Below are 245,118 nucleotides of genomic sequence, written 5' to 3'. Positions count from 1 at the left end.
TACACTCATCCGTTTCCTTCCTTGGCTCCTACACTGCACTGGAGCAGCTATGCTGTGTTCTCCTTCCACCATATGCTTGCAGAAGCTTTTGTTGACTTGCTTACAATTCATCTCGCTTTCCTGCATCACTTTACATTTTAGTTCACATTCTTACTCCGGCTTGGTAAATGGTTTATCGCAGGTCAACTATGCCCGTCTCATTCCCGACAAGTTATTTTGTTATGTTTCGTTTCTCTGAAGCTCTAATGTAGCTCTTCTAGAACGAGTGACTGGTATTGAACCGACAGACACAGACAGAGAAATATAAAGAAGCAGTCAGGTGTAGAGATACAGAGACAAGGCAGATTTTGAGGCAGAGGCCCATTGTTGTGTTGTCAGTTCTCGCACAGTGTTGTGCTTCTGCACAGGGAGATCCACTTTCTGTGTTAATGTGTAGATGTATTCTCCTGACTGCAGCTCAGCATGGTATGATCACACACACACACACAGATACACACCCAGCGTTTGTCTCACTCGCTTTCACACAGCCATCACTATCCGACTGAGGTGGCATTTAAATAATGAGCTTAGTTTGTTTGCACTGCCTCTCCTGTCCCCTCCAGTTAAGGTGCATTTGTCGAGCCTTATTACTGTTGCTCATGCTCAATACTAATTGTTTAATTCAGAATGCTGTGTCATTGAATTTAGTTTATAACTTTAAAATGTGAGAATAGCATCAGGCTGATTTCATTAAAGCAGAACAAGCTTCTGATGGAAGTGTGGTTTTAAAAAAACAAGACATAATGGGCATAGTAAAAAGAGTTTGTGTAAAGCAGACATGAATTGCAGTTTTTGGTTCGCATTGAGGCAGAAAAAAAGAGTTTCCATGAAGAAACATCATAAAACAGACTGTGTAATTGTCTTGTGGCTATAAAGCGAGATGAGACAGACTGCTGTACAGAAATGCGTTCACACTGGCCTTTGGTCTCCACGCTCTTTCGCTGCAGATTTATACCATTAATTACAGTTATTAATTTAAAGGCAAGTTGATAGAAGGATCACCATCTATTGCCATTGTTTTTGTGTCATACTGTTTTATATTTCCATTTGCAACCCATGTCTCTCTTTAGTTACTGTGCTTTTTATCTTCAAGTCTATTATTCCTTTTTTAACATTGATGCCAGACAAATGAACAAATGCACTTGGCTTGAAAATGCACTATGGGCTGTTGTCAATTCAGCTTGGCTGAGTGAATTTCCACTGCTTGTAGTTGTTTGCTCTCTTTATAGAACTTGTTTTGGAGGTTTCCATGAAATAATTAAGTGTGTAACTGCATATACAGAAAATGCGTTTTTCCTTTTAACTCAGCAGTAGAGATAGTTTTATGCTGCTGAAAACCAAACTTTACTCTTCAACATGCAACGTATTATATGGAAACACAGCATTCATGTGTCCAAATGTCTTGTGACCCACTTTTAGCTTATGACCTACCAACGCTAAAGCAAAGCAACACTTTCCACTGCTCCCTATAAGAAGTGGTAACACATGTCAGCCATGACACATCAGCCAGGACATGGCTGAATGAGCCATTTTCCACAAGAAATATTTCCTGCCACCAGTGGACTAAAATAGACCCAGTTCACCTGAGCCAGCATGAATCGATTCCACAAAGTTTGTCTCAGTGCTGTTTTAGTAGCATGGCCTACTTCTCGCTGAGCGTGTATTTATATACATTTCCATAAGGCCACGCATTGAACGAATGCTGACGCCCTCCTCATATGACAATAATCTCAAAGAAATGGTCCCATAGCTGCCTTTTGCTCTCTGGAGGTATTGCAGCTCGGCTTTAGGCTTCAGTGAGCCCTCAGGGAATCTAGACAGATTGTACAAATTTGTATTTTCTGTTTACAAGTGTGTTTATTTGATTCTCAACCTGCCTTTTTCTCTTGTGTGTGTGTTGCATGTGCCTGTTCTCTCTGAATGCCTTTGCTGTTATTCGTGTGCTCCGTTTGTGCATGTGTGTTTTGTTTTGATTTTGTTTTGTTGTGTGTCTGTGTCTATCTGTGTGTGTGTCTGTGTGTGTGTGTGTGTGTGTGTGCACCCCCCTCATTTCCCCTCCCACAGCAGCAGGAAGCAAAGCAGCTGGAGCGAGAGCGACACCGGCAGCACTCCCCAGTGACCCAGCACACTGAGCCAGAATCCCCCCAGCTCCAGACTCACATCCATCCCCAAGTTAAGGGACCAAGCCAGGAGGCCAACGGGCCTGTCACACCTTCAACTCCCAGCATCACCATCCCATCTACCCCGTCCACCCCCTCGACACCAGCCCCAGAGGGCAGCAGCAGGTCTGTGTCTGGGGAACAGCAGGAACAGAGTGAGCAGGAGGAGCAAGGAGAACAGGGCCCTGTCTATGAGAGCCCAGATCCAGAAAACGGTTCTGATTTCTGCGTGTCTGAAAACGAACAGACTGAGGCAGATCAAGCTACTGCAGCCACACAGAGTAAGAAAACTTACAGGGATTTATTTTGTTCTCATGTATTTCTGAATGCCAGTAAATGCCCTTGCTTGTTGTCATATTGTTTATCCTTACATATTTGTGAGATAGCATTACTATAATTTTGTCTGTCAAATTAAATAAAAACTCTGTTCTCAATGTTCTAAGTGATGTTTATCACATACTGTATAACTGTGCAGACTCACGTTTTTAAGGCTGTTTATTTGAAACATATCTGTTGAGCTAGTTGTTGTACAGTCTGCAGCAGTAGGATTGCTCATAATCAAGCAAACACCTTGAATACACAGAATAAAAGCTCCACTTTCGAATTTTGTGCAATTTCATTCAAGCAAAATAAAGCAGCCAGAACCAGTGTCTAATGTGAAACATTTGATGGTGCATTCATCACAACAAAGGCTCATTCACTCAGAGAACTGGTGTGGAATATGAAGAGCAGGATGAAAAACAGTCTGTCGCTGACACTGTAACTCAGAAAGCACCGTGTTTAGAGCAAAATAGATGTGTTGATTACATCCCGAACATTTAGTTGGATGAAAAGGATAAGCATGTTCCCTCCATGTTCCCTGAAGCTTGTGTCATGTGTTGTTCAGATGCAGCAGCCCAGCAGCATCCAGAGGCAGGCGAGGCAGAGGACGAGGAGACTCCAAACTACGAAGAAAAAGCTCAGGAAATAGTCCAGAGTATTCTGCAGGAGGTGGTCAGTACTGTTGCAGGAGGTGAGACATGCTGTGTTTTTAAAAGTTTATGTATGCTATTCAGAGGTGGCTAGTCGTGCTTTAAAATCATAATGTGTGCCATGTGTGCTGAATAATACCCTCTCCTATTATTAAAACACTAAAGAAGACAGAGGTGCTTGTTGTTGATTATACAAGCTGCACCTCAGGTGACATCTGGACTCTTCTTTCAGGCTGGTGCCTCTGCTTGATAAATAACGAGCATTTCTCTAGATTTAAAATGTGTCGGAAAGGAGACACAAAAGGCTCTAAACCCAGTGCTCTGTAAATAAATAACAACCTAAGTTCCTAGGAAGCTATACTATAATTTTAGGTCAGGTCAGGCTCCCTGAAGTTTCCTTTGATGCTGCTGACAAAAAGAAAGTACAGCACTCTTTCTTTGTGTGCAAAAGTGTAAAAGAAAAGCCAGCATTTCTCTATGGCTGCATAAAAAGCTTTATTAACTTGTAACCCACAAAGAATAGTGCTTTGTGGTTTTCAGATACACTTTTACCTTTGAGCAGGACAGACAATAGGCAGGAGGAACATGAGGCAGAAAGGCACTCTGGTATGCTTTTTAACCTGAAAGTTCCCTTAGATGGCGGAGCTAGCTACAGTACATGCTGCAACTAATGTGCCCACTGTCGTTCTGCCTCTTTGTAGTTCACCAGAACATCATGTCAAAGTCCAGATTAACATCTGACAGTTGAATGAACTCTTGTTATAGTAAAACATTCTGTATCAGTAGAAGGTGTTTTAAAGTGTTTAGGTTTCTACATAAAGAGAGTAGAGTATATCGAGACACCCTCGTCAATATGACTCCTCTCTGCTCCATTATCACCACAGGACACTGCCTGGACCCTGCAAACCTTTGCTCTGACACCAAGGAGTCTGGTGTTGAGAGTGAGCCGACAGAGTCGGAGCCAGCTGAAGCAGTGACAGAGGGCACCCAGAGCTCCCTCGATGATGAGGGCACCCTAGGGAGCGACAGTGAGCATGTTCATGCCAATGGCATCCCTGGCACGCCAATTTCTGCCAGCTTCACCCCCTCACTACCTGATGACAGACTGTCTGTCTCGTCCAATGACACTCAGGTGAAGAACAAAGCAGAGTTTTGGCAAAAAAGAATTGTTAACTATTTGTAGAACAATACATTTTTGTCATATTTTTTATTCTTTTCAGTTCATCAGTGTTGTTAAAAATTCAAAATTATATCTATATGATGCAATATTTTGTTGACGCTTATAACCGTGCTGTTTACGTTAAGAAGGCTGTGGGATGTGAGACTTGGGGAAAGAAGAGGTTGCTAGGTGCACACTGATTTTCCTGGTTTGTGATTCTCTGTAGGAATCAGGAGCTGCGCCGGGCCAGCCGCCAAGTGCTAAATTCTCCCACATCCTTCAGAAAGATGCCTTCCTTGTCTTTCGCTCACTCTGCAAGCTGTCGATGAAGCCGCTGTCAGATGGACCACCTGATCCCAAGTAAGAATGGATTCCAGTATTACAGTATTGTTTGCTGGGTTGTAGTTTATTTGAAAGCTTGGTTTTCTGAAATTTAATGGGCTGTTCTTAGGTCTGTGTTTTATTCACAAAACATGAAACATAATTTTACATAATGAACACATTATATGAAGAATATTCTACTGACAGAAGATAGTCTGACAGTGTGTGTACGTTTGCCTATTGTATACGTTTGCCATGCTGGATTCAGTTCCCACATATGTGCAATTGTGACTATAGTAGTAGAAGCTCATATCTGAAGACTGAATAATACAATATACATTTTGTTTTAACCAAATTCTTCAACATTTATACAGGATCTATTTGTTTAGCAGTTTAGTGTAGGTAAACACCACATCAGTGGGTATGAGACTTCCGGCTCGCGTGCACACACATGAATCTTACACAGAACTTGAGAAGGAACGCTAGAAAAGTCATGAACAGCCGATCAAAACCTAAAGACAGTGAAGAACTGGACTCCAAATGAAAGAAAATCTTCAGTAGTGCAAAAGGGACGATATACTGCTTGTCCTCTGAAGGATAGGCTTACGGAGAATTATCTGAGTTGAGCGAGTCTGCAGTCTGGTACCAAAAGTGGGTCAGTTTGGATCCTGTTGGCTGAAAGGGAAGTCGTCTCATGGTGGTGTTCTTGAAATTTAAAACCTTTTAGTATTTTACAACTGTACTTCGATGTAATAGACATTTGTTATGTCAGCACTCATTTGTGTATAAGTGCCAAGATTCAAATCCCACATTAAAAAATCTATAGAAACTGCTTCAGTCTTTTTAAGAAGAAACTTCTTAAGAACAGTTGGTGAGTGAGGTCCATAGTCTGTGTTGTGTGCAGGCAAATGAGTTTTGAGATATTAATTTGAGCTTGAGCAGATCAGCACTAACTAAGTTAATATTGATTTTTATCTTTCAACATGACCCTTATTCCACTGCCACAACCCCTTCATTTACATACACCTGAGCAAGCATTGTGCATTGTGTGCCAAACTTTATGGTGCCCTGGAATCGGAGGACTATACATAAACATAAACACTGCTGGGAAAAACAAGAATATGTCAAACATAGATTGACTAGATACTTTGATTTCTAGATACTTGTAGCCCCCACAATATGTGGAAAAATAGCATGAAATCCTCTAGTAAAATGTCATCTGCATAAAGTAATCTAAGGTGGGATGAACTGTGGATAGTGACTGGTTCAGTGGGTTCACTGGTGCTTGTCGTCTTGGATTATGCCTGTGCCATCAGAGAAGAAAAAATTCATAGATGGAATAACCTGGTCATTCAGTATATTCAGGTAGTCAGCTGAACTCATTCTTTGGTCACATAACGTTGCTGAACCTAGACCTGACCAACTGCAGCAACCCCAGATCATAGCACTGCCCCCACAGGCTTGTACAGTAGATACTAGGCATGATGGGTGCATCTCTTCACCTGCCTCTCTTCTTACCTTGATGTGCACATCACCCTGGAACAGGGTAAATCTGGACTTTTTTCTGGATGGTCAGTGTATATTTTCAATCATTTCTTGAACATGAGTCAAGTAGTTCTGTTTGTCTTGCTTTAGTTTTAGGCATTTTTGTTTTACCACATGAATTCTACTTTGTCTGCTGGTAGAATTGCATAGAAGCAGCTACTCTCAGCATACAAATGAGCTGAAATGATGTTATTTTGAACTACATTTTCTCTGTCCTGCTGCTGGAGATAAACAGTCCAGACAAGCTGAGGCTCTACATGCAGAGGAGCTTTGATTTGGTTGCCCTAGGATTTCTCTGAAGGCTGTTGAAGATTTTAGCTGCCTGATGGAGAGAGATACAGTATGATGTTGGATCAGTGTGAATTAAATTCTGCTCTTTGTTTGTAACCTTACTTGAAGGACAGATCATTTCAAGTAGAAGTACTTGGTTTTATTGAGACTTTTTTTTTCTTTTAATCGCTGAATGTATGTCTGAAATGTTAATGATGATAGAAGTTGTTTTATACAGCAGCCAGCTTCATTCTCAATGGCTTAGGCTAAACTATGGAATATAAGAGATAGAGATACAGACACAGGCCTTCACTTGATGCACTAATACACATAAATACACAAATGCATAGTCATTCCACTCTTCTTATAGTATTTTAATGTCATCAGTACACTATATAACTTTACTGATAAAGTTCTGCTCTCATATTTCTGATGCTGCTTGAAATCGCTGCTCTTTTCTCCCGCCCTGCTTCAGGTCCCATGAACTGCGATCAAAGGTCTTGTCCCTGCAGCTGCTGCTGTCCATCCTGCAGAATGCTGGGCCCATCTTCAAGACAAATGAGATGTTTATCAATGCCATCAAGCAGTACCTGTGTGTGGCCCTGTCCAAGAATGGTGTCTCCTCTGTGCCTGAGGTCTTTGAGCTCTCACTCTCCATTTTCCTCACTCTGCTCTCCCACTTCAAGACGCACCTCAAGATGCAAATCGAGGTAACAGATTCTCTAGCACATCTTTTGCTTGTCAAGAAAATTTCAGGTTTTTTTCCCAGCCCGACACACCTCAGTTGCAAAGGTAATGACAGAAATAGACCATAACATGCTATAACTAGAATACATTTACCTTTTTCATGGGTTTTCAGACTTCAGTGTGACATGGTGGTGCCCTTACAACAAAGCTCACACTTACCTTCTGACAATTATTACCCACTGCTGTTCTTTCTCAGCAACATGCTGAGATGATGTGTTCACTCTTATTTTGTCCTACTTGGTTTGATTGCGACATTGTCTGATGGGAAAACCTTATAAACTTGCTATCACACCTTCATACTGTCAGCTTTCCTTTTTTCCCACAGTCTTTCTGAGAAACACAAGAAATTAATGAGTCAAGTGGGAATATTAAGGGAAGCTGGGCCCAAAAATATTAATTGCAACACAGTAATTACAGCACAATCTCATTAATTTAATATCTCCTTTAAATATTAATTTCCAAAAAGTGTTCATGTTCACAGTTTACACAGTATACAAAATACACATATAAGCATATGTTCTTTTAAAAGAAAAAATAGCACATACTGTTTATTTTAATACTGACAATCTTCACTTACTGCAGCAGGTAACTGACACAAATCATGTTTGGGAGATGTGGTTTCTAACAAAGAACTGTGACATTCATCCGGCTTGGTGCAGTTTACCTACAGTTTTACCTTTGATCTGTTGCCTACAGCTGATTGTTCAACCAGAGTTGGTTTAAAGTTTCATGATCTCCACCTTCTTCCAGAGATGATCGAGTCTTGTTTTTCTGGTTGTTCTCACGTTACACTGCCTTTCTCTGCAGGTGTTTTTTAAGGAGATTTTCCTCTACATTCTTGAGACATCCACAAGCTCCTATGACCACAAGTGGATGGTCATACAAACCCTAACTAGAATATGTGCAGGTTTGTGTCTCAGGCCTTTTATGAGCTCTTTTAATGTTGATTCTTTATGGGATTTAGACATTATTGGTACAAGATAGTGAGTTTAAATGAATTATAATGAGTAATAAAGGTGTGGAAGAGGAGCGTCTTGTACATATAAACTTGATGCGAAATACGTGTTAGCTAATTGTATTTAATCAGATCATCATTTTTGTAAGGATTCACATAATTGAATGGTTGTAATTAACCTTTGAGAGAGGTTATAATTACCCAGGTGCATGTGTTAGACTCAGTATATGTTGTGTACACAATCAGTATTAGTTTAATTTTAGTTTAATTAAATTCATTTAGTTTAATTTTCACTTCATCACTGTCGCGTCTGTCTTTCTCAGATGCCCAGAGTGTGGTGGACATCTACGTGAACTATGACTGTGATTTGAATGCTGCTAACATATTTGAGCGCTTGGTCAACGACCTCTCAAAAATTGCACAGGGTCGTGGGGGCCATGAGCTTGGCACAACACCACTACAGGTGATTTTTTTTTTTCACCTTATTTCCCAATATTTTATTTCATGTTGTATTACAGTTAATGCAATGTTATGTTATTACAGTTGCAACATCCTTTAAGACGTTAGGATGATATATTTTTTGTATCGTTTTCCAGGAGCTGACTCTGAGAAAAAAAGGCCTTGAATGTCTTGTGTCCATCCTGAAATGTATGGTAGAGTGGAGTAAAGATCAATATGTCAACCCTAACTCCCAGACCAGCCTTGGTAAGACACTGTAGCATTGAAACTGAACATAATGTATCAAGACTGTGTGGCAGCCATCGCACCTGCACTCAATACAGGACAAGCAAATGCCCTTTCTCTTTATTTTAATTCTGCACACAGATCAAATATTTACTCTGTAGACACATCAGTGCCAGATTTCATGTTTGTCTTTAGTTAAGGTCAACTAACTACACTTGGTTGAAGGAATAAAGTCTTTAGTTAATCCCAGAGGGGATTTGAGAGAGTTTGGTTATATATTGTATAAAATGATGAATATTACAGTGCACATGTGTCACAGTTGAGATTGTGACTAGTCTTTGCTCTGATCAGCCTGCTTTTAGTAGCACTACTAAGGTTACAGTAAATGGGGTTAGTTATATCAGTTATTGGATGGACAGTTACATTTATCAGACAAACTACTGCTCTGAGAGAGAGCGAGCAAACATTTCCAGAGGAGGAGTGAGATGCTGAAGCTTAGAGGCCATGGTGTACTGGCTAATCCAGAAGATTTAGTCTTTAACAGAGTGTTACCTTAGACTGGAGCATGGTGAAAACCCTGTCTGTAACACACAGAGCATATCTCGTGTATAAGAGCAGCTCCAGTCTTCTGCTCATAGAGGATTTCTACTGTTCTGTTACCAAGGGGTGAACTCAAGGAGGAGGTGAAAGGAGCAATGGTGTTAAAGAGCTAAAAGGATTTCCCACAAGCCCCTGGAGCTAACCACAGGCTAGCCTTGGGCAAAGATGACAAGACTAACCAGCAGAGGCAGTTTTGTTCACTTATTATCCTTCCAGGACTTATTAATAATCTTGGAGAAGCTTAGAGGCCACAATTTGAATTTAAAATGTAAAAGTTTGCTCTGCTGTCCATGTGGATTTCAGCCTAAAACTCTTTGCTTTCTTATGCACAGATGTGCTTTATGGTTTTTGATCACTTTGGGTTGCTGTATGGATACATTTGCCGTGCATTACAAAGCACTGAATAGGTTAATATTATACAAAATGACAGCACATGTGCATCTCCATTTTTTCAACTGTTCTTGTGTCATTTTCTCCCCTTTTTGGATGATTTCAAAGCGAGAGCAGGTAATGGTAAATGAGCATCAAGTGTTTGCTATGTGTGGTTTTGTTGGAGTTGAAGCCTTTTGTATCTGTAGCTTTAGATCATTTTGTACTAGTCTTACATCATATAACGTGTTGTTTGTGCTATAGCCCCCCCCCCCCTCCATAGACTGTCACTAAAATCGTGTTTGAATTTACTTGCACTCATGTTAGAAACATGTGACTTAAAGAGTCAAATGCTGCTTTTTAATCTTATACCATACAATATTCACCGCTTAAATAAATTAAAGGAACACTTAATGATCACTGTATAACACCCAGTCAGTGAAACGTCAGGGTTACCACTCTGTCTATGTAGGAAGCACTAGTGATTGGGAATCAGTGTCACCTGCTTTTGTGCAAGTGAAAGTGATAAGAAGTGCAGTGGAGAGGCAAAAGCATGACCACCCCCACAAAGGGAATAGTTTTACATGTCAGGTGCCACTGACAAAAGCTCTCTCCTCTTTCTTCCTGACTGATTCTGCTCGGGTTTTGTTTTTTTCGCTAGTGTCCTTGTCACTACTGGTAACACGAGGCAGTACTGACCTACCTGTGCAACCTGATTAGGCCGCACAGGTGGTTCAGTTACTCCAAGATGGTGCATCCATGTGTGCAGTTGCAAAAAGGTTGCTGTGACTCCCAGCACAATCTCAAGAGCATGGAGAAGATAACAGGAGCCTGACTGTTACACCAGAGGTCTGGACAGAGCCGTAGACAGGCAACAACCCAGCAGGTCCATTGACACTGGACATTTATGCTGAGCAGGTGACAAACGTCATGCTCACTGTAACATCACTGAGCATGACTGGTTTGGTGGAAGGACAGTGATGGCCTGGGGTGGACAGACCTCCACTTTCATTACTACTGGTACCCTGATTGCTGTGAGGTACCACGATTAATTTCTCAGAATAATGTTACAGGAAGAGAACCCCAGGATCCGCTGACTCTTCAGGAGCATGCCCAGACATTGTTGAGAGTGCATACAGGCGCATTGATAACATAGACACTTCTGATGAAATGCAACAGATGTGGATGAGCCTGTGTTTTATATTTATATGTTATATATATATATTCTAAAATGTTCAGTAGTGAAGAGTTTAAACTTGATAATAAATAATCTGATGTGTGATTTAAGTGTTCCCTTAATTATTTTGAGCAGTGTATTTCTGAAGTATTCCTCCCTCTTGTTCCTTCTTCCTCTGTAAGCACCTTCCTTATTAGAAGCTCATATTACTGTGGCACCTCCCAGAATGATTAAAAGAATTTCTGATGGGTAATCAGACACCAGGGTTTAGTACAACGTTAACCACCTTTCTTGGCCTCGGAGGTCTGACTGCTTTCTCTTTAACTGCCTGGGGGTTTTTAGATAACCCACCTTTGCAACTGTTCTGTGTGTCTGTGTGAATAAGTGTTGCCTGGAGTTTGATGGGCTGCAGTGATGTGTGCATGTGAGTAGCACCGGTGTGAATACCCTCCCTGCCAACAACAATCAGGCCTCAAGGCCGTTTTGTGTGACAGTTTCCGAATTCAATTACTGTCTCAGTCTCTCTCCCGCAGTACTGGCTTTAAGGTAGCTCATGCTTTTAAGCTTCCAGGAGTTTGTGCCAATGACAGAGTTGGCACCAACTCAGCCTTAAAACTCTCACCTTTGTTATGCTTATTATGGGGTTGCTTCTTCCAGTACACCAATAGAAATACGTATAATAAATAGTTTCCACTCATCTGTCATCCTTTCTGTGTGATCTGATGTTGCATCTTGTTGTTGTTGTTGTTGTTACTTTTTAATCCTCAGGCCAAGAGAAACCATTGGAGCAGGAGAGCACAGAGACCAAGGCTCCTGAGACCATAAACCGCTATGGGAGCATTAACTCTCTGGACTCCACAGCCTCATCTGGCATCGGCAGCTACAGCACCCAGATGTCAGGTACTGACAACCCTGAGCAGTTTGAAGTCCTTAAACAGCAAAAGGAGATCATTGAGCAGGGCATCGACCTGTAAGTTCCTCTACACTCATGTAAATCGTTCCATTTATCCTAATGATTTTATGATATGGCAGTGGCTACAATGAGGTTTGTGTATCTGAATTCTCCACAGGTTTAACAAGAAACCAAAGAGAGGAATCCAGTACCTTCAAGAGCAAGGCATGCTGGGTACAACCTCAGAAGACCTTGCACAGTTCTTGCACCAGGAGGAGAGACTTGATTCGGTAACGAGTCACTATATTAGTACTGTATAACTGTATTTCAGTTTGATTTCTCAGCTAAAGCCAAGTGCTAGGCTGCTCCCACAAAAAAAAAAAAGCATTTTAGTCTCAGACTGTCATCCTGTCCAAAATCCACACAATAATCTGACAGCCGCTCAGCCACTGTACTCCAGAGTCCTATATACAGGGTAAATGTTGAGGGGTAAGCTCTGCCTTGATTGGACAACCTCAAGGGTGTCTGTGCACAACGGTGATCCACATTAAAGTGTTTCCATCATCTGGTTAGAAACATGGGCCCTCAGCTGCTGTGGCACCAGAGCAGCTGTACCCAGGGTGGATAACCATGAAACCATGTAAAATATGTTAATTTAACCCACTCTGCATGGACACCCCCCCTAGCTGGAGCAGTTGCTCTTATTAACTTCTGATAAGTCGATTAATCAGTCAAACCCTTTTTGTATAGCACCTTTTATGATGAGTGAGAAGCTGCTAAGAAGACAAACGTGATAATTAAAATAAATAAAACATAAATAATGGGATTAAATATTCTAATTTAAAGCCAGGTAGGTTTTAAGGATAAAAAATATTGGTTGTATTGTGCAATTAAAAGACTCAATGTTGTTCATACACTGTAAGCCCTCAGACAAATAGGCTGACGTGTTGAGAGAAACTGACAGGCAACCACTGTAAAGACTTTAAAACAGATGTGATGTGTTTTCTCATTATGGACCTGAACTCACGCAGTAGAGTTCTGATTAAATTTGGTTTGTACCTTTTTTTTTTTTTTTTTTCTCTGTCAGACCAGTTTGCAACAGAACTATCTCCTATAAAAACATGCGTCAGTCTTCCTGTCACCTCTGTAATGCTATTGAAATGTTAAAATGCAGATTTGTCAGCATCCCACAGAATTTAAATCCGTGTCCAGTTTCTCTCTTTATGACTTGGAACCCAGCTAAATTTTAGTTCTAACCTCGATGAGCTGTACAACATTTTGTCCCATCCAGGCCGTGAAATCTAAAATACATTTAGGAAAGTGTAATCGTGAAGCACTTGTTCGACTAAGCCATTGTTTCCTTTCTTAGACTCAAGTGGGAGAGTTCCTCGGGGATAATGACCGTTTCAATAAAGAGGTGATGTACGCCTACGTAGATCAGATGGATTTCCAGGGCAAAGACTTTGTCTCCGCACTGAGGATGTTCCTGGAGGGCTTTCGTCTACCCGGAGAGGCTCAGAAAATCGACCGGCTAATGGAGAAATTTGCAGCAAGATATCTTGAATGCAATCAGGGGTGAGTTTGCGTCTCTTGCTGGAAGATTGTGAATATGAAAATAGCTGGATTTGATTCTCTGTGACCCACCTTCTGTTATATTCATCTACATTTCCCTACCCTCCACTGCCATTCAATTTTCTAGGCAAACCCTCTTTGCCAGTGCTGATACTGCGTATGTCCTTGCCTACTCAATCATTATGTTGACAACAGACCTTCACAGTCCACAGGTAAGCAATCTGCCTCATAGAGGTGGCAGTACTCTACTACTGGAATATGTTTTGTCAGCCTTCATTCCCCCAGATATCAGCACGGGGTAAATCACAGAGATATCCTACGCAGCTTTTGACCTGTATCCTTGCTGTTGTCTTCAAAGGTGAAGAATAAAATGACAAAAGAGCAATACATAAAGATGAACCGTGGCATCAATGACAGCAAAGACCTACCTGAGGAATACCTCTCAGCAATCTACAATGAGATTGCAGGGAAGAAGATTGCTATGAAGGAGACGAAAGAGCTCACCATGAAATCCAACAAGCAAAGTGAGTCCTCCTCCAAGGGTTGTGTGAGAGTAATAAATACTAAGACAGAGATTCCAGTTATTATGTGGAGCCATTGACCTGATAATTTTGTAGCTGTGATGGATTTAGACAAGATTTGAAGCCAATGCTAGTGACTCATTTAGAGATAAGGTCACACGGGAGATATTGTAAGCACACAGCATTTGTAAGGAGCCAGTACCCATTCATTAGAACTCATTCAAGACTTTTATTCACTGTCGTGATTATTTTTAAAACATGGCTAAATACACAACGGCGTGTGTTGGAAAACACTTGACTGAACTGCTATAAAAAGAGACCCGTTATCACTTTCCGTCTCTAGATGGTTCAGTTCCACACTTTGCTCGTTACGTGAGAAGCTGCGATGTTTCCTTGCTGATTTTCTTTGGCTGTTGTTAAACAATCTTTGGTTCCTGCTCAGGCGTGGCCAGTGAGAAGCAGAGGCGTCTGCTGTACAACGTGGAGATGGAGCAGATGGCCAAGACGGCCAAAGCTCTGATGGAAGCTGTCAGCCATGTCCAGGCTCCTTTCACCAGTGCCACACATCTGGAGCATGTCAGGCCCATGTTCAAGGTAACACAAGCAGGCGCACGGCGGCACTGTGAGGCTCATTACCAGCCGTACAAACAAATTAGATAGCTCACTCCTCTCCTGTTCCTCAGCTGGCGTGGACACCTTTCCTAGCTGCTTTCAGTGTGGGTCTTCAGGACTGTGACGACACAGAGGTAGCCTCACTGTGTCTTGAAGGGATCCGCTGTGCCATCAGGATAGCGTGCATCTTCTCTATACAGGTACAGCTGTTAGAGCTAGAGAGCTGTTCCTTGACTGCATCTCCCACCTGGCAGTGTTCTGATGCATCGACTCGTTTCTCTCACAGTTGGAGAGGGATGCATATGTGCAGGCCCTGGCGAGGTTCACCCTGCTGACAGCCAGCTCTGGCATCGCAGAAATGAAGCAGAAGAACATTGACACCATCAAGACTCTCATCACTGTGGCCCACACGGATGGAAACTACCTGGGCAACTCCTGGCATGAGGTTTGTTGTTCTCTTCTCCCTCCTGCTGTACTTCCTTCCCAAACTCACCAGTATGTCACCGGATCTTTCTGTCCTCATATCTTCCTTCTCTGATTCAAGCAATGAGCCTCAAAAGGCCTCAATTCCACTGGGATACACATGTGTTTTTTTTTTTAGATTGGCTAGGAGTAGTTACTAGGAACAACATAAAACAAAGTGATGCGGCCTTTGGGGATAGATAGAAACACACTGTAAAAACAAGGTATTGTAACTCCATAATCTTCTGTTCATTATATGTTAAGTGTCCAAACAATGAGCATGAGTTTTAAAGTTTTTCAGGAAATAAATAACATTTTTGCTGAACCAACCAAAAATTACTGATGACTATGTAGATTTGACAGAACTATTATACATGAGGTTACATTACAGCAAACGCACCACCTGAACATTGTCAGTGACTGTGGCACAGCATTACCATCCCTTTATCTTCTGGTCTGTTTAGTTTTTGATGTGCTCTCTCTCTCTCTCTTTCACTTAACAGGTATCCCACTCTCTTGGATTCTGTCCTAGTTTGCTCAGTTCTTTCACTGTGCCTTTAAATGCGCCACTGCCTTGTTCCTTTTTAGATTTTGAAGTGCATCAGTCAGCTGGAGCTGGCTCAGCTAATCGGTACAGGGGTGAAGGCACGCTACATCTCAGGGACGGTTCGAGGCAAAGAGGGATTCATTGCAAGTACCAAGGAGCAGAGCAATGATGAGTACCTGGGTCTAGGTGAGCAACTTATAAATATATGACGCACAGGTCAAAAGTCACAACCTGGTTAATAGATCAAGGTCAAAATGTCACACAATTATAAATAACTAGCTCATAAAGAGTCTGAATATTTTGGTTTGCATTGTAGTTGGAGGGACTGTGGACCGTAAGCAGATTGCCAGCATTCAGGAGTCCATCGGAGAGACGAGCTCACAGAGTGTGGTGGTGGCTGTGGACAGGTACTGTATTCACCATGAGCTGAAAAATATCAGCAAAATAAGCTGTTGGTAAACTCCCATCATTGTTTGTTCATTCTATTCCTCAGTATTATTTGTCAGTACTCTACACTAATATATTAACTGTATCAAGTAGTAAAAAAGTAACAGACTTAAAACACAGTGAAAGGAAGAAATGATCTGATCACAACAAGCCGGCAGTATGTGGTGATGCTTTTTATTTAGCATATTCACTTAATTTTCTTTGTTTTCAGCAGATTTGTTGTCTAAAAAGTTTCAAATAAGGTGTTGCTCTTAAATAATTGTCACATTTTTCTTTGCTTCAGGATTTTCACAGGTTCTACCAGACTGGATGGTAATGCAATAGGTGAGTCTACCAATCAAACTACATACTGTATTATTCTTACTCCTCCAACCAAGGGTACTTTCTGGCTATTTTTTATCATCATGAGTCACTTTGCCCGTACAAAGCACCTTTTCTTCAATCATTGCCATCTTTTATCTATTTGGCAGTTGATTTTGTGCGCTGGCTGTGTGCTGTGTCCATGGATGAGCTGGCCTCACCCACACACCCACGTATGTTCAGCCTGCAAAAAATAGTCGAGATCTCCTACTACAACATGGGCCGCATCAGGCTGCAGTGGTCCAGGATTTGGGAGGTTATCGGAGACCACTTCAACAAGGTGGGTGTGGATTGGTCACACCAGCGATGGAAAAGCATGTTCTCTGTCAAGCATTCGCTTTGTGTCTTATTATGGGCTACAGGCGTAATCTTAGGTTCTCAAAGCACAGGCATAATTCAAAAAAAGAAAATGAGCTAAATAGTGTTAATTGATTATTGATCGTCCCAATGGCCAAATCTTGAGAATTTGTTATCTTCCTCTGCCTAGAAAAGAAAAATTGAACTGCACAGCACTGTTTTCTTCCTCTACCACCTTCTGTTTTACAGTATGACTCACTGATAAACGCAAATTGCTGCCAGAAAAGCTTTCTGGCATTTTGGTATTCAAGGACACATCCCTCACAGAGACTCAGCTTCTCACTGAGTAGCTGCAAACTGGATTTGGCTTGTGTAAAATCAAATCTTCAAAGTAGTCACATCATGTTGGAAAGTCGATCTTGAGAAATTTTTTTTTCCTCCGCTGCAGGGAGAAATGTCTTGTTTTTCAGTGGCACGTCTTACTGAAGGAGCACTTCGTTTCTGAAAAGCCGCACTTGTTTTTAACAAAATGGTTAATAATATGTTTAAAAGTCGGCGTCATGTTGTGTTTCAATCTGTGCAGGTTGGCTGTAATTCCAATGAAGATGTGGCAATTTTCGCAGTGGACTCTCTGAGGCAGTTGTCCATGAAGTTTTTGGAGAAAGGGGAGCTGGCCAACTTCAGGTTCCAGAAAGACTTTCTGAGACCTTTTGAGCACATCATGAAAAAGAACAGGTAAAACAAAACAAAACAATCATCTACGTTTAGTGCTCATGTTACATGTTTTATGTAAATGGTTGGTGCTAATACAAGGCCTGCATTGTTACTGTGGGTGCTTACTGTGTCAGGGCTGCTCCTCGCATAGCTACATACAAAGTCCCGCTCCCCTCCTCATCTGTTACTTCTTTTCATCCTCTCTGTGCGCCTGTCTGACTCTTGTTAGCAGCGAGTAAGCACGTTGTTTGGTTGTTCAGCAAACCAACGTTTCAACTGACCCATTTCAGTCAATGGATTCATGAAAAAGCCTTTTTTTTTACCCTGTTTGGCCCAAATCTGTCTGAGTGACATCTGAACAGCTATCAGTTTAAAATGAGTTGGATTTTGCTGGTGTAGACATCTTTGTGCAGCACGTCAAAAGGCAAGCCGCTTCACTGCAGCGCACTTTTCACCGAGTGTTAAGTATAATCCACCCACAGCTCGAACAGGTTGAGAGCTTCGACAAAGAGGAGGTGGCAGACAGCCATGTAAACCCTGGAGCGCAGTGTGTCCATTAGACTCACTCATGCTATCCTCCTCTGTATTGTGTGTTTGTGTATGTGTAATGCTAAGTGGAGGCAGAGCCGTTCTCTCATTCATAACTACTGAACAATTAAGAGAGCTTTTACTATGGCAACGGTTGCTGTAAAAACCCATCGTGCCAAGTGCTGGAATAATGATTCCAACTGAAAATGGGATGGAGATTATTATCAAGAGCTTTTTAAACTAATTGACATAAATGAAGATACGAGTTTCCTTATTTTTAATTGATTAGCTCTTGTTACTTTCCATTTCCTTCGGCACCTCTCTTTTCATCTCCTCTTTGATGCCTCTTCCACCCTCTGTATCCACTGCTCTTCTGTCTTCCAGGTCTCCCACCATCAGAGACATGGTGGTGCGCTGTATAGCTCAGATGGTTAATTCCCAAGCCGCTAATATCCGCTCAGGTTGGAAGAACATCTTCTCGGTCTTCCACCTGGCTGCGTCAGACCAAGATGAGAGCATCGTCGAGCTGGCCTTTCAGACAACTGGCCACATCGTCAGTAAGTCCGACACACACACACACGATAACAGCTTGAATTGCAAACTTGCTATTTTATTTTGTTGCTCAGTTCTATTTATTTAGTGCTAAGTTGCATTTGATCTCAAAGTCTCTTCTTTCTCTCCCCACTCTCTCTAACCCCCGTGCCATTCTGCCTTAACATCCCTCTGTCCGTCTCCCAGCGAATGTATTTGAAAAGCACTTTGCGGCCACCATTGACTCCTTCCAGGATGCCGTTAAGTGTCTGTCAGAGTTTGCCTGTAATGCCTCCTTCCCGGACACCAGCATGGAAGCCATCCGCCTCATCCGACACTGTGCCAAATACGTCTCAGAGAGGCCACAGGTCAGCATCAGTCCAGTTTATTACTTACTCTGGAGATATTATGTGCAGTGTCCTAATTTTCATGTGAGGAATAAAGTTGAATCCATCCATTGACTTAACTGTACTGCAGATTAGATAGATGATGAGTAATATTGGTTTGTTGTAGTGATTAGCCAAGGCTGTGATAGGAACGAGAACAGTACCGCTCCCTTTTCTGTATATTAGACATATTCTCTCTTATCCTTGAGTCAAAGAGAGGAATAATGGTGAATGAGAGAGCGAGTGTCTATAGTGCATGTGCAGTATGCGTGGAGATGTGTATTTGTGTAGGAGGGTTAATTCTCTCCTGAGGCAGCGATGGTACAGTGGTGAATCTGTTTCTTGTTTCTCTGGCAGGCGTTCAAAGACTACACGAGTGATGACATGAATGTAGCGCCTGAGGACCGTGTGTGGGTGCGGGGTTGGTTCCCCATTCTCTTCGAGCTCTCATGCATAATCAACAGATGTAAACTGGATGTCAGGACCAGGTATGTGGGATTTACTATTCCCCTGCAGTTTAATCAATTAGAATGGGTGTGTTTAATGACCAGTTCTTTATAGTCTAAATAAAAAAAACTGTAAAGCCAGAAAAAACTGTGTAACTTCTTCTGTGTTACAAAAAAGCAAATGTCAGCTGTAGTACCAAGGAACAGATGAGTGTGTGTGTGTCTATGTGTGTGTGCGTGCATTTCCCAGGGGGCTGACAGTGATGTTTGAAGTTATGAAAACCTACGGGCACACTTTTGAAAAGCACTGGTGGCAAGACTTGTTCAGAATTGTCTTCAGGATCTTTGACAACATGAAGCTGCCTGAGCAACAGACTGAGGTATGCTGGACGTCTTACAGTCCAAATAGCTGTTTCGCATCCTGTGTGTGTTCAGAACTGTTCATTACAGTCTTTAATCTCCAGCTATATTGTAGTTTTTGTTCTCATGTGAATAGAAACAGTTGTCACCACAGTTGTTTTGCGTCTTCAGAAAGCAGAGTGGATGACCACCACCTGCAACCACGCGCTTTATGCCATCTGTGATGTCTTCACCCAGTACTTTGAGTCTCTCAGTGACGTCCTGCTGGATGACATTCTGGCTCAGCTTTACTGGTGTGTGCAGCAAGGTGAGTACACAACCATTCTTGTCTCCTGTCAGGTTTTTGTTGAAGACATATGCAGCATGACGATGTCCAGAGGTGTCGCTGTTGGATGTGTGTGGTTAGTGTCAGGGTCCAGACAGTGGTAGAAGGAATGAGACGTGAAGGAACAAGCATTAAGACCGTTACTGGCAGTAGTTTTTAAGCGGCCTTGGCTGAATTTGCAGACTGCCTCTGAGCTTTTATGTGCTGCATCAATACTGGTCCTACACTTCTCAACAGATGAAGGTGAAACAAGTGATCGATGAATGTGTTTCGGGATTGTTTACTGGACTAGCTACAACATTTTAGCAGACTTTATATAGCAATACATGTTGCTATAAGTAAGTCACTCCCATCTTTTTTTAATTTGCACCTCCCTTGTCTGTTCTTCCTCTACTTGTCCTCGTCTTCCTCATGCATGTGTCTGTAGATAATGAGCAGCTTGCCCGTTCAGGCACCAACTGTCTCGAGAATGTGGTCATCCTGAACGGAGAGAAGTTTTCTCCAGAGACCTGGGACAAGACATGTAACTGCATGCTGGACATCTTCAAGACCACCATCCCGCATATGTAAGCCTCGGCACGGCCTCCTGCACAGTATCGAAGTGTAATTGTGTGTGTAAAACAGGGACAACTGAATAAACGTGATAAGTAGGATTACACTGGAATAAAATATATAATCCTAATGTTTTGTGTCGTTTTCCACAAGTGCAGTGAATTTCTTACGTAGACTGATTCTTAAAATAGAAACCAAACAGCAAGTTTATCAGCAAGTAGAGATTTATGTTGACTACAGTAAGTTAAGATGTTGTTTAGCTGGATAGATTATCCATAGTGTAGTAATTTGTAATTATTGTGCAAGTTGGCAGCTGTTTGTCGTTCTGTGTGAGAATTAAAAGGATTTCTTGAATGAACTCTTCTCCCATTTGTCAGGCTGTTAACATGGAGACCAGTAGGAGCAGACGGAGAACACATAACAGCACAGGGCCTCTCAGACAAACAGCTGGTGAGCAAATACACTATTTCTCTATTTTGCAGATGAATGAATTACTGTTTGTTTTGCTAATTGTATGTGTTCAAGTCAGTTTTCTGATCTTGACATATTTCTGTCTTTTACATGGCTCTTTAAGAATTTTATTGGAGACAAACATTTCCCAACATTTCTGTCTCTCCTGTGCTCCTTTCACATTGTTTTCATTACATACATAATTTATACACATGTCTTGTCATTGATAAATTTAAAGTAATATACATGCTGATTTTCTCCTTGACTCTCAGGACTCAATTTCCCAGAAGTCTGTGGACATCCAGTCGCGCTCTGATGACCAGCATTCCCTCAGCAGTGCTGATAGGGCTGCTGTGGACCGTCGGCAGAGTCAGTACAGTTCAGCCTCCGGCATGGGTGAGGACGGCTCCAGGAGCAGGACCCCAACAAGTAAGAGTGTTACTACTACTAGTATCTGTCTGTCTGTGAATGTGTTCTGATTGATGTTTACGTGTACATCCCACAGAAGTCCAGGAGCAACGCTTATTCTCAGCATTGCTGATAAAGTGTGTCGTGCAGCTGGAGCTGATCCAGACCATTGATAACATCGTGTTTTTTCCTGCCACCAGTAAGAAGGAGGATGCAGAGAACTTTGCTGCTGCTCAGGTACAGACAGCTTTGGTTCAGTGGTTCTGTGGTCACTAATCAGTGGTTTTGTTTTCAAAGCTTGCAAGACCATGTTAGTTTAACATTGTGCATCAGCTTAAAGTAGTTTTCATTTCAACGCTACCTGATTAAACAGAAAGATGTTTGTCGTGTGTGCATTTTTGAAGCGGGATGCTGTGTACACAGCACATGCACCAGTAGAGACACAGGACCAGGGCATGTATCGCTACCTGACCTCCGAGCAGCTCTTCAAACTGCTGGACTGCCTGCTCGAGTCACACAGCTTTGCCAAGGCTTTCAACTCCAACAATGAGCAGAGGACCTTACTTTGGAAAGCAGGTGGGGCAACCGACCACTGTCTGAATCTAGTTCCTTTGCTTTTGTGCTGTTGCCAGATGTTATGCATGTGTGGAATAGTGGAAGTGGACACTGAGGCATCACACTAGAAACATCTAAAATGGGATTTTAACTGTGTGTGTGTGTGTGTGTGTGTGCATTTTCAAGGTTTCAAAGGAAAGTCAAAGCCCAATCTGTTGAAGCAGGAAACCAGCAGCTTGGCGTGTGGCCTGCGCATCCTGTTCCGTATGTACACAGATGAGAGCCGCCAGGGCGCTTGGGAGGAGGTCCAGAGACGACTGCTCAAGTAAGGATTCAGCACATAAAGCATTCAACACTACTGTCCACATCTACTATGAATCGAATAGTGTAGTTTTTTTTTTTCTCACTGTCAACTACATTAGCAGGAACAGAGGAGGTCCAGTAACCCTAAATACTCATTAGTCAATTGTTGTTCAGCTCAGTGCGATCTGCCTTTCTACAGACTCATTCACAATTATCATTTTAACTGAGTAAACCTATGTCTAATGACTGAACTCTAGTTCTATCTGCACAGACCTAGAAACGTGCTCTCACTTTGACAGGTTTCATGAAGTCATTGGTTCTTTTATTGGGATTTTGCAATGGAAACAATGATTCAAAACTTAACATTGTCAGTGTGTCAACGTGCATAGACACATTTCTGCAAAAGGTTTTGGGGCTGATTATGTTTATAATTTCAAATATTTGATCTTCCTTTCTTGTTATTTTAAATTCGTAGACATTCCGAGGAAAATGAAAACATACACAAATGATTATAATAATACAGACAGTCATTGTGGGCAGTTTCTGATTATTGAAAATATCCTTTTACCGTCATCTGTTCAGCATCAGTTGATTCCATATCCATTAGCTTTTTGCCAAAACATGTCAAATATTAAAATGTGCTGATTATAATTAATTCAGTCTAACGCTGCTCTGTGTGAGTGCATGTCAACTGCGTCGAGGAACGTCGTCAGTCAGACTGGGGTTAACCCCAAAGACATCTCTCACACATTCGCCATCACTAGCTCTAATGTGGGAATGAAGAAATCACACTTCTCCAGGCAGAAACGTCAATAGCCACCTCTCCGAGGGGAGAAATGAAAAAAGACCTTGTGAGAGGGGAGGGCTGTTTTAATGTGATTATCTACACTTAAGGTAAAGGTACAGCACGCACACAGCTTGGCATTTCTCTGAAATGAATGCCATAGTGCTGTGTAGATCTAAAGGAAGCAGCACACTGAGGCTCCATTGTTCAGTTAGCACCGCTGTCACTGCTGCGTCTTTATTCAGTGTCTATAAGCAGCTGTCACCTCAATTTTCTCCCTGCCTCAGCCTCATATTGATAATATCAAGACAAAGCAGAATCATTGCCTGTTCATCGTACTCGCATTCGTTATTAGAGAGAGCATGAGAAAGGAAAGGAGGAGGAAAGGTGGAGACTGCACATGGGAATGGCTCAGAAATCCTCATTTGAGACGCCATTATGTGTCATCATGTGTGTATTTTGTGTTTCTTCCCTCTTCCTCAAACACACCTCATCAAGGCTCACATTTATTATTAAATGACCTACAGTGAGGACACTTGAACCTTTAATGAGTGCAGGGTGCAAAGCAGATTTGAGAGACAATAACGTCACAGAGAGTGGAGTGCAAGGGAGCTGTGATCGTGAAGGAGGGAGGTGAAGGAGATAAGAGCGAGATGAATGGCTAGCAGAGGGTGTTGATGTCAGAAGGGGGCTGCGGCGTTAGAGGAGACAGGTCAAATGTCAGTCCTCATTCTAAAACTGAGAAGGAAAATGTCTCATTGTTGGCATAATAGCATCAGTCAGCAGCTTTAATTTGTAGTTACTGAGTTAAAACAAACCACCTCACCCAGCAGTTTTTCACCTGATAAGAGAGAGAAACACAAACTGGAGAATATTAGAGCACAACACAGCTCTTTAAGGTCCGTCTTTATGCTTATTTTTAAATCTTTCTCTCATAATATCTGTATTGTATCTGTATCTGTGCTGTAGTGTGTGCAGCGAGGCTGTAGCCTACTTCCTGGCTCTGACCTCAGAGAGCCACAGAGAGGCGTGGACAAACCTGCTGCTGCTCTTCCTCACCAAGGTGCTAAAGATCAGTGATGAAAGGGTAAGCACACTTCAACTAAGACTGATATGTAAAAATGATGTGCTGTATGAGGTGACATTAAAGGTGTAAATGGAGCAGAGTGCAGTGTTCTATGTCTGATTTGTCTCTTTGTCTTTAGTTCAAGGCTCATGCATCCAGATACTACCCTCTGCTCTGTGAGATAATGCAGTTCGACCTGATCCCAGAGCTCCGAGCTGTTCTAAGAAAGTTTTACCTGCGGATCGGCATTGTCTTTAACATTGCACAACTGCCTGAGCCTGAGCCAGAGCCTCAGCCGACGCCTGTAGAGCAGGAAGCAGACACAGAGGTTGGAGAAGAGGCTGGGGAGGAGGCCCAGTGATGCTGCACCACGAACAGCCTGGAGCACAGGGCTACACTTAGGGCCTCCTCCTCCGACTATTGTGGCTACCCTGTGGCTTTGTGTGGCCTTACAGTCGCCTGTGTGGTTTACGCGGAACATTTGACTTAAACAACTGATAATCAGTCAGCTGTTTGCCACCACCTACCCACACCCTTAACCACATGAACACACACACACACACACACACAACCCAGACAGCGTACTTTATATCACAACGAAAACAATAATGTCTTGCACATGGTGTAGCCTCCACTTGATTAAACTACTGATAAACAACTGACAGTCAACCATATCTCTGATCTGCTCAGAAGGAATATATTTCAAAAAAATGTGTGCTTCTTACTGTATATTTAAAACATTAAGAATGACTGGTTTCGACAACATGCAAAAAGACATATTCAGTAACTATGAAATGTGGCATTTGTCACATGCTGGTAATAATGGTCTTTCTGTCTGCACCGCAGATGGTAACATTAGTATTGATAGCCTCTTGGATGAAACTAGTTGTACAGATCTGCTGTTATGTAATATAATCTTATAACACTAGATTTCATTTATTTTTGTTTGTTTGTTTTCTTTTCTGGATTTGCTGCACTTGATCTCTTTATTGAATGCACTGGAGATTTTACTTTTGTGATAATTTATTTGACCGTACTATCTCCTGCAGATTGTCCTATACAATATGATTTGTAATTGAACGAGACCGTGGAAAGCGAAGGGTTAAATTATTCCATTTTATATGTTCTTAAGTTTTTAATGGAAATGGATTATAACTGGGCTTCTGAAACTGGAAGACAAGAAAGGCACCTGACGCTTGCTGCTTTTGAGTCACTAGTCTGTTTTCATGTTTGAGTTTAGGTTTCACTTGTGTACAAAATCAAAAGTTAATAATATATTTAATGTTTTTTTTTTCTTTGGTTTGGGGGAACGTTAAATGTATAGAGAAAATGACAGATGTTAGCTGTGCTTTAAGTATGAATGGGACGCATTCCTGCTCATGGATGTAGAAAACAAAATGTATATGATACAGCAATGTAAAGTTTTCTATGTCGCAAAAAAGATTATGTACAACTTTCTGTACAATACATCATCTGGCATTCTAATCAGGTTCTAGGTCAATAAAGTTTTTGAACTTGGTTGATTTGAAATGCTGAATCACTGACTTCTAAATCATATAACTCTAGCTGTCTACACTACTGACCAACCATGACAACATTAGACTAACAACATTTATTATAAAAAAACGAACTCTCTGGTGTATATTTATAATTAAGATAACTACTGTACATTTTACATATAGTTGTGGTACATTCACAGCTATGTCCCTTATGAAACTTTCATTGGCTAAATATAAGCTGATTAATTCACATTTAACATGTAAGGCAGAAAGTGATCTCACAGTACAGATATTTGTTCATATAAAGTCACCACATGCATTGACGCAGAACGAAAACATTTCCTATCCTTGGAGACGAGCTGATGGGAGCTATGTGATGCGATGTGTCAGCCAGGGCAAAGCATCCATCCTGCAGTTTGGCCTCGCTCTACTACCAGAGCGTTTTACAGCATCGGAGGTGCCAGGCCGCAGCCAGGGCTCTGTGGCGACAGTCTCCATGGAGACGTGCCTCTCTAGGGCTGAACGCAGAGACAAGGTATCCGCTTCATCCCCAGACAGCCCCTCTGGAGAATACAGAGACTTAACTATTACACCTTTCTTTAGGAAAGCTGCCTAAAGTAACATTTAATAGACTGTAACTGTTTATGATTCATCAGTTACACAGTCTTTTGTCCAAAGCTGTCTGACTAAGAGTGACGCTTATAAGGAAGAATCGTACCAAAGCCCTGTCCAGGTCACCTTGCAAATGAAGTTGCATACACTGAGACGTAGACAGATTTAACAGGGTGCTCCAGACCTCTTTTATTAAACCACTGCTCACCTCCATTCCTTGTTCCTATGTTCTTTAATCTTTTAGCTTATACAAAAATTTGGTAAATGTAAAATGCTTTTCCCCACCTGATCTGCCATTTTGTTCTCCAGCTTGAAAATCTTTTCTCCTGATATGGTGCTGATGCTGAGCTCTGACCTCACCATTCAGACTGTTTAAGGACTGAACATCTGACTGGATGCCACGCCCCCTCTGATTCGTCTCTCTCTGCTGATGAACCTGCTCCTCACGTGCCTCACCACTGTAAACATCTGACAAAGCCAAAAGTCATTCACCATGAACCTCTTTACAGCTGGGTGGTGTTTTGAGACTTTGAAACAACTGAAATAATGAAAATAAGACCACAAGTCAGTCCACTCAGCAAAACTTTGACTGAAAGAGGCGATAAAGAAAACAGTAGGTGATAGCACTGCAGCAGGCACACACAACTGGCACTATGATATCGCTAACCTGCAGCTGGCATGGGCACCTTACACCTGCACAGGGGCATGTGCCAGAGTTAGCCTGGCACAGAGAAAAAGAGGTATGTCAGCCTGGCTCACACACTGTTTTAGTGTGGTATTGTGAGGGTGCGTGTACCTGACCACTCAGTCATTTTTATAGAAAATGTCTGAAGCCTTAAAAAAAGAAAAATCCCCCAGTGTGTGGTGTGTCTCCACTGATGTAAACACTTTCTTCCCACTTGAAAGAAATATAAAAGAGGAACAGTTTTTACAAACAGACCATATTTACCCATAAAAGTAGTCTCAGATGGCAACATGGAGCCTCTGTGGATGAAGCGCCCAGGTTCTTTCCTCTGAGACAAGACATAAACAAGCAAACAGCAGTAAAAGATCTACACAACAGTGACTTGTCTTTCCTGTCAGAGAGTGTAAAATTAGAAAGTGATGACCACTCACAGCATAATAATGGCTCAGGTGCTGCGACGAAAGGTCTGTAAAGAAAGAGCAATTAATTCAAAAACACTCCAGCTTGACGGTGAAGATTCTTAGTCACCAGGTAAGGTTATCTGGACGCTGAGCCATGGCATCTGGACTTTCCTGTTAGGTCAACACTAATCCAAGTAGTTTCTTGATATTTAATAGTTACAACTCTATAATATCTACTCACTATAATGGTTACAACTTTATTATTACTGTCCGCCTAACAAGCATATTCAGGTCAGGTAAGAAGTGAAACCACTCTAGAGGATTATTCTCCCACCAACTTTCGTCAGACTCAAGACGATGCTTTTATTAGTAGTGAAATGTTTCGACCTAACAAGAAAGAAGTCCAGTTGCCATAGATCAACTTCCAGACAGTTTGAGTAGAAACTTGTGTCTGTTTACTGACCATGCTCTTCTTCCTTCTTCATACGTCGGATTTGACGTTGTTGTTCACGGAGAAGTACCTGCTGCTGGATGTCCAGACTTGGTGCATCAGTCGGAGGGTCGGGATACATGTGAAGGACCTCTTCACGAGATGCTGTGTCTGACAAATGCAAAGATAAGAAGACTAAGCTCCTTTGCTGTTTGAGGTATTCTCAAATGTCTGTGGTGCAGTTGCTGACTAGATGTACAAGAGACATTAAAAGAGAACCAACAAATTTTCATGTGCGTTTATATTGAAGTTTCATTATTGAATAAGTCATTTTATTATAAAATAGTATGTCTTCATATCTTTCAGACCCCTGCGTTAACTTGGTCTGGGAACACATCCAAAGTCTTTCCTTGGTTGCATGCATTACATTCTCTGTTTGTGCTGCCAAACTGCTTGTCACTGATGGACGCCTCCTATGACCGCACGTGATTAAAGTTTCATTGTGGCTAGAGGGAGACAGAGGATGGGTGAGGCTTTGGGTAGTACATCCCATCTGGCAGTGCCTGGCTGGTTTAAGACCGCAGTGATCCTGGATTCTCGTCATTACAACAACACCATGACAAGCAGGCGGTTATAATAGTGTCCCTCAGCAACCTCCTCAAAACTAGAAACGTGGGTTGGCTTAGATTGTAGAAACAAAGTGAGCCAAGCTAAATTAAAATCAGTTCAGAGAGAAAAACTAATGTGTCATTAAAGGATGATGCTCAGGTCATCATTATTGAATGGCATAATTAAGATGAAGTAGAGCCGAAGTCAAACATTTGACCTTTGCAAAAAAGTAACCATTAGAAAATGTCTTACTCCACTTTCAAAGTACATTGTATGAGCTCTTCTTGCAATAATGATTACTTGATACCCGAGGGTCAGGGAGTGTAGATCACACATAGACCACATAGAACTGACTCAGGTGTTTTTCTTTCTCAGAGTTCATGAAGGGTAATCTGATGGTAAGTAAAAACATTTCTTCAAGAAATGAAACCTGGGTAAATCAGTGAATGCAACTTTGATTACCCCTGTTCTTAAGCTGGTTGAACTCCCTGATGTTTTGCATGTTAACATGTGCAGTGCCAGAGTAAAGTCTCCTGGTTGATGGCTGGTCAGTTTGCTTGTGCACTGATTGAGAGTCATCCATTTTGGGTCGTCCCCTGCGCCTGGGGAACAGAGGAAAAGTACACTTTAAGCAGAACAACTACCTTTAATAACACAATCAACACAAAAGCTTTTTAGAAAATACGGCATTAGTACATGATCCTGAATGCTTTCCAACTGTGCACAATGATTAATGCAATCAGTTCCACTAAGTTAAGTAAATCGAATAAATATGTATTTTTTAAACAGTAAGGGCACAGCACCTGGTACCAGTTTATTTATTTATTTATTTATTTATATATTTTTTTTGTACCGTAACTAAAGAAAAGCCTTGAAACTGGCACCAGTTCAAAAGCATTTCTCCTTTGATTTGCGTAGAACTCATTTTAATATAATTGCTTGTTAAACATTACAATCATTATAATCCTTTCTGTGGGTTCATTTTACAATATTTATATGGTTGAAAATGCAGAAACATGTCCCACCGAAATGCACTTAAGCAACATTTTGAATCCCCTTTGAATCCGACCTTGCTGCTGACCCTGCTGATTTTACAGGGTGAAGACAGATGAAAATTCCCTTTTGGACATCATACTGTTACATTACTGCAGTAATGAGTCCCCGAAACAAATCTGAATTAAAATAAGGAGATAGCCTATTTGACCTGGGTCACTTTGATTAGCTCGGAGCACAAGAGAGACTGGCTAAATGTGAACAGCAACTCAGCCATTTAACGAGACAAAATTAGTATTGTGACTTTGACTTAATGCAGCTAGGGCTGCCTTAGGTGAAATAAGACCTTAAGGGACTAGAGCACATCTACTAGGATCTCTAAATTGCATATTTTTAGCCAGGAAGGAATCCCATTAATCTGGATATAAAATGCAACACTTTAGACAACACATTGACACCACTGTGCAGTGGTGTCTGATGGTAATACCTGTTTGGAGGAGTGTAGTGACTCTCCTGTTGGTCTGTTTTGCCCAGCTGTGCTTCCATTTGATTCTTCTCTTTCCGCAGGTACCAGCGAAGGGCTGACAGCTCTCTGATCACTTCCTGGTGACCATCTTAAGCAAGCAGAGGGAGTAAGTGAAGAGACAAGGATGAGAACAATAATTGTGGCAATTTGACTTGTGTAGAGGTGAAGGTACATATAACCCATATCAATCTTACCTTGTAGTATTTTTGCAGGAGTTTGTCGGTGGCGTGGTGCTGACACAGAGCGCTCCTGTTGTTGAAAGTTAGCATGATTTTTTATATTTGAGATTTTCACCATAATGTGGAAATATTTAGATCCATTACTAAGTGACCTACAGTCCTGGTGGAGAGTTGGCTTGCAACAGAAGAAGGTCTTGAGACCACAGGATTTGTCTGCTTCTTCAGCAAAGTTGGGATGGGAGGAGATGGCTCTCTCTGCAAATTTGTAAGGAGCATCACATTTCCTGACCCAGCTGTTTAATTAAGCTCCACATTACACTAACAGGTTTACTGTACCTTATAACTCTGTGTTGCCTTTTTTTCTTCAATGTCCTTGGGACTCTCAGGAATCGTTTTCTCAACCTCTTGTTCCTGCCTCGTCCTCTTTTCCTCTTCCTGCCGATGTGTTTTAGGTTCACGGATCCAACCTTGGTTCTCCAACCTTTGCTGTAGACGTGTAAAGAAAACTGGTTAATGGGTTGAGTTTCAGGAGATTCCTCTCACTGCAAGAAGGATGAGGAATGATGAAGCTCTCTGTATCAAAGAGTTGAACTTCTCACCTCAATCTTCTTTTGTTTCCTTTGCTCCTCCTCATATTCTCGCTGTATGCGAGCCCTTTGCTCCATCAGCCTTTTCTCTTCTTTCTCCTCCTCAATCCTCATTTGTTCTTTCTCCTCTGCCTGCTTTCTCTTGTTTTCCTCTATCTGTTGGTATAAACATTTGTTTACAAAGTCTTCAAAGTACTATGAAGAGGTTATAACCAATATAAACTATTCGGATTTCACTTAAAAAGCATTTTATCTTTTTCTTCATCAGCGCCTTTTGTCAGCATCCAAACCGTTTCCTTCATAGACTGAGGACTGACATCTAGGACCTACCTGTTGTTTCAGGGCTTCTTTGTATCTTTCCTGCATGTCAAGTTGCTGGGGAGTTGGCAGATCACTGAAGCCTTCAAGAACAAGTAGGGCAGAAGGTAATTCAACTCTAAAGAAAGGCATTGTGTATAGTGCACACAGAGATGCACACAATAAAAAATGTTTAATAGAACTTTGTCACATTCACTCAGACAGTCTGAACACTACCTGATTGCCGATGGGAACGGGGAGTCCTTGTGTCACTACTGTTGACCACAGGATTCCTATACGACTCCTCGTTGATCTTGTGCATCTGATTCAGGTCGCCTGATGGTATGGAAACTTAACAATTAGTATTTATCGTTATAAATTATAGCAGTAGATCCGGTTTAGTAAGGCAAAACCCAGCTTACTAAAAAGGTTGCCTTTTTGGTCTTTAATTGGAGCACCTCCCCCACTTCTTCCCCAGGGATTGTATGCCATCATCTCAGCCTCTATCTTGGCATCATATTGTGTCTTCTCTTCCTTCTCTCTTCTATTATGCTCCTCTCTTTCTTTGATCTGGACACAAGGAAGGAAGATTGATGCAACTACATGTTTGCCTGGTAGTCTTGGATAAGTGCATTTCTTTTTCTATTGTGAAATGATGACTACACAATTTGGTATCCAACTGTCAAAGCGGTCTATCCCTGTGCTGCTGTCTCTTTTGACCCTCTGACTGACTTACCAAACCTCCACAAACATTCAAACAATTAACAGGCCTAGAAGATAGTGCTACAGCTCTGCCTGTTTGCCTCATTCTCTACCGTGAGTCTAACCCTTTTGCAGTATGTATTTATGCAAATTAGTCTGTGCATAACTGGGATTGGTGCCAGAGATGCACACACTCACTCCCTTGCCCGCCTACTACTCTGACTGATTGGACTGGCACTCCAGTCCTGCGCTCAAGTAAAGCTACAGCAGTCTTGTCCTCAATCTTTCAAATCTGTAATCAGTTAGTCTGGATGACTGATTTAACGCAAGCAGTATGTCACTGTATCTCCCAAGCCTGTAGTCACTAGTTAGAGCCAAAAGCCTGTAGTCACTAGTTAGAGATTACTGGTAACTTTATATTCTGTAGATGTATTGTTTACAATGCAGTCCTTTGCTACCTGTAAACTGGGTCAGGTTTTAGTAATCATATAAAACCATAAACACACTTGCACGTAAGTTACAGTAAATTATTAATTAATTATTCCCTTTTGTAGCTTCCCTCTGTGTTATTGCAAATCAGGGATTGTTTGGATTTGTACATTGGACCACATGCACCCCAAGCAAGAATAATTTTGTAGACAAAAACATATTGCTTTTCTAATTTGTGAAGGTAGTTATTATATTGTATATTATATTGCATAAATAAAGTTTGAAGTGTACTTATGCCAATCAGATGTCTTTTCATAGATTAGATGTGGTACCTGCCGTCTGAGTGCTTCTTGGTAGCTCAGTACACTTTCTCTCCTCTGCTTGGACTTGTCTGCAAGAGCTTTTCCAACATCCAAGGAAGATGCTGTGTGTTGATCAGTTGCTCTAGAAGCAGACAGTGTGACAAATGATGAGAAGGCATGTGTGGAGGAGGTACTGACAGACAGTTATTTGGCAGTGAGGGCCCTCTTCTGGAAGAGTGAAAACACGCTGTCACACAAGCTATCACATTCTGCTTAATGACTTTAAATTTTAAGGAAGAGGAGTTGTACACGTGTGGAAATTGTTTTAATTTAAGGACACTGAATTTATCATTAGAATAAATAAACTACAATTACAATTACTAGGATAGACACTGACTCAGTGTGGTCACTGGTTCTGAGAGGAGGTGGTCTTTGGGGAGGGCTGTAGAAATTCCCAGACTGCTGCGCCCTTGTAGACAGATCACCTAATGAAGAAAATAGAGAAATACAAAATAAGAAATGCCCAATATTTAATGGTTTTATCACCTATCTGTTGCCACACTCTGCCAGTTTTTCTTTCCAACATTAACATCTATGTGAACCCGGACCGAAGCAGAAATTTGGCAGTAAGATAAAAATGCAAAGAAAATAAATGTAACCAGACAGACCAGCTGGATTGAGTAAGGTCCATCTGGATATGCTAAACTCATATCCAATAAATTGTATATCCCCTTAGAAATAAAATCAGTTCTGCTGTAAAATGAGATTTTATGACGGGCTATGCCAAGTCCTCTTGGCCATTGATATGGTGATAAAGTAGCTCCATAATAAATGGTAATAGTTCTCTACACAGAGGTCTAAGAGTTTGTTTAAGGCAATGTGAATTACCCCCATTTAAGGTGAAACTGTAAAGTCAGTTTACAATGTGACTATGGAAACACTAACGCAGGTATGAATGTACACTACCCCTTTATTACTTGAAATAATTGTGTCCAGCTGTCCAACACATGATATAGTATATTTGCTGTTTTTAACCTCCAAGCAGCCACTGGTTTTTGTTCATATGACTAACACAGAGTTGAAACTTACAGGCCGATTATCAGTCAGGACTTAAATATACATTACTATAAAATTTTATGCAACTTTTTATAATGTCAGTGAAGATTCTCAGTCATCCAGGTGAAGTTATCTGGAAGTTGAGTCTTGGCAAAGAAAGAAGTCCAGTAGCCATGACTCAACTTCAAGATAACTTTTTATAATTTTCTCTAACACCTGTAAGTAAGTAAGGTAGCAGTAATGCTAAGTATACAGAACATCCAGTAATAGGCAAAAGAGTAAAAACATTTCTTAAAATGTACATTTTTCTATTAAATTGATATGGGTGTAAAGATATACTTTGATAGTTAGGAAGATGGGGCTCTAATGGATTTCTTGTTCCGTAGTAGTAATAGGCAGCATCAAATGGAGTAATGTAATTATTAGTTACACCAGGAGGTACTGAAGGAGGAAAACTTGCAACCCTGAAAAACAAAATCAGTGAAACTACAATGAATTAACAACAGTGTTGTTAAAATCACTTATATCCAAAAAGCAACAATGAACTACCTTGGGATGGCCATTTCTCCTAGCATGTTTGAGAAGTCTCTATGGTAGTCTTCAGTCAAGAAGTCCAGTGAGGGGACACCTTGTGGTGCTACTGCTCCAGGCCCACGTACTATCTTCCCTGTCAGCTGACTGAGAGCTGTGCCTGAGATTACCTGGGACCTTCCTTGGGGGCCTCCATGTTCTGTCTCTTCAATGGGTTTGCTATATTCACGCCTTGGATTTGGGGTTTTCCCTATGGCCTTTAGGTCTATTCCAGGTTTGGAAGAAATATCCCGTCTCCAGCTGTCATGTTGCTGTTTTTCAGCCCCGAATTGCTTAATACGATCCGGCTGGATGAGGTAATGCATCATGTAAAAGAGATTAACCAAAGGCTCAAGGTGGTGTTGTGCTAACACATCAAAAATAATATAATCATCATCTGTGATAGTGTACAGTAGAAGACTTGTTTATCCAATAACTGTGAAAAACATGGTAACAGCATTCATACAGTAATGAATGCAGTACTGTGATGAATATAATTATTTTATTACAGTCACATCACTGAATTGTGTAATAGGTTTCACAAACTATATGTTTTATCCCTATAGTTATGCCATTCTGCTACCTCTTTCTCGGGGTCTGTGGCTCCGGTGGCTGCAACCCTCAACTCAAGTTTCTTCTCCCTGAAAACAAATGCTGTTGCAAATCATCCCATTCTTTCTATCTTAGTAACTCACAGGCACAAAAATACTTACCTGATCTTGTTTTTCCGTTGTTCTGCAATTTGTTTCAGAAGCTCCTGTTTATACATTTCTTTCCTCATCTGAGAGACCGTCTGCTCTTCTGTCCTCCCTGCATAACAACATGTACATGATGGAGCTGAAATGTCAAATTCTACAAGTCAGTTTGTGTCCAATGATATTAGACTGGTAATTACCAATTAGTAGTCCAGTAGCAAACTCAGCTTTATCCTTGCTGGTAGCAGGTCTAGATCTCGTAGTGGCCCTCATGTTGTCTGGTATTTGCAGGCTATTGAACACATACACAGGCTGAAACCAGACACTCCACCAGATAAGCTTATACAATGTATAAGGGTTACTGCATAGCAATCAGTTCCCCTCTGAACCGCGCCCAGCTAGAATTGACATCATACACCACAGAGGTTGCCTGCAGAGCTTTCGTGTCTCTAATTCTGAGACAGAGCATGAAGCCTCATTCTCTAATCAATCTGCCTCCGTTTATTGACCCGGGGTAAGTAATTGTTTGTCTGGAGCTTGGCCAAGACTCACCCTCCATTACTGTGCCACATGTCAATTGTTTGTGGTAAAAACAAAAACCATAAACAATGACTTTCAATAGGATGTAAGAGAAGTGCTGAAGAGCAATAAATGAGAGAAAGGTATCAATTCCTATCTGATGTTACACTTACCTTGTATTGATTGAGAAGATGCATGTAAGGAGAATGTTATTGGCATCTCATCTCATAAGCTCATTTTGTCTTAGCATTACAATTCTCACATACAAATAAAATTTGCTTACTCTGACTTTAAAGTCCAATTATTATTGTTATGATAATGAACAGCAGTGGTCTCCACCTCTGTTATCTTATTAGGAGCTCTGTCATACAAACAGACATGACATGTGAAGAGTAACTATACCACTATGCCCTTTACTCCATGTAAATACAGAATACCTGTAGCTCAAAATCATACTTTGGAGCAAAAAACTACACCTGTTGGCTTTGTGTTCTCTGGTTCTCCATTCCTCACTAGACTCTGGTTCTGGGGTGTGTCTATCTTTTATCCACCTCTGTCTGAAATTCAGCTCTTCATCATTGTCTGTGATGATCTCCTCCTCAGAGGCAAAGGGCTCTTTTGGGTTATATAGTTGCCAACGCCTACGCCTCTGATGACCTGCATCCCAAGTCTTCATACTTTTTCCATTATCCACTGCCTCTGTCAGAGTGGCAGCATCTCTCTTTTGAGGGCGCTCCCTGTGAATAGGAGGCATGTTTGTGTGGGTATTGAGGATGGACAGAGGAGAAGTTAGAGAAGCATCTGAAGCTTGAACCTGTCCAAAATGAAAATGGAAGCCATTTACTTTATACCAGAGTGCTAAGAATGTTTTACAGTAAAGTTTTACTTTTCTATAAACAACAGATTACAATATAGAATAGCTGTTACTGCAGCAGTGTATCTAATAATCTGCTTGTTGGTTTATTGATTGTTCTATTTACCTCAGCCATTTCAAGAGGAGTTCCCCTTTTTAACCTTGTGATTTGAGCTTTATTCTGGAGGAAGATATTGTATTCTTTATTTCTCTCATCTCTCAGTTTTTCCTGTACGAGAAACAAATACAGAGTTAATTCACTTCCAGAATCTGTCTAGTTATTAACAATATTATGATATCTCATTTTTCCACGCGTCAGTTTAATTCTCTGTTAATCCCTAATTAACATATTTAAAACTGTCTTAAAACCTAAAGACTCGGACCTCAAGAAATTTTACAAACTATACATATGCACAAACAGTAATATACACTGTAGCAGTGTGTCTTTTTTAAATACTTTTTGTCTAATTAATACTTCACATACTTTCACCACACATTACAGTGGAATTAATTATAAGACCAGTTGTCACAAAGAATGCCATGAATCATATCATCATATCATAGTGGGGGCTTTATAATCTAACCATATGTACAATCAAGCTATTTTAAAGGATCGACCCAGGTGGGACTTGAACCCACAATCCCCAGCTCCGGAGGCTGATGCCTTATCCATTAGGCCACTGGGCCACCTCTATCATGCTTTGACAAGCTCACAACTTGGAAACAAAAGCAATTGTTATGAAACCTAAGGCCCCATACAATCAACAATTCCTATCAGCTGAAAGTGTAGCAGTATAGAAGCTCCAAAATTGTTGCCGTGAGCAAGTTACATCATGCCAGGAGAAAAGTTCCCATTTCAATGACCACTTCCTGTTATGTTACACAGACACAAACATAGAAACACACACATATGCTCACTCAAGTACCCAAATAGACAAACACACAGATACACACCTTGATGGATAACTTGTCATATATCGGTAGGGAGAGACCCTGTGGTTGTGAACGAGCTTCGCTAGTTTTATGTTCCATTTTCTGGAGAAAGAAAAGATAGTTTAAAAAAGATAATTGATGAATCCGCAAAATGCAACAGGGAGGTAACTTAATGAAACCAAAACATGTTTGAAGGATCTCTTAATTTCCAAATACAGTATCATCAGACCTTGGCAACATACTGTTTGTAGTCTAGTTGAAGCTCCTGCTGAAGTTTCTGCTTTTTCTTGTCATAGTCGGCTCCCAGCAACAAACTTAAGCCCAAACCTAGAAAACATTTAACATGTAACACATGGATAGGTAATGTTAGTATGATAGTATGTAACATCCTATTACTCAAAATAGAATCTATTCACACTTAGAGATTTGCACAATACCTCCATTTGGATCAGTAATCATTCTTTGTGCTGCTGATGCTGAAGGCATGTTTACATCATTGTTACCATGATCGGTCCCCGACTGTGGAAAACATCCACATAAAATACAAGTTAAAACCCTAATGTGCTAATTAATAGTTAAGTACGTAAATTTTCAAAGCAGTCATATTCTACATACCTCAATTTGCATGAATAAATGGTGAATTTCACATCAGTGCTGGTTTATTTCTGGTTGTTTCCCTCATGCTCTTCGAAAACAATGACTGACGATGTAATCACGGAAGGTGTGTATAATTACTGGTAAAAGAAATACATTACTTCTTCAATAACTCTGTCTACAAAAACCATACGCAACATTTCATCATATAATGTTCTTCCTATTTAAATAATATTCACCTCTACGGACCCAAACTTGACAAATGTTGTCCGGACTGCCCAATGTGGCGCTAAGCATCGCTCTGTTGCTAGGGGCAACCATGACACAAACGTTCCCCTTAGGAGATGCTAGCTAAGTTGCTAACGTTAACGCTAGTTGTTAATTTGTCTGACACGAACACCGAAAACAAACAAAGAAACATTTCTGAAACAAGTCAACTTGGTGTTAAACAGTTGTTACTTTCGTCAGTACTATTACTGTTGATCGCTAAAGCATTATTAACAATATAAATCCCAGTGGAGGTCAGCTAACTTTACTGATAACTAACCTGACGCTAATGCTGGTAATTAAGTACCAAGCAGCCTTAAATTAGTAGTTCATTGTACAATGCTGCTGCGTAGGTTTTGGGTTAATTGACAAACATTAACTGCATTTTTGTCGATTCGTTAAATATAGCAGCCCTCTCTGGAAGACTTCAGAGATAAAATCCCTCACGGGTCTTTCTGAACGGCGCCGCTAGATGTCAGTGCGTCCCCGACTGTTAGGCTTCGGCCTCTCCGGACGAAACCATGGCTTTCCCTGAGAGGGGTGATTGCGATTATTATAAGGTTATAGACACTGTAAAAATCGATCTAGTTAGAATAAAATTGTGATGCGTTATGTGCTTTAGCTTAGATATTAAAAATGTCAACTACCACAGAATAACATCAATGTCATATTAGTGTAACATAAAGCTAACGTCCCCCACGATTGCAATTGGGTGCATTGGTCTCACTCACTGTCATGGCTTCCTGAGACAGTGGACATTTAGCCGTGTGACGGTATCATAATAATTGAAGAATTACAATATTTCTTCGCTTATTAGAGTAGAAATACAGCTTCTGAAGTCTCGTTTTTTTGTGCACAGATAGGTCATCATGGCGGGGAGTAGCACTGCTCAGAAAACATGGGAGTTATCTAACAGCATGCAGGAAGTTCAGAGCATAGATGAAATTTACAAATATGACAAAAAACAACAACAAGAGATCCTCGCTGCAAAGCCATGGACAAAGGAGTAAGTACACAACAGTGAGGTACTAACTTTCGTGGTCGGATCAGATGTGTGTCGTACGTTATGTAGGAAAATGCTTTATTAATAGCTTGGTAGCTTGGCTCTAAACTAGCATAGCAGTTGTTTATCAGATTGTAGTACCGTTTAGCTAACTGTGTATGCTGTGCATTTGTCAGTGTACCTTTCCTCGACTTCACTGTATCTACTTAATATTATCTATATAATCCCCAAATCTTTTCCCCCACAGTCACCACTACTTCAAGTATTGCAAGATATCAGCTTTAGCCCTGTTGAAGATGGTGATGCATGCAAGGTCTGGAGGAAACCTGGAGGTGATGGGCCTCATGCTGGGGAAGGTAGACGGTGAAACCATGATCATTATGGACAGCTTTGCTTTGCCCGTGGAGGGCACAGAGACTCGAGTCAACGCCCAGGCTGCAGCATATGAATACATGGCTGCTTACATTGAAAATGCCAAACAGGTAAGATCTTGTCTTGATTTATGCTGTATCACTTCATCAGTAGGATAATAAACATGATCTGGCGGGTGTTCAGTATGCTGGATTAGTCAGAAGCAGACATCCCTCTCCCTTTTGTGCTTAAATACTTTCAAATGATTTTTCTATAATATTCACTGTATATCAATATTGTGTTAAGACATGTAATGTACAGTTATCTGTCTATATCCACATTATCACCCATTCTTGTCAACACCCACATTGTTCAGTATGGTCATTCATTTCTGTAAGAGGTTTAATTCAGATCATGGTACATATCACAGTATGCTTTCTGATATTTTTTTTACTTGGAATGCATTCAACATATTTTATTTCCGTTCTTTCAATTCTACTTATTTTAAGTGACGTAAAAAATAGTTAATTAACTGTGCTATTAGTATTCGTTTTGTTACATATAGACTGTAAGCAATAATGGTCAGTCGTTATTTTCTTAATACTGTCATTTTTATTGTTGAACATTAACTATGTGTAATCTCTAATCTCTCAGGTTGGCCGGCTGGAGAATGCTATCGGCTGGTACCACAGTCACCCAGGTTATGGATGCTGGCTCTCGGGCATAGATGTCAGCACTCAGATGCTCAACCAGCAGTTTCAGGAGCCTTTTGTGGCTGTTGTGGTAAGACAGGAAATGGAAAGAACTTTTAGTTCATGTCCAACATTTGGTTTACCATGAATACTAATTGCAGTCCATTAAAATAGTATTCAAGAAAGTAAGTCCTTTCCTTTCTAAGTATGGCAATACACATTAATGTGGGTGTAACTGAGAAGGGGGCAACCCTGTTGATGTATGTGCTGTAGGTTTCCATGTACCACAGATGAATATTCTGCTATTGCAACCACATATTCTATTTACACTTCATTTAGTTTAGCAGTTCTTAAATGCCATGGGCGTCATATAATTAAGTATGTATTTTCAGGGCACTGACAGCTATAGTAAAGGGTTTCTGGTGGCCAGATTTGAGTGCTCCCTGGAGGTTTGCATGACCCTGACTTTGTTTTCCTGTTCTACTGTATCTTGCTTCCTACAGATCGACCCCACTCGGACTATTTCTGCAGGCAAAGTCAACCTTGGCGCCTTCAGAACCTACCCAAAGGTAAAGTAAAGACTGTTATTACATACTATATGCTATGCTGTGGCATAACTGTAATATCAAAAAAATATATATACATATATATGCTGTTAATGTTTTCTGTTTCATTAGTTAATTCCTTATTAAAATAGGGTTTACCAGATTATGGTACAGAAAAGCCTCTTTGTGTTTTTCAGCTTTTCCTCTTTCTGTTTTCAGGGTTACAAACCCCCCGATGAAGGACCCTCAGAATATCAGACAATCCCTCTGAACAAGATTGAAGACTTTGGTGTACACTGTAAACAGTGAGTGTTTGTATATAGTATATTGCCATGCCGTCACTATATTGAATGCTTACATATTACAACATGCGGTGTATGTAAATTGGATTTTCAAATGTTTTACTTAATTGCACCACTCAAATGTTCTTTGTTGTGTATTTTACGATTGTATACTGTATGTAGCTCATGTCTTTGTTTTCGTTTGTTTTATTTAGGTATTATGCCTTGGAGGTAACATACTTTAAGTCCTCCCTCGATAGAAAGCTCTTGGAACTCCTTTGGAATAAATATTGGGTCAATACCTTAAGCTCCTCAAGTCTCCTTACGGTATGCAGCCAACTTCAAAAATCAAAATGCTTGCTAATTGTTTGACATTTTGATTTATGGTTAATTATTACACTATAACTCATAGAGACATGTGGTCACCAGCTTGTGATGTTGTGATTAATTGTAGCCTATTAGCAATGCTTCTTTGTTTATTGATTTTAGTAATAAGCTTAATTTAAAGTTTTTTTCACAGGGGAGATAAGTTGGACCCAACTCCAGTGGTACAGATACAGTTGTGGTTCACCATGGATCATCTCCTTTACCCCCAAAGTTCATTCTAAAGATTGAAAGCCCCTCATGTGAATTCCCATTGTGGTTGCAGTCACTCTGGCCCGAGCTTGACTAAACAGTCTAAATAGGCATCAGGCTTATCCAAACAGTTAGCTCTCTGGCATTCTGGATGAAGATGAATTGACTAGATGTCAAGAACGAGCTGCTCCACTGGTGACAGGCTTTGTCAGTTGCTACACTGTCACCCTAGTCAGGGGCCCCTTTTTCATTGTGTTTTAATTACCTTTTCCACTAAAAACACGGCCTCACCTTAAGCAAACTTTTCACTGATGTCTTTTCACTCACCTCAACATACAAAATGTTTCTACAGCTTTTTAGACACATTTGTTGCCATCCTGCAAATAATCTTGTTCTTTGTGAAAAATCCGTTTTGGCAAATTGTGCATGAGTTGTTTTTTGTGTGTGTGTTTGTTGGATGATCAGAACTCAGACTACACCACCGGCCAGGTGTTTGACCTGTCGGAGAAGTTGGAGCAGTCAGAGGCCCAGCTGGGCAGAGGCAGCTTCATGCTCGGGTTGGACACACATGACAGGAAATCTGAGGACAAACTGGCCAAAGCAACACGAGATAGGTAAATATTTATATTATATACAAAATAACTTTAATGTGAGTTTGATTTATTTATTCATGATAAGATCAATTTTGTCTACTCTCTCATTGCTTACTGTATATTATACATTCTAAAAAAATGTGGTTGATGGTTTTTATTTGCCAACTCAGCAGGCTAGTGCAGTTTTACAATAATAATAACAACCTTATCGTATATATGATATGTTGTTTTCATCACAAGTCAACAAATAATTTTAATTAAATTAGGCATGGGCAATTTATAATGTGAATTTTCAGAATGTTTGAATTCTTTTAAATGTTTAGTTTAGCACTACAACTAAGATTTATTTTACTATTGATTAATCTACAAATTTCTTTACTCAATGAATCAAACTGTAGTTTCCATAGAAAATGTCTTGTTTTATTTCACCAACAGTCCAAACCCTAAAGAGGTTTAGTTTACAGTGATCTAAAACGACAACAAAATTACTTCACTATCAAAATAGTTCCCAGTTAATTTTCAGTCAAATGACTAGTTGACGTATTTCACCTTCAGACTAATTTTATGTAATCTACTGGGTTTTAAAACATTCTGAATTATATATGGGCTGCCATGTAGCATTGATTAATTTTCCATTTTATAATTGTGTCTATGATTCAAACCAGCCTAAAGAGCTTCCAAACCAAACCTACTGGTCTGTTATTAATATTAGTTTCAGCTAATTCAAATTCAAAGATAGACGTAGTACTACACGACTACAAACAACACTTTCATTATTTATTGGTCTTGGAAAGCTGCTAATACAAGTGAAGATGCTCTGTATGCAGTTGGGGATGATTACTAATAAATTTTTGTTTCATTTTAGCTGCAAGACAACCATTGAGGCAATTCATGGCCTGATGTCTCAAGTCATTAAGGACAAACTCTTCAATCAAATCAACACATCTGCCAATTAAACCTGAACTATTAGCTGATTTAGATCTCTCTTGGAAATGTATTGTGCATGTGTAGCACCATTGGTTTATGGTTTAACTTCTAGGCATAGTATTATCTGTAATTCTTTCTCGGGAGGGATTTTTTTAAAATGACATTTCTTTTTTTTTTTTGTCCTTGGACTCATGCGAAAAATAAAAAATAAAGAATTACAAGTTCTGTATGTGGGTATGTAAAACTTTTTTTTAAACAAAATACCAAAATTGTATTTCAGCCTGTGTTGTTGTTGGTATATTAGAAATATTATTAGTATATTGTGACTGGTTAATTGAATGATTTCTCTGGTGTATGAGATCAATATCTGTCACCCCATATTTAGTCCTGTGTAGATCCAGTACAATATTCTTAAGGCGTGGAGTATTGCAGTGTAGTGCGCTTTCATCCCCTGGCTATTTTGACCCGTACACTCTGGCATCCCAGAATTTTAGTACACACCGTGATTGCAGTTAACACACAAGCTAACCCAGCACCAGTCAGTCACTCAAGTGTAGTCTGTCATAGCATTACATAATGGAACAACAAACTCAAGCTTCTGCATATGCTCAAAGGGAATCTCTGCGGAGTCACTTCTGCACAGTCCTGCAGCGCGGCCCGCTCGTCAGGTCGCGCTGTGGCTGTGATGCAGCGCAGGAACAGAAGCCGTACACACTGGAGTCTATTCACCCAACATGTCTGCTCTCCATCGAAGCAGACACTCACCAAGTCTGCTTCTTTTTTTTCAGACAGCTACTTTGGCCTGAGTTTGTGTCATTTCTTTTTTTTATGGTATTGTAATGGTTAAATGTGTATTTTTTTAATGTCATGTATGGCAGAGGAGGGAATCCCAGTGGGACACTGGGCATATCTGTTTTTTCTCACGTACATGAGCTTTGGCACTACTTCATATAATCCATCCATCCACCATTAGCTATACCCCGCTTATCCCTGCGGGTTGCTGGAGCCTATCCCTATGAACACTGGGCGAGAGATAGGTTACACTCGGGACAGGTTGCTAGTGAAATACAGGGCTGACACAAAAAGACCTAACCAGAGTACCTGGAGGAAATCCAGAACCCTCATGCTGTTAGCATACAGAGGCAACCACTGCCCCACCGTGCCCCCACTTCTATTATTTTTCTTTTTTTACCATTATTTAAGGCCTGTCTTAAAACGGAGGGTGGTCATAATTGTGGTTAAGGAAGAGGAAACTTATTAAATTATTTTTAATGTAATTTAGGAATTTGTATGGGTTTCCTACACACACATTTAACTGAATAGCTCATGTTTTTGTCAGATATTTTAAATGTATTACATGGATGACTGTCAGTGCAGACAAAGTATTCAGAGTATGCACTTCTAAAATAGTTTTACCTAATGCTTGCTCTTTCAGGGGTGATTTAAGAATCCGTGAAACATATTGAACTCGTTTGACATGTAAATATTGTGATTATCACCAGATGGACATTTGTATGCATGACTGAAGTTGAAATAGGAAAATGTATGTAAATTCTAATCAGCTCAAACTGTGGACAGCCAAAAATCCATTACTAATGTATTTTACTTTATTCTTTTAACATTTAGCAGTTTTCTAATTCCAGTGTGTTCCCCCATTACAAAAGCATTCACAGATTGCAGAGGAATGTTTCTCCTCTGCTGTCCACATAGAAAATAACAGGGTGGACGACTGGGTAATTTGACAGTGACTGATATGACAACAGCAGATTGATAAGGCTCATTAATAGCTACAGTATTTAGGACCTATACATGTAGATCAAATGACCCTCACAGTGATCGGGAGATGTTGTGTTTGGTTTGGCTCTCAGAAAAAATTTACCCCACACGTGTGGTACTGTGTGTTTATAAGTTCAGCCCAGAAAGCTGGAGGTGCTACACTTCCTCTTTGCCATATGCTTCTGCATAAGTAGTGGCAAGTAACTCCCTCACAGGAAACCAAGGTCATGACATGATATAGATTAACAATGCAGGGGTCACTGCAGAAGAGAGCAGTGGTGCTGATTTGGCTTGCTGCTTTGGAAGATATACACTATGGTTTGGAGAAATGTCATCTCAGCTGCAAAGACGGAGCAAGTCAGAAAATATGAACTGTGTAAGTTTTAGTCACTCTCATTTGTCAAACCGTAATTTATCTTATATTGGTTATTGATGATGTTCTACTAACATGGCTTCCGAAATAGTCTGAATGTTTGATTTCATGCCCCTTTATAGATAAATGTAATGATGTCATTGCTGCGTCAGTCTTCGCCATGTTGTTTCCATAGCAACACGATGTCCCAAACAAACCCGCCTAGCTTACTCGCGGTTCTCTTTGAAACTTATTTAGCGTCAAATATGTTCATATAGCGATAAAGCTCGCATTTCTAAATTCACTGCCGACAACGGAAGGTGAGAGAGTTAGGTTACACTTTTTCAAATACACCATAATTAACATAATTAAGACAACTACTCTGTGCTGTGTGTGTGACGATGGCTTACAAGCTAGCAATGAATGTAGCTGAACATTAGCTAAGTAGCTTTTATTTTTAATTGACAGCACTCTCCAGTTTTTCTTAAGCTGTGCCGTATCGATCTGTGCCTCATCTCCTGTAACCTTGGCCTGTTACATTGAGCTCAACTGTGAAAAAGACCTACTGTCACATCTCTGTCCGCCACTATCCTTCGGCTAAAAACAGTGACCGCTGTAGCAGCAGGTGATGTAACGTTATAGCTAGCTAATAATGCCCATTTGTAAAGTAACTCAAATCTAAGCGCAAACTTTCATACCTCAGTGTCAGGTCAAACTAATAAACCAGCCCCATGGGCACTGAATAAAAAGAAGTAGGGCGAGGTCTGCTCAGACTGCTTGGGGAATTGACCACAACTCTAATTACAACACAAATTGAGTGGTCACCCAACCTCTGGCCTCATACCGTGTTTCCTGGAGAGTTTGTTTTTATGCCTGAAAATAACCCTAATTGTGAATTGACAATTAGGTTTTAGGCCATTTCATTTGCTGCACAAGGTTCATCTTTGCCTGTGTGCTGTGTGTGATTACAAATGCAGGAATAATTTGGCATTAGTAAACTGCTACTCAGATCAGAACATTTGTTTGCTTGTTAAGGTCTGTTTCAGCTCAGGCGTGTCTACTCTTCCCCCCGACAGACAGCTTCAGTCGCTGCTGTGGGCTAAATGCTTGGCTGAAGCTGAAAAGGATCCCCTCTGAAGCAGTGACTGTAACGAGCCACCATGGTACGTCTAACCATAGATCTGATCGCTAAATCTAGAAACCACTTCAAAAAGAAAAGGGGCCTCTCCTTCCCAGAGTACCTCAAGACACTCACCCATCTTCACTTTTCCAGCAAGAACATTGAAGATATTGTAAGCACTCATAATTAACACTGACCTTTTTAAGGCTCAGTTTTTCTTACTCTTATGTGCCTCACTTTGTCACTTTACTTTCAGGGTGATCTCTCCATGTGCAGAAATCTTACTGTTCTTTACCTGTATGACAATCAGATCACACACATTTGCAACCTTGGGTTTGCCTCCAATCTCACACATCTCTATATGCAGAACAACAACATCACTCATATAGACAATCTCTCCAATCTGCAGAAACTCTCCAAACTGTAAGTATACAACTTAAACTGATTCTTGTGCTCTGCTGCAATACACATTTTGAGTCTTAGGTTTCATAAACATGAGCGGTTTTCCATCTTTTCAGGTACCTTGGTGGAAACAGGATTGCTGTGGTGGAGGGCTTAGAGCAGCTCGGTGAACTCAAGGAGCTTCATCTGGAGAATCAAAGGCTGGCACCAGGGGAAAAGTTGCTCTTTGACCCCAGGACTCTAGTCTCAGTTGCTGTATGACCTATATTTTTTTTATCAAATCCAGCATATAGATAGTATAAGAAAAATAGAGGATCCATGCTCCCTAAATAGGTTGCACTCTCTTAATTTCAAATTATGTTTTTTTTTTTTAAATAAAAGCTAAGATGAAAGGCACACTTTTTCTTCTATACACAAGGATATATGAGTGTAACATGATCACATCAAGTGTAAAAGATCTCAGATTTGTCAGAGGCAAGTGATCCATGTAAAAGCAGTATTGTGCTAGGTTTGAGGATGTCAAAGAGACCTCTGTTACTCTATATGGTCTGACAAATCAGTTACGTCTGTTTACTTCGTTTACTGCTGAGGCCATGGATAAACACACCAGAAGTCCTAGCTTCTTGTTTGTTTTGATAATTTAAAAAAATTGCTGTGCAAATTTAAAGAGTTCCAGCTTTTTATAAATGTGCCGTTACAGAACTTCAAACCGAAAGTAATGTTTAGCAACACCACTATCTAGAGTTTGGTTTGGACGTGATGCCGTCTTTATATTGCTAGTTCGAGCATAGAAAGAGGCCAAATGTAAATTCTTTATCTAAATCAAGCAAAGGAAAGGATGAAAAAACTCTAATGTGCATATTTATTTTGAGCACACACAATAATTCTGAAGTGCTTATAAAAACAATAGCCTGTGTAAATTTATGTTGGGATTTCTGCCTTTTCTTTCTTCTGTTACATATTTAGATAAAAAAAAATTTCTGTCTGACTTTGAATTCTTTGCACAGGAGTCTCTTTGTGTTCTGAATATCAATAACAACAACATTGATGACATCAGGGACATGGCGGTGCTGAAGGAGCTCCAGCATTTTTCTGCTGCCGACAACAAACTGAACAATATGGAGGTAAATATAGCTTTTTAAAAACTTAACTGAAAGTATCTGTGAAACCAGATTTTTTTTTCTGTAATGTGACAGAAGCACATACTGAATGTATCCCGTACAGTTTACAGAGCAAATGGTACCATGTCACATGGTATAATAAAGTCAACATACCGTTCATCGGGTCAGCATTAACATTGTTCTATAGCTCTCTGGAGTGATGTGTGAACTAATATGGAGAACAGGGTTCTAAAGACCTAAATCCTGCAAATCCTTCCATAGGTTCCCAGTCTCCATGACTCGCACAGGGTAAAAATTATTCAACGAATCAGTGTCCCGTGGGACTTTTCTCGCTGACAGCTTAAACAAGCACAAGTTTCTCTCATTCCTTGGGACGCTGATTTTTCCTCCCTGCCTTAGAATCCTCTATTTGATACCTTAAACCACCAGTACTTAACTTTATGGGATTCATCTGAGGCAGAGATATGATTTATGCTCACTGACCTCCTTGAAACATGGCTTGTTTTTGAGGCTCACTCTCTCAGGGCAGCAGTTTTTCTGTTTGAAATGATTAACTGAAAAGTTTGATGACTTCATTTAAAATTGCCTAATTCTTCTTTCTTTCTTCATTTAACACTATGATAGCACTTTATAATGGACCAAATAGCTAAGTCTCTATTCTTAATACATTTTCTTTGGAGAGTGATGATGCAGGTAATTGTACACGTCATTTTTAGGAGATAGCCTATAATTTATACAACCCGTCTGCCATTATTGATTCTTCTAAGACAGCACTCCAAAAGATCAATCCTTTCTTCTGCACCATTTGGTCAGAATTCAGAGGAAACATTATGGATTTTTAAAATAGATTATGACAGGCAGTCAGCCAGGGTGACAAATGGGGAGCATCTTCAGAGGCAGTTAGCTGTGCGCAGGGCAGAGAGGACAGGGGAATCGAAGTCCTGGTCAAATACAGGTTCATAACAGGCCTATCATTAGTCCAGAGGCGAGAGAAGCAGCCAGGCTCAGTGAGTATCCAGCCTTTGCTGTTCTCCACGCCCCCGCGTGGGGGGCAATTTGGCGCAGGGCTGCTCTTCGGTGAGGGCCTTCTGAGTGACGGCCCTGACACGTTCATTTATCAAAGCCTGGGAGCGCGCAGTGCTCAGGGGTCCCCTCTGAACTGATTGCAGCACGAGCTGGAAAAGTGGAAGCGCTTTAGCCAAGACAGGAAGGCAATGAACAATCAAGCGTGTCCAGAGAGTATTCATATTTCCAGGCTTGGATTAATGTGCCTTTAGATAAACATACAACTGCAGGCAACCCGCTGGAGGAGCCAGTCTCACACTGCCCCGGGAGAAAACATGACACCGGCGACACTGTTTATTAAAATAGACTGATGTGTTGTTTATGCACTCTCCATTGGCCCTTGTACTTCATATTACCACTCACTTATACTATGTCTGTACCACAGTTTTTCTAATGTTTGTCTTTGATTAGTAATCACATCATACATATTGATTAAAAGTCTGTTGTTTCTGTTTAGCTTTAGAGACACAGTATTGCCAGTATGCAACATCAGTGGATAAAATGAAAAAGCATCTAATGTGAATTTTCTCTTTTTGTGTCTTTTCAGGAGTTAGAGGATGTATTCAGCCACTGGCCTCAGTTGCTTGACATGAATTTGAGTGGAAACCCTGTGTGTAAAAGAACAAAGTACAGAGACTGCCTGATTACTGTGTGCAAAAGCCTTGGTAAAATATTATTAATTTGTTTTTGCTCAGTGGCATCTGAAATCTGAAAATGCACTTGAGCTTGAGTACACTTCATTTCTTTGACTTAACCGCGCTAATGCTTAAAATACACAGTTCACATTTTAAATTGTTTGAATTCCTCATGTTTGCAGAGGTTCTCGATGGAAGAGAAATTAATGAGCTAACCCGACAATTCCTTATTAACTGGAAAGCATCCAAAGAGGCCAAGAAGAAAATAAATAAAAAACACATGCTGCCCAGACCCTTGATCCCCTATCACATAACAAGTAAGACACTACATGTATGAATACTGTAACATCTTTGCCGACAATATTATTATTATCCTCTAATCATATCTCATGGGATCAGATATATTTTAGTAAATCAACAAGATTTCTTACAGTGATTTTATCTTTCTATTATTTATTGACTGCTGTTTCTAATTGCATAGTCAAATCTTTGATTTAATTACATGGATGAATTATTTAGGTTCATTTGACAACAATCCCATGAATAGCCATAATATTGCTACATAATCACATTAGTTTTTCAGTAATATTTGAAATCTGCTAAAAAATTTTATTTTCCAATTTTGTTTATATTTATCATTCTTCACTTTATTATGCTGCATTTTTACACATTTGAATATGTACTGACTTTGTTTCTATTCCAGATGACTTTAACACGAGTCTCAGTCCACATTCTGGTCACATCTACGACCCTGCTAACATGCAGCGGTGGAAGGCACAGCACTCTCTCAGGTCCAGTATCATAGTTCAGACAGATCTCAGTTAACACGAAGGAGAACACATTTTAACTGTTTTCATTTTAATATTAATGAAATAACTTAGGCATTAAATTCTTTATGTTATTTCTTCTGTACAACCAGCAGACATATGGAATTTTTGGATGAAATGTACAAATTATGACTGATGACAACTGAGAATAAATTTGATATCACCCCACATTCTGATCCATCCTACACTTCTCTCCAAAGTCAAGTAGTAATGTTTTAGATTACTTTTATTGAAAAGTGATACAAACATCACTTATTTTATGTCTCTCATTCTTCCTTCTTGGCCTATGATTAGTTATTTTGTGATCATTCTTTCTTGATTAGCAGTGTTGTAGCAGAGCTATCAATCTCTACTCAACATGTACTAAATTTTAGAACACACTGACTGTAGGGAAAATAGCTGTGACTGTTGACCTGCGAATAGTTGCTGTTTTTTCTCTGATCTCGTAGGGCGCGAACATTACAAATGCCTACAAGTGGACGCCTCGGCCACGTGCCTGTTCCAGCAGCTATCTGCAGTGGTGTGGATGCTTGAGACAAAACTACTGAGCCGAAAAACTCTCCACACTATAGGACTGACAGCTTTTTAGACACCTTAGTCAAAATGGCTGCGGCTCTTTCTCTTTTTGCTATAACTGTACATCCTTGAAACACTGTGACACCTCTTTAGAGTCATTATAGTATCCTTGACATTCAAAATGATCTAATCTGCCTTATCTGTTTTTTTTTTTTTATAAAAGAAAAAATATATTTAACATTTTTCTGTCACACTGTTTTTTAAGCGTGTGAAATAATTTGATCTTTATGTTAACTATATCTGCGTTGTTATAAATGAGTTAATAAGAATGAAACAGCCATGTTAAAAAAATAAAACAGAATGGTTTGCACACATTTATTTCCTTCAGTTTTACAGCTGGCTCATTCTAATAAAAAAAATTGGGGGTCTGGAGATATAAACAATCTATCCAACTCAAACTGTTCCTCGCTGATAGATCTACATTTTCTATGGTGTATGTAATTTTTCTTCCTCGTACATTTTGGCAAATAATTGAACCACAAGATGCAAAGTGGCACAATCTAAATGAGCACTTTGCCCTATTATTACAAGGCTTTACATTATCCAAAGCAAACAACATGTGCTTCTATTCAAACAACTGTGATAAATGATTCACTCCTCCTTCCTAACAATACGGATGTATGTATTGTCATCGTTGTTACTAAATGTTTGAATGAGTTGTAGGAGCCACGTGGGTGTGTAACCCCTGAAAGATACGGAGTAATTAGGGAAACAAGCTTACTTAACCTTTTTTTACTTTGCCTTATAATTAGAGGCCCGGAGCAATACTGTTACCCCATCCTTAAAAAAACAATGTTTATTAAGAACAGTCCGAGGATATACATATTATGAATAATTCCTTTCATTAATTTGCCGACATCTTCGTTTGGAGCCTTGGAAATCAGAGTGATTAATTTATGAGTCTCGCAAGAATTTCCTCAATGCCTGCCTGTTGATTGCAGTGCTGGAGTTTATTTATTAGCTGTTCCAATGAGCTTGCAACTCAAGTCACCCTGGCAATTAGTCAAATGTTTTACATATCACCTTACACTTGTCAGCTCGTCTGCATGGTCTATTGCAAATAGCGTTTTCATAGACTCGCCTTTATTTCTGACCACGACGAGCACATTTTTGAGATCATTGTGACTACAGGTCTTCCCATTCTCAGTTTTTTTGATAGGCTTATAAAGAAAATACAGTGTCGGGTTCGTAGCCAATTAGAGTGGGACATGGCCGATCGCATATCAGTTGAAGGAAAAGCGAGTCCTGCCTCTGGCGTTGAAAACGAGCCTCTGCTGCCCTCAGACAGAAAGAAGTGAAGAAAGGGAAAAGAGCAGTCTTCACAGGGAGAGCGTGTTACGGGCCGATGATTAATCACGTCGGAGTGAAACGCTCGTCCGCCGCTGCGTGTGTCCAATAAATGAAGAGCTCCTGAGACTTTTACGCACACAGGTGAACTTTTGGATGCGCGCGGAGCGACTGCTGCGCACGTTTTCTGCAGACGAACCACTTTATAAGGATAATTTGGACGTGAACCGGGACATTACTGCACTGAAGATAACACTCTCTGTCCTGTCGAAGCCCTCTTTGGACTGCCTTCATGTCGTTTTCCAGTACAGCACCTTGGAGAAACACCAGAGGTAAACCCCTGATCAGACCACCAGACTGAAACAGCTCGCACCACTTTGTAGCGACACTGTGTTTGTACCACCAGGTCTTCTGACAAGACACCGAACAGTCAGCACACATTCTGGGCTCTTTAGTGCTGCTGTCGACAGCTGTCATTGGGAGTTTTGAAGTTTTATAGTCTAGGAGTGTGATAATGTGCAGGACGCTGCAATTGGACTACAGACGTGTTCAGTAAAGGAGATCAGAGAACTTGAGCGATGGTTTAATAAATAATAGAAAGGCAATATTTTTCCGTATAGAATGAAATTTAAGTTGAAGATAATAAAGCAGCTCATAGCCTAGACTACAATAAATTCTAAGTTGTTTCTAAAGTCTTTGGAGTTAGGTACACGACTTAAATTGACTTTGAGTTCATGTCATTCTTCAGCTCTGTAAGTGCGTCCCCATGGTTGGAAGACAGACGCTCCGGATGGACAGCAGTAATTGTCCCGGGGCGGTGGTGGATGACAGCCCCGGATCCAGTCCGAGCTCGAGCCCCAGTCCAGACGGGCGTCGTCGGGAGCTGCAGCGGGCTAGGGTGCTCCAGACCGGCGGGCTTGGCGGCCGAGGACGCCCGGCTGCAGCTAATGCAGCGCGGGAGAGAAGCCGAGTGCAAACCCTGAGAAACGCGTTTCTAGAGCTGCAAAGGACTTTGCCGTCAGTGCCGCCGGACACCAAGCTGTCCAAACTCGACGTCCTGATACTGGCCACTACCTACATTGCTCATTTGACTCGAACACTACAAGAGGAAGGCGCGGAGGAGGGAGAGAGCACAAAACAAACAGAGGCGCTACAGTCTTTGAAAGGTGAAGGATACCTGCACCCGGTCAAGGTCAGTCAGTCATAATAAGAAGAAGAACAATAATAATAATAATAATAATAATTAAATAATTTTATTGATTTGATTAAAAACTAATAAACGAACAACACTTCTTCGCATACTGTAGATCTATATTAAAAAACTATCTATAGCCTACTCTTTAAACTGGGATGACTTGGCCTAGTCTATAACCGATGTACCCAATTTTAAAAGCATGTAACATCATCGTCAGTCGCCTTCATGTTGTTAACAAATAAAATGTCTTTGCAGAAATGGCCGATGCGATCCAGACTGTACGTGGGGGCGACGGGACAGTTTCTGAACACCACAAATCCGTCCGATTCAGAGAATCAAGGCCCATCATCATCATCCACCTCCCAGTAACAGGCTTAAAACGATTTCATATTTGCATGAGTTCATGCTGTTTTCCCTGGCAGCAGCATATGCTTTATGATTGCAGAACAATTAGAAACCAACTGATTTGACTTCCACTAAGCCCAATAGGAAGACATTGTAAATTAATATATTATGTGAATTTTATTGTATAAAACAGACGTCATGTGTTCCTGTTGTTATTTTGACTAATGTTGTTTGCTCGGCATTGTGCAGTTCCATACATGTCCCAGGTATGATATTTGTCCAAATTCCACGGGGTAATGTGCCCGTCATGCTTGAGGTGTGCACTTTTAGTTGAAACATTTGCACTAAATGCATGTGTGAGTAACTTAACATCTGTCTTGTGAAGTGGTCTGTCAGAGTCAACAATGGGGACTCTTCATCTCGTGTTCCTTCAAATTTTTACATGCATAGTTGTAAATGTGTTTGTGAATAAATGAATTCAGTGAAAGAATAAAAGTCTCTTAAGGTTTTGACGGTAATTAAAAAAACAAACAAAAACTAGTCAGTTAGTCCCATACAAAAAACAAACAAACAAAAAAACAACAACAACAAACAAACAAAACGAAAACGTAAAACAACACATAGAGAATACAGGGCATATTATTATTATTATTATTTTTATTTATTAGACCCTGTTGATAATTTATACAGTCGCTGTAAGTGCAGCTATGGCGCTCGCTTGTATAGACTAAATAATTAGATTTTTATTGTTTACATAACAAAATCACTACAAATCCTGGGTTAAAACCTAATATTGTGTAGATGCTACAATAGTCGAGTTAAAGTTACCCAGGACCGATGGATTGTTGGGACCCAGCACTGGTTTATTTACTCATCACCACTGGGTCACTGGATCAAAAGAGCCCATTTTCTTGGGTAATCTTCTACCCATAATTGAATCCATAATTGTGTGAGTAATAACCCAGTATAGTGAGATTTAATCCAGGTTTTTACGGCAGCAATATGAATGTAAACCTTTCCTATCTGCAGATTAAGACATCTAAAATGTAGCCTAAATGTAATAAATAAAGCATATTTGTCAGTCTGTGTCGTATTTATAAACGCAACCAATAATTTGTACAGAGGCCTAAATATAAGGGAAATTAACCGCCAACATTTAAAATTTAACTATTTATAGTTTCGGTTGAAGCAAATATATGTTATGTCTTTATATAACTTGTCTTTATTTGCTGACCTTTGTTGTAGGCTAGAGCTAGACCTGATTATCGCTTAACAAATTAGTTAAAAGTTAAATGTTCAGGGGGGAAATCACATTTTAATAGTAAAGTGAAGGCAGTAGCTATATCCTTATTCTAATCGGTCTGGAGGAAATCAGTGATATCAATAAATCAAAAATCCGTGTCTGTTCTATCTGCAGTAAACTCAAGAAAATAAAGAGAACAAATAAACGAGAGAATGGTTCATTGTTGTAGCCTTTGATATATCATGAGAGACCTGTTAATATATCCATGATTGCGGCTCATAAATGAGGGCGAGTTGGTGCTGACAGAACTACTGCTCAGCTGTGTCTCATGCGCAGCTCTGAGGCGCAGTAGCTGGGAGGACGGACCGGAAACGCTCTCTTGCCTTGAAGAAATGGTGGTGAGCGGTCGTGTGGTCGTCTTGTCTCAACTAATGATTTCTAAACACTCATCTAGTAGGTAGGTAATTGTGAAATTGGTGCGTACGCTTCCATAACTTAAAACGCTGCTAAATGACCAGTTGCTTTTAAGCAGTGTTAATGTAAACACGGCCGTTGGTACTTAACATGATTAGCTAGTTAGCATCTCGGCCACGTGTGCAAGAGGGGCACACCGTTCATTTCATTGTGGTTTAAATAGTTCAGCTGTCATTATCTTCTAGGTTTTCGTATTATATAGCTAGTCAGTGTGGATCTCAAGTACATTTTGTCCGTCCAGACATGAAATCAATATTAACATGAGCTGCACCGTCACCGCACGTGGATTAGCATGAGAGTTGAACCAGGAGTTTACTATTAATACTGATAAGCTCGTGTCGGTTCTTATCACATCCGAGTCATATTTTAGTTTTCTTGCACATACGCGTAAAGGTAGTTGAAAATCTGCTGCGACTTCATTGATGCAAAATCAAAGGAGGCCTGACCCAGCAGTAATGGTATCGATATCTCACTGTAGACGGATCTCATTCCTAAAGTAATGCAATAAATCACTTTTAGACAGTTCAGAAGGGAAAAAAAACACCCACTGTGTCATTCAGCCTCTTGCCGCACTGTCCAAATCTGGATTTGTCCAGAGGAGGTCGGCAGAAGAGCGGCTGGTTAGGGAATTGCCCTCTCCCATTATTTCACTGTGGGAAGGCATCATGGTCCCAACTGAGGACGTAAGGTCATGGCAGAAGTCGTGACCTCTTGTTGAACCTGTCCTCAGTCCGACGGCTTCGTCTGTGCTGCCAAGCTGTGTAACATTATACCCTTTGACCTGTGTGTGATCAGTCATCTGTCGTCACTATATTGACTATCCCTTCAGTACATCTTTTTCATGCAAGCTGAAAATCAATGCATCACTGCAGAGAGTAGCTACTTGTGAGGTTTGGTTTAGTGTGACGGACTCAGAGATTATACACAAAGCCAGTTATAATAATAAACAAGCTCGGATGCTTGGTGGATTCTGTGAACTTGCACTTTAGGTATCAGGCACCACTAGAAACCACAGACAGCCAAATGTCAGATTCCACTGCGAACACTTAAGGTCAGTGGTGAAGTCCTGCCAGTTTTTGGTTGTTTTTGCTTCAGGTTACAGGGCAGTCTAGCTGCTGTGACAGTGAGTTTACTTTTGTAGTGTCTACTCATCTTAATAAGGTGGTGCAATTGTGACTTGTGATTTTAATTGGTCAGGACTGATTTTACAAAAGATGTGGGTAATGGCTTTTAGATTTTAATTTTTAAAGTTCGTCTAATCCTTTTCTTTCTTTTAAATCCTCCAGATACTTTTCTTTCACGCTGCAGTCAGTTGTACCAGATGTAATCCTCTTCTCCTGTGCACATCAGAAGGTGAGTTTTGTGTTACAGTATTTTCTTTTTTGAGTTGCTAGACATCTTGCTACTTGGGCAGCTTTAATATGCTGTATGTAGAGGAAGCACTAGGTGAGGAGACTAAGGCATTGTGTCAGATTAAACTTAAAGCATTTGAAACTCCTGCAGCTGGAATAATGATGAATTCACATTTTCGCCGTTTACCCATCAGACAAAAGAGTGGTGAGGTTGTGATTACTGAATTACGAGCTGCAAACAAAGTTTAATATATACTTAACTGCATAACCCAGATTTTATGCCAGTACAAGACTGGAAATATCTGTACATAGTATCATGTAACATTTGTAATGGAACTGTGGTGCATTCAACTGACAATATTTTCTGTATTTAACAGATAAACCCTAGTACCGGACATGACTCAGTTTCTTCTCACCCTTTGTAAGTAAAGCCACATGTATTACATGTATTTGTTTTGCACTGGAACTGACATGATGATGATGATGATGTAGTAATGATGAGTTCACTTTTTCGCCGTTTACCCATCAGACCAAATGGGCTGCTGAGAATGTGACTAACTGAACTAAAACGCTAAAGTTGTTAAACCATTCAAGTTGCTTTATTTTCACTTAAACTCATTCTATATTTTTCTATTTATGGGCAAGGTTGTGGAGCCAGCTGACTAAGATGGCAGCTATTTGAAAGGTAAGGCCGGACCCCCAGACTCAGTCAACGGTATATTGATACCGTTCAATAGTTAATTTTTTTAGCAGTTTGCACATTGTACTACAAAATGGAACTTGTATCATCTTTTGTGTTTTGTCCTCCAGTTCATCAATGTTTGTTTGAATGTTTTCCATGCCTTTTAATGTGTTCTCTGAGCTAGAAAATAACCATTTTACTGAAATCTCACTTATTGTAAATGTTTAATTGTTTTAAATAAAATTTATTTGGAGAAAAATTATGACCTTTTTGAATTTTTTCTTCTTCCATATCTTCTGATGTACTGAGTACCAGATGTTTGGACGTGGATCTTGTTACTGGGACCGCTTCTATCACCATTAAATTCAAGCCATTTCTGATTCAATGAATATACTGCCATAAAACATGACCCAGTCATCATCATCAATGTGGCATATTTAGTGTGAGCCCGTGTTGCCTACCGTTTGTTTTTGGTTTTTTTTTTAACCTTTACAGTAGGTTTACTCCTCTGTGATGTATGTGTCTGCTCCTGGTGCATAGGTGTAAATGAAGTGTAGGATATTCTGGTGGAGGTTATCTAGCATCACATCTCTCCTGTGCAAACCATCAATATCTCCCAGGTCACAGGGAAACACGGAGTCAGGTGGAATGACAAGAGCAGAAGTCCCTGGAGGAGGAGGTTAGTTAGCTTACATCGCAGTCGGGCTACGGTGGTGCTTATATGCAAGTTGCCCAAAAACTACAATAGGTACTTAAATCATAAAATTTACATCTTAAACTTGGTGTTAAATAAGGAGACAAATTATTACATATTTAAAAAAGAAAAAACTACCATGCTTGAGAGTCTCTGAGTTTTCGCAAAGGAGCACAGCAATTACAGCATCTTCCTCCAATACTTGTGTTCTGAGACACAGCTTGCAGTGGGCCTCAGCCAAAGAGACCCTGAGACAAAAAAAGAACATTTATAAATAAGTAAATGTCCTTATTAATTGCGAAAGAGTAGTAATCTATAAAAGTAAAATATGTGATGAAAACTTGCACAGGCCATGTAAATGTTATACTACTTCTACTTTTTTTTTTTTTTTTTTTGGCTTTGCAGCCGTACTGAAAACAGATTTATTTTCATAGTTTCAGTTACATAAAATATGTCACCACAGTGAAAAAGATTTGTAAACATTTGTCATAACCAAATGAAAAATAATCATCTGAAGGTATGGCTTGGTAAGAGTTCCCCACCTAGTGGATGATAGTCACATTACACTGAGCAATGACTTGTGATTCTCCTTAAGTCTATAGTAGTGGAGATACAATATTAAAACAATAATTCATCCCAATTTTGTAGTGGAGTGCTTACAGTAATTCGATTGAGGCCACAGATATCTTGACACCCTGACTCTGTGTTCGGACTCTACGGCTGGCCATGTAATAACCATGGATAAGTTTCTCTGCTCCAGGACTGAGATCAACTTGCAAATTTCGTGCATGGGCTACTAGCTGGAAGACAGAATTTGAAACAGCAATTGCAATTTAACATGAACTATAAAAACTAAAGGAAGGGTATCTACACACCTGATTATGCAACAGGGCTGTTGGAGGAAATCACAGACTGGCAAATAAAAAAACTTCAACATAAATAAACAGTAAAGGTTACAGCCTAAGTGGGAGTGTGCTGAAGTTTTTTTTCCCACATTAAATGTAAAATTGCTAAAGATTAACGTATGTTATCAAAATCAATTAAATTCAATCAATTAAAGAATAGCTAAATAGTGTACCTCTGTGTATTCTTCAGTAGAAAAATTCCAGCAGGAAGTGTACTGGGGCTGTTCAGGCTTTACTGCCTGCAGGAGAGTGTGGTTGACCTGGGCCAGCAGGGCTTGCTCGCCTATCATTTCTTTGCACTGGATGAGCAGGCCAAAAGCATCTACCAGCTGAATTGCTATGGGACCTATATCCTGCTCACAAAAAAAAGAATACACATAAAAAAATTGTTAAATGTCCTGTTATAAAATGGTAAATTGTAAAATTACTGACACTATTATTTAAGTCACAAATGTGATGTAAAACATCTCTGAAACTTGAATTGGACAGATTATTCTGTTTACTGTCTACGCTGGGGAAAAAAAAAACAAAGCACTGATTATTCTCCAGGTCAAGTCTTAGCAAGGCTGTCCTTTTGGAAAGTTATCTAAATTTCCTGTTTGCTTGTACTTTTAAAAAGTTAAATGAAATGTGCCTTCTCTAAACTCGAAGCATTATACTATAGAAATGTAATCAGATTAAGGCAAAATATATTTTACACAAAAATCTAACAGCTATACAATGTTAATAGAACATCAAATAGCTGGACTCACCGCTATTCCTAGTATGGCACTGTCTGCCCTGCCAGACCATCGAGACAACTCTGTGAGGGCCCAGAAGCTGCATTCTACTGGGAGGGAAAGCTGCTGGTCAGCATCTTCACCATATTTTTTTCCTGGGATGAACAAAGACACTGTACGGCTCTCTAAAACTGAGAAAACGTCACATAAACTAAGTACAGTAAAAATTACTGTAAATGTCATAATTTGTACATTACTGTAATAAATCACTGTAAATGTCATAATTTGTACACTACCTGACTGAATGGCATCCAGTTTGTCCTTTCTGTAACATCCAAGTTCTCCTAACATGCAAATTCCTCCTGTGGCTAGCAGGGCAGAACCAGCATGGATGTTAGCAGTTCCTGCTCCATGTTCATCCCGGGACAGTGATGCAAACATCTCCCCAGAGGAGTGATGCCTGACCCCATGACACGCCAAACTCAAGCTGTACGCCATTAGTCTAGCACACGCACAAAAGGTGAAAGTGTTAATGAGCATTAAATCACAGGGTCAGTATCCCGTGGGTCCATTTTGGATGCACTAAGTTAAGTTATTCAGATCACTTAACGTTCATTTACCTGTGTACAATGAGAGTGTCAGTAGTGACAACCAGAAGATCCAAGTTGTGAAATATCTTGTCTTTTGCATCTGTGCTGCTCTGCACCAAGCTGAGCAGTACAGCCAGCTTTAGTGTGTTGTACAATCCTGGGGGAGCCACATTCAACCCAAAACAGTGAGCTAGGATGGCAGAGAACCTCCAAGGAGAAGAGGATGTGGCCTTAAACAAGTCCTGGAAGCTAGCACTGACTTTATGGGGATCTGAAGGTAAAGTTGTGAAACATGTTAGGTGTTTTAATATGATAACAATGCATACTTTTGACTATAAAATACAAAAACTGTCACTGCAACAAATCACATTAATGACTGTTAGCACACTATACAGATTCATATGATCGGTATGCCTGTGGTAGGGATTTCTGTAGATTTGAACAAATATTTAACATGAGGTAATTTACTGCCTTACACTCTGGCTCCCACAATTGGACGCTGTTTGCCTCTACACTACAGGTAATGTTGGGCCACTGGTGCACGTGGGCAGGAATGCCTAACACCCTGTAGAGTCGACCAATTCTCATCGAGTTACACAGCTCGTCTATATGAATAGGGGAAACAAAGCAATAACACTGGTGATTATTGAAGAGACATGCATGCTACCTACAAGCTATTGCCAAGAAAAACAGAGTGAGGACTTCAGAACAAAGATTTCTCTGTGTGCAAATTGCATAGCCAACTAATGAGTGTTTCTTTCACTTATTAACATATATGTTTAGTAACAGAAACCCAGTGTATTGAATTCCTCCATAAGACTAGGTCAACAGAATATGTTAATACTGGTGCTGAGATTTCCTATACTCTCAGGGGTACTAGCTGGACAATGTTATTAGAGGGGACAGAAACACTTAATATCCCTCCATGAGGCACTGATTCTGGCTGGCTGTACACATTTCTATTTATTTGAACTCTCCCCCACTCGGTTTGTGTTCCAAAGTGAGCCTCATTTAGAAAGCCAGAGAAAATTAATGACAAACCTCAATACATCTGACTGTGTGCAAATATAAGCTATTACAACCACATTATTCAAGACTGGGAGTGAAAATAATGGATGAGAAGATTTTGCAAACAAACAATTTATTTTAAAATGTTAGAAACATTACACTATAGTGTAGTGTGTCCTTTAAGACTTTAAAAAAGCAAATGTCTTTTTAAACTTAAAGGTTCATGTGTTCTTTGCCATGGAAACAGACACAAAAAAGGGACAGGGCTGAAACTAATGTCTTAAGGCTGAATGCAGAGTGAGGCAACGATTTCCTAGGTTCGTGTATGGCAAAGTTCACAAATACTGTAGCTCCGGGACGCTTAGGTGTGGCTCTTTCATACTCCACAAATGGTAGAATAGTTAAAAAAAAAAAAAAAACTTAAGGATGCCAAGAAACAAAAACAGATGTGAATTCAATGTACACTGTAAATGTATCTACCTACCTCTGAGAAACAGGGTGACAGATTGATATCTGAGCGTGCTTTGCTGTTGGGCAGCTAACACATTCTGCGCTTTCACATGGATCAGCTCCACAAGTTGTTTGTCTTTTTCCACAAAGAAACATAGACACACATGCAGAATATATCAATGGAATTAAACTATCCTACACTACATAGTAACTAACTCTTATAACATCCTCAGTGTCACCTCCCAAAACTCTGAACTTCACATCCTCCTTCAGTTGAGAGTTGCAGATCATGCAGGTGAAGTCGTTTCTCACAGTAGCTGACTCTGTGGCGCCGGGAGCATGAACTCGAATGTGGTGAAATCCTAGAGCCAGCATTAGACAAACATAATCCAATATGAATCTAGTTAAAAGTCTGAGTACTATTTGTTTGAGATTACATTACAATGTGGGCTACTAATAGCTGAGAGAAACCTAAAATGAGGGTTCTGCTAAGATGCCAAGAGTCTTCTCTTCCATACCTGTAGAACAGGGGCAGTCATCGTTAGTGCACAGGAACCTGGCCCCTTGGGTATATTTTGTGACCCTCGTCATTGCAATGACCAAGCCCTCCATGGAGACAGGTCTCATGGGGCTGAACACACGAGGATAGCTACAAAGGTCCAACGTGTACTCAGGGAATGGAGGCAGGTATGTAAACCTGAGAATGATATTCACCTAAAAAGAACAACCAGGTGACACATTATTACAACACTGACAAAACAATCCAGTCCTCATAGGTGCAGGATGTTAACCTGACATGTGCTGATAATGTGCTAACAAGCTAAACAAGGTGTTGTAATGACCAAGGCGAAGAAACAAATAAAACGTTACTACTTATTCATACCTGACTCTCTGTGTGGATCTTTTCAACAAGTGAAAGTGTTTTTATCGTCAGGAAACAAACCTGAAGACATTACAAAGTTAAATCGGAAATTTAACGTTTCATTTTAGGTAACGCTAGCTGCTGTTTTACTTACAGACTGAAACAAAGCTGTTGCTCTTAGGGGGTCATGGAGAACACAGTCACCCAGTTCTGGATCCACCTCTATCACATCAGAGGGATTCACGACGATACAAAACCTGTACATTGCCTCAACTTGTTGCGGGTCTAAAAAGTCGGAACCAAAGTTAGCTGTTAAGTTAACCTAGCTAGCTAGCTAGCTAGCTAAACAACTGCTTTTAGCTAACTCTAGCTAGACATAAGAGCAGTCTTATTTAAAGTACCATTAAATGATTTGCAGTCTTCTACCAGCTTCTGAAGGCCACCACTTCTGTCTAAATAGACGAGAACCGATTCTTTTAACGACACAATGTCAGCCATTTTCGTTTATTGGTAAAAAAAAGTCAGGTTTTGCTATAGGCTAAGTTAGCATGTTAATGTTTAGTTAGCAGCTTGCATTGGCGCCAGGGTCATCCACGTTTCCATGGTAACAGTTTAGCTACGACGAGGTGATTTATTATAATAAATTAATCAAAAGTTTTAAAATAGCATATAACAAAACACATTATTAACATAAAACACAATGTCACTCTAATGTTCAGATTTCTTTCTTATTTTTATTATTCTACAAGCCTAGTAAATCTCCATGTGAAGTAAAGCATTGTGGATTCTTAATTACTGTAATCATGAATAAATGCGTTAAGGCACATAATAGCAAAACATTAAACACAAAACAATATTAAAAAACAAACATTTCATTCACAAACACAAGACTAAAAGGTAGCTGCAGAAGTAGAAGACTGTGACCTACAAACCAAGATGCTTTATTCAGTGATGCCTCAGGTAATGTCTATTTCCAGCTTAGTTAACATGGATATGATACATGAGTTCATTTTTACAGTAATTACATGGAGAAACACAAAACATCTGACTTTTAAATGGTGTCATTGAGTCCAGTGCACAGTTCAAGTTTTTCAGATAATAATAATAATAATAATAATAATAATAATAATAATTGGAGTAATTTCAGGGACAAATTTAAGGCTTTAATATGGTTTGTTTCAGAAACCACCAGGAATTACACTGATAAACAATATCTGCCCTTAATTCTTAAAATATCATCTGTTATGTATAAATACAAATAGGTAAAAAATAAAGACTTTTGAGGCACACTTTTCCCAAATGTTTTCCTTTTTCTTTTTTTTTTGTGCTGCGTCTTGTCAGCTGCACATTTTGGCTTCACATAACAAGTTCATCTGTGGTATAAATGTCTTCCCTTTAGTTAAAAGAAGTTTTAATGTTTAAAGGCAATTGAAGACCTCACTGGGAATGTTTCACAGGAAAGAGTCATCAGAAGCTGGAGCGTAAGAAAAGCCTACAAAGGCATCATCAGCCTCCATTACACTGGCATTGATTATGGAGTGTTCTTGAGACCAGCAGACGGAGTTGGGCACCATCTCATCTGTGAACTCAGGATCGAAGTTTGAGATATCACAGTAACAGCTCTGCAAAATAACAAAAAAAAAGGATGGGGAAATGGAACAGATACATTAACTATTATCATTCTTTGTGTGGCAATATATTAATTCATAGAACAAATTTCACATAACAAATTACATGTATGTTTTCATAAGGGGGTTCTTAATTTATATGTCATAAACAATACTGCAGTGGGATCAATAAAACCAAGTTGATTCTAATTAGCGAATTAACAGGGATAAAGGTAAGAAAAAGTTAACAAATGTGTTGGAACAGTAGGGTTAATATAATATAATAGATGGTCTTCAAAAACAATTTGAGTTATACTGTCTCACTATATTGGTGTGAGGTGAAGTCCTGAAAATAGCCTATGGTTCCAATTACTGAGCAAGACACAAAATATTTACCACTTTGGGTGTGAATGGGGGAGGGATCCTCTTTTGTTCAAGGTCATCCCAGTTGATAGAGGAGAAGAAGTTGTGTGCTTTGATTTCATTCTGAAAATGAAGAGTACTCATTAACCCTAAAAGTAATGTTGTGTTATTAGGAAGTTAGTAGAAAAAATATCGCTGATTGGCCACCAGAGAGAGCTCAAACACGGGATATACTACTTTCAATATGGTTACTGCACATGGACAATTAATAGTCCCACTCACAAAGTCATCCTTGGACCCCAGTCTGTATGTGCCATCTTTCTCTAGCAGGCCCTGGAGGAGAGACCAGGCTGTGCCGGAGGCACCAGGACGCATCACCAGCGGCTTGTGGAGAATGTTGTCATACATCTCATGTGTGTCTCTGCTGTAGAATGGTGGCTAAAATATGAGAAGCAAAAAAATGTAGAGGCTTGTGAGTGAGTGTGCAGTTTGTAAGTGAATGTGCAGTTTTTTTGCTGCATGTAACCATGAAAAGTTTTGGTGTTCATTCACCTGATCTGTGTTTTTGAGCTCTAATATTAGGCCATAAGACAAATTCATGAGTACAACCAAAAAGTTTGATTAGAATATGCAGCCTTTGTATTGGTATGTAATTATACTATATCCACTGATTTACATGTCTTACACAGGATGCGCATTCACCTCATTACACGTTAACTGGCTCCTTCTCTCTGCATTATGTTAAATGTCAGAAGAAAATGACAGAAAAGGGATCTTTATTCCCTGCAACTAAAATGTTTAAGTGAAGGAATCTTGATTCCCAGTCCTTCAGTCAGGGCTTCCAGAAGTCAACATGTTTCTTTATTCAATATCCTTCCTCTTTTTTTTTGCAAGATTTTTTTTCTGTGAATATTTTGGATTTGTTATGCATGATGGTTTGTTGGGGAAGAAGCTGTCAATAAATCTGGCATTGTTGATAGATGTTGACTCAAGTTTAATAGAAATATAAAAGTACTTTGTGTAAAATAGTGATGACATATTGCTGTAAAAAAAAATCCAGTGAGCTTAAAACCTAAAAACTCACCAGACCATAGAGCATTTCATATAGCACTGATCCCAGGCACCACCAGTCCACTGTATTATCATACGGCTGCTTCCTCAGGACCTCTGGAGCCAAGTACTGGTCAGAAGATGCATTCAAACATAAAATGTAACATTAATTTTGACTTTTTGTTTCCAAATTAAAATACACCAACCAAATGACCGTATTTGCTCCTAAGAGTCTATATTCATCAATACAAATGATTAACCACACTTTATTTCAAAAATGCTGTTAATGATTACTACTACTACTTTTTGACACTTAAGGTGAGACTTCTTTGGAACATGTGAATGGTGCCAAATCAGCAGTAAGCAGATTAGTAAAAACGCACACCTCAGGTGTTCCACAAAACGTAGTGGTGGTATCTGTCTGGGAAATACCTTCCTTGCACAGTCCAAAGTCAGTCAAAACGATATGCCCCTTTAAAGAAGGGACACAAAGACATTTTTAGACAACATGTGCCACACAAGCAGCTCATTATCCCTGGGGACTGAGGATTCTATTGTTGCCCAGGAATGTTGGCTCCAGCATGGCTCGTTCAGTCCCATTCACCGATCCCTCACTTTCTCAACAAGGCCAGGCAGGAAATCATTATCCAGTACCTAATCCAATCACACACAGTCTGCCTGGATGGAACTGTAGATGACACTGTGGTTCATTAGTGGTACAAAAAACTGGAAAATAATGACATTTGTGTTTTGTCTTCTATTCATTGTCATGTAATGAAACTGCAGTTATTTTTTGTCCACTAGAGTTCAATAGTACTGTACTTGAAACTTTTTACAAACTATTGAACATTTACTGTATTTCCTGTTGTTGTGATTACACTGAAAATAAATTGCACAGGAGTGTATTTAGATGCAAATCATGAATACTTACTTCTTGGTCAAGCAGGATGTTTTCTGGCTTCAAATCTCTGAACAAAAAACATATATATATATATATATATATACAAATCAGTGTGTTTCAGTACACAGAAGCAAGCACAGAAGTGTTGCCCACATTTCTAAACGCAATGTTCAAATACCTCAACTTCAATCTGGAATTCTGACATATGGCTAATTTTCTTCATGTTGTTGTTATATTTTCACTAGCATATTTAAATATACAACATACAGTACTGTATTTTTATAGATGCTGACATGCTCTCTATGGCCCCAAGAACACATTACCAAATGAATGAAGCCAATCTCTTCTGATTAATTTCATTGGCTTCTTAAGGACACCTCATAAATGAAACACTAGACATGTGCTAACTTAAATGAACAACCTTCATACCTGTAGACAATGTTGAGAGAGTGCAGATATCCCAGTGCACTTGCCATTTCTGCAATGTAGAATTTAGCTCGGGGCTCTGGAAAAGTCCGCTCTTTTTGAAGATGAAAGAACAGCTGAAATTCAAAAGTTTACAGCGGATTATTTATTAGTATGCTGTATGTGTTAACACACAATATTACTTGGATAGTAGACAAAAACGAATGCACCACCATTATCGCTTCACTCATCACATGAACCGGTTGTAATGCTGCAATTTATACATCAGCATCACGACATAAAATCAATGATGTATGCCACATCTTTGCTGTTACTTTATATAAGTGTAAAAATTATTCAAGATATTTTAGATTTTAGATGTTAACACTAGGTTTTAATCACTGGAAAGTGTAAATATGTATTAGTATAGCAGTAGGCAGATTCACATGTGCTTGAATATAGATACATGTATGTGTCAATCTGTGTGTCACCCTCGCACAGTCAGTCACGCATGGCTTTTAAAAAAAAGGAAACGCTGATCACAACTGAAAGAGCTCCACAGAGGAAGTCACAGTCAGAGCTGTTCTTTATTTGGAGTAATGTTGTGATCTCTCATAAACACAGGAAGGTGCTAACTAGCTACAGTGCTGCTCGGAAGAATTGTTTTTAAGCAGTTTAATTGACATTTCCTGTAATGCTGTCCTTCTTAGCTTTTCTTGTGTTTCACTTCTACGTGAGCGCATCATGTGCACAAAACCTAAACAACTCACTTCTCCTCCGTTGATGAAATCCAACACAAAGTATAACTTGTCTGTGGTCTGGAAGGAATAATGAAGCCCAACAAGGAATGGGTGTTTCACATTCTTCAGCAGCACGTTGCGTTCTGCCATGATGTGTTTTTGCTAATTTGAAAAAAACAAAAAAGAGTAACTGAGTAGCAGAAGCACACATACCTGTAACACGTGTAGGGTCAGGGTCATACTTGATTGTAAAATTACCTCTTTTCTATTAAGAATGATCTTTTTCTGCAAGACCTTAACTGCGTAATACTTTTCATCATGTTTTCGTTTTGCAAGGAAAACCTGCATCACAAGACGAAGAGAGACAAAGGATGTTAAACATTGCATTAATAGTGTAAACCAAAGCAAATCCCAGTTTGATTCTCACTTCCTACTTGGAAGGCCACCGCATGCAGAACTAAATGTTGTTGCTACCAAACTGCACAGAAGCATTTCAAAACATTCCTAAACACAGCTTATTTAAAACAAATGATATTATATATATACACACAACATTGATTTGTAAAACCACTTTGTGTTGTGAATCTAGCACAGTGATGATAATATTTATCTGCATGAGCAGAGCTATAAATGTTCATGCAAGTGAATTTTTACTCTAGGTTGAACAGAAACCAACTGTACTTTCAACTATTGCACACATACCTTCCCAAAACTCCCCTTTCCTATGACCTTTAAAAAGTCAAAGTCAGTGGGTTTGGCTCTGAAAATAAAAATTACATCAGATTAATTTCACATGTACAAATGTGATTTATGTTATTACACAATCAAACTGTGTAAGCGGTAGTGAACATACTGTGGATTTCCAGAAGGTCCCAGGTTAATGTTTCTGGAGGTAGAATTGTTCTGCTAAACAACAGAGAAAACATTATCTGTATTAGTCTCCAAGATGTTATTACAGCTCAGACTGAGACACACACAGCACTGATTCAAGGACAGTTCCTGTACATGTGTCATGGTAACAACATACAGCAAATATGTTAATTTTCTCTTTTTGTTTAGATTGTTCAGTAGATAGACTCTTTCCATTGCTATACAGATTACAAATGACATCTTTAGGGATACAGCATCTCCCCTTTTCTAACACAGTGATGCAGGGCCCAACTACTTTACTCCATGTGGACCATTCAACATATAAACAGAAAGAATACATACAAAGGAAGAACAAAATAAGCTTATCCAACAAAATAAAAAAACAATGATTGACTGATTACTTACTTTATCATCTTCATCCTCAGAGGCATCTGAAAGGTTTTGCAATCTGTCCATCAGCAGAAAGCTCTTCACATCTGGACTGTGAAGTTTATGAACGTTAAACAAGCTAAATAAAGTGACACCAGCAAACAAAGCATAGCAAAGCAAAGCATTGTTCATTTTCTCACTGACATCAGGTGTGAATAATCACTGAATCTAATTCCTCTCAATAGTCCGTAGCATGAAAAGAGAGACAACATCAACACTTACTGGTTGCAAAGCTGAGGATGGGAGACAATTCGCTTGATGAACTCATGTAGCCCTGCTCTTCTTTGTTTTATGAACTCTATTAGATGGATGCATATATTGTGTTAGAAAAACTATGCTGAAGGCCAAAAACAAATATCAAGAACAAAAGTGTTTTTTTGCTGTTATCATCTGGAACCTGCAGTTCTATCTGGATGCATGTACTGAATTCACATGTTTGGGATTCTTTACATCACATGAGACAACATGAGCGTTGTGTTGTGTTGTGTTGTGTTGTGTTGTGTTGTGTTGTGTTGTGTTGTGTTGTGTTGTGTTGTGTTGTGTTGTGTTGTGTTGTGTTGTGTTGTGTATGAAAACACTTACCAGGGTCAAAATTATCCCCAAATATCCTCTTGGCAGGAATTTTCAAGTTCATAGATGGAAACTGTTTCCTTAACTGTGTTAAGAGCAACAGAGAAGATGACATAAGGGGTAGTACATAAATAAACCTGTGATTACAAGTACATAATTATTCTGAGTCAATGTGAACAGCATGACACAAGAGCCAGAAAATCAAAGACAGGTGAACAGGATTTAAGTTAAGTTAGTAATGTGTTGCTGTAGTATTCCAGCTGCTGTAAGACCAAAATGACAATCTGACACCACTCACTGTGTTGTAGAGTTTATCAAACTCTGCATATCGCCTGAAGACAAACCACTCATGTTGTCTAACAGAGACAATAACTTTGTAAACCTAAAAAAAAGACAATAAAAGTCTATGTAAACAAAAGTTGCTTTACCAAATTATAAGTATAAGATTTTATAGACATTTTGCAGCAATACAGTTTCTCTACATGTTTCGTTCATTTGACACAAAATGAGCTGAATCTTGCACGCACCGTGTAGCGCTTCTTCTTGTCCCTCTGCTCATTGTGGCATGGTATGCTGACATTAGGGAGGCTGGGTTGCTCCTCCATCTTGAGGGCTGTTGGCATTCAAAAGTGCAAAGTCATAAAGTACTGTGTCCTCCTGGATAAGACTTCAAGAATACAACTGGCCCATCCCACTCTGGCTTGCTGCTGCAGAACAGAAAAGAGAACAGACAGAGATTTCAGAAGTGAAACTGGTGTCTGTCTGCTCTCTACACATTTCGGTCATGTTGGCTGAGTACATTCATGTCTGTTATCAGCCACAGCTATACATAAACACTTGATGGCATTTATTGACTCTGTCCTTCGGTACTGTCGTACGGTACTTCTTTGATGTTTGAGCTGTACCGCAATGTAATGCTGCACAGCATTAAGGAATTACATTAGGTCATCCATCAGTTAATCTATCATTTTCTTACTAGTTATTCAGGCCAAGGTTTCAGGGCACTGCAGCTGCTTTTTACAAGTGTTCATCTGTCATAAAAAGTATCAAGTTGACTGAGAACATTACAGTAACTGTTTGTATTTGTATGGTTTTCAGCAAGTCACAGTGTCACATGTTGGTCTAAACACTCTCACACAGATGTCGAGCATAAAACATGTTTTTCCTTTTCTTTCAGATACTAACGGACACATTGGCCAACGGTCAACCGAAACATCAACTACAACTACTACTACTGAAGAAGAAGAAAAAAAACAAAAACACTTGAAACCTGAAGTTTTTCACTTTAAAACCATTTCTGGTTCAAGTCTATTATGGAGTGGAGATTTCTGCAAGACTGCACATTTAACAACAGGGGGGTCAGTGAGCTGCAGCTTGACGGCAGGCAGGCTCCCTCCTCCTTAGCAACTAGTTAACTCACTCCTTCCTCTGAGCATAACAGAGCATATCACATCCTCTATCTCAGCTAAGAATTCAAGGTAACACAACACTTTAACAAAGGTGACAAGTGTACTCACTTGTTTCTTCTTTTGCTATTAAAGGGGCTATCAATCTCCACATGCGAAGTGAGAATCACTATTTGCGCAGCTTTTTCCACATGCATTCAGTGCACACGCAGCCTCTCTAACATGTGAGCCCACACTCACACATGGACAAACACTGGCTCTCTCACACATGCTGGGTCTGTGACATTCTTGCTTGTTTCAGTCAGTGTAAAGGTATTTTAAAATATTTTTTTTCAGGGATCTTTGAAGGTGGAGTTAGGGAATAAGTTGTTTGAGTTGTTTTTTTATTTTAAAAGCCAAATAAGGTTCACTGCTGTGATTCACACCTCCTCCTGATAAGTAACAGTAACATAAGTTCAAGATCTTAATACCAAGAGGTGAATTAAAATGAAGTGTTACATATGTTATCTCCTGTATTGAGTAATTGAACTGTGCTGGGGTCATGATAAACTACCATGTGTGGCTTTCTAAATCGCACAAAGTGAAGCATATCTCTTTTCCTTCACCATGAATATGTAGCGTCTGTTTCTTTTACAAGAAAGCTCTTTGTTTCCTGCTCTGACTTGTCCATTGTTTGATGTTGGTGAGGTCAGCCTTGTTTGTTCAGTAGTTTGTGTAACTGTTGTTACTGTCAAAAATGTTGTTTGCTCACAGCACATGGAAAACCTGCTTTTGGTAAACTTTCACTATCTGCATATTGATCCTGAATGCATCCTCAGAGAATGACCTCATTCTGCTCACGTTGGGGTGAAGGAACAGCAAGAGAGTGACCCTCTTTAAAATGCATGTGTGCAGTCAGAGGGACCTTAACGCCCTCTTCATCACTAGCTGCTTTTTTCACTTTTGTTCCCACTTTAGACTTTCTTTTAGTTTCGCTTTCACTCGGTTATATTAAGACAAACCACTAACAGACCAGTAGTTTAATTTCCTAAATTTTAAAATGCTATCATTATAGGAAATCATCACCAGCTAAACCTGGATAGCAAACATTGTCAGTAACTAGGCTACAAGGTTTTGTATTCTGCATCGGCCACTTTACAAGGAAACAGGCCATTCAGTATTTTTAACACCTGAAGTTGTTGATACACATGAAATTGCTGGTTGTTTCCATGAGCTGCCTCACATCTGTATTTGCTTTCATGGTTGACCGACTGCATTCCTAAAATATTGTTGTGCCAGAAGGAAATAACCTATCTACGTATAACTGTGTTGTGCAACCTACATTTTAGCCTGACGCTTCTTCTCCTTTATATGGAATGCCGCTGCTCACCACACCCACAAACACTGTCAAGCTTGTTAAAACAATTGGAAACAGATTGTAAAGTCATAATGAGTATAACAAGAAACAAGATTTATTCAAAGCATATTCCCTAGGCCCAACACACCCTGTATTCATGCCACAACTTAAGTGAACTTGAACTGACAGCATAAATCCGGTACACTACTACAAGAGATGCAAAATAGCATTCTTCCTGCTTAGCTCAAATACATATCTTTGCCTGTGGATATCCTATGAGGATGTTGGACATTTTTTTTCCCTTTGTGTGGCTGTGTATTGTGTGTGACAAAGACTGTGAGCGAGAAAACAAAGCAGAAGTCACCCCAGGATAGTAAACCTGATGTGAAAGCTCAATCAAGCATGTGGCCACTGATAAACACAGAAACATTGCACCATGCATATGCGCACACAAACACACACACACACACACGCACACGCACACGCACACACACACACACACACACACACACACACACACACACACACACACACACACACACACACACACACACACACACAGGGACTTGTTCTGCATGAACAGTATTTGTGAAACCTGTCAGTTATAATCAAGATCAGGTTTTTATTTTAGAAGAACACAAACATGTTCATTATAATGTGCCCAGGTTCCTTAAAAAGTTTGAACTTTGATGGTACATCTGAACAGTCAGGACAAATGTAAACAATATCTGCTACGTGTGGGATAAAACTGAATTAACAAGCATTATCCTAGCTTTGAAGCATCTCATTATAATGCTACAGAGACAGATCTCTGATTGAGGAAGTGCAGCTGGAGACGTGTGAGGGGCATGAACTCAGTCAACCCTCGTACGAGCAACTGACTTCAGCATCTGGACGACTTCTGAACCTAACCTGACAGTCCAGACAACTTACACACATCCATGTGCCTGCCTGCAAACTGCTGAGGCTCACACTTGCAATTGTGGCCAGGTCTGAGGGTGAGATTTGAATATTAGTGTTGATTAATGTTTTAAATTCTTAAACGGTGGACTGTTTAAATCTATTAAACCCATCGTGTCATGTTTTATAACATGACCTGCATCATACAAAACATATTTGTGATCAAGGAAGCAACTGAGAGTCTCCTCAACTCATCGCAACCAGAAAGTGAGCAGACTGTCCCACTGAGACAGATTAAATATCCAGACAAGAACAGAGGATAAATGCCCATGAAGAGCATAATTGAGAGAAAAACATCCATCTTGTCATTGGGGTTTTGCTTTTGCATCATGTGTTGTTAACTGAGTTTTATGTAATGGCATCACAGGAGGGAAATACTGACATATACACCATCCAACTTAGAAACAGTGGTGTTTCACTAGCCATACAGCTGAATCAGCACTGTGGTCTTTCATTTGGGCGGGTGGTCTGACACAGACTACAATCATGTGAAGGTGGGCTGCATTTAAAAAAAAAAAAATCTACTACTTCTGTTTTATTTGACTGAACCATGTGCTAAGCTTTCACTTGAGGCTTGAGGTGCGTACTAATAGTGGGCCTACTATTTAAACTTCAGCACAGGTCACGTGTATTACAGGAAAAACCGTACAGCTTCTCCAGCAGAGGAGAGGAGAAACAGTGAGAGAGAGGAGGGAGGAGCTGACCACACACACACACACACACACACACACACACACAAATAAAACTCTGACACGCACACGAAGTGAAAGACCTGACATGCTTTAACAAGCTCTCTTGTGTAACACAGACTGTGAACAGTGAAGTAAAGGCTCAAATACACATCATCCAACTCGTGTGAGAAAGAAAAGTAGTTAGCTACAAGTTACTTAACTTTAGTTACACCGTGTTCAAAAAGTTGATGGTATGTAATACAATAGCGACCTCTACGCTAGGTCTACATTACACGACAGCTTTTCAAAGCTGTGTTAGTAGAAAAGAAGACACATTTGTCCATGAACGTTTCGTACCTTACAGCACTTCGCTGCGGTGTTCATCGAGGTCCGTGCTTCCAGCGGGGATGAGTCACTCTCCAGCAGTTAAACCGTCAATGAAGCCACAACATTTGTCCCGTTTTAATTAGGACAGACGCCCCCAAAAGCCCTAAAACTCAAAGTGTGGTCGTCTGTTGCCCACAGGCGTCTGTCAAGTCAGAGAAACAGGAAACATCGGTCTTTCCTGGCCAAAGAAAGTTCCAATGAAATTTGTCACGGGACCTCACAGATACAAGCACTGTCCGGAAATACACAGACACACTTCCGGTACTGCCTTTCAAAATACGACGACTGCTCTGCCTACTCAAGACAAGAGGTTAAAAACCTTCAACATAAAAGCCTAATATGTCAAAATGAGTCACTCAGCATAATTTTTACAATAGTTAAAGGTTGATCCTTTTTTTTTACTTGCTTCCTATAGTTCTAGTATAAGTAGTACACGCAGCCTATATGAATGTATGTATCTATTAACCTTTTCTCTGCTTTCCTTATATTAATAAATCTCTCCACTTTTACTGGGAAATTCCTCCAGATGAAGTGACCTAGAAACAGTCTCAGTTCAACTGATGTCATCTGAAGGTGTTCTGGAGGAGCAAGTTGATCAAGACTACCATCTCCATTGTCAAGTGGATGACATCATATGAACAGTAAAGCTTTTCGGTGAATAGGAATGTGGACCCTGTTGTCTTAAATAAACAGAATAGTAAAAGACACATGATAAGATGTAAAGTTTGTAGTTCCTTTTGCTCTGTACATGATGGCTGGAAGATTTTTACCAAGTCTTAATACTGGATTAGTTTGCATTAGTTTAGTTTGATTAATTAAATTGAAACGAGACTATAGACATTATTTATTATAAGTTAGTTTAAGAAATATTACTTCCAACTGTATATTTATTTAGTGTCACCGCCAGACAAAAAAATGTACTGTATTTCTATTGATAGGTTTCGAGCTTTTATTTTTTGAGACATGATACATTATTTTCGGTTTTGTTGCAGTTCGCTTTACAGAACTACTTTTACACTCAGGAATGACAACATGGAGAATTCAAACAGTTAAACAGTGTCACCTACAGGTAGAAACTCGTAAAAAAAACATACACGTCCTAATTTAATATGACGAAGCAGTGAGAATTTATTGCTTATAACTGGCAGAAGAAACTAGCAATTACAAATATAGCAGATACAACTATATCAAAATTATTCTAAAAGTAGGACGTAATATCTCACAATTATAAGATAATGAACCATTTAGTTTAACGAAAAGTAAGGAACATGTTTTGAACTGCATGGCAGGTAGTAGCCTATATATTTGTGCAGTTATATTGATGTTGTCAAAATCCAAACAGACGCATTGCACCACTTACCTCTGTCCTCTGTCCTGTGTCGACCTCCCTGCTTGAAGGAGACAGTGCGCAGATGAATAATAATCTGAGATGTCGTGATAAATTCAAAGCTATAGTGCAATCTGTGGAAATGTTAAGAAAGGACAACGTGAACAAAATGTATTTTCAGTGATAAATATAGTATTTTGACTGAGCACATGAAGCAAAAAAAAACAAAACAAAAAAGAAAAAAAAACACAGCAGATGTAAATTTCGTCCACACGGTGTCAGCAAAACACAATTCAAGGAGACACGGAATAGGCTGAGGCCAATGTTTGGATGCTGCAAATATTCTGTAATGTTTTATTCAAGCCTCGATCTTCTCAAATGAGGTGCAGTTGTAATGCGAATCATCATGCTATTTTATATTTCTTTCAAAACACAAGAGTGAACTAATGTGAATGCATCATCCTTGTGAAGTAATATCCTAAGAAACATAAGCCCAGAAACAGGTTATATTCAGTGTTCACCAGAGCTGGCAGCTTCTGTGAATACGCGCTATTCACATCCGAGTACAAAATGGGACATTAGATTAATCGCGTTTTCCCTCTGTGAAACATTGAGGCCAGGAACCCCCTGAAGGCCCCTGAAGGGGCCCCGAAACTCCCCACCAGCCCACTTTGAGCCTCCATGACTGCGTATGAAAAGACCCATTCTGCTGCAGAGGGGGGGCCGTCCGGTTGTCTAACTTAACACCCGCCTCCTCAACATGTCAACCAATCCCACGTCAGCACCTCAGCGCGTTTAGCCAATCAATTTCGATTTGTGGCTCCTCTTGTCGCAGCCCAATTTCTGACCAATCAGAAGCGAGGCCGCCTGCACAGTGGGCTGGGCGCGAGAATCGGCGGGATGGACAAAAATCCTAACGCCACACAGGAGGAGAGACGAGTGGGATGGAAACAGCCCCGACAGCCGCTACTGAGAGAAGAGTGCTGGTCCCTTCAAGTCCGCTTTGACTTTCGATGCTGCGATATATAAAGAAACAAGTGCCAGAAGAAGACACCGCGACGTTCTTGTATGAAAAAATGCTACCGCCATCGCAGAAGGCTTTTACCGAGAGAGCGTAATTATATGGACTGGACACTAATTTAGCTCGCTAGCTAGCCGAATAATGCTAGCTAGAAACTGCTAGAATAAACCAGTAATGACTGACACCGTCTTCTATGGATGCACTGGTTCATCTTTGAAAAGAAAAAGGCTCAGTCAACCTACCGACTGTCATGGACAACGTGAAATCGCGCAGGTGGGTGCCAGCAGTGCTGGTGCAGTGCTGTTTCTAATCATCCAGTTCGCTACGTTAGCCACCTGTCTGTCACAATAACAAGCGCTTCCACGCATCTTTAATTAAAAACAAAAAACATAAAATGGTTTGGGCTGCGTGTCCAGTTGATACAGCATGAGTATTAGTTCAAGTGTCTTCTCTGACAGCGCCGTGTTTGCACCTGCACAGTTAACGCTGTGCTGTAGCCTATGAGGTTTCTGAATGGTTATCAATGAAGAACAACGTGTTACCTGCAGCAGATACACAGTAATACATATAACTAACTAACTGAACTCATGGTTAATGATGCATTCCTCTCGGTAGCCTAAAAACAAGCATGGATAGTGTAAAACACGATGCTTTAATTTGAAAGTTATTACTCAGTGTATTGAAACAGATGTTTTAAATATGGGCTACACTGCTATCTAAATAATGTTGTAACAATTCAGTATATTTATGCTGAATAATCTTTGCTTGAAAGGCGCGCAGTCCATTGTTAAACAGCTGTTATGTAATAGCAGCATCCTAGAAAACACAGTAGCTGTGGCAGGTCAGCCTGAATATTTACAATAAATAACAGGACAACAGAGGCTATAACAAACAAAACATATGAAATGGGAGCGTTGTTTTCACCAAACAGCTTATTTGGGCAACAGTGTTTCTACCAAGAGCAATAAAGCCAGTGGGTAAAAGTACCCAACAGTTCCCAAAGAAAAGTACAGAAGAAAACAAGTTTGTAATTTGATAAGCTGCCGCCCAGACAGGCAAAGCAATCATTGTTTACAACAGCTAGTTGCACAAAACTGAGGTTGTTTGCAGTTGATGTCCCACGTTATAATTATTCATAATAAAACACAATATTAGCCTTCTGCTGAAATGATAGGTTGATTTTTTGATTAGTTGATTATCATAAGAGTAAATAGCAGAAAATGCAGATTTTAGTAACAATTCAGGGTTTTTCTGTATTTCAGATTTTAAACTTTATACTGTTTATAACTATTTTTACACCTGTTGGTCAAACACAATAAGGAATTTGCAGATGTGTCCTTGAATAATGGGAAATTGTAAATAGCTATTTAACAAAAACATATATAAAAATATTATTGTGTTCACATCTGGAGAATGATGGGTGCTGCTCTCCTTTTGCATCCTCTGTCTGAAATGTCCTATTAAGAGTTTCAGTGATGATGAAGTATCTAATGCAGGAAACACTGAAAGTGAAGGGTTGGTACATAGGTCTGTTAGTTTTACAGTAAGTGGCTCATTCATTCAGCTGACACTACAGCTGTTTCTTTTATAATTTTTGAAAACATTTGAGTTTCATTGTTGTGTTCAGGCAAAATTAAGTGTGTAAAAATTAAATGTGTTAAAGTGTGTAAAGGTGGTAATGTAAGTATGTCTGTTTTTTGGAACTTTTTTGAATAACTGGACCGTTAAAGCTTTGCTTTTCCTCTGACCACACCCCAGTTTGCCGCCTCCTCAATCTCAAAGACACGCACACACTCACACACCTCTGGAGGTGAAAGAGCCTGTTGATTTGGGAGCACCCCTTTCCTTCAGCCCAGTTATGTCCCTCCTTCCTGTTTAGGCTTAGGATCCAGACTCACTTCCCCACATCCCTTTGCTGACTTGACTTTGACTTGGGCCACAGCAAAATTAATTTGCCATGTTTAATGCATTCTCCATGTGTGATTTTTAATCCTATTATATTTTTGTTGTTCAGCAGAAAGTTATGTGGAAACACAGTGTGCTGCAACTTGCTAACTTGTCAACACATTAAGTACACAATAATGTGTTCTTTTACCTAGTCATTTAAGTACAGTATGTGTGTATTTCTGTTGAATCCATCACTATCTTTTATTACATTTTTTGCTTAGTTATTTACTTAGTGTTTTATTCAGAAACCATTTAAATATATTTAAAATAGTAGTAGTAGTAGTAAAATGGTTATAATTTAGAATGTCAAAATCTGTATCTGATGAATTGTCCAAGCGTGTTTGCACATTTAGGGAATTTGACTCCGGTTGTTAGTGGCGCCATTTATTTATACACGATAACAATAACAAGGAAATATGGCAAGACTGAGAGAGCAACATTAGCCAGTCATTCAGAGTCAGTGCAGTAGGATTTTCTTACTTACTTTATCTGTCACTGAGCGAGATTTATCATGTTGCGTGTTTTAGCTTTAGTAGACTGACTAGAAGTGCCTTGAAACTTGTAATGTTTTTATGCTTCCTTTCATAATATTTCCTTTTATTGCTTGTTGTTGTTGTTGACTCTGGCATAAAGGGTAGTATCCCACTACAACCAGCAAGTCTACAGGGTTAGCGTCTTGAGTTCCAGTGCATGTCTGAATGCAGCTTTAGTTTACGATTTTACTTGGTCAAATAAATTTGTTATGAGCTAATACTGGTCACAGTATTAGACTCTTCTTCACACATCATTAAACCTGTATTACATCAAGTAACAAGCCGCCATAGATAGACTTAATGTGAACATCTACTTAAAGCTCTGTATTAACCTAGTGCTCTCCTTGACCGTGAAAGCTTGTGTGGTGACACGATATCCATTACATTAGAGAGCTTTGCATTATGCATTATGCATTTACAAGCATATATGATATTTGAATGCATAAGTACATACTAATGCAAAATACAGTACTAATACAGTTCTCTGTGCAAACTGTTTCCAAACAATCTCAAATTCATATTATTATTTCTGTTTACAGTTGTTTACATTGATTTTTTTAAATGGCTCCATTAAGACAATCTTATTTTCTCTCTCCACATTGGCCTTGTGTATTTTTAGCAACGATGAGGATGAAGAGTTGCACTCCACGGATCCAGAAAGTAAAGAGAAGAGCAAAGATAAAAAGACACTGTGCAAAGTAAAGTGGTCCCGAGATGAGGTACGTTCATCCGAGGTTAGGGCTTGCATGGGGCTCATTGATTGAATGTATGAAATAGAGATTTTCTGTTGTTTGAGATTTATATTTTATCTTCTTGTTTAAAAAAAAAACAAACATGTTTAATTGTGTTGTTTTTCCTTTCTCTTCCACGCCTCTACATTTAAAGGATGAAAAGCTGAAAAGACTTGTCGAGCAACATGGAACTGACTCCTGGAAATTAATAGCTAACCTTTTTCCAGTAAGTACTCAATGTGATTTGTCTGCATTAGCTCTTAATTAACAGTAGTATTTCACTGCTTCGTGCCAACTAGTTCATCTCTCTCCACTGTAACACTTATTAACTATCCAAACCTTTTGTGTAATCTCATAATTAACATGAATCCTTAATAGGATGCTTTTAACAGTGATAGTGAGCTGATGGTGACTGGAGAGGTAGATTTATTTACAGCTGTATGGAGCAGGTATAACTAGGCACTAATGTTGAGTAATGAGGTGCTGTTCTTTGTACGACTCTGTCACAGGGGAGGACAGATGGCCAATGTCAGCATCGCTGGCAGAAGGTGCTCAATCCAGAGCTGGTGAAAGGACCCTGGACAAAAGAGGAGGATCAAAAGGTAAGAAGAGCTGGGAGTTCTTGTTCTGTACAGAAAGAGGGATGACAAAATAGGTAAATGATAGGGGAGACAGAAGGAAGGTTTGGGGAGTGTCAAGAGCAAGTGAAAAAACACAATACAAAACAAATGCCACAATAAGTAATGTGTCTTTTACCTTCAGAGCAAAAGGGCTGTACACATGTGCTAGTTTGGCTCCTGCTTGTTTATAAATGCTCCACATCATCATTCCTAATAAAACACAGATTTTCTGAGTCACTACTTTAGAGCCCAGCCCCCTTTTGCACAGAGTTGAGCTTAAAATACCTCCTTATGTTCTAAGATGAGAAAGGCATTCCCTAAATGGGTCACTGTTCTTCGGGAATGTCAAGAATGGTGTTCACTTCCCCAAAAAATGTTTTCATCATAAAAGAAACAGAACTACGCTGTTTTTGTTTTTTTCATCTGTGAGAGAAACAGCCAAACAAACTGCTGCTATAGTGGAAGCTTTCTAAACACTGGAGCTGCTGTTGACTAGAAATGAGAAATGACAAGATGTCTTTTCTTGCTCTTGTACATACCCCCTGACTACGTAGTCACTTAAGAATGTACAGTATAAGTGTTGGTTGACTAACAGCAACACAGGGGTGTTGGTCAAGGATGCTCGGATACTTTCAAATCTTTTGTCCTGACTTAATCTTAACACAGTGGCACAGTACTGCGATCACTGAGACACACAGATGTTTAGGTTTGTAAGAAGAACAAACACAAAGTTATAAAAATACAAGGAAGCTGATTTCCTAGTCACACACACCTTTAAAGTGTGGTGCTGCTGGTGAATTGAGAAAATTGACCTAGTTGCTTTCTGGAGATCTAGAAACATATTGATAAATGTCTTCCTGAGTTCTCTTTATCCACCCTTAATATTTGTCCCCTTGTTAGGGTAGACTTCTGCTGGTGTCTCTAAAATGTGTTGATAGATCTCAGTAAATCTATGTGAACCACCCTGCTTGTGAGGTGCTTAAATAAAATACCCCACCACTTCTTGTTGTGTTGTCCCTCTTTGACCTTGCAGTAGCCGATGCAGTCAGTACCAGCAGAGTAGGTCAACCAGTTGTTGGGGACACAGGATTTTCATTATTTCCTTCCACAACATTTGGTACAGCTGTGTTGCTTGTGGAGCAGAGCGAGGAATCCCCTCCCTTAGATCAACATCTTGAAAGAGTAGCTTGGTGTACAGATGGCTGGGGTCAAGGACAATGAGGTGTAAAACAGCCAGAAAATAGGGGTCTGCCCACAGCTCATGGTCAAAGCCTCTGTCATACTGAGGTGTAATGCAACAGAGCTGGCTGCTGGAAAGGATTAATGTATCAGCATTTAGTAGGTGGTATTCCTTTGGGAAGGTTTCCTTCTGAAGTCTTAAAACATGCTTTTTATTCTTGTTGGGTATATATCTACTGATTGATGTAGGTAGGGTCACCTTGGACTGCCATCTCATGAAGCTTCTTGGCATCTATTGTACCTACTCCTTTCTAATACTAAACTGTTTGATGCCTAGGATCAATAGCTGGTTAGTGATAGATAAACCTGACATGGCAGGTCATTTGAGCTCTGGAACATCACAATAGCTCTGTGGTGATAGGTTGAAGATGAGTAGGTATGTTAAAATTATAGTTGCATCTGTTTGGTTTTACTAGTTCAGCTACACTGGGTTTCTTGCCACAAATCACCAGGTTTTAAGGTTTATAATCTTAAAAGTCTGAATCCTGGTGCCAACAAAGACCAGTGTGAAAGTGTCAATATGTAGAAGCCAACTGATGACAGTGGTTAAATTACCACCTTTAAGGTCAATTTGATTTGCAGTAGATTCATCAGCTGGGTCCAAGTGAGCTCTGCCCACAGTTGTAGTCAGAATCATGCATCATCCTTTCATTCATAAAATAAAAGATGAAAGAATTGTTCAAGAGGATTCATTATATTGTTTATTTTGAATTCAACCCTAAAATTCCTTTTTCTGATGGTGTTTGGCAGGTTATCGACCTGGTTCACAAGTATGGGCCCAAGCGCTGGTCAGTAATAGCAAAACATCTCCAAGGAAGAATTGGGAAACAGTGCCGTGAACGGTGGCACAATCACCTTAACCCTGAGGTGAAGAAGTCTTCATGGACTCAGGAAGAGGATCAAATTATCTATGAGGCCCACAAACGTCTTGGCAACCGCTGGGCAGAGATCTCCAAACTTCTTCCTGGACGGTACAATAATTATCACAAATACACTGGTTGTCTTTTTGTTTTTTACACCTATTTTATGTGTGCGTGAGATTAAAAAGGTAATTGTTACCCCAACAGGACAGACAACTCCATCAAAAACCACTGGAACTCCACCATGAGGAGGAAAGTGGAACACGAGGGCTACCTGCAAGATGGCTGCAAGACTTTCACTTCTACTCATACTGGAGGGAAGCGACGCCACCACAGGCCATGTCCTCCAACTCCAACAGAGCCTCAGCACTGTGACCGCAGTCCCCTACCAATATCAGGAGGCAACCAGGTCTGATGTCTTTACAGTAAATGGTGATTTTTCTTTCAATTTGTTGTCGTAATTTTTTTAGCTTGACAGTGATGCTTTGTGTTTTAGATGGTGGGATATTCATATGATCCTCACAATGGCCACTTGGAGAGTCTTCCTGACGATTCAGGCTTTATACAAGTGAGTCTTTGTGTTATTCTTTGCATGCTAATGGTAAAAACATGTCATCCTCTTAAATTTCTGGACTTTGATTGTAGCTATCCTTGTGATTTGCTAACTCTGGACTTCAAATCAAGCACTTGAATGTCCTGTTACTTTCATCTAACATTTAATAACAGACAAAAGGGAATACATGACAAAGTCTCCCTTGAATATTATATGTGTAAATCTGTTGTTTGTCCGGTTTTCTTAACTTCTTCCTTTCCTCCTGTCCTCTCAACCCGTCCTCCCTGACGTTTCTTTATTCCAGCCATCCTGCCTGGATGATCCTGACAAAGAACAAAGAATTAAGGAGCTTGAGCTGCTGCTTATGTCAGCAGAGAATGAAGTCCAGCGACAAGTGCAGTGCAGAGGTCCATGTGTAAGAACACACTCTGAATGTGTGTTAGCATACGTAGTCAGCATAGCCTGTGTGTTTGTAGCTTACATACACTGTAAAAAGAGTCATTTTAATATTAAATAATGCTACTTACCTGAGTCTTAAAATCCAATTAAATTGATATTAAGACAGAATGTCACAAAAGCTCTTAAAGTATGTGTCTATTATGGCTTTGTCTGGTTTTATTAAGAACATACTAACACTAACGAGACACCGAATTATAGAAAATTCCCCAAACTCTTCTCCTCGGTGCACTTTAACAATATTTTAAGACTCAAGTCCAAGTGAACTTTTTGCAGTGTATACATATAAAAATGAGAATGGCCCATATGTTTGTGTGCCTGTTGCCTCATTTGCTGTAGTGTTGCTATAGTAACTACTTTCCCCATTTCGCTACTCATTCAGATTGCTCCCTCATCCCCTCACTATGCCCATGGCCACCCAGCAGTCTGGTTTTTACTTAAGCACTCTGTCTCTCCTGTTTCAGTTCTCTCCCTCCTGACATTGTCTTCACATTTCATTCTCTGCATTAATTTAATTTGTCAGCAACTTCACGTTGTATGATTAATTGGTCAAGATTGGCCTGATATACTATAATATTGCCAGTGTTTCCCATACTTTGCAAACAAAAAATGCAAATTTGCTTTTACACAACATTTAACGATTTCTTGCCATGAAATCAGAAAGCATTATTTTACTGTAGACAAAGATCAAATATCTGTGTTCTCTCACTTGTGTCCCTCAGAGTTTGGAGCAGTACTCGACTTGGTCAGACAGTTTGTCAGATGACACAATGACCACAAGTAGCAACAGTCTGGAGGAGCAAGCCGAGAGAAGAACCTGGAGGGGCCCAGAAATTACCCAGAGACCTCAGCTTCCTGTCTCCCCCAGCAAGTTTCTGGCTGTGGAAGCCAGCACTGTACTCTCCACCCTGCAGACAATACCTGAGTTTGCAGAGACCATGGAGCTTATAGACTCAGTAAGTAATAGAAAGAGACTTGGATGAAAATGATTTCAGTGTGAATTGGCTGATCAGTGGTCATGATTGTGTTAAAGAACTACTGTAGATGTGTTTTGCTCTACAGGACCCTGCTGTATGGAGCGACGTAGCCAGTTTTGACCTGTCAGAGACAACGACACCCCCCAGGCACAACCAAGCAGGATACACCACACTCCTACAAGAGAGAACGATTGACAATTCAATGAGCTATGCAGTGGACACTCCTACTACCATCTCAGGCCACGACAAGAGCAGCAGTACTCCATTTGGTCTGGGCAGTGTGACTTCTGTGACTCCCATCAATTCATCAAAACAGGGGACTACTGGGAAGAGAAGAAGACGACAGCGGGGAGAGCCGTCTCCATTGTGCGACAGGGCCTGTTTCTCCTTCTTGGACAATATTTCAGATTCTCCTAAGAAAACGCCCACAAAGTCACTGCCATTTACCCCATCACAAGTAAATTAAATTTGTTTTTCTTTCTCTGTATACCCAAGCCCCACCTTAGCCACCTAACTTGTCATGGATTTGTTAGTTAAAATCATAGACACTATGGTTGCACTGTTCATGTTGCTTATACTGTATGCCTTGTCTTTCTGTTTCCCCAGTTGTGCAACATATCAGGGGCAGAGCATCTGAATCTGGATAACCCTGCCCTCACTTCAACTCCCGTGTGTGGTCAAAGGTGTCTCCTCAACACACCAATCCACAAGGAAACTACACCTAAACACGAGAAAGAGAATGATGGGTAAATAAATGTTATACATCCCATAGGTGTTATAAAAGCCAGATGCTTGCTATGTAAACTTCCACAGGAATTTTAATTTAATACAGTTTCAGGAGAGTACTAGGTGAATAATATTCTGTGTCAACATTTCAGTTCCAGGACCCCAAAATTTCATAAAACTGTAATGATGCCAACCCCAAGGACACCAACGCCCTTCAAAAATGCTTTGGCTGCTCAGGAGAAAATGCATGGGCCCTTAAAGATGGAGGTAAGCAGTCTTACTTTTGGTTGCCAATTTATACAGTATATAGTTGTCTCCACATGTGGATGTATTTAAATGTTGTTTGTTTTGTTTGTTTTTCATTCAGCCACAGCCTTTGGCATTTCTAGAAGAAGACATTCGAGAAGTTCTGAAACAGGAGACAGGAGCAGACATCTTCAACAGAGCGGACATCCAGCAAGACTACAGAATATGGAAACATAATGTATGGGTAGTATCTCTGTTATCAGAAGAAAACTAATTCATCTTTTAGTACAAGAAATCTAAAAAAAAAAAAAAGACATATATATGATTTTCTGCTATTTTTATCTTGGAATTTTGTTTTCAGATGGATGGCCCAGCTAGAAAGGTGCGCAAGGCCCTTGTGCTGGACCCCTGGGGTAAAGACGGTCTCAGTGTCCAGCTCTTCCAAGATCAGCTCAACAATTCACAAGTAAGTTAGTGGTTCAAAGTCAGACTCTGTAGCTACTAAAGATGTGAAAACCTGCTTTTGTTGACATGTGCCTGACAGGGTATAATCATTCTGAAACTGTGACGCACGTTCATGATCTCAGTCTCATCCCTCCCCGCTGGAGACATTCCAGTGGAGTCTCTCATATATTATTACTCTTTAACTCTAAAAACTCGAAACAATATCCCAGAAATCTGATATTTATTGTATGGTGTCCAGAGTAGCTAGCAGCCAGCAGTTATCTGGAAATTGATTCATGGCAAATGGACTTCCTTATTGTTTGGTCACAACATTTCACTATAAATGAGCTATGATGAGCAGGCCAGCTGCCACAACTCAACTTCCAGGGTCCATAAGTTGCTGCTCCAATGTGCTGCATTCAGGGACAGTACAGAGCATATAGCAGAATAGCAGATGCATTTGGGGACAGTAGATCCCAACCCTAAAATAGAAAAACAACACAAACTGAGATAAGAACCAAATGGTGGATTTGGAAAATCATTAAACTAGTAACACAGTACTTGAGTGGCTGTACATAACCCTAAAGACCTACTCTCTACTTACCGGGAAACTCCTTCTCTCTGTGTTGGTGTACAAATATGTGTTTTGTTTAAAACGATTGTGTGTTTTATTGACCTGTTTAAGCTTTAAGGTTGTGTCTAATTGTAACGATGCATTTTCAATTATACAGGATTTCAAATAAGTTTAGAGTCCCCATTGCTTCTGTTGTTAATTCAGTACTTGTCATATTGTGAAAATGTCATATTGTAGGTGCCAGATGAAAGTCTACTGACAAGCTCCTCACTGATTACTCTGATCCCTGAGCAAGAGGACAGTAGCCGCCCTTTGGTTTCTGACAGAGAGGAACCCCCTTTAGTCCTTGAACATCGCTTTACCAGCCCCCGGGTGAAGAAGCTCCCCACCACCCGCAAAGCACCAAAACTTGCTCCTCTACATGTATGTAGGCGCAAAAATAGCATAGAACTTATTGTTAGCCTGTGTATATTTCAGACAACCAGCAAAACAATCAAGGTCATTGTACCAGTTTTTATTTTTTATTTTTTTCTGTTTTAGTAAAGGAATACTTCTACTTTAACCGTTTGTCACATTTTTTCTCACATTGCCTGCAGGTGAGTGAGTGGGAAGCAGTGGTTTATGGGAAAACAGAGGACCAGCTGATCATGACAGAACAGGCTCGTCAGTACCTGAACCCCTATCCAACATCTGGCTCTACCTCAAGGCCTCTTGTGCTTTGAAGCCGTCCCCTCAGTGCGCAGGCAACACTACTCCACCTGTCCAACACCTAAAACCTCCACTGAATCCTGTAAGAGACAATCCAGTGAATTTCTTTTTTAAATTTTAATATTTTATTTTGAAGGAGACATACACTGCCAAGGACGTCCACAAAGAGACTGCTGGTATTATTTTTAACACTTTTCGAGGTCACTGCCCTTCATTTTTTGATTAGCTGTTTTTTTTGGGGGGGGGGGGGGCTTTCTCAGTTTGCCCTATATTTTAAACAAACACACAACATACACAGCTACATGAGGAGTTTTGTACAGTTAAGTGAAGTGAAGAGGCAGTTTTTTTATGTCGTGCACTAGTCAGTAATGTTGCCACAGCCTGCACATACAATAGGCTTTAGAAATAGTGTTTATTACTAGACGTGGCTGCTTCTAAGTTTATATTGTTAATATATTGTTTAAATGACAAGAAATACATTTTATAATGCAACGCTACTCATCGTGTATCTCCTCCAGCTTGTTCCTAAACGTATCCGTTAAAAAAACACATACATGCAAAATCTGTAGCGTTTTATGGACACCCATGTGTTCTCCTAATCACACCATGGGTTTTGACTAGACACATAAAGTACGGAGGGCAATGTTAACCATCGCCTTTAAATTTCAGAAAGAAAAGAGCTGTCAGTATTGCACTACTGAGTTGATTTTTGCTGTTTTAAGAGCAAACTGGATAGCACTTGTGAAGGTGATGTGAGATCTTTCTAAACAACACAACTTTTCTTTGTTAAGGCCATAATGTCCACCAAGACATTGGTTGAATGTATTTCATTGCAATGTACATGTGTAAAAACCTCAGTAATGGAAGGGTACCTTTATTTCTGTTTTATTTATTATCTCACAGCTCTAAAGCTTAGATATTAATATAATTGGACACCAAGAGTTTTTTTTTTTTTTTTAAAGATATTTAACTTTGCTGATAAAACAGCCTAAAAACCCTCACTTGCTCTGAAGCAGTTCTCTCTGTAATATAAAGTTAAAGGTCACCATCACTTTGGTCCGATGTCACAGTAACAGGTGGTACTGACCAGTTTCCATATCATCAGTGTTCAACGTCAAGCATTTGGTCAAAAAGAATTTACTTGTTAAGCGAAGGCTGTAGGTTTTATTTATTTAATGTTTACTAATTTATTTATTTCTAAAAAAAAAAAAAAAAAACATTTAAGAAATTATTGAAGATTTTTATTGTTTTTTTTTTTTCCTCTCTCTCTTTCAAAATCAGGATTGGGCTGCCATTGAGTTTCATTAGAAAAACATGCACTGCCACTAATTTAATGTTAATTTCTGTCTCTGATCAGACAAGATCTAGCAAATAATCATTGTGTAGTTGTACATGTGATCTTGTAACATATAGATAGGATTATTTTTTCCTTTTGATTTAAATGTGTTCTTTGCTATTAGGTAGCAAGACTCCATCTCCAACCTCTAATCATAGACAAATTGCACTTTTTATTCATCGTTTAAGTTCAGATGTTTATTCATAGTAATGATGTAGCTTGTCCTTTTTTTTAATTTTATTTGTGTGTGTGTGAGCAAGTGGCTGTGTGTTTGTTAAATGAATGTTTCACACTTTGTAATGAATGCTGACATTAAGATCATGCTGCTTGATTTTAACATGTTCTTTTGGTCTACTGCAGACATGTACTTACACTATATACAAGCCCTAAAGCATCAAACTATTTTTAGACTCCTGGGAAAAAAATGACCTGTTACAATCCTTATCAGATCTTCCATGTTAACAGCTTGATTTTTGTCTTTCGTAATCAAACTTTCTATTATCTGGTGCGGTAACACTACACCTATAAGTGGTCCTCTTTGTGTTGTTGGCATTAATTGATCCAGCTATAATCTGGATTATCCTGCTTTAAGCATGTGAGAGAGAAAAGAAGGGAATCTTGTCAGCAAGCTCAATTTGGAAAGATCAGGAGGATACAATATACAACTCTAAGTCAGGAAGTAGACTAAGAGAGACATTTGTATTTGAATCTGGTGGCTGAGATGTGTCTAATCTGTATATATTTGTGTCATGTGTTGTGTTTGTTGGTTTGACTTGTGTCTGTACATTCCATTTGTTAAGTCCAAGTTAATACTGTATGTCCGTATGTTAACAACACTTGGCCGTGTAACATCATAGTAATTAAGTACATAGACAGGATAGTAGCAGCTACCATATACTACTGTAGTTATGCATGAGCGGTACACAAAATGCTGGACTTTACTTTCATTTACAGGCTGAATCACAGATATAACGCTTTTTTTTTTTGTAGGTTTTTCAGTTGACATCATAGGTCAAGGTACCATAGAAATCCGCCAACTGTCTTTGTAACCGTGTACTTAATTTGGAAAAATAAAGGCATTTGTTGCATGATGTCTTCGGTGTGTTCGTATTTCCTTGTCTTTCTCTGCCAAGTATCCCTGTACAAATTAGTGTAGATTACATGGTGTTTTCCAGCAATAAAGATTTTTGATGATCCTTCAGTTTTTCTGACACGCTCACAGCAGGCGTACCAACCTCTTGCCAAAAGACAAATTCTTTGCTTGGCCGTTTACTCGCGCCGTTCTCCACCTTTAATCATATTTTCACTCCAGGTGCAGTTGACAGCCAAGCAGGTGAATTGTTGATGGCTGCGTTTGGTGACTCGGAGTGTTTAAAACTGCCTCCCCTGTCGTGTGTATGTATATGTTGGGATGCTGTCAACTTGGCCTGGGGTCTAGGGACACGAGCCCCCTCCACCAGAACAAGAGGCCTCTCCACAGGGTCAGCTGCTGGCCCTAAAGGGGCCCACTCACCCATGACTTAATGCCCCCGGGCTCCTTTGTCCTCGGGGCTGTTGGTTTTACAGGCCCATTCACTCAATTGCCCTCCAAATGGAGGGAGAAAGAACGTGACAACTTGCCTTATGCTGAAGGAGCAGCAGTGCACACGCATGCAAACAATGTGCACATAAACACACGGGCGCGGCATGCATGCCATGTCCACTTAATCAATCTGTCCTCCCTTTGCTCTTGTTCTTGTACAAGAGGATCTTTTGTTCCTGTGTGATCCACACTAAAAGTTGAAAGATGTCAGAGACCTTTTGCCTCTTAATTGGTTGTTGTCAGCGCTCTTTCCACCTTATGCTTCATGCATGTACTGAAGAGGAGCAAATGTGACTTACTGATACTTAGACAGTACATCATAGATGTTATAATATTTATTAAAATAAATTGTAGAGTTTGACATGTGGTGTCCACTACATTACTTTTCTTATATAGCCTGTTCCCTGGATCTTCAATCGCTGAGTAAGATAAGGTGTAAATATTGTTGTGTCCACCTTTTACACTAAACATGAAAAAGACCCTGTAGGCATATTTCCTCTGCCTTCTTCCTATGAACGAGCAAGAGCACAAACTCTCTCTCTCTCACACACACACACACACACACACACACTATTTGTCTTTGTGTATGCTAGACAGCAGATGGCAGCCCATTATAGGGCTGACAGAGCAGTCATCTGGCAGGCACCCTGTTACCCCTCCTCCCCTTCCTCACCCCCCATTCCCCAAAGACACCCAACACAGCTCAGCAGGCGCAGGACACTTTTAGGCGGGAGAGTCCACGGCTCTGAGCTTGTGTGTGTGTGTGTGTGTGTGTATGTGTGCAAATTAAAATTGGACCCTGGCCTTTCTGTCACATATAGGTCACTGTTTCCACTTGTGTGTGTCAGCGCCTTGTGAGGTAAGTCAGGCTCCCATTTGAGTGAGGACATGCTATGTGTTGAAGCAGCACCCACCTCCAGCATGCCACTTCATCTACATTCAAATGAATCACTTTCAAACCCACTGGTGAGTGCTAATCCCAGTTGAAACGAAGGCAAGTAGCTATGACAAAAGTTATATTACTTTCTTCAATATTTTAGGTTTTAGGAAATAAAGGAAACTATTCAAAAACCTGGTTTGAAGGTCAAATTTTAAACTTAAATGTTCATTCTCTGTAATTCTTTCCCATTGTTCCAAAATGAAAGTTTCAAGCCTGAGATGAGCAGTAGCAGCAGTGGAAAGGCCAACTCTAATGAAGTCACGAATCAGCTCAGAGGACCGGTAGAGCTGTCTCCCTTTGCAACATCTTCCATTTGCAAGACATGTCTCCCAAACACTGGCCCCAGAGTGACTGCCTCCTACAGCTTTTATTACAAAGGATTATATGACAGTGAATATTAAATGGTGGGGGAGGAGGAGGAGTGTGTTTCAACCATGCAGGTCAAGGCCAAGGTTAGAATTAGTTTTGTTGTTTGTGTCCTCTTCAAGGAGGTAATCTACAGCTCACCCTATAGAGACAGCACTACGGGGACATGCTGGGAGGCACCACAGAAGAAGACTGCATACGACTTCTGAGAGCTGCTTTGGCGTCACTGGGGCAACCTGCACAATCCCTGGTACACTGGCAAGTCTTTCAGCAAGCCTCAATCACACTTCCTTTCCCTTGAGGGAGTTTTTTTTTTTCCTCCAACACTGTTAAATAGGAGGGAGGCCCAGTGTGTTCAAAGGAAAATGAACAGGAGTTCAAGTATGAGGTAATATACTGAGGTATGTTTCCACTGAAATAAAAAGAAGTTGGCCGGTGAGTGTTTGCTGGTTTTATAACCATAACATCGATAATATCTGGTATACTATGCGGTTACATACAGTTTATACATATATATCACATGTGCAAATTACGTAGAGGAACAGAGATGATAAAAAGGGTACATTTGATCAATGAAGCTTCACATTACTTCCCCTAAGTTATTGCCCCTAATACAGATACAATATGTTGCAATGATATCATATTTTTCAAAACAACATATCTGGCATTTGCCAAACTGAAAAACAGAGCAGGAAACAGCAACTTGTTTAGCTGTATTGTACATTCAAACTTTCAGTCATTTTGCACTTCTGCCCCCCCCCCCACCCCCACCTTTAGTGGTGTCTCAGCAGGTGCTGTGCATCACATACAGTATAAGGAGCTGAACACCTTCTCTGACATCACTAATTGAGATACATTCCCCATTTAACCTCTTGCTTCTTGAAACGCAGCCAAGTCAAGAAGACCCGATGTAGCAACGAGCAGGACGTGCTCACATTAGGATATTCACAACCTGTCTTCACTGTTTCAGAAGCTCCTCTGTTCTCCCACCAACTTCCCTGCAGCAGCCCCACCAAAGTAAGCTCAACTCAACCATCCCAGACAAAGACGAGGACCCCTTAGTCGCTCTCGAAAGCCACGTTGGTGGCTCCCTGGCGTTCGCTCTTTTTGCGGCACTTGGACAAAATCCTGTGGAGCAGGCCCGGGGATCTTTGGGTCTGAGGTTGGGAGGCCACAGGCTGAGGCTGGGGGATCTGGGGCCTCCGCACCGAGAAGGGGCCCTCGCTCTCACCCTGGCCTCCATCCAGCCCCACTCCACCTCCTGCCCCCCCTCCTCCACCTCCTCTGTTCCCCCTCCTGAGGGCCTGCAGAATGTGTCCACTGAGGGACAAAGAGGAAATAACAAACACAAAGGCTCTGTTTATTCCTCGTGACCCAAATTCCGCCGCTAGCAGACAAGACAGCACGGAGCGGTACAGAGGGCTCTGTGTGGTGTGTGTGTAAATACATGTGCGTGAGCTAAGTTTAGTGGCAGGCTGTCAAATATAAATGCCCCCCACACTCACCCAGACTCCAAGAGAGATGTACAAGCCTTTTAGTAGCTATCGTAGGTCCAATATTTAAAATTCACCCTGGATGTTAAGAATAAAATGTGTGTAAACAAACATTTTCATGTCCTTTTAGATTAAAAACAAATTCACTCCCATTTCTCTTTGGCCTTAATGAGATGCAGTGCAGTGACAGGAGACTGACTAGTGTGTGTGTGTGTGTGTGTGTGTGTGTTGGGCTAGTAATCAGTGTGCTTTGTCAACTAATGAGGGACGAGAGGGGCCACCTGTTTAGGGGTGCAGGGCGGAGAGCAGGAGGATGGGATTTGGTGATGGGGGATGCGGAGAACAGCTGCTGGGTGCGTGTGCATGATTTGTTTGCATGCGCTCGCTGTGTTGGGATGTGTGTGTGTTTGTTATTATTGCTGTTATACTTACTTCACATATCTAATGCGAACACCTGTATCGTTGTCAGCCGCTGCCGTTCTCAGAGATATGCTTCTACGGGGACCTTTGGCAGAAAGATTCACCTGAGAGTGGACAAAAAAAAAAAAAAGTGTTCCAGTTAAAAATGGCTCATTGATGTCCTGAAATAACCAGCATGCTGCCTCTGATGTTGTCCTCCATCTGTGTTACTACTTTAGAAAAGCAGACAGCTCATGCTATTTGCTTTCTATTTATTTCTTTATTTAGAAAACTGTGGAGCACAGATATCTAAATTTAGTTACTGTTTTACACTTAGACTGAACATTTCTTTGCCACAACATAATATAATAAAACTATTAAGTATCCTTGTCAAAAATGTATTTAATAAATGATGTGAAGCATTTATAATTATATATTATATCAGACAAATACTGTGAAACTGGAAATTCAGTTAGTCTGAAACTTTAATGGAGAACTCCAGTAATTAAAGATTATAATTTAACAGAACTGGCACCAGCAGTAACGTCTATTATATTTAATCAAGCCTGCTCTGGAAACCTTCTTATTTATGATGCTATTGCCGACTGAGAAAATAGGTTTTCAGGGCCTTTAAAACTTACATTGACAAAGAAGAACAGAACAGAACAGAACAGAAAGTACAAGACACTAAGCAGCAGCAGCAGCGGCAGCACAGTCCAGTCACGCTGCATTGCTGAGCACATTTAGGCAGCCAACCTGGCTCAGCTCCATCACACAGGAGGCGGGGAAGTAGCCCTGCTGGCCGTCCTGCAGCCGCCCAAACCACCTCTCCTCCTCATGTTTGGACAGCACCAGGATGACGTCACCTGGAGACAGCTCCAGCTCATCAGGCCAGTGAGGTCTGTATCTGTGCACCACTACCATCTAAAGGACAGAAAGACAATTGCACTCAATGCAAACTCTTATCATCTTATATTCACTCACGTGTCGATTTCAGGTCACCAGATGCACTTTAAAAATGTTGTACGACATTCATATCATGTGTGAATTGTTGCATTGCAGTTTGTTGTAATGATAAAAGCTCAGACTCAGTTAACGCAGTGGATTATGGGTCAAGACTGAGAGATGAACTGCTGCGCAGTGAAATAGAAACCTTAAATTTGGGTCTACTCTTCATGATCTGTTTCACCTGAATATGTTTGTCAGAGGAATTAAACACAAATGAAACACTTAAACACAGAGTTACAGGACAATGACTGATTTTATATAACATCAATGTCAAACTCACATTCATCAATCTTTAGTATATGTAACACTTAAAAAAATTAAATCGTGGCATTTCTTTTGCATTTCTGCTGTTAAAGATATATATGAGACATATATGCATGTTCTTTAATATAAGGAAGAATGTATCACTTGCCTTTTCTGCTTCTGCCCTGTATCGATACCTCCCTGTTAACCATTGAAATCAATCAGCACAAAGGTTAATTTTATCATTTGTCATAGCTGCAAAAGCTGCAAAATAAAGCATCTTTAAATAAATGCTTAGAAATATGCATGAGTGCCCCCGTGTCCTTGAGAAAATGAGCATTCCTCATGAACAAAAACAAAACATCTTCCCAGTTAGTGACTAATCATCTGACAATGATAAGTCATCTTGCTTTCAGCAGCGACATAAGGAATGTCATGCCAAGCCACACTTCACTGCAGACATGTTTCCACTCACCTACTGGAGCAAGGACAGTGGTGAAGACTTCAAAGTGCTCATTGCTGTGCATGTAGATGCGCTGCATCTTGAAGGTCTGACACTTGCACACAGACTGAGGCTCCTGTACTCTCTCTGCACTACCTTTAAATAAATGCAGCTGACTAATCCACTGCAGCACTGACTGGAGCTGGACACAAGCAACAGCACGTCCTTACCACAGCACAGCACACACACACAAGCACGCACAGCACAAGACAATAATAATACAGCACGATACAATAATAATAAGACAAAATAGGTTTTTGACATAAAAATATTGTGAGACTAACAGTTGGAGTTTCTCAGCTTTCAAGATTAAATATTAACACTGTTTATTTTTTATATTTGTTTAATCTCAGAAATATAAAAAGCAGACATCATCTCATTTCAGAGATTATTCTTGACCCACTCATCTTCATGCCAGTGCCTATTGTTTGTCAACCATCTGGTCACATGCGAGAGAAGTTGAGAGGCCGCTGGTGCTGCCCACTCGAGGTGGATGAGAATTCATAATTTTACCTCATCAACAGTGCTTGGTTGACTAGAGGTTATTGACTGTGTCCTATTTTCCATTGGCCTGGGTGAGCAGGGACAAAGATGAATGGGTTTGGGACAGGGGTGGCGGACTGCTCAACAGATGGTGATTGAACGCCCCCCCACCCTCTGCAATCACCTCCCCTCTGGTGCTTCACTGTGATGGAGCTTGGCTCATAAGCTTGTGTCAGCGATTAAAAAGCATCCATCAATAATATGAGTGATCACTCAGCCAGTTGATCAGAGCTGAGCACTGGAAGTTTCCCTCAAAACTGTAGCCATTATGAAATATTGCATTTAATAAACCTGAAAAGGCTGAGACTGCAAAACAAATCTGAATAGAAACATGGATTCATTCCAATCAATGGCAACAGGAAATAAGGCTGAAATCCTGTCAGCGAGGTTATGGATTAACTTGGTGAACTGAACAAGTAGAAGTGTGTTAGTGTACTGTCTGAAAGAGGAAAGACCTTTAAATGGATGCAACCACTAATTCATCTCATTATCCGCGGCCTTAGCAGTGCTGGAAAACACTTGACTTACACTCGCCTTTGCTCTTACTTCAGCGTGACGCCTCGAGTCTAGACTTCAAGGCCAACAAGAAGCCGTTACATAAGAAAAACCACAGCTAAGCTGCTTAGAAACCGATCTGATGTTTACTTCTAGGAAGAAGAAAATACACGAGCCCCGAGCTGCTCCATGTTCGAGTTTCTATCTGTTTGGACAATCTGCAGCTGTTACTGAAGTGAGGGGGATACAACAAAAACGTGTTTTACATGAGACATTAGCAGAGATTACAGAAACATTAGATTACACCGTTGCACCTGAGTTTGCTGCGATTTCATTTAAACAACTCAGTTTTAGAAAAATGTAGATTGGGGGTCAAATAATAAGTATTCGTTATTATTATTAATATTATGTATGGATATGAATATTGCTCGGAGAGCCATAGTTAAAGTTAGTGACACATGTACTTTTACTTCATGTCAAAACCAAGTGAGCGTCACTGCAACATAATCACACACAACATAGTAACTTTATCCACATTTAGTTATGTCTGCAGCATTGAAGGTCCCAATAAACACAGTGGCCTCCATCATCTGTAAATGGGAGACGTTTGGACATGTACAAAATGATGTACATGTTTTTTTCATAAAAATATTTGAAACAAACCTTTTTTGTAGAAATTTGAGGAAGATAATGAATTTAATCAATTTTGGAAAAAAGCTGCAACATAAGAAAATGTGGACTAAGTGAAGCTGTGAAACTTTCTGGATCCACTTCACTAGTGTACTGAGGTGAAGGATGAACATGTCTAATGTTGTGTCATTATTTTTCCCCTCTTTGCTATTTGTTTAATATTTGAGTAATGTAATATAGTGAGATTCAGTCATGTGAACACACACACACACACACACAGTACTACACTGGATTTTATTAATTGTGTTCATTCTCACTAGAAAAGTGAAAAAAACACCTGTCAGTGTGCATGACACCGCTCCAAATACCAGGGGACTTTAAAAGTGCTGAGTCCACAAGTTTTAGATGGTGAAATAGATATTTAGAAAAATAATTGTGTTTGTACTCTTCTTGTGTGAAGTTTAACTGATAGTAGCACTCTAAAGTCAGTCTGATAGCTGATGCTGAGTGTTTGCATACTGACTGTGAAAACAGGATCCTACAGTTTAGTGTGGTGCTCTCAGTTCTCCAGAGACTAAAGTGACACCCACAACCTGCTTTCTTTGTTTCACTAATAGCTGACAACGTAAATGTTTGGTTTTCAATGCTGTAAAACAAACAAAAACAACAAACTGTCACACGAGAGGCTGAAACCCGAGGATGTTTAGCAAGTTTGTTTGAAAAATCAAATGATCATATAATTATTTCATGGCTAATATACAATATGACAATGAGACAATAGTCTAAATGATTAATATTAAGGTCAATATCTTGCACAGCTATGAAACCTTTTTAATTACAGAGGAGAAGGCACCTTAAGCTGATTTTATTCAGGGCTACGATACAACAGTGTATTTATCAAAGTGTGTTACATTAACAATATACATTAAGAGGTTCGGTTCATCTTCTGGAGCTAGTTTCCAGTAAACTCAGTTTACATCAAGCATCATTCAGTCAGTCCGTGTTGCATTATAATGTCCAGTCTGAGGCACAAACACACACACACGCAGGTGGACCGCTCAGTGTTTCCCAGGTTTGGCCCTCTTCCTCCCTCCTCCAGCTTTGCCTCCTTTCCCCCTCGCACCCTTTCCTTTGCCCTTTCCTGACATGTTTCCTTTCCGGCCCCTCTTCCCTGCTCCTCTCTTGTACTTGGCTGCGGCCTCCTCTCTGTCCTCCTCCCTCATCTGTTTGTTGACAGCCTTGGTGATGTCCAGCTTGGGCTTCTTGCCGTCCATGATCTTCAGGAGCTCCAGCTGCTTCTGCCTCTCGTTAGAAAAGTCGCCGATGAGCGGCTCAAACTTCCTCTTCTTGCCCGTCTTTGGTGCCTTCTCTTTGGGCAGCCGGTCCTGGAACCTGCCTGCGGATGCTGTGGAGGTCTTGGCCACACTCACGGCTCTGGCCAGCTCGTCTTTGGACTGCTGTGCCGTGGGGACCAGGCCCACACCTGGCACTTTGACTTTCTGCGCCCTGGCGATGTTGCGCAGCCTGTTGAGCTCGTTTTTAGCCACTTTCTCCTTCTTGGCCTTGATGCGCTTCCCGAACTGGTCCTCATTCGGGTCTGCGGTCTCCGGCACCTCGATCAGCCACTCCTTGGTGGCATCGTTGGCCCTCTTGTAGCCCCAGCGCCTCCTCCACTCTTTGGCATTTTCATCCCAGACCAGGTTGGTCTTCTTCTTCTTCTGGATGCCCTTCAGCTTGGCGAACTGCTCCCATTTGGTCGGGGCTTTGGGTTTCGGAGGAGGCTTCTCTCTGGGCAGCGGGGTCGTGGGCTCCGGTAGTCTGGCCACTATCGCCTCCTCGACCCGCTCCGTGGGCAGCTTCCAGATCTCGTTGATGAGCAGCTGCGTGTTATCCCGAGCTAGAGACCTGAGGAAGTCCTCTTTCTTCTGCTGCTTGAAGTCCCGCGACTCGATGCGGTTCTTGTCCGACGCCAGCAGGTTCCCGACGTCAAAGTCCAGGTCCAGCTCTTTGTGGACGGAGATACTTCTCAGCTTTTCAGCCTCTTCTTGCTCAGCTTTAGCTAACAGCGCTTCCACACTGCACGCAGCCATGTTGTCAGTGCTGGTAGAGGTTCAGCCCCCACGTGTAAAAGAGAAACACGTCAAACTGCTTCCGGGTCACACGGGGAGTAGGGGGCGTTCCCACCTGTGGACACAAGGGGGCGACACCAGCCCATTAATCACTGAGTGGAGTTACTTTAGTTATTTTAACTGCACACACTCACTGAACAAGTTGTATGGGAAACAATATTAATATAGAAAATGATTATGTTCAATAATACGAGAACATCTGTTTTAAGATTGTTTTGTTTTTTTAATTTTCACCTTGTCAATAATAATAGTTGATCGCCTCCGTCATCAAGCAGCTAGGGTTCAGGGTTCAGGGTTCAGGGTCTTGTCCAGGGACCACTGACATTTGCCCAGGAATCGGGGGAACTATGAGTCGTACCACCAACCCTGTGGTTTGTAGATGCCCTACGAACTGATCCACAGTCCTCCCATCACCTTCATCTAATATCTATAACAAATATTTCTTAACTGGACAGTTGAAATATTATATTATACATGATGCCTCCAAATATAATAAAATGGTCTGTTCTCAGTATATCTGCGTCTGCATTGCCACAATCTGGATCGATGATAAGCTTCCAGATTTATCTCATATGTACAAAACTTAAATGTAGACTTAGGGTGAACATATATTTGTATATGAGTTTACATTTGAGTGAATGTAAAAATGAGTAGAAAAGGAAACTAGCCTTTCTAAATAGCTTCAAGAGTGAACAGATACATTAAAATCTCCTTTGGTGTTTTCTTCTCTGTGTATTTTTGTGCTCTGACTCATCACATCACATCATTTTACACTTCTGGTGTTGTGATAAACTTGGTAATAGGATTTTCATACGAGAGATTATGTTCACTGTATGTGTGTCTTCTAAAGATCCACAACTATAATGACTCTATTTTTGTCCTTGTCTCCACTAATTTGGAGGAGGAGGTGAAGGAGGCTGAGGGTCCTATTACAATTGACTGGCTGCCAGTTGTTCAAAGACAGTGGTATTATTATTTTGGGCTCCAGTAATTAAATTCATCGACACACTTGCCATGTGAATGCTAACACTCTGACAGGCACAGAGATAAGGTCACAAGTGATGCTCTGTTTGGAGATGTGCGGAGGAAATGCGCAATTAGTGGCCCAAAGTCCCTGTCGTGATTTCGAGAAGGGTACAAGGTCCTCTCTGACGCTGATGTATATCATCTCAAATAATCCAATTTAAACATAGTCCACTAGTTAGCAGCCGGCCTCAGGTCGGTGTCATCCACTGTCTCCATATGGGCAGAAGGCTTTTGCTGACTTTTGATCCCGGGTGGATTCTGCCAAGAGGATTAGTTTTCCATGGTGTTTTTTTCGGGGGTGGGGGGTATACACAGCACCGGCATTCCCACTCTGTGTCTCCACAGCTTTTAAATGTTCTTAAAGGATAAGATATAAAAAGAGTTCTTTTCATTCCACATTACTACTTTCATGTGAAAACCCTTGCAGGTATTGATTTTTTTATTTAGTGAGCTTGAGCCACAGGAGCTCAGGCCTTTTTATCAAGGAGGCTCTTTGACTATTTTATTCTTCCTTAGATCCCTGAAAAATTGACATTTTGGACTTGCTGGAGGGTTTCAGTGTGACAATATGCAACTGGCCGAGTCCTACATGAGTTCACAGTGAACCTAACACACAGTGTGTAATAACCAGGAATATAAAACATCTGAATGATGATAAATGGTGCTTGAAAGTTTGTAAAGAAATATCCACACTAGATATTTATTTTTAAGAAATCAATTCAATTTGCAGCAAGATGCATAAGTCTTTCTCTGTATAAAAGTCTGGTTAAAACACTTTTACCACCAAATAAATCTTTATTGTAAGAGAAGAGATAACCTGACATAATAATAATAATAATATATATAATATAATAATTAATCTATAGGTCTATAAACACCAGTTATACTCCCTGCATGCCCCTATTTCTAGATATATTTGTTCAATTTACTTGAAGGATTTCACACTGGTTTTCACATGTTAAAACGTTACCATCTGCATCTCTTCACAGAGCACTTCACTTTTTGTTATTTTCATCTTTAAATACCCCCTGATTGATGCCTGTGATCCATGAATCACAGGGGGAAAGAAAGAACATTCATTCATGCAAAAACTTGGCCCAAGGCGTGAAACTTCTCCTTCCAGAAGTGGACCTGTTAGCATCAAAGAAGAGGTGAGAGCGCTGGAAGCTCCGCTATAAAAGCACAGCAAAATAATCTCATCAGTACCATCCTAGCATAAATTAGTCGTGATTAGCTGCTGACAGTTTGCTCGTGTATTTATAGTTGTCTTATCGTTATATAAATTATTTGACCTATTTGGCTGGAGGATGGAGAAGTTATATTCTGCACTTTTTTCAAGTTTCAGTGAAATATTATTTAGCTGTAACTGCTAAATATCTGCTGTATTTCTCTCTGTTTTACAAGGTAAAATTAGATTTTCTGCAGGGAAGAAAGAATCAAGAGGGTATGTAGGGTAGAGATTTCAGAGTTGACGTGTTATTAGTGCATAAAAGAGACACCAGGGGAAACAGCTTCACGTGTCATGATTTCTCAGAGATTAATCAATTGTTTGTCCAAGTTAACTATAAGGTGATCGTGCTAAACAAAAAAATCCCCATCACGGCGCCGTTAGCTGACAGGCTTATGCACTTATGCACTGACTCACATTAATTACTTCCTGCGTCCATGGTGAGAGGGAAATGAACAGCGAGTTTAGTTGACTGACGTTTGAGGTCGGAGCTTTTTATTGATCTGCAGTGGTTGGGACAGAAACATGTGGTCTTGAGCAATGCCTCACAGCTACCTGCTGCTTTCAAACCAGTGCCTGTACCGCGTGGGGTCTCACACTCTGGGAAGGACAAGTTACAAGATAAAGTGCATTGTCTGTTTTCTTTGCAGGGCACAGGGACATCAACAAGGGCTTGTCGAATCACTGTTGCATCTCTTGTATTCACTTCAAACAGTTTACACTGTGACAAGAAAGGGACAAAAAGATAATCCTGTGTTCAGATGTCTTGCTGTGGCAGGTATTACCCAGCATTTTGGAGCCAGGACACAGTGGGTGGAAAGTTTGCAGGTGAGCATGAAAGCACAGCTGTGGCCTCCCGGAAGTGCAGACTCTCTCCATCCAGCTGACATGAATGAAACAGTTCAGCTGCACTCCAAAACTTGGCTCACTTCCTAGATCCAGCACGGCACGAAGAGGAGAGTCCTTGAGATATCATTCCAGCCACATTACCAGTGTGTGTGTGTGCAAGCAAGTGCATGCCGTGTGTGTGTGTGTGTGTGTGCGCTGTTGTGGCTCCATGCTGGATATTGGAGGCAGACAGAGCTGGGTAGTGCCTGGTGTCATGGTAACTTACAGAGGTCGTCCCTCAGTTTGGTATTCAGCAGCACTGTGGGGGCTTATCTCACTGACATCATCGGGTACGCCCTGTACTCTGTTCAGCCAGAGCTTCCACCCAGTTCACCAACTTTGTGAGAATAATGATGAAATCATTTGTAGGCGATCAACTCATTTTCTTATGTTTTTCATCAACGGTTCCTATTTTCTCCATGTTTTTTTCCATAAATTTCACATAAATCAGTAGTGGGTAGTTAATGTTTTGCCAGCCTATATTTGTTCTTACAGATAAAGTGAGAGAAACTGTCAGAAATATAAAGCTACTGCCTGCAGATGATTAGTTTAGCTTCTTGCTAAGCTATGCTAAAGTGGTGGCTGTAATTTTATATTTACTGTACAAATATAAGAATAGTCTCTATTTTTAAATCTTATTCTGTAAAAATGAACTGAACTTAATTCCTAAAATGCTAATCTGTTCACATGATAACCACATTCTTGTAGTTTGACTATGTTAGTGATGTAAAAGCATTGTGGTTAAATTTGTACTGTCGCAGATGAATCCTGTCTTTCACCTCACAATCATGTTAAATCATGTTAAATCTCCACTCTGCTTCATGACTTGTGCAGTGCCTTTAAATAGCTTGTCATCTTCTTCTACAGCCTGTGGTATTTTTCACATATGCATAATCAGCTCCCAAACACACACACACACACACACACACACACACACACACACAGAGAGAGAGAGAGAGAGAGAGAGAGAGAGAGAGAGAAGGCAAAGAGAGGACCAGAAACACCAACTTTTGCCAAACCTGTGCAGGCTAATGTGTGATCCAGCCCTTTAGGTAGAATCTGAGAAATCCTCTTTGAAGCCTTGGTGCAGCCTCAATAATGAGGGGGCTGTGTGCCGGCATCCAGGGCCTTTATTGATTCCCCGTTAATTAGTCCGTAGGTGCACATAGGCGCATAATTAGACTGATACTGAGCTTAATGAATGCAGACAACCACTAATTCCAGTGGGGAACTGTTCCCTGCAGGACGGATGTGGAATATGGTCAATCAGACATTATTTTGGGGGAGACAAACTGGTTAGAGCGGCGGAAGACTTAAATAATTTAATGTATAACCGATTTTTAATGAGCACCGATCAGTCAGTGTGGCTTCAAAAAAAAAAAAAAGAAAGAATGCAGTGTTGATGACGCACACTTCACAAGCTTTAGCAGAGACAAGAGGGCTTTTAGCCACTAAGTGCTACTCAACTTGACGGCATCTGATTTGATGGCAATGGACCATAGAGAATGTGAGAAAAAAAATCACACAGAGAATTGTTTCAAACAAAATATGCGTTCTGACAAGTGACAAATGAGCCTTTTGAGAGATGCACTGAAGACACTGTGCAAGTGCTGTTGTCTCCCTCGTGGACTGCGAGTCATGCTCGGCTGATGCTTCGAGAGGGTTTGTATGGAGTCATTTTGACATTTTATCTATCTATTGAACTTCAACAGCTCTTGATCATTTGCGATTGCTAGTGGAAATGTGCAGAGTGGGAGATGCAAGTCATTAGGATGTAAATGATGATTCCAAACAATCATTAACCTCTCAGTGACGCAGAGGTTAAGTTTAGAGATTAACCGTTTTTATTTGGCTTCCTTTGTAACTCGCTATTTTAAAAAATGGTTTTACATTTTGGCATTTGTATCTCTCTAATTCTGGACTGACTTGATGATCCATTAGTCCACTTCTGACCCTACTGTAATTAAGGGGCCATTAAGTGACTACCCACTTGATGCTGTTCTGCATCCGTAGCAGGTGACTCCAATGTTTGCATCCAGTCCTTTGTGTGATATACTCGGTGCAGAGCATTGCACCTCAAATAGACTGATATTCTAAGGCATTCACCAGGGAATAATGACTTTGTTCCTATGGCATTCAACAGGAGTGATTCCTCTGTCAATGTGGCTGAATAAGTCAGAGGCACAGAGCTCATTACCAAAAGGGCAAAAGTCACCTTGCACCACTCATCCTCAGGGCCACTGTCACTTATTGCTAACAGAGTGTCAGTGTGTTACTGGCATGCTAAACATCCCTGTATGATCGGACTCATGTTGAAGCAGGGAACCGGTTATAGTAGTCTAGTGTAATGTACACTTCTTCTTCTACTCTCATGTCCCTCAAAGTGACTCCCAGTCAGTTTGCTTTGTTCTGTTGTTCTCTGATCAATGCTGTAATGAAATGTTGGCCACGCATTGTGCAACGCTTTGACCTGACGTGATGCAACAGTCATTAATTGGGAGCTACATTCACCCAACTGTCCTGTCTTGTAGCATGACATACACTGAACAGCATCAGGATCCCAGGGGATCTTGCTGAGCTATAAATAATAGGGATCACATACATCTATGCAGGGGCCCTCAAGCATCGGTACACTCGCCTTGATATGTAAATTGCATCCCTGCCTTTTCCCCCAAGCCCTGGAGTTTGAGTAAGTGAAACAATTTAGAAGAATTTCACAAGCTGTCTCAGGTTTAGTACCCTGAAACACTTCTGGTTTCTAAAATAATATTAGCATTGAAACCATTAGTGAAAATCATTTGTGTTAAACTGCATTAAATTATTCCATTTAAATTAAATCCAAAGTGTTCTCCAGTGTCTATGTTCACATAAATGAGTAATAATTATGATTAATTGCTGCACACGAGGCAAATTGACCCTGAACTTCCTGCCCCATTTTTTTGCGTTCAAAAGCCAATCTTAGATATTTGCAACCGACATACAAAAAGTAAAAACACCACGCGGAAAATGAAATTTATACTATATTACAATTACAAATGCAAATGTGAGTCATGCGCTGATTGCTGATTTGCAGCTATAGATGACGTGAATGCATGCAGCAACAAACCTCCAGAAACCGTGACAGCAGGTGCCTGACAGAAAAGTGCATCAGCACTGATCCCAACTGCAACATGTGTGTAATTATAACGCTTAACTGCACTGAATGAGCAGCTTCAAATATAAATGTTGAAGTGAGGCAGCACCTTTGTCATCATTCCTGAGAAACTGTGGGTTGTGACCTTCAGCATATACAAAGCTCAAATGTATGGCAGGGCTGCCTTTCAGAAACCACTTTTATCTAATGCTTGTGCAGAAAGAAGCACAACCTGGCTTAAGGAGCACAAAACCTGCCCCCCTGAGAAATGAAAAGATCTGAACATCAATGAACCTTTATGGGGAGTTTTGGATCTCAGCGTGCAGAGCTGATTTCCACCTCCTTCATCCTTCAAAGAGGGATTTTTTCCCATTCAATAAACACAGTTTCAGAGTGTGACAGCATCTGAAGGAGGCACGCTAGGTTTTTTCAAAGAAAAAGCGTGACGTTACTCCCTCTGAGGTGATATTATTTGGGTGTTTCTGTCATTTTGTCCACACTTGCTAACCAGCTCTGGTTCTGGGATTGGATCGGAAGATGGGAGATTTAAAACATGGGAGTTTGTGAATCTAAATTTGGACTCCAGAGAGAACAGAGGGGTCTTTTACTTCTATTATATAAAGTCTTTACAAACATCATAAGGTTTGTCATGAGTGTCATCACCACACACACACACACATGCTCACGCGTTCACTTTTTCACTCTCAAACAAGCAGTGTGAAACCAAACATCACCAGCACTGAGCTAATTCTCAGGTTTATTTTGAGTTTTTTAAGACTCTTTTTTTCTGGAGCAGAGATGTATAAATAACCTTCATCTGCTCATTGCCTGCGTAATTTGTGTCAGTGAGTGACGGCCACAAGGTCTTGATTTTACATGTTCTCCCCAACAGACCATGAAGATTATATAAAACAGATAACAGAGGCTGGTTCCGTTTTTTTGATTCTTTATGTGTTACAGGAAGAGACGAGGGGTGCAACAAAGGAGCATCTTGTAATATTGCAAACCACCTCAGGCACTGTACAGCTTACTTGTGGTTAGTTAGGCTCCTGTTCTTTCTGCCCTGTTTAAAAAGTCATTGCCAACCCAAGTTAAACTAAACCGTGTCCACCCCTGGGCTCAGTGCTCACACAACGCAGGCAGATGGCTGCATATGCTGAGTCTCAGCTCTCGTTTCTGCTGGAGGTTTATTAGTGCAAAGTAGGCATTGTTGTGGACATGACAGACATGCACACGTACACATGTACTGGGACACAACAACAACAACAACAAACTTCTGCTCAGTCGAGAGCAATGGCTTCCAGCTCAGTGCAGAGTGAAACAGACTGGTGTTGTGCCAACGTCCAAATCCCTCATCTAATTAATGTTTACATAACTGTGGCTAATGTAATTCATGCTCACCCATGTTCAGAAAGGGTCAAGGAGCTTGGGGAAGCCCACCTGAGTTGACAATCGGCTGTGTGGGAGTTGCATGCACAGTCCAGTGAACTGGACACATCAGGTGGGATTGAGAGGAGACAAAAAACCCACTCTAATTACAAAACACAGCTTGCAAACGTTGGTTACAGAGCAATTCAGTAATCAAATGGAAAGTTTTTTGGAAAACTTGGGCAATCTTTTGGTTGTAATCAGGGAATATTTGCTTCTCATACATATCTGGTCTCATTAAAAAAGCAAAAAACACCTTTGCATTGAGATAACTATGCTAAATAGAGACTGTTTTAACATTCGAGCAAAGTAATAAAAAAAAAAGCATTATGATTAGTATGTAAAAGTGGAAACAATAATTAATGCAGGTACTCAATTCTAATGACAAAACTGAATTAATTTTTTCTGTTTACAGTATCCTGGAGCATGATGAGCGCTAAAGCAATCACAACCTGCTGCCACCACAGAGCACTTAGTGAGTTTTAAAAGGCACTGTAATTAAACAGCAAAAAATTATGAAAGCCAGTCTAAATTGCTGTCTCGACAGTGGATGGGTGGCAGAAATGAATCTCACCTTTAATTCGCATGACGAAACTACACAAAAGTTTATTGAAAGGAATTGTTTGCAATGGCAACAAAGAATTGTTTGGTGAGAGCAACGCGTTATTATACTACTGTATGATCAGATATCTAAAATATATCCCTTTGCCTGTGATATTTCAGAGAATGATACGCAAAAAGCATAAAGTATTGTCAGGTATTATGACGACACTTGTCTTTGCTATTACATGAAAGTGGGAGCTTTCATGGCTACAGCGACTTACAGAGGGGAATGATGTTTTTCAGGGGAACTGAAGGAGGAATCTATGGCAAAGAGACAATTTAGGGGCTGCAAAAGATTAGAAAGATCATATAATGTGAACATCACAACAAAGAAGAGATTTAGAGGCTGAGGCGAGATGCGGTAAGAGGCTTAGACTACATACAGAGGTCAGCGATGGCAAGCAAACTGAAATAGTTCAATCTACACATTGCATTCAAAACACTGTGCAAAGCAGGAGATGGTAGGATGGTAGGATGTGCAGAGACTAAAATAAACTCAGAGAGAATCAGTAGTAGCACAAAAGGAAACACAACACGTTGGCAGAGTTTCCGCTCTTGTTACAGTCCTGCATGAAATAAAAGAAAAAACAATTAGTAGCATCAACATAATATAAAGGTCAGAAGGGGCACGCTTAAAAAAACAAGAATATTCAAGTACACAATTAGTATACTACTTTCAAAGTACAATAAGCAAGTATACTTTCAGTTTACCTCTTATGTACTTATCAGAGTTATACAAAGCTAAATTATGTTTAAGTATTAATACTTGTGTGTACTGACACTGTATACAGAAAAGTCCAAGTATATTGACCTGTACTTATACTTATATATACTTACATTTACTTGAACTAAACTTAAGTCAGCGAGTGCACAGAAATATCTAACATGCCTTTCAAACCGTTAATAATTTGTGTGACATTTTGTTTTTTCAGGACAGTCGGTGTGGTGGATCATTAATTGTTGTGCTATTAACTTATAACAAATCGTAAGTATTAATTTGGTCAACGATGAAGTGGGATACAAGTATTTTACAGGAAAACTAATAGTTTAAGTTTACTTTTTGAGTTTAGATGTATACTTTGATAACCTAGCAAGTGGACTAGTAGTACATCTCTATCCTTTGCAGTATACTTCAAAGTAACATTCATAAACTAACTAGTAGCAAAAAGTATATTGATTTATTCACTCAACTTGTTATACTGCTTACCACAAGTAGGCATTACTATTAGTATTAGTATACTTACTACTAGTAAGTATACTACAAGTATACTTGTTAATAACTTAAGTTTGTTTAAAGAAACAACATTTTTTGGTAAGGGCAGTGGATAAATATGGGATGTATAAATGAGTAATGGAGTTGATTGACTATATAGTATATTGATAACTACGATGCTGCCGTCACACCAGGAGCTCAGGTTGTGGCTGTGTGACGTCCATATCAGTGGTGTTTAAACACATCAGGATGCAAAGTCTTCACGAGGTCAATATATTTGGCAGCATAACGAGAGCCTGGCAGCTGCAATTGTGAACAAATAAACAGAAAGTACATTTTTAACCTTTAGCAGAACAGAAAATCTAATTAACTTTGTAGATTTAAGAAGGAAAACACTTACTGACATATGGGCTTTAAGAAGTCCTTAGTGAATCCTTGTTAATTTCAGAGATGAAAGCTTTATCACATGATACAAGCAGAAACTGTACAAACAAAACACACATCTCCAAAACGCCAACATGTCCCGAGCAGAGGACAACAGTCCTGTTTTCAGTTTTGGGACAATGTGTTTTTAGTAAACTTAGATTGGTTCTTAAAGGGATTGTTTAGTTCAAGAAGAAGAATTTAACTGTGAATAATACAATACAGTAAGTAACAAGAAAACATTTGGACAAACTGTTTCAGGTACAGGAGTCACAGGTTCCAGCTGATACAGTACGTTGGCTTCAGACTCTAGTGGTGTCAGGGTTTATGTGCAGTGCTGATAGGTGCTGGGTGTACAGTGTGTCACATTTCTGGAGATAAACTATCTGTATTGAGGTGCCAACATGATCACTCAAATCAGTCCTTCCACGTGCAGTGTAGCAGAGTGCACTTCCTGGCATCTCTTGTCTCTCTGAGACTTGTCACTCACTTCAAGAAACAGAATCCTTCTTCACTCACACTGATGAATTTACAGGACAAAACAAGCCTGCACGTCGAGGTACCTGCTGGACCCACATCTTACTCCTGCCTGGCCCATGCTCATCCTTTTCGTGTCTCTAATGAAAAGCGACCCTACTGTACTGTACAGCACGTTCACCCTCTGCCGCCTGTGGACCGTTAAGCCTGATGGTGAAAGTCTTCTTCTAATAGCAGCGCCCTGGATTAATGTGTTTATCTCTGTTGATTGATTCATTACATTAGTTTTATTTTACCAGATCAGTTGATTGATGCTGGGCCGTGGAGGCTTTTAAATTAAAGCCACTCAATTGAATGAATCACACAACAAAACTCAGCCCAGCAACCATCTCACCCCTGACGCAGTGCTGTCCATACTACAATATAGTTATGAGAAATGCATTACTCCAGATAAGTAACAAAACCATTCTTGCTGTACAGCTTAAGGTGGATCATCACCTAATGAGGTAAAGCTGTTCCTGCGTTTAGTTTAGTTGTAGTTATTGGGTAATTGTGCTCCGCTCAATTTTCTTTGAAGAAATATCTTTTCTTTTATTGTGCTCTTCTCAGATTTTCCAGACAGAGTGCTGCTGTCTGGTGTAATTGTCTCATTTTTATTTTGCCGCGCGTGGTGCCACTGTGTGATCAGTGCCTGTTAGTTTCTCGCTGATGATAAGAGAGAAGCCAAGGAGGAGGGAAAAGAGGCACCTACACAAACAATTACAGAAGTGGAACTTTGAAACATATTGTAGAAAACCCATCTGATAGTACAGAGAAAAATAAACTCCAGGTAGGAGGTGTTCTATTTACTAGGATTAGGATAAAACATGTAAAGGAGGTCAGTTATGTACAGTGTTTTATTGGACGGGCACTCATCTGATTATTTTCTAGCGTGATAAACACCAAACTCAAGGTTTCTAGCAGACATAGTCCACTTTCTGCACATGGAGTTTCTAGATCTTTTTGCTTCATTTGCTGCTCCACCACAGTAACATACATAACAGTGCCCAGTGCTTCTCTGTTTTGTTTTCCTCATTAGACTATTTAAAGGTACTATCTGAAAAACAACTATGCGTCTCTTCCTGCACAAACACGTCCGATTTCACTGCATCTTCACTGGCCTGCATCCGATCTAATGTGGCAGAGGACATCCATTATCTGTGCTATGGATCATGGGGCAAATGCCCAGTGCGATCATCTGAGAGGAGCCACGGCTTTGAGAGGCAGCGGGAAGCCTCCTGTTTGCAGAAAGGGTAAGACTTTCTTAGAAACTGACAACTTTCAGTCATATCAATGAACTCAGAATGAGAATATCACATCGCAGCTTTTCCCCAATCGCTGATAGATCTTAGACGCCGGGAAGTGAACTCTGACGTAATTACTGTCAAATGTGCTTTTTGAACTGCTGTGTGGTGATAGATGCGCATTTTTATTGGCTACCCTCCTGCTGAACCATAGCGTATTGTGGTTTTGTTTTAAAAAAAAAGTTGCAGCAGACATGCTTGGTTGAAGAAAAACAGAAATAAACACGCTGTTTCTACTGACATTTTTCTCTCATTAGCACTGTACTTGACAATAAATACATCTTACATCCACTGAAACTCCACTTCCACTTTCCAGTTCAGAACAAAACACACAGCTGGGAAGTTATTCACCACACACATTAAGATATTACATAAGGAAATAATAGTTGTGTAATGGCAGCATAACCACTATCCTCATGTTGGCAACTGTGCTTGCTCTGATAGATTTGATTTAACCCAGTTAAGAACATCTTGCACAAACATAAGTGAACTCTCCAATGATCACTCCAAGTCAGACCAAAGTGACAGACGCCCACAGAGACAGGAGGAAGCTACTTCAGCCTTTATATTTGTGATTGTTATATGAAATAAGGGCGGCTATGTTGAAAGAAAAAGAGAGATTTTTAAGGTCACTGAAGCTCAGAGACGAACCTAGATAAGTTTAAAAAAAAGAGATAGAAAATGAAATGTTTCTTTTCTCCGGCTGCGATCTGTCACATTGACCCACATGATAACTGTCAGTGTCAGCGCATATGACGTTTGTCAATCATTCTGCTCTCAAGCCTGGAGTTATTTTGCTCACACTTTGCAGGTCCTGAGATTTGACAGAATTGTTAATGAGTCAAGTCTGAGCCATGACACTGCCTGGTAAAGACAGTATCAGCATTGTATCGTCAGATTAGGGGCCGCAAAAAAGCCAATTTTGGTCCAAGAGTTATAGCAAACTGGGTTACAATTTTGGCAGAATGACCTTGGCCTAAATTTCGCTCGAGATGGGAATTTTCTTGTCGCACTACAAAGCAATCAAACTCGCACAGTCTGAGATTGAACATCTGCTGCTGGGAGTGTAACGTTTCTCGTGCAGGACACATATGTCATCTAACCCCAGGTGCAAAACTGTTCCTGAAACAGATCTAAATATAAAAAAAATATATGATTTCATGAGCATAAAATAATAAGCACAAAACATTGAAAAAGGTCCATATAAAAAAATTTAAACTTATACAATCGAACTTTGAGTGTATGACTGAATAACCTACTTTTATGTTGTGTCTAAAAAATGAGGAAGTCATCCTGGGTCAGGGCTGGATTGGAAAAAAAGACCTCCTAAGCAGACGTGTTGGAAAAAATTGTTAAATTTTCAGGCATCTAAAACGACATGTTCTGATCCTGTAAAGTTGTACAAACGAGTGACGACAATTTATAAACCTGCTCTTTTCGCCTTTTTCCACTCGCAACCTTTGCTGAGAGGCCCCTTTCCCAGCTGTTGTAGAAAATGACTGAGCCTTTTATAAAAATAAAACGATATAGTTATGACACTTTTAAAAAGATTCACACCTTGCGGCAGGGTGTCACAGACAGGATGGAGATGTCAGAAAGTGATGAACCACAGGCTCAGGTTTTAGTGTTTTCACAGGATTCATGCAATAAGAATATTAAGGAAAAAGTACACACACTTATTTAGTAAATTATGCACATACAGACAATCTATGATTAGACACAAGCATCTACTATTCAATCCAAAGACATGTTTTTATTTTTTCATTAAAGCGGAAAATCCAGCCAAGGATGTGAACTAATAGGAAACACATATGAGACTAAACATTGTCTCGACAGACACAAGTTTCATCCTGCGACTGTGGTGTGACGTGATTGGCAGATCAGCTATGTCAACCAGCATTAGACAATCCTCTGATTTAAAATATTCTTTGGTAGACGTGCTAGATTCATATAGACAGACAGCCCCTTGGGGTTCTTGTTGCATTATGGACACTTTTTTTTTTTCAAACATTGTCGAGCTGCATGAAGCTCAGAAAAGCCAAATGTACACATTGTTATATTTGATCATTTCCAATGTGCTTGTAAAAGTGCTGAAACATGTATCCAAACACATTTAAATTAGCTCCTTTTTAAAAGCACTTGACTTTGCACTGAAGAATACTTTAACATCAAGTGCACCACAGGGGATACTGGGCAATATTTTCCATCCTGCATAATTAATGAGTCTTTGAAGCCTTTAACTGCAATGACTGAACATTAACATGCATTAAATTCCTCATACATCTGGCAGGCTAGTTATATGAAAGCTTGGTGATTTTTTATTTATTTTTTTGGTCAATCATAAAATAAGAAATGTCATTTCAGTAAAATTGTCTGTGTTTTATCTCTTGAGATAAAAGGCCAAGCTCCCACCTCCATCTAGACGTGTTTTTATAACAGGTTATATCACTTGACTATAAAGCAGAAGGACACCTGAGCTACAGGAAAGAGGTGAGGTGCTGGTGTAAGAGTGGAGCCCTGGGCTCAGCAGAATACCAGTAAAAGCTCTAATAAACAGCCTGAGTGACCTTGTTTATTTGCATAAGTTTATCAAAAGTTGAGGGAAGCTCTGAAGTATTAAGAAAAACACGGCTCGGTGCACTGGGGAAAGTGGTCCAGTAATGTAGGAAGGGACAGTGGAGCGAGAAGCACTTGTCCCTCCTCAAAGCAGATCCCAATTAAAAAGGCAAATGATCAATTAAAGAAAGTGTTTCCATGGAGTCTGTTGCTCTGATGGCTCTGAGAAATACTTTCTCTGAAGCAGTTTGTAGATGGCAGTTTCCACCTGCACAGACAGGTCACAGTTAAAGGTCGTGTTAAGTGGCAAAATCCCATTTTCCCTGGAGGAATGATTAAAGTTTTATCTAATCTAATCATCTGAGAGATTTGCTCTAATAGAGGAAACAAAGATAATAATTTAAGCCTGAGCCTTTTCCGGTGTGATCTGAAAATGAGGTGACACGAGTTGACCACAAGCAGTCACTCTCTCATCAGTTTTCTATTTGTGTCTGTCAACATGCGTTTCCACTGATGGGACCTGACACCTCCCCTGGAGCAGTGCAGAACATGCAAGAACGACAAAGGGAAACGGCTGCAGAAGGAACGGACAATTTCACACTTATTGCAAATTGCGCTCTGATCTTGTAAAATGTCTCTGGATAATGTGAATTTGATAAGACTGCAGAATATTTGAAGAGAAGCCCACTGTGTACTCTGTGACAACATTTACTCAATCAAAAATTCTCCTCTCTTACAGGCGGCTGTGTTTTACTTGAGTGCACAGGGTGTGCTAAGTCACGTTGACCTCTGCATATACTGTATGTCTAAAACTCAGGTTCTTACCTGGGAACGATTAATGGGGAGATTGTTTTTTTTATGACTTAAATGCATGAGTTTATGGCCAACGAGGAGTAGAGGTGTCAACCTTTGTTCATTGTTGATCCTGATCCTACTGTGTGGAAACATTAGGAAGTGAAGTGAATGTGAAACAGACAGAGAAACAGACTATCTTAAGATTCAACCTGTTTAAGATCCTAATGGCTCCTGTGATATTGGATTAACCTCTTCATCGTGAAAGCATGGCTTGGCCCCCATAGTTGGCGGAGGCACCCAGTAGTGATGTACGTATGTGCGGCAGCAATGAATCACTGGGACACAATACCCCCCCCCTCCCTTCTCAGCCTGAGCTGTTTACAGATGCACATTTAAGGAACAACACAAAAACAAAGTCACACTTGCAGATTGCACCAAATGTACCTGCGACTGTTCTGAGGCATTTCCAGTGTGTTGACTCTGTTTATTGTCCTTACTGAGTTGCCAAATCCATCAAATTACCAAGAGATATTTTTGTCGTGGGATGCAGGTTTCATCCATCTCTGCACACATAACTATGAAGATGAGCAGTGACCCAGAGGCAGACAAAGCACAGTTCAAGTCATATTGACTGTTGCCACTTTTAAGTGTGCTCCTCTTAGAATTCAACAACCAATTATTTTTGAACTAAGTCGTTCAAGTGAAAATGCCAGCAGGTGTGGCACCTAAAGGCCTGATCCGAAGGCACAGAGGTAGACGCTCGTGCTCGCGCGCGCACACTCACGTATGACTCATCTCATCTTAACTAAAGCACTTTGTCAGAGGCGTCCATTCACGTTACACCCATGCAAGAACGCGCAGACTCAATCGCATCTTGGAGCGCGACACTTCTAGTGAGGCTGGCTATATAAGTCCATTCAGCATCTTCTCTTTAAGTAACTATATACTTGTTTCTTCAAAGAAGTGAAGGAGGGCGGCATCTCGCCAACTACCTGGAAAGCTATACGGCTGTGTTGGACCTCCTCTAAGGACTGAAGGTATGACAAGCTTTTATTTTATCCACATTGTGGCTTTTCCTGCAACCCATGTTACATATTCTCATTTTCTGGGCACGAAGAAACTCCAACTCCGTTCAGTGCTCTGGTTTCATAAGCGCTGAATGATTTTTTTTTTTTTTTTACAGATCACAAAAGCGATTTTTATCCTTGGCAATTACATTGTATTTTCAAACTTGATTTTGTTTCAAAGTCATGAAAATAAGTGTAACGATGGTGAAAAAGATAAGGCTGGAACTTCCACAGTCTTTTCTTTCAATTAAACACAACCTGTCTTTGCGCACAAATATTGCACATTACGGACCAATTTCACAAGACGTATTTGTATTACTGATGGAAATGAAGCCGGATAACAAAACCTCTTACAACAATAAATATAGTGCAACACTTTATTGCACACTTGCCAACCCGTTACATTATTGCAAGACCTTGTTTTACGTGCGTAAATTCCTCTTTACGCAGCACACTGAACCCTAAAGTTAAGGTGAAAAAATGATTCATATTGCATAAAAATAATCCAGGAATTCCTTTTTTATTTCCTCAGATTCCTGTTGATATCCTGACATGAAGCTCAATTTACTTGGTACCACCGTGATTCTGCTAGTTGCCTTCTTACCGCGCCACGAATGTCGGGCTATTGAGAGTCCTGGCGGTGCCCTGCGCGTCCCAGCTCCCCAAGACCAAAACTCCCAGCAGCAGCAGCAGCAGCAGTCTGGTCCCATCCTGGAGCGGCTTGGAGAGGAGTATTTCATCCGTCTGGGCAACGGGGACTCTAACACTTTCCCATCATCGTCCATGTATCCCGGAGGATCACCTGCCATCTACAACAGAGCGCTACAACTCCAGCTAACGCGACGTCTTTTGCAAGGCAAAGTTGGGAACATCAGGGCGCTCATAAGCGGCTTCGGAGACCGCGTGGACGACTCTATGGGGAGGGGAAGAAGATCCGAGGACCCGCCGATATCCCTGGACCTGACCTTCCACCTGCTCCGGGAGATGATGGAGATGTCCAAGGCGGAACAACTGGCTCAACAAGCGCAAAATAACAGAAGAATGATGGAGCTCTTTGGGAAATGAAGACCTCTTTCCAAGATCTCCTCTTCCTTTCTTTTCTTTTTTGCGTTTTTACCATCAGCACCACACATGCTCTGTACGATATAGTGCCGCTTTATCACACTTATTTATAGCTTTAACCTCAAATTATGGAGATAAACGGGCTTGACTTGATACATTGCCATTTTAATGTGTAAAATCTATAGATATATATAGATATATATATCTAAAGATGCATATTTGAAATGCAATTCTTTTGTTAAAACATGAAATACTGCATTGACAAAATTGGCATTTTGTTTTAGATTATGGATCACTGTATTCATGATATTTATGTTTGTTAATAAACTTATGTGCAACCAGTCATTTTCTGTTGTGCAAGAGAACGTCTTATATCTATATTTTTTAATAAAAAAAAATTCAAAGCAATGCTCACATTTCTCTGTGGATATCCTTACATACAATATAATAATAATGCCCCCTGAAAAAAAAGAAAATCTCAAGTGACTAAATTGGCAAACATAACTTTCCTAATAGTTCAGGTATTTAGTGTATTTATTTTCCTGCATTGGAGAGGGTTTCCTGGTTCAAAGTAAAATAGCAAACGGTTGGAGAGAGAGCACAAATGGCCACTGCCTCTTGAGTGTTGCCTACACAGATATTGATTCTTGGGGAACGGTTTCTCTAACTGAATACAGTCTTATACGGTGTAACCATGGCATTGCTCCGGAGCCAAGTCGTGGGTTAACACTCCTCTCTAACGCACACAAAAAGAGCTGTAACAACAGAAAATTACCAAAAACATTTAAAAGGATGAGCTGTAAGAGCTCCTGCAGTCATGCAGGTGAAGAATATTCACACATTCTTTGTGCTGAACCCTCAAATCTCAAGACTAAATTGTCATTACACCCACAGACAGCTCAAAGGTGCACCACTGACAGCTAACTGAGTGTGAAATGCACTGCGTGTGTGTGTGTCTGTGTGCACACCGTGCTGATCCTTGACCTACAGTGTTGGGGTAAACTAAACAAGAGCTGCGAGTGAGTCATCCTATTCTGTTTGGCCCACTTAGCAACTTGGGGCTTAGTGCTGCATTGAGCCCATTTGTAAAGGATCCAACTCACTGAGAGATGGTGTATAATAATTAGATGGGACTCGGTGGTGGACTGCCTCAATAGCAGAGTCACAGCCAAGGTGAGACCATTGCAGCGCTGCAAATAGAAGACTGATGTCCTGAGACTTGCTGCAGTCTCACATGTACAGTAGATTGTGGGCAGGAATTGTATCACGACCATACAGTTCTGCTGGGTCTTACAACTGCCTGAAACAGCTATAAAAAGGAGACTAATGCCTTTTCTAGTTGGATTTCCTTTGACAGAAGTGATGAACAAGAGTGTGAAGAAGTGATAAAGCGAGGGGGAAAGAGAAAATAAGTCTTTTTCCAGTAGGCATGTGCACAGACACACAAACAGGGATAAGTATTACACAAAATCTATTTTATAGCTAATTCAGTCTACACAAAAACCTGAAGCACAGCAACTTGTGGGAGTAACATGAAACTAAGAACTGTCCTTATTCTTGTTCATCTAGTAAGACCCAAGACTTGAGAAGTACTCGAGATTGTTTGTAAAATTAGGTTTTATTGACTCAAAAAATATAATACACCCTAACACTGCAAGATGTCATGTTTCATCCATAACAGGAAAATAACCTAGCACACAATAAAGGCTGTTTTGTATATGAAACATTTAAAAGCTGTTATTATTTTTTTTACTCTGTTACATTACTCATAGAGTTGCAACAGCCATAAAAAATAATCTGACATTACTTGCATGCTGTCTAACGATGCAGTTTAAGTAGCAAGTTGAAAAAAGGTCAGATGCATTAAAAACATATAAACATTATGGAGACCAGATCAATAGACAGTCGTAGCCCATTTATTGTTCAGTGAGTTCAAAATGCTAATCATTAAATTTAAAAAAATGTGCAGTTAAGCACAACTTTCTATTCACTTAAGTCTCTTCCTTTACATCTATCTCAGCAACTCATGCTGATCTAAACCAGTCTCTGTGTCACCAGTCTGGGAGAAAATGTATAATACCTGACCTCAAATGAACATCTTGGAGTAACACTTATTCTGCTCCTAGTAATGTGCTGTCTGGGCTGGTGGCTGACAACTAGGTTGAGGCAGTGCTCCTGGCTGCACTGGAGGAGGAGTTCACTTGCTGTGGGGGAGAAGGTTGGACGGAGGCGTCTGTAACGGCACTGCTTCCACCGGCAGTCTGAGCCCCTTCTGATTCCTCTGCACCTCCCTCTCCATCCTCATTTTCATCATCGTCGTCCTCGTCGTCTGTGAAAAGAACAGGATAGGAAATAAAAGTCAGACTACGACAAGTCTGGGCTTTAAGCAGCAAATTGCTGCCGTCACTCCACTATCACCTTGGATGAAGTCGATGCTTCGCAGAGCCATGCCCTCCTTACTGAAGGTGACGTTGAAATGATCCATAGACTCATAGCCACGCTCAACTTTATCCAAATGTGCTGTACTGGATGCTTCTGAAATCCTGAGGGCAAAATGCTCATTTAGCATATTTATAGGAAAAGATGTGTCCACAAATAGTGAATGCAACACTTGTTAAACATCAGCAGCCTGTGGTGTTTACGGTGGGATGCCACAGCTAAAGATAGTGATTTCATACATTTCACTGAAATACTTTTGACAGCTCCCGGAGAGCAGGTGTGACCTCGCTTGCTGCATTTCGCTGGTGGTTTTATGTACAAATTCATTGATGAGGATATATAAAACAAGATAACAAAAGAGCCCTTAAAATGTAAAAGATACCTGCTGTGTTTTCAGTAGATTTGAAACTGGCTTAACCTTAAGAACGTTACTGATCGTAAAGGTATTTCCCACTCTCAGTTTACTGTATTTGATGATGCTCATGTACTCACTTTTTGAGAAGCGGCTTTGTGTTCTAAAAGTGAGAGAGGAAGAAAGAAAGAACATTACTGACAACTGTAACTATTAAACAATTATTATTATCTTTTAGTACTGAGTCAGACCTGTAAGAACAAGGCCATCTCTGGCTCCTCCATGGTCTGGATCCCCATCTCCACAATCTTACAGCTCTCCTCCAGATGATCTCCGTACTTCCTGGTCAGGCCCCGGATATAGTTCACCTTCTCTTCCTGTTCAGCCGTCACCTTCTGACTCATCTCCCTCTTCTTCTCCTCCAGGATAGAGTACAGCTGATCGAACTTCTCACACACCAGAGTTTTCTGCCTGCGACCATTCTCCTATACATGCATCAGAGAGTGACAGAGGGAGATAATGTACGTGTGCAGTGAAAGATCATAAATGATAAAAGTCCATCCACATTATTCATTGACCACAGTCTTGTGTGTGGGTAGTGTGTGTAAATGAAACTCGGGGATAGTGGAACTCGCGGTAGTGCCAGTGAAGCTCAATTTGCAGGTCTCTCCTGAGTGACGCCATTGAGGGCGACACATGGAGGACTTAACACATGGACTCAAGCTTCGTCTCTACTACGTCCACCTGTCTTACAGTATGTGAACCACAGGAGACCTTTCTGTTCTCCATCACCAATAACACTACTTGTTTTAAAGTCAGTGGGTCAGAGATATAATGCTTAGCGTTCTGTGTCTGCGTGTATGTAGAGGAAAACGTGGGGGACAAAAACCTTTATTTTTCTGTGTCCAACACTCACAGACAGCTAAAAGCAGTGAGAGTTGCAGTGACAAGGACACATCAAGTCTCCTTATACGCCTGTGCAGGTGAGTGCAGGTGCATTTGTTTGTGTTTAGGGTGAGGCTTGCTGCGTGAGTGAGCGGCCAGGCGCTGCAGCAGTTGGACACTGACCTCTATGGCGCGACAGGTTTCCTCTAGCTGACTAATGATGCCTTGCATCCTGTCGTTGTTACCCACCATCATGGCAATCCCGTCACTCAGCTCTGTCTGGGGAGCAGGAGAGAGAATAAACACCTGAGATCAAGTGCAATTTAAATCTGGCACACGGTTATAGTAAATGTAAATACACACTGATATTAATATATTAATCATATTCACATCTTGAAACATATACATTTGTAAGGCCGCACCTTCTTGGTCTGGTAGATGCTACTGATAGGCTCCACCTCACAGTCTTTGTGAGCTCCAAAAACCTTACACATGGAGCATGTGGGCACGCCGTGGGTCACACAGTAAATGTTGATCTTCTCTTCCTCGTGGACGTCACACATCGGCGCTTCTTCCTTTCTCTCTGGCACTGGCTTGCTGCTGTTGAGTGTATTGGGCAACAGTGATACGTTTGTGTCAGGCTGTACATTTTGGTGCATATTGATGAGACGTCTGGTGTCAGTTTGATAATGTCACAGGTGCATCTTAGTAGTTTATTGATGATACATCCGTCCTGCCTGTCGGCACTATAATCGATGCATCATCATTACACGAGTATACAGGGGCTTAGTGATGTGTTTTCTGTAAAATGTTTATTTTTATGAATAACTCAAAGGCTAAATCCATTGTCTGTCCATTGACTGTTTCTTTTTTAAATCTAAATAAAGAATGCTATGAAATCTCAATTCAGTATTTGTATTCTCCTTTACTATCTCTGCTCACTGCCTCCAGAGTGACAGATAGATTTGTCTTATAAACAAACCCTGTTGCTGAATTATCAAGGTGTGTTGCAGTGACTGTTTCCTTCAATTTAGTTTTATATTAAAATATCGTGTGTGGCCGTCCTGCCTTGCCGTACCTGCTTGATTCCTGCTTGAACATATCAATAATATTCTCAACGAGCAGGTTCCTCTGCAGCCCATAAACGCCATGTCTGTCCAGAACCACTTCATGTCTACAGGAGGGACATCGGAAGCGGCCGCCAGACGTCAATGAGCCAGCTCTTGTTGGTAGGTATGGGTTTGAAGCCTGTGAACAGTTAAAACAGAAAGTTAGTATAGTAGCACATAGGTTTTAATGGAAAGGTTCATCTCAGCTGCAAGTAAGTTCAAATCTTTCACTCAACATAAACGTGTAACCCCATCACTAAAATGTAGTGTTTAAAGTCTTAAACACTTAACAACGATGTCCTAGTTCTAAACATGTTTTTCCTGGTTTATTAGATTAACAGTATTTGTAAAAGTAATTATTGTGTTAATGAATAACTGTAATGTACACAGTTTTCTTTTCAGATTATAGCTCTTCACTTTCTTATGATAGCATAAACAAGTAACATAAGCAGTCTTATCCAAACAGTTATTAGGAGGGTGTACAAAAAAAGTCTTCCCACTAAAACAAACTAATCAGTTACTTACCTGGAAAACATCATTGGCACATTTTCTGCAGAGATTGTGTTGGCAGGGTAGAATCACCACAGGCTTTGTAAACATTTCCAGGCATATGGGACAAATCAGCTGTTTCTCCAAGTTCTCCATGGTGGTTATTTAGTGACAGAAGCTTTTAGTAACGCAGAGTCACGGCGACAAAAGCCTAATTAGACCCGATTGACGGGACAGGGCTGGTAAAAGGTCCGTTTTTAAAGCCAGTCCACAGTGGGCCCACAGGCAGCTGAGGAGTAGGCCTGCTGCTGCTGCTGTCCTAGCGGGTGTGGGCTGCAGCCTCGGTGGTGTCAGTTCTGTTTTTAGCATCTCTTGCTGTCACGTCGAAGCCATTTTTACTTTGCCCATATTTGAAACAGAGCAGCTGCCTGCCATCCTCTCCACTATCAGAGTCGACTGGACGGGGGCTTCACATCCACAAAGGTGATACTGCACGGCTGTGAAAGGATGTGGAGGTAAAAGAAAATAAAAAAGAATAAAACACACTAAATACTTGGGTTCAAGTAAAATCTATCAGCTACAACATGTTCTGAACATAGACTGTATACACTGTTTATATATATATATACCCACTGATTAGAAATGTAGGCCCAGTCATTGAGCAAATAGCAGTTTCAATAGAGACTTGATACACATCTGTATTGTTGAAGTTTTATCTAGGCTAAAAATAATAAACTAAACACAATAGGTTTACTATACTATTATATACGTTGTAAAATGTTAGCTTAACGGCGATGCTAACTTCTTAGCTAACAGCTAGCTGTTAGATACGTTACCTAAGTTGTCCAAAAGAGACCCCATACCATTAAACAGTATGTGGCAGCATCACTTGTAATGTAAACGATGATTAAACCAGAATTAAACAAATCATCCCGTATGTGATTTAAATTATTTAGCTATTTAAAGCAAGCTTTTTGCTTTCAGCTAACTTAGCATTAGTTAATGGCTTGGACAGTTAACCTAGCTTAAAGCTTCCTTATGTGATATTTGTAAATCTGTAAATCAACACTTTGGGTGACAGAAGTAAACTAAACTAAACTAAACTAAACTAAATTAAGCTAAACTAAACTAAAGGCTGTAGATAATGTAAAAATGTATTATTGGAGAATGCGGGCATCGATCCCGCTACCTCTCGCATGCTAAGCGAGCGCTCTACCATTTGAGCTAATTCCCCTCTGTACGACACTTCTCTCAGAAATCTATATAATAATGATTTACAAAATAAATGTTAAACCAGGACACGGGATTGTGAAAACTAGACGTTGTTGTTGGAGCTGTGGACAATAACAATTATTTGGCACTTAAAGACGTCTTAGCGTATGTGGGGGAAAATGACATTAGTCCTAAAAGGCCAAACATTAGCTTGTCTTCATTGTTAACACAGTCTGTGTTCGTGTCCTTGTATTGTGATATAAATGTCCCTGTATTGAATAATAGATCCTTTGGTTTGAATTTAAGAATAGTAGTTGCTGGTGAAGCAGATAAATTCACACAGTGTTCGTGGGACAAATGTTTGTAACATATTTTTCAGTTCGTACAATAGTATGTTATAAAAAGCTGTGGCGCTGCCTTGTGCAGTATCTCCCTTCGATAGCTCAGTTGGTAGAGCGGAGGACTGTAGTGGAAACGTGGACATCCTTAGGTCGCTGGTTCGAATCCGGCTCGAAGGAGGGACTCTTTTTCCCACAATACAATTGGGTGTTAACCTTTTAGCTTGGCACATAGTTTAAACAATTTTATTAATGATGGAGAGAAAAGAGATTTACCTCGTTGCATCTAATTTATACTCACAGGTAAAGGAAATGGGAAAATAACCACAACAACACAAACCGAATACGTTTCTTTCAGTAGTACTACTGTTAGGAGCAGCCTAGTTGAACGATTGTGAGGAATTTATATCACTGTGTTTTGATATCCTAAACATTTGTCAGTAACGTGATCAGATACATAAACGTCTGACATCCCCTTCAAGTTTTTCACTGTCATGAATGTTATATTGCAGATATTTGTCCCTGCTATGATTACAGACAAGGTCTAGTCAGAAAGCATGCTGCACCTCTGCATGCTCAATGAACAATAACCTTTATTCACTTTCATTCAAAGGAGAATTTGAAGTAATTGTTTAGTGTTGACCTTGTTTGCAGCTAGTGATGAAAACATTATTAGTTACAGTGATTGTCTAATAACTTATAATTGTGCTGCAGATGCATTCAGAGGGATGACTTAGAAACAGTAATTAATGTTATGTTGATGACTGCAGCAGGCATCACACACTAATAAAGTGTCCATTTATAATAGCAGGCATTTGGTTGTGTTACTGCACAGTTGCTATCTTCTGTGCAGTTTTGTTGTCAGTAGTTTCTTAATTTAGATTAGTACTACTACAACTAATGTAGTGCTAACATTGGCATTTTGCTCGTTCCCATAGATTAAAGGTACATAAATACTCTTTAGTTCAATACCTCGTACCTTCAAAGTTCCATTACGTGTTTTAAAAAGCGCAACAACAGTACAAGCATCCGCCACTTTCAAGGTTAAAGAAAACAAACAATCCCCATAAATAGAATAAAAGGAATTTAATTAATTGCAGACAATGGCTATAGAGTCACTTCTATTGGTGGAAAAGGTTCAGGAACAAACAGAAACAAAACACACATTTTAATGAAAAACCCAATATAGAATGGAGAGATGATGACATTTTCCAGCCCACACCTTTCAGCTACAATACAGAGAGGCCCAGGGAGTGTGCTGGTTCCACATTTCTCCTCTTGGTGGGATGTGACGTCAATATGTATGGAAAGTTATTCGGCATTAGGATTTTCAAAATTTTTGGAATTCAAGTTTTGAAATTTAAAAAATTGAATTCTGGAAATAAACTGTAAAAAACTAAGTATTTTATTGCACATGGTTATTATTTATTAAAATAACACATATCAGCAGCAATTTAGGCCTCAGTGCTGAGGATCAGACTATTATTAATGGATAATCTTCTCAGCCGGCTGAGCTAGCACCACCACAAACAAGTTCCATTACTCAGATGTTGGTTATTGTCCATATATATTTTCAATAAATGTTTCTCTTTATATTAAATTATGATGTTGTGTAGAGGTGCTGATTTCATAGCTGCTACTCTTTGAGTTACTCTGAGGGTCTGTTGTGGAAATACACACAGACTCATGGTTATGTCATAATGTGCATGTGTCCTGAAGGGATTCTGAATGATTTTGAGAGAGTGTTGCATATGTTAGCTGTGGCTCATTATGAGCTCAGAGATTCTTTTGAGCCACGGCTGAAGACTGAAAATCAGTAGACGTCTGGCGACTCCATGTATGTGTGTTCGTTATCAATTAGAAACAGTTGAGCTAGATAGTAACCAAGGCCTCCCTTCTGAGATAACAACATGGGCTAATGTGTGTGTGGATCATCCAACTTTTCTTCAACACTGTCAGTATCAGTACCTTTTACCCGAAATGCTGCAGATACCTTACATCAAAGCAAGTATGGCATATGTACATCTGTATTATTCTAACTGACTCATACAATATGAGATGGGACTCTTTGCACCACTGTCCACTCTGTAATAAGGCCACATGACAGTGCGCACAGTGCTTTTCAGAGTCAGTGAGTCACTTTAAAACATTTTAGACAGCTAATATGACTGAAAATTAATGAATGCCAGCCTTTTTGAGTTGTCTCTCTATTTCATTTAGTGTCCAACTGAGGACAGCAGACCACAGGTTAGGAACCACAGCTGTAAAGACACTGTATTCATGTATCAAGTTAACACCTCAAAGGTGAGAACTGTCTCTAGAAAAGATAGAAAGACAAAACAGCATTGCAATAATTATCAACGTCATATCCTACACTTTACTGTAAAGTTACTTACACTGATGATTTGTAAATTTAGGAAAGTATAAGCTGGCATGTATGTTTCACCCGATTTCTCCTTTCTGTTTATATCTTTTTCCTGTGATCTGCCACAAATAACGTTTTCTCAGCACTTTGTGATGCTGTGGGCATACCACTTCATGCAGTTTTAATCAGGGGTGTTTAAAATGGCTAAATTAGTATGACCACATTTTCATTAACACCAAGCAAGGACTGCTCAAATGCACACCATTTAGATGGATCCTAAAACTGAATTCAAATGAGATCAATTAAGAAGATGTACTGTCTTTGTGATTCAAGTGAATTCATAATTTTTAAGCTATTGCTGTTTTACTCATAATAATGATGAAGCTGCTTTTAAGACCAGAAGCTGTCATTTGGAGTCACTGTCCTCCTCCTGTGTTTTGCTCAGTGTTGGCACTGTGCTTTGACTATATTGTATAGACTCTAGGTACTGAGCAGCCCACAACCGGCACAATGTAATGTGTTACATGCGCTGTGCATGAAAAGGCTTACAAGCTCATAAGCATGATAAAAGTGTATATGTGACCAGACTAGGGAGCAGAGCAGTGAGTGCCATCTGTTTTCTTGTATGAATATTTTAGTTAGGTGGAAGTCATATTGTATTCATACAGATGGTGAGCAGTCAATTGTGATTTAAAATGTCTTGGTAAGCATTCTCAGATAAACTCTCTACCTGCAAGACTTCGCAATGGCTTCTTGAAGGCGGGAGTCGTACAGAACTAGAAAGGAGACTAGATCTTCTCCAGAGGTCGACAGCGCCTTTTGTCTCAGTTCTTAAATCCTTCTTTATCATTTTCCACTAATTAAAACCAGGTAAATGATCTGGTGCTGAAAATCCTAAAAGGCAACACAAAACAAGTGTTCTTATTATAATTGTTACACCTATAAATACCTATAAATCAAGGTTATTCAACATTGTTTAAAAGATGTCCAAGCACAGTAATGAAACATATTGACCCACAAACAGAAATCTTGTCTTTCTAAATAAAATAAAATTCTATATATATAAAAAAGTAAGTTCTGATAATAACTAATTATCTAATAATAATCTATGGTACTGTTTATGGGATAAGTATGTAAGCATGTGAGTATAAGTAGGGTTGTACAGATAGTACAGTAGATATGTAATGTGTGCTGTGAAATATCTCATATTTGACATATTGTCACTTGATGATAAGAAAGAGGAAATCAAACAGTCAGATTTCCACATGGAGTTTTATATAACATCCACTCCCAAACAATGACGTAAAAGATACGTCAGTCTGATTTAACAGGCACCACTGCAGCTCATGGTCATGGGAAACTGCAATACGCTCAGCATTCAAGTGCTCTTCTCAGCTTGACTGAGGCGGTACACCCTCTGTGCCATGAGACATGCAGTTCACATTGTCTCATCTTTAATCAAAGCGTAGTGAAGCAGAGTGACTTCAACATCCAGCAGCTGGTTGTTTACACATCAAGACCCTGTCTGAATTATGGAGGTTACACTAAGGGCACAGAAAAAATGCAGGATGCTGGGATTATTATAAATGCGTTGACATGTACTGTCATCGATGTAATTTTAAAGAGATTGTTGTATGTGCAGCTTGATTACAGAATGTTTTTATGTTGTTGTTGTTTTTTATACTTAACTGAGACCCAAAGAGACTTAGGAAGAGTTGTCATCAAGTTTTTTTTTGATGCAGATGATTAAAATCAAGCAGGAATGTTGAGATTCTTTAAAAGTGGTGATTGGTGATTAACCATGTACCAGTATATACCACCAGAACATACATTACAACATAATAACTGGAATTTAGCATCACAATACATCAGTCTTTGGGAGATTAGATTTTACTGCTGTTGCTTCTACTACTACTTTTATTTATTTATTTTTGGTTGTCATCAAACTCAATAGACGGTAGAAATAGTGACAATCAATAAAAATAGCAATGTTAATACGGATCAAAGGATCATCATATAGTAGACTGAGCTATGAACACTGATAATAAAGCCTGCTATAGGCCTTTATCACAGTAGACTGGTGCTATCTAGTGGTAGAAAGAAGGCAGACTATGTCCAGGAGATGAACTACAACACATTGGTATCATAGCAGTTGTTAAGAAACAGTTATTATATTGTTGTGGTTATATTGTTGCATTCAAAGCTTAGGATTTATACTATGCTCTGTTATGCTATATTAAGAATAAATTATGTAATATAAATGTGATTTATCCCATGATTCAAAAATGTAATTGGCAGACATTGTTGCTATATAGCATCATTGTCTGATAACCAACTGTGTTTAACACTTATGAGCTTATAATTTTACACTAGCAGCAAACATGGTTTCTCTCAGCACATAGCAAAATACAAAATGCTGTCTTCATACTGTAAATGTTACCATGAAGAAGGTGTAATGGGTTTGTCTTTGATAGGATTTCTGTCTCAATAGTATTTTGAAGAATATAATTTTATAAGCCACAATCAATACCCCATGCTGTTCAATTGGGATGTCATGTAATGTAACAAAAAATATTTTTACAATTAATATTTGAACCTTATTGTGTCTTTGTAAGGTTTCATTTTCACCACAAGATGGCTCTGCATACATACAACGATACATTTTAGGTGATTGTGTTGACATCTAATACAACAAATGTACTATAGTGAAGAAAATATATATTTCATTTCAGCCTTATTATAATATCAGTTCAATTTAAGATAAGATAACATCTTAAAATGCATGTTACTGTGATTAAAATGGATTAAAACTCTTGGTAAGGAATAGTCAAAATGTGCAGTTACACAACATTTGTGTTCATGCATGTACTTATGTATTAATGTGAAGTGGCGTTTGTTTACTTGCATTTTATGCCTACAGAACCTGTCAGTATAACAATAGATATCGACTCCAATGACAGGTGCCAGGAGGTAGCAAACAAATCTATTATCAACACCATGGTGGATTACAATCTGTCTCCAGAGAGCTTTCACTAAAACTACAGTCAGGGAATATGGATCACTGGGGGCCTCATGAGCAGATACACATTTGTGACCCCAAGGGGAATCAGCAGGTATGCAGCTCAGCAGACTTACTAGAGCTCCTGAGGCTGATTTTGCTGCTGAACACATCTGCGAAGCTACAAATGTGTGTGTCTGTGCATGGTGTCTGTGTATGTGTGAATGTGGCAAAAATGTCTGTAGAAGAACTGAATTGCCTCCCAAATCTTTTTCACACATACACTCACAGAGGAGAGTGTGAAATATGCACTGCTCTGTGTGCACACATTGCAACTGACACTGACTTATTCATTTACCAAATCAAGCACATCTAGGGTTGTAGGTTTGTAAACTAAGAATCCAAAAACACTAAAGCTCATGCAGTGGACCTTCTCTGTTGTGCTTGTGGAGGAAAAATCAGTTAACAATCAATTTTCACGTACCAGGGAGGGAAGTAATTAATTACAAGCGTAGTAATTAAGAAGCCTTTTCACGTACTTGATACATAAAATTAATAAAAAACACTCACTTGGACACGAGGATGAAATGATTAGATTTCGGTGGTCAAAGGTCAAGGTCGGTGTGTTGTCAGGCTTATCCCATTCACGTCAGTGGTATAGCTCAGGAACATCGCGAGGGGATTTCATTACTAGCACAAACTCATCTATAAATGTATTAGAATATGAATCTGTACATACATGTAAACTGCAACTCTGCTAACAGATATCTGTTAATTGATTGAGGTAGAGTGAAAAGTAATGATGTGCGTTTTTTTCAGAATACTATATCTGTCTTTTTGGTAAACATACTGTATGTAACTGAGGGACTGTAGATGAAATTGTTTGTTACTGCTCATTTCTATACAACAAAACTCTCTTTGAAAGCAATCCTTTCTTAGCAGCATGTGCTCCATTCAAGGATAAGTTAAAGGGAACACATATGCACACATATAAGACAGAAAAATAGCAGCAATTGCATTAATAAAATAATGAAAAAGACAAGTACTAAACATATAAGAAATAAGCAAATAATGAAAGGGGAGAGTGTTCATTGTAAAGTGCAGTTTAAAGTGCAAAGTACCATTGATTCTTCCGTCAGTGTTTTCACAGGCCTGGCGGTCCTCAGAAAGAACAGTCTCTACTGGGCTTTCTTCACCAGGTCCCTGGTGTTCACTCTGTACGTCAGGTGCTCTGACTGATGAACACCAGGGTACATGAAACTCCTCACGTGTCCAAGCTCCTTTGTCTTGCAGATGTTGAAGAGCAACTAAATGTTCTGGCCCCAGCATGTGGGGGTCTGGACCTCCTCTCTGTAGGCTGCGTCATCACTGTTAGGTATAGTCCCCACCACGGACGGCTGTGTCATCTGCCAACTTACATATCTATATACAACGTATATGTAGTTTCAAACATGTACACCTTGAATAAAACTTGTATTTTCCAATTTTGCCTTAGGCTCCTGGATAAGGACATTTTTGTGGGGGGTATGAATGTGGCAAACTATATTCAGACCCATGGAAATGGGGAGGGAGGGGGATGTGCTTCATTTGGCACTTGTCCTGACTGTTGCCATGGTACATCCATTGTCCCCCAGCACATGGCCATGGCACAAAAACCATCAGTAAAATGTGCTTGTTCTGGTCCTGTAATGCTGTATGCTTTTCTGTAGGAGTTATTTGCTTCTCTAGATTTCATTCTTACATCAACCATCATGGAACAAAATCATATTTGGTGCAGACAGATAATCCCAAACAGTGCATGCACACAATAAAATCAGTACACACATAACGTACTCTACAATGCATTCTGCATATGTCTTCATTTACTACATGCCGTCATATGAAGTACTATAATGTGATTTTAGATGCCTAAATTAAAACGAAACAAATCCAATCCAATAAACTGCACATTGTTATTTTTATTCGCCTTTTATAAAAGGTTAATGACTGAGTGATTTACTTAACCTGCTATTCACTGTAACATTGGCTAACTGTAATTAGCTGTAAACACTTAACAAGAATTCAGCCAAGAGGATCCCTGTGCCTGTCTGTACAGCTTCCTGCAGTACAATCCATCTCTCAAAAGCACAGTTATAATTGTAGCCTAACCAACAGTTGTAGATAGTTATACATATGAAGAAGTCAGATCTTCCCACAGCTAATTTCCATGGATGTATCATGGATGTTTTAAGGAGTAATGGATCCCGGACTCAAATTCGGCACCAAGTCATTTGAAGGAATATTACTTGTCTGGCTTTGATGTGAACCAAAAAAGATTTTGTAGGTTCTGAGTTTGTTTCATCATATTGTAGTCCACTGCTCTATAGCAGATACTTCCACTTTCTGTATTTATGATGACAAAGGTGCAAAACTGTGTGCGCTATTTTGCTCATTTCAAAGACACAGTGTCCACAGATCTGATAAGGACACACTGGCCATTGTGGACATGTAAGTATAGAGGACTTCACGGCCAAGTGCCAAGACATTGAAATGTATACTCATTTAGCAGTATAGCACTGTATGGAAAGGTTTTATGGAGATCACTTTGACCAGTTGAACAAAAAGGCAAGGCTAGAAATGGCACTGTTAGTGTAGAGAAATAAGCAGATATGGAGTTCACTAAGGTGTCAGTGTTACAGGCTCAGAGAGCACTTATACACAAGGATGCTGGTGGGCAACTACTGCTTGGATAGAGCAAAGCAGCAGCAGCTGACAGGAGGAAACTGGTTGATGAGGAGGTTCACAGGCAAGAACAGGCCACTAGATGTGCAAGAGCAGATTCTCAGGCAAAGCTGAGTCAATGATGAGGTGCAAAAGTTTAGGAAAGGAGAAACATACAAGGCAAGGCATACAAGGATGTGTGGGCCATGGAAGCAATAGGATCAGATTTGTGCAGAGCTGCTTACTGTTGTTTGTGTGTCATACAAGAATGCGAACATGATCAGATTAAAGGGAGAGAGTGCAGATGGAACAAAACCAAACTACATGAGCAGGAACACGGATTATTATATACTAAAGTATTTCAGACTGCTTGGTCATGTATTGCATTTTGCTAACCTGATAAATGCCAACATAAACAGTCCGAAGTGCTTTTACCACAATCGATGATCTCATAAGTCCTGCTATAGAATAGATATAGATTTGTAGGCTACTTAAGAGAGAAGACACCCACCATTAGATCTAGTATTTGTCAGGAACACAGTACCATAAACAAAATATCCGGTATACAGTGACAGGTGTGACGTGCTAAAGTGCTCAGGAAGGTAGTGACAAAACTGAATTTCTACATCCTTTTGTAAAAATGTTTGAGGAAATCCTCCCGGCTATTTATCACTATTTAAGACACTGCTTGTTAAACTTCTTTTAGAAAAACATCAACACCCCAATTAGTGAAAACAATTTCCTGTCTTACCTTTTTAAATAACATTTTACAGAAACTAGTATGTGCACAATTCAAATTATACAAATACAGGTCCAAATTCCGTTAAGTTTTAATTGTTTATCTGACTTCTGTGTTTATCATACTACATAGCCTCAGTATCTGATGATAACAGGATACCTCTGCATTGGTGCTGAGTTTGATACAGTTAATCTTGAGATTCATTTAGACTGAGAGAGCACATTGGATTGTCTGGAACTGGTTGCTGGGGACACTCAGCTTTGTTTACTGTTGTCATATGTATATTGCCTGGTTGTGCCAGCTCATCCAGGACACAACTAAATTTAAGTTGCAAATTTAAAGCTAATTTTGTTCTATTCTATTGTGAAGGCTCAATGAGAGAAAACTCGTCACAGACTTAAACTTTAGAGAACTTACCTTGATCCAGGAGGCCAAAAAAACATGGTGTCTTCTTTGACTCAGATCTTCATCTTTACCATCTCAAAGTTTTTCTAAAGTGCAACCATTTCACTCTGGAGTTATCTGATTGCAAATACCTGTCTTAAACTGTCTGCACGTCAGTTGGATTTATTTACTACTTAGTGACTACTTTTTAAAGCACTTCAGAGTCTTGCATCAGCCTACGTGTCACCTTGAATTCTATATCTTATACCAAATATGATATAAAAAATGGATTGTTTTGGCTGGGTCATATTGTAGGTTAGATTAGGTTGTGTTGCGTTTCATGGGGGCCTAGGAGATAACAAGATCTGATATCCACTGCAGCCATGGCTGAAAACATCATTGGCACGTTTAATTGTGGATTGGTAACGATTTCACTTGGAGAGGTCTGTGTTGCCCACTGCTGGACAACAATGAAATGAAACACACCTGTTTACTTTGTTGTGTGACTCTGCTTTAATGTGGCACGGGAAAGCCATGTCACACTGAAAGTCAAATAAATCAAGGCAAAGGCCTAAACGGTTGTCAATTAAAATAAATCTCTCTTGTTTAATTGTGACTCAGTAAATGCATGGGCCTACATAAAAAGCAAAACAAACAACAATGGGTATTGTATTTTACCATACATCTGTGTGTGATTCGTTTTTTATTTAGGCTTTAGAAATCTTCCATAGCATGACTCATGAGAGGAAGGTAATCGCAGGCAATGATGCAGGGCAAGCCCCGTTGTGGAGGAATACCCTTGAGAAAGTCCACACTGTCTGCAAACGACTGCTCATATAGGTCTTGGGATCGCCCTAGCTCGTAGCCAATCCTAACAGCTGTTTTACCCGGCGACGCGACGCTGACCAATCAGCGTTCGCGTTACAATGTCCACCTCCACCCCATTGGTCGTGCTAACACAAGGGCGTTATTTTCTCGCTCCAACAGCACCATCTCTGGCAGGTGGTGTGTGCTTTAAAACCGTACCGTAGGCTAATGTTTAGGACGATAGGTAGGTAGTTGTAGGGAAATAAAACACAATTTAGGTCGTTTATGGTTGATAATCCCTGTGCTACGTGCCACCACGTTTCTTTAAAAGCCACCGGAGTGGCGGTGAACGGGATGACCGTCGGGGTTCCCCTGTTTGAGGCACACACACTCAGTGTTTTACGGTCAGCGCTGAATTGGACAACTGCTCGTTCATCATCATGCAGATTCAGAGAAGAGACGGGAAGTCCTACATGTTGATTTGATCTCCAACTATGTGAGTCTGAATGAGCGAAGAGGAGGACAAACAAACAGAAAAAAAAAAAAAAAAAACAGAAAAAGCCAAATCTTCCGGTCACGGCTGACAAGGTCTCACATCCTGGAGCTGCCTCACTTGAGCCGCCGGCGTCGCGGACGATGTGATATGTGGAGGACGTGTTTTTTTGGAAGTGGTCGTGCCTTTTGTTTTCATTTCGGGATACGTGATATGCGGATCTGGAAACGCCACGAAACGCAAATGAGCGGCCGTTTTTTTCTGCTTTGAAAATGAGGAAGCGTTTTCACAAAGACCCAGAAAATGGCAAGACTGTCTCGTCGTCCGTGGGCCCGGATCTGACTAAGATGAGGAGGAAAGGAGCAAACGCGACGGCGGCATGAACGTTTCCCTTCACGATGACGGCAGAGGAGGTAAAACGGTGGAGGTAGACGAGACGCAGCATCCATGAAGGCGATCTGGACAAGTTTTGAATCGCCCATAATGAACAGAAATACTTTGCAGCTCGACAGCAGATCGTTTCCACAATATTGAAAAGGTTTTTTTTTTTTTTTTTTTTATCGCCTTTGGGAGATTTTGTAATTCACCAGTCAACAGTTTTCGTCTTGCATTTGTTATCATTCAATATTAGCGCTTTTTTTTTTTTTTTTTTTTTTTTTAAATTATTATATTTTTGATCCGGATCCAGCCCTGACTTATTCAATGGAAGTATGTTATCAGCTGCCGGTTTTGCCTCTAGACAGGCCGGTTCCCAAACATGTCCTTAGCCGAAGGGGAGCCATTAGTTTCAGCTCCAGCTCTTCTCTCTTCGGGGCTCCTGATCCAAGGCAGCTGTCACAGGTAAAGGAATCAAAATAAAAACAAAAATCCTGTTCATAGCTTATTTGCTTTCAGTTAGTCACAGTAGATGTGTCTCTAGCAGTCACACAGGCCTCTAAACCACCACCTTTTAATCAATTATATGAAAATACCGCAGGAATCTTGCAGGTGGTTGCTGGATATCTAGGCCCTACCACTCATAGGGGAACACTCAATTGCACAGACGCTGCACAAAATATTTTCTTATCTCTAGACCTACAACACACACGAACTAGCCTTCTCCCAAAACCACTTTGCATTTGTGCATGTTGCTCACAGATAAGGGCCCACTTGACTTACACTTTGGCCAACAGTGACCGTGTGATGCTTGAATATACCAGTTCACTCCTGGGAGTTGCCACATTTTTCATGAGCACTGTGCCACACTCATATTTATGTTAATAACCCTTGATAATTTAACAGAAGAACCAAATCATTGAGTCATACTTAAACTTCCTGCTTTCTCAGTCTTGAACTCTTGAAAAATGTGGCTCTGGTAAGCCTGCCCCTACATTTCTGCTCTGTGGTAACAGAAAAGAAGAAGGTAGGGCACAAAATCCGTCTTTGATTTGACTTAGAAGACACATACCTGTGTACATGTGAGTATGTATGTGTGTATGTGTAGTATGGCAGTATGATGCCTGTGCCGTGCATTAAATCGCTCTTGTGTATGAGCGTGTGTTTTTGAAGATGACCCATGAACTGAGCTGTTGTCCAGTACACTTGCTTAACTTACTGTAGCACACGTGCCTGCAGCGTCAGCTCATAAAAAAAAAAAGTTGTGCATCACACCCTTATGAGTCAATTAACTAATTTCCCACATTGTTACAATAGAAAAAACACTTCCTATTGCTTCAGCAGTTTTGCACAAAAAAAACGTTCGTTGTACTCTCATGTCTGTGGGTTATAACTCACTAGTTGTTCATGCACAGACACTCCCACGGTGTTGCATAGCATCTCCCAACACATTAACTAAACATTAAGTCACTGTTTTCAATGCGCTGCCAGTTAGTGCTTTGTGCAGGACACTGCTCCACATAATCATCCATGTGTGTCCGCTTTGAACCTGCCACACCATCGTGGGCTGCTCCCTCCAACACTAATGGCTTTGGGTTTTCAACAGGCCCCTCGTTGTTGCTCGACTACAGTGTTCTTTTTTTAATCCCTGGGTTATTAGTGCTTTTGACAGATGTCATGAAATGTTTGATCAGCAGGCTGAAAAGCTTTTCTGACCATCAGCTAAGCTGTATTCTCATCCGTATATTTGCAGCCGTTATCTTTCCACTCCGTCAACACTCTGGGCATTCGTTAGAAAGACTTGGACCTGAAACGGTCCTGTGCTTTTGGACCTTGCTTCTCAGACTCAACATCACAAGAGAACATCCATCTGAGCATAATGTTAAATTGCTCATCCTCTGCACACAAACACAAGTTTAGACATTTTGTGTTTCCTGGTCTGGTGCACCAGTGGACCAGACTTAATTTTCAATCAGCGGATGTGAGGTGTACTGTAATTTTGCTTCTTTGTGCTGATAAAATGGCCAATTTGCAACAAGCGGTGCACTTTGTAGTGGTAAGATTCCAGTAATCATAATCTGCATATCATTTTTTATGGAGACATCGTTAAAAGGTTTACAAACACTTTTATGCTTTGTGATAAGACAGTAGTAGTGAGGGATTAAGTAATTCAACCTGCTGACATAGTCAGCATTTTTATTTGATGTTGGAAGTTGGTAATCATGCATGCATGCGGCATTTGTCACTGAGCCTTTGTCATAGAGCAATTACTCTGCTACAGAAATTGTGTTTTCAGGCCCTATTTATGACCATAAGGGTGCATTTGTCTTTGGTGGCTGCTGTGTTTTTGTGTGTGGTTCCTCAGGCCTGTTGTTTGTGGAAGCAGGGCTGGACTACCATTGCAGAAAGAGGCAGTTAGGCATGTGCCTGGGCTCTGTGGGCAGTGGTTTGGCTTGCTGCCAGACTCACAGATGGCCAGAGTCTCAGTCTCTTTTCTTTCTCTGGCTATCTTGTTCCGCTCACGCACAAGCTCCCTCTCCTTCGTTCTCTTTCCCCTCTACCTCCCTTTCGCTCCTCTCTGCTCCCCTCACAGATGAAGACATTTCCTCTTGTAAACAGAGGATGAAAGAGTAGGATTGAAGACACAACAGAATTGCACAAGAATATGTCACTCTGTTGTTGTGGAATGCTTATGATTGGGTGTAAATATTCTGTTGAGGAGGCGTTGAAACCGGCAACTGAATTATATAAAGGGGCTCATTTATCTATCGCAGTACCTCTTTTGTTTTTATTACAATGCATCTCTGCCGCATGTTGATTAATTCCTTAAAGTGAGGTGGAAGATGATTTGAATTTTGCTTGTATCTAGTAATGAATTCTGGTCCTCTTTAGCCTGTTTGGAGTGAAGGGGAAACAGAAGCCTGAGGTTGATGAGATTAGTTCATTATTAAAGGGCCAGGAGTACAAAACAAGAGGTGGGACACAACAAAAAGTCATATGGCTCTTATCTAAACTGCAAATCATACATTAATTTTATAAAAGCACCCCTGTCAGAGATGTCGCACATGGCATATTTCTGCACTGTGTGGCTGCCTTTCTTGATTTGGTAGTGGTAATCCAGTCACATGGCATGATAAGGCTGTGTAGCTGATAACTTTTTCAAAAAAGAAAAAAATCTAGCAGTGATGCAATAATCAATAAACAGATGCATGATATTGATGCGGTCTGAGCAGTCACGTGGCTTTGGTGATAAAAGAAGGAGAGCAGCTTAGATGAGAAACACTGATCTGCTGTCAGCTCAGTTCATCATGTCATAGTGAGAGATACTATCAAGAGCATGTTGGCCACCAAACCTTGATTGACTTCCTCTCATTTTAGATGTTTAGACACAGGAGATGGTTATATGTCAGTATTTAAAGGAGGGACATAGTGCTGCTTGATTCATCCACACTGTGGATGTTTCTGTGCAGAGCATGTTAAGGAAATACACTACAGTGTTTTTCTTCTGAGAGCAGTGACTTTGTTGATTTTAACAACAGATAATTTTTTTTCTATGCACTGCCATCAGATTGACGTTGTTTCAGGATGTGGTAAGAATGCTGAAGGAGCCGTTCAGACTCTCAGCCTGGTGTTTCACAACCTTTCACAAAATCTTTAACCCTTGCACAGCCAGACTTCAGTTTATGTCTGTGGATGACCTGGAAGGTGTTTTTACTAAGCTAGGATGTGCATTATTTAGTAAAGCAACCCGTCTTCCTGTAGCCCTGCAGAAAAATGAAATGAGCTTACTCGGGGAGGGATAATTCATTTACCAGTGCTTCTAGTTTTAAACCCCAAATTATTCTCCATAGACGCACAGGTTGGGGAACTGGGTTTTGTTTGCCTATGTCAGAAAGTTAAAGCCTTCAAGGGGGGTGCATTGAGCCTGTCCAGAGAAGCAATTAGAGCCTGGGGATGATGTTTGAAGTGAATGAAATTCCTGTGCAGGCTAGACAGTTTGTGAGAATATGAAGCACATCTCTCTCTTCCCCCTTACCTTTACTTGTTTCATAGAGTGCAGCTAAAACCACATTTATACAAGGCCCTTTGTGTAAAGAAAGCTTAAATCATTTTATGACACTGCCAGTAAAAAGGGGGAAAAAAAAACACTGGTCACTGATGTATTACAGCTTAATCAGTATGTTCCTTTATTCTTTAACTAACTTGTCATCAGAGGGCCCATTCACCCTATTGTCTTAGCTGCATTGGGGTGAATTGGGTAATCTTCTCCCCATCCAGCAGCCCTCTCTTTAAAAAAAAACTCACTGTAGCTGAAGTGTTTCAGAGTGGGTAGTGTTCTCATAATACACTCTTAAAACAGGTAGACTCAACCTATGGCTTTAGTGTATGCAGCGGCTGGTGCACAAACAAATACTCACTCCAAACCTGTCCATGTTTGTGGCCTTGCACTCATTTGCTGGAATGTGCCGTCCCACACAGCACAGCTCTGCAAGAGGTCATAACTCAGAAGGAAGCTTTCATTTTATGAAACCGTGCTGAGTCCAGCTGCTTTTATCTTGGCTGTGTGTGTGTGTGTGTGTGCGTGTGCGTGTGCGTGTGCGTGTGCGTGTGCGTGTGCGTGTGCGTGTGCGTGTGCGTGCGCGTGCGCGTGCGTGTGCGTGCGTGCACACTTTGCTTTGTTTCTGATATGTCAGTATAAGAATACTGCTGGCTTCCTCATTTGCTTGGCCCCAGCTGACTTACTGAATGTGCAACAGGCCTGTCCCTCAACCAAAAGCCAATTTTAAAACAAAATTACATAAAGGCATGCTTGAAACAAGGAAGTATGAGAATGCTGCACTGTGTGCTGGACCACTGAACACCGTTCAGAGGATGTTACACTACAATATCAGCTCAGTCACAATGCTGTGATGACGAGAGCATGTTTGAAACCACTGAGCTGTTTTGAATTTGAGTTCTTGCAACTCAGCCAGAGCCTTTTGATTTAAACACGCATGCATAATATGGCAGTGAGCTTGCTTTGTGCAAACATAATCATAACAATAAGATGGCTGATAATGGGGACAAAGAGCAGATCTTCAACACAGCTTCTCTACTTGCAATTCAGCAGATTCCAATAAGGACACTTTAGGTCACATTTGTAAACCTTTGCGATGTTGTTAGCATCTATTTAATTGCAGGATTCACAAGATGACAAACATTGAAACCTCGGTTTACTCTGTTATAAGTGTAGACACCATGTGACCTCCCGACCTTCGGAAATGTCGGTGATGTTGCCCACAGGCAGTTCGACTAAGCTGAGATAAGAAATAGCCATATGTAAATAAGCTTACGTGGACTTGCAGGGAGCACAATGAACAGACTGTTACAGTGGTGGTAAACTCTAAACAAAACACTTTGGCATGTTTTCAGACTGCTCTGAGTAAACACCAACTTGATGCAACTGTAGCTGTTGCAGGTCATACATAAACATATTAGTTACCCCCTCCTCCTACAGCCAGGTGACTCCTGAAACGACTTGCAACAACGTTTTTGACCATTTGATGATACATTGCAGGAATCAGTATATATGACTAATTGACCTAATACATTTAAGTTTAATTTTACCAGTTAAGATTCAAAACCTACATCATTCAAAAAAAACTATGGCCAATTATTTTTCACATATGAGCTCCTAATCTAGATACGTGTAATACACCCCTGAGACCTAAAACTGTCTTAAGCAAAGCAATTCCATCCCATTAGTAGTTCACTACTCTCAACACAGTTTTTGTGTTTCTATGTGTGTGTGTTTGTGTGTGTACCATTGAGCTTCATCTGTATTTAACTGAATATCCTTGTCTGAAATAATATTCCTTACAACATAATATCAGGAAAGGAAAGACTTGTTTTATCACTAACCAGGATAAATTAGAGATGACAATGGCTGATGAGCAAACTCCAGTTTAGATCCAAAAAGGACATAAATGACATAGACCAGCAGATTGGTAGACATTTTATTCTTAGCACTGCCTTGCTTGATGCCAGAGGCTGCATACAAATTGGCAACCAGTGCAGTTCAGCAGTGAAGCCAAGGCATAAATCCCCATAGCTGTCACTTCTCCTATGCTCACTAGATGCTTACGCCAAGATCTCTGTATTGAAGTCAGTGGAAAAATCCAGTAGTTTCTTTGTTTAAAAGTATTTTAGTTCTTCTAATGCAGGAGTTGTTTAAGCTTTTTCAGAGTATATATCCTTCGGGCGTGGAAACCACAGCTTATGGATTCATTAAAGTATCAAGACTTCCTAGGAGAAGCATCACAGTATTTATGAGGAAACTGAATCTTGGACATCATTGGAGTTTTCCACAGAACAATAGTCTCAAGCCTGCATCAGAGTCCACCGAGGTTTGGTTATAGTAGAAATTTTGGAAGATTCTAGAGTAGCCATCACAGTCACCTCACTTGAAACTTATAGAAAATGTCTTGTGGGATTTGAAGCAGTTGCTGCATACAACCCCAAGAAGATTGGTGGACCAGAGGCCATTGCCCATGAGGAATAGGCTACGATTGCTCAGAAAGGCTGCAAGAAGCTGGTGTCTCAGTATGCACCACATTTGCTGAAGATCTTCTTCAGCAAAGTATTGAAGTACTGAAGGGGCTAAATAACTTTGACACCACAGTCATTCAAAGTTGCATTTCATTTTGAATTTGGAGGAACCACTTGAAACATTAGTCGTGTTGAGCTATTTAAATTGTTTGTTCGTTGTTTGTTTACAAACAGCTGAAAGTTTGTTCAAAGTCTTTTTCAAAAACAAAAGTTTTGTACAATTTGAATAATTTTGACCGCAACTGTAACTTCTGATGCCAAGTGATGCTAATATAAAAACAGGTCAGACTGGACGCTTACTTGAACAGACATTTTAATAAAGGGATTAACCACTGCTGGATGACATTTCTAATGTTTTATTTGAGTGAAATTTGTGATAAGCGATTGCCAGTCAAGGGTATGTGTTGTGGGTTGGCCATTTCAAAGATAATACGTGACTTTCCCCTTCATTCACAGTGGGAATGTGACATTGACAAAGTGTTAGTACTGCCACCTCATTCTTACCAGCTTGCAAGGGAGCACATGCCAGTGTCCACTTAAGTGCCAACTGGTGACTGGCCCTGTGTGTGTGTGTGTGTGTGTGTGTGTGTGTGTGTGTGTGTGTGTGTGTGTGCATGTGCGCGCGCAACAAGCATGCTTTGGCCAAAAGGTTTGTTTGGCCAAGTGTTGCTGGTCAGTCTTCCATTCCAAGCCCTAGAGCCAGCATTATACAGTTCCCATGCAAGTTACATCAGACAGCAAAATCCTTACACACTCAGACACAGAAAGACACACACAGCCCATACATACAATCTATAATGCTCACACTAACCACCAGTGCTGTGTGTAAACATAGAGGCCTGTTGACACTAAAATACAACTTTGCAGATTACCTACCCTGAGTCAAGCTGTTTGCTCGCCAGTAAAATATTAGCTTTGGAGTGGTGGCTGTCATGAGCTTAGGGGACAGACAGTGTCAAGTTTGTATGTGTGTGTGAAGGAGATTCGGAGTAATCCAAAGGATATGAAGTAATGAATATACAAGCACATGCAGTTGTGTGTTGCACGTGTTTGTGTTTGTGGTGTGACCGGTTGACTGTGTCATCAAATGCTCCCAGAATATTAATAGATATAGCAGCCCTATCTCTCTTCTCTGATTTACTCTCTAAATTAGTGGGCTACCGTGTTTCACCGTTTTGTTCCTGTTTTCAGCCTTTGAAGAACGTGCAGAGAAATGGCTTTAAAACGTTGTTTTGTTGTTTTTCTTCTAGTTATCCAGTAAACATTAACACATTTTTAGCTGTGTGTACTACTAGAATGCCAGTCCATGAATCTAGTGTCAGTGAAGCAACCAGCCAGTCATATCATCTAACTGTGAAATGGGTAACCCTAGACAAGGGTAGCCCCCAATGAGAGTTGGATGCACTGAGTGCATGGAGAGGTTGTAGCCTAGAGCAGCTGCCTGTTGACAGAGCAAATATGGAGATACCACAGTCATACATGCTACTAGCATACTACTATGCTAGTGTCGCTGCAGCTGCATTCAGATGAGCAATATTGTTTACCAAGTGTGAAACATACAACTTTTCTTGCTGGAATCTTTTTATTTTGAAAACTTGTTTTAGAAGCACAGTATCTCAGCAATGTCTATGGATCCAGAAACATAAAGAGAATATCTTTCTTGTTATTATTATTGTTATTATTGTTATTATTGTTATTATTGTTATTATTATTATTATTATTATTATTATTATTGTTGTTGTTGTTGTTGTTGTTGTTGTTGTTATTATTATTATTGATTGTTGATTATCTATGTTAAACTATGTCAAAACACGTTGATCTGCCACTGGAAGCTTTTGGTGCATCTTGTGTCAATATAAACAGTAAATGTATTGAAACATACACACGAGAGTGCCAGTGCATTTCTATACAGGAAACGGTGATTTCATCTGACTTGTTTGACTTGCAAAAAATTGCAATGTATCGTTTTGCTTACAGTATTACTTTATCTTGAATCATAACCCTTGAATCATGATATGTGTCATATCTCCAGATTCTTGTCAATACACAACCCTAGTCTGTAGCTACGCAGCAAACTGTGATGCACTGTGTTTTGACACCTGTCAATCATGACCTGCATTAAAATCTTCCCATCACGACATCAACAATACTGTATATTCTCTATAAAAGGAAGAGGAAGTGACTCAAACACAATGATACTAGAGGTGGCAAATACAATGATTTAGTTTTTCATGGGCATACGGTTTGTTAGCCTCGTTTTCTGGCCACTTGTTTTTTCTCTATACAAATTTCTATTATTTATTATCGGGGAAAAACAATCCTGAATCCTAAATTCCTAAATTAAATGTTCAAATGTAGATTTAGATACACCTTTTTGATGCACATGCCACAAATGTTAAGTTTAGATTAGTGCAGTTAGTTAAATAATTTGTAAGAATTTAGGGTACAATCTTTTTTAAGTAAATGAAAAAGAACTTAATTCTAATTACTTGTTATCTGTTGATATCAGTTTCAAGCACATTGAAAGCACCGTTATATGACTATCTACCCCTGCCTTTAGCGGTTAGCTCTTCAGGCTGCAGTGGCGTTTTCTGTGACATTCTTTTGAGCTTTGGTCTAATCTTTTACCAAGTTTAGCTAGGTGGACGACAGAGCTGATTTGCAGGATGAAGCAAGAACAAATGGCACAGTCTCACTGGTCAAACTAGAAATACAGAATGGACTAGAGCAGCTGAGAGACTCGAAATCATTTCTGATTAATGGAAATGCTGTGTGTATGTCTGTGTTGGTCCATATAATGTGTTTCTCACATGACTGATAGCAGCCTATCAGTGCTGTATCAGGTTGATGATATGGACCTGGAACATGTTTATCAGTGTCTCAGTTTATGTACACACACATGCACACACATACACACACATGGCAGATTAGAACCAACAGTTTCAACAGTACACCACCCTCCACTTAAGAAGGTCTGTATATGTTTTTGAGACGTGTCTATTTGTGTCATCTGGGGTTGTGATGCCACCCACATCAATTTTGTACATAAGAACTACTTGTGGAAGGTATTACGTTGATGTAATATTACAATCACATCATCATGTTAGTATATACTTGGGCAGTTGTTTATATTTCTTTCTTTTTTTTTTTTTGTCCAGAGGCGAGGGGCCATCTCCTACGACAGCTCCGACCAGACAGCACTGTACATTCGTATGCTAGGTAAGTATTTCCCCACTCTCATTGCATACACACTTGCATTTTCAGTAAACACACACATGCTTTCATCACAACTGTAGGTTTTTCCCCTCAACGATAACATGAATTTCTTAATACCCCAATGGCTAGTGAGATGGGAAATTAATGAATCTGAAACAGAGAGAGGGATGTAGAGATTATGCAGAGATGGGGACTCACTAGAGTGCTTGTCCAGAGTCCACTCAATCCCTGGCCTTTTGGTAATCTCTCTCAATCACGATAGGCTTAGGTTGTGTGTATCTATAGTGTTGAGTGTTTTGAAGTTTGATCAGATTTGTTAAGGATTTCAGTTGAACCCTAAACAGGCAGGCAGTGTGTGTTTTAGTCTTTATGTACATATCTGTGTGTACATATTAGGCGTGTGCTTCCATTGGCCCAGTCCTGCCATTAAAGACCCTGAACAGGATAAGCAGTTTAGAAAATGGATGGGAAGATGCAGGGTTTGTCGCTCAGCAAGGCAGATGGAGTCTGATGCATCTTCCTAATCAATAAGTTTCCTGGGGGTAATGGTACGATTAGAGCCTGGGTGTACCCCTGACAACAGTGTGCCATGGATAGATGTGTCATCACATGCAACCTTTTCCACTCTAATTCAAGAAAGAAAGCATGATGGCTTACAGTGTCATTCTTATATTTAAGGTTGCTGCTATGAAGTATAGTGAGTAGCAGGGGAGCATTAACGTGAAAGAGCATTGTAGGGTTTACTGAGTGTCTTTGTTGAAATCTGTTATACTGTACCTTTCACATAATATTACTATACATTCACAATGCTCACAAGTTGAGTGCTGCCATGTGTCTAGTCAACAGTTACAGTAATTTATTGAGCTGACTGCAGGAGCTTTAGCTTTTTAATCATTTTACTTGGCTAAGTATGATTGCAGCCTCATACGTCACTGGCATAAAGCATCTGTCTCTTTAGCTTTTATATTAAATTGAGTGTGAGGAGAGGCACGCTAATGCAGACTGGTGTTTGCCTGGGCCAGGGTTCAGTCTGCAAAGTTAGTCCTGATGTGCTTTCAAATAGCAGGACTCAGAGCTTTCGCCACATCAGTTATAATGACATGACCTACATCTACCCCAGAGTGCCTTGACCCTGTGACTCTGAAAACACACTAATCACAAAAGCACACACACACACACACACACACACACGCACGTGCTGAACCCAACACATGCAACTGCAGATATCTACATACATGCGGGCAAACACTCACTGTGTAGCAGAGCATGGTTCATTATTTATTTCATTATGATTGAGTTTTGCATGTGAAATACTACTGATATGGATTAATTCTCCACATTCATACGACAACTTTAAGAACGTATTTTCAAAATAATGTTGAGCATTATTATGCCTTGAATTGTAATTCTTAGTTTTTGGTATTTTGATAGGAGCTTGTGTAGTATTCAAACAGCTGTCTGCAAGTAAGTAACATGCAGATCGGGAGAGCATACCCGTGTGATTGCTTTGAATTTAACTCTAACGCACACATGACACAATCAAAAGTGCCATGCTGGAAACATGTCATTGCACTGTTTAGCACCTTAATCAGTATTCTTCCATAGAGTCTGGCTGTATATAGAGTGTTGCCTGGAAGGACACACTAGCATTTTACTGCATCAATGTCTTAACACCATCCTGCCATCTCACTATGCTCTCACTGCTCCTGACTGCAGTCAATAAGCAGACTGGCCACTGTCCTGTCCCTGTTCCTCTGTGTGACTACTAAAAACAGTCATCAATGTACGATAGATCACTTTCAGTGGCTCGGAGTACTAATAGTAGAGCAGACTGTCCTGACATGGCATCGCATGCTCAGCTGTTTGATTGACTTGTGTCTCTCTTCTGGGACGTGGGAGTGTGTGCTTGTGTGGGAATGTGTCCGCACATGGATAGTGGAAGGCAGACTTGGGTCAAATAGTATTTACAAAATCTGATTTTCTCCTTTGTTTGTTTTGTTTTGATTCGAGTACCAAAAGGATGGGTTTTACCACACTGAGTCATTAGAGAGTCCTGTTTCACTTTCAAAGCTTGGTGTAAGATAGATTATCTCACACAAAGCTGAAACATGATTGTGGTGTTGTCTGCCCACACTTACAAAAAGTCCACTAATGTATTGACTACAAAATTGACACCTTGTCATTTTGGCTAAGATAAAAGATTGTTTAATCATTTGACAATTCTGAAAGGAGATTTTCTAAAAACCAAACAACGTACAGTATTAATGTTGAATTCAATTCAAGATTTACAATGTAAGTAAGATGTATTTACACTGCACTGCAAAAGCTACAAAGTTTTAGTTTTACTTTAGAAGAAACAAACATGATAACACATAGCAAATAGCACACAAAATCATGTCAAATGAAAATAACATTGAAAAAATTGGGAATGAGTCAAGTGAGGCTAATAATGGAGAATTGTAAATGTATCATTTATCTTATAATATTTCCAGAAACCCAGAGTCAGTTTCAGCTTTTTAGAAGTATATGTGAAAGAGAAATACTCTCTGATGAGAAATACACTGACTAAGGGGGTAGGATTTCAGCTGTATTGGTGTTTTTTTTTTTTTCTTGTGGTAAAGTCCCTGTTTGTGGCACCTAAGTTCTAGCATATAATGCAAAACATGTAAATACTACTTGGTCTAGCACATTCAGACTTTTTTTTTTTTTTTTAAACAATGTGAACCTTGAGGAAATAAGTGCTGATTTCTTCTAGGAGATGTGAGAGTCAGAAGTCAGGTTGGGTTTGAACCAGAACGTAGAAGCTCCCATCCATACCTGTGCATCGACTTCCGAACTCTCCACAGTGAGTATGAATCACAGCCATGTGCACTGACTCTCTATTATCAACCTGTAGCTCTACGCACTGTTTGTTCCTCTCCAGCAAGATTAACAAATGTTTGTATGCTGCTTTTGTACTGTATTTCACAGGATGATAAAGACCAAGGTGTGTCTTAGTGTAAATCTTGTTAAAGGCTTTTTATCAACGCTTTGTGAATAGATGTGTAATAAAATAATCACTTATATACTCACTGAAACCTTTGTAAAAAAATACATCAAACAGTTACAAAGAAGTGTGTGTGTGTTTGTGTGTGTGTTGACATTTTGACCCAAAAGTAATCCTACCTCCTGCTGACATGTTTCCGGATCGCAGCCACGGTTTATTCAGATCCAGTGATTTTGTGCACGTGTGAGAGACCACTGACAAAGCATGTCTGCTGTGTGATCCCAGACGAAAGGCTTACGAGTGGGCGGCTGTGTCAGCAGCCACTGTTTGTATATGGCTGCGGTGGTGTCAGATTGCTACCGAATTTGTGTGACCCAGATGATTCTCTAAGCCAGATGAGCTTTTAAAATAAACACATCCTATTGGTAAAATAAAAAAAAAAAAACGTTTCCTTTTTCACACAGTATTCCTCTTGTAAGGTTTGTGTGTGTTTTTGTCCCGGTGTGCAGCACGACTTGGCTGTGGATCCACATCAGCCAGCTCTGCACCTGAAAGGAGGGTCCATAGACTGCTCAGCTTCCAGCGGTACCTGCACTCATCTCGCTTTCTGCGAGGAGTCCCCCAACAGATCCCTCTCCACATCCTGGATGAAGACTACACTGGACAGGCCAGAGTATGAGACGGAGCGATAAAAGGACATATAAATATGCATGATTTGCTTTGTTCAGATTTCAGTTAATTCTGCGCTTCTCTTTTCCCTGGTCTTTCAGTGTATGCTGGAAAAAGTTGGAAACTGGAATTTTGACATTTTTCTCTTCGATAGGTTGACAAATGGTAGGTAAATAAATTTGGATCTGAAATAGTGTTTGATAACATAAGTAATGCAGCACTGACTGTGGAACTGAGCATCACCTCAGCTTTAGATTTGAAGTGATACCAATGGTGCCATCTATTGGATGGTACTGAATGAAAATGTTATTGAATCACTACATTCTGCCTGGTAAAGAAAAATAAAACTTGTATTTATGTACTTATGTCCATAAGGGTGCTATTATTCCTTTATTTAATACAACCAGAAAGTGGAATTGCTCATTCTTCTGTCTTCAGGAAACAGTCTGATCACCCTGACCTTCCACCTACTGAACCAGTATGGCTTGGTGGAGCTCTTCCAGCTGGACATGGTCAAACTCTGGAGGTTTCTGGTCATGGTTCAGGAGGACTACCATAGTGACAACCCCTACCACAATGCTGTCCATGCTGCAGATGTCACACAGGCCATGTACTGCTATCTGCGGGAACCCATGGTGACAAACTATTTTGATACTTTCTGGCTTGAGGGATTATGTGTAATTCTGAAGCTAGCTAGCTGTGTGAGGAGCTGCTTGAGTTTTCTAAATTCAAATAAAAAGTCATTTTCCGTTTTCTATACCTTTGGCTATAAATGACTCACAATACCGTGTCTGTATAAAATTTTGAGAACTAAGCAGTACTTACTATACATTTAAATAATTGGCCATCTTTCTGCTGTTGTCTCTTTGTGAGTACAGCTTGCACAGTCTCTGACCTCCTACGATATTTTGCTGGGACTACTAGCAGCTGCCACTCATGACCTGGACCATCCTGGTGTCAACCAACCTTTCCTCATCAAGACTGACCACTATCTAGCTACACTCTACAGGGTAAAACCACAGAACAATCGCACTTTTGTTTTCCAAAACTTATGAAATAACTGAACATTTACATGTTTGTGCACAATTTCTATTTTAAACTCACAGAATACCTCAGTTCTTGAAAACCACCACTGGAAGTCAGCAGTGGGCCTCCTCAGAGAGACTGGGCTGTTCTCCCATCTGCCTGCTGAGGACAGGTCAGCCTGACACTGAAATGTTTACCAAGAAAGCTCTGCTACACACCATGCTAGATGGCACGGGTGTATTAAAGCTACAGATGTAACTTTTGATATTCTGTGTATGGCTGTACTCATCCGCCTTCATTCCTCCTCGGCAGGGATGGTAGTAGTGATGTTCGCCAGACATAGTGCTTGGAGAGTTTTTTTTCGTCCTCTAGACAATCCTACTAGGTTTCACCTTTCAACATTTACTTGCAATTTTCAACATGGTCACAATAATGTGTAAACTAAATTCAGGCTCATCAGGTGAAGCAGTGAGGTCAGGTCTGCTTAGTCTGTATTGTTTTTAATGTTGTCCTGATCTACACCGATCAGCCACAGCATTAAAAGTATGTGGTGGTTTTAATGTTGTGGTGGACAGGGCTCAGTATGCTCACTCTGACTGTTCGGCAGCTAATCAGCCCCTTAATTAGTTAACTTTATAGGCAATCAGTTTGTTAAATAACAGTGTTTTGTGACCCCTCAGCTTGAACATGGAGAGGGAGTTGGGATCCTTAATTCTGGCCACAGACATCAGCAGACAGAACGATTACCTGAGCAGGTTTCGGATGCACCTGGACCAGGAAAACCTGTGCTTGAGCAACGCAAGCCACCGACACTTCATTCTGCAGGTCAGTCACTTTCTCTACAATACACACACCAGTTCTGTACCTTAGCAAAACTGTGAACTCCTATTTAGTTTTTTCTACTGCCACCTCGTGCAGATGGCTCTGAAGTGTGCAGACATCTGTAACCCCTGCAGACCGTGGGAACTGAGCAAACAGTGGAGTGAGAAAGTGACAGAAGAGTTCTTCCAACAAGGTTATCTGCTTTTCTCCTGCTTGCTCTTCTGTTGTTTCTTTTTATCTTTTGCATCAGCATTTATTCTCTACTGCCACAACATAGTTAATTTGTTAATTTTACGTCTCACATTTCATTATGCTTGTGTAGGAGACATTGAGAGGAGGCACAAACTTGAAGTCAGCCCACTTTGTGACAGAGGGACAAACACAGTTGGCAGAATTCAAATAGGTGTGTAGCTGTGTTTCTTTTTCTTTGTTTTCACCTTTCAGTTAGATGTTGTATTCAGTATTTAGCTCCTCCACCTGCCTCTTCTGCCCCTTCAGGCTTCATGACGTATGTGGCGGAGCCGCTGTTTGCAGAGTGGGCTCGTTTCTCCGACACACGTCTGTCTCAGACTATGTTGGGCCACATGGGGCTGAACAAGGCCAGCTGGGGCGGCCTACAGCAGGAACAAACATCTGTCCCTGAGGAGGCAGAACCCTGCACAACTGGCACTGACATAGAAGATGGCAACATGGCTGCAGCCGCAGGAGGAACCAGCTCCAAAGAAATACCTCAGGGAAGCAGAGAATCCTGACACTCCTCGTGTGCCCTTTCACCTCAACCCTCTGACTCATGACCCTGGCCCCGGCCTCAGGGCCTCACCACACACTGGGGGCGTGTGGGGCGTCCCAGCCTGCAGCTTCGCTGACGCCCCATCTGATCCGGACATCTTGTTTATTTTGTTGGTTTTGCCTCCCATCTTGATTAACCACTGATTTTATTTAATTTATTTAATTTTAATTACTCTTTTTTTGGCATAGAGCAATACATAGATACCTCATTTGGCTACTGCTGTATTTTCTTTTATTTGCTTTATTTATTTGTCCACTGTAGTTTTGGCATTAGTGACTGAACACACCACTTTTGTGAACCTTATAAGGGGAAAGCAGTATAAGACTTTTCTGGTATTTTGAAGTGCCATTTGAAAACAAAGATTTTAAGAATGATCTGAACTGAATTGACTGAGACAACTGGAGTATTCACGACACCCTCCTAAGACTTTAGAGAAATGCCGTGTTGCATTTGTATTGAAGATTCTTCCTTATGTTAAAAAAAAGAAAAAAAAAGAAAAAGAAATGTGACAAGCCCGGTCCTTTTGCTGCCTCTACGAAGACTGTTTACGCGTCTCCTTGTTTGTTGTCTCTTTCCCTTGAACTGAAGTGAATCATGTCAGCTCCACGGTTTGCCTTTGAAGCACAGATGTGAAGAACCACTTGTTTGAACTGTCATCCCACTGTTGAAGCCATGAGCAGAACCTTATTCAAACACACCAGATGCCATAAGAAACTCCACCTGTGCTAAAATGTGTTCTTGCACTCCCACATAATGGTGGTGTTGGATGTGCAGCTTCGTCTCCATGACATCTCCAAGACACCCTGTGAAGGTATTATAGAAATTAGCCCTTTTCTGATGTTTCTGAACCTTCCAGTGCTGGTCGAACTCAGAGTAGCTTCCCTCCCAGACTGGAGATCAGTTAACTCACTGCACATGCATCTCACCTGGAACTCAACACAACTCGACTCGCTCAGGGTTTCGCCAGTTTCTTATCAAGAGGGAGAGGGGGAGGAGGTAACTGGGGGCGATGCAAGGTTGTTTATGTTTTTTTGCAGGCTAGGATCTACTGAAGGAGACTCTCCCTCTCTGCAGAATGTTTCTCATAGCCACATGCAACCTAAAGGACTGCTCGATTGATGCCTTATAACTATGCACAAACTATGCTAAGTGACCAAACCAACTCCTGTTCCCATCAAGTGCATGGTGTGCTTGTCTTTGAATGCACTGTCCAATCCCTTTGCCTTTTTGTTGTGAGGAACAACTCCAGCTGTCCGTTTTTTTTTTTTTTTTGTTTGATTGTTTAGTTGTTTTTTTCGTTTTGTACGGAAACAAAAGTCGAGTGACTTTGAACATTCCACCTCTTTGTTTGGTTTGTCTTCTTTGATTCTGTATAGTGGCACAAATTGTGTGTGTTTAAACATTTTGAAAGATAACAGGTGCTTTTCTTACTTTAGCTGATTTGTATTTTGCTGTAAGTGCTGTAAGACTGTTGATAAAATTGTTTACAATTTGTTGCGACAGCCATTTTTGGGAAGACTTCAGTGTCGAGCCAGATTTTGTAAAGGCTTTGCTGTATTGACCTTTTTGATACATGCCTGTTGCAGTTACAATTTGAATAATAAAACCTGTTGTTGACAAATGTTTGACTGTCACACAGTTTAGTGAGTATTTGGCAGTTAATATAAATTATTTCTCTTTTACACTTACTGTCGTTTTTTTCTTTTGCCTAATCTCAACTAGTTAGGAGTGATGCTCTAAGGTTAAGTGATTTTCTTCATTTTGTTTAAAGAAAAATTAAAGGACTAAGCCAACAATGAACTTTGCTCACTTAACACATGTGAATTCTTAACTTAATCCCTGCCTACCATTGACTTCTATTTCTGTTCAGAAACTATTAAATATGTACTAGTGAAGTGAGTTCTGATCTGGATTCAGCAATAAAGCGACAAGTCAAAAGAAATTGCACAAAGGACTAAGCAAAAATCAGGTTTTGGATTCACAAGTGTTTCAGTGAATAGACCTTATTCATAGATTTCAGGTTTTTATGGAGTTTGCTGACGGTAATAAAAATATAAAAATAACTGACCTTATCCTATCAAGGCAGGTGATTTTCACAATAAGTTTAATAAATAATAAAGTTTATCTTATAAGTTGCATTTCAATCATACAAATGATCAAGTCAGGCCAGATGATAAACATTTATTTCAAGATTTGACAATTTAAATGAATTTTTATGGAAGTCAAACTCTTCTACAAATGAACCCAATTTAAGTTAAATCACTTAATTTCTACTGAAACATCATAAAATGGAAGAGTTGACTTGAAGCAGCAAGTACACTGACAAATAGTGATCAGAAACAGAAACAAAATACTGCCTAAAAACCTCCTGACACTCAAAAGTCAGAGTGTTCTGAGAAACATTTTCAAATTATATGAAAATGTGATTACTGGCGCAAAGGAACTTACAGATAAGTGTGTGTACCTAGGACACATGACTTGTTTAAATAAGCAAAAGAAATGTCAATATAGAGTGAACTACAACAATGCAGGATTTCTTTGGCTATGATCTTGAACAGTAAAGTTCTGGGAACCATTTTGCAATAACTGGCAAATCTTATCTGAGGAGGTATTGATAAAGAAAAAACAATGTACGTCTTGTACCGTCAATAACTTAGAAATGTGATGTTTAAGCGTTCCCGTATTGTTTCCTCACTCAGCACACTACAAGGGAAATAAAAAGGGCAAAAGAGACATAACAAGGTAAAGTTTGGCAGTGAAAGGCAGAATCTCGCAAAGCATCACTGGAATGCCTTTGGTTCAAGGTTACTGAAGTAAAGAGAGCTCTAGTGTCAACTAAAACTGGGATGAATATATTTGAACTAATAAAAGAAATACAAGCAGTGGCAATAATGATCTGGGATCTGACTTCCACAGGCTTAACAGAGCCTCACAACAGATAAACTGAGGACATAATTAACTGTTAAAAACAAAATGATCTAGTTAACATAAATAGATGGATTTCCAACATAAATTAGTCGGCAGATTAACGTACATAAATAAACAAGGCAGCACTACAACACGAAAGAAAGTCCTCCCTTTCTTCTGTGCTAGAAGAACTATTTTATAGCTTTTACAGACCCCTTAAAAATGGGAACTCAAAGCTGACCCACATGTAATCACTTAACAATAAAACTAATAACGTTGTAGTGTTGCTTTAAATCGCATGTGTGCATCTGACACTTTCACTCAGGACTGATGAATTTTACCTCCACCAGAAAAACACAAGATGTTCAGTTAAAGGAAAAACTGGTGATTTTTTTTATGCTGCTGTTACTTTCCACCAATCCCATAAAGAGTAGTATGTACTACCTATGATCTGCAATATTTTAGTAGTTTAATAAGATGGGTGTTTCAGAATAGACCTCAGTTTTTGTTCAGACTTACTTTATCGGGTTTGGGAGCTCTTGAAACACAGGTGACCTACACTTTGTACTGTCTTTAATATGCTATGCTGGACACAATGTTTCACCGTTTTGGTTTTGATTTCAGAACCATTACAGTCTTATTTAATAGCTTTCACACAACGAAGGAGTTGTATACAACAGGGGAATACAACAGGCTAGTGATTCAGAGATATCGTTGTTGGTCTCTTTATGGGATAATTTAACCATAATGCAAATATAGAAAATCACCAGCCTCATCCTTTAAAGAGAAAAACAATCATGTCTTGTAAAAAAAACAAAAAAATAAAATAACTTATAAAAGTGCAACAAGAGAATGTCAGTATCAGATGCAACACTGTGAGATGATGGATTGGAGCAGCCTGTCACCTAGTCCAGACAGAATCCCTTGTCCTTCCTTAGAAACAGCTGATATTAAAAAGGTGGATACAGTCCCTTCATAGTGTCCACACAATGCCTGGACCTCGAGTTCAGGACAGTTTCTTTTTTCCTGTTGGTTTCAACATGTGCTGGCCAAACTGTGAAAACAGACACATCCCATACATCACATTACATTACATATTCTTGATTTAAAAGAAGATAACAGATCATGTGGGAATGGACCATGAACTTCTACTTTAAATCTTATATTGTATAAAGTATTAATAACCCTAAATCTTCTATCTGTGAGTCAGAAAGTGCAACAAATACAGTCATATCTCTCACCAGAGGGGTTTCAGTTTGAGGTTGCTTGTTTGGAACGGAAAATTTAAGATCCTCTTTTTCTCCACTGTTGTGTCGATATCGATGGGCAAACTTGCGTTTCAGGGCCTCAGCTATGAGAGCTGCGGCATCTGCAGGCCCGTTGGACTTCACTTTGGCGTCATCTTCTGCTGAACGACTATGAAAACACATTTAGAATGGGATTACCTGTGTTATGCACAAAGGGACGCTTACTCTGCCTTTGCCTTGCATCTGAATGTATGAACGTGTCCAACTTCACTTCTAACCAAAGACGTGGCTTACCTTTTGACTGATCGCAACTTCACTTTGCTCATGTCCTTCAGGACATCAAGCATGTTGGGGATTTCTGTTGGCCTTGACTCCAAGACTGTCTGGCTCTCGGTCTTCTTCCCTCTGCGCTCTTTTATCAAGTCAATGGCTGAAAATGTCCGCTGGAGACTTGGTGGTGGTGGTGGTGGTGGTGGAGGAGGAGGAGGAGGCGGTGGTGGAGGAGTTAGGGTGCCGCAGGGTGGAGGGGGAGGAGGAGGTGCCCCGGGGTTAGCAGCTAAGGTGAGACAAAGTAAAGAGGACTATTACAGCTTTGTAATGTGAATATCTGCTGCCACCTAAAGGAAACCTTCATTACTACAGTGCAGTGAGGAAGACAAATCACTCTACGCCTTCAATCAATCCTGGGCGGTATATGTTTTGTGATGAACAATACCTGGCTGTGCAATCTTTTCCTGAGCCAGTACAATCTGTGCTATCTGGTCTCTGAGCTTGGCGAGTTCATTCTCCAGCGCACTGATCTTCTGAATGGCCTCATCGTTAGCAGTTGTTGGTCCCTGAGGATCCTGAGCAGCTTGATGCAAGCTGGGTAGTGATCTCTGGCGGTTTAAGGGTTTTTGGTGTGGATGAGCCTGGCGGGCTCGAAACATGAGTCCTCGTGGTATGCCTGACCTGTTTTTAGAAGGTCATTTGTTATTACAAATCGTAACAGTACTCACAAAGGACATGCAATTCAAATCTTTATTGCTTATTCACCTGGCTCTGCCAATGTAGTCTTCATCCTCCTCCTCATCCCTGTCAATCCAGGCAATATCAGCCAGAGAGGCCACCAGACAGTTCTGCCTCTGTGTCCTAATCAGGACCCCAGCATCCTCAGTGTATGGATAAAGCTGCCAGGGAGAGAAAGGGGACTTGTTTAACATTCAAACAAATAAGCCAGAAAAAACATGCCAGAGGAGCCAGTCACACCTTACAACACTGCATTTCAAAAACTAAGACTTGTTTTGGTTAAAATTGGTATATAATGGTGTATTTAAAGTTTTTTTGATAAAAAAATGAGGACAGCTCAGAAAGAAGAGGAGAAGGAGAGCCAGTTGTTAATGACATGTTCAGGTAGGTCATAACGTCTGTAATCTGCAGGTTTGCTGAAAGTTGCTGAACAAACTGACCTAAAGCAGACATACTGCATTCTCCATAGAAAGGGAGGGTAGCTGGAAACAGAAGAAAAGAGAAAACACAGCGTTGAAAGAGACAGAAAAGAAGGGCAAATCAGTTGTGATACGTACACACCACTGAGTTGAAAACTCTTCTAAATATTAAGAAAATATGAACACAAAGTCAGTGCTGTGATGGAAATCTGCCTGTGTTAATGATTTAATCTACTTTGTATATGGTTCATAAATGAAAACAGTCAGAAAAGCAAAGGTAAGTTGAAGATGGTGTGTGATTTGTTGTCACATGGCAGTAGCAGCAGCACTGGTACACCTCCCTCACCTGAAAATGAACCCTGGGGCAGGGTTTAAGAGGAAGACTAGTAGCTATCCTTCTCACAATACTTCTGGAGGACCCATAAGGCTTGGCTGATCCAAAAACCTGGACAATAAAACATGTAATACATAATTATAATCAAACATACAAGAAAACCAAGAAATGTCACTACTCCGAGGCTGGCACTGTCAGATGAGAGCAGGAGAAAGTGACAGTATAGCAGTGTTTCCTGGTCTGTGTGTACAAAATCTAACTCTGAAATGCAGGAAACAGAGTGTTTAGCAAACATTTAAGAGTCCAACATCAACATCAACAATCACATACCAAGTCCATTTCAATCCGTGTACAGTCTTTACTCATTTCTGTGGTTGAGTTTCACAAGGGCAGATGAACACATTCTCTGATACCAAGGGCATCATCACCAAACTGTCATCTAGAAGTAGCACAAAAGAAGGGTGATGAACTCAGGTTGAATCACTTTGAAACAAGCAAAGGCCGTGTCTACTCTTTGTGCTTTATGCCGATATATACCTGTACCTGCTCCAGTACCAACACTGACATAAATTCAGGATGTGCCCTGTTCACTGGTACTGGCTAAAAGTAATGTACATTACTAATCTAAATGTCTATTAGAAAAACTTACCAAGTTTCCAACAAAACTATGTGACTGTCCGAGTAGCAACAATAAAAATTATAACCTTACGATTAATTACATGAAGCTTCTTGATGATTTTAATGGATTTAAGTAATGGGACTGGATGCAAATCCATAAATCCACACAGTGGTGAGTCTGAGTTCATGCTACAGTAGAAACCACCAGTGACTGCAGCTGTCAACAACAACTACAAAATGTTGTAAAACCACAGATGTCATCTGTTGATGAATGCATTTTAAGCCAGAGACAGTTATTTTGTTCTGTGGATAAATTATACATATATGACACAAGCTAAGTGCCCACTGAGATTAACATTAATTAAGTAGCTTCAGCGTACTCTCTAGCTAGCTATCCTTACAGCAGTACAATAATCACGGCGGACAATGCTTTATGCTAATCTTTAATGCTATTTATCTTTTCATAAATGTAAATAAGGACATGTAGAAACGTGTACTGACCCAGTCTCACTTCTGACAGATGTCAGCTCATATCACTCTGACGACAGGGTAGCGCGATAAGCTAAATTAAGCGGGTGGCTAACTGATGCTAACGGCGGGCTAGCTAACATTAACTATAGCCAACTTTAACAGTTGGATGTGTCGAAGACGTTACACCTAACATGTGCTAGCAGCCACACGTGATAACGTTGTATCCATGTTCGAAGATCGGCAATATGTGTAACTTTAAAACAACTTACCGAGTTTTTCTGTAGTTGACAACTTTCTAAATGTTTTCACCTTGTCACCGGAGGAATATCCACCGTTCAGGAGGCGAGTGATGCGGGAAGCCATGGAATATAGTTGGGATTGATAGGTTGTGGCTTTAGCGGGCTACCATTGGTTACTCATGTTGATTGACGTATAAAGTCACCAATTACATTTTGATTTTGACCCAAACTCTTTTGTCATTGGGCTTTATATCAGTCGATCAAATTACGCCCTCCAATCATATTTCAGGAACTGTGTGTGCGCTTGTTAGATGTACCTGCATATCGCGGCGGGGTTGAGTCTGGTTTCAGGTATAGGGATCCTCGCGGAAAACCGGGATGTCATCAGTCACAAAACAGCTGTACCCACGGATGTGCCACAAAACCCAAACACTGTGCACAGCTGCTAGCTAAACAAGCACAGTAAAGAAAGGGGCGCAGGCCTCGCGTTAGTGTCATTTTTTTGATCTATTTGTTTTTTAGGTGTCAGAACGTAGCATTTTGTTGTTGAGGTGTTTTTGCATTTGTTGTCGCCCAAGTCAGCCGCAAGTGTCTCATGATTTTAACGAAAACTGAGAAAAAGGTATGCTATAATCGTCCACTAACGTTAGCTAGCCTAGCTTAGCTGCTGAATCGCTCGTAGAAGACACGGTGTGATTTGAGGTGAGGTTGGGGGTCGTAATAAGTGTCTTTGTCAAAAGGGAGCGTTTATATTTTAGCTTCTGAAAATGACTTTAGTGTCTCAATAGTAAAACGTTGAATTAGCCACATAATAAAATAAATCATACATAGCATGTTATATGTTCGGTTATTTGTTCTTTCATGTGGCACCAAATGTCTTACGACGGTAACATCAGTCAGATTGTGTAGCACCAACTTTCAGAGTTTAGTGCTGATTTAAATCTTCACAAACTCCAAATAAAAGTAAAAGAGTAAAACGTGCTCCAACGTAACCGCAGCTGTAAATGTTCATTAGGTAGTACATGTAGCATACTCTTCATTTTGTTCTAGTTTTGTCAGGACTGATGAGTTGACTTGTTGTTTCCGTGTATCGTTATTTGTCAACTCTTTTGTCAATTAATGTTCATATTATGCATAAAGAAAAGAGCCTGCTCATTTCCTGTTCACATTATCTTATTTATTTTGTTTGTTTTTATATTATATAAAATAATGGCATAGAAATACCATAAAAACTGTAAACACTTTATATATATTTATTAATATTTTCATGCTTTTCACCAGTGGTCAGAAAAAAAGAAAATTGAAAGTGTTGCTTTGGATTCTGGGAAGTTGTATTCATAATGTTTTATATTAATGCACAAAATGTAATGGTCATAACAAATAAATTAAGTAATATACAAATTGATATTGATTGAACTGTTAAAGGTAGCAGCCGCTATTTGTCAGCTGTATCTTGTCCTTTTTATTTTAGTAGAGTGAAGACGTTGGTTTGATGTGCGTGGCATCAAGACAAGTAGCACCATGAGTGCGGAGCTGGATGCACTGACTGTGGTGAACCAGCTGCGAGATCTTGCTGCAGATCCCCTGAATCGAAGAGCCATAGTAGAAGACCAAGGTTGTCTGCCAGGTCTTATCCTTTTCCTGGACCACCCCAACCCACAGGTCGTCTACTCAGCACTATTGGTAAGAAGCGTCCATCAGCATACTGAAACAAATATTCTTCATAGTACAATAGTAGGTACTGTTGGATACAGTAAAATATCCACTGACCAGCCACAAGTTGCAACCTAATGTCCACTACACAGGTAAAACTCTAGAGGTTTTTATGTTGTGGTTGGCAGTGTCAGCATTGGAATACACAGTAAACCAATGATGTTAATATTCTTGTTGTAGTAATATCTACATAATGATTTTGTTTTGATACATAGTTCCTGTATATGAGTTGTTCTGCCCATGTCATAATTTGCCTAACCTGTCTTACTGTCTAAAGGTCATTTCACCTTCTATTCACAGTCACAAGCTCGCTCATGATGGCATTAATACATCCATATATTTAGAAATACAGTGAAATCATAACATGTGTTGTATGTTTTGTGGTGGAAACTTTACAACGTCTCCATATAGCAGCTTCTCTCCATTTCTTTCGTCATTATTTAATTTTACATTAGATGATTTATGTTGTGAGTACACTGTTCGGGGACTCACGATAATTGGTGCAGTGTAAAACATGAGTCAGTTCCTGTGTATAAATACTGGTTGTGTAGTCTTTAACTGTTGAACATGTACATTCATTTAAAAATGGTTCCCTCCGTACAATATCACAATGGGTCAGTCAGCTTTTAGTGCTGGGTAGATACTAGCTGCCCTTGTCCTTGCAGGCCGTGCGCTACCTGGCAGAATGTCGAGCCAACAGGGAGAAGATGAAGGCCGAGCTGGGTATGATGCTGAGTTTGCAGAATGTCATGCAGAAGTAAGTCACCACCACATCTCACACACGCTCACTGTGCACTTTCTTTATGTAAAACCTTAACCTAGGATTTCTTTTGTGTTGCACATACAATGTGTGCCTGTCTGCAGATTTTTCAGGCAGGATGATGTCCTTTGATTTGGCATGTCAGGATGAAAATAATTAAAGTTGAATTAGAATACGGTGGCAACCAGTTAAATTGCTGTTTGTGCATGTCACAGATTTTAATGCATCCTGCCACTTCTATACAGTTTCTGTCTCTATGTCCACTTGTGTGTTTTTACTGATGTAGGCTTATATTTGCTCCTATTCTTTCTTTTTTTGGTGGAGTAAGCAGTTTCTTTTGCAGATGCGGCTGAATGTGCAAACATGATAAACTCATACTGGTCACTCAAAGTGCTGGAGGAAGGGTACTTTGGTCCAGATTGCTTATCTTGCCCAAAGGTTTATGGCAGTTTTGCTAAGTGACTGCTGTTCATCATTACCACCCCAATAGGAATAGACGTATGTTTAAAAGGCTGACTGCTTGTATAGTTTTGTTTTTCCCCACCTTCTTTTCCTGTGGCTAAGCTCCTACTTGCCCTGTAGTAAGCCAGTCACTTCATCTAATCAGGGGTGGCATCACGAGGAGCCCTGCAGTAACTGTATCAGCTCACAGTTCAGTCAACAGACTTTTTGTAGAGGTCGATCATAGCTAGGAAGAGTGGAAACACGTAGCTGAAGGGGAACGTCTAGCGCAGTTGCACTATAAAAGTGTGAATACAATTTTTATTCTTTTAACTCATTAAGAGTGATTGTTCAAGAATACAATTATCTTTTATTTGAAGCTTAACGTGATGAATAGATGAACAAAACATTTGGAAAGAGTGTTTGGTTTACTGAAAGATTGACAGACTTCCACAGAGCCACAGCAGTAACGTCTTCTATTGGACCAGTCTCCCAGCGGGCAGCTATGCCAGACAGCTAATGTCATAAGTGGTTACTACAGCAGGAGTGATGACTTGGTGACATATAAAGCAGTAAAGCCTCCAGGAAATGCCAGGATCGCTCAAAAAATATCAGTTCTGGCAATACAACTGCAACTGAACTCATGTGGCTTCTTCATGGAAAACTGCTGCACACTGAAATTCACTGCCCATCCCAAAAAAATTCATACACTTCGTCAAGCTACAGAATGTGACAATAGTTATTCCCATCTACGGTTGCATTAATTTTTCACCAAGGTTTTGTATTGATAATGGGAGATTCGGACCTATGTGCAAAGTCTTCTCCAGCACATCCCAAATATTCTTAATGGGGTTAAGGTCTGGACTCTTAACAAAGAATATTTACATTACTGCGTCAAAGACCATGTACTTACAGATACACTGTTAGCTGATTAGATCATGTGTACAGCACAATTAAACACAAATGCCTAATGTTTCTTTCATAGTGTTCATTGTGTACCCCTCTTGTGTACCCCAAAGGAGTACTTCACCTGGGGAGACCAAGCTGTTGGCCTCTGAGATCTATGAGATTCTGCAATCAGCTGGTAAAGAAGAGGCTGAACAGGCGGAGGCAGCTGCTGCGTCCTGCCGGCGTAAAGCCCAGTTCTTCCTGGGCTCCAACAACAAGAGGGCCAAAACAGTGGTGCTGCATATTGACGGACTGGATGACTCTGTAAGTAAACACACTGTGAATACAGGACTCAAGGCAACACATGCAAAGAAATCTCCTATGAAGCTGCTGCTGTCATGATCACAGTGCATCGTTGTGGTGGTGTCTGTCTGGCACAGGATAGGAGGGTAGAGGGGTCATGTTGTAAATGTCAGACACTGAACTGTGGGACACTGAGACTGAGCCCGAATGCTGCTCTGCAGGAGGCTTACACCTGGCCAGATTACATTACAGCAGACAGCCTCTGGTGGTTTCTGCATCACTGTTATTACAGCAGAAACACAAATGACTTTGGCAGCTAGAAACCATACTTGTAAATTCAATGGGATTCAATTGAAAATATTAAAGATTTTAATGCCATTTGAACTCATTTTTGTGCAGCCTATTCTGCAGCCAAATGTCCAATGTACCTTTAAGCCACAGTCATCTCTTATCTCATGACATGTTGACATCGGTGTTTCACATATCTGTTTATACCTTTCACCCGGTTCCTGTCTGTTGTCAGACTCGAAGGAGCCTGTGTGAGGAGGCATTGCTAAAGATTCGAGGGGTCATCAGTTTCACCTTCCAGATGGCTGTCAAGAGATGTGTTGTCAGGATTCGCTCTGACCTTAAAGCTGAGGTATGTGTCTGTGCAAATGCAGAAAACAAGGACATGTTAAGGACACTTTACACCCTTCGCCTTTTTGATAATTTTGATATGTTACTTCCTCCTATATCCAATTTCAATTGATGGGAAAAAGCACTGCTTTATCAATACTCGTTCTGACTAATAATGAAAATGTGCTTGTGATGATGTTGTAAGTGTGGAAATCTGCTCTCTTCAGTCATTGCAAGTTTCTAGGACTAAAAGTTAATTAACTTTATTATTGGTATTTAAGATTGACATGTAAAATCAGGAATAGACTCATTTGCCTTTAAGCAATGAAAACTCACACTCACCTATACACTGTATACTGTATCAAGTTGTTGAGATGACATAATACTGATACTGGTCTTGATACCAAAAGCACCAAAGGCATAAATTGCCAGGTAGAGGGAAGCTGACCAAACACTACTGCTTGCATGATTTTAACAGATGATTAACATTTCATTTTAAAATCAAAATACTCCACACGTGTTAGAGATACAGACACATTCAGACATTCATGAAGAAATACAGTATACTGTAAGTCCCTTGTTTTTCTTACAGGCGTTGGGCACAGCAATCAACTCCACCAAAGTAATGAAAGCTCAGCAGGTGGTGAAGACAGAGGACGGAGGAGAGGTTAGGTTATAAACGTGTATCATAAACATGCTGTAACATAAAGAAAGACTAGCTGTAGCTCTTTTATATGTGCTGGTCACATCTCTGCCTCAGACTGTAGGCTAGTTAATTTTTGTGAAAACCGTTTATTTTCCAACAATCTTCAAAGAAGTCACTAAGAAACAGTTGTTTCCCAAATAATTAAAAGTTCCCATAATTAGGTTTGCCTATAGATTATTTTAGTAGCATATCTACAATGTGGCCAGCAGGGGTCAGCCCTTGCTCAGTAATGTTTTCTGACTGTGATGAAGTTTATTCTCTTTGCCATTTGTTAAAATATGTGTTCTTTGTCTCTGTGCAGCTGATCTTGCCATTCCAGGAGGACTCGGCTGTGCTGGTAGAGGAGAACACAGACATCCCAGACTACCTGCCTGAGGAGGAAAGTCCGTCCCAGGAGCAGGATAAGGCAGTCACACGCGTAGGCTCTATCACAGATGGCATGGGCTGGCTCAGCACGGCCGCCAACTTCCTGTCGCGATCCTTTTACTGGTGACCACTTCCTGTGTTTATCTCTTTGCTCCCTATTTACCCAGAAAGTACCATCAGCTGCAGCCTTAGCATCTCACAGCCTCTCAGCCCCATTCTAGTCTATTGTCCCCTCTGCAAAGCTCACAGAGCGCAACAAGTGCTGGACTGCCAAGCAGACCCTGCAATATCTTTACTGTGTGTATATAACGGAGCTACAAATCTCACTACTGGCTGTATGTGCACTATATTCTAGCTGCATACATATTTTACAAGACATAGCCACTTATAATCAGCCAAAACCAAATAGCAAACCGGAAAAGTGTATCGCAGAGATGGAGTTGACATGTAGCATTTTGAGGATGATTTTGTGTACATTGAAAATTGGGAGTTCCTCTTATTTGCATGGCTTTATTCCGTCTGTTTTTTCCAGTCATTGTCATTTTACTATATATCTCATATTTTTCATTCTTCAGTTTCTTAATTGATTTTTTTTCTCTTCCCATTTCAGTCTTTTAGCATGATATGAGTCTTTTGTGCCAATCTTGCCTGATCTATGGTTTTTGTGCGTGCCTTTTTGACATTATTATTTATTCAGCATTCATTCAAATGCTTTGAGAGCTCCAAGCATGTGAAATGTAACATTTTGCTTTCCTACCTCCCCTAGCTTTTAGCTAACTGAAGGTCATCACTTGAGTACAAATGGTAAACTAGACACCAGCACGAGGCTGCCGCCCATTCAGCCACTGTCTCACATACACATGACCAGCTGATTATGTGTTTGGCTGATTATTATGACTCCCCTTACTACATTTGGTGGATTCTGCCACAAATCAGGACTCTTCTGATGGTACTATAATGCAGGAAAAAAAATCAAATGTGAATCCTGCAGTGGGAGTGAATTGCCTGACAACTGATGTGTTAATTGCACAGACTTTAGGCTACCTCTGCTTTCAGTGTCCTATCTCACATCAGTATCATGGTAGATAGTTTTAGTAAAACCCTAGATCTGCATGGTGAAGACCAACTTGTGAGCTGCATGCTTGTGTACCTGCTCATTTTTACAGTATTGTAGTCCCACTTGTTTAGTTTGGTTTTTAGTTTAGCCAGCAGTGTCCTTAAAGCAAAGCTCATGTTCGTGCGCGCTCATATACACACACACACACACACACACACACACATGGAGCGTACTCACCGATGCTTTCTTATGAGCAGTAGTGCTATACTGCAACAGGGTGTGGATATGTACATTTTGTAAATGGTGCCTGATGCCCCAAGATCTCAACCCTTATGTCACAAATTAGAATAAGAGTTTGTACGAGCTAATGCTAAAGCTGGGCTTGTCAGCTCAGCGATGACTCCCCAATGCTTTCTCCTGATTTACTCACTCTACATTTAATTGTGTTCTCCAACAATTATTACACCCAGTGCTGACAAAGTGACAATTTTGTGGTCGTGCAGAGATGTCACAGTTGGCTATGATCAGTCCAGTGGAGGAATGGCACAGAATCACTGTAATAACCAGAATTGATGGTGGCTAATTTATGGGAAAGCAATAATATTTTTTGCATTAAATGTAGAGACTATAGTTAAGCAACAGTCTTCAAAATAATGCTTTGAATAGAAGGTATTACTTAAAAGTTACAGTCATCATCAGTATTAAACATTTTCTTATTTGTTAATTTTAATATTTGATTTCTCAGCTCATTCTGCAAAAAAAAACATACTTGAACATTTTTTCTTACAATTGTCCTTCTGTATTGATCAAAGTGTAAATTTTCCTTTACTTTTAAATTTGCCACATCTGTTTGGTTGACTAATAACTAAATCCTCAAATGTAACTTCATGTGTACAGAAACCATGTGACATAAAATGTAATATAACGTAATGCAGAATTTAAACTGAAGATTCCCATACACTGTTAATGGAAATTATAAACTTCAAATCAAAACTTGTCTGGTATTTCTTTTTTGAATTTAGTTCTAGCGAATATATAATAGTTAGATCTATACCCAGTGTAAATGCTGACCTGTGATGCTATTCTCATGATGCTCAGATTTCTCCTCTTCCTGGCATTTGCAGTGGTCACACCAGTGCTCAGACCTCGCTTTGTCAAATCACATTGCTGAGGGCAGCAGCCATTCTGAGCACAGAGTAAATTCAGTTTTCTTTACTGGTGCATTAGTGAGGTGCCCTAGGGCAATCCTTGAGCCTGACCACCATCTTCCACAGCCTGAGTGCTGGTAGGCAAGTAGAAGCAGCAGCCAGCCCCAGCTGGAGGCCCTGGAGCCACTGCTGCTGCAGCAGCAGCAGCAGCAGCACCTCCAACACGATGCTGTGCCAAGCTGGAGAGGAGGCCTTCCCTGCGCTCAATGCCATCATGTGGATTGATGGTGACTAGAAGATTTAATATTAATTATGACTAAACAATGAATTTGTTCTTTTTTTTTTTTTTTTATTCAATCTTTACTCATACTTAATCACTTGAGAAAGCTGTTATTCTTCTACACTTTTACATTTACACAAGCTCTGCAAGGAAAAATAACTAAAATAACTAAATATTTTACCCATAAACATTATTATGTTAAAGTTCCCTTCAGTAGCTGTTATGGAGGCTTGTGTTTTACTATGTTTTATCAGGGTGATGTCGATGAAACTATTTTTTCTGATCACTTACTTTCAAGGCAACAGGATTTCTACTTAGTTTTAAAAGTTTAAACACAAATCTTACTTTACATCAGATGCTACAAGCATGTATAACTAAAAATGTGAGCATTTGAGTGACACAGACAATCAACTGTAGATAACCATCGACCATGGGGTGTCTGCGGCCTGTTAGCCCTCTGAGCACATAATTCTCACACATCACCACTAGAGAGAGACAGTAAGCCTGACAAAGAGAGCAAATGAAGTGTGAAGTCTAGAGTATAATCTTAAAAACCTCTGATGAAACAAACTTGTTTGTAATTAGATGACCTATAGATTCCTAATGCTATGGAGCCTCGCTGAAACTGAATTTCCATCTGGTCAGCTTGTGATTGAACAAGATTCATCTTAAGCATTAACACACTGCAAAACATGAATATTCTTAGTTCGCCTCAGACTATAATATCTGTGGACTAATGCAGCCATAAGGTTGTTTTTTAGTTGTTAATATAGTATGCACCTTCCACGTGCATGCTAATGTTGAGCAATTTTCAGTTGTAAATGATCTTCAAGGGCTCATATGCTGACTTAATGATATTTCTCCTCTCAGACGTTTTTGCACATAAGAGGATATCCTCCAGAGAACACTCACGGTTAATTTCCAAATTAAAGACAGATAATTTCACTCTTTCTCCCACTACTTACCTTCTTTCCTCATCAATTTCCTCCTATTTCATCCACCATCAAATAAAAACACAATCAAACTGTCTTGCGCACAGTGCCTCTTTCATTGCCATATCAGCCCGGATGCATACATGTGCACGGATGTGTGGTCAGTATCACCCTCCCACACGTGTATTTGCATTGTTAATCTGCACAGGAGGAAAGGACCTGATGGAGGGTAGATAGGTACGTCTCACGGCCCTGTGGGCTCCTGAGGAATTTTATTGGAGGTTCAGCTCCCAGTCAATGGGATCAGCCGTAAATCCTGCTCAGAATGTGGCAGGAAATGATGTGACTCTTGCAATTTATGTCAAATAACTTTTGAGGATGTGTGAGTGTGGCGATCAGCGCTACCGGGGCTGCGATAACTCTTTGGCAGGGGGCCCTAGTGAAGATTTAATTGAGACATTTTTCTTTATCTGGAGCAAAACCCTGGAGCTGTGTTGTTGTGTAACGAGATGTAATGTCTCTCTTTATATGGAGGTCAACATCCGGGATGAGGGAAGGTCACGGACTGACTGTTTGAGCATCCAATTTGCTCAGGTAATACCCGCTCCACAGGGAGCTGGGTAAAGACACAGAGTATTAAGTTACACACTCCACATATTCCAGACAGACAGACAAGACACTGTGTGGTAGGAATATAATGCATCTGTCTGAGTTCGTGTGAAGCCGGTACAGAAAAAAAGTTAAGTAATGTGGCTGAGTGTGATTAATTTTTATCTGACTCAGTGGAACCACTTTATAACCTAATAACTCTATCTGTACTTAATATAAAATGTCTCTCTCTTTGTTCTTAAGAATATGATAGATAGTTATCAATAAATGAACACTGGTTTGTAAATGTTGAGTCATTACTTTCTCTTATAAGTGTGCAGTGGTGTTGTTAAGTTGACAAATAACAAAGTCAAGTGGGTGAAACTGTTGAAAGGGATTAATTCCAACCTGGCAACTTTTAATTATTATTGTAATTTATATAAAAGAGTTGAGTATTTATAAAGCCATTAGTTATAACTAATACTTCTATAAAAGTGAGATATAGAAGAAGTAAAATGTAACTTATTGAACTTATTGTTATATACAGTTAAAGTCCTACATGTGCAGGTTATCTGCTGTATTGTGTATCTCTGTGCGTGCTCCTCCTGCTGCAGCAGCTTGCATGGGGCCTTAATGACATGCATGCACACACAGGCAGCTCATAATTGTGGCCATAGCTCATTACCGTCCCCCGGATGATTTGGATCCGCCGGGGGGAGTCTCGTCCTCTGACACCGCCACGTCCGCTCGGCGACAACGACTCCAGGCACTGATTGGTGGGATGAAATATTGCTGGCGAAAATTAAAAGGTCCCAGTGTCAAAATAATTCATGATATGCATATCTTCCCGGCTTGATGAAATCGCTGATATCTGGATTAGGCGGATAATAAAAGCGATCAAGCTTCAGTTAAACACTTTGAGCAGCCGCAGCGGGGGGATTTGGCTTCTTTAGGCTGTGGATCAGCAGAGGTGGATTGCAGGGTCAACATACAACAGGTGTGTGCCTGAGTGCGTGCACATGCGCGCACACGGTTGGTCTCCAGGCCTGTCAGATTGTGCGCGGTGCAGCTCCACACACCACACACCACACACCCAGACCTGTGATTTGAATATCCGCTGTAATTGTCCCAAAACGGCTCATCAGTGGATCTGCCTGCTGCCATTAGGGCCCAACAATATGGTGTGACATTCAAATTCCCCTCAATGACAGGTTATTAGGAGCCCCAAGCAGCCGGCACATAATTAAGCACCGTAACGTTGACCTGTAATATGAAGTGATGGCTCAGTCGTAGTGGGCAAGAATGAAATAGGTGCTTTGTTAAGCAACTGGAGAACTGGGAGATTTTTCACACGTGGAACAAAGTGATCATAAAAAGAAGACAGCTGTCAGTGAGGGTCAATTCAAAATTATAAGGCAAATAACACAGACAATGATTTTATTGCCTAACTGGACAAAACTGCATGCCAGCTGCCCAGTAGCTGCTGGGTGAGATCACCACTACTGATACTGTTCAACACCACCAGCCTTATGTGGATGAATATTAGCGTTTCATCTATAAGATCATGTTTAGTGTTCGTGTTATACAGTTTACTTACAGTCCATTTATATCCACAGTGATGTTGAACAGTGTGAACAAATGTTTCAGAGAAAAACAACCTGATAAAAACCAAAAAAAAAAAAAAAAAAAAAAAAACGAAATCCATGTGCGACTTTTATTTGTGACACTAAAAAAGCCTATTACACAACTAAAGGCATGCTGTCTGAGGCCCCCGCTTTCCCCTTTAAAACAAGTGGACATTGTGATGAGCAATGGACCCATCTGCTGTGCCCTCTCCTCCAACTGGTGTGTGAATATGATGTAGTTTGTAGGTGCCATATCCAAGTTGGAATATAATGTACCTGGAAAATATTCTACAAAATGATATAGTCTGATCTGAACACGAACACGCGTGAATTGAACAGCTATCGTTTCGCCGCAAATGCCATCAAAGATACTGTAAAGATGTTGTTAGGCATCATGTAAAAGAACAACAAGTGCACACGTTTTTTGAACCCTTTTCTGCTTTTTGTCATTGGACCCAAAACTCACCTCCAGACATTAGGGCGAAGTAAGTCTGTGTGTTAAACTGCAGGCCAGAGGCCTGTGTAATGCTGGGTTTGTGGCAGGGCTGCTGAACAGAAGGTTTGCACTTCCCTCCCCACCCCTCCCCCACCCACCCCCACTCCACCATCTCTCTCCCTTTCTCTCTCTCTATCTGTCTCTCTGTTAGCCCTCCCTAAACCCCACTCCCCCCCCCCCCCCCCCCCCCCCACCCCCCACACCCCCTTTCATAACGGTGGCAGATGGCTGCAGATGAATCCCTCATAATCATGTCAGGACGGCTCCTCCGATCCCAGTTCATCTCTTTAAACACATTTCATCAGACGGAGAATTACACAAAGATAAAGGCGGCCGGCAGACAACAAAAGCACACAAAGATTGTCCTTGCAAACAAGTGTTCCTAGTCTCTAACACCACTTAATCATTTGTGCTCCTGTTAGTGCTCTTCACCCCCTGTGCATTCAACTCAACCCCATTTTCCTCCTCTGTCTCTCACTCTTTCCCTCTTTATTTATGTTTTTCCATACCGTTAATTGTCTCCATCCCCTGCTACGGTCTGTCCTTATTAAGCATAAATCTTTTTAACAAGCCTTCCTCTCATCCCTGTCGCTGTCTTTTTTTTTTTTTTTTTAAAGACAGGTGTGTAAAATCCTCTCCTCTCCTCATTGACTCTCGGTTTCTGATGGCTGCCCTTTTAGGAGGGGTGATAATTTGCCACAAAGTGAATTTGTGATTTTTCTTTTCCCTTCCCCTCCCCTGCTGTGACCCTGTGTCACCCATCCGCATGATGTCGTTAATTGTGGATCAGGTGAAGTTTGTCTCACCTCATTTCAGGGCCATGCTCTGCTAGGGCCATTCTCCCCACTCAAAGGCCACATAATTTCACAGCCTCCTACTTCTCATTTATCCCTCTTGAGTGGCTGCTCTCTGAGTTCCAGATCACAGATTTGTTTTGCTCTTGTTTTCTGACTCGCTGCCCTCCCTGCCCCACCCACTCCTCTCCTCCGCCTTCATATTATCCCCTTTAGTGGGACTCCTTCCAACCCTCCAGTGTGGCAGACTCTCATATTCTCATATTTCCTCCAGCTTCTCTGTCCTGCAATTTCCAAGTCTGTAATTGTTTATTCACATTTTTATACCTTGCAAGACATCTTTGTTCTCTCAGAAGCAACCTTCATGTCTTCATGAAAAGGCATTTGTGGCGTCTGGTTGTGATGCCAGTATCACCTCTCCTTCTAAAACAACTCCACACGGCTGCATTGTACAGCTCCAGCCTTATAAATATCAAGTGGCAAATTGAACAAAACAATAGGAGCTGAAGGAAATCTGTGTGTTCGAGTGTCTCGGCACATGTGCACGACCATCAGATTTCCTCGTTCCTTTCCCGCTAAACTTTTTGTTGATTCATAAATTATTCATGAGAAAAAGCTGAAGATCTCTGATTAACATAAAATAACAATTTGCTAATTTATGGAAACTCCTAATTACTTGCCTTATTTGCCATGACCATATTAAATATTCATAAATATGTGATTATTTCTTTGATTTGACTCGTCGTTCAGTTTAATCTACAATTTTTGCTCAACAATAGTCACATGCCAGCTTGTGCTGTGTATAGAAAACTATAATAAAAGCCCAGGAGAGTGCAATAAACAATATTGTGCATTCACAGTAGGAGACTTTAATATCATCTTAATATCATAAACATTTATTTTACATTATCCATATGCAAATGGTATGGTGCTATAGTTATGGATGAGTTGAAACCGCTTCTATCTTTGGCTGCTAATGTCACAGGTCAGATTGTGAACTGAATGGTCTTCAGGGCATTAAATGTGCAAACAATCAGTCATTTCATTGCAGCACATCTGAGAAAAAGATCCTTAGTGACAGATTTTTCTGAAAGAAAAAGCTGATACTGTATGTAGCAGGCTGTGTGCGCAGCAGCAGGTTGTGCAACCTACTTAAATTACTACAAGAGCATACTGAACATACTTATAAATAAAGTACATATAGTAAACTGTTATTTTCCAATATAGGACAACACAGAAATGTTAGGTAGGAGCAAAAACTCGTAAATCATGTGGCTGCGGCTTCATTTCCTTGCACGTCAAAATCAAAAATGCATTCATTTATTTGGCTTCCATCCAGAACTAATCATTTCATTTTCCGTTCTGTAGCCTGGAAGTTGGTTTTTCACGGCAGTTCATTTTGATTTACTCAGAATTGAAAAAGACTGAGAGAGCGATGCAAGAAAAGACGAGTCTATCATTGAACATTTCGTCTTGTCTTTGTAGCAGCAAACAGTTGTTATAGGAAGTCTCAGCCAAGTTCTTGGGAGAACGCAGAGTCTTGGATCCCATCTGGAACGGCTAGATGATGATGGTCTCTTGCTGTCATCGCGTCTGTTGTCAAGGCTGCATTTAACCTCAAATTTATGACTTTGTTATATCAGAATTAATTACACATATTTCCCCCCAAAGTGAGTGACGTTGACGAAAACGCTAAGCACAGGCAATTTAGCTCTATTTGCAGATTAATTTGGGCCCACCTGTGATGCTTGGTGTGCTAAGTAGGTACATCAGTTTTAATTACAGACCTCGCAGAGTGGGTTTAGTTAAATTACAGTATTAATTATCACATTTACCAGATATCAGAGTGACAAACGGTTTTAGAGAAGAGCTTCCCTCAAACCTCCTGTTTCTCCAGACGATGGATTCACTTCTGTCCTTCAAACAACCTTCAGACAGGTGGAAATGATGGAAGGCCTTGTTTGTGAAAGAGAAACATCTATCCCTCACCTCCCACTCACTGCCAAAGACGCCACTTTTGGAGTTAAACTAGAAACTAAAATGTTGTAGGTTTCGACATTTAATGCTTCAACACAAGACATAGTCTAAGGAATGTTTTTTTCCATAATTTCAATGAAAATGAATATTTGGAAAATAAAGAAAACACTTCATAGAAATCAAAGCAGTTGCTCCCATTAGAAAGGTAAAATAAGTGGTCTTTGTCCACATCATTAGCGTCTTCATTCAGTCAGGTACATCAATGGCGTCAAGGATAATATGATTCATGCTTGACTGCCACCTCACTGCTCTACTTCTGAAAGAGAAGATGGTGACCTTTGACCCAAGGGATCATTACAAATGAAAGATATATAGACGAGCGAGGGATCAGTTCAGGACATTCATCTTCTGCATCTTTATATCAGGTCGTCATTGTAGAACGACAACAGGGGGAGTAGCTTTCGGATATAATGTACATTTAGTCACTGTGATTTCATAAAGACAACATATATGGACACATTTTATTAACATGGTACAGGAACTACAATGTATGTTTACCATTTAAGGAAAGCTCCACATATTAGGAAAGATGTGTATTTCTAGGTTTATCAGCACTCTAACATCTGCATGCTAGAAACGAAGCTTCATTCAACAGCTGATTAGCTTAGCTTAGCATACAGGAAACAGAGGTAAACAATAAACAGCCTCTAACAAAGTCACTCTCTCTCCGAAGTGTCGGACAACCTCCGCAGACTGTGCAATCCTCTGATTAAGCAAATGTGATTTTTGGTTAAAGCTGCTATAGCCATTTTTAAAAAATAAATCATGGATTACATATTACTGTAAAGACTCACAGAGAAACACAACTCCAGCTGAACGCTGCTGGATGTGTGAATTAGCTGGCACATTTACCACACCAACTTAAACAAAGTTTCCCTTTATGCTAAGCTAAGCTGCTCAACTAAAGCTTCACATTTACAGACTTCCAGTTACAGTACAGTGATTTTGGTCTTCTCATCTAACTCTCATAGCAACAAACTAAATTTGGCAACAGTTTAGATTACATAATGCTATTCCTTTAAAAAATGACTAAGGCAAAGCGAAGCACACGGGTCTGGTACACTCCATATTCACTGTTTCAGCTAAGAGACAGGCACAGCTGTCACAGAGGTCCAAAGCAAAGCTGAAATGTGTCCAGGACTGGGACTGGAGAGAGACCGTCCTCATTTAGCCCTTGGCTGATGTTCTCTCTCACCAAAGTACTATATTAATCATAATCACACAACACCATTAGACTATGTCACTCTATTAAAGAAATCACATTATCATACATTTCATTAATTAAACTCGAACCCAGTCCATCCACTCTGAGGAGCTCCTCAACCAGTGAGACAGTGAGGTGGGCTAGGAAGGAGGTGGGGGTGGGTGGAGAGGAAGGTAGCAAAGGGCAGGACACTCCACCACTCCACTCACCATCTCTCCAAAGTGAAATCAAGGGGACAGATTTGCATGTCATGAGCAGACTGGGCAGGACTGGCAACTTAGACAATAGCAACTGATGATGGAGGTGGAGTGGGTAGTCTGGGAAGCAAAAATCCTTCTGACAAGTGTCTGCATGATGGAGAAAAGCAGGAGGAGGAGGAGATGGAGAGTATGAGAGGCAGTACCAGCTCCCTCCTTAAATGTTAATCACTGTTTGGGTCATAGGGTGAAACTCTATGGCAGAAGCTCTGATGCCTCCTCCCTGGTACAAACACATGTCATGTGACAGCAACAAAGAGACAACGTTACAGATACAAGTAAACTCCACATTCATATCTAGAATACAGCAGCAGGCTTCGTTAAATGTCATTTGTCACTCACTGCATTTTTACCTAGGATAGTAATAATAATAATAATAATGTTTTTTTAATGGAGATATATTTTTTTACAGTGATGAAAATCTCTCTGTAAAGTCAGACTTTATGATTGGTCTTTTAAGATGTCCTGTACAGCAAACTAAACAGTAAAATGCATCCTTTGTGCTGAAAGTCATCTTAAATTTGCACATTTTACTACACGCAAACAAGCCAGACAGATGCACTGTGTACTCTTTCTTCCCCTTTGTTCTTGATGTTTTTTGTCAAGAATATATATATGTGTGAAAAATGTATGTATATATATATATATATATATATATATATATATATATATATATATATATATATATATATATATATATATATATATATATATATATATATATCTCGGTCTGTTTATTTTGACTTTCTGCATTTCTTTCAAAGACCCCACTGTCTCTTTATATTCCATCTCTCCACCCCTTCCTCCATCTGCCCGTCTCTCCCTCTCCCTCTCAGCGTCTCTCTGGGTCTGATTAGCATGTGTAGTGTATGTTCCGTCATGCTGTAGTGTTGACCTGTGCTGTCATCTCCGTGATTACCTCCCTGATTCACTTTCCTTGTTTAGTAATGTGCAATCAATCATAATCAATTAGCCAAAATGTTGAATCATTAAAACCATTATCATTAATTAAAATAATTATCACTTTCTGCCAATGCTTCATTACCAGTGTTGTCTAACGTGTCTGCCACACACCAGACTTTCCTGCTGCTGCTTTTTTCTTTCAGAAGTCAGATTTATAAAGTTTCTTTTGCTAATGGAAACCAATCACTGATTGCTTTACTTTGGTTAATAATAATAATTGTACATTTCTAATGATATGCACATTTTAAAAAACTGCAAATGATAGAATTAATGGTTGGTCGAAAAGAAATAAATATATTCTGATTCTGTGTAACAAAAGTTTTGGTTGAACAATATAGAACAGATTTATTAAAAGTCTGAACATTGAGTTCACAGTACACAAGCAACTTCTAGTGACATGAAGTGAAGTGTTGTCTCACTGTCTGTAGCATTCTGCTGCCGACTGTGCAGCGCTGCTTTTCTTTGCTCTCACTCAGGCCTAGAGCACTGTTCTTTAAAGGACGGAGCAGAGATGAGACACGGGTACCTTAATGACGTGTAAACATCCAGGGAGAGGCAGAGCGCTTGTCTAAAATGCCCTGGGGGAGAAAAAGAGAGGCAGACAGACATGCAGCTCACTTAGTCCGGCACACTGCCTCAACCCAAGTGGTAATTCCACACGATTGTCAACCCACTTCTCTTCTGTGCGCCTGTTGAAAGCTGGAATAGACCTGTCACTCCTTAACCCTCAATAATTGCTCATGCCAAAATTTACTTGAAAGTGGGCTGGAGCCCCTGAGGGTGTGAAGGGTGCAAGTGAGTGCATGCGTGTGTGAAAGAGATGCGCAAGTCTGTGTGGGTGTCTGTTTTTCCAGCCCAGCCCACTGGGCAAAGAAGGGTCTCCGCGCTCTCCTGCCCCCCATACTGTGGAGAAGCATTGCTCACTGCCACCTGGGGAAAGCAGGCGTCTCATTGGGGTCATGCCACCCCAGTGGAATGTGAGTCAAAAGGAAATGGGCCTGAACATTGCACAGTATCCCCAGTCTGAGCTCCATTAAGCTAGGCATCCTCTCTCTAGAATGGATGTCCATTATTAAGGAGAGCACAAGGACCATTCATTGGGCTCACAGTCACTCTGCATCCCTACACTAAAACCTGAAATGAGAATACCACATTTATACTGAGGCACATCTGAGTGTAATTGAATCATTAAACACATGTAACATAAACATTTGTGCAATTAAAAGGATCAAAATAAATAAATAACTGATCTTCAATACCTTAACCTGCACTACTAAACAAATATCACTCTCTGTAGACATATCGCTCTCTCTGATTGCTCCATCCCTGTCAGCTTTGTCGATGCTGGTGGCACCGCCTGGTATGAAGGGGGTGTCCTGCAGAGAGGAATCACAGAAAACAGGCAGGAGGCAGTTCAAAATATGTGGCACCCCTCTCTTCTTCCACCAAGAGACCCCCGAGCCGTCAGTGCAGCTCATCTCACTGCATTATTTGCAAATGGTCTTCAGGAGTGAATGTAATTAATAGTGTCTCATTATGGGCTATGAAGTGTGACAGGAAGGTATTGAAGAAGGTATTCAGGTTTTGCCCAAATAGGAAAAAAATGCATATCTACAGTAAATGTGTTGAAGAGTCTGCAGACTGTAAAATATTTCAGAAAAACACATCTGAGACTGAAATCGTAACAGGATTGTTAATCCTCTGCTGTACACGTTTGTGATTTAGTTATTCAGTAATGCTTTGATGTACATGGCATTTGATGAAATAGTTTCATAAGAACAAGCTTCCAGAAAGAGACAAACAACCATCCCACTCAGTCCTGGTTGCCTCCACCTCTGCCTGTTTATGATGAAGGGCTCTTTTTGGTGTTAGAGTGGAAGAGACAGGCAGGGCTGGCTGTCATGTCATAAAGGATGCAGTCAGAGAGAGCAGACATGATTTCATGGCTAATGATTCCCACACTGATATCAGTGTGGGCTGCAGAGGGATAACCAAGTTGAGCTGTCTTAGCTCAAATGATTCAATTAGGCCAGCTGTCCCTATTTGTCATGGCTCAACTGGCTTCTAGATTACCTTTCCAGAGTGCACACGTGCCTCTGCATTGAACTTACCAGCTCAACAGTTTCAGAAGAAAAAAAAAAAAAAAAAACGGAATAAAACACAGAGAGATGGGAAGGAGCACTGGATGGTAAGAAATGAAACCAAGAATGCAGTAATAACCACATTATCCACTTAAATGCTGAGGCCAATTACAGAGATAAATGCGATTATCTTTTGTTTTGCAGTGGATCCTTGTGGTGAAATCAGAGGAGCGCCTCAGAGCATGGAGAGACGCTACACATGGAAATCTGATCGCTAAAAGGGCATGAAAGACAACAGCAAAGGCAATGTGAAGGTCAAGAAAGGAGCAGACAATGAAAAGGGAGGAAAATAAAAAGTCAAGTGAATGACTGTGTGTGCGCCATCAGCCTCTTAATAATTATTTCCTGCTGTATTTCTCTTTTATCTACTCTGACATGATGTCTAGACGTTCAAGATTACTCTTAAGTTGTCTCAAATATAAAAATGTGAAAACTGAAGGTGTGATGGTGTCCATGCAGTCCTGCTGCTTCAACCTCCCTTCTACTAGCTTCAATTAAGCACGTGGTAAGTATTAAATTCAAAAAAGCATTAGAGTCATTAGCGTTGATTGAGTTGATGACTCCAAGGGCGATGTCTTCCTTCTTTCACTTTAATGTGGTTAAGCATAAATTTGTGTCAACTAACCTCATCAGACCTAATTAACACAATTGTCAGTTTTGGGTCAGGGAGTATAAGACTTGGATTGGCATGATATAATTGTAAAATATCTCGTTTATTTTAGGTAATTAGTTTTTATAGCATTTTTAGTGCTGTCACTTTTGCATTAGCACCTATGAAACAGGAGAATTATATGTCTCTGTAATGCCAAGAATAGCCCGGATATATGTTACTATTCAAATAAACAACGTCCCATTAAAAGCAAGCTAGCTAGCTATAGTGTGCTCGATGCTTAGGCAACCGTGGAAACACAAATTATGTTTCTTTTTTCACTTCTTCATGGCTAAACAACAACACATTACTGCACTCCACCGAAGCCAGCGTTAATACAAGAAATAAAAAGGTCTTATCCTCATGGCAAACATCAGAGCAGCTTAATGGGACATTATTCCTTAAAGATGCTCTGTGTGTACTTCCACTGTACTGCTTATGGTCCCAAAACACTGTGAGTGAAGATAATGAGATAACACTGATATGTACATCAGGGTAGCATCTCATCCCTGATATGTGAACGATGAGTTTTTTTTATGAGGAAAACAATAGATACAATACAATATTATTTTTAACTGTTTATCTCGACAATTATCCAGTGATATCTATTAAAAATATTGTTCAGATCCCAATGTAAATAATTACTTTTGAATGTTTTTTCTTGTAAAAAAAAAATGTCAATCAATATAATATGTGGAAGAGATGAAAACAGAGCAGAGTGCATTGTCCTGCTGAAATAAAGTAAACTTAATGTGAAACTGAATTCATTTGGGAATCTGCAAAATGTTTCCACCATTACTTACAAATGCTTATTTCCTTTGTAAACAGGGGTTCTGATTACCTAACAATGTCAACGAAACCGTTTGTTCAAAGAGTGCTTTTGCTAATTTGTGAAAAGATTCAGGAGAAAGAATTACATTCAACTTTATATTTTACAGTTTTGATCCTTCAGATTTATTCTGTATATTCAGATTAAAGTCATTACTGTTTTTTTTGCAGGTGTTGCTTCTCATAAAACTTGTGCTTCGCCAGAGATCAAATTAAATGCATGAACTGCTTGTACACAGTTAATGGTGCATTTAAAGGTAACTGGAGATCTGTGTTTGTTCGTCCAGTCATTTTTGTCTCCTCTTCTTCTGAACTGAGCACTGTGTAGAACGAGAACAGTCTTATCTCCGAGCTGTCAAAGCGCTGACTGCGATCAGCCTTATTACAATGATTGAGAGAACAGGCCTCTGCAGCAAAAATACCCTCCAAAAGGCTATAAAGGCCACGATCATACAACAGAGTTCACACATTTTGTCTCCATTAATACAATTCTGTTCTGTTTTGTCAGTCCTGCTACCAAACACTTACACCGTCATACAGTCAGTGAGGAGAGGAAATAACTAGATATTGCCAGAAGTCACAGAATCAGTGCAGTAAATCGTGGTGCTTCTTGTTATTTAAAGAAGGTCCCTTGGCTGCTGGTTTTGACCCTTTTAAAACCAAGAGTGTCATGACAATGACGTTTAATGTAACCAGTCACTGACTGATTACTGAAGACTTTAAACCTTTAAATGATGTTTAAAACTTGTCAGACTGCTAATGTACTGTATTTTACTGCTGAGATCTTTACCACTTGGGCCAAACACCCAGACTCGACAAGCCCAGGAATACAGAACGTCATTACTGCCTTATCTTTAGAGATGGAGCGAGGTGTCAATGACACTTCTGCTGCATGCAAGCAGCAGCTGAGCTGTGAGATTTCCTGGCACACAGTACTGTCTTTCTGGCCAGAGCTTTGTAGTTGAACACCCAGAATCTTTACATTTTAATTATAGGAAAATGAATGGAGTCAACATGTGAAGTAGAAGGATTTTATTAGCAGATTATTGGGAGTTTTGGATAAGAATTCAGTGCATGATGGTTTCGTATTTCTTAAAGAAGAAGAAGAGACCAAAAACAAACATTTTTGGGACATATTGTATAGGCTACACATTTAGTTTCATTACCATAACTCTGCATAATAAATATGAAACTTAAGGACACAGTTAGCTTAGCTTAGCATAACAAGAAGCAGGAAACAACCAGCCTAGCTATGGCACACAGTGTCAGCATGTGTTACATTTGCACTGGTAGATGGATATTGTTTGGACAAAGCCAAACTGCTAATGCTAAGCTAAGCTAAGCTAAGCAGTGGCTTTAGACAGACCGTACTATGAACGATTTATACTTTTCTTGAGGATTTCCATTCTGGCTACCTCGTAGCTTATTTCAGCTCCACTGTATTTCAGGAGGAAATATTTATATTTATTTGATAATAATCAGACTCAGAAAGCAATTTCTTTCTGGGATTAATAAGGTTAAAGATTTTTTTTAATTAAATAGAAAAAACACAGTGTGATCCAAATACTACTTTGCTAATACTATGTAGGAACAAAGTAAATGATTTGAATACTTAGCTAAGCTAAGTCTTCCTGTGACTCAGCTCACTAGAAAATCTTGTTCTTTCTCCTATTTTATGTATTTTCAGCTCCTCTTAACACATCTTTCTGACAATTCATGCCAACTTGGGGCAAACGTGCCTTTTATCCTAATGACTTTGTATGCCACTACATCACCACTTAAATTCTGAACACACAGGCAGAGAGAAAGTGAATAGTTTCAGGTTTTATGCTCTTTTAAATGATCACCTGGTTCAGCTTTTAGATGATCTATAGTCAAATTGATTGAATTGAATATATTACATTGGCCAGGGTATTAAAGCTCAGCAAGACTTTTACACAATAACACATTTCTAATCAAAATGTAATTTACCAAATGACCAAACTCTACTAAACTCTTCACATTTAGGATGTTGTCATTTTTTTACCACTGAGCTTATAACAGGTGTTGTCATATTATTTAGCCTCTTCTTTGTTACCAGTAAACCAGTAAATCTACTCTCCCAGTATTCAGCCACCATCAGAGTACTCTGCCCAGTTGGAGAGCACAGAGACAGAGAACCTCTTTACCTGCTCCCTTCACCCCTCCTCTGCTCCTCCATGTGTACCTGCAACACTGGGCTGCACTGCATCATGGGTGCAGCTGAGGCCATGCCAAAACCCAATTTGGAACGTGTCCAGTACTTCATTGGAAAGTAATGGTTTTCACTGAACTGAGTTATGACCAGCTGTTTGCAGACAGTCTGTGACATACTGATGGAGCAGAACACCGTATGTTGCTTTCCAAATCAAATGATACAAGGAGTGTGACAGTGTGGAGAAACATCTGTCATTAGCAATTTTCAGCACGCTCCACTAATTCTGGACAAAATACGCCTAATGAAGTTACTGCAGGAAACTTCAAATATTGTCAGTGCAACAAGGCCATAAGAAGCCAGTGCTCACCAAGGCCTGTAATCTGATTCATTTGTTGTGAGAAAAATACAGAAGGAGGAGGGTAATTGCTTTTGATCAGAATTTTTAAAAATGCAAATCACAAATGCTCTTCTTTAATCCAAGAACAAAAACCCAAGAAATCAAGGACGAGAGGGTGACTGGCTCTTCTTTATTGATGTCCCCTCCCTTGTAGTGGCTCTTCATAGATGGAGTTTCCATAGGACACAAATGCTTTGATGGGCCTGGTTTTCAAGTTCAGTCACCAGTATAAATTAAACTGACTAATAATGTGTCATTTACAGATGAAAACCCCCTGCTCACAGTACTGAAGATCTAGTTTCTATATTGTTTCTTCAGGTTGTTTCAAAGTCTCTAAATAAAAATAACACAATTTTAAAAAATGTAATCCGTAACCATATTTTTTGATAGCACTTTGCTTGATAATCTTTGGCACTGTGACAGAACACTAAATAGGATTTCCTCATCAGTGCCTTTATGGTTCAATGTTGAGTTGAAATATAGACTATAAGTCTAGCACTAACAACATTCATTTGGCTACTGTGTGGTTGTAATTTGCCAGTTTCCTAGAACTGTCCTCAATTTATTCAGACTCTGCTGTGAGGATGAGAGGGTTTGTGACAGGCAGCTCTGCTGAAAGTGGTTCTCTCCTCCAGAACAGTTGTTGTAGTGAGAAGTGTTAGAGACGGGTGGGCGTCTGGACCCAAGTATCCTGCTCAAACACAAGGCCTGTGTCTATCTGGCAGGCATCTCCAGGCGGCAGAAGGGCCATAAACCCGCCTGTGTTAATTCTGCCGTAATTATCATGGGTGCCACATGTTATGCAGGATGTCCTACCACTGCAGATCCACTTAAAAGTTTGCAGTGAAATCCTTCCACAGTGCTGCTCAAAGCTGTGGCAGACGAATGTATGCAGAGGGTGACAGTTGGCCATTGTGATTAGAAAAGGGCTGCTCCTGGAGCCCTGCCCCACAGCTCATTTCCTGTCGTGGCCCTTTGTAATGATGTGTTTTATGCGGTGCATGTTGGTGAATAACTGGCTTCACTGAGATGACAATAATCACCCATAATGCCCTGGGGATGGGCGGACACTCTCAGGGACAACATTAGTCATAAATACTCAAAATGGCTGCTGTCCTTTCTGCTGCTACTGCTATTTCACAACCATGCTTTGTCTCAGATCAATATTGCTCTAATGGTAAAAGTAAGGAAGTCATTTATAGAAGTTTATACATTTGGTTCAAAATGAGACTCGACAATTAGAGCATGTAACTGTAAATCAGAGACTCTTACACAAGGATGCACAAGAACAAACCAATCTCAAGCAGAGTAAGAATGTTTACTTGGTTGAGCAGTTTAACATTTACCCAATAATCCATCTGTTGATAAATCTGTAATATTACCATAATCCATCAGCCTCATTCATCCTCCTGTTGTCAGAGCAAATAAGTGGTTCTCTCTGCTGCCTCATCTTGAGTCTCGGTATCCCACCGAAAAGCCACATGCAGCCACACTCAGCCTGCCTGCGCCGTGCTTTGGCAGGACTACCCAGTTTAGCACTCTGAGAAATTGTACACTCTCTCCCAGTCAGCGAGGAAGGCTTTGTGTCTCCCCATCTTGACCTTCTCCCACTCCTGCGCGCCTGTCCTCCATCTGTCAGAGAAAGCTTTCTTCCTGTTGTCCTGTGATTCTGACAAGATCACCCACATGCTCCCTTCTTGTTTGCTGTTCACGGGTAGACAAACTGTACACACAGACATTGTTTTCTACACCATGTAGTAAACTGAATAACAGCATTCTTTCACCTATTTGCATACCTATCTTGCCTCGCAGTGCTCTCATCAGTATTAACACGCCACCCTACTTCCTGGGCTCTAAGCAGATAGAGCAGGGCAGTGACATCTCGACATGTCTGTCAGGTTAGTGGATGTCTCCCTGCCTAAATCTGCTGACGTTGATTTGTGAACATTATGCCTGATTATAGGATGGGTGACAGATAAATTTTATCAAAATTAAGGCACAATTAAACATTTCATCTCCGCTAATTACTGGCTGTAGATTTGGCATGATGACCATGTGCTGTAGGAAATCAGCAACCATAACACATTTTAATGGGGCACAGCTGTCTTACAGCTTGGTAATATTTGCACAGTGCACCAGAACTGTAATTTATGAGACAGAAAGAGGGAGAAAATCTGCACTGGATTGAGTGCCAGAATAGATTTTGAATTTATATTCTTTAATGAGGTTTGGATTTGTTGCCGGTGGATGTTTCTTATTGAAGATCGATGTGGGTTGCTGTGGTGCATCTGGGAAGACATAACTATTACTTGTATGTGTTTGCAGTTTATATGAATGTTTGCTAAACTAATGCTAATGTTTTATCTTATATCTTTGCATGTGCAGCATTTCTTTGAGAGTTTCACTGCAGGAAAACAGAGAGAATAGTAGGTGTTTTTTGATTGTGCCCACTTTGCAGGCACTGGGCAGACTTGATGGGTTCATGCTAAAGTAATCAGCCCCAGTATCCACTTGTGCCAAGGAATAAGCCTGGGAAATTCACCAAAATGTGGCAACAGCTTGGGAACAGATTGATGCAGAAGGGTGAAAAAGGCTGAGAGAGAGTGTATGTGTGTGCTGAAACTGGTGTGTATGTGTGTATGTGCTCTCAGAGCTAATTCCAAGGCAAACAAGAGGAAGCTTCTTCTTAGTAACTCAGCTCTGGTGTGCTCTGATGGTATGTCTCCGGTGGGGTCTAGCATAGCCTCTTCAATTATATGGAAGTATGGCCACCAAATCCCCTGTAAAACAGATAGTTGCTGCCTTGTGAGGAATGTGAATGTTATCATCTTTATGTTGTTGAGTGGATCTCATTCATCTAAAATTATTATTGGATAATTATTCTTTATTAAAAGTGAAAGTTTTCATCAACCCAGAGGTTATAAATGTTGCCCCATACATGGAAGGTGACCTCCGCAGTAGCCTGTGCAGTGTTGTTGAAATTCCCTTTTAAAACACACTAACTGATACATCACCAGCGCTGCTCAGCTTTGATTTACTCATTACATTACTGAATGCTGTAAACATTACATGCATACATACTCACTATTTTAAATTTCTTTGATGCTGATTTAATCCTTTCCAAAAGCAACCAATGTGATGAACATGAAGATATTTCCTGAATGATTTTGTGTTATACTCATTTACCTCATATTTCATCTTAGCATTGTTTCCCAGAATGAAAAGGGCTTGGTCGAACTATGCTGGCATGCTTCAGGCCATGTTTAGTTGAAGCCCACCAAGGTTAATATAACTGCTGTTTTGCGGATGACACCTTCAGTCTGTGACAGGCCTGTGAGGGCTTGGTGCTTGTGGCACTTTCCATGATACCCCACCAGGCTGCAGTTGGGCCCAGTTCAGGTGCTGCTCAGTACAGTACATCCCCTGAAGGTCCCGTTGACCTTCTTTCATGAACAATTATTTTCATGTTTAGTATGGTGACATTATGGTGGCCACACTTAATATGAATGCTTGGCATTTGGCAGACACTTACAGTCACAGGTAATGGAGCTTCTTCATTAAGTTTCATCAGATCATCACTAGGGTTTAATAGTTAGGCATCGACACAAATGCTCGATATAGTTTTTAGGTTAAACACTTGTGTTTTTCAATATTTAATTAAGATGTATTTGCAGTACTTGTTCGGAGTGCATTGGCTGAGGTTGACCATACTGATGCTGCAGTCTGTGGCCACACAGCATTTCCGCTTTGCCCTGAGCGGGAATGTGACCACAGGCTGGCGTACAGTATGTCAGTTTGTGCACCGTGCTGGAGACTGACGTGGGGGCTCACCCTCGCAGATAGCCGGCTGCTGTCCTAAAAGTGCAGCACATTGCCGTATCGCCCCAGGATAGAAAAATCAGGGACAGCAAAGGACAATGGAGTGCACAGTGAATGTTCTCCTGGCATCAACCCTCTCTTTTAACAAACAAGCAGCGATTTAGTAGGTTTCTACTCATCATACAAAGAAAGTATGTCAGTGTTTTCACTGGATATGCTACAGTGAAGATTGTGAGACATTATTCACGCAAGCTAGTGTTTCTTCACTCATTAGGTCAGCTATGCGCTTGAATAGTGCATCTTTGCTGAGGGAATCCAAACATTAGATTAGATGTAATTGAGAGAAATGAAGCCATGCTTCAAGCAGTTAAGCCTTTTGCATTAAAGTGTGCACTGAAATGCTCTTTGTTAATTTCTGATCAAGTGGGATATTACCTCTCATCAAGAGCTTCGTAAATGCTCATTAGGGCATTACACCGTAAATGCCTGAATAATTGTGAATTCCGTATCACCTCCCTATAAAATCCCACAGTTTACCAAACAGTGAACAGCATTAAAGTGAATGAACCTCAGCACTCTAAAGGAGCATGACAAATGTGTGGTGACGTTACACATGTCAGTTTTTAATCCTGAACATACTTTTCACCCTCCTGGTCATAGAGTGCATATGTCAGGGAAAGGGACAACAGCCTCCTGCCAATGTCTCATACTAGGCTGAATCTGTTTGAATCAGACTCATGCATGAATGGACGTTTGTGCTTGCACAACAGTGCTCTGATGATTTTATCATGACATTTTCCAGGCACACACACTGATGGCTCTTTACAGGCACTTATTAGTGTTGACCAATTGGCCCTAGTTGTCGCACAGCCTGTGCCGTGATCCTGCATCTGAGTGTCAACAGATTATTTTAAGGTGTGACACTGACACTGTTAGTCCATTATCCCAGATGTTGCACCTGAAATTACATTGCCCATAACATGACAGTGTTTGACAGAGACAATGAATTCAGGAACAGAAACAGGTGTTATTGTATGCGTGTGTGCGCCTGTGCGTGCTTGTATGCAGATGTATTAACACAAGGATCACATGCCCTGAGTAGATCTGTGTTTGTTTTTTGACAAGTGGTCCTGTGTGCTCTGTGTGTGTGTGTGTGTGTATTGTAGTAGGCCAGTGACAACTGAAGAAGAGGACTGTATTTGTGGAGGAACAGCATGGCAGCAGAGAGGAGTGGAGATCCTGAGGGAGGCCTAATGGTTCCACTCCTTCCTGCACAGAGATAAAGACTCATAATAAGCGTGTATGCTCACCATCTGGCCCTGTGCATGTGGCCCTTATGGAGGCGAAAGCAGCGCAATCTGTAAACGATCAGGAGCCATGGCGCTTCCCCTAGAGAGGCTGCCATGCAATCAAGGTGACAGATGGCAGCACCACTGCTGTGGCCTCATGGAGGAGATCAAAATCACCTTCAATAAACTCTGACTGGAATGGGCACAGGACCCTCAAAAAGTCAGTTTGTCAGTCAAACTGTGGCAGCTTGCTGAAACAGGGGGAACACACAGCGGTCCATCCATCCACCGCCTGATTTCCATATTTTCCGTCTGACTGAGCCTGAACTGTGATCTTACTCCAGTTGTCCTCTCGACTCGTGCCGGCGTGGGCGAGCTGGCTGCCAGCACTAGCAATGCTACTGGGGGAAAATTGAGAACATGATGCTGTTAATGTGGGGCAATAGGGGCGCATGGTGGTAGAGTGACATTAAGTAACTGACTGGTACTCTGCTTTTGATGTGACAGGACCCCCCCGATTTGCTTCTCTTTGTTTATTTCCTGTCACATTTGCACACACTGTATTATACAGCTCACAATGCAGCTCGTCACCATCATTTAGCTTTACATTAAGTGGAGAGCTCAATTCCTTGATATTTTTTGTTTTAACATCTGATGGAGCAGCATGGCTCGGCCTCCGCACTGTGTCTGTATCTGAGTGTTTGTGTCCCGAGCATGGAGACAGAAATGCTTGGGAATGCTATTTCACACATCCCCTTCATCTGATGCGCAGCTTCTGTCAGTGATGTGAGAAAAACAGCCTGACTCTCCAAGCTTTTTTTTGCACCAGTGCAAAAGTTCAAAATTGAAACGCCATCTGTTCAATAAAACTAATCTAGGCAGGGAGAGCTGCTTCCAAGGCTGCCCTGATTGGATGTGTTTCTTGTCTTTGAACTCTGCCACAAGGTTCACAATCAACCCAAGATATTGTCATTTGCAAAGGAAGATTTATGTTGATCCAGCGCAAATATAAGCTCAATCACAATGTTTTCTCGAGTTGTAAACGTATAGATTTTGTATTTCATACGCTTTTTAAATTGTGCTTTTATGTTATTAATTTTGCTGCAGGCACTTTTATTGTACATTGTATATCTGAATCCAGCCTCGTGACCATCTTCTCCCTTTAGTTCTAATAAAACGAGAGGCCGTAAGTACTGTACTTTTAGAGAAAATCAATTCTCTCATTTTCTGCTGCAGCCCTTAAGCACTCACTTAGTTAATTACAACACTTCTTTGATTAATTGGACAAGTTCCATTGTAGTCTCTCTTTACCTCCCCTGTTTTATAGAGGTGTCCTGTACTACTCTTAATCATCCACTTTTAAACATTTTTACAAATGTTAAATATGTGCACTTTAACTAATAATTAGATCAATTACACTAATTAGTATCATAAGTGGCCTTTAGGTTTCATATCTATAGTGAGTGTCTTTTTGACTTCAGCCTTAAATCTGGGACAAGTGGCTGCTGAGCTGTACTGCAAGTACACCGGGCTCAGGTCATCCCACTTGAGGTTAAAATAATAGTACTTACAAAATTCACCGAAATTGAATTGGTTTTGTCCAATATATTAACTGTGTAATCAGGGACAACTGCACGGGAGCTTTTTACATAATGTGTTAAGCTTTAAAAGGCCTGTAGTACCTCATTTTCAGACATGGTGTAGATTAGCTGAGCTGCATGATTCCACCAAAATACTATTATGTCTTCATTTATGTTAGTATACATATTTTAAATAAAGAAAATACAGTCATGGTATTATTGTTATTTGTGCACAAACTCACATCACACTTGTGTATTTGTATCATTAAATAAACAAATAAATAAATAATACTGGAATCCGGTAGTAGTACTGATCCAAAGAAAAAGCAGCTGAATTTGACAATTATAGTAGTTCCCTTTTAGTATTAAATGTTAACGGTATAAAATAATCTTACTCTCACTATTGATGGATGAAGTTAAAATCACAATATTTTCATTTTTCATTAGTGGGCGGGGCTTGTTGATTTACCTCCAGGTGTGTTTCAGGGTGATGCGTGGCAGCGGCTGTCTGTCTGTCCACTGTGGAGGTGCTCAGTTACAGCTCCAAGGAGCAGGCTCATGGCCTGATAGAGCTTAAGCTAGCAGGACTTCTTATGAGGTAAGCTATCAATCTGCATTGTTGACTTGTGGCTTTCAGGGCACAATAGGCCCTAGAAGTAGCTAGCCCTGCAGCTAATATTACTTCTCTTGATCAATTAATCTGGTAATTATTTTCACCATTAAATATTTTGAAATAAAAAGGTGTAAATGCCTATCGTAGTTATGCTGAAACCAGGGTGTTTAAATAGTTAGGTTTGTATTACTAACAGTGTAAAAGGGTAGGGAGAACAGACACACTTTCAAGAGATTAAAATAACAAGGCCATGGGTGGTTTCTGCGAATGCTCCAGGGCAATGCAATATTTTCATTTAGTTCCTGGAAACACTGCACACTAGTGGACAGGTTGCCTGCCGTGCCTGTTAACAGCTATTCAGTGTGCATGAATTTTCAGGTAGTATATGTTTGAGCAAAAGGGAGGAAGAGAATATTATTATTTTATAATGAAAGTGAAAAAATAAGAGCAATTAAAGCCACGATCAGGTGTTTGAGTAGGAGTAGGATGACCTGACATTTGGTGTCTTTGACCTTGTTAAAAGTCACTCTGGTCTGAAGAGCGAAAAAATGTGAAGGCAAGTTCAAACCCAGTTGAACCTCAATACTGAACGTTCCCTATGAGCCATAATGAAGGAAATGTGCAGAAGGACAATTAGGGTGATCCAGAGTGGAAATTCTGGCTTTGGGGTCTTATACTGTATGATTGGATTAAATCGTACTGATTCATGAGTGAGCTCACACAATTCCAATTGCTTTGTCAGATGAGGATTTTAATTTGAGCCTCACCTGATGGATGCTGGTAATTTATGCTGATTAGAAATAAAGCATCATATTTCCTTCATCTCCCCCCACCCATCTGAACAGAAGAAGATTTTTCCACAAGGGTATAAGGAGAGCAGTTGATTAGTTGTAATGTGACCGCAGTACCCCACAGGCTTAAATTTATGTCTTCGTTTTGAACTGCGCCTGCATGTGCTGTATACATCAGGTTTGTTAATGAAATTTGTCGCCAGGAGGGAGTTGGTGGCTGCGGTCGTTCAGCACCTTGACACATAATTGTGTGAAATCTAACCTTTCAAACTTGAAGTCAGCACTACCTTAATTTAATTGTTATTCCCCACATCTCAGCATAATACTTTGTGATTCTTCTTTATGGATTATTGCCACAGACTGCTGTAAAACTTAGAAATAATGAAATTACAAGAGTTTTATTTAGTTGTTGTGACTATTGTCTCCCTGTCGCTCTAAGTGTATGAAAAACTGTTGGTTTTACATGGGTCCCATCAGCGCTGTCATTAGCACTGTTGTATCTGGTGTGTGTGTAGGTGAGTGGTACAGTGAGTTTAGTGCTGTTCTGTAGTAACATGTAGGGCTGCGCTGCTAGCCTCTCTGTCCCGTCTGAGTGTATTACTGACAGGTGTCAGGCTTGTCATAGCTTCCCAGGCTGCTGTGGGTGAGATATGTGGGGACAGGGAGCAATGAAGGTGGCGTAGGAGAGGGACGGCGAGACAGTCTGTCATTTCATTTAGGCCTTTCTCTTTCTGACACGCATCCTCACCCCCGTATTGTCTATCAGCATCAGCAGATGACTGACAAAGGCACTGCTCAGATACAGACAGGTTCACATCAGGACTGTGTGTGTGTGTGTGTTTGTCACGCAATATAATGTCAAGCCACCACTTTACTTTGATCAGCATATCCTCACAGTGGTAAGAGTCTCTTATCGAGACCTTGCAGCGTGAGCAGTCAACACAGTACAGCTAAGCCTGCTGCCTCCTCACTACCCACTGCACTCACTGACTCAACTCTGGCTATCAAAACGCTGACTGCTTTCCAAAAACTTGATTTCACAAATGGAAAAACAGCATCTGCTTTCCCTACAGCTTCACATATGGCAGCTATAGATGCTCATATGAACTGAAGCAGGTAAGCAGGGTAGGGGGTTGGCCCCTGGAGACCTTGAACAGAGGGCCTGGCCCTGGGGACTCTGCTGCAGTGAGGGCCACACTGTCTTGAGCCAGATGAACCTGCATATAAAATGAGGCCACATAGCCCCAGAGAGATTAGGACCATGAACGTAGAGGAAAGAAGAGGTTGTGTTTTGTTTTCGGTAAAGACTGTTTGGGCTCGGTTGATTTTTGGTTTCAGAGTTAATTGTTTAGCCAAGATGTTTATTTTAGAGCTGTATTGAAATGCAAAGGTCCACACGTTGGGTGTGACTGCAGTTTTATGCCCTGCTATAGCCTGCCATGCAAATCTGCTGTTTTAGCTGTGGTCATGTTTTTAAATTATTATTTATTTATTATTTTCTTCTACTCTCCCCTCCCTCTGGTCTCACCTGGCAGTGTTATCAGTGATCAGTGTGACAGACCGTCCCTGGGGAACAAGGAGCACCGTTTACAGCTCTTTTGGTGTCAGTGCCTCCTGTCTGCTCCAATTTCCACCTCACTGCTGTACCTCCTGCACTTGCACCATACACGTCCTTACTCACGACGTGCACAGCTATTATAAACTATTATAGTAGGGTAGATGGGTCAGAGCGAATGTTGGAAGACAGAACACACTGTTAGCCCAGGATTTTAACCTTCATGCGAGTCTTTCTGTCTTTTAAACAGACATACAGATGTGCATGTGCACACACGCATAAATTACCTATCAGCTATCAGTTAGTTAAATCATTACCAATATCAGCCTGTAGGCAACCCAGATTAGAAATGTGTAATGATTGCTAATTGCCTTGTTAGTATGAAAACAAAGCAGTGTTTTTTCTCCCTGTGCTGAAGGGCTAAATTACCAGGAAACAAACAAGTGGAGGGGAACATGTGAATAAGGATGTTTTTACATGAGCATCTGTGAGTACAGCTGCCGCTCGCTCTGACCATCCTGCCTTTTCCTCTCTGTGTCTTTCAGGCTCAAACAAGCAAAGCCAAACAAGACAGCAGCCTCATGTGCCTGTTTTGGGCCAGTTTTCTCCTCTAAGCCTAGTTGTTTATGACACAAGTTCATGTCTTTCTTTGTTTTTTTTTGTTTTTTTTTGTTTTGTTTTCTTGGCAAGCAGATGAAAGACATATCCTTCTACGTCTCCTGATGTTCCACAGTGGCTAGTCTCTTCTCTGTCATCACTTTATGTCCAGAACACCTGCAACAGTGAACATACCACCTACGTACTGTATGTACACTAGTGTGGTAGATTAGTGTTACTTGTAGTGTATCCTCTGGTAATGATGGTGACAAATATCCCCCCCTGGATAATCCTTTCTTCTACAGTGAATGCAACTTCAGCGTTCATGCTGATAATCAAACACACCCTCATTTGATTCTGTTCTGTCTTTTACTCCGCCTCTTCCTCATGCCTGCTGCTTCGTCCCCAGAGAAATGTGTTTACCTCGGCAGTCACCTGCCACTGCAGGAGCCAGAATGAGGTTCGGGGGCCTTTTGTCCCAATCAGCTTTTCCTATCAGACTAAATGCTCTCTGGAGAGGGGGCTTATTACATGACATGATCCTCAGAGTAGATAAATGGCCATCCATGTCACGAGCCGGACCCCACTCAAGGCGAGGATGAGGGGTGGGTCGGGGAGACAGACAGCTTGGGGCCCAGGAGATGAAAGGAGCCCACAGCCTCTCTGACGTTTTAATCAAAAACAGTTAGCACTGAGGTCTGTTTGCAGGCGGAGATGCGTATATTGTTGCTTATTGAAAATATGCAAGGATTGAAACGCAGACCTTTCTGACATATCATTTAGGTCCTGTCATAGGCCTGTTTTATCATGAGTGCTTGTTGTGACCCCCCCCCAGTCTCCACCCCGGGGAGAAACGCACAACCTTCACATCTTCTGCCACCTGTTTCAAACTCGGCTACATGTTGAAAAGTGATATTTCTTGGTGAGTGTTATCTACATTCAGGGGTGTCTTTTAGGGCAGCAAATCCTCAAACCTTGCTTGTCCTTACTCTTTCATACGACATCTCTTGAATAAGCACCATAATGGTTACTGACTTGGCAGATCTTTTTTTGTCATGGAAAGGGTCATGAACATGTATCAAACCATCATGGTTTGGTTATGTGGAGACATAAAACCAACTAGGTTAGGTGTAATTAAGAGATTGTGATTTAGCTTAAAATAAGTAGACTGCTTCCTTAACAGGTTCTGGGTTTTCATGCTTACATGTTTAATGTTGGGGATACTAAACTGTGCGAAACATGACATATTGACTTTTTTGAGTAGGGGAGTTAGTAGGAGTTTTTTTTTGTTAGCTGTGTGTCAGATTGTATGTGAGGACAGGAAGGTTGAGAAAACAGTGCTGATGTTCTGGTTACTGTGTATATCAGAGTTTTATTTGAAAGGCTCCGCACACTGCACAGACGTTTTCATGTATTCAGCTGGCTAGACGTGTGCTTTAGGGGTGAAGGTGGGTGGACCAACAAGTGGGTTTCATTCATGATGTAGCGCAGATTTTAACCTCCAACAGCCAGTTGTACTGATTTCTATCTGAAAAAACAATGTAAATATGATATTTCATGTGCAGCACAATGTCCTCATCACCAAACACAAATCAGTGTCCATTATTTTGGACTTGGTATGAGTGTCTGGATAGTGTAGGGATAAGTTGCTGCCCTCCATGTTGGAGACTATGGTTTGAATCCCAGCTGTGAACTACCTGCAGTAAGGTTCCTTAGGCAAAACCTCCTTACTTACCCTGCCTTTGTCTTGTACCTTGTTCCTCACTTGTAAGTCGCTTTGGATAAAGGCGTCTTCTAAATGTAGTATATGATTATTTTTTTTGTCCTGAGTGAACATTGAAACAACCTCCTCTGTATATGTTCAGAGTGACTTAGAGTCAGTTTCATTGCGCTTTGTTGCCTGTAATAATAATTTAAATGTCAAAGTAAATATCTTATTTATATCATATGTGTTTTTGGGTGTTGACATTCATAGTTAATCAGTTATCCTGCCATTTTATAAATGTTTCTCTGTAGGTTTAACAAATAGTTGGTTAATCAATTAGTCGATCAACAGAACTCATTTGATAAAGTTATCATGACAGGGGTCTTTTTAACCAAACATTTGCTCCTTTCAGATTCTCAAATCACAGCATGAAACGTTCATGTGCTATTCTTTGTTTAAAGTAATTTAATATGCAGGATTATAGTAAATCAGGGTTAGTCTTTCTGTATTATAGGATTGTGTGTATAATTTATATCCAGTGTATATGTTTGGTTATTTTTCATGCTGCATCTTGGAAAAGTATTATAACCTCCTGGTGTTGTGTTGAGTTTGTTGAGTTCCCTTCTGGTGCTTTATGAATGTTACCTCGGTTCATCTACGTCTAACCTCCATCGTATCCGACTTCTCTCCGGGGATTAGAATAGTTAGAGAATGTTATACAGCAGGAATATCAAACATTAGCATTTCAGTTAAATGGTTCAGTTTTCATGCTTTAATCTGAGTCTGAGAAAGCAGCAAACAATTTTCCACATTTAGTATTACAAAACTAATTGATAAACACACTCCACTGGGTTTCAAAGATGTTGTCACAGACTTTTCATCAGACATTAACACGCGGTACCAATGATTACATGCAGTTTGCTCTTAACTTGCTTTTAATGACACTCTGAAAAAAGCATTATAACTAATCATACATTACAAAATGATAATGGGAGGAGAGAGAGTGACAAAAAGCTCTTCTCCCCAACCGGTCATAAGTTGATCATCTTAAGCTCTGAGCTGCAGGTAGGCGGTGACAGCTGCTTAATTTGGTTTTGTCACCGGGGTGACTTAATCCTGTAACAGGCCCCAGTGACAGCAGCCTCACAGACGGATGAGAGCCAGAACAGCACTCTGGTTTCCCGTTTGCCGATGCAGCAATAGAAACCAAGGTCACTTTAATTTACTGCTAAATTACAATTTAAATGATAGTACTAATCACTCACTTTTGTGGTAGCAAGAAGCTACTAGCTGTCATGTTAATTTAAGACTGTGGGGGGAAAATGGACCTTTCCACCTCTGCCTCACAGTCGGGACTGAGTCTCTGCTGCTCTGTTTTTATTAGCATCGCATGCTGCCCCTTTTGTAGATCAAAAACATGGTGGTGTAAGTGTTTTACATTAATATAGTTTCCATCTACATCCCAGTAACTTCACTTGTGTTAGTTGTCTTTCCCACTGTATTTAATCTCATCTTTAGTCTCACTGAAGGGTTTTCAGTTATGTACCACTGATCTGCTTGTGTGTATTCCCTATAGTTGTGTTGTTGAGATGTAAGGAATTGCTTTATCCCTCTCTCTATTAAGTACACGCATCTTGAATTGAAATGAATGAATGAATTTTTATTGTGCATTTTTTACAAATGAAACCACAAGAGGTGGTCATCTTTAGCGGGTAGCTTAAGGTTGTGATAGTCATACATTTTGTTTTTGTACAACTGGAAAAGACATAGATGAAACTGTCAATTAGTTTTAAGTGCAAATTAAAAAACTGAAATAAGTCATTATTTTTTGGAACAAATTGATTTCTTAATTGCACCTTCTCATTTGAAATGTTTAGTGATGTTTTTTTATGTGATAGTTAACATGTTATTTTCTAGACTCCAAGATGACAAATTAGATTTTAGTTTTTCTTCCAGTCAAAAGTCAAAAAACTCCAAAACATTAATTTGCTTCCACTGAAGACACGTTTGAGACAATGAATTTTTGTTGATTTAATTTATACTAATTGTTGTCTTTAATTGACTGATAGTTTAATCTGTACTCTCCATGACTTTGATTTGTGGATGTTAACCTTTCTTTTGTTGTGGAGCCTAGCTGGACGCTGTAGACACTAGGTAAGTTCCAGACTATGGGATATTTATTCAAGCCAACCTCTACCCCATTACAGTTACTGCCCATCTGCCACTGCTGCCACTCAGAGCCCTCCTAAAGGTTACTCATTTACAAATGGAGGAAAAAAAAAATCCACTGATAACAGGGCTTCAATCAATCAATGCCTCATGATTAGTCCCATATAAAATCTCTACATTTCGTTTAAGCTCTCCTTGCCTGCCTTGTTGCCACTTTTTGAATGAGGTGCTGGTGTTCCTTGACAACTGACTGGAAACAACTGAATGGCAAAATGGAAAAATGTATAATATCTCAGATAAATTATGACGGGCTGCCTGAAATTGATTTATTATTGTGATCGTTAGCCATATGGCACAGACTGCTTCCCCCACCTAACATTCAAAAATCTGTGATTACAGGGCTAGGTCAGCACAACCTTTCCCACTGCACAAATGAATCTCAGAATAATCTAAAGCAAAGGGCAAAAGAGAAATGAATTAAGATACCTCCACAGTTAAAGAATGGTCTTTAGGTATTTCTAGAGCGTTAGCTCACATCGCGCAGTCTTCCCCAGCAGGTGGAGTTGAATTCACAAACATTTTGAGTGGATTCATCCGTGTTAGCTTTATAGGCTGAGCTCCAGGCTTTATTACTGACACTGTGAGACCCCTACTACAAAGTACAGGTGATGTTTTAATGTGACTCACTCAACAGATCAAAACATTAAATGTCTTTAAATAAAACAGTTGCTTTTGTGATCCCTGCTGGACGGGTCATACAAATTTCAGGTGTATCTTAAAACAGCAGGGCAAGTCCAGGCTCCCTTACTTGGGAGTCACAATTAATATAACATCATAAATGAATTATACTGAGAAAAAAAACTTGAATGGATGCTGAGTTGACTTAAGATAAAATAATACAGATGACAGTGCCAGTGACAAATGAATAAAGGTTTTGCAGAGATCTCCCTGGAATGACATAAAGACATTATTTGGATAAACTGATCACGTGCAAAATCTCTCTCACCGAACAAACAGTAATCCGAGAATTAATTTCTATCATCTTTTTTTACTGTGGTCTCCTCCAAGAAACAACCTTCTTTATGTTCTCTTCCTCACTAAGGAGATGACTGGACAACCTGACATGATGCTTCATTAATAGAGTTCTTTGTGTGTCTTGTCCTTGAGGAAACGTACCCTCTTGAGTCTTTACTCTTCTTTCATACTGCAAAAGCAATTATACCCAAACTTCATGCTTTAGGAGAAAATAGCCTATTTGTAATTATTTGCATGTGCCCTGCCAACATTTACATTATCATCTCTGTCTCATAATAATTGCCTGGTCCTCCGATTGGCTCAGGGCAATGTTGTATTAGATTGTAATGTCCAACACTGTTTCCTGACACAAACTTGACGTGTCACTGTGATTGGCATGGAGGAGATGACATGACAGAGCTGGTTTTGGGGCACTGACAGATAGTTGGCAGGTTAAGGCTCCCCTGTTGGGTGCTGCACTGCCTCAGGACAGTCACCTGTCAACTCAGGTGAAGGCTCGTCATAGCTGATGACCAGGAGCAGCAGAGTGGATATAATGGGATGAGCAGACTGACACAGACGTAGTGCAGGCCTCCCTTTGTCTGTGGACGAAGGAGTAGACATTGCTTCAGTCAAGTGTGCCGCCGTGCTGAATAAAGAGTATAAAGAGTTTAGCACTGTGAATGATGTGCTGGCATTTATGTCGGACACACACAACTGATCAAAGACTGTTCAGATTTATGACAGCGAACGATTTTCATCAGCTGAGCAACTAGAACAAACAACTATACAGTTAATGTAGATGTTTCCTTGAGTTGTAAGTAATAATTATAAATGTGTAAGCTCAATAAACATTACACTACTTGTTAGTTTACCAGCTGGTATATTGTTTTGTCTAAGACAGTTTAAGATCTAACAAGTAATTGGTCGACAATTATTGCATTACTGTACACTCGCTATTGTTTTCTTTTTCTACTTGCTCCAACAGACATTAGTCAGGAATCATTCAGCTTTGTCACAAACTTTAAAGGTGAAGAGAGTTTGAAGTGCTCACATCTTGTCAAAGATCATTGTGGAGAACATCAACTGGCAAAATAAAGGTCTGTGCATGTGTGTTTGAGCATATCTGTATTTTTTTGTGAGGTGGGATCTGGGGGCACTGGGGTATGTCGACCCAATCACTGTTGCCATTTTTGTTGAGTTTCCTCAGAAAGAATGTCCTGCCAAGCACAGGGGGAGCATGTGTCCATCAAAGTCAGGCCGATATGAGGCGTGAGGGCTGAGGCCTGCTCAAGAGATGGAAGGGTTGAACTGACTCATAGAGAAGCTCAGGAATCAGCATGTCACTCTCAGCACAGCGCACTGCCACTGTGCATCAGACCATACAGACTTTTTAGAGAGGCTTCAAACAAATGGATCACATTTAGATGCAATATGGAGCAGTGGATGATGAGCAGGAAAACATGTTAATCTCCAACAAAGAACAATACCCGGTATCACCGTTTGCGTGGTGATTGTTTCAAGGATCCGGTAAATGCACATATTCACGAGGGATGATCAGTGCGTTTTATGTGCTATTCCACTGTAAATGTACAGTCGTGAACTAGCATTTTGTGGCTCCAGAGGGAGCTGCAAACAATCTGATAAAATGTCTCAAGTGATGTCACTTGAGTTTGTGGAATCAGGAAGAAATGAGGATTTATCTCTGCCTGTGGCTACACGAACCACTAGCATAACAGATCTGCAGCTGGTCCAGTTGGATTGTGTTTTGAAAGGGTCGGAGGGAGGAATCATTTGTGCTGCTGCAGCATCATTTTTTTTCTTTTTTTAAATCTCACTCTGTCACTCTTAAGTGTAACCCCAACCAAATGGAATTAGCTTTAATCTTGTATTACAAAATAACCTTAAACACAAATGAATACACATTTCATGTTAAACACAAAGACAAAGATCGCTAAACTGCATACTTCACCTTCAACATTAAACAATAGGACCTTGCATATGCTAGTATGAAAAGACAAATTACATATAATCTGTCATATAAGGGAATAGTTACCTGGGAATGCCTATGCTCAGGTCTTTTATTTTCTGGACGTATATATTAGATTTGGATTTAAATTACTTTTAATCGTTAATAGTTTGGGGCGTCCTGTAGCTCCGTTGGTAGAGCAGTCGTCTCTAAACCTCAGGGTCAGTGGTTAAACTCCTGGTTTCTCCTGACTACATGTTGGTCGAGGTGTCCTTGGACAAGACGCCAAAACCCCAGAGTAGTGCCATCATCCACTGCAGCTGTCCAAACAACAATTTCCCCAAGGGGATCAAGACAGTATGTTATTATTATCATCATTAAAAAATGGTTAGGAAGATCTAGTGCTGTAAAAAGTTTTACATTGTCAAGTTTTGTGATGATAACCATATGATTTATTCATGTTATGATTTATGGATTATTTCTCCTCTAGTGGGTGATTTACAATTTTTGGTTGTGGGCAGTGCCACTAATGCAAATGTAGTGTAGTGTAATGTAATTCTGTGCCACTATATACACCACATATACAGTATATGCATGGTGCAGTAACTAAATACAGCTGTAATTAGAGGTAATGTGAGTATTCCCTGGATCAGTTTTTGAGAAGCTTGTGTTTATCTTTCCTCTCACAGTACTGCAGGTGACCTTCTAGTCCCATTCCCTTAATCTGCATTGTAAATTGTGAGAGATGTATTGTCTTTATTTGGAGATTAGCATATTTCTAACATCTGCAACAGCCCCTCAGCAAAATTTGGCCAAACAGGAAACGATGGGCGTGAACATGAAGGTGTGGCCCTACATTTTACCTTTCCTTCTGAGGGCAGCATTTATTCAGTGTGGAGTCAAGAAATCATCTTGGTAATTAATGAGAGATTGATGAGAGATGAGCATTAAACATGCTAAAGCCTGAGATTCAGAACTTATTTTTAAAATTGTGCTCAACAGTGGGCGCCTTAAGCCTGCATTGACAATTTATTTGATGTTTGATTTAGCATGTTGTTTTTTTCTTCCTTGCCTCATTGCAAGCCCAACTGGGGGCATCTTAATTCTCTAAATGACTTTTTAAGTAGTGCCTCTGCTCTGCATGACCCTGCTGAGTGACAGGCCATTCTAATCCTTTTTCACGTGGGGAAACAGGCTTTATTGCAGCCTCTGGTCAGTTTATTTTGCCCTAGCTCCGAACATACGGCATTTAACACTCTCATAATTAAGTAGCCAAAGCCAAAGTGCTCTGCCCAATCAGTCATGTGTTGATTGACAGATTAGCAGAGGGACAGTTGAAGTCCTGCTAACAATGTAAATAGTCTTTTTTTTTTGTGTGTATCTATAAAATTTGTCACAACAGCTGTGAACAAACCTGCAGCGGTGGAAAAGGAAGTCTAGTTAAAAGGTATAATTTGTATCTTAACATTTCAGTTCTAGTCATACAGTAAAATGAATGTATTTGACAGAGATCAGCTCTGAAACGAAAAATTACATGCAGTACTGGGAAGTCTTGACAGTGTTCCTGCTTGCCGTTTATCCTGGTCTCTTCTAGCCAACTGGGTGAAGGATACTCTGCCGGTTTCCCCACCCAAACTCTAGGTCCCATCTGCTCACAGAAAGGCACAACATTTGTCAAAGTAGACTGGATAATGGCTTTGGCATCCTTATTATAATCTCAGCATAATCTTCATTTGTCCACTTTTGGCATCGGGACACTTCTGGGTTTGGAAAATCGGTCAGGACTCTTAAGTGTCCTCGTTTCTTTTTCATTAGCTCAAATCTAGGCATGAAAGCTCATTTAATTCCAATTTAAAACACGATGCCTCTTTGTTTTTTAGAGACGCGCAGAGAGCTGCAGTTGTTTTCCACTCTGCTGTGATTAGCCCAAATACAGTCCAGCAAATTAAAGTGGTGGTAATAAAACCTTATCAATCTGAATCTTTTGATGTTGTGTTTTCTGATTGAGCCCCCTCTCTGACACATTTTAGTGTAGTTACTGTAACATTATAAGTGAGGCATTGGATTAGAATCATATGATTTGTTAACCAGATCAATATCATAACAATTGCTGTTAGTAAAGAGTATAATAGTCATATAGACTCTTGAGTAATCAGAATCATAGAATAAAAACAATCGAATACAAACTGAAGAGTGAGCTAAACAGGTTTCATCTTTAGCTTTATGCATATAGAAGACAATAAAGGGACAAACGTCATATCATTTCCATTCTCCATTAAGGTTGTGACTCTCAGTTGACTACTGCTCCCCCTGTATGTGGGTCACACACACCGTTCCCAGCTGTGCAGCCCAGTCAGCTGTGCCTTTTGCCATGCCCGCCAACATCTGCTCCACAAAAACAATATCCAGCTTTTAGCACTCAAATGGAGGTTACACCATATGCCAGCAAGCCACTTAGTTTCTGCCAGGGGAACTGGGGCCTGGCTGTACTCATCGAGGTAACAACGAAGGAGAGCGGTGCTGGGATGTGAAGGAGAGCGAATCTTCCTTTCTCCTTTTGTGTTTGTTTGTTTCATCTGCAGATCCCATTTTGCTTCTTACGGCAGTCTTTTTAATTTCATCTCCTTTTTTGTGTTCTTTTCTATTTTTTACTTTCTTTTCTCCTTGTCTCTCTTGTACCGTTTTCTCTGCAGCTCCTCACTCAGGCCATCGATGTGTGCCAGTGTGCATCTGCTCAAGGTGCTTTGGCAGCATCACCTTTTGAATATTAATGCACCACCTAAACAGCAGTTTGTCTGCAAGGTCTGCCACAAGGTCTGCTGAAGTGTTTGTACACACTCTAGTGTTTGACAATCATTAGTTGCAACAATAATATTGTTTAGTGTAAACTTTGCAGAGGGGACTTATTGCTTTTAACCTTTTTCTCCCCCCTGTAACCTTTACTTTTTGAGGTTTGGGAGACTGATTGCATCAAATGTCATTTAGACATTTAAGACCAATTAAGGGTGCAAATCTGGACGGTATGGGCTGAAGTGCTGCTCACTATGCTGAGAGGTGATAATGGATTTTTAATTAAATATGGGAACCAAAGGTCCCAAAATGGAGCTTACAGTTAACCAAGCAGTAGCCATTTGGTGACTGTACAGACAAGGTCCATTATTGTCTCTCTGGCCTTGAGTCTCTTCACATTCTGCAGTCCGGCTGCTGTCCGATCCCTCCTGGCTCCCACAACAGCTCCTTGTTATTAGGAAAACGTGTGCAGAAGGATTTTGTGAGTGTGAAATTATTATTTTTAAGCTGTTGCTTTGTTGACTGTGACTTTATGTTAAAAAATTATATTCACATCTCATGATGTAAATGTAAAATGTAATGATGATTTGATTTTATTTGTTTTTACTTTTTTCATGCCAAAAAAAAAGTGTAACATTTTATTATTTTAGTCAAGCAAAACATTGTGGAGGTTTCCACACACAAACCAACACTTTAAAGCGCAGTACCAGTGACTATCTTATTCATGTTGTGCAAGTTCTTGTCCTTGTTCAGCCTTTGGGGGGGTAGGAGAGGAGGGGGAAATGCACATAACCACGTGCTGGGGGGGTGGATCCACTGAGACGTTCTGGACTGGCAGGTCGGGGCTACCATGTGCAGGTCACGGTTTCACTTGTGGGTATTAATTTGGGTGGGACTAACACACAGCAGCTGTGTGTGTTTTTACTGTGTGTGTGTATGTGTGTGTGTGTGTGTGTGATGACCATGGTGAGAGAGGAGAGAAATCACCTTGACAGGGTCTGTACCGTATATCATGCTAGAAGCTGAAGCCACTCATGAATGCTGATTAAAGTCTACAAGGAGTTTAATTACTTTGTGCTTAGTTGATGTTGCTGTTTGTAGCTTTAATCTCATAGTAGCAGTTTGTTTATCAGAGTTAGCAGCGCAGTTTTTTTTTTTAAAGATGGAAAACAGTCTTTTTTTTTTTGGCTAGAAAATAACTTTGAGTATCATCTAGTTACCAGCTGGTTGAGCTTAAATTTACAACACCACTAGAAAATCTAACCAAAAAGCTTTGCTGGCAACAGCAATATATTTTTACTGTTGAAAGATAATTTTGTTTGTAACATAGCAACACACTGACTTATTTTCCAAGTTGTTTATACCCACCTCTAGCTTGTGTTTATTTAATCCGATTGCTATTTTTTGCCCAGTTTCACACATTTGTCACATTTATTTGATCAGATCACATCCGTCTCGGAGTCACTGCTTGTGTCGTAGAAATGCCAGTGCTTTTGGCAACGGCAGCAGATTTCTGTCAGTGTCTATCTTTGAACACCTCCCACATCATGTTCTGAGGAAGTGATTGCTATCTGCTGCCAAAGGGGTGCAGTCCAACAACAAATGGCACTGGATAGGGGGCTGGAGCGGGATGGGGATGGGTCCTCTCATCCAGGGAGAGACTGCTCTCTCCACAAGTAATAAAACTAATCTTGAAGTCACTGTTGCTTCGGAGAGCGGAGTAATGTGGAGCAGTGACGAGGAGTTGATGTGCTGCTATATTGATACTATGCACTTCCTTGGACAGTCAGAGGAGGGCAGTGATTAAGTGGGGAAAAAACTGCTGCCTGGGTGCAGTGAGCTTCATACCTTGTACAGCTTGTGAAGCTGTGTGTGTGTCTGGATGTGCTAAGGTGTCATGTGTATACTTGTTTATATTCTGTGAGCTGTGTGAGTCTCTAAAGGTCAAAAAGAATGTCTTGTTTGCTGTTAATCTGCAGTGGGTAATTTGCTGTTGGGTGTCTCTGCTGTGTTATACATTACAGTAAGTAACACGGACAAAGTAGCACAGAAATTATGCTAATGATGACAATGATTATGTTAATTTGACTTTACCAGTCCAGTGCAATGATGCTGAGTTTACATTATTATTAATAGGATCACAAGATGTTAGATCACATAACGATTAATATATGGTTGCAGTCTTTATATGAAATACAAATTGCATCATTTTTATTAAAGATGCTACTATTATACAGTGCTTTTTTGGAATAGAATTGCATTTTAGTTATTCTACTCCACACATGTATTGAAATAGACTAGATGATATTTCTAATCTTGGTTTAGATGTTTTTACATGTCGCAGTAACCTTTACTTCTGATATTAGAGCCCGACATTGTGTCTCTGTCACTTTTAATGTAAGTACGATGTGGCTTTTATCTCTGCTCCAGCTGTGGCTTTTTTCAAAGACAACTTTTTAAGGATGTTGCATGATTGCTCAGAATGAGAGTGAGACCTCGACAAATGCGTTCAGTCAGCTACCACATCTGGGTGTGATGCATCATGAAGACCTGTCAAAAAACTCTGATCCTGATCAGTGTGAAAAGTGTAGACAAGGATGTAATATTGAACGTCCAGATGGTTTCCAAGCAGAGACAGATGTGCAGTGGCTTGGTGTTATTTTTAATTCATATCTGCTCAGCCGTTCTCCCTGCATTGTTAGACCCTGTCTCTGGGCACTGGGAGATGTGCAACTAATTTAATATGGGGGAACAAACAAACTAAGTTTAGTCAGTGTCACTATAGCTGGCACTCCAGCTAATTTGTGTGAACAGTATTGTGTATGATATAGTGCAACATGGTGAATGCTTTCTCTTACAATTGGAAATGACTTTTTGGGGTGTGTTGCCAAGAGCTTGACAATGATGCTCTGAAGCCCAGTATGGTTCACGCCTCACTGCTTCAAAGCAAGCGCTAAGCTCTTTTTACTGATATGACATACACCATTACTGTGGTTGACTTAGTCCCATACCTATTTATGTCTTGTTTAATCACTTCTTGCTTTTTTATGCATTAACAAGGAATAAAGATATAATATTTAACATGTCTACATTTAGATTTATGTTGTTTGATTTTGAAAGATATCTCCTCTACTGGCATTTCCAGCATATATATTTCATAACTTCAAATGAAGGGCATGAGTTATAGTTTGTTTACCTGGGGCAGAGACATTCTCTGGTCCCTGGTTTATCATATGTATCCAAAATAACAGAGGAGGTGAAAGATATAGAAAGAAAAACACTTAACTACTGTGAATTAAGGTGCCTATGTCTATGTGTGACACTTGACATGCTCTGAGAGTCCCAGCAACACCACAAACTGTGTTCCACTTGTGTGTTGTATCCTTGTAATGCATGCCATATTAGAAATATTAAGGATTTTATAGTAAAGAACATTACTTTCACTAAGGTATACTGTTTCATTGCCAATATTGATCAGATACTGAGATGATGAACTTGTCTCCTTAGAGAATAGCTGGCCTCCAAAATTCAGTGCATCTGCTTTTCAGAAGCAACTGACAAATGTATGTTAATGTGTTGGCAGGATTCAAAAAGTGAAATGAGGCAGCCCATCTTTTCAGATCAGTCATGTGTCACAGAGACAGAGCATCAGCTCTTTCCTCTCTCCTCCATGGGACCAGGATGACCTCAATAATTAAGGGACAATTTTAAAATGCATTTCTAATTTTCTACCAGACTGAAAAGCTTTATTATAGAATAGCTGACAAAAACCCTCCCCTTGAATAGGGGTGACTCCTGGGCTTCCACTAAACTGGTCATGAATGCACAAACCATCTGTTTTTCTGGCCGTTTGTCAGTGTGAGCGTGGCGGAGGCAGCTGTCGGAGTGGCCCCGGTTTGAATGATGGAGCACACAACCTTTGTTTCGCTCTGCAGCGGCTTTGTGAGCCCTGGCTCATCCCGCTCATGCTGCCCTGCACCGGAATAAGGCAGGAGACGGTTTCTGTTGTCGGCCCACCAGTCACCACCAAGTTGCCAGAAAGAGCAGAGTCACAGCAGTGAGAGATAGACTTAGGGAGAGCTTGAGGAAATTAAATGAACGAAGCGAATGAATGAGGGGGAAAGAAAAATGAGGAATGGACAGAAGGGATGTGGGGAGAGTTACAGAGAAGGGAAGGTGTACGGCCGGTGAGTGCATTGTGTTGGTGAATGAGGATCTGGGGCATTGTGTGCCGGCCAATCTGTAGCTCAGTGGGTGAGGTTGTCAGAAGCCAGAGCCAAGGATAAGGGCCAGAGGGCCAGGAGAGAGAGGTGAGAGCAGCCAGCAGGGCTGAGGTACTGCAGGAAACTGAAAGCAGGGGAAAAAAAGTGACAGCCGAAATGTAGAGTTATTTTAGTTTTATTATGCGAATTCTGGAAAAATTCTAGCTCAAATGAAGTATGTCTGATTTAAATTAGAGGGAAAGTCTAAATGCCATAGAAAAATGGGTTTAGATAATATACAGTAGGTGTTGATGGAAGGGGCCTGTAGGTTACTGAACACATGAAGTTTAATTTGGCCACAGAACGAGTTTATGTTCTCAATTTAAAGGAAGGACCAGGACAAGCACGGCATATTGAAGGATAATTGTCATCATGCATCACGCATACAGTACTGGTCCTCTCCATGTTATTTATCCCTTGTTTTATTTATTAATGCAATTCCCCTGGACAGTTTTACCCCCTCTGCCCTCATAGGATTTTGCTTTTTTTTTAACATTGACTTTGACTGTTATCTCATGTGTGGGTCACAGTGGCCAGCATGACCTAATTGCATACATTTGCCTGGCTGATGCACTTGACTGGAACAGAGAGGCGGTGATTTTTAGGATCCAGGGTCAGTCCATGTGGGGGGGAGTCGACTGTGTGCCTTAAATCACACAACACTAGACCAGCGTATGTCAGCAATATAATACAATTAGCATAGGCAGAGATAGAAGTTTCAGTCACAAACAGTAAGCTGCTTCATGTTAGCTAATTGTTAGAGCTGTGATATTCTGCTAGACTTGTAAAACTTCTAGCCATAGTCAGTGACAGAGTTAATGACAGGAGTTGTCTGAAAGCTTCAAAGAAAATGTTGGCCAGCTCTTCTGCAATGCCCTACAGCTGAAAGGACGAGGAGCTGATGGGGTCTGTTCTTTGTGTCACAATGCAAAGCTTTTCTCACATGATTTGCTGTTTATTCACAGCCTTATTGTGTCTGTCTCTTTAAAAAAGACCTTTGTTGCTGTGAATGGTTTAATGAAGTGGCATGCGTTATCCTTTGCAGTTTATTTTTATTTGTAACAGCAGATGGACAGTTAGGAAGTTTTGTGGGCATGGCAAGCAGCGTAGTACTTTTTTGTTTTAACACTTTGGCAAACGGCACACTGATATGATTTTAAATACCCGTTAGTATTGAAATTTCTGCACTGTTAAGCTGTATGTTACATTTCAGTTGGTTGTGTGTGTACACAATAATTAAAAACATTCATTTTATTGCTCTAATTATATCCCATTTGCTTGTAGTGGCCCAGCAATGTGGGCTGTGGGTTGGTAGAGCTTATGGTGGTAAAGCAGAGCTTAGCAGAAAGCAGTTGTGTTCTCTCACACGACAGTCTGAGCATGGCGTTTTTCTGTAGCCCCAGGGTAGGCAGGCAGGCAGGGAGGCAGGCAGGCACCCAACGCTAACACTGCCCGTGCCCAGCCCCTCCCTATTTGTGTGTCACAAGTCAGATCTCGTTAGGGATGACGACTCTCTGATGTGGACAAATTGTCACTAAGGGGGGACCTGGAGACTGAGAGATACAGCTTTGGCACAGCTTTGGCTACTTCGAAGTGTAAGGTAAATGCATGTTCAGAGGAGACCCTCAGAGATAGGAGAGGGGTCATCCTGAGGCCCAATGCTTGCAGTGAGGTGTGGAGTATGCCCGAGTTTTCATCCAGCTCTTCTAACTCTGTGTGTGGGTGCTCGTCGGCCAGGGGGTCTAGTTATGTAGGTGCATTCTCTGTAATACAGTGGGAGAAAGAACAAATCAAAATCCCACAGTGATGGTGTACTCGCCTTTTAGAGATGTTGAGAATTGGTGTGCCCATGGCTTGAAAATAAAAACATACCATTTTGAAATAATCGGGCCACTCCAGCGAACAGTCTTTATTTTTCAAAACAGTAGATATTTGCATGAGGTGCAGATTCTCAGTTCAGTTAAGTGGATGGAAACCTTCAATAGACTGCCAGCCACTCATTCATGATCTCACACTTTTGTCTCCTAACCTCGAATGCCCACAATAGGCTGTGTGCTGACAGAATGGCCCCTCTTTTGATGGTTAACGGGCCAAGAGAGACCAAGCATCAACACCAGGGTTTGAGTGTGGGCCGGAGAAGCATATGGGACTCTAAATAAAATTCAGATCAAGCACAATGATAGCTGAGGTCTGCTTTGTGTCAGGGTGGTGTGGTGAAAAAAGGGGGTGGAGTGGAGAGTTAGATCCCCATAATAAGATTGTGACGCATGAGCAAATGAATATATGACTCTGTAATGTGGCACTGTTTTGGGTCTAGAGCAAAACTTCAGCAGCAGCGTTACTGCGAGGGACAAACTCCTTTATTACTCTTCAGCAGTTCGCTTCAATGAAGCCTCATCATCAACCCAGAGTCCTGCTCCATATCAGTGTCACTGACAGTTGACAGATTTTCCGGGCTTGCGGTCTTTGTTAGAGACTGATGACCTGAAAGGGCTTGGGTGGTAGGGCAGTGAATAAGATGTTTAAAGCTAATAAATAAACTCTGAAAACGCTGCTCTGCTGTGCGTCTATTTCAACAGAAAGGGTGTGGGGAGATTTTTTTTTCTCTTTTCATTTTTTTCCTCCCTCTATTTTTCACACTTGCAGAATCTGCGGCCTTTGAAGGACTTGTGAAGCCGAAGGCGTCCCATTGCTCAATCAAACAGATTAAGTCAGTCAGACAAGCAGCGATCTGTCCCATTCAATAAAGTTACTTTTGTCATGCTGGATCTCAGAGGGCCTCATATATGCATAACACCAGGCTTGGACATGTCACTTTTTTATTACACTATGAGCATGCTTTGGTTGAGTTTCCTTTTTTTGTTTTTGAATTTTTTCGCTCTTTGGTGATGGAAAATTATTACTTACATTAAATTGTATATTTGAATAAAAATCTATCTAATCTAAGTATTTGATTGTTAAACATTTCACTGCTAACCTGCTCCAAATTTGAGCTTTAACCCATTAAACCTTGTTACATATAATCCTCTGATTTGCAAAATGTAGTATTTGTAAAGTGCAGACGACCCAGTAATGAGGACATCTGTTTTCATATGGTCCTTGACACATAGCACCAGAAATTTGATGTCATCCTGTCCAAACTGGTACATGGCTGGCAGACAGCATGGCATCCTGTGATTGGTTCTGACAAGCCAGTGACAGCTCTGGAGGTGAGGAGGGTGCATGACAAAGGGCAAGCACAGGAAGTGGGGGAATGGCATCAGGCTATAGGCCTGTTTGTCTGTCTGCCTGCCTTTCTTTTCCCCTGCTTTTTCCCACAACCCCCCCATCAAAACCTTCATCACTCCACTCATAGCATGCTGCCATCAGCACCCATCCTCAAACCAATCACAGCCTTATATTTGATTTTCCTAGCTTTAACATTTTATCCAACCTATTTATGAAGCTTCAAATTATATTCCGTGGCGTTTTATGTGGTAGGGTGTAATACTGTATTCTTTTATCAGTCGCGTCGGTAAATGTACCAGCCACTGTGGTTTATGGCTCGTATTGTATGTAGATCTCTTATTTAAAGATGGCCACCTGCCATTATGAAAATCAGGGGCTGCTATGGCTTTGCACACAGCTGAGCACTGTGTGAGCCAATGAAGCCTCCTTGACATTGAGTGTACAACAGATTTTTGGCAGTGATATCCCTTTATCACTTTCTCTTCTCCCAGACATAAAAGGAAATTCTCTGTTTAATAGAAATGATATTTATTAGAGCTGCTAATGGGAAAAAGGGGCCCCATTTAACACACTGACATTTTATTTGTAGGGCATGATGACTACATCAACAGTTTGCGTCTGTGTTGGGCTTACAAGGCAAATTGGATGGCTGTTTTCTCCTCATGTGGCCAGTCTCCAGTGTGACCTTGCATTAGTGCATATGCTCACAGCAGGGTCACTGGTTGAGGGCATGATCTGTCAGCCTTTGTTTATGAAAGGCAGACAGCACAAGCCTGTAAGATAACATATTTTATGCAATTAGTGGTCTGCTGTACTGCATTACAATTTTCTGTTCAACTGCAGTAAACAATAGATTAGATTGTGTGTTTTTTTTTCCTGTATTTATACCGTAGTTACAGTCACTCTACAGCAGTGAAAGAATTGCTGTTAATTCCTATATCTTTATACATAACCATAGTACAAACATAATATGGTCAGAAGATTGTTTGAACTTTATGTAAGCATTTCATGTCATTTTTATTTTAATTAGTTTCTAATCAGTTATTTGGTCTGTAGAATTTCATCAGATCACAGGATCCCAGTGTAACAAAACCAGTTTAATGTCACAGAAGTATTCCTAATGCTGTGTAATGTATTTATTATTAATAAAACGAGAACTATTGTGTATTCTGATGACAGAATATCTATGAATTGACTAATAATTTCAGCTCTTCTTGCCATGATGGAAAGAATGATGGTTTCCTGCAACCAGTTCTTTTAAAGTGCAGGTTGGACCAGTCTACTTTCTGGGTGAGTTTGATGTTCACATGATTGAGATGGTTTTGATATATGATAGAGATAGGTTGACACAGTCAGCAGTAGCTCTGACAACAAGCACCCTCTGACAGTTGCTCTATAAGGCTTGGTAACCAGCCTTTTTCCTGGGAGGTGTTTACTGTCACTGTGTGTTGTGGGTGCCTGGCAGCAGTATTTCTCCAGGCTGTCAATCTCCACAGACACTAACCTGCCATGTTAGATTTGACCTCCACAGGGGAGATTACTGTCTCCAAGCTTTAGAGGCATCCTTCATTTTTTCTCTGCTCTGTAGGGATACCTGGGAGAGACGAGACGGGGTTGCACGCAATATACTCTCAATAAGGCTAATATGTTACCTTTGACCACCAAATATCTACCACCACTATTATCCTGCCATTAGAATGACCACTGTCATTTAATTGTAGTTTTAATTATGTTTTAATAATCAATCAAGTCACAATTCCTCTTCATGAAATATAACATTTCTGTTTTAATTTTATCAAAATATTTCCAAAAATGCGTTCCTATAACGTGCAGTATGTGTTATGAGATTAGTGGTTGTATAGTAGCTCTAGCCTTGGTTTTGATGAGCAGAGATGAGTTTTGGATAAGGACACTGGCTGTGATATTGAGGCAGTATGTGTGTGGGAGGTCTTAGAAATGCCTGTTAATTAATGGTGTTACATGATTACTCTCTGCACAACCAGTATAGGGTCCAGACTGGATTAGCTATCACTAGGTAGTATTTTAGGATTTGATATTTTTTGTATGTAGTTCTTTTGTGTTTGTGTTTGTTGTGAAGTTTCCAATAATGGTGTGTTTTTTGAAAAAAAGATTTTATACAATGAATTGATAAATCTGTGACTATCAATCGGAAACTTGAACAATTAGAGAGAGATAGAGAGAGATATCCATCTTGGATATTTATTATTACTAATTATTTTTGTATTTTGATTTTAGGCTTCTCTTCATATTACTTTTTTAAGTATTCAGGACATATATACATGTATATACGTATACAGGGCAGATGGTAGATTGGTATGGTAATGGCAGGTTAAAGACATCGTTTGGAAAGTGTGTCTGTTTGGTAAATATAAAGCTGCCTCTAGCATCCTGTTTAGCTTAGCTTCGCATAAAGGCTACAAATAATGGTTGTATCAAGAAAACTGAACAGAGCATTTAAACATGGTCCAAAAAAGCATCTTCTTTTCCTTTTTCATACTTTTGCAGCTGAGCTATCTGATTTTCACCTGGCTCAAATCTCACAGTTCCTATACTTTCTGTAAAATTTGATATTATATTTTTGAATACTGAATTTGTAGATGTTCCCTGCAGGCAGGATCTGAGAGTCTAGTATAGACATAGCTGTCCTATCAGAGGCTAGTTCGGCATGTAATGATGTTATTTGAGATGGCCCATCACACATAAATTTACAGCTTTCTCCATTCTTATTATAAATTGACCGGTGCACTAAGAACGGGTTGTTATACAGTCACATAAAACCTCCAGTTATGGCCTGTGTTCTGTTTAGCCCTTGACATAAACGTGGCGTTGGTTCATGGTGTAGTTCTGACCATGAAAATTATAATATGGACCAAAGATTAGAATGAAATTATCGTGGCTGGAAGGCATTTTGCCCACCCTGCTGAAACACACTACACAGGGTTAGGGGAGGGGGGAAAAAAAACCCGGTCCCCAAGAATAATGATAATACATTAGGCTGTGAGCATGCTGGTATTATTGCTGTACATTATGTATGTTCCATTTATACTACCTCACACAGCCCAACCACTGCTGACGGATAGGTCATTACTCCCCGCACCGATGAACACTTATCAGGCCCCACTGCTGTTTATGGCCAGAATGAAGAGCACTTGTCAGTCAAGGTCACTGCTTTGTGTGTCCTCTTTAATAGTTCCTTCTTCACAGTTGTTGAACTTTGTATGCTAGCTCGGGCCCCCCTCTAAGTGGTGATGGAGATGGGACTCCTGCATTAACAGGGAGATTCAGTCTTCAGTGTTGTGTTACTAGTTATAATGTGTGTGTGTGTGCTCAGTGGTTTCAGTGGCCTGAGCAGGGTTATATTGTGTATCCTGTGTTAGTGAGTAGCATTAGTGGATTTGTGTGCTTCACATACAATAGGACATTAAGATAGAAAAGGCTCTATTTCAAGATCTGTGCATACACTTGCTGCAGAATGTGAGCTGCACTTTTCCACGTTTGCATGTTTTCAAGCAAGTGTCGAGGCGTGTGTGCGTATGTGGGTGAGTATATGATAAGTTCGGGTGACAGGATTCTAAGAGCCTGCTCTAACTGGAGGGCCAATGCTAATGCATGGCTGGTTGTGTTACACCAGCTAGTGCTGAAATCAGAAGTGGCCCACAGTGCGGTTCAGGGTTTGACCCTGGGACAAAAACAGATTTTGGTTGCTTTGGATTCTTTTAGCCTCGAGGTTCTAATATTTGTCATCGCTGCACAAGTCATATCTGTGTATCTTATAGCACTGTAGGCCTGTACAAGCAAAGACACACAAACTGTTGTTTGTTCAGGCTGCTTAGGTAAAAAGGCTTTGCCCATGGTTACTGTCAATGTTATTTTGTGTGATGCACTTACTGTATCATGTTTTTGTTGTCATATTTGTTTGCTTTGCTACAAAATGGTTGTAATTCCATTTTTAGGTAAAAAATTACATTAAGAAAAATGTATGTCAAATTAATGAATTACATGTCTGTAGATCTAAGCTGAAATTATAAGTACGTTTCATTATACAGGCAACACTGCTAGTAGCAGAGTCACAGTTTCATATGGACATCTTTGGCTTTTGTAGAAAGAAAGCAGATTTCTCAAAATCATTGTCCTGTATGTTTGTGATGTTTGGGACGTATCCCTTCAACTTTACCGTGTGTCTCAGCTTTATTTTGACACTGCTGTCATGAAAGGGTGATGGTTGACAAGGTGTTTTTAATTGTCATCATTTTTCCTGCAAGTCACCCAACATAATTTACAGCGCTCACCTTCCCAGCCTGTTTCCCCAGAAAACCCCCTTCACCATCTAACTCTCAGCTGGAAAAATGAACAGTTCCTGTTCCTCCGATTTGATGCAATGCTGACAGGAGTCACTTTGATATACTTGGGAGTATTACATTTCGATCCGTCCTGTGTCTTTCCCTCCTGAGGCTTCATCTTTGCAGACATTGGGAACTGTCATTTCGCGACACCCTGTGATGTGGGTGACACTCAGCCGATATGACAGGTGCTGGACAGCAAACGCACTCCTAGGCAAGCTGGCAATATTTCTTCAGGTAAGTACTGAAATGTGTAAACGGATTATCTATAAATTTACCACAACGAATATTTAAAGGAATAAATAAATAAATGAATCTAAATCAGACGTACACCTTTACTGAATGTTCAGATGTTTTTGGCTGTAAATCTGGCAGAACTGTTCATTTTGGGTACTATTTACTATATGCTAGAATACTAATTAATAGAGCAAAATTTTACCACCTGTCCTCTGAGTAATACAACATCTTTCTATGGGAATCAGCGCTGATGATAATATTCAAACTAAATTTCACATCTTTCACATCTACATTCAAAAATACTCACTTGTGCAGTCTTGATGCAGGTTTTTCCTCTGTTTTACTGCAAAATCACCCATCAAATCATTTTCCCTCAGACACAACCTTTAAGGTCTTGCAAACTGATTTGTATTGACAATAAATTATATAAAGCTGCCCCTTAAGCTCAAGTATTTTAAGAATTTAAACTTTTACACCTTCACAGTCGACAAACTCACTTGTTGAGAGGGAAGATTTGTTGCAGTGTGCTCTGGGACGTAGAGTTTGCATTGCACTGTGGGAGCCCACAGGGTGTGTGTTCACAGCGTTTCCTGGATTAGACACCTTGGTATGGCCTGTGGAGAGATGTTCGTAGTCCACTGTTCACACAATCTGCCTGCTACAGCTGAGCTGCCCTTTGCCAACAGGCATGGAGACAGGACAGACAGATTTAGATCCACAAGCCTTGGTCCTCATTTGGAGTTATTTTATTAGTTTATGCTCTTATAGATGAGGGTAATTATTAGGACAAATAAGGATATGTTGCATATTTGCTCATTAATGCGTCTTGGAATATGCAGTTTATCACAATGTTTATATAACTGTGTTTTTCAGTACATAATTACAAGTGAGTGTTATCGGTCCATCTGTGTGAGGCCAAGTACTGTGTACCAAAGTCGGTTAAAAAAAAAAAAAAAGCAGTGTTTGAGAAAGTCACTACAGTAATTCTCTGTTTGTGCCCACGTGCATATGTGCATTTGCTTCTATTTAGTGCTAATGTTTACTAAGTTGTTCGCATGATACTACCTCTTATATGTTGGTAAGTGAATAACCTCGTGGTTTTGTTCATAATAGCACAAAATCACAACTTACAAGGCCTATTGTTTCTTGTTTCACACACACGCGCATGCAGACAAAAACATGTTGACATGCTCATCTGTCACTAGGAAAACCGTCACAGGCTGTGGCCTTGGCACAAAGACGTTCTCTAAGCTGAGTGACAATGCTTGGAGCCAAGATGCACCCAGTCAAAATGTTAAGAATTTCAGATGCCAGAATAGACAAGTGCAGGCGTTGATTTGAGGAGAAATGATGTTGAAGCAACTGCATCAAAGTAGATGTGTATTACAATGATGCTATGCATGCTCCCTGACAACTGTATAAACTCACTGGTTTGTTGTGTTACAGCTTTGAAAAAATTAAGGGAAAATTTAACTATTTAAAAACTAGAAAATATTAATTTCTGCATATCTCAAACAATTCTTTTAGACCACAAAATGATATTTAGATTTCAGCTTTTTCTCTGACAGTGGCTGCCAAAAACCCTTTTCTGCCTCTGAAATTAAATATTCAAAAGAAATACAACACTGCAGTGCTAATGCTACACAGTGTTTACAGAGTGTGGTCAAGAAGGATTGTTTACATCTTAGCAGGAACTGTAAGTAGGCATTATTATCATTATTTTGCATCTGCATTCGTTCAAGAAACAGCTGTTGAATTTTGACCGAGATTTAAAGTGGCAGGGCCTCGAGTTGTTCTTGTTCATTCAGCTAACTTAGCTTTGACATGATGGCTTCTGGCAGAGTTTTGTGCTGAACTCAACATCTGTGACAACCGTCAGCACCACTGACCAGTGCTCCCTCCGTCTCTCTGTCTCTTTTTCTCTTCTGTGTTTACATATTTTTCTTCGTCCGTCCCCCATCTTTCCCTGCCTTCCAGGACTGCCCAGTTTTGGGGGTAAAGACCAACACAGAAAAAGTGGGAAAAAACTGAACCTCTATGCTACTGGATCAGTTTCTTCTGCCAGTACCCATCTCCATCACTGCCACATCAGCTGGTCCCAAGGTTGTAGGGTCACCTGAACATCTGGCCCCTCCGCCATGTTTTCTAAGGTCAGTGGGTAGCATCTGTTTTCAGACCCCACCACCTTCAGTGTCTCTGACAAAGAGGATCACGCTGAGGAAACCAGACAAAATGCTTTGATCAGACAAACGTGTTGACAGGCTGCACGTCTGATGTAGTAAAACCTTGCTAGTTAACAATTATTACATGTGTAGTGGATGTTGTGTCCTTCTCTACCGCAGAGCTTCATCAACGGTCAAAACACTGTTGTCACTGTCAGTGTTGATGTTTCATCATTACAATGAACATGGGCAGTGTAGTTTGTTGTGAATTCGTCCAGCACATGCCAACCTACTGCTGGAAATACTCACTAGAGCGGCAAATTCATATTAAGCAGAGAAACGCCACCAATAAATGCATTATTTGTATTTGAGTACCTAATGATAAAGAAAAATTACAGTGGCCAGTTGTTTCCCAACATCAATAATCTGTTCTCTAGGAGACTAACATCTTCAATACGAAAAGTGGGGCTTGGGGCAGAGAGGCAGATTGTATTGAGAGGTAGTTTTGATTTTTTAAAATAATGGAATACTAGTAAGTAACTAAATCACAGTTGCAACTGCTCCAAAGGTCGGCCATATTAGTTCAGTACCAGTTCTGCATGTGTTCCACATATAGATTTTTTTTTACTTGTTGTATTTTGACAGCCTGACAGATTAAGGTTGCATATACTTTGTTTTTAATTAGGTTTGTTTCTGTGTACATTTCTATGAGGTGTTACCATTATTTTGTCCATCTCCCTGTACATGAAACAGGGTATGCAGGTATTTACAACAAATCTCTAATATTGAGTTGTCTAGTTAGCATTTAAAAAGGGTTGATACAGTCTTAATTCTTGTTTTGTAAGTACGTCCTCAGTGTCCCTTTCAGTGTTCTGATGCAGACTTCGCTTGGCTTATCCCAACAACAAACCCACTGATCTACGTAGGTGGAGCAGGTTTGTGAGCCAGATGATTTGGTGGCGGGCACCTGTCCCTTTGTGTCTGGTCCCAGTGAAGTTTGAGCAGCAGCCGGTGCTGTGATGTCAGCGGCTCTCGCGGGTCAAGACGGGAATTTTTGAACAGAGGGGGGCTGACAGAGGGAGCTGGCACTGTAACCAAACAGATGTTGCAATCATAAAGAAATACACAACCTCTGAATTAAATACGAAGGGCAGGGGCAGCAACGAAGGGGGGTGGTCCTAACTTTATGTCTGCCTCTTGGCCATTCACAATAGTTTGTTGCGAGTTTGATCACCACTGATTGGTCAGTCGATGTGAATTATCTTCTGTCTTAAAAAGGACTGAGGGATTTGACCATAAACCTTCTTCTTGGAAGAAAAGAAAGGGGAAAAAAAAAAGTACTTGCAATAGACAGCTGTTTGGAACATACTGTAGATTAATTATTCAGAAGCAGAGGGTCTCTGGACGCAGCATGTTATGTCAAAGTGTTTTAAGGCATTTACGCCACAGCAACTCAGTGATGAAATCTGTAAAAACGACAGGAATCTGACAGAACATTGTTTTACCACAAGTGTTTTGTTTCCCAGTCATTTTTACAGGGCTTCTCACTCACAAGGAATTACAAGTCTGAATATTTGATGACAGGAAAAGCAGAGCTTTAAACAAATTTAAAGAGCTGCTCCAGAAAATAATTTTCATTATTAATCAAATGTCTGTTGGCTCTGATGTATATTAATATTAATATTTTGGTTTATTGCCACAGAACACTAAGAAAAAATGTCATATTTGAGAAGCTGGAGCCATTGATTTTTTTAATTATAACAGATATTGACTCATTTAGCTGAGTAGTTTCCAGTTTCCTCTTAGTTTTTGCTCATGTACAGTTAAAATGGCGTCAAGCAACAGCCGCTGATCTAAAAACATATATCTGAGCTTTCAGTCCAGTGCTGCATATCTTGTTTTGCTTATCTCTAAAGTGGATAGCCTTCTGAGTGTTGCAGTGTCAACAGTGAAGAAATAGGAGCCAGAGGGGTGATGTAAGTATTGATACACTCCTTGAAATCAAGTAGTCACCATCGGTAATGCAGGAGCAACACAATAGCAGGAAGATGATTGCACATTCTTGGCAGAGTGTTGAAGGATGCCATTAAAAAGGCAAATGTGATGAATTTTTAGTGAGAACGGCCTCGTTGTGCCGATTGTCAGCAAGGTCGGACTAAAGGGATGTGACACAGAAATTACTTTTCCTACTGGCATCTAATGTGACTCATCACTCGGAGGAAATGTCTGAGTGAAAGCGAGACTGACAAAAGTGCTCTCATTTAATAGACTCTTCATCCAAGCCACACACAGCAGAGATCTGGCTCAATGGCACTAAGGGACCTATTGCTTAAACACCACAGATCACTGACAACGCCTCAAATAATCGTCACATTTTTTAGATGAGCCACAAAAGCAACACGATGCAATCAGGGCGACATGAAGGAAAGACACTGTACATGCTTGTTGCTGTGATACATTTAGTATTTTGTGTGTGAATTTCCCTTTATCTGTCAGTGTTGTCAGGGTTATCTTTAACCTGTTTGAACTGAGACTTCCCCCTGTGGAGTGACATTTTCCTGGCGACACAGTAGTGTAGGCCACACTTTATCCTCACCTTGTCACAAACACGGCAGGGCTGCTTCGGTCTCTTCTGTAGAAGTGCTAACGACAAAAGACAGTGTACAGGTCACGCTAAAGGTTATGTCTTCATCCATTTCATACAGTTTCAGACAAATGCTTTTTACGAATGAAGCATGTATAATTTCGGGTCTGTGTTGCTACATTGAATTTAGCAGCAGAAGCCCTACCAATTAACCATTAGTTAAAACATGAATCTGACATACCAGTACTTGCGCGTTTGCAGCTCCCTAACTGAGCTGCAAATTAGCAATTGACTGGGTGCTACATCAATTACAAAAGTAGACATCACCAATTCTTAATCCAGTCTTGTAATCTTGGATTAGTTCTTGGTGTTTAGATTTTCTCTTCAGGAGTAAGTGTCCCGTTGCTACAGGATGGCAGCACAGGCTACTCCACACTGTGCTGAGGTCTGTTTACTGGGAAAACTGCTCACCTTCTTGTATCCCATTACCACGGCCACCTTGAGATAAATGGCCCTTACTCCCCTCTGCCATAAGGTTTTATATCAAATGACATGTGTTGAGCATCTGACTGCAGGTTATATTGTTTCAGCAGAAATAAAACAATCACTTCTGGAGCTATTTCACGTGCTTGCCTACAGCGTGTAACTGCTAGTCAACCTATACACACAGTGTTTATAGATGTAAGGAGGAGGACAGTAGCAGGTGACAGGTTAACTCTGCTGTGTAAATTCCTGGGCCGTGTATGATGTAGCCTGTGATCCTGCGGTCCTTGATTAGATCTGAGCTAGTAAATATCCTGTGATTAATCAAAAGGGCTTGTTCTGCGCGTAGCGTCCCTGTGTCACCTTCACAGCTGGGCAGCAGGGCTGCCTTGTTTACTGCACCCAACCTCTATCTCCTCAGACCCATGCTCATTTCAGGGGGTTTGCTTATAAGAGTCCTGCAAATCCTAATGCTGCGGACATGAGTGGGATTGTAAACTAAGATTAAAAGGATAACTGATTTTTATCCTACACTGGGCAAAAGGAATTGCCTATTACTTCAGTTTTGGTGCGTTGTCCCAGTGTTAAAGTTTCACAGATTTATGTTAAGGACAACTTCAAAACTAGAACTTTAGGATGCGATCAGTACACTTTCTTTATTACTGATGTTTTTTTATTTCTGAAATTAGTCTACTGATATTCTCTTAAGCGGTTAACTTATCCTACTAACAAGTACTGTCTTTGTAGCCAAAGCCTGGTAGATTTCTGTGTAAACAGTCCGAAAATGATTAAAAAGACTTAACTGAGCCACAACACTGCACTAGATGACATTTTTTATTGTGAAAATTAATCAACCCTGTCTCCTAAAAATTACATACAAAAATGTATTTATTGTTACAGTTTAGTTGTACAGAAACATTTTTAGGACACAGTGTTGAATTAACATTGACACTTCCACATACATCATCTTTCTGCTGTAAATACACTAAATGTGTATGAAAACAGTTCCCAACAAATGCTTGATTCACTCTAGTTCCTATAAAAGTTGATGAAAAACAGCATAGTTTCCAGCAATTAAACAAATTGTTAATAGAAAAAAGCTATTTGTAAGTTCAGGTCCTTGTAGCCAGTGAAAAGGCAGCAGGTAAGGGTTTAGGAAGAAGACGCCGAGAAGCTGGGTGAGCTCCTTCAATACACACTAATATTTTTCATTTAACATGAGCACTGGGTTTAAAGCTTTGCATCATTACTTCATTAGAAGCACATTTATTTGTTTTGTGCTGAGTGTATTAAAAAGGTAAAATACATTGTTGTTGTTTTTTTAGGATTGGTTAATTGGGTGACAACAAGAAATGTAGAAAAAATGGCAGCATTATTCTTTAATTACAAAATAATTACAACTCAAACAGAGAATATCCCCTGGAAACAGATTTGCTATAGGCTTGTTACATCCATAAAACATGTTAGAATGTAGGCCAACATGATAATGGGTGATTACAGTAATTAATAGACTGAACTAATTACTTTAGCCAGTTGAAATTAATTTAATGCTGACGAGTAAATGTGTGTTTGAGCTGAGCCTGTCCAGCTGAATCTGACTCATTTCTAATTAATCATCCTTCTCTGCTACCTTAGAGTGGTCGTATCTGGTGACAACTAACATTACTTTCTGCTTGTTTAAAATCCTGTGTGGTCTTTACTTTGGACAATTTTAAAAAAATGATTTTTCTTCATCCTCAGGACATTTCACTTGGAAAATACAATGTGATGTGCTAAGTCGTCAACACAATCTTGTCCGTAGAGCCCAATTTCACTGATTGTTGCCCCCTTTTTCACAATGACCCTTTGATTGTCACTTGAAGACGGTGTATGGGACACGCTTGTCATGTTGATAGAGACATTAAACCACATGTATCCCTCCACCATGGAACAAAGTCCAGACCTGTCTGGGAATATAGATCTCTAATAGCTTTTGTGTGGTGGTGGAGCAGGATTGTGCTTCCAAGATGTCACCTTTGCCAACCACCAGTGCATGTCACTGTCAGGGGGACTGAGAAATCTCCCTAACAAGCTTGTGATTACATAAATCTATAGCTGCACTGGCACCAGAGAGACTGAACAACTTTCAAGGAGACTTCATGTTTGATGTTCCAGGGCTTGATTGTGCTTTGAAAAAAAGAGAAGCCCGCTATATTGGGAATGTGTCCAAACAGTCTAGGTTTGCTAATTTTGTCAGAGTCAATTTTGTACTGTGGCCGTGAGAACGGGCGGCGAAGGAATGAAGTTCCTGAATGCTTTGCAGAGGGGCGTGAGTGGCTTTGACAGGCCCAGTGAAATATGCTCCACTCTACCTTTTTTCATTACAGCAGCAGGGACCAAAAATGCAAATCCGTGTTCGTTTCTCTGAGGTCATTAGAAAAGTGACATATCATGCAACTGGCTTCAAGTGGCAGACCAAATCTTACATCAGTGCTGCATCAATGTTTTTACATTTTAATTTCTGATATGATTACTGTCACTTTTCAAACCTATATATTCAATATAGAACTGTTTCTCTGTGAGCCGCTCTCTAATGTCATTGTTTTAGATGGCCTTAGCATTCACGTCCATGTTTAATATGACAGAAATCCTTGGTCATCAGAATGGTAAGCACATCCTAAAGAGAGTGGCTGATAGACTGGATCTGTCTTGTGGCCTTCTCTGAAGAGGTGATGAATTGGCTTAATGGTTTGTAGACCACAGAGCCTTGCTGAGGAGGAGCCAGAGGGGGCATTAAATGACATGGTTTTATAGCCTATCAGCACCCGCTTGTAATTTCAGCCTCCTTTTTTTCTGCACAATAAGGCAGGTTGGATGTTAGACCCCAAGCTCACTTAAACACACAACTGTCTCATTGCTGGTACTTCATAATGCTGTGTGTCACCAGTAAAGCAGGTTAGCAAGCAGCTTGAAACGCTAAACATGAAAGTTATACCTTATACTTTTTAAACATTTATGAAATGATTTTTAGATGTGTTGCCATGCATTTTGTATAAACATTCATAGTTTCTGATTTACAGTATGTATAACTGAATTTCTCACTGTTTAATCCTTTAAATTTTGTTCAGTTGCACATTTCTAGACCCCAAACAATGTATGGAAATAACTCTAATTGCTCCCCAACTGGCACCATTATTATCATTAATTCTATTTAATCACAACCACACGTGACTTAGAAGATACTAATAACAGTAAAAATAAACCTAATATAATTTCTGCTTTGCTTGCCCTTGTGTATCTGGTTAACATGAGCACCTTAGTATTCTCATTGTGTGCCTGTATGCTGATATAAGTATTAAGGTTAAGGGATCAGTGATAGTTGCCCAAACAGCTAATAAAGTCTTTGATTTGTACATTTAAGTGTGAAGATACAATGAGACGATGACGTTGATTTGAGCCCACTTCTACATGCACACCTGCAGCCATAAACAGTGAGACCCATTAGGGTGATATTTACCATCCTATTATCAACACAACTCATTATTTGTGATAAATTAGCAGGGTGATTATGGTGATATGCTCTAATTTGTAAATGAGCGGGGTGCACCTGTCAAGACTCATTTGCTAATAATGATCATCCACTGAATAAGCAACTACCTTTCTAATTTCAATTGACTCCTTAACTGGCTGCTTGGTATTATTCTGCTACTTCCTTTTGCTGCAGATCAATCCCTGCTTTCGTGCTGAGATATTCCTCCTCCTGTATTCAGTTGAAACTACTGATCAAATACCTGATTAGTTGTTTGACAATGTAATAATCTGCAACTATTCTGAGGTTCCAGTTTCTAGAAATGTGAGGATTTGCTGTTTATTATATAAGATAAAGAAAATATCCAGAGTTTGGGACTGTTGAGTCTGGTGAGTAAAAAATTTGTCACATCTTATTTGATCACATTTTTCGATTCGTAACTCATAAAACCTCAGTGAACAGCAAGAGATGAGGAGCAGCAGATGTGTAAAACCCTGTTACTTTACAAAGGCCTTATTGTAATAGAAGTAAAGGGGGGTATGTGACCTTCAGCCATTACACCATCCTGTTAATTGTCTAATGATAAAATGTTTTTATTGTGCTAAATCCCTTTAGTATAATTGAATTTCTCTTTGCTTTCTCTCGTCTTAATTTTATTTCTCTCTTTTTGTAGAGGCTGTGAACCCTCACTATTACTGGCCATAATGACAGCATAGGATTGGTTTTCCACAATTGCTGCTCCATTCCCACCTCCAGCCAGCCACCTCCCCACTCTGCTCCCTGCAAACTTTACATTTAAACCACTCTCATTACAGCACAGATTACAGAGGCCTATTGGTCCTCATTAGCGCACACTGATCCTTGGCTGGGCCCATGTCCTAACATCTTTTAATTAGCATTCTGGAAATCTAATCAATGTAATAACTCAGATTAATCTTCCCTTTTGCACTTATTTGCACCCACTCCTTTGTTCCAGGATGTTCTTGGCTTGAAGGCTCAAAGGCTGATAGAACGTGGCCTGCTTTCTGAGCTTGCCAGGCAAGTGACATGAGGGGTAAGGAGACCTTGAAGAGCTCATAGTTGAAGGGCAAACTGGTACATGGTCTAGATTTGACTGTGCTCGATGAACTCTGATCAAACTAATTCTGTCTTAAATAGCAAAATGTATTGCACTAAAGAGATGTGGTGATATTTAAACACGATGTGATGAAGAACACGAAACCTTTATAGACCTATTCGTGACAGATGTGGACAGAGGACCGTACATTTTTTTTTTTCTCCTGTAAAGCTTTCAGTCCCCAGCCAGGCCCTGTGGTGTGATATGAAGTGAAAGCCAAGGCGGGGTTTGGCACTGGACGGCCATTTTGTGTCTGGTCTGATGCATTGTTTCACTGCGTGTCACTTTGGCTCACATATCAGAGTCAGTGGTGGTGGCGAGCAAAGCTGCAGGTCTCATTAGAGCATGTTTACTGCAACTGGATGAGCAAAGGAACCAGGACTCTACATGGAAGACATGTTTACACAGGTTATCAAGAGAAAGGTAAATTTCGGTTTAGTAAATCATAGTGTTCCTGTGGTAAGAATAGTATCTTGAAATCAAAGACTCCAGCATCCATTTTTCTCCACTTTGTAAAAAGTGTGAAAGGACAATTGCTATTAAGCCATGGTAACTAACATCCATGTGCAGCCTCTGCCAGCCCAGTGTTCATACACCTTTGCGTACAGTAAAGTACTGTTTCTATGCCAGGTATCCAGGGCAGTCATTTTGGTGCAGCTTTGGCAGTAAAGACAAAGACACCAGGGTGTGATGGGACACAGACCTGCCATTTCCCAGCAGCACTGGCATGTCTCTCACTGTACAATGATGAATGATTGCACATGCATGCCACACATTGCTCATGCAGATGTATGACACACATAATCACACACTCATTTACACACACACACACACACACACACACACACACACACACACACACACACACACACACACACACACACACTTGTGTGTACAAGCAGCCTTCCTGGTCGGGTCAAGCAGGCTTTGTCATTACAACACACACAAACACAGACAGGAGTTCTTACTGTAGCGCTGCAATATTCAGAGCCAGGTGTAGGAAGAAGGGGGAATAAGGTTGTGTTTATTAGCTGCTCCCTTGGTGTTCTCTAAATTGCCTTGTTTGCTCGGCACAAGCACACAAACAGATGCTGTCCTCTCTGCTCTGGGTAATTCTCAGGGTCTCTGGGTATTTAGTGAAAGGCCTACCATACCCCACACACAGTCTCGTTTCTCAGCAGCACAATTTCACTCTTATTAGGAAAATCTGCATTTAGGAGGGACCAATGCTATCAGTCGAAATTAATCTGTTTTGACTGATCCCTAATGTGACCACAGTCATTGAGTAATTATTGTCTGGATGGCTGTGCACCACTCTCATAACCACTGTCCGCCTCCTCCTCCCCCCCCCCCCCCCCCCAAAATGGGCTAGTGTTGGTGTGTGAATCCCTCTGCAGCCGGCTGGTTACAGTGGGTACGGCAGGCATGTCATTTAGCGCTTGATCAGTGAGTCGTGATTAGCCTGCCCTGTATTATTGTGATTAACGTCCACCCAGCGGACGACTGTCCTGTTGTCACCAATGATACCATCCGAGATCTTGAGACTCTGGGATAAGGGCCAGTGGAAGAACCTGGTAGTATGGCAACACAAAACTGCTCACTCTGATGAGGGCTGCTTCTCTAAAATGTGCACACTCAAGCACACACACTTCCACTTCTTTCCTGTCAGTCACAAAATTGAATGCATGTAACGAGTGCACTGCTCTTTCCCCATGTAGCTATGTTTTGTCTGTGTGTCTGCTCTGATTAGTTAACCCACTACCTCCTCACGCAGCTTGTGTGTTGCGTGGTTTTTCCGTCAGACGGTGTGCCTTGTGTCTCTGTATGCAGTGAAATCCAGAACCTCATCTTTCCACAGTGCATCATTTCCCCGCTTTCATCTCACACCTCCTCGACCAACAAAGTCAACTTGACTGCGGCTGATTATAGTAACGAAGACAGTCCAAGAGAATATGCACATTCTCACTGTACGTCAAGTTAAATCACAGCAAGGGGGGGATGTCGTGCACTGACCCCCTTCTCTTTTCCTCAGACAATTGGTTGCGTGCACAGAGGGAGCTTTTGCAAACGGGCCTACATACCAAACTGTGGTTGATAGCTCGCTGCGAAAACACAAAACAAAGGAAAAAAACATTAGGAGAAATTTAGGAACGATATTGACGAGAGACCCTGATCGTAACAGAACCTACGTAGTGAGGACCTGTAAAGTGTCTGTGCTTCAGTTTTTCTGTAAAAATGTAGCATTTGAGAAGCACACAAGAGACCGTTTGTCTGTTTATCATATATAAACTTATTTTTTGCTCTACGGTGTTTTCATAGTTTTTCAGAAATATTTGTGTGAGTCTCTGTATTTATGTTTCATTCCTTTTGTAATTACTCGCCTAAACTAAGATCCCCTTCTCATGGCTCTTGTGCACCCGCCGGTGGAAAAGAGTCAGTTTTGATTACAAAATAAACGCTGCAGCATCAGATGGGGGGTTACATACTGATATGCATTCTATCAGGATGATTTATGCAAATTATGCACATTATTCCCGCAGGAATCTCTCCTCTGAAAGTGCCAGGATAAATTGCCGGAAATTAGCCATAAAATTCACTGTGCAGGGAGTGTGAGGTGAAGGCCGCCGAGGAGCCAAGGACATTGGGCCACCGTGGTTACGCTTGGCCTGGTCTGCCTCCCCCATGCTTGGCATTCATGGCTGTTAAAGACCTCTGCTCAGACAGATACACTGAAGCCTCGAGTAGCGCTCAGCACATCAGGAAGATCAGCCAAGCAAGTGTTACACTAACGGCCGGGGTTTCATGCTCTAGTAGCAGAGATTAAGAGTAACAGATCATGTTTTTTGTTTTTTTTTTTTCATCCACATTTCAGATTGAAATCCACTTTATGAATTCTTCCACATTCTTAGAAAGGATGCAGCTGATTGTAATTCAGTAAACAACCTCAGTGTTTTGACTGTTTTATGACTTTGTTTATAGTATAATATTGACCTTGTTCCTAGTACATTTTAATCTCCAGATTTCAGTCTAATCAGAAACCTGTCCAGCAATGAAGTAATGAATAGTTGTTTGAACAATGCGTAAACAAGTAGCTGTCAGTATCACAACACACAGCTCGGGCTGCGATTGATAGTAGATTCTTTATTACTTACAACTCTCCACTGGTCAGGCCTTTCATTTGTCTTATGATATGTGTGTGTGTGCGGCAGGGAAACACAAAATGAGTGTGTGTATATAAGATGAGCAGTGAGTGATCTACACTGTTATTGTGTCATCCTCATGCCTTTAATGTAGAAGCCAGAGTTAATGAATATCAGAGATCAGAGATGAAATGCAACTCGCCTTAGCTTTAAGGAACCCTGAGAGGGTGACGATGTGCATGTTGATCAGGAATAGAGATCCCTTTCACACACACAAACTGCATGCAAGCGCACACACGCACCAGATAGCGAGCGCAGTTTAGGGAATTAGCTTTAAAATTCACATCAAGTTGTGTTTGCTTTTAGTTTCAAGTGTGAAGCTTTGACTGTGAGTGCAGTTGAGTATTGTGTTGTTCACATGATCGCTGCATCCACTCTACTGAAACAGTGGGACATGATCTGAATGGTAAAGCCATAGAAATGCAAAGACCTCAAATACAGCACAACCAAAATGAGTTCTTTTTGTGTTGTGGCATTATAAATGTATAAAGAGTTGATGGTGTGATCGTAAAAATATGATGATTATTCAAACTTATATATTTGATTTAATTGAATGGACTTTAAAGCAATTCTCTCAGCATGCTTATTTTCAATTTAAGAAGCAGGGCATCAGCAACAGTAGAAGTAGAAGTTAACGAACCAAACAGATTTTCCCCCGACAGCATTCATAATTTGATTTATTTGGTACAAATATTTGCAGAATGAGTGCACATTACTCTTTTGCACCTTTTTTTTTTGTTTGTTTGTTTGTTTAGATCCAGCGTGGGATGCTCCGTCCACAACAACACAACAAATTACTGTTTCTGTTGTGACATTTTAATCCCAGAGGAATAAAAGAACATCAGATTACGGCACATAGACAGGGCCATCGGTAAACAGGGATTAGGGGATTGGGACTTTAATCTGATTAATATGGAGGCAGTTGGAATATTAGAGATGTTACTCAACAATCGTATTCCAGATGAGATGATAATCACACATTACTACGTCATTTATTGTAGCCTGTTAGAGCTTTCAGAGCTGAACACACCACCATATGTTTACCTGACCTCAATGCTGCCTCAGAGAAAAAAAAAACAAACATCCCCACTATAATGAATTAGTAGCTCATTAGGCAACAAGGAAAACATACAGTTTGAAGTTTACAGGAAATATCATTGACTGTTATTAGCGTTCATGGAAAATTGGCCTGAATAATGGAGTGAACTAAAATATGCCATTAGATTAAAGCCATTCAAGACACACACGCAGAAATGTCTTGTATCTCTCACAACAGACTTAAGTGTTCAAACTTCCTTCGAACAGAACGCGACAGAGGCGCTGGACTTCTTCAGTTCAGCTGTTACTGTCTAAGATGTCAGATCTATCAGAGGAGCTGGTTGTGTCAGATGTCAAAAAAGCATTTCTAATATAGAGTTTAGAAAAATCTGATAACTCTGCTCAAAACATACAGTACAAAGCCCTTGTTTGGTGGGGAGTGAGGATACATTTTTAACTTTCGAGTAATGTGATTAATCTAAAACTAAAACTGCATCAGACTGTGCCCAGTACAAATCTATGGTGCAACTAGCAATGCACTATTTCTTCTCTGTCAGAGCCACGTCCACTGCATGATGTTTGTAAAATCTAATATAATAATAATAATACCATTGTGGGTCACTAGCTGAAAAATGAAGTTAAACAGTTAAAAAGTTTAAAGGTGTTTACCTAACAAAACCAGGACTGACCCTTCAGTCGTATACTTGTATTAGCCTGTATTTTATGTGCACGACACAACATCATTATGCATTGCTATCAGTGCCCTGACAAAAGTGAATTACCACCCAGCAGTTGATTTGATGCCTCAGCCAGTGCAGCACATATATCTTTACACACGGGGTATGACACAGCATGGATGAATCCATTGCCAGAGTTTTGCTTGTTACTGATATGAAGGGGACATTTCAATTCACCACGGTTATGTATATTTTGACTTTTCATGTTTATCATCCTTAGCATGCATCACACCCGCATTATAAATAGGCACCCTGCTGGTCCTTGATATGGTAAATTGGACATTTTATGGTTTATGAAAAGGAGTGTTTTTTTTATCTTCCACTTTTATTCATGAGTCCTGAATCTCGCTGTAAATGCCTTTAAGACAGATTCAGTTTTACAAGACTCATGAATAAAAACGATGTTGTCCATTGTGACTACTGGCTGAGGTTGGTGGCCACTGAAAAAAATCGTGAACCTCCTGATTTTGTCTTTCATTGAGACTTCTGAGTGTGAGTCGTGGCACAGTCCAACCCACCAGCCTAACATTTCACATACCCTCGTGTGTACATGACATTTCACCAGCTTGTAACGATGGCACAAATACCACAGAGCATCTAGCAATTCCCACATTAAGAGAAATATAATGGCTTTCGATGCTGAACACCTTACGTCACTGAAATATTATTTTCCTCCTGGTAGAGATAAAACCATCTCTGCCTTTGAACTGATTTTTTGTGCTGTGCTTTGCTTTGCTTTGGATGCTGAGTTCTGTTCTCCACACGCATATGGTTCGGTCTCACCCCTGGGGAATTTACTCTTCTAGGCTAATGTGAATATTAGTATGGGTTAAATGCTCCAGTCATTTGTGCATTAATGCATATTGCATAATTAATGTTTTTTTTTTCAGTCTTGATTTCTAACAGCAGGAGAGGAAACAGGGCATTTTTGTGTTAAAACTTAAAATATCTCAGTTAAATCCTTAAACGAGATGATATCCAACATGAGTTGCTGAAGAGGATTTTTCTGCCAGAGCTGTTTTTGAGGTCTCCTGATTATTTCCATCCTTGATTAAGGGCTGTTCTGTGAAGATTCAAGGCATTCAGGAGTGTGATGAGATTAAATGGGACACTGTAATGACCCTGTTGTCGAAATTGCTCATCATACACAAGGCTGAGTTCAGGAACAGGCGAAAATCGTGAAACACACTTTATGTGAGCCGAGAACTTCACTTAATTGTCCCTTTTTAAAGGAGAGAGAGATAAAGATTTTTTTTTAGCTTGCATTATTCAGAACAAACTTTTATTAAATGTTTAATTTGTTAAATTTTTAAATTATTTTATATGTTCACAGTTGTGATCTTAAAGCCAGTTGAAATAAAATATATCTGTTGTAAATTACTAACATGTTGAATATTTTCTTATTTGATTTAAAGAGGAGTGTTATGGAAATGTTATGTCAGCTCATAATCAGTTTGCCTTTAAAACGTATTATAGCATGAACCCAAAATAAATTCATCTGACATCACACTTAATGAACAAAAAAACAAAACAAAAAAACAACTCACTTCTGTGACTGACTGTTGTCACAGAGCTGTGAATCTCTGCACGTCAGGTTTACACTATCATCAAAGCTGCTCTTATAGAAAATAGGCCTAGTTATTGGTAGAAAATCTTTAACAACTAGCAGCACATCATCGATTTTTCATTTATCCAGTGACAAGAAGAAGAGTGTGTGTTTCCTTTTAAATCTGCCGCCTCTGTCCATGGTGCTGAAATCCACACACACACTTTGTGACTTAGTATGAAGAATTAGTCATTTACACCTCAGTGACAATGCAACTGCTCTAAGATAAATTGATAATGAAGAAATCACTTAAGATCGTGGCTTAACACTTTTTCCAGCCTTCTTGAATAACTGGAAATACGGTGTTTCCATTCTTGGTGTGTGTGTGTGTGTGTGTGTTTCAAGATCTGAAGCAAAACGTCCAACTTCACTTCCTCTGCTAAATGTCAAGATGAGGCTGCATGTGGATGAGCTCTTTTTTCCCTCTTGAGATTGTGACTGATGTCCCGGGTGTTTTCTAGACCTGTGCTGTGTGGCCGTCATCAACACGTTTTCAGACGGACAGCAGAGAGAGGAGGACAAAGGGTGAGTCGATGGGCGTGCAGCTGATGGCTGCGTTGTGATTAAAGACACCAAATTACGGCAGTGAACAGTGTCGTAATTACATTGCTTAATCACATTCTGGAGGTCTAATTGCTTTAACGATGTGTTTCATTATGAGGAGCCAGGTATTACTACCGACAGTTTGCATACACACTTGTTTTCAAATTAGCATCTACCCACACCGTCATGGAAGTTGTTTTAATCATCGCAATAAAGGTCGGCAGGGTTTTTTTATTTTTATTTTTGTCCTTTCCTATCAAAACAGATCAAAACATCTTTTTTGCTGCCTTAAGGCAAAAAAAAAAAAATCGCCCACGTCCTTTTGGCCTCCGTTTGATGGAGTAGAAAATCACAAATCTTTCACAGTACTTGACACCTGGTGAAAATCCGAGACATCACCTCCAGAAACCACGTTGGTCGCATTTTATAATTAGCACGAAAGACACATCAAAATGTTAAATTGAGATGTGAAAATTTCATCAAACATTAAAACTTAAAAGCAGTTGACTCGTGAGTCCACTTCCACTACACCTCACAACAGAATAATGAGAAGCATTTCTGTTGTTCAAAATATTTTAATAAAGCTTTTCAACACTGAAATACATACAAATGACCCTCTTTGCTCTTATAACAACTAAGGTATCTACAATAATCCACATCCTGACCTGACAACGCTGACAAAGAAGAAGACCTCGATCATCTTGTGAGATATAAGAAACAAACGCAACGAATGCAGCAACTCAGAAAAAAAGACTACAAAGTGCAATACAAGCAAAAATATCCAATATAAATATCCAAATTGATAAATTACAAAAGACATATCGAAACACCTGATAATGCTTGATTTCGGTTTTCTATTTTTTTCTTAATTTTTATTATGTCACAGGGCCCCGACAAAGAGCTGGAATAGGCGCAACTACCACCAAGAGTCTGGTTCAGCACACTAGTGAGACAGATTTTCCCCTCATCGTCTAATTCCTTTAACTTTTCCTTGTTCATGACATTCCACGTGCTCGACAGAAGAGTTCATGATAACAGGCCTTGAACCAGTAAGCAATCAGCAAAAAAAAAAAAAAAAAAAAAAAAAGTCTCTTAGGTGAGTGAAAGAAAAACCCGCAAATCAAAGACGAAGCAGCAGAAAGCGCGGTTGGACTGACACTCCAGGAAGGTGTCCATCTATTCAAGTTGTCAGGTCACAACTGTCCAGAACAGAGCAAGTGATCAACAACTCACTCAACACTTGCAGCCACTCACACAGGCCTACTGTACTTATGTTTGGTCTTCACTGTCATTCGTACCAGCACTTTAAGGATGATTTATATACACAATCAAGTATTGTTTGAACAAAAAAAACAAACAAAAAAAAAAACATTTTGAATGCATTTAGTAAATATTATAAAAAGTATTCATCGTCATTACTTTATTGTCTCTAGCCTACTGACTGAAATAACAGTAGCCTCACAGGTTTTCCTGTCGAAGTGTTCTTAAAAGTGGTGTCTGTTCTCTTATGTGCTTCTCTGAGTCTTTGTCAGGTGCAGTTAAGGCTTGTCAGTGCACTGTTTGCAGAGGCTGGAGGAGGCGTTGTTGAATAGGGCACATTTATCGGGGCAGGAGGACGCAGCCACTCCGCTGGGGAAGGGATATCCGGGCGGCTGATCGTACGCGCCTAAGCCGGGAGCTGCGAGGGCTGTGGTGGCCGGTATCGAGGCAGCAGAGATGGCTTGGCCCTGGTTGAGATACGCCACTAGCCTCCTCATCTCATCCAGTGCCTGCGCCTGCATGAGGATGTAGTTTTTGGCGAGCAGCAAAGTGGCAATTTTGGAGAGTTTCCGCACAGACGGGCTGTGCGCGTAGGGGATGACCGCCCTGAGCTCATCCAGCGCGTCGTTCAGATCGTGCATCCGTCGTCTTTCTCTGGCATTGATGTTTAGCCTCAGTAATTTCTGCTCTTTGGTTTTCTTACCTCCTTCTGCTTTCCCAGCGCTCACTGTCCGCCCGTCTGTCAGAAGAACCATGTCACACCTGCCGTCACTGTCATCATCGGGACTTTGCTCTCCGCCGCTGCTCTCCGCTGCCGAGGTCCTGTTGGCGCTCTCTCCGTACTTGACGCACAAAGATCCGGTCGGCAGACCCAGTGGCCCCCCTCTACCGCCTGCCAATCCTCCCGGCTGAATCGGGTCGGGATCGGCCTGGTCAAAGCAGCTGATCGGTGACTGGCGGTCTCTGGCTGGTAGTTCGATGCCGGCCGACGATCTGAAAGGGTCCATTTTTTTAGTAGACACGGCGCTGAGAGTTTTGTGGAAAATGTCCCCTGCGCCGCCGGTCAAGTTCATCCTCCTGTCCATAGCCTGCTGAATTCCGCGTTGTTGTGCGCTATGGTCGTTTGTGGAAACTCCTGAAGCGTCTCTGTGAGTTGCTTCCTCTGTTTGTCCTCACGGGTTTAGTTGCGTGTCAGCGGCGAAGTTGCAGCCTCGCTCGATTTGTCAGCTGAGGTGTGGAGACGAGGAGGAGACTCATGTAATAAGTGCTGCTCTCTCTCCTGCCTCTCTCTCTCTCTCTCTCTCCCTCTCTCTCTGTCTCTGATTCACCTTCAGCGGATCTCCACGATGATCCTCGTTACCCACAAGACGCCTGAGTCTTTTTACATCATTATCTGGAGGCGAGTTATTAAAAAGGATTTGTCTGTCGGGACAGAGACGCCCTCTCTCCGTCTCCATCCAATCAGGTTAACTGTTTAATTAATGACATTTAATCGAGAGCTCCGTGTGATGAGACTCTTTCTATTGGTGATGTTAGAAAACTCTGTGGTCGTGAAAATGTGCTTATGTGACATTCACGTGTGCGTGTTTGAAAAGAAAAGCTGCAAATGAAACTAATGTTTGGCTTTTGTCCATCTTTTAAGTCATTTGGACACATTTTGTGGTGATTGTTCTTTAACCTGACACCGAGACGCTTGAATTCGTCAGACCAGCGTCAAAGTTGAGGAGACACTGCTTCAGACTGGAGTCGCACGGATGATATGTTGTGTCTGAAACCACAGGAAGTGAATACTTTCTTTCACTCGGATCTACTCTGTTAGATAAATATCGCCCAAAATGAACATTACTTTCTGTGTTTCACTGGTGTAGTATGGAGCCCGGTTCAGTTTCCCCGTTTGCGCTCCTACAAAGATTTCCTTGTGCTCATATTGCCATCTACTGGGTTGTATCGCGTAATACACCCATAATGATGAAAATAAAATAAAAAAAACACCCAGATCAACAACTTAACATAACAATCAGCATTATTTATCTAGGAAACGCATGTTACAAAACATTAATGACATTCAAATGAACCTGAACGTGTCAAATAATAAACATAAATGTAAAATGTTAATTATTGAAAACGTTAAATATTCAATTCAAACTTTATTCAGCATCTCCTTTAACAAAAATATTTAGTAGGAGCACTTTAAGCAGCAGTAATAGCTTTTCTAGGAGGTTTGCACATCTGGATTCAGTCAGTGTCATTCGTCCACAGAGATCCTGTCAATCTCTGTCAGGTTGGATGGAGAGTGCCTATGAACCCTAACAGGTTAACTGTTGAAGTAATGGCATTAAAATTAATGCCAAGCAGTGACTCATGTTTTCACATTGGTGTTTTTAAAAAGAGGTCTCTGCAGATGGTCAGTGGAGTTAAAGTCTGGGGTTTGGCTGGGCCTCAGTAACAGACTTATCTTGAAGCCCCTCTATCATCTTAAAGATGAACTGTCACCTCTGTACCATGATGCTGCCGCCACCATGCTTCACAGTAGGGATGGTTTTAGCCAGGTGATGATTGTTGCCTGGTGTTCACCGGAGCTCTGTTTAAAGAGTCTCATTTGCTGGACAGCAAGGGTCCACTGAAAAGTGTAAGATGCCTTTTTGATTTCAAAACCAATCTCTTACTTGTTTCCAATCTACAGGTGCATCTCTAAATCTTTAGACCAAACTACAAAAGGCTTGGGTGTAAATTGGTTTGTGAGGGATAGATAGTGGCCAGTGTGTAGTTGGTGCTGAACAGCTGATGGTCTTTAGTTGACACCTGAACCACTCTCTATTCCACAGGGGTCATAACAGTGCACTGAGGTTTAGCATGACCACCTCAGTACTAGCAGTGACAATACATCGTTTTTTAGCTCAGACATTCCAGGTTTATGCAGAGAGCCACTTATATACACACTATATACTTCTCCAAAAAGCTATTTGTGGCTACTGTGCATGAAGGAGCAAATCTCCCTCTGCTTCCTTTGGAGTTACCATGACAAACTGCTGTAGCATGTGTGCTGCCGTAACAGTAATTATAGTTGACCTCTGTAATTGAAACCACGGTGGCGCCTTATGTTAAACTCAGAGATGGCACCTTGGCACCTACATCTTGTGCTGTTGGAATAAACCTTTGTAAAAAAGTCTCCTCTGTTTCCTCTAAAGCATTACCCACTGAAGACGACAGAGTGGTCTTACTCAGATTTCAGGTCTTCTGGTTATATATTTAATAATATATAAGAAATTGAGTCAGGAGAGAGAAATGTGCTAAATTACAAAGAGCCATTCTGCAAGGTAAATGTTGGACATGTTCAAATTTATATCTATCTCTACGAGGTTGTAATTTGTGACTTCAAATGACTGAAGCAGTTAAAAAAGCATCTTCACATAACTGAAAACATGTTTTTAAAGTGTGGTCAGTTTCAAAATGGTCAGTAGGAAACACTGACACTATAGTTTTACATTAGTTACTTAGAGACAGACAGGTTCCTTTTCTTGAAAATGAAAACATCATCAACCGTAATAAAAAGAAGTTTCTAATGAAACCTCAACTCCCACAAATATTGATTTCTAACCATGATAGATTTACATGTATTCTAGCCACCTACAGTTACTGTAGGCTACAGTATAACCTGTTAGGTTAAGCTGACCTGATTTAGTTTGGGCACTTAGTGATTAAATGTTGAATTTGAATTTCCCTTACATATCAGTAATTAGAGTGACAAATTACCAAATGATATGGGTTTATCGTTTCAAATTAAAGGTGCTGTTTAATGTAGGTGCTGTAATATGTTGATCTTGTTGGGGCCGAATGTTCACATAACATGTACTGTATATTCGAAGTTGCATCACAAACACTCGTGTCCAGCACTTTGCTTCACACCCTCAAGGTCAATGTTTTACCCCTGTTATCGAGCATATTTCAATTAGCGTATGGTCAGGCTCTGTGCTCGGGCTCCATGAGCGGCCATCAGGGGCAGAAAACCTGAGGAGTTATGATGTAACGAGTGGCAGAGACAGACGCTTTATCCTGAGACAGCAAGAGAACACCTTCATGGCCAATCAGGTCCGGCTAATGAGATAAGATGGGCCAGGAAGGTGCCACAGCCATTATAACTACAGTCCGTCAGCATTTTGGTTAATGAAAAGACCGCAAAGGAAAAACTGTGTAAGGAAAGAGAACAAGTGTCAATTTAAAGTGGGATTAAGAGACGCTTGTGTTGTGCTTGATAGTTTGTGAACCCATTAAGGGGTTCTCTGTTTGTGCACAAATATGACATAAGTTTTGTATGTGCAGGTTTATTATGCACAAATTTGAAATCAATTCATTTGAAAGGGAAATTAGAATCAGTTGTTTCAATCAATGAGGTGACAGTCAGGTAAAGAAGAGAAATCTGAGTCTTCACTTTTAAAGTCTGATTTTATCAGCACAGGTTGGTAATAAAGTGTCATGGCTCAAACAAGCCTGGTGATCATTTATTTATGATCACCAGGCTGGAAAGGGATAAAAAAAAGGCAGATTGTTGCCCTCTTCAACGCATCACACCAAGAGCAAAGTGTGTAAAGGTCCAGGAGGCCACTAGGAATCTCAGGGTAATGACTCAGAATCCAAAGGCCTCTTTTGCAGTGGCTGCTTTCAGTCCTTAGGAGTCCACCATTAGGAGACTGTTCTTCAGGTTAAAGCAGAGGAAGAGTAATGTTTTGGAAAGGCCAGATTAAAGTCCTGACCCTAAACCTGTGTGAAGGCTCTGGAAGCACCTGAAGCAGGCGGTTCATGCAAGGTAGCCAAGCAACATCCCGGAGCGGAAATTGGTCTGTAAAGAGGAATGGGCTCAAATCCCTGGAAGGTGATGTGCTGGGATGACATTTCCAAGAAATCTGTGTGTGAAAGGGGGTCACATCAGTTGCTGACGGCATGGGTTCACATACTTTTTCCCTCAAATATTTAGGATGATATCGTTTTGCATAATAAATAAATGCAGGTGTAATTTTATTTATCTAATTTGTTTTATTGATTTCCTATTAGGACTTCAAAGGAAATGTGATCATGCTTTACGACACATTTAAGCAGAAATGGTGACAATTGTGCTGCTGTACACAGAATGAAGCTTTCAGTGTTATTAACAATGTTTATAATTTATATGAGCTTATGCCTTGTTAAACTGGAGCATGTGCATACCTTTGTTACCTCCAGCCCTGAAGTGAGCACATGATAAAATAATAAATTATTTAAAGTACGTAAAGTATTTGAACAGCTGAAATTCTGTTGTACTTGGACTGTCCATTACGCTTGTTGTCTTAAGTCAAAAAGAACATACATAAGATGAACCCCCTGCTCATCCACATAATTCTGTTTTAACCACAAGAGGGCACTCAGTGATTTCTAATGTGACGCCCGGCTGGTGCTGCAGGAGCTGAGGGCAAAGCAGGAGCATGATGAACATGCTTTATGGCAGCCTTGTGGATTTCATTCAACTTTGAAGATTTTGGTTATCAGTGGAAGCCAGACTCTCAGGCTGTTGAGTCCTGATATGACATTTCAGTTTCAGTCTCCCTCCACCGAGACCCACCAGTGGATCATGTTCATGACATGGCATGTAGGCCGCTCCATTTATTCTGCTGGCGACCAACTAGCAGCTTCATCTTTAAACAGTCAGCTCGAAGCCGATCGGGAGTTTAAACTGTTTAAATTGTTGTGTCTCAGTGTCACTCCGCCATTTACTTCAAAGATTGACCATGCGCATTGAAGAATGATGATTTTAGCTGTAATTGTTTTGCAGCCTCTGTATCTGGGACTCTAACACGATGCGATTTGTTATTTATTTTTATTCATCGTTGATGTATTTTAAGAGTTTAAGGGAATAAACATTAAGGAGCTGGTGAAGTGATTGGATAACACCCTCCTTCTACCCCACTCTCACCAGGCCCCTCTTCCATCCACCCTCCCGCCTCTTTCCTTTCAGAGATGATGTGATTATTGTCTGCTGCTGTTGTGTTGTTTCAACAATCTTACGACAGTTTCTGATATTGTGTCGAGTCCTCAGCCTGGGACCAAACATTAGCCTCCATCATCGCTTGGTGTTGAGTGCGGCTCCCCTGCGCACCGCTAGGCGACAGACTAAGACAGGAAGATCTGATTTCATCCGGCACAAATGCCGTAACAACTGTGCTGTGTCCATCAGTTCAGTAAACGGTAGTGGGGCAACATGTCATTTTCTTTTTCTTTATTTCTATTGCTATCTATATGGTTCTCAGAGCGCCTCCTCATTTGCATCTCATATGGAAGTTTGTATGCAGATCCTATAAATGTCTGTTTAATATAATCATGCGGTTTTTTGCTCCTGCTCCACTGCGAGAATACTCATTTTGACAAGTGTTTTTCTCAGAGCATGTGGGAGAAAAAAAAAATCGCTAGGGCGAGATGTTCATTTGTTTCTATCTGCTCAACAGCTCGGTCAAATCAAACGATGAATATTAAAATGTAATTCAGAGGATCTTGTTATTGTGTTTTTAAGGATCAGTTGTTGTGGAAATACCTTCAACTGGCTCAGTCTCAGCAGAAGACACTGACACCACCGTCACTCCTCCTGCAGATTTACCCCACGTTCATTTTGAAGGAACCTTTAGGGTCTAACCGCAGGATGCAAGATGCAGTGACTACAGCTCCAATTCTTTCTAACACCATCTCTTCACCTGCCTCTGTGTGTAAACAGTTCACACGCCGCCGCATCTCGGCTGCATCCGTGTATCAGAGTGAAATAGTTGAGATATTTCCGCTTCTCCGCGGCAGGCGAGGAAAACAGAAAACTGATCGGTGGTGCGCAGATTTCAGCACCACAGAAGGTGGACAGCGCTCCCGGGCAGCCTGTGTGCGTGTGTGTGTGTGTGTGTGTGTGTGTGTGTGTGTGTGTGTGTGTGTGTGTGTTTATGGACAGCTCCCACTGACACACACACACGTCAGTACATATTTCAGCATACACAGTGACAGGAGCCGTGACATGTGTGCTCGTATAAAGAGAAAACCATCCTTAATGTTGTGTGTATTTTCTTTATTGTTTTGAAAAGGGAAAAGGAAACATTACATGAATGACACGGTACAGTCTGAAAAACAGAAGCAAAGCCTTAGTAGAAATAATAATAATAAAAAAAAAAGATGCGTTTGTTAACTGTGCAGACATCTGAAGATAGAAGTATCATCTCTTGGCATTCACCGCGTGCCTTAATTGTAAGACATTAAATCAAGGTCCGCTGTGAACACGGAGAGACACAACCCGCTCGTCTGTGCGTGTGTGTGTGTGTGTAAATGTGTGTGTCCGTCCGCCATCACCCTCACTTCAATGTGGGGAAATGGGCAACTCAACTCTTTTGGTAAAACCTGTTATTACAAATATGATCAAATTATTCTGCAGCCTTTGAGGCCTGTGTCTAAACTCTGTCTGTGTGTCAAGTTTGACCAATAAGAAACGATCCCAAGCTTAACGCACAGGTCCAAAGAGATCAACTCCTCTCCCGGTTGTTGTGCAGGCCTACCTTAAATAGATTTTTTTTTTTCAAAGTCAGCTGGAGAAAAAGAGGTTAGATTACAGGACTGACTTAAACGCAAAACAACCGGCAGGTAGTTCTGCAGGCCAAATGATTAAACGTCCCAGGCCGCTTATGCAGGCGAAAAAGGGACTCCGTGTGATGTGTTTCCGTCGAGGGCTTTGTCCAAAACTGCAGAAAGCGTAAAAGTCCTCCGTTATCCCAAAATGCACCTAAAAAGAAGAAGAAAACAAAATGCGTCATGAGCTTCAAACACAACCGCAGATGTCAAAATCTGATATTCCACATTGACCTATTTCAAATCATTCTGCTGGTGTCCAGAAAACAGGAGAAAAGCAGTGTCCACGTCCAAAGTATTGATTTTCCTAGTCACATAATGTACGTAGCTTTTCTCCCGGTGAACACAAACACACACACAAACCTCACACATACAGTCTCTATTTACGGGTCACACGCTAAAATTGCCGCAAATCGCAAACGGGGCAGCGGAGGCGCCTTGGTAACTGCGGGTGTCCTGAATACAGCAGCGAGTCCAGCAACGACACCGCGTAAATGGGACTGATCTGTCTCCGTCCGGTCTTTTTCTCTGACTTTGGGATTAATGGTGCTCCAGCCAAACAAATGAGGCATCTGCCTTCGGCACAAGAGGACTGGGATGAGGGGGGGTTGGGAGGGGGGTGTTGACGTCACCCGGCAAACAGATGTTCCTCTATATTACCCAGCGTCCTCCTCATCACTACCCTGTGTCCTTGAAACTAAGAGAAAAATTGACGACTTCTCATTGGGAGTATTAATGCTTATCACCGAAATGTGTTAATAGATCTGCAGTTGGTTGTGTGTGTGTGTGTGTGTGTGTGTGTGTGTGTTGCGCGCGGGCCGGCAGAGGAAATGCCAACAATGGCCCCGCAAATTGTGAAGCCCTAAATCTGGAATTGGCTGTGAATGGTTATGCAACACTGCACTGTTCAAAAAATGAGAACACACGTGGACATACACTCACACTCACACACACACATACAGACTCACACTCGTGCACAAGCGCGCGCACGCGCACTCCCATGCAGTCCCACAAACACACACACACACACACACACACTGGGCAGAGGGAGGGATGCTCGTGTCATCTTGATGCTTACTGTTTGATGTGAGTGCAGTTTGTTTTAACAAACACAGGTTTTTTTTCCCTCATTGTGATGAACTTCGTCTCATTTTAATTCCTGAATGAAGATTTTTAGTCCACGACGCGCACTGATCTGTATCTGTCATGATGGGATTATATAACCTGCGCACAAAGTGTGATGGAAACGTGCTGGATGGTCTCAGCTTACAAATGCAGATCGCTCATTTTAAACTACGTTCTTACTGATAACCCTATTGTATGGGGGACTAACCTAAATCCGAGATCCGTGCAATTTTAATCCAGTTTAATCTGCAGTGAGGCAGACTACTGACAGCCTATTGGTTTGCACATATGCGAACGCTGTCTAAAAACTGCGTTCATTCAAATGAGGTCAGAGCTGTCTAATCACAATTAGGAGGCGCATACCTGCCTTCCAGTCTGAGCCTGACTGAGCTCCTGAGCTCACCAGAACTGGATCCAATTCAGCATCTGACGGCCCATGTTACACCGTTATAGAACAAAACCCACTGTGAGAAAACGCAGCCTGGTGAGAAGGAAGAGGCGCAGGACCGTGTGTGTGGTAATTGCAATGCAAAGCCCACTCTCTGGAATACAGAGGAGAGGGATGCAGAAACAAAGGGGATCGCCATTTTTAGACGGAAACGTCCCCATCCCCTGAAAACGGGGCGACTCTTGTATCTGCCACCGTTTGGAGCTTCGTTGCGGTTTAGCAGCACATCACCATATTTCGAGTCCCTCTAAAATCTGGGCACCGACAGGAACACGACCCCTATTGTCCTTAAGCATCGAGCAGTGAACCAACGAGGTGGCTCAGAGACACACCGTCCTCTTTATGCCTCTTATTGATTATGCAACCGTCGACATAAAACGATCTGTGCACCCTTTGGTGGTGCTTGCTGTGGTTTTTCATAGCGCTCTTCTACAGCGCTTTATCCCTTAAAGCCCGCAATAACAATGGCAAGTGCAGCGGACATGGAAGAAGCGTTGAGGACCGTAGTCTCTCTGTGGATGCAGCATCCCCCCTTCACTCTATTGTTACACACGTTTTACCAGCAGTTTATGCACAAACAACGTCAAGTCATATCAGTAAATGATCAAAGGCTGGAGCGTGAGGTAGACGGAGGCGCAACATACTCACCGTGATGTGGTCCGCGCCATATGGTGGATCCCAGCGCACTGCTGCTAATATGTATCCGTCCTCTGCCGTTTCTCACTTCGTTTCAGCTTTATCGCTTCACTGCAGACGTTTGCACGACGGAGGCAGTCGCTTGTATTCCCGGTTCCTTTCCGTGAAGCGCGGCGGAGAAGCAAAGACTCCGTTTGGCGAGAAGCTGATCCGAGCACTGAGAGCGCTGCTGTAGCCTCCGCAAAGCATGGCTGCGCTTTCTCTCTCTCTCTCTCTCTCTCTCTCTCTCTTTCTTTCAAAAAAGGGCAGGTCGCTCTGTGCATTACAATGAGTAAAATCTCTCTCTCTCTCTCTCTCTCTCTCTCTCACACACACACACACACTCTCTCTCTCTCTCTCCTAACACGCACACGCGCACACAGGCTTTTTATACATGCAAATGTGCGCTCGCTTCCACTGACGCGCAAATATATCCTACGCGCGCTCTAGAAACTCCTATATGGTGCTGGTATGAATGATTATTTATTTTTATTTTCGTGCGTGGTGTAGCTGTCACCCTGCTCTTCCGCATTACACACTAAACTAAACTACAGGCTTGTTGTAGTTTTGTATGTGCAGCAATAACTATTCTCTCATCTAGTGAGGCTCTCACTCCGGGAGTGTGTGTTCTCAGTTCTTCGCCTTGCCGGCCACAATTAATCATGTTTAATGCCGTTTGTCTTGAGAGGTCCATTAGTGCGATGCAGTTTCACGCATCAGGCCGCTGGATTGCAACTCTATTTCTGTAGGCTTTGTTATTCCAGTTGCGTGTGAGGAGTATTTCACGTCAATCGTTTGCTTTAAAAATGCGTTTCTGCTCTGTTTGCAGTGTGTTACAGGCCAAAGCAAAGCAAACGCTTCAAAACACTCCCTGTGCTGCAGCTCAGGGCCAGGAAACACATAGATTAAACATTTTCTTCTCACATTTGAATTCACGTTTGCACCCTTGTGCCACATTTAAGGCTCCTCCTGCGCCACCAGCTCTGTAGTCTAAAGAGTTTGGGTTGGCCATTCAACACTGAGGCAGTAATTGATTGAAGCAAGTGGCACTCCTGCACTGCTCGTTTGTATCCCCTTCACTTCCTGCCGTGATTGACTCCCAGGCAAAGATCCAATCGAAACCAGGGCCCCATGGATGATGTCATTTGAGTAACCTCACTAACCCTGTAGTCAAGGCGGAACACACAGTCTCGCTAATGCCCCTACCTCCAATCTATTAATACAGGCTATATCTGCTTCAAGCATCAGGAATAGCCTGTAGGTGTTATTCACGGTCTATTTCTTCGAGTTCTCTCCTTCTGTCATCTCATCCCCTGCACACTCTTCCTCCTTTTCACACTTTCACGCTGCTAGTGTTTCATTGTTTCACGCGGTTACAGTTTTGGCCTTTTGACGGCTGCAAGAACTCAGTGAGTGCAGTGATGCAACGCTGCTGTGTGATGCAACACGGGCGAACACGCCGCTGAGAGCGCGAACGTTTTGTCAACATTTTCTCCTTTATTTAAAGAGTTAAAGGGAAAGTCAGCCGGGACTTGCATCAGGCTGCATGTGTAGAGGGACGTTTGAAAGCTGCTTTTTCTCCAGCAGAGAGGGGGGGTGAAGCTATTGTTCCCGCTGAAACAATGGGAGCTGCGGGGCGACATGCAGCGGTGCGCACATGAATGGCAGGGCTCTGGGATGTGTGTGGGTCAGTGGCCCGGGGTCTCCATCCCAAAGCCCCTTTCCCAGCGCCTCACAATGAACCCGCACAAGGTCGGGGCTCCTAAGGGTCACAGGGCAGCCGCTTTTGTCCCGCACTTCAAAACACATAAACATTTATTAATCAAGAGGCAGCCACTGGGCCCCATGGTGAAAAAAAAAAAGGGATGAGAGAGGGGCGGGAAAGGGGAGAAGTAAAGGGGGGAAAAGGGAAATAAGCGGTGGCTGCAGATGCAAATTCCTTCATTTGGACAGAGGTGGAAGTTTGTAAAAGTTGGAGCCTGACAGTGGAAGTTGGGGGTCTGTGCAGCACTCAGTTGGCGGATGGAATCGGTCAAGTAGGACTGGACTTGGACTCGTTATGAGAGCCGTGCCCCGTCCATCTGTTTCACTCTCCTGGACGTGCGTTCAGTGTTTCTGGAACGGGATTTTCTGTCGCACAGTGACATGTTGTTCTCCACACCTGAGGACTCAAAGGACAAAACAGGGGGGTATGACCGGCTGCACAGCACTGAACCGATCTGACAAAACCTGCATCAAATCATGTGGTCGGTGGCTGCGCGTTATGGTCGTTAATAGCATGCGTTTACATCCAAACACGCCGCAGCTGCAGCATCGAAACGACATTCACACGTACAGATTTCTGCACACGGAGTCCACGTAGACACGTAGAAAACTAGGACTGGAGGCGACATCGAAATGTTGTTTTGTTTCTGCCGAAGCTGTGTGGTTATCTGTTGGCAAAGACAACACTGAAGCAGGCCTCTCTCCCAGCAGCAGGGACACGTGAAGCGCACCGAGATGAGAGTTTACTTTAAAAAAAAAAAAACAGAACAATCCACTTAATTTGAAGGAAGATCAAACAACATTTAGCACAGAGATAAATAACAAGCGATCATTTCATTTATGGGTTTTTAAAGCTTTCGGATGTGCATCGTTTTTCGGGAGCAGTGCAACGAATTGGGAACCGAATCGTAACGAAAATGTTTGTCTGTGGGAAAATGTGTCCAGGCTGCTGCAGGCTCTGTGCTCTGCAGCAGTAAACGCAGTAGTTGCATCAGGTTCAGCAACGAGATGCCTTAATAACCGCAGCCCTTCTATCAGCCCCCCTTTATATTTTGCATCATGCATCAGGCCTCCCCCCCCTCTCAACCCCCCAACCCGGCACAGCCTAAACTATGTAGCTCTCTCTATATAAAACGTGCATCAAAGCTGGTTTGATACATTGATTATTTATTTTTCCTTTTTTTTAGCTTATTAATTTGCGTGTTTTTGATTTGTTCTATTTCTCATTAGTGCCCGTCTGATTTGAATGAATTATGTTTGAGCAGAGAATCGTTTTTAGTTTGTGCTTTTCTGCTTTTATATGTGTAAAATGCTTTGCTCGTAGCTGTGAAGCAGCAACTTAGACATTATATCAGCACCATTTTTTCTACGTATTCTTAAGCATTTTTTTTTTGTCGTCTTTGAATTTCCTCAGCTCACAGTCTGTTTGATGAAACTCTGTCACTGCTGTCATGAATATTTATGCAAAGAAGTTGGTAAAATAGAGTAATTTGTTGAAATCAAAACAGGCTCTGTCTAATGTTAGACAAGCCACACAGAAAGGTGGGCACACCTGCAGTAACACCTAAGAGAGAGAATACTCTATATTTTCACAGTTTAAGTAAAAAAAAAAAAAAGGAATATTTAGCTATTGAGTTTTCAGAATATGTGTCCTTAAACAATAATTTATTGCTGTTATTTTGTGTCCAAATACAGATCAACTCATGATTATAAGAATGCAGCTGTTCACATGTACTAACTCCTTCCTTGTAAACGTTTATATTGTCATTTATTTCAATAAATAATTAAGTTAATTTAAATTGTAATGATTCAATTCCTTATTGTCATTTTATCACTGTTAGACCCACAACACCAAACTGTGACAAAGCATGTGTGTGCATGTTAATAGGAATCACAATCCTACATTCAATGTGCCATCAGTAGCTTGTTGTTTATGATTCTGGATCTGTTGTTAAATTTCATACTTTTACATATGACTTTTCTCTCTAAATTATTATTCCTGTTTTCCAACATCTCTACATGATATAGCATCTGAAACAGTCAGATTCAGCTTTTAGGCATTAGATGGTAAGACGACATCTTGCACAATCTTTATTACTAAAACAGATTATTATGTGGGTTACAATGTTTTATGTACCACCAGCTCTGATCTGCAATCAATAGACTCCAGAATTAGAGAATAACCCAGCAGATGTAGATCCTGCTTTATTTCGGGACATGACCTCATTCCATTTATTTTTTTCTTTCTTTATTTCTTTCTTTTTTTCACCAAACAAATCCTGATGGTAACTTGTGCTTGCACAGCTCGAGCGGGGACAGCACACTCCCCAAGCTAACATCAAACACCAAACAGCAGTTGTTATTTTATGGTTGCGTGCAAGCAGAACCAGGTCATCTGCACTGGGTTACAGGCCTGCTGACTGTGTTTGTAGTGTCCTCCAAAGTGTGCATCTTTCCTTATTCTACATACAGTGTGTTCTCCACGTATTAAATCCCCCTTTTTCATGCAGCTTTGCCTTAATTGCTGTCAAATGTATGCATTTAAAAATGTCTGTAATGTCGAGTGAGACTATTTCAGAGAAGTGGTGTCCCTTTTTTAGTAATATTGTATCAAAAAGGAAGCTAATGAGATGACATTTTGTGTTGAAGGGTTTTAATTAATTAAGATATATTTAAATGACATTGCAAATGTTTATCTGTACAGTGCTTGGAGGATGTCCAGCTGTCAAAACTTTAACATGAATTCAGCTCCATTAAAAAGGATGTGTGTTGTCTAGAATTATATCTCGGACAGATTTCACCTCTCGCC

At 40.5% G+C, this 245,118-nt stretch overlaps 16 protein-coding genes, 1 long non-coding RNA gene and 3 other non-coding genes across 39 annotated transcripts; 10 read left to right on the top strand and 10 right to left on the bottom strand.

Annotated features, from left to right (window-relative positions):
* Positions 1 to 1,915: 1,915 nt before the first annotated feature.
* arfgef1 (ADP-ribosylation factor guanine nucleotide-exchange factor 1 (brefeldin A-inhibited)) lies at positions 1,916 to 25,644 on the top strand. The gene is made up of 34 exons (XM_026364137.1): positions 1,916 to 2,479; positions 3,085 to 3,210; positions 4,054 to 4,301; positions 4,555 to 4,688; positions 6,940 to 7,174; positions 8,019 to 8,118; positions 8,490 to 8,629; positions 8,763 to 8,871; positions 11,765 to 11,966; positions 12,067 to 12,178; positions 13,258 to 13,463; positions 13,588 to 13,672; positions 13,819 to 13,984; positions 14,424 to 14,575; positions 14,665 to 14,793; positions 14,880 to 15,038; positions 15,644 to 15,788; positions 15,919 to 16,009; positions 16,333 to 16,373; positions 16,520 to 16,689; positions 17,290 to 17,441; positions 18,333 to 18,505; positions 18,687 to 18,847; positions 19,223 to 19,353; positions 19,562 to 19,691; positions 19,843 to 19,978; positions 20,424 to 20,562; positions 20,926 to 20,998; positions 21,271 to 21,427; positions 21,504 to 21,643; positions 21,811 to 21,982; positions 22,148 to 22,286; positions 24,018 to 24,135; positions 24,254 to 25,644. The coding sequence occupies exons 1-34, from the start codon at positions 1,960 to 1,962 to the stop codon at positions 24,473 to 24,475; spliced, it is 5,313 nt and encodes a 1,770-aa protein (XP_026219922.1). The 5' UTR covers positions 1,916 to 1,959; the 3' UTR covers positions 24,476 to 25,644.
* LOC113164713 (centrosome and spindle pole-associated protein 1) lies at positions 25,643 to 38,331 on the bottom strand. 2 transcript variants are annotated; one of them, XM_026364140.1, is made up of 29 exons: positions 38,300 to 38,331; positions 37,825 to 37,972; positions 37,607 to 37,725; positions 37,429 to 37,510; positions 37,221 to 37,318; positions 37,013 to 37,093; positions 36,186 to 36,287; positions 35,682 to 36,019; positions 34,887 to 34,978; positions 34,705 to 34,801; positions 34,575 to 34,632; positions 33,971 to 34,299; positions 33,761 to 33,885; positions 32,763 to 32,850; positions 32,396 to 32,507; positions 31,355 to 31,502; positions 31,170 to 31,268; positions 30,966 to 31,036; positions 30,648 to 30,791; positions 30,385 to 30,534; positions 30,205 to 30,303; positions 30,064 to 30,118; positions 29,831 to 29,957; positions 28,813 to 28,952; positions 27,775 to 27,912; positions 27,342 to 27,376; positions 27,175 to 27,238; positions 26,511 to 26,693; positions 25,643 to 26,176 (listed from the first exon to the last, which is right to left on the bottom strand). In XM_026364140.1, the coding sequence occupies exons 3-29, from the start codon at positions 37,616 to 37,618 to the stop codon at positions 25,983 to 25,985; spliced, it is 3,261 nt and encodes a 1,086-aa protein (XP_026219925.1). In that variant the 5' UTR covers positions 37,619 to 37,725; positions 37,825 to 37,972; positions 38,300 to 38,331; the 3' UTR covers positions 25,643 to 25,982. The 2 variants fall into 2 exon arrangements, with proteins under 2 accessions (XP_026219925.1, XP_026219924.1); XM_026364139.1 differs by having other exon boundaries at positions 38,133 to 38,325.
* trnar-ccg lies at positions 36,673 to 36,745 on the bottom strand. The gene has a single exon. It is a non-coding gene; the product is annotated as a tRNA-Arg (tRNA).
* Positions 38,332 to 38,524: 193 nt separating the features above from the next.
* Positions 38,525 to 43,034, top strand: cops5 (COP9 signalosome subunit 5). 2 transcript variants are annotated; one of them, XM_026364142.1, is made up of 9 exons: positions 38,525 to 38,625; positions 38,712 to 38,858; positions 39,103 to 39,337; positions 39,861 to 39,989; positions 40,402 to 40,467; positions 40,663 to 40,748; positions 40,940 to 41,051; positions 41,766 to 41,914; positions 42,759 to 43,034. In XM_026364142.1, the coding sequence occupies exons 2-9, from the start codon at positions 38,722 to 38,724 to the stop codon at positions 42,847 to 42,849; spliced, it is 1,005 nt and encodes a 334-aa protein (XP_026219927.1). In that variant the 5' UTR covers positions 38,525 to 38,625; positions 38,712 to 38,721; the 3' UTR covers positions 42,850 to 43,034. The 2 variants fall into 2 exon arrangements, with proteins under 2 accessions (XP_026219927.1, XP_026219926.1); XM_026364141.1 differs by having other exon boundaries at positions 38,565 to 38,858.
* A 2,100-nt stretch (positions 43,035 to 45,134) lies between these two features.
* ppp1r42 (protein phosphatase 1, regulatory subunit 42) lies at positions 45,135 to 50,999 on the top strand. 5 transcript variants are annotated; one of them, XM_026364146.1, is made up of 10 exons: positions 45,145 to 45,268; positions 45,417 to 45,573; positions 46,025 to 46,240; positions 46,325 to 46,491; positions 46,587 to 46,725; positions 47,478 to 47,594; positions 49,204 to 49,321; positions 49,474 to 49,608; positions 49,995 to 50,082; positions 50,568 to 50,999. In XM_026364146.1, the coding sequence occupies exons 3-10, from the start codon at positions 46,109 to 46,111 to the stop codon at positions 50,650 to 50,652; spliced, it is 981 nt and encodes a 326-aa protein (XP_026219931.1). In that variant the 5' UTR covers positions 45,145 to 45,268; positions 45,417 to 45,573; positions 46,025 to 46,108; the 3' UTR covers positions 50,653 to 50,999. The 5 variants fall into 5 exon arrangements, with proteins under 5 accessions (XP_026219929.1, XP_026219928.1, XP_026219932.1 ...); XM_026364145.1 differs by having other exon boundaries at positions 45,984 to 46,240; XM_026364144.1 differs by lacking the exon at positions 45,417 to 45,573 and having other exon boundaries at positions 45,135 to 45,268; positions 45,984 to 46,240.
* Positions 51,000 to 52,169: 1,170 nt separating this feature from the next.
* On the top strand, positions 52,170 to 53,923 carry LOC113164432 (transcription factor 24). The gene is made up of 3 exons (XM_026363734.1): positions 52,170 to 52,313; positions 52,730 to 53,173; positions 53,432 to 53,923. The coding sequence occupies exons 2-3, from the start codon at positions 52,748 to 52,750 to the stop codon at positions 53,543 to 53,545; spliced, it is 540 nt and encodes a 179-aa protein (XP_026219519.1). The 5' UTR covers positions 52,170 to 52,313; positions 52,730 to 52,747; the 3' UTR covers positions 53,546 to 53,923.
* Positions 53,924 to 55,100: 1,177 nt separating this feature from the next.
* Positions 55,101 to 57,534, top strand: LOC113163782. Its single transcript, XR_003298934.1, has 4 exons — positions 55,101 to 55,221; positions 56,525 to 56,591; positions 56,968 to 57,011; positions 57,236 to 57,534. It is a non-coding gene; the product is annotated as an uncharacterized LOC113163782 (long non-coding RNA).
* A 128-nt stretch (positions 57,535 to 57,662) lies between these two features.
* Positions 57,663 to 63,145, bottom strand: mcmdc2 (minichromosome maintenance domain containing 2). 2 transcript variants are annotated; one of them, XM_026362743.1, is made up of 14 exons: positions 62,902 to 63,145; positions 62,655 to 62,785; positions 62,522 to 62,581; positions 62,157 to 62,352; positions 61,878 to 62,000; positions 61,673 to 61,774; positions 60,657 to 60,785; positions 60,211 to 60,451; positions 59,887 to 60,092; positions 59,624 to 59,781; positions 59,045 to 59,224; positions 58,627 to 58,766; positions 58,105 to 58,214; positions 57,663 to 57,939 (listed from the first exon to the last, which is right to left on the bottom strand). In XM_026362743.1, exons 1-14 carry the CDS (start codon positions 62,996 to 62,998, stop codon positions 57,773 to 57,775), a joined length of 2,040 nt encoding a protein of 679 aa, XP_026218528.1. In that variant the 5' UTR covers positions 62,999 to 63,145; the 3' UTR covers positions 57,663 to 57,772. The 2 variants fall into 2 exon arrangements, with proteins under 2 accessions (XP_026218528.1, XP_026218529.1); XM_026362744.1 differs by having other exon boundaries at positions 59,624 to 59,697.
* Positions 63,146 to 63,214: 69 nt separating this feature from the next.
* On the bottom strand, positions 63,215 to 74,435 carry sgk3 (serum/glucocorticoid regulated kinase family member 3). Of its 4 annotated transcripts, none has more exons than XM_026362745.1 (17): positions 74,166 to 74,435; positions 69,963 to 70,142; positions 69,734 to 69,817; positions 69,448 to 69,520; positions 69,088 to 69,163; positions 68,842 to 68,917; positions 68,420 to 68,472; positions 68,269 to 68,326; positions 67,825 to 67,908; positions 67,597 to 67,728; positions 66,851 to 66,963; positions 66,452 to 66,488; positions 65,906 to 65,992; positions 65,555 to 65,650; positions 64,753 to 64,908; positions 64,504 to 64,593; positions 63,215 to 64,122 (listed from the first exon to the last, which is right to left on the bottom strand). In XM_026362745.1, the coding sequence occupies exons 2-17, from the start codon at positions 70,056 to 70,058 to the stop codon at positions 63,952 to 63,954; spliced, it is 1,482 nt and encodes a 493-aa protein (XP_026218530.1). In that variant the 5' UTR covers positions 70,059 to 70,142; positions 74,166 to 74,435; the 3' UTR covers positions 63,215 to 63,951. The 4 variants fall into 4 exon arrangements, with proteins under 4 accessions (XP_026218530.1, XP_026218532.1, XP_026218531.1 ...); XM_026362747.1 differs by having other exon boundaries at positions 68,420 to 68,469; XM_026362746.1 differs by having other exon boundaries at positions 69,963 to 70,139.
* A 2,032-nt stretch (positions 74,436 to 76,467) lies between these two features.
* mybl1 (v-myb avian myeloblastosis viral oncogene homolog-like 1) lies at positions 76,468 to 89,541 on the top strand. 3 transcript variants are annotated; one of them, XM_026361205.1, is made up of 16 exons: positions 76,468 to 76,816; positions 79,643 to 79,742; positions 79,909 to 79,980; positions 80,264 to 80,356; positions 82,364 to 82,584; positions 82,681 to 82,882; positions 82,970 to 83,041; positions 83,331 to 83,441; positions 84,205 to 84,438; positions 84,545 to 84,916; positions 85,066 to 85,205; positions 85,338 to 85,452; positions 85,553 to 85,669; positions 85,793 to 85,897; positions 86,687 to 86,872; positions 87,046 to 89,541. In XM_026361205.1, exons 1-16 carry the CDS (start codon positions 76,794 to 76,796, stop codon positions 87,169 to 87,171), a joined length of 2,289 nt encoding a protein of 762 aa, XP_026216990.1. In that variant the 5' UTR covers positions 76,468 to 76,793; the 3' UTR covers positions 87,172 to 89,541. The 3 variants fall into 3 exon arrangements, with proteins under 3 accessions (XP_026216990.1, XP_026216989.1, XP_026216992.1); XM_026361204.1 differs by having other exon boundaries at positions 84,527 to 84,916; XM_026361207.1 differs by lacking the exon at positions 83,331 to 83,441 and having other exon boundaries at positions 84,527 to 84,916.
* Positions 89,542 to 91,826: 2,285 nt separating this feature from the next.
* On the bottom strand, positions 91,827 to 95,137 carry LOC113164506. The gene is made up of 5 exons (XM_026363831.1): positions 95,000 to 95,137; positions 94,694 to 94,725; positions 94,030 to 94,197; positions 93,307 to 93,398; positions 91,827 to 92,701 (listed from the first exon to the last, which is right to left on the bottom strand). The coding sequence occupies exons 1-5, from the start codon at positions 95,064 to 95,066 to the stop codon at positions 92,440 to 92,442; spliced, it is 621 nt and encodes a 206-aa protein (XP_026219616.1). The 5' UTR covers positions 95,067 to 95,137; the 3' UTR covers positions 91,827 to 92,439.
* A 1,891-nt stretch (positions 95,138 to 97,028) lies between these two features.
* rrs1 (ribosome biogenesis regulator 1 homolog) lies at positions 97,029 to 98,806 on the bottom strand. The gene has a single exon (XM_026361140.1). The coding sequence runs from the start codon at positions 98,782 to 98,784 to the stop codon at positions 97,753 to 97,755; it is 1,032 nt and encodes a 343-aa protein (XP_026216925.1). The 5' UTR covers positions 98,785 to 98,806; the 3' UTR covers positions 97,029 to 97,752.
* Positions 98,807 to 114,837: 16,031 nt separating this feature from the next.
* On the top strand, positions 114,838 to 116,120 carry crhb (corticotropin releasing hormone b). Its single transcript, XM_026363503.1, has 2 exons — positions 114,838 to 114,973; positions 115,536 to 116,120. Exon 2 carries the CDS (start codon positions 115,556 to 115,558, stop codon positions 116,066 to 116,068), a length of 513 nt encoding a protein of 170 aa, XP_026219288.1. The 5' UTR covers positions 114,838 to 114,973; positions 115,536 to 115,555; the 3' UTR covers positions 116,069 to 116,120.
* Positions 116,121 to 117,714: 1,594 nt separating this feature from the next.
* trim55b (tripartite motif containing 55b) lies at positions 117,715 to 122,263 on the bottom strand. Of its 3 annotated transcripts, none has more exons than XM_026363243.1 (9): positions 121,973 to 122,101; positions 121,376 to 121,836; positions 120,820 to 120,989; positions 120,164 to 120,341; positions 119,925 to 120,020; positions 119,108 to 119,341; positions 118,997 to 119,019; positions 118,484 to 118,608; positions 117,715 to 118,394 (listed from the first exon to the last, which is right to left on the bottom strand). In XM_026363243.1, the coding sequence occupies exons 2-9, from the start codon at positions 121,493 to 121,495 to the stop codon at positions 118,222 to 118,224; spliced, it is 1,119 nt and encodes a 372-aa protein (XP_026219028.1). In that variant the 5' UTR covers positions 121,496 to 121,836; positions 121,973 to 122,101; the 3' UTR covers positions 117,715 to 118,221. The 3 variants fall into 3 exon arrangements, with proteins under 3 accessions (XP_026219028.1, XP_026219029.1, XP_026219027.1); XM_026363244.1 differs by having other exon boundaries at positions 120,164 to 120,338; XM_026363242.1 differs by lacking the exon at positions 121,973 to 122,101 and adding an exon at positions 122,176 to 122,263 and having other exon boundaries at positions 118,222 to 118,394.
* A 237-nt stretch (positions 122,264 to 122,500) lies between these two features.
* Positions 122,501 to 122,573, bottom strand: trnaa-agc. Its single transcript has one exon. It is a non-coding gene; the product is annotated as a tRNA-Ala (tRNA).
* Positions 122,574 to 122,983: 410 nt separating this feature from the next.
* Positions 122,984 to 123,069, top strand: trnay-gua. Its single transcript is given in 2 exon segments — positions 122,984 to 123,020; positions 123,034 to 123,069. It is a non-coding gene; the product is annotated as a tRNA-Tyr (tRNA).
* Positions 123,070 to 133,081: 10,012 nt separating this feature from the next.
* pde7a (phosphodiesterase 7A) lies at positions 133,082 to 151,529 on the top strand. 2 transcript variants are annotated; one of them, XM_026362510.1, is made up of 12 exons: positions 133,082 to 134,215; positions 143,497 to 143,557; positions 146,313 to 146,399; positions 147,050 to 147,213; positions 147,311 to 147,374; positions 147,648 to 147,844; positions 148,088 to 148,219; positions 148,316 to 148,407; positions 148,916 to 149,060; positions 149,154 to 149,250; positions 149,380 to 149,460; positions 149,556 to 151,529. In XM_026362510.1, the coding sequence occupies exons 1-12, from the start codon at positions 134,078 to 134,080 to the stop codon at positions 149,807 to 149,809; spliced, it is 1,512 nt and encodes a 503-aa protein (XP_026218295.1). In that variant the 5' UTR covers positions 133,082 to 134,077; the 3' UTR covers positions 149,810 to 151,529. The 2 variants fall into 2 exon arrangements, with proteins under 2 accessions (XP_026218295.1, XP_026218294.1); XM_026362509.1 differs by having other exon boundaries at positions 146,310 to 146,399.
* A 485-nt stretch (positions 151,530 to 152,014) lies between these two features.
* Positions 152,015 to 157,214, bottom strand: mtfr1 (mitochondrial fission regulator 1). Of its 2 annotated transcripts, none has more exons than XM_026364275.1 (8): positions 157,144 to 157,214; positions 156,093 to 156,205; positions 155,775 to 155,873; positions 155,037 to 155,170; positions 154,717 to 154,952; positions 154,296 to 154,557; positions 153,996 to 154,170; positions 152,015 to 153,808 (listed from the first exon to the last, which is right to left on the bottom strand). In XM_026364275.1, the coding sequence occupies exons 2-8, from the start codon at positions 156,126 to 156,128 to the stop codon at positions 153,761 to 153,763; spliced, it is 990 nt and encodes a 329-aa protein (XP_026220060.1). In that variant the 5' UTR covers positions 156,129 to 156,205; positions 157,144 to 157,214; the 3' UTR covers positions 152,015 to 153,760. The 2 variants fall into 2 exon arrangements, with proteins under 2 accessions (XP_026220060.1, XP_026220059.1); XM_026364274.1 differs by having other exon boundaries at positions 156,093 to 156,201; positions 157,121 to 157,207.
* A 293-nt stretch (positions 157,215 to 157,507) lies between these two features.
* On the top strand, positions 157,508 to 164,929 carry armc1 (armadillo repeat containing 1). 4 transcript variants are annotated; one of them, XM_026363870.2, is made up of 7 exons: positions 157,508 to 157,712; positions 158,565 to 158,773; positions 159,469 to 159,560; positions 161,024 to 161,216; positions 161,719 to 161,835; positions 162,406 to 162,480; positions 162,821 to 164,929. In XM_026363870.2, the coding sequence occupies exons 2-7, from the start codon at positions 158,612 to 158,614 to the stop codon at positions 163,010 to 163,012; spliced, it is 831 nt and encodes a 276-aa protein (XP_026219655.1). In that variant the 5' UTR covers positions 157,508 to 157,712; positions 158,565 to 158,611; the 3' UTR covers positions 163,013 to 164,929. The 4 variants fall into 4 exon arrangements, with proteins under 4 accessions (XP_026219655.1, XP_026219654.1, XP_026219656.1 ...); XM_026363869.2 differs by having other exon boundaries at positions 158,562 to 158,773; XM_026363871.2 differs by having other exon boundaries at positions 157,508 to 157,792; positions 158,562 to 158,773.
* A 65,682-nt stretch (positions 164,930 to 230,611) lies between these two features.
* On the bottom strand, positions 230,612 to 231,835 carry bhlhe22 (basic helix-loop-helix family, member e22). Its single transcript, XM_026363716.1, has one exon. It carries the CDS (start codon positions 231,757 to 231,759, stop codon positions 230,953 to 230,955), a length of 807 nt encoding a protein of 268 aa, XP_026219501.1. The 5' UTR covers positions 231,760 to 231,835; the 3' UTR covers positions 230,612 to 230,952.
* Positions 231,836 to 245,118: the final 13,283 nt, after the last annotated feature.

The sequence above is a fragment of the Anabas testudineus genome, chromosome 2 (assembly GCF_900324465.2).
Source record: "Anabas testudineus chromosome 2, fAnaTes1.2, whole genome shotgun sequence".
NCBI lineage: Eukaryota > Metazoa > Chordata > Actinopteri > Anabantiformes > Anabantidae > Anabas > Anabas testudineus.
Note: the sequence above shows the minus strand (reverse complement) of the source record. Positions and strands in the feature narration are given on the sequence as shown.

Bases quoted from the DNA above. Each gene is read 5' to 3' on its own strand.
- arfgef1 (XM_026364137.1), top strand. From the start codon at position 1,960: ATGCCTTTGCTGTTATTCGTGTGCTCCGTTTGTGCATGTGTGTTTTGT. The intron at 15,039-15,643 runs GTTTGTTGTTCT...GTTCCTTTTTAG, and splicing joins TGGGCAACTCCTGGCATGAG to ATTTTGAAGTGCATCAGTCA. The intron at 16,690-17,289 runs GTGGGTGTGGAT...CAATCTGTGCAG, and splicing joins TCGGAGACCACTTCAACAAG to GTTGGCTGTAATTCCAATGA.
- LOC113164713 (XM_026364140.1), bottom strand. The intron at 30,119-30,204 runs GTAGGTCACTTA...TTTCAACAACAG, and splicing joins GCCAACTCTCCACCAGGACT to GAGCGCTCTGTGTCAGCACC. The intron at 27,913-28,812 runs GTAATCAAAGTT...TGCATTTGTCAG, and splicing joins CAACCAGCTTAAGAACAGGG to ACACAGCATCTCGTGAAGAG.
- cops5 (XM_026364142.1), top strand. From the start codon at position 38,722: ATGGCGGGGAGTAGCACTGCTCAGAAAACATGGGAGTTATCTAACAGC. The intron at 39,338-39,860 runs GTAAGATCTTGT...CTAATCTCTCAG, and splicing joins ACATTGAAAATGCCAAACAG to GTTGGCCGGCTGGAGAATGC. The intron at 39,990-40,401 runs GTAAGACAGGAA...TGCTTCCTACAG, and splicing joins AGCCTTTTGTGGCTGTTGTG to ATCGACCCCACTCGGACTAT.
- ppp1r42 (XM_026364144.1), top strand. From the start codon at position 46,109: ATGGTACGTCTAACCATAGATCTGATCGCTAAATCTAGAAACCACTTC. The intron at 46,241-46,324 runs GTAAGCACTCAT...CTTTACTTTCAG, and splicing joins GCAAGAACATTGAAGATATT to GGTGATCTCTCCATGTGCAG. The intron at 46,726-47,477 runs GTATGACCTATA...TTCTTTGCACAG, and splicing joins GGACTCTAGTCTCAGTTGCT to GAGTCTCTTTGTGTTCTGAA.
- LOC113164432 (XM_026363734.1), top strand. From the start codon at position 52,748: ATGGTTGGAAGACAGACGCTCCGGATGGACAGCAGTAATTGTCCCGGG. The intron at 53,174-53,431 runs GTCAGTCAGTCA...ATGTCTTTGCAG, and splicing joins GATACCTGCACCCGGTCAAG to AAATGGCCGATGCGATCCAG.
- mcmdc2 (XM_026362743.1), bottom strand. From the start codon at position 62,998: ATGGCTGACATTGTGTCGTTAAAAGAATCGGTTCTCGTCTATTTAGAC. The intron at 62,786-62,901 runs GTACTTTAAATA...CCGACTTTTTAG, and splicing joins AGACTGCAAATCATTTAATG to ACCCGCAACAAGTTGAGGCA. The intron at 57,940-58,104 runs GTAGTTTTTTCT...CTCCTCCTCCAG, and splicing joins CTCAGAGACTCTCAAGCATG to GGACTTCTGCTCTTGTCATT.
- sgk3 (XM_026362745.1), bottom strand. From the start codon at position 70,058: ATGCCAACAGCCCTCAAGATGGAGGAGCAACCCAGCCTCCCTAATGTC. The intron at 69,521-69,733 runs GTGAGTGGTGTC...CTCTTAACACAG, and splicing joins TTGATAAACTCTACAACACA to TTAAGGAAACAGTTTCCATC. The intron at 65,993-66,451 runs GTAAGTATTCAT...CCTTCTTTAAAG, and splicing joins ACATCCTGCTTGACCAAGAA to GGGCATATCGTTTTGACTGA.
- mybl1 (XM_026361204.1), top strand. From the start codon at position 76,794: ATGGACAACGTGAAATCGCGCAG. The intron at 85,453-85,552 runs GTAAGCAGTCTT...TTTTTCATTCAG, and splicing joins ATGGGCCCTTAAAGATGGAG to CCACAGCCTTTGGCATTTCT. The intron at 85,898-86,686 runs GTAAGTTAGTGG...GTCATATTGTAG, and splicing joins ATCAGCTCAACAATTCACAA to GTGCCAGATGAAAGTCTACT.
- LOC113164506 (XM_026363831.1), bottom strand. From the start codon at position 95,066: ATGCAGCGCATCTACATGCACAGCAATGAGCACTTTGAAGTCTTCACC. The intron at 94,198-94,693 runs GCAAGTGATACA...TCTGTCCTTTAG, and splicing joins ACAGGGCAGAAGCAGAAAAG to ATGGTAGTGGTGCACAGATA. The intron at 92,702-93,306 runs GTAAGTATAACA...TTTGTCCCTCAG, and splicing joins GTTCGCATTAGATATGTGAA to TGGACACATTCTGCAGGCCC.
- rrs1 (XM_026361140.1), bottom strand. From the start codon at position 98,784: ATGGCTGCGTGCAGTGTGGAAGCGCTGTTAGCTAAAGCTGAGCAAGAA.
- crhb (XM_026363503.1), top strand. From the start codon at position 115,556: ATGAAGCTCAATTTACTTGGTACCACCGTGATTCTGCTAGTTGCCTTC.
- trim55b (XM_026363242.1), bottom strand. From the start codon at position 121,495: ATGGAGAACTTGGAGAAACAGCTGATTTGTCCCATATGCCTGGAAATG. The intron at 120,021-120,163 runs GTGCGGCCTTAC...CCTGCTCCCCAG, and splicing joins GCATCTACCAGACCAAGAAG to ACAGAGCTGAGTGACGGGAT. The intron at 119,342-119,924 runs GTCAGTGTCCAA...ATGCATGTATAG, and splicing joins AAACCTGTCGCGCCATAGAG to GAGAATGGTCGCAGGCAGAA.
- pde7a (XM_026362509.1), top strand. From the start codon at position 134,078: ATGGAAGTATGTTATCAGCTGCCGGTTTTGCCTCTAGACAGGCCGGTT. The intron at 148,220-148,315 runs GTAAAACCACAG...TTAAACTCACAG, and splicing joins ATCTAGCTACACTCTACAGG to AATACCTCAGTTCTTGAAAA. The intron at 149,251-149,379 runs GTTATCTGCTTT...ATGCTTGTGTAG, and splicing joins AGAAGAGTTCTTCCAACAAG to GAGACATTGAGAGGAGGCAC.
- mtfr1 (XM_026364275.1), bottom strand. From the start codon at position 156,128: ATGAGTAAAGACTGTACACGGATTGAAATGGACTTG. The intron at 154,953-155,036 runs GTGAATAAGCAA...TTCTAAAAACAG, and splicing joins GACTACATTGGCAGAGCCAG to GTCAGGCATACCACGAGGAC. The intron at 153,809-153,995 runs GTGAGAGATATG...CTGTTTTCACAG, and splicing joins CTCAAACTGAAACCCCTCTG to TTTGGCCAGCACATGTTGAA.
- armc1 (XM_026363870.2), top strand. From the start codon at position 158,612: ATGAGTGCGGAGCTGGATGCACTGACTGTGGTGAACCAGCTGCGAGAT. The intron at 158,774-159,468 runs GTAAGAAGCGTC...TTGTCCTTGCAG, and splicing joins TCGTCTACTCAGCACTATTG to GCCGTGCGCTACCTGGCAGA. The intron at 161,836-162,405 runs GTATGTGTCTGT...TTTTTCTTACAG, and splicing joins GCTCTGACCTTAAAGCTGAG to GCGTTGGGCACAGCAATCAA.
- bhlhe22 (XM_026363716.1), bottom strand. From the start codon at position 231,759: ATGGACAGGAGGATGAACTTGACCGGCGGCGCAGGGGACATTTTCCAC.